The sequence below is a fragment of the Myxocyprinus asiaticus genome, chromosome 41, assembly GCF_019703515.2.
Source record: "Myxocyprinus asiaticus isolate MX2 ecotype Aquarium Trade chromosome 41, UBuf_Myxa_2, whole genome shotgun sequence".
NCBI lineage: Eukaryota > Metazoa > Chordata > Actinopteri > Cypriniformes > Catostomidae > Myxocyprinus > Myxocyprinus asiaticus.
The window spans coordinates 9,221,970-9,510,327 of NC_059384.1; the positions used below are offsets into that span (position 1 = coordinate 9,221,970).

Sequence of the window (288,358 nt, forward strand, 5' to 3'; positions counted from 1 at the left end):
ATCAAAACAAGACACATCTGTAAACAAATGATGCAAGACTTTTTCTCAGACCTAACTCTTTTATTTGCTATTTTTGCAATTACTTTCAACCAGCTGGTAATTTTTAAATCTATAAAGCCTGACATACGAAATAATATTCAGAACACTTTTTGAACCTATAGATATAATTTCTTTATATATATTTTTTAAAATATGTGATTTTGTACAAATATATATATAGAGAGAGAATAATGACCTTTAAAGCCAAGCTGGATGTATCAATATATATATATATATATATATATATATATATTTGATACATCTGGCTTGGCTTTAAAGGTCATTATTCTCCTTAGACCCTGCAATTCATTTATATATATGTGTGTTTGAAATAACAAATGTTTGGGAGTTTGGCCATGACAACTTCCTTTTCTTTGTCTATAGAAATGTATATTTATTGTTTTTATGTATCAAAAATTATATTGACATTTAAAAAACGAAATTGTAAAACTTTTTTTTTTTTTTTTTTTTGCTGGGTCTCAGGAGGTTATATAGTAAAATGATATCATAATAGCTTGATGTGTAAAACAAAGAAAACGTATAATGACAGAGCAGGCTGCATATATAAACATACAAATAAATATCAGTTCCTACTTTAAATATATCTTGTAAAAATTATGTTTCAGTTTTTTCAAAGCTCTTTTTTATTGTGGTGTTCTGTTCAACTTGATTTTTCTATAAAATAATGTACGAAGTTTTAAGCAAGCGCAATTCAGTAAATACTCATTTTAAAATATCAGTAACAATGTAAACGTTATTGTTACTTCATCAAAATCAGCAAAGATTTTACAGCAAAAAGACAAAGGAGGCCATTTTGGAAATTAAATTACAACAACATGATCACACAGGAAGTCGGCATGTTGTTTCCGAGAGTTCCAATACCCTAGGATCAGCCACATTATGCCGACTCACTGACAAACACCATCTCCCATCTGACATTTTTGTATCGGCCCAGGCATGTTTACCTTCCCTTGTAAGCTAGTTGCATCAGCAGCGACCCAGGTTCGCATCCCGCGTTGAAACCAGGAAGTAATCACTTTCGCATAATCAGAGATTGCATTTCCCCCCCTAACATTACATTTTTACTCCTCTGATGGTTAGGTTAAGGTTTGGGGTTTGGGTTGTGGGGTTCAGTTTAAAAAAACTTGCATTCCTCTTTACTGTATTACATCCTGTACAGCTGAAAACAACTCGCTTCACAACTAGCTTTTGGCGCCCCTCTGTAAACATCAGGTAAACACCTGAAAAATGTAGCTCACACATGCACATCTACCCAACAACATTTACCGATTTGGCCACTGGGAGCAGTGTTTTGAATTTCAGTGAGAACAGACCGATTTTAGCTAAAGAAAGGTCAACCTACCAGGGGTGTAGATTCCAGGGGGGAGTGGAGGGGAGGTAACCCCCCCCCCCAAAAAATCAAAACAAGCAAGTACACCGTGAGATCAGTCAACTTTTACCAGGAGGTAGTAGACATCTAATACATTGCATACAACAGGGTTTTTTTTTTTTTTTTTTAACAAAGTATTGATCATGTTGATTATGTAGAGGCTTTAAAAAATAATTTATGATTTGCACAGCTTTATAGAGTTCATGAATGTATGAAGTCAGTCCCCCTCAAGTTCACACAGGTGTCCTACTAGAGAAACCACAGGTGTAGTTAATCATATTATGTCTACAAGTATATCTACTTTTTTATCATTTAAAACCTAACAAACTTCTTTTTATGAAATGTTTTGCTTGTGCTATCTTTCATCAAAATAAATGCCACTTGGTTTAATATTTTATAATCTAATACAATGACATTTATACTTTTATAAATGTGGCTTAGGTGTTTTAGTGAAATTGTGAAATTGGCAACAGTTTTTTGAAATATCTTAGTCTTATTTTGTGGCACAGAGTTTTATAAAGTGGAAATCTGAGCTAGTATGACTGAATAATCACTCAATTGACTCGCCTGTTCCTGCATCACAAAACTGCAATTACGCAGAAAATCTTCATCCTGCTTCGAGCAAGAGAAAACCCAGAACACAAATTCTGTCAAGTATGCTTCTCTTTTGGGATTGATATTTCCAACCAAAGCCCCTTTATGATCCTCTTCTCCAGACTGATCTCAACAAGGCATCTCGGGCCACTTGCAAATATTTGCAGACTGCTATGTCGCTGATTGCTGTTGCACTGCAAACATCCGTTTCATTTGCGCGGCCCTGTGCCAGCGCCAGCCCTTCAGATTAATGAGGACGGCCCTGCGGGGAGCGATGACCAAGCATTTCATTACAGGCTAACAACGAAAGCTAATTCAGCACGGTCCCTCATAACCCTGATCCCTTCGGACAGCAGTAAACACCACCGCATCGTTGAGGGATTTTGCTGCACTCCACGAATGAAATTAAGTTCTTAAGACGCCACTGACAAGTACGATGTACGAAAAGCTTCTTTGACAATCTCTGCCACCCAAAAAGTAATTAAGATCTAGGATTTATTGATCAAGGTCTATTGTGATGAATACAGATTTGGCTGCAATAATAAGCTGTAAGAATTATCCCTTTAAACAAACTTAAATCAAGAAGTTAAAAGCACACTTTATATGCTTCCAAATGCCTCCAAACAATACTAAGGATAGAGCAGAGAGTCGTCTGACAAAACCTCACAACTTGAGAGAAATCAGAAAATGAATAAGAAATTGCCATAGAGTAATACAGACGAAAAACAAAGAATGGAATTCCTAGATTTGAATATCCCAAAGTAAATACCAGTGCTTGCAATGCAGCAAAAGAATCATTTTAGGTAAGTTTAGGTTTTAGGCTTTGGTTCTGTGTAAATGAAATGCTGCATCAAAGCCACTGTGCCGTTGTCATGACTCATGACACTCAGCCATTAATCACTTGCTCAAGAGACATGTGTCAGATGGACATCTTGGCAATTGCGCTGCATCTCGCCATTTTTGAATGTTGAACATTCAATCAATGAAAGTCAATGGAAGAACTTTTATCTTAAATTCCTTTAAAGAGTATGAAGCTTACAAAAACCAACAAAACATAGCACCAAGGCCTGAAATTATCTGCAAAACAAAGTTTAAAACAAGTTAGTTAACTGGTTTGGACTGAATTAATGGCAGAAGTTTAATACTTAGGATTAAGGGTTTAGCAAACCCTAACCTAACCTAACCCTACAGTGCTGCCTTGCAAGCGCTGTGAAAATGGATACAACGATTTAAAAGAAAATGAGACTTTTAGACACAAGAAAAGGGGAAACCTGTCTTTCATGAGAAATCTGCCTCTGTTTTGGAGTGTTTTCCCCCTGCATTATGGATAAAGTGAGGGTTGATTGACTGCTGTAACTTATGATACAGTGCAAATGACAGATGGACTGAAGATGTTTCTTTCTTACCTTTTTATTTATTCATTCATTTTTGCAGCAGTGGAGTTCATAAATGGATGGATCCTCGCTCAGTATACAGTATGATGAGAAACGCTTCAGCTGCCTACCATAAACCATACAATACCTCAATATTGTGTATGTGGAAAATCCACAAAGAAAAGTTTTCAAAAGTTTTATCAAATTCAGCTGGAGACGTGTGACATTCTAAAACAAGCTCTCAGGTACAGTGTGCTCTAAAACTATAATAAAAAATTAAATGCCTATATAATGCATTCAATAACTATACAATGCATCTGTGAACAACAATTTTCAGGAGAATATTTCACTCTCATAAAGGTATAAAACATTAAGAGGCCCATAAATGCACTGAATAACCCAATTTAGATCTAATAGTCTTGGTGATGGATTTTTTGCAATCCATCAGCAAATTAATGTGCTAAATATGAAGGCTTTCTGTGCCTTTAGGTCTGAAATCAGAGGGATGAGTAGTGCTGTAACTCTTGGCTTTAAAAGCATGGATTCAGACCCCTGTGGAAGCACTAGGATCTCACTCACTGAACATTAGTACAACCCACACACATCAGACTGCAGTAGAACACCTCCCTCTGCAGTAGAGAACTAACAAGTGGGCGCCTCTCTTCCTCTGCCCACTCCAGGGACATACTGATGTACGTAGAAGAGTATAAATCAGTAATTCTGCTTGTATCATGCTGTATTGCACCTGAGTAACATGCATTATTAGTGGTGCTTGTTAAAACTATTGCTCAAACGTAGGGTTAGGGATTAGATCAAACACCTCACACCAAGCATTAATTTGGGCTCATAAATCATCTAGCACCATTTGCGATATAGACATAAATGATACCACAAATCGTGCAGCTTGTTGAGGAGAGGTGTGCTATTACTTTTCTAAATGATCTGACTAACTATTTTCTTCTGGGGTATGATAAAACAAGCAAAAATAACCCATGGACTTACACTGAAGGAGGGACCCGAGACAAACAGAGACAGGAATATTATCGAGACTTGGGGGCGGGCTCTTTCGCCCCCAAGACACTATCTAGAACACCCTCAAAAGACGCTATCACTCAAAACATCGATTAGTAACTACCTGGCAACCACCCGCAACCGCCAAGAAGTGTGGTGGAAATTTACCAAAATAATTGTTAAAGGGATAGTTCACCCAAAAATTTAATTTCTCTCATCATTTACTCACCCTCATGCCATCACAGATGTGTATGACTTTCTTTTCTCTGCAGAACACAAACAAAGATTTTTAGAAGAATATTTCAGCTCTGTAGGTCCATACAATGCACGTGAATGGTGACCAGACCTTTCAAGCTCCAAAAATCACATAAAGGCAGCATAAAACTAATCCATATAACTCCAGTGGTTAAATCCATGTGTTCAGAAGCGATATAATAGTTGTTCGTAAGAAACAGATCAATATTTATGTCCTTTTTTACTATAAATTTACACTTTCGCTTTCACATTCTGAAAGTAAAAGTGAAGATTTATAGTAAAAAAGGATTTAAATATTGACTTTTTCCTCACCCAAAGTGATTGCATCGCGTTTGAAGACATACCGTATATTAAACAACTGGAGTCGTATAGATTACTTTTATGCTGCCTTTATGTGATCATATGCATTGAAAGAACCTACAGATCTGAGATATTTTTCTAAAACTCTTTGTTTGTGTTCAGCAGAAATAAGTTAGTCATACACATCTGGGATGGCATGGAAGTGAGTAAATGATGAGATAATTTTCATTTTTGGGTGAACTATCCCTTTAAAATGTTTATTTGCAGGTTATTTTAGACATTTTATTAGGTAAGACTGTCCACCACCAATCAAGTAAAGTTTTTTTCTGTTGCGATGACTGAATCAGACATGCGGTGATGATGGCACAAGATTGTACACTGTAAACCCGTAATGTACTGGAAAAATCAGGGGCCTGGTTAGCTCAGCGAGTAAAGACGCTGACTACCATCCCTAGAGTCGCAAGTTCGAATCCGGGACATGCTGAGAGTCTCCAGTTAGGCTTCCTAAGCAACCAATTTGCCCGGTTGCTAGGGTGGGTAGAATCACATGGGGTAACCTCCTCGTGGTTGCTATAATGTGGTTCTGGCTCTCGGTGGGACGCGTAGTGAGTTGTGTGTGGAGAATAGCGTGAAGCCTCCACATGCGTTATGTCTCCGCGGTAACGCGCTCAATAAGCCACGTGATAAGATGCATGGACTGACTGTCTCAGATGTGGTGGCAACTGAGATTCATCCTCCGCCACCCAGATTGAGGTGAGTCACTACGCCACCACGAGGACTTAGACACATTGGGAATTGGGCATTCAAATGGGCATTCCAAATTGAGGAGAAAAGGGGAGAAAATTCCTTTGTCTTAATTGCTGTCTTAATAAAACATTACTTGAAATGTCAAGTTATGGGCTCTATATTCCTTGAACTTATTTTTCTTAAAAATCCATAGACTTAAGATTAAGTGTTAATAACAAATTATTGAGTACAAAATTGAGGCTATGGGAATTGACCCATTAAAGTCTTGTGATTGAATTATTTTTAATTATGTTTCCTTGGTCAAATGGAACATATGGGGGCATTTAAATAGCTGTTATTAAGACTTCATAGATGTTTAAGCTCTTTTGAAGAATTTTGTATGTTGTTTCATTGCAAATAGTTGTTTTGTGTGATGTCACCATTAAGGTTATCTGTGTCTCCTTTGGTCAAGCCTTGTTAAGACTATCTCAGTTCTCTTTGTGCATGTGCAACTAAGGCACAGGTGTCTATACTGTACATTTCTGTGGAGAAATAAGATTATTTAATGATTGGCCTAGAATCAGTTTTAATGTTATTCTATGACCTAAATTTGAGTCCATTCAATTAAAATTATTAAGTAGAAACAGCTATATTTGAATAGCATCTAGTTACGTTAACTTAAATAGTTAAGTTCATTCTAAATTCTCACAAAGAAATTTTGGAGATGCCCATTACTCAATTCAATTGAGGGAACGAATTTACACGATCAATTGAGTAAAGTCAACCTAATAGGGTTTTCTGTGTATTTGACTGTGGTTTATAGTTCTGAGGCACACAAAAGCAGCAATCAAAACACACAAACAGCACTTTTCATTGCAGAATATAAAGTGCTCATCATGTAGGTTACTTGAGGTTACAGGGGAAAGGCCATAAACAAGGAACCTGCTCAAAAGTACCATATCTCTTGAAGAGAGTCATTTCTCTCTAACATCACCAATACAATCACTGCACACTCAGTGCAACGCAATGCAACAAATACAAACTGACTAATATTTGTGGTGTGGGAGGTTTGTTTGCAAAGCCATAAATGGCTTTAACTGCTGTCTAGTTGTATTCCTCACACAGTGTGAAAGTATTGAATGATCAGATAGGAGATGGAGGTTCATTTTAAACTTTTAATCTGGTTGATGGTGCTCCTATTTTAGATGAGGCTAATTACGATATTATTACAGCTTTCATTGCTTTCTGCTTCCATTATCAAAAATCGTATCTTCAGTATTTACAGAATAGACTTGTTTAATCACCTGTGACATTTCCCCCCTTTTATATTAAAGTCAAAGCATATTTCACCTTGATAGGAGTGGAGTTCAAGGGCAAAATGTGTTTAATAAATTAAAATGTCTCTAAAGAATTTACATATAAGAGATAGTTCTTTCTGTCAGATGAGTTCAAGGCAGGGTAGCTTTCGTTCTTCACTAGTTAAGGCTGTGTATATGCTTCAAGGTCATAACGACATTAACTTGTCATTATTAGGCAGATCACTGTAACTGACTTTATTTGGCATCTTACCTCCACAGTGAGATTTTTGTAGAATTCCTTGCGACTTTTTTGCGGCATTTTTTCATTTATTTTGATGCCTGAAAGAAAGATATGTGAATTAGTTGAATGCATGTTCAACTTCATAACAAGAACCACTATGTGGCGCAAGTGATCATCTTTTTGATGATCCTGCTCTCTTCAGGCTTGGTACTGTATTTTAGAAGTGTTTTCTTAAAGTGGACTTCACAGTTTTTTTTTTTTTTTTTTTTTTTTTTACGATTTTCTATAACAAGCTTGATAAAAAATCTTGAGTTCACAAACTTAAATCAGAAATTTTATATTTTCTTTCAAAAGTTGATAAGAGCACTTTTCCTTCCAAGTATCCAACAAGGTGTTTTCAAGAGAGAGCTTTAAGTTTCCTTGAATTGGGAAAATTGCTGTATAAATAAAACTTCAAATTCAGTTCAAGTACCATAAACATAACGGAGACAGTCAAACAGTAGTAAACAGTGAAAAGGAAAGTAAATCATGGCATTAAAGAAGTGACATATTAAAACTGATGGCATTACTTCTTTACCTGATAAATGCCATTTGACCTCTCTAAAGTGCTCTCTAATGGAGTGTTTTCAGACCTGTCTGGACTGTTAACATTATTCCAAAAAAGTATTTAAAAAAAAATAAAATAAAATACTTTCCTTTTCATATTATATCCTACATGTAATCTGTTTTTCTGCTGAGGGCCTGAGTTCATGACCAGTTGGCTAAATCGTTACATTTGTATGAAGAACTATAAATCTGCTCCATAAACTGCAATTAAAAAAATAATAATCTCATCTCTACAAATGCATCAAACTTTGACTAATTAGTCATTTAACTGATACTTCAATTACACTTAATACAGGGGCAGTACCTTTGCTTACCGTGAGTGATGGTTGAGCTTGTTTCTGAGAGGACATCATTACAACCCGTGGTTCAATACCCGACACAGCTAGTCTTAAATTATGCTCCACTGTCAATAAACGTGAGTGGTACTTATTTTTGAGGTAAGTATGGAAAACGGCTTCTCACTGGTCATTCTTAGTTTTTGGTTTGTCAACCTGTTCCTGACGGTGGAAAGTTAACAGGATATCTTTGAATGTCTGTGTTTAGTTTGTGAGCGTCTTTGTAGTTTCACAAGTTTCAAACTGTTATTTCCAAGCACCACGGAACATACAGGTTCCATGGATGGTAGTGGTTCGTAATGTAAGGGATGATGTACAGTCAGCTGGTAAACCTTGATAGGGTTGTATCACCCTGAAGGGGTCTATTTTGTGATCACAACCAGCTCACTGTACATTATACCACTTATTACACAGCTACTAACCAAATAAATAAATGAATGGACATGAAATATTGATTTGCGTTGAAATTCTGCTATTATTTGTGAAGAGAGAAGTTCTGTTTGGAGTTCTGTTGGTGTTTATTTAGCAAAAATGACCATCTGACTGCTCATTATCTAGCTTATTACAAGACTACTTGCCAAATGAATAAGTAAATGGACATGAAGTATTGATTTGCGTTGAAATTATGTTATTATGTGAGAAGAAAGAAATCACTGAACAGATGACTTGCACTTTCGGTTTGCATCAGAGTTTTTGTGATGTTTATTTTGCACAAATGACTGTCTGACTACTCATTATCCATCTTATTACATGACTACTTGCCAAATAAATAAATAAACTTTAGACTTTGTGTTTTTTAACGAATCAGTGAATCAATGATTCACTTTAACACATTGCTAAAAGATGCTCATTTGTCGCTGTCTATGTCTACTAGCCAAAAGGTGTAACTGCAGAAATGTTGACTGAACAAAATCAAAAATCTCCAGTCACTGGGAAGAATCGAAATTCCCTCCATAAAAAAACACAATAATCTTGTGCCCTATTGCCCCAGGCCCCCACAGGTTGAAACCCCCTGGGCTACACCACCACTAAGACTGAAAGCTGAGAGTTTAATTTGACTGTATTCGTTTGCATCATTTCTTAAATGCAGAAATGTTAAGCAAAGTACCAGAAACCAAAGTATGGGTGAATAGTGCAGTATAAGTCTTTAAGTGTAAAATATATGCACAATGTAAAATGATTTGAGCCTATCATTTACCTTCTGTGCTTTAGTGATTTTCTGAAGAAATCAACACTTTAAAGTTTCAAAACTTGAAACAAATTGGACAGAATATCTTTAATGTCACAAAATCTATTCAATGGTAATATACCCAAGTGTTTTTGATAAACAGTCCTCCTGTTCTGTTCTATGAGCCGCATTTACTCCAAAGATTCTTCTGCTTCTGTATCCAGTAAACGGTGGTGAGGGAGTACTGCGCAGTGCCGTATTATAAAGCCATATATGAAATGAACACATTACAGGATTTTCAGTGCATGTGTATGGTGCGACACAGTGAAATATAGAGTCCTACCTTTGCCAGTTTGATTTTATAACGGCATCAGTAAGGACCCTGCTGGAGGAGGAAGATGACATTTATTATGCTCTGCTGCTCGCCGCTCGTATGAAATCGTAGTTGTCTTCGCGTTTGTTGTAGGCTTCAATGAACTTTTAAAACAGCTTTCGTATTGGCTGTTTAACCCAGCGGTTAATGAGAATTATCTCACTGACTCCGTGCTGCTGTTGCTGTTCTGCGCAGGCGCGTCTTCAGGCTACTTGCGCACAGCCTCTGTTCCCTTTATTCCTTTTACCTCTATGTTGGCAGGTATCTTCATTTAGGACATGCACTCACCTGTAGGGTTCGGTTTTCTTACGATTCCAGGTATAGCGACATAAGAGACGCGGTTACAGTAGAAAGGACTAAGATGGCATCGTCACTATGGAATGAATTGCAAAGTTAAACTAGTGATATAACACTTGTTATCATTAGATAATTACATATAGCTATTAGTTAGATTGGATTTTCTTATGTTTGATGCAAAGGGGTAGCCTAACTAATTCACCCGTGCTGAGTGACTTTTTCATTTTTTATGCCCAAAACGAAACATGTTACAAGTTAAGCTCAAATCGACAGCATTTGTGGCATAATGTTGATTACCACAAAAAATCATTCCGAGTCCTCCCTTATCGAGGTTACAGTGAGGGACTTAAAGTGGAAGTGAATGGGGCCAATTTTTGGAGGGTTTAAAGGCAGAAATGTGAAGCTTATATTGTTTTTAAAAGCACTTACATTAATTCTTCTGTTAAAACCCATGTAATATTTGAGCTGTAAAGTTGTTTATATTGTCATTTTTACAGTCGTTTTAGGGTTTTAGTTGTACAATTGGCTACAACTTTACACAGAAAAGGTTAGTAAGCAATTTTATCCAACTAAAATCATGTTAACAAGCATATTGTTTATGTCTTGTGGCTACACTTTTGAAACAGTGAGTATTTTAATGTTCACAGACTGGCCCCATTCACTTCCATTGTAAGTGCCTCACTGGAACCCAGATTTTTGCTTTTTCTAAAGAAAAGGAGGGGAAATTCACAATGTATTTTTGTGGTAATCAATAGTATATCCCAAATGCTGTTGATTGAGCTTAACTTGTATTGAACCCAGAATATTCATTTAAACATCAATAAAGTTTTTTTTTTTTTTTTTTTTTTTTAAGGAATATTCTGGGATCAAGACCAGTTAAGATAAATCAACCGCATTTGTGGCATAATGCTGATTACCAGAAAGAAAAGAAAAAACATTTTGACTCATCCCTCCTTTTCTTAAAAAAGAAATAATAATCATTAAAAAAAAAAAAAAAAAAAAAAAAAAAAAGAGCAAAAATCGAGGTTACATGAGGCACTTACAATAGAAGTCAATGGGGCCAGTTTTTGGAGGGTTTAAAGCAGAAATGTGAAGCTTATTATTTCATGAAAGCACTATACACACATAAAGCACACATTAATTACTCTGTTAAATCTTGTGTATTATCTGAGCTGCAACATTTTTAAGGATTTTTGGGTGTACAAAATTGCAAGACTGGATATAACTTTACACAGAAAAGGTTAGTAAGTGGTTTTATCACACTAAAATCATGGTAACACATATTGTTTACGTCCTGTGGCTATTTTCTTTTGAAACAGTGAGTATTTTAGCGTTTACGGTTTGGCCCCCATTCAAATGAGTGGTCTTGTGTTGCATATTCCGTCTAAACTAACACATCTCTTATATTTTCATCTGATAGCTATTTGGTTAATAAGCAAAATAATATCAGATATAAGACTGCATACCTTTAACAGTTATATATATATATATAAATACTGCTATTGTCCATACTCCGATATGTTCGTGACCAACATTAAACGAGAGTGACTGGAGGAATGCGCAGAGCCTGCGCATGCGCTTCAGTACGCAAGACCCTCTCATAAAAAATAAAAAAAAAATCTGACGTCATATTGCCGGCAATATTTCTGTCTCCTGTATATTTCGTTTCAATCAAATTCAAATGCAATACAAATAGGTGCACGCTTGTAAATCGTTAATATGTTAATATAGAATGCTGTACGCTTCTGTATGCATGCATCTCCATCATTCTTGTGTTATTTGGAGCATGCAGCGGCTGATTTAAGCGTCTTGTTTTGCTGGATGAAGGTGGACGTTTAGGACACAACAGGTTCTTAGCGCTTCTTTTAAGAATAGGAGAAAAAGAAGAGACTGTCATGTCTTCGAGGGAAAGACTTAAAGAGAAGATGATCAAAGAAAGCGTGTCTCTGCTGCCATGCTTTTATTTCGTTGAGGTGAGTGACTGTCTGTCTGTTTACCTTTATTTGATTTACTTCGCCAGGTAACAACTTATGCGATCAGAATGCAATTCTTTTCCAATGCTCAGGACAAATAGATTAGTGGTACAATGAAAAATTGACAACATTGGAAAACAGTGGAATCAGTTAAATTGAATCAATGAATGTAACATTGAAAGCTATAAAATAGTCTTGGAAGAATTTGATGAAAAAGCTCTTATTGCCATCTTAAGCAAAGTCTTAATTTGCTCATCATGCTATCTAATTTTTTGCCTGGGAGAAACATTTGCGATATTAAAGAGATTTATTGGGATTTATTTTTCCTATGGACAGGCATGCCACTTTGATCATATTGTTAAAAGCAATTTATATATATATATATATATATATATATATATATATATATATATATATATATATATATATATAGCTAGTTATTGAAATGTTAAAAGCAGTAACTTAGTATCAGAAAGTAGAAACGAAAAAAAGATAGTCACCTAAAAATATTCAGCTTTCATTGCATTTAAGTATTGCAAACAAAAGTTACTCTCATCAATATCATTATTATTTGCATTAAATATTATCATCAATATCAACATCATGGCTTGGCATAGATCATTAGAAGAAGATCTGTGCTTTTACTGTGCACCCAGGCTTTTTAGTCAACATTGTTCACGTCTATGGATGGCATCCCAGATTTTCCTTGTAAAAGATAAGCAGTCTGATCGCTCTCTTCCTTGCATGCTCTCCCCAGGAGGTACTGCTCCACTCTCCATGCATCATAATGTGGTAGTGGAATATACTGTATGTAGGTCAGTGTGACATAAAGAATTGAGGCACCGCAGCTTTCATGCTGCACACATGTACACGACACACGTGATCTTGTACTTAAGAGGAAGATCTAAGCGTGCACTTGCATACATTATACATGGTTGTGCTGAATCAGACATTTTCATTCATTTATTTATTCATTCATTCATTTACTTTTCATCAGTCAGGTTTGCAATATTGTTCATTTAATATGAAAAATATCACACTTACAGTCAGGATTACAAATATCATATTTGAAGGTTTTAAATAGATACTAGAATGCTTTATGTTTGAAGGTGAAGTGTGTAATGTTTTACACTACTAGTGACACCAAACGGAACTGCAAAATAATCAAACAGTTTTCAGAAAGTTTTCATCTGCCATTGGTTAAACAAACAGATGGTTCCACCCCAACCTCATGGCATTAACTGAGCAAAATTACACACATCACCTTTAACTTGAACTCAGAAATAACGCAGAAATACTTATGATTCTCAGAACATCGTTTTATCTTCCTTGGGTCAGAGAAACCTTCTCACATAACCTCATGAGGTCTCTGACCCAAGCACATCTCTTCAGCAATGAGATAAAGTGCATGGTGCTCAAAGCGTAATGGTTCCTTTACCAACAGGACACCATCTGCACCTGCTCTGATGGTGCCTGTCCCACGTAGATCTGGAAATAGACAAGAAATGCTATCCTTCCCATTTATAGCCATAAATTATTCAGACTTCTCTGTCACCTCTTCTTTTAATTTGGGATTGTCTTAAAGTCAACATAAAAACAGCATTCGGAACCCATTTCACTGCCATAATGTGGCACATTCCTAAGTGAAACTGGATATTCAATGAGGGAAAAGAATTTGATTTTGACCATCTGGAAATGACTGAATTGTGAAAAGTGGGGTTTCCATACCAGGGCTTCATTTGCCAAAAGCATGGTAAGCCTAAGTAGATCGTAGAAACCATTGGCACCAATGGTCTCTACGATCAACTTAAGCTTGCGATGCTTTTGGGAAACGCAGCCAGAATTGTAATAGTGACGGACCTAAATGTGATTTTGCAGTCAGTTGTGAAGCACTACTCCCTATCTATAAGCTATTTAGCCGAATAGCTATTTGGCTATTCATCTTATTTTGTTGAGATAACTATAAGTAAGCCATTAGATTAGGGGTGAAACCCCGGTGTTCACTCCAGATATGCCCATAGGCCTCTATCCATAATGGCTACCTAAGAATCCCCTAGATATATGAATTGACTACATCAGTACTCTCCTCTCCACCAATAGCTGGTGTGTGGTGGGTGTTCTGGCACATTATGGCTGCCGTCGCATCATCTAGGTGGATGATGCACACTGGTGGTAGTTGAGGAGATTACCCCTGTAAAGCATCTTGAGTGCCTATAAAAGTTCTAAGGAATGATTCATTATTAGAAATTACAAGAAGATTTCCCAGAAGATTGTATACATTAGTGTATACAAAATTGCTTTGTTTGTTTAAGCGGCCCGGCCAGTTTGACAAAGCAACATCAGCTTGCTTAACCAATGGCATGAGTTTAAGGGGAGACCCATCTGTTTTTTTTCTACCAAATGAGAGACGTAGGGTGTCGGAAATCTTTTTGCAGTTCCGTTTGGTGACGCTTTAAGGAATACATTGTATTAGTATGTAGTGTCCTTGGGGATCAAACCCATGACCATGGCGTTTCAAGCAACATGCTCTACCAGTTGAACTAAAGAAACAATATATAACACCCACTCTTTGTGTGTATTTACCTATTTTTATTTTCTTATTAGCGTATTGAGACAAGCAGCGAGATTGCCCAATTGTGTTTGGAACAGAGCCAACATCTTGTCCATGTTTGTTTGATTTCTTGTATTTAATTAAACTGAAAGTATTCACATAGGCAATCACAAGTCTCTCCATATTCTACATACAGTATAAGCATATTTACATTATTACAAACCCTGTGTCCAGAGTTCTTATTTGGCCATATTTAACCTCACAGGTCAGTAATTAATGAGCACTCAGTGAAAGTTTTTTACAGTAGAGTGACTGGGTCAGTTCACAGGTGTTTGATATGCAGATGGCTAAGCAGCTGCTGTTGTGTGCTGATTCTGCAGAGTTGCATTGTGGCTGCACTGATACCACTGACCCATATCCAAAGCGCCAGCACTTGGGAGATACTGTAAGAGATGTATTGACCAGCCCACATCATTAAAACATTCAGCACATGATGAAACCCCTTGAAACTTTTTTAGAATTTAAAAGAATATTCTGGGTTCAATACAAGTTAAGCTCAATCGACAGCATTTGTAGCATTATATTGATTATAACAAAAAGTTATTTAGACTTGCCCCTCCTTTTCTTTAAAAAAAGCAAAAATCTGGGTTCCAGTGAGGCACTTACAATGGAAGTGAATGGGGCCAATCTGTAAACATTAAAATACTCACTGTTTCAAAAGTATAGCCACAAGACATAAACAATATGCGTGTTAACATAATTTTACTGTGATAAAATTTCAAGTTTTAAATACATGTAATAATCCTGTTCGAAAAGAGATACCTAGATTCTTGACCTGCATGCCCTTAGTAAAAGTAGTGGTACCATGATACAGTGATGGAATCACATGGGAATACCATGGTACTTTGATATACAGTATACCATGGTACTGAATGGTTACCATACTCATATACCAAGGTATATGTATGGTATTTCAAGGTACTTGAAAGAATATGATGGTAATACCAAAAAGTGAGGAATATAAAGAATACCATGTCCAAAAACATGGCATTTCTTTGGTACATATACCTAGAAAATCATAATGATACCATGGTATTTTAAGTCCTTTTTTGTTAATGTGGATTTAATTTGACTCTGAACAGACATAGCATAAACTAGAACAGCAAAATAGGCACAGAATTGTTCTAATGCAACATACTGCTTTCCTGCTCATAGTGGTAGCTTCATCACCCTCTTTTTAAGAGAGGCTGTACATTTCGCTGAATGTACATGTACATACATGTCCATAGGGTCATGTAATGTGGACAATAAAATCTTAGATTTTTTTTACAGTTTTTGTTGAATAGTGATGTGATATTTTCTCCTCTTCTCTACCAGCTTCCTCTTCTGGTCTCATCTGTGGCCAGTGTGTATTTCCTGGAATGGACAGACATTTTCAAACCGGTCTGCTGGGGTTTCAGCTGCCAGGACCGCAGTTTGAGTCTGCCTTATATCGAACCCACACATGAGGTCATTCCATTCCTAATGCTCCTCAGCCTTGCCTTTGCAGCTCCTGCCATTACGGTTAGTCCAACCTGTTACTGCTATACACAAACATACACATACTGCAAGATATACTCGTGCTTACTATTATTGTACTATATTTTACACTGAATAATGACAGCAATAAAACTCCTTTTCTCGCCCTAAACCTAAGCCTAAAATGTGATTGGTTAATAGGAATTTGTTTCAGGGCCAACAAGGAAGTTAATGCAGGACCATTTTCTACTTGGGTAAATCACATTAAGAGTACCGGTAAATAGAGTTAGCCTGTGGTCTGTTATCACAGCTGACACATACCAACTGGCCTCCCCATCGGGTACCTTCAGGTAAAACACTGTGGGGAAAAAATGAGAAGTTTTTCCATGAATAGCTCACGTACCCAGTGAGCTTCTCTCTACTCCATGAGCAATGAGCTGTCAGACACCATCTTTCTCCCCTCAACTGTATGACACCTCGGGTACATCGCAATACTGCCAGGGCATCACCCAGCCCTTTGAGGATGCCCTTATGACACAATGAATTTGCTTCTCACTTCTGGTACCTAGTGAGGTGTACTCAAGTTAACCGCTAGTCATGAAGCATACGAGTGTAGTTTTGCAGGCTTTGCTGTTGATTTACAGTAGATTGGGGGTTGCAGGGCAGACTGGTCACTCATGCGGAAACTCGTGATGATTTCACACTTGAATTCATGTTGAGTTTCTAGGGCATATGACTCTGTTGTCTTGGAAATGACAGGATTGCTAAATGGTTTTACAAACGCTAATGGACACTTTGTGGGAATGAGCTGCATGAAGTTCCTATCTCGCTGATCCTCTGCATTTTTTGGTGATCGTTACTTTGTAGTTAGTATCAAATTGAAAAAATTAACATAGACTTAGCTCTTCTTCACACTGGATAATTCCATAAACGCACTGCAGAAGTTCTTTTTTTTTAGGTCATAAACAGCTATCAAGTATGTCCGCACATACGGGACACCCCTAAAGCCCCTCTAATTCTTTGCAGGGCCCTCCCATGGGGTTATGAGCCAATTAAATTCTGATTAGATTAGGTCTTTTTCAAAATGCCTAAAGGACTGTTCACACCAAGACTGAATTTTCAGTGCGAATGTTCGTTCCGAACAAGCTTTTGAATTGGAACGGTGGATTCCCATGCCGCTATTCACACCGGGTCCTACAAATTGTCCCCTGACAATCCGAAGGTTTTTTACGGAGAGCAGTCAAATTTTTTTCTTCGGACTCCAATGAAAACTGACTGTCCAATGAGATAATAGCCTTTTGTAATTTTTCCAGAGTCGCTGCTGCTGCACAACCCAGCATGTTGGTGGTGCTAATCAACAGACAAACACAGGTGCTGTGCTCTTTTACTCATCTCATGCACAAAAACTCTGAATTCAATGTAAATATGCAGTAATTAAATAATATAGAAGCTGTAAACACATTTTTTCTTTTTTAGAATATTTATCTAATGTGCTGATACCTCATAATATATATAATATACCTGGTGTTTTGTCTTAATGTACATTTATATAATATTTATATGACTGTGGAAAAATTGGTTTGGCAATTCGTTTGTCTACACTCTTTGTTTGGACTAAGCTTGTAGTAAAATATTTCACAAAAATTGTAGACAAATGAATTGCCAAACGTCACTGCTATTTTTACTGCAAGGATAAAATAACACAAAGTATTCCTGTTTAACAGGGTTTCCGTGGGTCCTTAAAAAGTCTTAAATTTACTTTTTAAAATTTAAGGCCATAAAAAGTCTTAAATATCTTAAATAAATTACAAGAAGTCTTAAATTTCATTTGCTGAGGTCTTGAATTTTGGGGCGTGAATTGAGGAGATGCTTAAAACAGCAGAATCTGCGTGAGTCAAAATTCTCTCTCTCTCTCGTGCATTTAGCAGCTGACGCTTGAGTTTAGTGTGAGCGCACGCAGGGAAGCGCATTTTTACTGAACTTACGATGTTACACATGTACAAACCTTCAGAAACCCGTTAATCAGAAATGCAAATGGTGTTATTTTGCATCTCTGTAAGTGAGCGATGCGCTAACACTGTCGCTCCTGCTTATAATCGACAAAGCTGTCAACATGACAATTTGCAAGCACGCGATGTTTGAGTTGTCTTTTGACGCCTTTCAAATCGTGGCACTTCCTTATTTTACATCGCCTTTGACAAGAATGGTAAAGCTAACAGAACTACTCAGCTGCAGAGTTACACTTGTTATATCTCTCATCTCCACCTCTCTTGAGCGCCATCTGACATATACAGGTATTTTCTCTGCCATCTGAATCAGTCAATTTTTAAATTTTTGTAATAATATACAAAACAATAATAATATAATTATATAAATTATCATATTAATAATATACATAATATGAAAATATATTATCTATATTTAATATTTTGTATATAATCTGTTTTCAATATACATCATAACTAATTATGCAGCACAGTTCTCTTTCATAACTTAATCTGTTAACATTTTCAATACATATTGTCAACTTTAAACAGCCATTTTTAAGGTAACTGACGAGTTTTGACTTACTTGAGATATTTCACACAAAAATTAAAATTGTCATCACTTACTTACCTTCATGCTGTTGCAAACCTGTATGACTTTCTTATTTCAGTGGATATCAAAAGGAGATATTAGGGAGTTTCAGTCACCATTCACTTATATTGAATGAAAAACAAGATGCAGTGACAGTGAATGGTGACTGAGACTAAACGTTTTGCTTAACATCTCCTTTTTTGTTCCTTGGCAGAGAACTCAAGGGTGACCAGTGATGACAGAAATTTCATTTTTAAATGAACTGCCCTTTAACTACCTGTTAAAGTATTTTGTAAAGAAAAAATATGTAAATGTTATTCAGCACATGCTAGCCATATTACATTTTTGATAAGAATGACAACGAGGCTGTGAGGGATAGACGTACAGTCTCTTCAATGGGCTGCACTGCAGTTTAAAGTGTTTTTGGATCGTTCCACAGACAAACATTGGAAAAATATATTTTCAAGGGCATTCAGTAGACAAAAAACTCCAGACAACATGAGTTGTGGAAAAACAGATGGGATATTGGAGCTTTTTACAGATTTATACCATGCATGCCATTGAAGAGATGGTAAGTCTTTCCCTCACAGCTTCATTTCCATTCCCATTAAAAATCAAACATGGCGCTATTGTGAATAAGGTCTATATACCAATCCTCTTGTTTACAAAAATGTAAGCACATGTGCAGTAAGTGGTGGCAGAAAGCCCACTGACTCTTGTGTTAGATTTGACAGATTAGATGATTAAACGAAATTATGACACAAAACCATCATAAATACAAACATTTTCTTAGCGATACAATTACTATAATAAAATGAGTTAATAACAAACATGTAACCATGTTCGCTATAAATTTCTGCTGTAAAGTTGTGAGTTGAAATTATCTCAGTCCAGTCAGCTCTGTTGATGGCTTGACTGCCAACTAGAGCCCTCGGAATCAATTTTCAACAACATAATCTGATAAAAGTTGTTTTTTGCCACCACTTCCATGTTTGACATAAGCGGTGACATTGCCAAAGCATTGGTCTATTGCGTCACGTCTTGCTGGAAAGCAAGTGACTAAAGAGAATTGTCACAATATAGGCTACATGCATTCTTAATGAATTCATTTAGAGTTTTAATGTTGTATTAACTTATTTAAAAAAAGGAAACACATAAATGCACAATAAAATATAAAAAACATGTCCAGAGATATCCAAGTAGTCTCAGTGGTTTTGTATTTACCAGCTAATGAATTATTGAATGTGTTTTTTTTTTTTATTATTATTATTATTGCGAAAGTGGTCTTACATTTTTCTTTTATTTGGCCTTAAAAAGTCTTACATTTCATTCCTTCGAACCTGCAGAAACCCTGTGTAACAGTGCTCTTTTTCTCTCCATGCACAAGAAACCCTGAATTCAATACAAATATGCAATAATTAAATAAAGAAAAGACCATGAGGTTGTATCTTCTTTTTTGTTATTTTTAATGTTATGTGTCATGTTTTATGCTATACCTGTTTTACATAATGTACATTATTTTACTTGTATTCAGTTAAATATATTAATCTCATGCATTGACAGCTGAATGCTTAAAGATCCATGCTCCAGAATAAATGTTTGTAGAACAGTGCAACCTACTGTACAGGGATGAAATTGTTTTTAATTTTATTCATTTTGGTCTCGGTGTGAATAGACCTGTCGTCAGCAGTTTGTCTCACAAATTCGTCACGAATATGGTGTGAATAGCCCTTTACCCTACATATTATTTGGCCCAAAACTCATGCCGTATCCCTTGTGCTACAGACATGAATGATACCACAAATTGTGTGGTTTATACTGTAGATGAAAGGTGTGCTATTGCTTTTCTAAGTGAGAGGACTTATTATGTTGGCGTTGCCAATTTGTGTTAATCTGTTATTCGGGTTAGATTTTTCTTATTTTTTTATCCTTAACCATGTCCAAAATTTCACAAGATCTTGACAGACTTTACTTATGTAGTTTTTGCTCTATAATTTATATGATATGTAATTTATATATCATATTAGTGTGAATCAAAAGCAATCTATGTAATAAATAAGCTCTAATGAATACCAACAGGAAAAATTTTATTTCTCAGAGGTTGCTCTTTCATTGCTTAGGAGATGTCGTTGAGTTCTCAGGTTGTTCTCAAAAAGCACTCATTTAACTTTTTAGCCTACTAAAAATTATAAGGGTACAAAGATGGCTAGTCTGCTCCTTTTCTCTGTGGCATGTGGCCAGCTTGTCAGCTATTTCTGGTAATTAAATAATTTAGTTTGAACTGCAGGCGTAGAGAGCTCTGACCACATTTGCATCTTATCTTAACAGGTTTCAACAGCATGAAAAATGCACAGCAAAGTATGCGTGTCTAAAAAGCCATTTTGGCTGTCAGTAAAATCACTGACTCTGTCTTTTCTTTAGCCCATTTTTGGTCTACAGTCTGTTTACCTACATACAGTTGGCCAAATTTAGGATCAGGCAGGAAAGGACCACAGGCATTGAGGTCCCCTGTGGTTTCTCCAGGTGTCATTACACAATATGTGTGTCTGAGGGGATTGAGTTGGTCAGATGGGGCAGGATGGTGCGATCTGCACGCTTTCTGGGATTTGATTCAGGTCATGGTGTGGCACATAATCTTTCCAATGTTTAGATCGTCTCCATAGCACCTCCTCCACCAAGTCGGAGTGTGGAGCACAACTGACATCAAACCCATCATCCCACTGGGATTTAAACTCTTCACCTGGTGATCTATGTAATATAGAATAGAAGATTGCCGGCTGTTGAGTCTGTATGGTCTGCTGTATATGGGACTAGTGTATAACAGAGGAAGGAGAGCATTCCTCTTGTAGCCTGTCAGGCCCTGAGGTCTGAGAGACCACTTGTTTATCGCTAGGGCTCTCCATCAAAGCAGCATTGCACTGATGTTTGTGTAGAAATCAGTGGGTGTGTGATTCTACAGAAGCTAGGGAGGTAAAATGACAGGGACAGATCTGGAGCAGATTAGGGATAGATGAGTCATTGTTAATACATAAGTGTGCAGTGATCAAAACGGCCACCTTCCCAACCCAAGTGAGCGCAGATTGCATTATGGCTCATCAAAACTGTGCATTTACAAGTAGACTAGTACATTATGGCTGTTCTGTTTAAAGTCATCTTTACCTCTGTTGGTAGAAGCCCCTGCAGTTTAGATCTTGTGTCTTCCTACTGTGGATTTGGTAACACGGTAAGAGAACCTTGTGAAAAGTTAGTAGGAGACTGTTGAGTGCAATCTGAGAGGAGAGATATCCACCATTTGGAACATTTGATCTCTTCATCTACTCCCACCTCTGACCTGGTGCGTTGCATGTCCGCAGATCATGATCGGAGAGGGGATTCTGTTCTGCTGTCTGTCCCGAGCACAATGTGGGGGAGGGGCTGAAGCCGATATCAACGCGGCCGGCTGCAACTTTAACTCTTTCGTCCGGCGAGGTGTCAGGTTTGTGGGTAGGTCACATTTCTACTATAGATATCTTTCTGTCATTCTTAATTAGCCTTTATTCCATTACCTATGTTTAGGCCCACATTTAGGAATTTGCATTTTCTGTGCTGAATGTGTGGGAAAAATCAGAGAAAGTGTTTAAATGTGGTAAAATATGTTAAACAGAGGATTTAAGGGTATAGTTCACTGGGGCTCTCCAATCTTCTCTGTTCTGCATATTTAAACTGTCATGCCACATTTGGTTAGGACACACTGGCAACAACCAATACTGTTTGGTGTCAATGACATCAAAGCTGGTGTGACACGTCTAATTAAAAGTGGAACTTTTGAATGACACAAGCGCAAATGAGATTTGTGAGCTCTGGTGAAAGGAAAGATTATTAGTGAATAATGACTTCATTTTCTGTCTGTTCCACTCACAAAGCTAATACTACAGTATACAGCTTTAGAAGACTTGGAATATGGTGTGTCATATGGACTTTTATTAGGGTTTTTGTGCCCCTTTTGGAGCTTGACAGCTGTAGTCACTATGATTTGATATTGTATCAGACAAAATTATTGAAAATTTCTCCTGTGGTGTTCTACAGAAAAAAATATAACAGCACTCTTCACGGTCACTGAGGCACATGGCTTTTCCTACCACTGCTACACAGATGATACTTTCCAGCCTGATGACCCTACTGTCTCAGCTCGTATCTCTGCCTGCCTCTCTGACATTTCGGTCTGGATGAAGAAACAGCACCTTCAGCTCAACCTTGCCAAGACAGAACTCCTCGTGATCCCAGCCAATCCATCTCTTAACCACAATCTCTCTATTCATCTTGGTTCAATTACACTAACACCAATCAGAACAGCCCTGAACCTGGGAGTGGTGGTAGATGACCAGCTTAATTTCACTGGACACATCTCATCAACTGCCCGGTCTTGCAGGTTCATGCTTTACAACATCAGGAAAATCAGACCTTTCCTGTCTGAATATGCTGCACAGCTCCTGGTCCAAGCTCTGGTCATTTCAAGACTGGACTACTGCAATGATCTGTTGGTTGGCCTTCCAGCTAACAAAGTTAAGCCACTGCATATGGTCCAGAATGCAGCAGTGCATCTGGTCTTCAATCAGCCAAAAAGGGCTCATGTCTCCCCACTCTTGATTTCACTCCACTGGCTACCTGTAGCTGCCTGCATCAAATTCAAGGCTTTGAAACCGCACCCTCTTACTTCAATTCACTTCTTCAGGTCTACACTGGGGGCCAAAGTTTGGAATAAGTTTGGATTTTGCTGTTTCGGAAGGAAATTGGTAATTTAATTCACCAAAGTGGCATCCAATTTATCACAAAGTATAGTCAGGACATTACTGATGTAAAAAACATCACCATCACAAGTCTGTTTTATTTAATTTTTTTTCCCTTTTTCACCCAATTTGGATTCCCAGTGTGCTTTTAAGTCCTTGTGGTTGTGTAGTGATTTGTGGAGGATGAATCCCAGTTGCCTCTGTGTCTGAGACCATCAACCCACGCATCTTGTTGAGCATGTTGCCACGGAGACATAGCACATGTGGAGGCTTCACGCCATCCACTGCAGCATCTGTGCTCAACTCTCCACGCGCCCCACTGAGAAAGAACCATATTATAGCGACCACGAGGAGGTTACCCCATGTGACTCTACCCTCCCTAGCAACCGGGCCAATTTGGTTGCTTAGGAGACCTGGCTGGAGTCACTCAGCATGCCCTGGGATTTGAACTAGTGAGCTAGTGAACTCCAGGGGTGGTAGCAAGTGTCTTTACCACTGAGCTACCCAGGCCCCCCATCACAAGTCATTTTTTATCAAATCTAGACAGGCAAATTCCAGCAGCCATCACTCCAACACCTTATCCTTGAGTAATCATGCTAAATTGCTAATTTGGTACTAGAAAATCACTTGCCATTATATCAAACACAGTTGAAAGCTATTTGGTTCGTTAACATTGTCTTTGTGTTTGTTTTTAACACAATATGCAATAGACTGGCATGTCTTAAAGTCAGTATTACGTTAAAAATGGCAAAAACGAAATAGCTTTCTCTAGAAACTCGTCAGTCAATCATTGTTTTGAGGAATGAATGCTAAACAATGCTTGAAATTGCTAAAAAAAACTGAAGATTTAGTACATCAGTACATCAGACTCTCTAGTTTGAGAAGTAGATGCCTCACATGTCCTCAGCTGACAGCTTCATTGAATTCTACCCGCTCAACACCAGTTTCATGTACAATAGTAAAGAGGAGACTCAGGGGTGCAGGCCTTATTAAGAATTGCAAAGAAAAAGCCACTTTTGAAACAGAAAAAGAAAGAGAAAAGGTTAGAGTGGGCAAAGAAACACAGACATTGGACAACAGATAATTGGAAAATAGTGTTATGGATCTTAACCCCATTGTGCTTTTGTGGGATCAGCTAGACTGTAAGGTGCGTGAGAAGTGCCCGACAAGACAGCCACATCTATGGCAAGTGCAACAGGAAGCGTGGGTTGAAATGTCACCTGAGTATCTGGACAAACTGACAGCTGGAATGCCAAGGATCTGCAAAGCTGTCATTGCTGCACGTGGAGGATTTTGTGATGAGAACTCTTTGAAGTAGTTTTTTTATTAATGTCCTGACTATATATTGTGATAAGTGCCACTTTGGTGAATAAAAGTACCAATTTCTTTCCATAAGAGCAAAATCTGTACATTATTCCAAACTTTTAGCCACCAGTGTATGCTCCAACTCGCTCTCTGGGGTCTATGAACTAGCGACGCCTGGTGGTCCCATCACAAAGAGGTTCAAAGTCTATTTTTACGATTGTTCACTTTCTCTGCTCCTCTGTGGTTGAATGAACTTCCAACCTCCACACGATCTACTGTTACCTTCTCAACATTCAAGAACCAGCTGAAAACACATCTGTTCTGTGAGCACTTAACCAACCCACACTAACTGCATTTATCACTGCATTTAACATGCACTTAATGTGCAAAAAAAACCCCACCGTTCTTCTGTGCTAGCATCTTTACTACTCCAGACACTGTGAGAACTTGGCAGTCCTATACTGCAGATGTTGTTAAACTTTGTATGACAAATTGCTTGCTATGTGTCTCATTTGTAAGTTGCTTTGAATAAAAGCATCTGCTAAATGACTAAATATAAATGATAACACATTAAAGAAATATTTCAGCCAAAAATGAAAATTTTCTCATTATTTACTTACCCTCATGCCAATCCCAGATATGTATGACTTACTTTCTTCTGCAGAACACAGACGAAGATTTTTAGAAGAATATCTCTGCTCTGTAGGTCCATACACTGTAAGTGAATGGTGACCAAAACTTTGAAGCTATGGAAAGCACACAAAGGTAGCTTTGAAGTAATCCATAAGACTCCAGTGGTTTAATCCATGTCTTCTGAAGCGATCCAAAATGTAACACATTTTTCACTATAAACCTTGACATCTGCAATCTCCTTGGTGATTATGATTTCAAGCTCGATTACACTTCCTAGCACCATCTAGCACTCTGAAGGTGTTTCCTTTCCTTGCTTCCTTTCCTGGCTTCCTAGCTCCACCCTCTTAGGAAATTATGAAAGGATCCAAGTAAAGGAAACGAGGACGGAGGAATCAAAACAAGACGGATTTGTCAAATGAAATGTCCTGCACACTCAAGCGTCACTTCAGGGCGCGTTTTTGTGCAGCTGCAATACCTCGGCATGCTTGCCATTATGTTATTGAAACATTATATTCATAATAAATCCAATTAATTCAAGATGCACTGTTGAAGTATGTGTCAATTATGGTTTATTTAAACTGCAAAGGTGATACATGAATTAAAACTATTGTGTCAGATTTGAAGGGGCAGGAGAATTAATATTGTGTCAGGTGCTTCAACCAAAAAGTCTTCTGCATAGGATGCTCCTGTGTTTCCTCGCTCAAGCATCTTTGGGGAAGCTTCCTCAATCCTCACCTCCTCGCGGTGCATTTAGAATTGATACGTCCTTCATCATGGCGGACTTTGATTGGTTTCGGGGTCATGGGCTTAAGGACGGAGGAGTGAGGAAATGAGAGTGCACAATTTAGGAAATGAGAAGCACCCTGGGCATGCGTCAGGCTCTAGGAAGTGTAATCGACTTTGAAATCAAGATCATGCCTTGAGACTGCAATGGCAAGGTGTACAGTAAAAAAATTAGTTACATTTTGGTCTGTTCTCACCCAAAACCGATTGTATCGCTTCAGAAGACCTTAATTAAACCACTGGAGTCTTATTGATTACTTTTTAGCTGCCTTTATGTGCTTTTTGGAGCTTCAAAATTTTGGTCACCATTCACTTGCATTATATGAACCTATAGAGCTGAGATATTCTTCAATTTTTTTTACATTTGAGTAAATGATGATAGAATTTTCATTTTTGGGTGAACTATTCCTTTAAATACACAAAATAACTGCACCAAAACATGCCTCTTTTCAAAATGTCTTTTAATATTCCTGGCAATTAAATTGATTCAAACTCTGATTCACATGGTTTTATGACAATTTTTTTTTAGTTCTATGAGTTTGTTATATTTCTTTTTAGGGGTTCACGTGTTTGGCCTGTGTGCCACAGCTCTAATAACTGACATTATTCAGCTGTCGACGGGTTACCCTGCCCCCTACTTCCTGACTGTGTGCAAGCCCAATTACACCTACCTCAACACCTCCTGTGATGAAAGTTCCTTCATCTTGGAGGACATCTGCTCAGGATCTGACGCTGCTGTCATCAATGCTGGCAGGTACAACTCACATTGTACCTAATTCTACAAGAGCAGACACTTAGATCCCTGTTGAATTACAGTGATATTAGTCATGTAAAAAATAGATTACTTTAACACCTGCTGACACAAGCAAGTTGATATAAAAAAATCTTTAAAGGTGATGTAATTTTTTATGTTAAAATACTTCTTCTATCCCAGTTAAATGTGCTATAAGTACTATAAGTAACCATTTGTACTGTAGATTGCTTTGCCCCAAAAAGTGTAAACGCCTCGGCTCTGTGGCGCTATCAGAACATTGCTCTGTTTGTTTGAGCATCCCAACCAGCCCGACACAGCAATATTGACTCAACCAATGGCATGAATTTAGGGCGGGACTATCTTTTTGTTGACCAATGGCAGACAAGGGGAGTGTTTGAGACTTTGTTTGACAGTTTTGCAGTTCCATTTGTTGGTGGCCCTAGTGGTGAAAAAATGACACACTTCAGCTTTAAATAGTGCTCAAGCGTGAACTCCTCTTATTTAGGATTTCATACCAACGAAATGGGCACAAGAGCTTGTACAGATCAGAGCCAAGCATCAGTGCAGCAGCCTAAGAATAGGTACTGTTCTTGAGAATGACTATAACTCTGTCGGCTCTTCAGCTCTAGGTAGTCCCGCCTGCTGTGAACTCTCACTGGTCCAAAATTCTGCTTCTCAGTACAGTACATTACTCATCAAGTATGTCCTGATTGATTGTCATTATGTCGAATCATGCAGGAGTTTTGTGTTCAGTGTGGACAGACAAATTGCTTGTCGCTGGAATCTTATCGGAATTCAAAATCTAACTGCCTCATTTAATTTAACCGATTGGTCTTTATTAGACATACAGATTACATGGTTTATTCATTGAAAGTGAACCGTAATTCACTTTAGTTTCAGTCAGTCTCTCTGTTTCTCCTTCTCTCCTTCTATATTTGGGTTTATAACTTTTCAGACTATCATTTTACAAAAAACGTCTCTATTTTGATGCCTTTCAAGCACTGGTATTTCCTTCAGGAAATGCAAATTTAGTTATTCTGGAATCATTGCAAGCACCTGCTTTTGTAAAATATTTATATCTGAGCTGAAACTTTAGCTATGTGTATGAATTTCACACTGTATCTAAACCTTAAGAATTGAAATGTTACATTTGATGAAATTTAAAATTTGATGTGAAGAAGTGTCTCACATGTGTCTGCTTTTTGCCAAATCTGATCTGAACGGCTTTCATTTATTGCAGAAAATCCTTCCCGTCTCAGCATGCCACACTGGCGTCCTTTGCTGCCGTGTATGTCTCGGTGAGTAACTGCCACATGCAATTCACTGTGCTGTTAAAGGTAAACAAAAAATTGAACTGTGCTCATGTCACATTCAGTGAAAACCTGACCCCGTGAGGATAAAGTGACTACAGCTCTCTCACTGCAGTTTGTGCTGCAACATCAGGATGCTTTTATGTAGTTTATAGTCACTGGTCAAAGTAGCAAAATTGAGCATTGGCTACTTTGATTTGCATGTAAATTGTGATGGGCCGATGGCTGATATAATGCCAATATGTATGTCTCCTTGCAGAGGCATACATACTGAACTACCCCTTTATTTTTTCTTAAAGGGGTAGTTCACACAAAAATGAAAATTCTCTCATCATTTACTCATCCTATTGCCATTTCAGATGTGCATGACTTTCTTTCTTATGCTGAACACACACAAATGAAAAAAAAAAAAAAAAAGATTTTAAAATAATATTTTCACTCTGTAGGTCCTCACAATGCAAGTGAATGGATACCAAAATGTTGAAGCTCCAAAAGCACATAAAGGCAGCATTAAAGTAATCCATATGACTCCAGCAATTAGATCCATATTTTCAGAAGCGATATGATAGGTGTGGGTGAGAAACAGATCAATATTGAGGTCATTTTTTACTATAAATTCTCCTCCCTGCCCAGTAGGGGGCGTATGCATGATGAATGCAAATCGCCAAAAACAAAAGAATAGGAATGTGAAAGTTGAAGTGGAGATTGATAGTTAAAAAGGACTTTAATATTGATCTGTGTCTCACATCATATCACTTCTGAATATACAGATTTAACAACTGGAGTCATATGGATTACTTTTATGCTGCCTTTATGTGCATTTTGGAGCTTCCAGGTTTTGGTGCCCATTCACTTCCATTGTATGGACCTACAGAGCTGAAATACTCTCCTAAAAATCTTTGTTTGTGTTAAGCAGAAGAAAGAAAGTCATTAACATCTGGGATGGCATGAGGGTGAGTAAAGGATATGAGCATTTTCATTTTTGGGTGATCTATTCCTTTAAACAGGTAATTCACCCAAAAATGAAAATTCTGTCATCATTTGTTCACCCTCAAAAACATATTTGAACCTATTTTTAAGATGTACAAATTTCAATTTGATGACAAAATTCCAACAAATTGAATTGTGTAATTTTTAATACAATTAACTTAATTAAACTTCAAATATTTAGTTTTTTTTAAATGTTATTTTGTTAGAGATTATTCAATTCAATTTGTTTGGATTTTGTTATGAAATTGAAATGTGTAAATCTTACAACTATTTTTTTAAGTGCACCCATATAGTTGTATGACTTACTTTCTTCCATGGAACACAAAAGGAGATGTTAAGCAGGATCTTTTGTCTCACTCACCATTTACTTTCATTGCGTGGAAAAAAAGATGCAATGAAAGTAAATGGTGACTTGAGGCTATCAGCTCCTAACATTCTGCCTAACATCTCCTTTTGTGTTCCACGGAAGAAAGTCATACAAGTTAGGAACGACATGAGGGTGAGTAAATTATGACAGACTTTGTATTTTTATTTTTGGGTGCACTATACGTTTCGTGTTTGAATTTTATAATAATTTTGGTCTTTTATCAAATTATCAAAGTGATATTATGCCTGCTATGATTAAAAGGATGGTTCTGGCTCTCTGCCTGTGAATCTACTTCAGCCTGTAAACAGCACAGCATGCCTCTGCTCATAGTTATCTTTTCTTGTGCAGATGTACTTCAACAGCACGCTAACAGACTCCTCCAAACTGCTGAAGCCTCTGCTGGTGTTCTCCTTCATCATCTGTGCCATCATCTGCGGCCTGACCCGCATCATTCAGCACAAGAATCATGCCATTGACGTTTACTTGGGCTTCTTGCTTGGAGGCAGCATTGCTGTTTACCTAGTGAGGCTATTTGAATTTGCTCTGTGAATATATATACAGTGCACCATATGTGTAGTAAATTTTAATAGTAATAGTAATAATAGTTATTAGTAAATTTAGTTGAATGATTTTTTTCGTCAAGTAGTCCAATTTTAATTGCCCCATCTTTCAATAACAGTTCCTTTGCAAAGCTTGAATCATGTTGTGACTGTTTCACAAGCAATTCACACTGAAATCTTCTAAATACACAAACGTAATACAATACACGGTGATGTTGGGTGCTTCAACCGGCTTCAACAGGCCAAAGCAGAGATGCTGGTCTTCACATCTCACATTTTCCCAGTTTGTTTACACACATGTCGCTGGAAACGCATCAAAATGTTTAAAGATGTTTACAATGAAAAATAGCAAAGATGGAGGCAAAAACGTTCCAGGATGCTTTCCAAACAGCAAGACAACGCAGCTGAATGAAACACAATGGGGATCCTTTTTAGAGTTATAACTTGACATTGCGTTAAAAGCGGCATGAGATGTATGATAACGGTCAAAGCTGTTCATCTAGTGCACGTTTATGTAGAAAAACATTTAAATCCAGACAGGCACATGAAGGTGTCCTGTGTAAGACCACTTTGGATGAATCTCCCATGACAGACCCATCTCTCCCCTTCACAAGTGTGTGACTGACTGAGCACCAGTGGGCGGGGCCAAGGGTGCAATGACGGAAAAATAGGCGTTGCATATGCAGATGTATTTGGTCCTTGTGATGTCACAAGTTCCTCGAATTCCAAAGCAGCCGCTTTTGCAGCTTGGTTTAAATAAATGCTCTTTTTATGTTGAGGAGGAAGTTTTAAGTTCTGAAACCTACAGTATGTTTTTTATAGTACAGTGACCTCTTATATGTCAAAAGATCAAGGAAAATTTGATTCCTCATGTCATGACCCCTTTAATAGTAAATTTCATCAGAGGGTCTTGATAATGTAATTTACTTGAATTTACTTGAAATTTATTTGAAAAATAATTAGGGTTATACATTTACATTTATGCATTCGGCTTTACAGTGAATTCAGGGTACACACTTCCCCCATCTTGAGATAAAATGACCAGCTTAATACTACTAATTCTATATATTTAAATATGAATTAATCACTCAACAAATATCAATCAAACAGGGTATTTCTACAATGTTAACTGAAAACTTTAGTGTTATACTGCATTCTTTCAAATATACATTCACTGAGCACTTTATTAGGAACACTAACGTCCTAATAAAGTGCCTTACGTGGTCTTCTGCTGTTGTAGACCATCCACCTCAAGGTTCGATGTGTTGTGCATTCTCAGATGCTATTCTGCTTTCTACAAGTGTACAGAGTGGTTATCTGAGTTATCGTAGCCTTTCTGTCAGCTCGAACCAGTCTGGGCATTCTCCATTGACCTCTCTTATCAACAAGGCATTTCCGTCCTCAGAACTGCCGCTCACTGGATGTTTTTTGTTTTTGGCACCATTCTGAGTAAACTCTAGAGCAGGGGTCAGCAAGATTTTTGACATGGAGTGCCATTTTATTTTTTCCTGGTCAATGGCTGTGCCGAACTGTTTAACATTTTCACAAGGGGAAAATCGCATAAATTTGCATGTATTTTGCATTTATTCTAATTTAATCATTTATTTTTCATTACAAATGATATTAAACAGTTTGAGTGAATATTTTTTGCAAAACCTGATGATTATGATCTAATCATGATCCTGCATGTGAATTTTCAGAGCATCTAAAGTGCTTTAATGAAAGAAAAACTGTCCTTTTGTGTTATAAGTTAACAAAGTTAATGTCACAAATTTGCTTATTTGATGACTGATCATGAAATTGTGTGGAATCTTAAATATTTCTTATATTATGTCACTGAAATCATTTAATCACTAGCACGCAAGCAGGAGAGGAGCAGGCTATTTTATTTATATGACGTTTTTCGCACCTGCATTTCAATCTTGATGTAATCCTTCCTCATGATCACGCAGCGTGTTTTCATCAGCTGAATGGGAGGCTAAACACTATTAAAGTGTGACGAGACTCACGCTGTGCATGCAAGTCATTTGCGCATCGCAAGCCGATCAACTGTTTAGCCCTTTTCAGATAATCGCACTAAAACTTTATTTCCAGGTTTAATTTTTATTTTGAATAGAATCAGATTTTTGAACCCCACCTTGTGGGTTTATGTTTTCTCTTTAATCATTTAATGTAATTTTTAGTGTGACCGTGGTTTAAGGAGGGTGTACCTGTATGCTGGTTTGGAAATCTCAAGGATTAACAGTGGTGTTTTCCTTATTACATCACGTGTTGTTCTGAAAGCAAAAAGAAACAAATGAAACACGGAATGTAGGCTGTCATCCGTGCAGTCTGACCGAAGCAAAGCTGGTGCGTTTACTCGTGCGATTAACAGATAGTGAAGCGCTATCTGCTCATGATGCGCAAATGGCTTGCACGCGCTGCACGAGTCTGTTGGGTATACTGCAGTCTCGTCACATTTTAAATGTTTGGCCTCCCATTCAGCTCATAAAAACACGCTGCGTGATCATGAGGAAGGATTACATCAAGATGTAGATTGGAATGCAGGTGCGGAATTTATATAAATAAAATAGTCTATTCCTCTCTCGCCGTTGCTGGTGTGCCAGTGATTACCCCTCTGCATGCCAGTGCGTGCCATAAGTTGCCGACCCCTGCTCTAGAGACTGTTGCGTGTGAAAATCCCAGGAGATCAGCAGTTACAGAAATAATCAAACCAGCCCGTCTGGCACCAACAATCATTCCACGGTTGAAATCACTGAGATCACATTTTTCCCCCATTCCGATGGCTGATGTGAACATTAACTGAAGCTCCTGACTCGTATCTGCATGATTTCATGCATTGCACTGCTGCCACACGATTGGCTGATTAGATAATCACATGAATAATAGCTGTACAGGTGTTCCTAATAAAATGTTCAGTGAGTGTACATGTATGTCAGTATAAATTCCAAGACTGCTGCTGTATTGGTCAGCGAAAACAAACAAAAATGTACTTTGTGCACTTCTAAGTACGTTTTGAAATGGCTGAAATTCTAATAACAGGAGAAATACTGTGTTTAATCCATTCAGGGTTTGTTTGCTGTTGGAAATTTCCAACCCAGTGAGGAGAACCGAAAAAATCAGCTTCATGTTCGGGATTCTCACCAAACTGTGACTGACCTCTGCCAGCAGGGTCACCACCTCCCTGCCAAGAGCTGTAGTGGCAGTGACGGGCTCTCGTCATCGTGCTCAGAGGGCATCTTACACCGCAACACCCAGCACCGCCAGGCAAGATCTCTTAGCAGCCTGAAGAGACTCGGTGGAAATGTAGAGGCCATCACTCCCCGCAGTACTCCACACAAGGAGAACATGGTGACCTTCAACACCCTGCCCAGAGTCCATACGCCCACCATGGACGAGTCTGCCTTCCGCAATGCCACCATCCACTCCTCCTCTGTGGATTCAAGTAGATCCAAGCTGCTGTTGTCGCAATGGAAGAGCAAAAATGAGAACCGTAAACATTCCCTGCATACCACCGAAGGTGGAGCCGGACAGTCTCCGCCCAACAGCATGGAGGTCCGCTGCAGCTCTGAACCACTGACTGTGGGAACCAACAGTGAACACCAGGCACCTGGAACGCCGTACCTCAAACTGGCTACTGGAAGTACGACTCTACCCAGCAACCCTAGCGGAATCACTGGTGGCACTCGGATGCCCGTCCAATCTCGTCCAGGTTCCTCGCAGTTGGTGCACATCCCAGAGGAGACGCAGGAGAACATGGGTGGTTTGCCAAACAGCAGCAATGTTCGAGACAAATGGCTGATGAGCATGGAAAGGAGTGTGGACAAGGGTGAAGTACCAGTGGTTAGGACTAACTCTAATGGTCAGCCACGAATCATGCAGGTCATTGCGATGTCCATGCAGCAAGGTCTACTGCAAGGAAGCTCACCCAGTTCTGAAAGTAGTAGTCACACTAGCTCCACAGCACCATTGCAGCGCTACAAGAGCTTGACCGAGGAATCTGGAGGCCAGAGCAGCACAGGTGGGGCCATCATAAGAGTGGAAGCCCATCCAGAAAACGACCAGCCCTTAATGCATGCACACTCCACAAATGGAAGTGGCTCTTGGACCTGGAAGTCCCAGAGTAGCTTTAGACAATCATTTGAGCTTAACGACTTAAATCGAGATTCAGAGAGCTCGGAATCCGCTCGGGACGGGAATAGCTCTACGGACAGAAAGAAGAATGGTCCTAAAGTCGTTGCTGTGCCAACTGTTCCCACCATTTCCACATCAGGCAGGGACCACCACCACCCCAACCAAACCATTTCCACCATCCGGGTTACTCCTATGGAAATGACCGAGTCTGGGCCAGGGAGCTGCGAATCTAGCTTGCAGAGAAAAAACAGGATCCTGATCCCTGAAAGAGGAAACAGCCCGGACACCACCAGGAATATTTTTTACAAGGGAACGTCAACCACACCGGCTTTCAAAGAGCAGACAGACATATTTACCTCTAAAACAAAGACAAATTAAAAAAATCTTTAGAGGTTGGGAGTGTTTTCGTTTAAAGATTTGCTATATATTTTCTGTAACACTTTATGGACAATAAGGTTCTATCATTTAATATTAATTGACAAATAGTGAACATAAACTAACAAGGAATAGAATATCTTTATTGTCATTATATAAGTTCAGTTATTATTGCACAGGTACAACGAAATTAGGTTTGCGACTCTACTTACGATACTATAGAACAATACTTTTACAGCGTTTATTAATCTTGGTTAATGTTAATTTATTTAGTAAAACATTTTTAACATTCAAAGTTGAATACTCTACGTTAACACAAATAGTGATGCATTATGAGCTAACAATGAACAATAGTATATTTATAAAATAAAATAAAACAAAAAATAAAGGTGTCAAAAAAAGATTGTTCATTGTAAGAAAAAGTAATGCATTAAATAATGTTAACATATAGAACTTTTTTGTAAAGTGTTACCATTTTTCTTTCACATTTTCGTTCCTTTTTTCTTTGTTTTTCTGATGACTCATACCATTACGTGTTACGCATGAGATGATTCACTGAATATATAAAATATATAACAGCAGAAAAAGCACAAAACCCAAGCTGTTGTAATTCTGATCAGTTTTGTGATAATGTTGTGACATATACTGTCATATTACTGTATAAATGTATAGCGGCAGTAAATCACATGGAAATGATTTTACCCTCACTGTGAACCTAGAACTGTGACCGTGCCAAGTTTGAACTGAAACACTTTAAAGGAAAATTCCGGGTTCAATACAAGTTAAGCTCAATCGACAGCATTTGTGGCATAAAATTGATTACCATAAAAAATTATTTTGACTTGCGCCAATGGGGCCACTCTGTAAATGTTAAAATATTCACAATTTCAAAAGGATAGCCACAAGGCATAAACAATATGCATGTTAACATGATCTTAATGTGATAAAATCGATTACTAACCTTTTTGTGGAAAGTTATAACCAATTTTACAACTTCGTTGCCATGGCGATGTAAAGTCAACAAACCCTAAAACCTTAAAATGACTGTAAAAATTATGACAACGTTACAGCTCAAATAATAGAAACGTTTTTACAGAAGAATTCATGTAAGTGCTTTTATAAAATTATAAGCTTCAAATTTCTGCCTTTAAGCCCACCAAAAATTGGCCCCCTTCAGTTCCATTGTAAGTGCCTCACTGTAACCCAGATTTTTGCTTTTTTTTTTTTAAAGGACGGACGAGTAGAAATAATTTTTTTGTGGTTATCAACATTATGACACAAATGCTGTCAATTGAGCTAAACTTGTATTGAACCTGGAATATTCCTTTAAGCATTTATCATCTCAGATATCGCTAAAGTTTGTGATTTTTCATATGGTGTTAATAAATCATACATTCATGCATACACTGATAACTATGCTAGCTAAAACTCTAATTTTTGTATTCTGTAAATAGCTTTTAAAAATGGTGCTGCCCCTATACAAAAAGACAGGTAAGAAAAAACAGACTCTTGGAAAAATGGAAAATGTTATTGCTTTCCTATCTGTTCACTCTCAAAACTGTGTCATGTGAACTTTCTAATGACCGTAAGTGCTTAGAATATTCTTTGTAGCAAACGATAGTCTCTAAATGACATGCACTTCACGTTTACTACTTGCAATACAAATATTTATTTCTCCTATTGTCACTGGATCCCAATCAGGTGCAATGTGATAACCTTTCAGCATCAAGTCTGCTGTCTACACTAAATGCGAAAATGCTATGGCACACTACACAATGACAGACAAACAGAGCATATTTAATGTTTAATATAAATTTATGTAGAGCAGAATTTTGGACCAATGAGATTTCACTGTGGGCTGGACTACCCAGTGCAACTAAGCAACCTAAAAAATGTCCTGTTGCTTTATCACATTGTGCCTGATTAGGACACTATGTGAGAGTATTATTGTAAAAAGCTCATCTAATGTTTATCTTCCACTCTACTCAATTGTATATTTGCATACAATAATCATTTTTTACTTTTTTTTCCTATTGACAATTCTGACAATTCTTTTAGCTCCATTTCCAGATTTTAAAGCCAAACAGATATATTATATTTTATATTCTTTTGTGTAGCCCACATAAAAAAATAATTAAAATAATTAAAAATGGCTTTACTGTTCAGAGGTTTTAAAATGAAGGCAAAATGAAAACAAGAGTGGCTTGTTGAATCGAGTGCCATTTTAGCTACTACTAACTATAGCAAACATAGAGTCCATGTTAATAAACTGTGTAAATTTTTACAAACTGTACATTTATGTGCCAAAGTGTATTTTAAAGCAAAGATTCTCTGTTTTAAAAAAATTATATAGAAGTCTGTATTCTTATAAACTGATCCACAAACTGTGTCAGCACAGCTGCAGCCAATGCATGGTAGTTTGATATTTCACGTTTTTTTTTTTTCTTTCCTTTTAGTAAATGATGCATTTATGTAGCAGCTGCAAGTGTAATTATTTCTACCGAATATAGAACACTTGCTGACAATCTTTATTGATTAGGTTATTTTAAATCACATCAGAATACACTGTAATATGTTACTGTATCTCTTAACATGGCAGAGATTGTTTAGGTTAATGTGTAATGATGATGTTAGAAATGCATTAAGCATGCTGGTAGCAGTGCGTGTGTGTGTGTTAAAGAAAATTTTATTCTGTTGCACTCTGTGTAGCTCATCAACACAGTGATGTGAGGTTCAGTTTGGATCGGAATGAATCCAATCAGACCTGTTACAGTGATGTTATGTGTTAATGTTACAGCAAACTGACACAGAACAAAAAACATAAAGCTCTGTTTAATGTACGTCGCCTCTAGAAGACAGTCCGTTTCTAACTTTACATGTTTCTGTTTTACTCAAGTAACAGGTTGGACGAAGAAAAACTGTGCTGTATTAGTGTTTGAATAAACATTTGCTACTTAACCTGATCTGTCTTTTCAACTACAAAATGACTTTCTGCCAAAAGTTCAGACATCCAAAATTAGATTAAAATTGCGAAACTATTTTAATTTGCAAAATGATAACTGGAACCATCAATCATTGTAAAATCCACTCTGTTTCACATCACATTTTATACTTTGCAGTATTAACAAAGCAGTACGCTTGAATTCCATTCCAAACATTTGACTGCTGGTCAACTGCTCAAGAAAACATTGAAGGCATGATACTTAAATTTTTTGCCTTCGTCCTTTTGTCCATTCTCACAAATTCACTCTGTCAGAAAATTAGCCCGGTCAGATAACTTGCATCCCTTCCCCTAAACCATCCGACGTCTCTTGAATTAGCCAAACCAAAGCTGGCATTCAGCACTGTACCCATGGCTATTCATTTGATGAGGGTGTTTTAAAAGAAACATTAATTTCAAATCAGATCAAGAATGCAAAACACCACACAAACACACACTGAGCTCCATTCAGGATTGTGAAACGTTGGTCTCGTTAAAGACTGCCATGTGTAATTATCATCGTAGAGTATAAAGTAGGTCAGTGAATTGACCTAAATTTAATGTGAGTGCTGCCAGATAAAACTCTTCTCTAAGGAGCATATGAAGCAAACTAAAGCAAAATAAAACAATGGCAGGATCACACATAAACTGAAGATTCCCTCACTCCCTTAATAGATAGCCTTGTAGATATTTAGTATGAAAGTTACTACAATTACCTTCTTGGTTTGCTGGTATTAGCTAGTCTCCCAGCCTGGTCACGCTTGTTTTCTGGAGATCAGTTAGCAGACTAAACCAGCTAAATACCTGCTTGGCCAAGATAGGACACCAGCTTGGTCTGTCTTAAGATTTTCCAGCAGGGTTCAGGCTTTTACTTTTTAGTTTATGGATGACCAAAAACTTATTAGGCCACACAACAGTCTTGGAGTCTGAGAATCTAACATGGTAATTCTAATGCTTTGGGTTCCCAAGGAAATCACAGACCTTGAATGTAATTTAGAATGACAGGAAAACAAGTATTGCCTTTTGAATTATTTGGCATTTCCTCATGTCTGATAAATCAGGAATTTTGTATTTTGATAGGTTATGTATCTTTGAATAATGTATTGTACATAAACTATACAAACTATACAAAAACTTTACCCAAACGTTCCCCATGGGGAATAAAACATATATAATTAGTAGATGGAAATTAGTATGATTGTTCAGGTAATGGCTGAAATTTTCGAACCTATCAGAAACAGTTTAGAGGGCAAATCCAAAATTCCTTTACATGAGTCAAATGGAATGAAATTCATAAATAGGGAATGTAGATGACCTTTGGTGTTGTCATGAAAATTACAATGAATTTGCTTACATTCACAAAATTAAAACTCAAATAATTACAGTAAAGGTATTTAAAAGTGGCTGTAAACATTTAGAACAATTTTAAACAAACTAAAATGAAACCTAGTTTTCTGGTCTTAGCTAGTCTCCCATTTTGGTCTGACTGGTTTGTTTGCTGGTTTTAGATGAGTCTTGTCTGCTGGTCAGGCTGGAAGACTAGCAGGCTGACTTGCTAAACAAGCTAGACCAGCTTAAACCAGCTAAGACCAGCAAACCAGGGTCAACATAGCACTTTAATTTATACGCTCAAAATTTCAGGTACTGTTTATAAAGTACTTTTATTTAACACCTGGTGTTTCTTATTTATTGTGTTAAAACAGATGATGCTACGTAGCATGCTACATAGTGACCAAATTTGAGGTAAATTGAAGTCTCAGTAGGTACTTTAGCTTCAACCTTCCAATGCTAATTAATGCCCTTTTAGTGCCGCAGTGACCTTAGTGAAATAACCATGTGTCCGCACCACCAAGTTTATTTATTTATCACTGACCTCAAATTTACCTCATAGTATATGAGCACTGAAAGGTCAAAGCCTCAAGTCATGCTGTATAGCAAAATATGGGCAGCAATGACACAGGGACAGTCAGAAAATTTTTATATAAGCTTTGAACATAAGAGCCAGCAGTCAGTCCATTTTGTAATGCACGGGGGCCTCAGATCAGGCTCTTTCGCTTGGTTTCTTCACACTTTAGGTGACAAATGGTATGTGTGTACAGTTTGTAAGCAATGATCCGTACACAAGGGGCAGATGTTTCCACAACAGTGAAGATGCTCCCAATAGTTGTTGCAGTGCATGTCCAAAAGCTTTTAGTGACATAGATCATTGCAACTGTCTGCCAATATCCAAGTGTGAAACCTTAAAGGCATTTTCACACGTTTCATGTCAACATTCCCCAATGCTTACGATCAGGGCTTCAACACATCTTTTCCTGCTTGCACCAGCCTAAGCTGGTTTGCTGGCCTTAGTTCTTTTAAGATGATCAAGCTGTTCTCCCAGCCTGGTCTAGTTGGTCTCCTCTAGCTATGCTCTTCTGAGTTCAATGCATTGGGGAACACTGACACGAATCATTGACAGTCAACATTGAAAGTCACCACTGTTTGGCAAACTCAACGTTTTTTGAGCATAGTTGTTTAAAAGTGTAATGAAATCATTGTTTGCGGTGCAAATCGCCTCAAATCTCCTTTTTTATATGTAACAGTAACAGTGCAGTTTTGCCATAATAACGAGAAAAGGGATATTAAATATAACTACAGAACTTAAAGGGTCCATAAATGTCCCAATAACACAAACATAACATATGATGCATGGTTCAGAAATGAAAGTCAGTCTCAAATTATGGGACCAGTACACACTACAAAGAAATTTGGCAATGACGAGCTGTGATCCCTGGTGCAAACATAAAAGCTTGAATGGAAGAACAAAGGCTTCATGGAGCTTTCATTTGCAGTTTCCTCCTCCCTAAAGATCATGTGCAATTCTCACTCTAGTTGATAGACTACAGTTAGTTTGCAGGATAATGAGAATATCTTTTCATTATAGCCCTCAGGGAAGTACAGCATTTCAACGCATCCAGCTTTTATGAGCTGTACTCTCAACAAACAAATGCAGCTTTAGAAAGGCAGGGGAACTTTTTCATTCATTTAATGGAAAGACTGCTCTTCAGACAGCCTTTACCTCTCCTAACTCCATTCAAATTGTCTAGATTGCAACTCTATAAAGTATAGTTGTGCACCTAAACAGACAACAATCTCAAAAGCCCCTTAACGTGCAGACATCTCTTATGTAGACGTCTTATGTAGATCACTTATATGTTCCTTACAGAACAGGTATGATACAGCTCATTGGTATTGTTGTGCAATACTTGCACTGTTGCTGTTTTTATTACAACCTTAATTAAATGTGCAATTAATTATAATTATGCACATTTCTTTGCAATTTTTTGGCTTTGTTTCAATGAAAACTGCAAATACAATCACTGCGAACTTTATTAGGAACACCATGGTCCTAATAAAGTGCCCAAAGTGGTCTTCTGCTGTTGTTGCCCATCCACCTCAAGCATCAACATGTTGTGTGCATTCTGAGATGCTATTCTACTCACTACAATTGTACGGAGTGGTTATCTGAGTAATCGTAGCCTTTCTGTCAGCTCGAACCAGTCTGGCCATTCTCCTTTGACCTCTCTAATCAACAAGTCGTTTCTGTCTGCAGAACTGCCGGTGGCTGGATGTTTTTTGTTTTTGGACCATTCTGTGTGAACTCTAGAGACTGTTGTGCGTGAAAATCCCAGGAGATCAGCAGTTACCTAAATACTCAAACCAACCCGTCTTGCACCAACTATCATGCCATGGTCGAAATCACTGAGATTACATATTCCCCATTCTGATGGATGATTTGAACATTAACTGAAGCTCCTGACCTGTATCTGCATGATTTTATACACTGCACTGCTGCCACACGATTGGCTGATTAAATAATCGCATGAATAAGTAAGTGTACAGGTGTTTCTAATAAAGTGCTCAGTGAGTGTAGATCCACCCTAACGACTCATCCATGCAGCTAAATTCCTTTGCAAAAAGTGTGTAATCTTGTTAGAATAGGAAATCTGTGTTTCTGATGCTTATCTCTGGATAAAACTGCTTTCGAACAGATATTTACACACACTGAATGCTTTGAGGGTGATTCTCAGGAGAGGTAACACTGTTTGTTAGTGGCCTACAACTGAACCTTTAGAAACATCTGTTCAGTCTCCTCACCATGGGTGTTCTCTGAATAACATTGTTTCTGTGTTGACTGCAACACACAGCACTGAAATCTGAAGAGCTGACAGAGATTTGGTCCTAAACAATGCATAGTTAGGAGGGGTCTGTTTGATAATTGTTTCTTATATCACCAACATTATCAAGCCAAAGTCTGTGCTGTACAAATCATTTTGGAGGGAATTTCTGAAATGATGAGAAACATGTCTGTGTTCAGTATGGATACTCTATACTACACTGAAAAAATTGCTCTGTGGCTGAACATGACTCAGTCATGGACAGTGGTTCCATGTGTTTGAAATTAGTTTTCTTAACTTAAAATTACTATGTAATCTCAACACAAACACTTTGTGTAGAAAGAACCTAGCTAAATTGGGTAGACCAAACAAAATTAAGACATGTAACTCAAATAAATCTCCTTTATTTCTTTATGTACTAACTAGTGAAACTGAATGTTAACATGCTAAATACATGCTGGTTAGAAGCTCTACAGACTTTAGTTTAGTAACTATACTACGGTTAGAAAAGCATTTGCTCAACAAAGTAAGCAATAAATTTCATATGCAACATCTACCTGTCCCCCAAAGTAGGGGAAGGAATTGTTTTTCCAAGATTGTCTGGTTCAGTTATATTCGTTTTATCGTATGTGGAGTTTGAGTTAGGAAACCTGTAAGCCCAAGATCACACCTTTACACCTACATACCCACATATACCCACACACACATCATAAATGCTTGACCTAATTTTCGACACATGATAATTTTTCACACGTGGTGTTACACAATTAGCAGTGCACTGAGCCGTAAAGCTAATTGCTGCAATATCCTCAACCACCATGCTGACATTTAGGATGTGTTCACATTTGGCAGGTTTGGTTCGATTAAAACAAACTCTGGTGCGATTGCTCTGTTAGTGCGTTTCATTTGAACAAGTGTGAACGCTGTCACCCGAACCTTGGTGAGCACCAAACAAGCGGACCGAGACCGCCTGAATAGTGGGTCTCAGTCTGCTTCCAAACGAACTCTGGTGTAGTTTGATTGATATATGAACGCAACCTGGACCAAGACATCTAAACGGACCAAAAACAGAAAGTAATTTGCCTAATACTGACCTTAAGCATACCTGGTTCTTCTCATCATAGGTGCTATGTTGCCCATTACAGTTCGGTACAGGCGTCGGAACCGCCGTCAGCCGTCCTTGCAGTATATCTTTGTTTGTGTGTGCAACGGAGGAATTCCTGGCACTGTTTTGACTCCTTTACACATTTTATTTGCTCTTCGTTTGTTCTCAGCTGGTAAAAATACCACCATATATACATATATAAATATAATGAGCGCATTTCACCCAGCAGCCAGCATTGTTTTGGATGATCGTTAAGTTACGTCATAAAAGCTGTCCAATCAGTTTGTGAATTTTTCCTGATGCCTTTTGTTTCGTATCTTTAGGTTCGATGTTAAAAATGCCAGTGTGAACGCTAAGCGAACCAGAACTAAATGTATCAATTTATTTTTTGGTCTGGACCAAGAGGACCAAGAGAACTGAACTACAAGTGTGAACACACCCTTAGAGAGAGACAGGCAGACATACATTTCCATGCAGTTTATGTGGATGAAAGAAGATTTTATTTATCAAAGTAGCTCAACAGCTTGAACAAGCATTATGCCACATGGGTTATTTACTATTAAAGGTGCTGTAAAATTTTGTTTTTGGAATGGTATGCAAAACATTTTCCTACTCCCTGAAAGATATCACTAAAATAAGTGTCCTGAGATATCTCACTGGTCTCTGTGATAGCACTAGACTGTGTTAACAGCTAATGAAAATGTGACTGTGGGCTGCGGACAAATTCTTTGATCAGACTTTGATATGATTTCTCCCTCTCAGTTATTTTGCATGTTCTCATAGTGTAGTAGTTGAAGCGGTACATTCAGGTGTAATGTCATATTCAGATTCAAAACAGTTGTCAGCTGATGGCGCTATTTTGCTACATGGTTAGACATCCGTAAGAAGACGCACTCAGGCTCAATGCTATCTTTGGAGGGTGGTGATTTGGAAAGAGGGGATCGTGTCTAATTCAACGGCTCTGTCTCGTGGAAGTTCCAGAATGGCTAAAATCGCTTACAGCACCTTTAAATTTATTATAAGTCTGCAAGTGTTTCGGTTCATAGATAGATAAAGAACCATAAAAAGAAACAGATAAGATGGAGAAAAAGATAGAGAAAGTGAAATTGTATTGACTTCACAGAGCTAACTACGTATAGGTATGTGCGGAACATAATGGGTGTCTGCCAATCTTTGGGCATTTTCAAACTGGGATGGGAGTTTCTAAACTATCCAATGAAAGTAGGGAATGTCAATGGTTTGAAAATGCCAACTGACTGGGAAAAGCCCATTTTTGTTCTGCAGAGACATAAGTCTCGTGCTAATAGACCTTTTTCACACTCCGGATTTTGGAACGCGGAAGTAAATGTTTGCAGGGTAAACTTCAACAGCGGTGAATGGGAATGAATGAGAGATCACAGTAAATATTATTTTCACTTACCCATTAACTCCAAGACCAAAAGAAAAAATCCACTCTTAGGTTGAATAACTTTCCAGAAGAAGAAAAAAAAATAAAGAGCTGTGGATTAAGACAGTAACATGGGAGAAGATGCCAAATTTACTGTCACTCTCTCAGCAGCTGTAATAGAAACCCCCTCGCAGCTGTGGTAATTCATTTTTTAAAACTAATTCCAAGGCATTATAACACAAAGAATGTTTGTACATTTACATTTAATGTTATACATTTACACTCAATATTTAAAAATGTATAATATAAAAAAATTGCGAGATTACACTGCTAAATAAATCGGTAACCCATCATCACAGTCTGTGAAAAAGGTCTATAGATGGAAAGGCCACGTTTCCACCTCCATCAAAGGACACTGCCCCCTGCTGTCTCACAATACCAACTGCTGAAAGCTGCTAAACCTAGCTGCTAAAAGCAGCTGTCTTCATATTTTATTAGTGTTTCATTTAATTTCCCCAATAATTAGTACATTTGACATTTGAATATATACAGCCAACTAAATTGTAACATTTTCAATAATTAAAACTGACAACGCGTAGCAAACACGAGTCTGGTGCTGGTAAATTCTGTTCAATAATTTGCAGAGTTACTGGACAACGTTACTTTTAAAAGTGTTACATTATAGCCATGTAAAGGTGGTTAAAATGAAAACTGATGTGCTAGATTTAAAAGGTTTTCTTTTGTATTTTTATGATAGGACTTTAGGCCCGGATTTTATTTATTTATTTATTTATTTATTTATTTATTTATTTATTATTATTATTATTATTATTATTTTGTGCAGTTCTGTAAATATTCACGTTTGCATTGTTTTAGCTGGGTTAGGTGCCATTTGTACTGTTGCCAAGAGTAACCACCTGTTTGAGGCCGTGCTTGCTTTGGAGCCCTTCTATACTATGAAACCTACAAGCTTATCATAAAATAGCATAACACGGCAGTCCCATAGACATTATATTGGTGGTACACTGGCAAGGGGACAAGAGGCCTGTTATTTTGAATGGATGTCTATGCAGGAGTTGTGTGGGAGTGTGCTGAATAAACTATGGCAAGCTGTTTTGACATTTATTCCTTAAAACTTATATCTATTTTTACGTTACTATTACTTATTTTTTATTGACTAGTAACTATTCCATTAGATAGAGTTGAAGTCAGAAGTTTACATACACTTAGGTTGAAGTCATTAAAACTAATTTTTTAACCACTCCACAGATTTCATATTAGCAAACTACAGTTTTGGCAAGTCGTTTAAGACATCTACTTTGTGCATGAGATTGTTTCACTTTTAATTGACTCTATCACAATTCCAGTGGGTCAGACATTTACATTCACTAAGTTAACTGTGCCTTTCAGCAGCTTGGAAAATTCCAGAAAATGATGTCAAGCCTTTAGCCAATTAGCTTCTGATAGGCTAATTGGCTAATTGGAGTCAACTGGAGGTGTACCTGTGGATGTATTTTAAGGCCTACCTTCAAACTCAGTGCCTCTTCGCTTGACATCATGGGAAAATCAAAAGAAATTAGCCAAGACCTCAGAAAAGAAAATTGTGGACCTCCACAAGTCTGGTCCATCCTTGGGAGCAATTTCCAAATGCTTTAAGGTACCACATTCAGCTGTAAAAACAATAGTATGCAAGTATACACACAATGGGACCACACAGCCATCATACTGCTCAGGAACGAGACGCATTCTGTCTCCTAGAGATGAACATAGTTTGGTGCAAAAAGTGCAAATCGATCCCAGAACAACAGCAAAGGACCTTATGAAGATGCTGGAGGAAACAGGGAGACAAATATCTATATCCACAGTAAAACAAGTCCTATATTGACATAACCTGAAAGGCTGCTCAGCAAGGAAGAAGCCAATGCTCCAAAACTGCCATGAAAAAGCCAGACTACAGTTTGCAAGTGCATATGGGGACAAAGATCTAACTTTTTGGAGATAACTTAATGTCCTATAGTCTCATGAAACAAAATGTGAACTTTTTTCCATAATGACCATTAGTATGTTTGGAGGAAAAAGGGAGAGGCTTGCAAGCCGAAGAACACCATCCCAACCGTGAAGCATGGGGTGGCAGCATCATGTTGTGGGGGTGTTTTGCTGCAGGAGGGACTGGTGCACTTCACAAAATAGATGGCATCATGAGGAAGGAAAATTATGTGGATATATTGAAGCAACATCTCAAGACATCAGCCATGAAGTTAAAGCTCGGTCGCAAATGGGTCTTCCAAATGGACAATGACCCCAAGCATACCTCCAAAGATGTGGCAAAATGGCTTAAGGACAACAAAGTCAAGATATTGGAGTGGCCATCACAAAGCCCTGACCTCAGTCCGATAGAAAATTTTGTGGGCAGAACTGAAAAAGTGTGTGCAAGTAAGGAGGCCTACAAACCTGACTCAGTTACACCAGTTCTGTCTGGAGGAATGGGCCAAAATTCTAGCAACTTATTGTGAGAAGCTTGTGGAAGGCTACCCAAAATGTTTGACCCAAGTTAAACAATTTAAAGGCAATGCTACCAAATAATAACAAAGTGTATGTAAACTTTTTACCCACTAGGAATGTGATGAAAGAAATAAAAGCTGAAATATTTAATTATTTTTACTATTATCCTGATATTTCACATTCTTAAAATAAAGTAGTGATCCTAACTGGACTAAGACAGACAATGTTTTCTAAGATTAAATGTCAGGACTTGTGAAAAACTGAGTTTAAATGTATTTGGCAACGGTGTATGTAAACTTCTGACTTCAACTGTACTAGTACTTTTTCATTAGGCACTAGTTCTTATTCAAAAGATACTAGTATTTATTCATTAGGTACTAGTACTTATTCAATAGATACTAGTACTTATTCAATAGATACTAGTACTTATTCATTAGATACTAGTACTTATTTATTAGATACTAGTACTTATTCAATAGATACTAATACTTATTTATTAGATACTAGTACTTATTCATTAGATGCTAGTAGCAAGACTTCATGACAACGGTTGCGCCCTCTCATTGTCTCTAGTGAAAAGCGCTACAGAACTACAGTGCTGTGTACACCAGCTCTGATTTTTCTGCGCTGTAGTCTTGAATATTTTACTCCAGCACCAAACGTGCATCGTTTATGCCCTGTCCCGCTCCGCACGCTTTGCCTCTGTTCCCCGAATGTGTGTAGACATGAAGTGCCGCTCAAGTTAACGTGGTTCCAAAGTGCCTTTTAGACCATAACGTTTTTCCCTACATTTAGCCTTATTAATAGCATGTTACAGCCTTTAATAATAAACAAATCGATTTCTGTTCTAATTTTGTGAAAATTAATCAGATGTCATCATCTCTGGAATGGATGACAAGGAAAGACAATAAAATTACTAGTTGGTAGCCTAGTCTTTCTCACTTTAATGAAAATATAAAAATGTTCCATTTAGACTTTTTCAAAATTTTCTCTCAGGGGATACCCCTGAACCCCTATACAGCATCATTCCACAGTCACAAGGGCTTATACTCCCATACTTGGGTATCTGAATCTAAAGAAATATAAAAATATTTCATATTAATGTAAAAATATTCAAACAAATACTGGACTGCTGTCATTATGCTTCAAAATGAACAGATGATCTTTTAACATTAATGTTCAAATGCACTCAATTGTTAAACTACAAATTATATATATATATATATATATATATATATATATATATTTAAAAGATCCCTCAGACCCCACTGCTTTGGCTGTCTCTGGACCCCCAGTGCAGTTTTGTAGTGACTATTTTGACTGTTTAGAATGTTTTTTTTTTTTTCGCCAACTTTGAAAAAAAAAAAGTTAAATGTGTAAATGTGAATGTATATCGTGATAAATATCGATATCGAACAATCTGAAAAAGAATATCGTGATAACAATTTTGGCCATATCGCCCAGCCCTACTTACTAGTATGTATTCGAATGGATACTTGTACTTATTCAATAAGTACTAGTACTTATTCAATAGGTACTAATACTTATTTATTAGATACTAGTACTTATTTATTAGATACTAGTATTTATTCATTAGATATTAGTAATTATCCCATTAGATACTAGTACTTATTTAATAGATACTATTATTAGATACTAGTACTTATTTATTAGATACTAGTGCTTATTCTTTAGATACTAGTGCTTACTCATTAGATACTAATACTTATTCAACAGATACTAGTACTTATTTATTACATACTAGTACTTATTCATTAGATACTAGTGCTTATTCAGTAGATACTAGTAACTATTCCATTAGACACTAGTAGCTATTCATTTAATACTAGTACTCATTCACCTGTTCACTTCTTACAAGTATGTATTCCAATGGATACTAGTACTTATACAATATATACTAATACTTATTTATTAGATACTAGTACATATTTATTAGATACTAGTACTTATTCATTCGATACTAGTAACTATCCCATTAGATACAAGTACTTATTCAATAGATGCTAGTACTTATTCATTAGATACTAGTACTCATTCATTAGATACTAGTACTTATTCAATAGATACTAGTACTTATTCACTAGGTACTAGTACTTATTCAATAGATACTAGTACTTATTCATTAGATACTAATACTTATTTATTAAATATTAGTACTTATTCTATAGATACTAGTACTTATTCATTAGATACTAATACTTATTTATTAAATATTAGTACTTATTCTATAGATACTAGTACTTAATCATTAGATACTAATACTTATTTATTAAATATTAGTACTTATTCATTAGATACTAGTACTTATTCAATAGATACTAGTACTTATTCACTAGGTACTAGTACTTATTCAATAGATACTAGTACTTATTCATTAGATACTAATACTTATTTATTAAATATTAGTACTTATTCTATAGATACTAGTACTTATTCATTAGATACTAATACTTATTTATTAAATATTAGTACTTATTCTATAGATACTAGTACTTAATCATTAGATACTAATACTTATTTATTAAATATTAGTACTTATTCAATAGATACTAGTACTTATTCATTAGATACTAATACTTATTTATTAAATATTAGTACTTAATCTATAGATACTAGTACTTATTCATTAGATACTAGTAACTATCCCATTAGATACAAGTACTTATTCAATAGATGCTAGTACTTATTCATTAGATACTAGTACTCATTCATTAGATACTAGTACTTATTCAATAGATACTAGTACTTATTCACTAGGTACTAGTACTTATTCAATAGATACTAGTACTTATTCACTAGGTACTAGTACTTATTCAATAGATACTAGTACTTATTCATTAGATACTAATACTTATTTATTAAATATTAGTACTTATTCAATAGATACTAGTACTTATTCATTAGGTACTAGTACTTATTCAATAGATACTAGTACTTATTCATTAGGTACTAGTACTTATTCAATAGATACTAGTACTTATTCATTAGATACTAATACTTATTAAATATTAGTACTTATTCTATAGATACTAGTACTTATTCATTAGATACTAATACTTATTAAATATTAGTACTTATTCTATAGATACTAGTACTTATTCATTAGATACTAATACTTTTTTATTAAATATTAGTACTTATTCTATAGATACTAGTACTTAATCATTAGATACTAATACTTATTTATTAAATATTAGTACTTATTCAATAGATACTAGTACTTATTCATTAGATACTAATACTTATTTATTAAATATTAGTACTTAATCTATAGATACTAGTACTTATTCATTAGATACTAGTAACTATCCCATTAGATACAAGTACTTATTCAATAGATGCTAGTACTTATTCATTAGATACTAGTACTCATTCATTAGATACTAGTACTTATTCAATAGATACTAGTACTTATTCATTAGGTACTAGTACTTATTCAATAGATACTAGTACTTATTCATTAGATACTAATACTTATTAAATATTAGTACTTATTCTATAGATACTAGTACTTATTCATTAGATACTAATACTTATTTATTAAATATTAGTACTTATTCAATAGATACTAGTACTTATTCATTAGGTACTAGTACTTATTCATTAGATACTAATACTTATTAATTAAATATTAGTACTTATTCTATAGATACTAGTACTTATTAAATAGATACTAGTACTTATTTATTAGACACTAGTACTTATTCATTAGATACTAGTGCTTATTCATTAGATACTAGTAACTATTCCATTAGATACTAGTAGTTATTAATTTGATACTAGTACTTATACACCTATTCACTTCTTATTAGTATGTATTCCAATGGATACTAGTACTTATTCAATAAGTACTAGTACTGATTCAACAGATACTAATACTTATTTATTAGATACTAGTACTTTATTTATTAGATACTAGTACTTATTCATTAGATACTAGTACTTATTCAATAGATACTAATACTTATTCATTAGATACTAGTACTTATTCAATAGATACTAGTTCTTGTACTTATTCAAGAGATACTAGTACTTATTCATTAGATAATATTTCTTATTCATTAAATACTAGTACTTATTCTGAATGTTACTAGTAAAAAAAATTATTTTACTAGTACGATTTTTTATTCTACAGTCACCATTCTGACTAGTCATTGCATTTGACGGGTAAAAAACCAGTTGTTACTAGTAAGATATGAAATGTTACTAGTAAGAATAGGAAAATACACTAGTGTCTAATGAATAAGCACTAGTATCTAATAAATAAGTACTAGTATCTTAATAATAAGTACTAGTACCTAATGAATCAGTGGCGAATTCTCAGAGCCAGCAAAGCCTTCTCTGCTGGACTAACATGCCAAATAAATAAATATTTTTCATCCTTTCATTCTCAGTCACCTTTATGCCTATGTGTTTTTAATCACTTTACACTCTTAATTAATCAAACAAATAGAGAAAAACGAAAAGTTTATCCAGAATTTATTCCTTGATGCTTACAAGCAAAGTGTGACAACTATTTCACAAATCGCATGCCCGAAGCAGCACGTGAGTCTGAGCTCCACCCCCTCAGGCCTTCAGAATTTCCACAGAATCCCTCAACAGTGCAAATGAATGGGCAACTAAAGTCAGATTGTCAGATTCATCAGCCAATCAGATTGATTTATTTGTTCTTGGTGGGTGTGATCTTTAGGATATGTCCCGGTCGAGGCCTTCTAGCTGGCCTTGAGTGGCGCAATCACGCTTTAAGTGATGTACGTAATTCAAGAGCGAAAAGTGTAAGATCAAGCTGTCTGACAAGTTGGCTGTCATCACTGCCGGTATTGCCGTTGAGAAAGAGATCCTTATGGATTTAAAAACACTGAGCTTGACTTGTGCATGACCGTGTAATTGCTTAATTTATTAAACAGGAAAGGAGGACTGATTTTCACTTCAAGTAAATTGGTAAGTGCTTTTTGTATTGTTATAGCACCATCAGGAGTTTTCTAAGTGTAAATTAGGCTGCTTGAGCATTCAGTGTTGGATCAAGTTTTGAAAAGTAGTGCTGCATTCCATTCAACTCAGAAAGTCGGATTTTCCAACTTCCTACTAGGAAAAGTGCAATGGAATGCATCTTGAAGTCAGAATTACAACTTGTAGGCTCGTGCAGAAATTCTCAACTCCGATTTCGCCGAGATGCAGGGGCATGATGTCACACAAACATGTCGACACTCAGGGAGATATACAAAGTAAGTGATAAACATTCACTTTATTAAGTAATATCAATAAATGAGTTTGTTTCCACATTACATGATATTAAAGCTTGTTTAACAAACGCCTGCAGAAACAGGTGTATAAAACATTATAATCACTTTTGATAATCGTACACCTGTAGCACAAATGCTAGTACTGCAGCATTGCTAGGAGACATCTCTAATGAGAGTCAAACCCCTGCTAAGCTAAAGGGAGCATTGCAGTTTCGTTTCCTTAAACGTCATCTTCCAAATATCGGGGAATGGAATTTATGGTCGGAGATATCAAGTAGTAATATCCCTCATCCAACTTGAATGGAACGCAGCATAACCGTGTACCCTGACGAAACGAAATTTATTGCAAGCAACATTTAAATAGCAAATATTATTAGATAGATTTTTCCAGGTATTATAGACCTCCTTGGTAGATTCATATGAAAAATTATTATTTTTGAATGTCTGTTCGGGAGACGGTCATTTCACAAAACAGTCAAGCTGCAGTTAAAATTAGGCTTGCTTGAGCATAAAGTGTTGTTTCAAGTTCTGGCTTTCATGCGTGGACGTGTTTTTAAAATGTCAATTGTTATTACTAGTTAGCTGTGACATAATGTATGATGCCCAAAGGCATAGGGTGTCTTATTCATTGTGAAACTGTGTTTTCTTAATGGCATGAATCACACTGAAGGCCTAGACTTTAAATGCACGGCCCGCCACTGAAGTACTAGTATCTAATAAATAAGCACTAGTAACTATCAGATACATACTAGTCAGAAGTGAACAATTTATCAAATGCAGAATAAGTACTAGTATCTAAAATTTGGAGATATCTCCAACAACAAAAGGAACTAGTAAGAATGTGGTTTGGGATATACTAGTACTTATTCAATAAGTACTAGTATCTATTGGAATACATACTAGTAAGATGTGAATAAGTGATATCTGAACCACAGATCTCCATAGGAATCAATGGCAAAATTTTGAAATATGTTACTAGTAACAATGGAATAGTTACTAGTCACTACTGGAATACATACTAGTAACTAATGAAGAATTACTAGTATCATAAATAAGTACTAGCACCTAATGAATAACTACTAGTATCTATTGAATAAGTATTAGTATCAAATGACTAACTAATAGTATCTAATGAATAAGTACTAGTAGGCTATCTAATAAATAAGTACTAGTGCCTAGTGAATAAGTACTAGTATCTATTGAATAAGTACTAGTACTGGTTGAATAAGTACTAGTACCTAATGAATAAGTACTAGTATATAATGGAATAGTTACTAGTCACTAAAAAATAAGTACTAGTAACATAAAAATAGATACTAGTATTTTTTAAGGATGAAATGACAAAAGTGCTTGCCATAAATAAAATGCTTTTGTGAGGAATAAGCTAATCGCTTAAGGAATTCATCGCCTGTCCGCTAATCTTCATCGTGTTTCACATTAAAAAAATAAAAAATATTTTGAAATTAACTTTGTGTGACGTTTACAACGATGAAATTGCTGTTTTATAAGGAAGACGCGGACAATTTTGCGACAGGTAGATGTCAGTTTACGGCTCCCCCCGTTCATTTGTATCGTATCCGCAAACGGTGACTTACTGTCGTAGCACACTGGTTGATCGTTACGTTCTCTCCTGTGATAGTGCCGCGGAGGTTGTTATTTAGTTAAATAAAATAATCTCTGAGTGCTTCCTACAGAGAAGAGTACCTGCAAATGTGAAACCACATCGAATGACGACTGTAGAGAGCAATGACAATCAAATCCCAGATATTTAATGCATTTTAGAAATACCGGTCAAAAGAGGATGTCCAGAAAAAGAGAACACATAGTCACCCTATGGGTAAATTATTCCTTTAATAAAATCCATGTCATAAAGTCTATATATATACACATTGCTTTACAAAATACACAATGGTATAGTTTCCACTCGCAAACACATACACCTGTACACCGTCATTTATCAGTTTGTTCCTGTTACTCCTCAGAACTCAGTTGCTGTTCAAGATCAGTTGAGCTTTTCTGCCATCTGCTGGTGGGTAAGTCTCACTACAGCTAGTTTACAGCATATCAGCTGAAGCTCCTGACCCATATCTGCTTATTTTATGCACTATGGGCTGGTTTGAAAACATCCAGTGAGGGACAGTTTTGTGGACGGAAATGCCTTGTTGATGAGAGAGGTCAACAGAGAATGGCCAGAATGGTTTGAACTGACAAAGTCTACAGTAACTCAGATAACCGCTCTGTACAATTGTGGTGAGAAGAATATCATCTCAGAATGCTGTTCTGAGATGCGGGTTGGCACTGTTTTGGCGGCACGACGGAGACCTACACATATTAAGGCAGGTGGTTTTAATGTTGTGGCTGATCGGTGTATTTCATCATTATTTTCTGTTTTGAAATGCAAGAGAATGCAATAGCCCTTTGATTTTGCATGAAAGATATAATGCATTTTCTTTGACAAGTTAAACTGCAACAAAAACATGAAAAACACTAATGCTGAATTGAACTCACGGATCGAAAACTGATTAGATATTAACATCTAATAATCAAACATGTTGCATGTTTATCATTTTATCAGTTAAAGAGTAATGGACTGTGTCTCTCTTCTTATATCCAGGAGCTCATTGTGATCAGCAATGGAGAAGATCTGATAGCTGACCAGATGATTTCACACAGGAGGAATGCTCAGCTCATATAAGGCTTTGGGAATGTTCTAGTAGCCTTGCCAGAGATTCACTTCCGTCTACAAACCTTTGATCCAGCCATTACATGGGCAGAAATGCAGGCCTTCAGCTTCCAAATCCTACCACAGACATAGTATATCATCAGTTAAGCCAAGTCACTAAACCCAGTACAGGTGGGAGACCATTTGTATATTTCCTAAAAAGAAACATCAGGTGTACAAAATATTTAACCATACAAAATAGTTTAGTTATTAGGTATATATTATAATACCAGTTGTGTGTGCTAAGGAAAGCATCACTGTTTCTATTGCATATAATTAGATTTATGAGTTTGTGATACAGACATAAATAATACCTCAAATCATGTGGCTTGGTGAGAAGAGGTGTGCTATTACTTTTCTAAGCGATCAGACTAACAATTTTCGCCATGGCATATGATAAAACAGGCGCACACAAATAATTCCATAGACTTACACTGAAGGAGGGGGCAGCCCTATTCTGACTCACTGCAGGGTTTTCTGGCTGCCATGGCAACAGAAGCAGTACCTAAAGCAAAATCTGGGCTGCAGCTGACAGTTGAATCTTTGTAGGATTTTCATCAACATAAAACCTCTGGAACACTATAAGGAATAGATGTCAAACTCTATCTGTACATGTGGCAGTGATTTATTTTTGACACAGGTTTGAGAGTGATTCATATGATCCTGTGTCTTTTTCAGAATGCTCAAAGATCTTTGTCAGCACAATCACATGTCTCTTTATCACCCTTTGTCTTTACACAACAGATGTACATGATAAATGAGAACATATCTGCTCTGAGATATACATAAAAAATACAGAAACTCTTTCTTACATACCTAGTAAATGATTGTTTTATAGGGATAGTTCACCCCAAAATGAAAATTATGTCATCATTTACTCACCTTCATGTTGTTCCAAACCTGTATGACTTACCTGTTCTTTCTGCCATGGAGCACAAGCAGATGTTAGGCAGAATAACAGCCTCAGTTGCTATTCCCTTGCATTGTATGAAAAAATGCAATAAAAGTGTATGGTGACTTAAGACATACTGCCTAACATCTCCTTCTGTGTTTCACTAAATAAAGAAAGTCATACAGGTTTGGAACAACATGAGGGTGAGTAAATGATTTGTTTGGGTGAACTATCCCTTCAATATTGCAAGTGATGATGAAAAGCGTTTTAAATGAGGTACAGATACGTGGATTTACAGGTTGGATTTACATTGCATGTCTCTATATTGATCTGATTTTCACTGTAAGCTTGTTGAGCTTGATTTATCATCATCATCAGCTATTTTTTTAATTTTCATGCAGAGCTCCCAGTAAAGGTTAAATCTGTCTCCCCGTTCAAATCATTTAGTCTCTTTCACACCCACACGCATACATTCATGCAAGCCTGCGCTGCAATTTCACACACCAACACACTTTTAGACAAGATGCAACTGTAAGCAGATTTATCTCCCTGCAGACCAGTTGTCATTGTGTGGTTGGTTGTTTATGTATGTGATTTTACACAATCAAATCTACAGTATACTGATAAATCTCAGGAGGAAATATTTGAGCACTTTGGGGAACAAATATCTAAAATGATCCTTAAACAAATGAGTTGTTAGGTCCTGGTAGGAAGGCAACAAATTCAAGACATCTTTGTATTCTGTTGAAGTATGTTTCATATTGATCTGGATAATTGTTCCATGCATTCAATGGAGAATATCCTTTGTAAAAATCTAGCAAAGTTTAATGAAGCTTAATTGGCTTGTACACTCTTGCCATGGCAATGTAGACTGGGCAATATTTCAGTTCAAATACATATTGTTAGAAATAAAATAAAATGCATTATTATATAAAATATTTATATATATATATATATATATATATATATATATATATATATATATATATATATATATATATATATACACAGTATATGTAACAGTATAAGGATGGGCAAGGAGGCGGGAACAGGCTGAACAGTCACGTAAAGTTTAAGAAACTCAACATAAAATACACACACAGATAAACACACACACAGACAGCTATATATATAACATCCATCTATCTATCCATCCATCCATCTATCCATCCGTCAGTCCATCAATCGATCCATTTATCAAAAGAGTAGACTGATCTCCCTCTCTCTTCCTCTCTCTATTGCTCTACTGCAGGGTTGTGAAAGTGTGTCTGTCTGAAACAACAATCAAATATTGACCAGTGCTTCAAAGACATCAACCTGACATTTAGATCCAACTGAATTAAATCATCAGCATCACATCTCAACTGCATCTGAAATACAGAACTGACAAACAGATTTATAACAGGATTGTTTGTATCTCATGAGCTGAAATGGAGGTACAGTTATATTTGAACATTCTCTTCTCTTCTCTTCTCTTCTCTTCTCTTCTCTTCTCTTCTCTTCTCTTCTCTCCTCTCCCCTTCCCTTCCCTTCCCTTCCCTTCCCTTCTCTTCTTTTCTCTTCTCTTCTCTTCTATGACAGACTGTGTGTAGGCAGCTTGGCTGAGTGTCAGTCAGTCCCAGGCTGCTGAGAGGCAGGACAGCGTTCTTGTGACAGATCTGCCCTGGGTTTCTGTTCATTAGAGGGCCAGCGGGAATGTGGCAGGCTGCAATGATGTTGTACAAGGCATAGCCGTCAGTAATGTCCCACATTGGTGTGTTCATCCTGCAAGCTGTCCCTGTATGTAAGTGTATGTGCCTGTTAAGAATTGATTAAATCTCCAAAGATGATTTATGTGAATTATCCATGACTTATAGAAAAATGTATGGTATTACCTTGTTTTTGGATGCTACCATGATAGTAATACTATGCTAATCTTTGAAGAACCAAAGAGTACCGTGTAAATACCATGATATTATATCAAAGTACCATGTTATTATCATTTGACAACATCACTGCACCATGATACTGCCACAGCATTTTATGTAAGGGTGATATGAGGATAGAAACTAACTCACTCATAATACTTTCTATACACTTACTGCTTCTGCCACATGAATCTATGGTATTCTATGTTACTATGGTGAAACCGTGGGATTGATGGAGCCTAGAACCACCTAGCAACCACCAGAAGACCTTAGAAACCACATTTCAATGTGCTAAAAAACACTCAAAACACCTTGGCAACAGATTTAAAATACTGTGTCTGAAATGTAAGTTACTCTATAAAACTTCTTGACTATAGAATAAGCAATATCACACTCACAGTCATGCTGTTTTTGAATATGAATTTGTGAATCTTTCAGTACCACCATGCTATACTGTAAATCAATGTCCAAATATGATAAAGTATTGATACCATACATTGGTACCACGACAGTACTTTTTTGGAAGTGAAATCGAAACTGAAACAGCAGATCTACTCTGTCGATACACAATCAGCCAATTTCCTTTTGGGTTTACTTTATTCTGTGCTTTTACAGTATGAGGAACAGGCACATAATATGGTTTGGAATCTCATGCAGAGTTTCCCCTGTGCTGTGCGGGGCTATCTTTAGCCCACTAGGACCAAATATCTTGGCATGGGTTCAGCCCGTTGCTATGGACACTTTTGTAGAAGCTCCAGGCTTCTGATTAGTTAAAGTAGAGTGGAACCACGTGTAGCAACACACAGCAAAGAACAGATCTCACAAAATCCTGCACACTCATTTGTCTATTTAGACATCAGGAATTAAATCTATGACTACTTCCTGAAATCCATGGGACGGGACAGGCAGTGCATGCATCAGTATGTTTTTAATCATGCAATATTATTTAGCTTTATTTCCCAATTGTGGCATAATTGCACACATATGAACAACATTGTGGAATTTGATTAATCAAGACAATAATGAGAAATTAGATCCCTGCCGGAGAACCAAATAATATAGAAATAATGAGCTCTGAGCTCATCAAGTTAATTACACGGTGAATGGTCATGGGAATGGAGTGAGCCACCCGGAGCATATAGTCAACACTCCCAGAACAACTATATTACTGTCAAATAGATTTTTACTTTTTCTAAAAAACATTTACCCATGTAAAACTCGCTTTGTTATGCCATTTCTAGGGTGTTCAGATCACTATTCAGTCTCTATGATATTCTGGTCTCTAGATGGCTTGGGTCTTTCTTCAATGTATAGTAAATCCATGGGATTTTTTTTGCATGTTTTATTGTCTGCCTGGTGAAAATCAAATATATACTGTGTATAGTATATATCTAATATATCAATAATGTTTAAAGAACAAATGGTGTTGGACGAGTTACTCACCAAACTTTAATACTCAGGGTTAGGGGTTTGTTGAAATCCCTAACCTTAAGAAAGAGCTATAAAAATAGTGATGCTTATTTTATCATGTACCACTAAAAAACCTACTATCTTTATTGGCCTCTTATTTCCCTATCTGTCACACACTCGACGTTGTGTCGATGTAGTGACACTAGGGGTCACTCTTGGGAGCCCGAGACACCTCTGGTCTTTGATAAAAGGCCAATGAAAATTGGCGAGTGGTTTGCATGCCACTCCCCAGGTCATACGGGTATAAAAGGAGCTAGTATGCAACCACTCATTCAGATTTTCTCTTCGAAGCCAAACGGTCATGCTCATTGAGCTGAATTTCTACTGTTCATTCAACTCTGCTGGATCTGACGGCGCATTTCAGCGGCTTCTCCCTCCTCTGCACTGGTACACTGCAGAGAACGCCCCTGGACGCTTCGGCAGAAAAAAGAGAGTATATTTTCTGAAAGATTTTAATTCTCTAAAAGAGTATATTTCTCTAAAAGAGCGGCACACAGGGAACGTCTTTTTAAAGACGTGTCTTTTTAAAGATGCCTTTCCGATTGTGTGTTATTCCTGGTTGCGGTCGTTATCTCTCAATTTCGGATGGTCATGATCGCTGTCTTTCGTGTCTGGTCGCAACCCACATGGAGGCAGCGTTTGTGGATGGTTCATGTTCTCACTGCGAGAACATGACCATGGCAACGTTGCGGTCGTGGAGCAGCTCCCTGCCTAGGTCCTTATACCTACGTGTATGAGGCCAGTGCGTCTAGTACTGGGGGTGATTTGGGGACCCCAATGGGATCGCCTCAGTCGGGTATCCCCCCGCGGACCTCCCATTCCCCAGCACGCTCGTCTGCCCCAGCCGCAGGCTCATCTCACGGTTAGTCTGGCCTCTTGTTCGGAGCCCGCGAAGATAATGAGCTCTCGAGCGCAGCATCGGAGAGCGGGCTTGTCCAGTCGGATGCAGAAACCTCAGCTGGGCTCCCCCCTTCGGGGACGATTGCCCAGTCACAGGCTGATGCAGAGATGACGGACATGCTTTCCCAGGCGGCCGCGAGCGTCGGGCTAGAGTGGAACCCTCTGCTCTCCCCTGAACCCTTGCAGCTTGATGATTGGTTCCTGGGCTCGCGGCGCCGCACAAAGCAGCCACGCCCCGCTCCAGTGCCTTTCTTCCCGGAAGTGCACGAGGAGCTGATGAAATCGTGGGGGGCACCTTTTACTGCCCGGTCCCAATTCCTCAGTTCCCTCACCCTCACTACCCTCAATGGCGGGGCGGCCAGGGGCTATACGGCGATTCCCCCAGTAGATAAGGTGCTCGTGGTGCACATATGCCTGCAGAGAGCCGCCATCTCGCGCGGACGCCCAAAGCTCCCGTCCAAGCCCTGTAGGTTCACGTTGTCCCTGACGGCTAAAGCCTACAGTGCTGCTGGACAAGCCGCCTCTGCCCTGCACGCCATGGCTCTTCTGCAGGTCCACCAAGCCAAGGCCCTAAATGAACTGCACGAGGGTAGTTCCGCCCCAGATCTAATGCAGGAACTGCGCTTGGTGACCGACCTTGCTCTCAGAGTGACGAAGGTCACGGCGCGGTCTCTCGGTCGGACGATGTCCACATTAGTGGTCCAGGAACGGCACCTTTGGATCAACCTGGTCGAGATGGGTAAGGCCGACAAGACACGGTTCCTTGCTGCCCCCATTTCCCAGGCTGGCCTATTCGGCGACACCGTCGAGGACTTTGCCCAGCAGTTCTCAACGGTGAAGCAGCAGACGGAGGCTATCCAGCATATCCTGTCCCGGCGTGGCTCAAGATCCCACACCCTGTCTGCTCATCGCCAAGGGCGTCCCCCTGTGGTTACTGCACCGGCTCCGCTGCAGCCCGCCCCTTCAGCCCGGCCCAGGAGTGGAGCCCACTGCAGGAAGCATACGCCACCCGTCTCACAGTTGGCCGCTAAGAACCCATGGAGGTCGTCAAAGCGGCCCTGAGACGGGCAACCCAGTGTCAAAGAAACCCACTCATCTGGAGCTGGTAAGAAGACCACTCCATACCCCGGTGGAGGGCGGGGTGGAGAATCTTTTGTTGCCTTTTTGTTTGATTTCGCACATGCCCAAGTGGCTGCGGTACCCAACAGTTCAGCAAAAGAGCGGTTTCCTTCTTCCCTGTGTCACATACCCAGTGTGCACGGCTGTCATCACGACTACCGTCCATGGGTTTTCCTTGCAGGATTGGCGCTCCAGCGGTGGTCTTCCCACCCCTGAGCGCCCAGCTGTGGCACACATCCACCCCCGATGTGACAGTCTCCACGGGTCACGAGGACAGGCCTCTTCCTCCCCTATCCCAAGCTGTTCTGGGGATGGTCACAAGGAGCCAGGTAAGTGCTTCAATGTCCCTAGACTCAACACGGCCACGACTTGGTGTGGCACCTCGAGCTCCATCCCGCTGCCAGTACGTCCGACGACGTTGTCCCCTTGGTCCCCCTTGCACTGAACTTGGATGCGTGGCTTGCATTTTCCAATCCTGGATGGCTGGTCCGGACCGTCTGACTCGGCTACGCGATTCAGTTCACCAGGCGCCTGCCCAGGTTCAGCAGTATCCACTTCACCTTGGTGAAGGACGAAAACACTGCTACCTTGCGTGCGGAGATTGCTACCCTCCAATGGAAGGGCACGATAGAACCTGTCCCTCCGGCCGAGATGAAGAAGGGGTTTTACAGCCCCTACTTCATCGTACCGAAAAAAGGTGGTGGGTTGTGGCCAATCTTGGACCTGCAAGTACTGAACCAGGCTTTACACAGACTCCCGTTTAAGATGCTGACGCAAAAATGCATTTGCATTCTCAACTATCTCGACGACTGGCTAATCCTAGCTCACTCTCGGGACATGTTGTGCGCACACAGGGACTTGGTGCTCTCATACCTCAGCCGACTAGGGCTTCGGGTCAACTGGGAAAAGAGCAAGTTCCTCCCGGTTCAGAGCATCTCTTTCCTCGGTTTGGAGTTGGACTCAGTCTCTTTGACAGCGCGCCTCACGAACGAGAGCGCCCAGTCGGTGCTGGCCTGTTTGAAGGCATTCAAACAGAAAACAGCGGTTCCACTGAAAATTTTTCAGAGGCTCCTGGGGCATATGGCATCCTCAGCGGTAGCCACCCCACTCGGGTTGATGCATCTGCGACCGCTTCAGCACTGGCTTCAGACTCGAGTCCTGAGATGGGCATGGCGCCGTGGGACACATCGCTTGGTCTTTTCAGCCCTTGGACCGACCTCTCGTTTCTACGGGCAAGTGTTCCCCTAGAACTGGTCTCCAGGCACGTTGTGGTCACAACAGATGCCTCCAAAACGGGCTGGGGTGCTGTTTGCAACAGGCACGCAGCCGCCGGCTTGTGGACGGACCCGCGACTGCATTGGCACATCAACAGCCTCGAGTTGTTGGCAATTCTGCTCGCCCTGCGGAGGTTTCGGCCATTGATCCAGGGCAAGCACGTGATAGTTAGGACAGACAACACGGCAATGGTAGCATATGTCAACCACCAAGGCGCTCTGCACTCTCGTTGTATGTCACAACTTGCCTGCCGTCTCCTCCTCTGGAGCCAGCAGCACTTCAAGTCGCTGCGAGCCACTCACATCCCGGGCAACCTCAACACTACAGCGGACGCGCTGTCATGGCAGGTTACCCTCAGGGGAGAGTGGAGACTCCACCATCAGGTGGTCCAGCTGATTTGGAGTCAATTCAGACTGGCACAGGTGGACCTGTTCGCCTCCCAAGAATCCTCCCACTGCCCGCTCTGGTACGCCCTGACCGAGGCCCCCCTCAGCATAGATGCGCTGGAACACAGCTGGCCCCCTGGCCAGCGCAAATATGCGTTTCCCCCAGTGAGCCTACTTGCACAGACTCTGTGCAAGTTCAGGGAGGACGAGGAGCAGGTCGTCCTGGTAGCACCCTACTGGCCCACCCAGATGTGGTTCTCGGACCTCACGCTCCTTGCAACAGCCCCCCCCCCCCGGCGAATTCCCCTGAGGAAGGACCTTCTTTCTCAGGGACGGGGCACCATCTAGCACCCACGACCAGACCTCTGGAATCTCCATGTCTGGCCCCTGGATGGGACGTGGAAGACCTAAGCGGTCTACCACCCGTGGTGGTAGACATGATCACTCAGGCTAGGGCCCCCTCTACGAGGCACCTGTATGCCTTTAAGTGGCGTCTGTTCGCTAAGTGGTGTTCTTCCTGACTGGAAGACCCCCAGATATGCGCAGTCAGATCAGTGCTTTCCTTCCTGCAGGAGAGGTTGGAAGGGCGGCTGTCCCCTTCCACCTTGAAGGTGTACGTTGCCGCCATAGCAGCACACCATGACACAGTCGACGGTAAGTCCTTAGGGAAGCACGACCTGATCATCAGGTTCCTGATAGGCGCCAGGAGGCTGAATCCCTCCAGACCACGCCTCGTTCCCTCATGGGACCTCTCTGTAGTTCTTCAGGATCTACAGAGAGCCCCCTTTGAGCCTTTGCAGTCAGCTAAGCTTAAGGCACGCTCCTTGAAGACTGCCCTCCCTCCTATTTGGATCGCACGCAGAGCTTTAGGATCTCTGAGCAGCTCTTTGTCTGCTTTGGTGCACAGCGGAAAGGAAGCGCTGTCTCCAAGCAGAGGATCACCCACTGGCTCATTGTTGCCATAGCTATGGCATATCACGCCCAGGACATGCTGCCCCCGGTAGGGCTACAAGCCCATTCTACCAGGGGTGTAGCGGCCTCCTGGGCCCTAGCCAGGGGTGCCTCTCTAACAGACATTTGCAGAGCAGCAGGCTGGGCAACACCCAACACCTTTGCAAGGTTTTCCAACCTCCGGGTGGAACCGGTTTCGTCCCAGGTAGTGGCACGCAATACAAGCGGATAAGCTCGGGATAGCCGGCCTGGTGTATCGCTTGCACATAGTGCCTTCCACCTCTTCTGAGCTGAAGACGTGCGCCATTAATTCCCAGTAGAGTTCACAAACTATGTTGCCTGGTTGACTTCCTCCGAGCCCTGTGGCAGTCGAGTTTTCGGAGAGACTCGCTGCCAGCCAAGTACACGTGCTAACTAATAGCCCTGTTCTGGGGTAGGTGCTCCACATGTGGCAGTTCCCTGTAAGGTAACCCCATGCGATATATATATCTTCTGTTAATTCGTTTCCCTGTTGGCAAACTGCATCTTCCTTGGGCAGAGCCCCAGTCTCCATGTTTGTAGTAACTCCTCCCTGTTGGGTAGGATCTACCTTGAGACTCTCCACATGGTCATGAAGAGCATGTGACGTATTTTTTCCACTTAAATACCCCCCCTTTGGGTGAGGTGTGGTCTCCGCGGTGTCCTCCCCTTGGAGGTTACGCAAGTAACCAGGACGATTTCTAATGTTTTTTAAATAATTTTTAAATTAATTTTAAATCTGTCTTCGCAAATTCTACCAACTTTAAACAGATGCCTTGAGGGGAAATGTTTATTTGCAATTCCCTACTGTAACATGAACGTGAGGGAAATACGGAGAGAGAGAAAAAAGGATAAAATATCAGCATCTTAGCAGGGGATAGTACTGTACAACACACACACACACACAACCTCCATCAAGCCTCAGATGAAACCTCAGTATATTGCCAAAAATTATTTTTGCCTTGTTTAACAGTAAAAACACCTAAACATACATTTGCATCCTAAGCCAAATTGCATAAGATATTAAGGATTTTAGGGAATATATCTTGAAACATTTTTGTCGCTTTGGAAAAAGCGTCTGCCAAATGAATAAATGTAAATGTAATGTAAAATTATTGTTTATTTTTCTTACCCTATTTGCAGAAGATTTTTGTTTTTTTAAAGTAATAGTCCACCCAAAAAAGAAAAGTCTCTCATCATTTACTCACCCTAATGTTATCTCAAATTTGTATGACTTACTGTCTTCAAACGAAGACATTTTGAAGGATGAATGACGTGTTTTTTGTTCATTCAATGAAGTTAGTGAGGTCCAAAACTTTAAATCTCCAAAAAGGACATAACAGGACATTAATCCATGTCTGCTGAAGTGATATGATAGCTTTGGGTGAGAAACAATGCAAAAATTCAGTCCTTATTCACCAAAACTCTTTACTTCCGCCCAACTCTTCTATTCATGTCCATGTTCATGTGTCCTCATGCTCTACACATGCGCGTTTGCGTGTTCTTCCAAGAACCGAAGTGTGTGTGATACAACCGGAAGTTCTCATGAGAACATGCAAACTTGCAAGCATCATGCATTACTTTTTTCCTGCCTTTACAGTAATTCCTTTTTGGAGCTTGAAAGTTTTGGACCCCACTGACTTACATTGTATGGACAAAAACTCACCATTCACCCTTCAAAAATTCTCTGTTCCACAGAAGAAAGTCATACAAGTTTGAGACGACATGAGGGTGAGTAAATTATAAGAGAATTATAACTTTAGCATGAACTATCCCTTATAAATCTCACCATTTTTTGTTTTTTAGATTTATGCTTAAAAAAAGACAACAAAAATTTCCCAATGAAGAAGGAAACACTTAACAGCTCATGGAATTTGCTTCTCAGGAAAATGTATCTTGTTTTAAGTATGATTAAATATTTTTACTGGAAAACAAAGCAAAAATACTGATTTCGAAAGTGAGTTGTGGACACTAGCTGTACTTCTTTCCTTTTCAAACTAATTTTGGCACAGAGTAATTTAGTAAATTATGTCAGCAATGATGGCTGCAAATGTGGGAAACATCTAAGGGGAACAACAGCTGATCTCTGTGTGTGTGTGTGTGTGGGGGGGGGGGGTATTATGCTATAATTATGGTTTATGAGGACATTTCTAGTGTCCCCATAATTCAAATCGCTTAAAAAACTTACTAAATGATGTTTTTTTGAATATGTAAAAATGCAGAAAGTTTTTTGTGAGGGTTACGTTTAGGGGTAGGGTTAGGGGATAGAATCTATAATTCGTACTGTATAAAAATCATTATGTTTATGGAGAGCCCTCATAAGGATAGCCGCACCAACATGTGTGTGTATGTGTGTGTGTGTGTGTGTGTGTGTGTGTGTGTATATGTTTAAACTACATTGTGGGGACCAAATGTCCCCACAAGGATAGTAAAACCTGAGATCACCTACCTTGTGGGGCCCAGACACGAGGGAAATGGCTTATTAAACATACTAAACTATGTTTTTTTGAAAATGTAAAAATGCAAAAAGGTTTCTGTTAGGGTTAGGTTTAGGGGTAGGGTTAGGGGATAGAAATTATTGTTAGCTCTGTATAAAATCCATAAAATCCATGGAAATCTATGGAAAGTCCCCACAATTATATAAAAACAAGTTTGTGTGTGTGTGTGTGTGTGCAGGCGCATTGTGTGGCAGTTGTATGTGGGCTAACACATGGTAGGGCAACCCAGCTCTGACAGACTGCGAGCGGAGAGAGAGAGAGAGAGGAGAGAGAGAGAGAGATGATAAAGGGGAGGGAGAGGGGGTGAGAGAGAGTGATAGTATTAGAGAAAGAGAAGAGGAGAGTGAGTTAGAGAGAGAGAGAGAGAGAGGGAGATACAGCAAGAGGGGCAGCCTGCCAGTGAATGGTAACACAGGATCAACCCTCAGCCTACAGTACCTGCACTTGGACACACACACGCACACACACACACACGGTCGTTACACACATACAGCCATGCTGGAATGAACAGACTGAATTCCGGTTTGCGCTTCCCAAACTAAAAACCTCTAATCAGCACAAGATAACGGGTGAGTATCTTTCTCTCTTTGTAGTCTGTTTCTATCCAATATTGCTGATATTATTTATTGTAGATTGTTTACTTGTTTCTGTTATTCAGTTTAATGTAACATTAGTCCATTTCAAATGTAAATGTATTTTGTTGCCTGTTACTTTACACTTGGACTTTGTAGACTGGCTGTTTGGTTAACTGGTCATTAGTTTATGGTGTAATTGCTTTGCTCTTGCTGAGAGGGAAAGTATGTTTTTGTTTTGTTCGGTCTAAAAAGAGTGAGGGGCCATTGATTCTGTAAGCTTTTAATTCCTCTAAGCCTTCCTTGTACTTTTTGCAAGCTGTCCAGTCTTGACAGTGGGAGGTCCGTAAAGCCTTTGTCAACAGATTTAATGGGGTCTGACTTTTAGAAACCCACAGTTTGCTGTTGTCAGTCAGAGCATCGGGGGTTTATGGCATCACTGTGATGGCATCATCACCCTTGCTGGGGCACCCCCTTGTTTCTCAGCTGACCACGTGTAGAGAGCAATAGGATGTATTGTAATAGCTCATACCTGCAAATGGTACATGAAGAAACTGCAAGAGAGACAGAAAGAGAGTGTGAGAGACATGGAGAGAGAGAGAGAGAGAGAGAGAGAGAGGCTGTACTCGCTGAAAGCATCCTGTCTTCCTCCCACATATCTGAATCAGATTATTGAATGTGAATATTTTAGCATGCGGCATACAGACATGCCAAATGATTGTTATACCAAACATTACTTATATAACATATATTCTGTCATGCTGTAGGTTACTTCTAAAACCTGTGAAGAGTATATTACATACTATTGTGTGGCATTGTTGAATTCTTGATTCTGACTGGTTGACACACATTCCGAGGGTGTTGATTAATTAAGCAATAAGGCACTCGAGGCTGTACCATATTGTGAATATAGTCACAGATGACTTGGCACAGATGACTATAGTCACAGGGCGATGTTAGGCATGACACAAAGTGCCTGCAACCCCTTCAGCCGTAACTACATTCACAAAATGGCACAGCCTCAAGTGCCTTATTACTTTTATGAAATGGGTACCACATAATACAAATATTAAGGACACAAATGTTCATTAAAATGTTATATTTTGCAAATAAAATCATTAAATGCCATCCTTCCGGCAGAAAATATTCACCTTATTCAGCCCTGCCCCTTTTTAGTGCTCAGCGCTTCCATGTTTTGTCTCTTAACTTCCAGTTTGTATTGCTACTGAGAAGAGTCAATCAAAATGGATTATGTTTGGGAGCACAGAAAGTATTTTTCACCAAGTGTTGATGGTGTGAGTTCACACCACCCCTTTACTATGTGAAAATGCTAGTGAGGTGTTTTGCTTTTACTGTAAATGTTCATTTTTCCGACACCCACGGAGGTAAATTGAACCTGGCAAATCACATTCAGCTATGACACACTGCACTTTTTCTTGATACAAGCATTTAAAAGTGCTGTAAGAGATTTTAGCCATTTTTCTTCAACGAGACTGAGCCGTTGAATTAGCCACGCCCCCTCTATCCAAAACCCTGCACTCTAAGGATACCAAATGAACTTTATTGAGGCCGACATCATGCAGAAACGGTTGTTGATAACAACAGCAGCAAAATAGCACCCTCAACTGACAACTGTTATGAACAACATGGCATAAAAATGGCATTAAGCCTCAATAATTTGCTGAAACTACAATACAATGAGAGCACGCAAAATGATTGACACGTCGAAAGCGTCAGAGACCGCGGCCGCAGACACATTTTTGTTTGCTGTTTACAGAGTCTAGAGCTGTCACAGAGACAGATGCAATATCTCACGACACTTATTTGAGTAATATCTCTCAGAGAGTAAGAAAATTTTTTGCATAACTTTCCATGAAAAAAATCGCTTACAGCACCTTTAATTGTTATGCGTGTAATTCTGCTTAATTTTTAGGTTTCAACTTGTTAATACAGTAATTTGTGTTAAAATCTGTAGCTGACATGAAATTTCAAAGAGTGACAGCTCGCATTATTGCACATGCAAGTTTATAACGATAAAGGAAATGACATTAGTTTATTTGTTACCCACATTTTTAAAAGGCTTAAATGTGATTAAAATGGTTGTAAACTGAACATAAAACATACACTTTCACATGTACACTATATTGCCAAAAGTATTCGCTCATCTGCCTTTAGACGCATATGAACTTAAGTGACATCCCATTCTTAATCCATAGGGTTTAATATGACGTTGGCCCACCCTTTGCAGCTATAACAGCTTCAACTCTTCTGGGAAGGCTTTCCACAAGGTTTAGGAGTGTGTTTATGGAAATTTTTGACCATTCTTCCAGAAGTGCATTTGTGAGGTCAGACACTGATGTTGGACGAGAAGGCCTGGCTCGCAGTCTTCGCTCTAATTCATCCCAAAGGTGCTCTATCGGGTTGAGGTCAGGACTCTGTGCAGGCCAGTCAAGTTCTTCCACACCAAACTCGCTCATCCATGTCTTTATGGACCTTGCTTTGTGCACTGGTGCGCAGTCATGTTGGAACAGGAAGGGGCCATCCCCAAACTGTTCCCACAAAGTTGGGAGCATGGAATTGTCCAAAATCTCTTGGTATGCTGAAGCATTCAGAGTTCCTTTCACTGGAACTAAGGGGCCAAGCCCAGCTCCTGAAAAACAACCCCACACCATAATCCCCCCTCCACCAAACTTCACAGTTGGCACAATGCAGTCAGACAAGTACCGTTCTCCTGGCAACCGCCAAACCCAGACTCGTCCATCAGATTGCCAGATGGAGAAGCGTGATTCGTCACTTCAGAGAACGCGTCTCCACTGCTCTAGAGTCCAGTGGCGGCGTGCTTTACACCACTGCATCCAACGCTTTGCATTGCACTTGGTGATGTATGGCTTGGATGCAGCTGCTTGCCCATGGAAATCCATTCCATGAAGCTCTCTACGCACTGTTCTTGAGCTAATCTGAAGGCCACATGAACTTTGGAGGTCTGTAGCGATTGACTCTGCAGAAAGTTGGCAACCTCTGCGCACTATGCGCCTCAGCATCCGCTGACCCCGCTCTGTCATTTTACGTGGCCTACCACTTCGTGGCTGAGTTGCTGTCATTCCCAATCGCTTCCACTTTGTTATAATACCACTGACAGTTGTCTGTGGAATATTTAGTAGCGAGGAAATTTCACGACTGGACTTGTTGCACAGGTGGCATCCTATCACAGTACCATGCTGGAATTCACTGAGCTCCTGAGAGCGGCCCATTCTTTCACAAATGTTTGTAGAAGCAGTCTGCATGCCTAGGTGCTTCATTTTATACACCTGTGGCCATGGAAGTGATTGGAACACCTGAATTCAATTATTTGGATGGGTGAGCGAATACTTTTGGCAATATAGTGTATATGTGTGTGTATGTGTGTGTATATGAATATAGTGGCACCCCTTCCCCTGTCCCGTATTAACACTCAAAAAATCGAATTATAGAATTTAAATTTAATTACAACACGATGGGTGAATGACATGAGAAATGGCCAAAGGTGTCATACAGAAATATTTTTTATGACTTTGTGTTGTCTTTTGGAGTTTCATGAACACTGAGGCATATCAGTACATCTACAGCGTGATGGTCAAATCTTGTGGATTTATGAATGAAGTACTCTTGTTTTAAAATCTCCCCCCTCTGCTTCCTGTTGTTATGACATCCCCTTAACACTTTAAAATACTCATGATAACTTTTGGCAACTCTATAACATGTACTGTAAATCCACTTCACTAGCTAATTACACTTTGACATCAACACCATAGATATAGTATATATATAGAAAACACTAGACCGGAAGATCAAGACAAAATTTTCAAGATGTCTGCATGTTAGTTTCTCTGGGGTGTTAGGTGAATAGTCCTTGGCAGTACACAGCAAACAGAACATTGCTAGGCAACAAGAATATCTGTCAGCTATGGGTGCTGCTGAGTGATACAAATAGAAGTTCCGTGAAGAGGTCAGAGCTGTGCTTTATCATGAATAAAACATGGCAGTTGACCAATCAGCATCACAGTTTTCCTGAGCAACCACTGGGTGGTGCCATGATGATTCTAATTGCATGTTTTGTGTTTCTGGTCTCCAGACACAATGTAAAAACTACCGAAACGAGTGATTCAGATGGAGAACAACAACCATTTAAGTGTTATTTGGAGTAAAAATTAATTTCATGCTGAATTTGTGCAGTTGTTGGCTGTCATAACAACTCATAGTAGTTAATTATATCAACATAACCAACCTAGGACCATAGCTTCATGACATCTACATACTCAGGCGAGGCACTGTCAAAAAATCGACTCTGTTAAATATCGGCACTTTAAAGCCACTTTTTGGAAAATGTTTACAAATGTAATACTTTAAACGTCACATTACCCGCTAAGAATACACGCCAATGCAGGTGAAAACACCGGAGACCAGAAATTGAAAACAGACAAATCGTGGAACACTTCCGCATTCAGGAAAATGGTGGATAATTTTATTTTGTGCATGGCTGTGAAGTAGTTTGATTTTTTTTTTTTTTTTTTTGACGGCATTACAGTTAAATAAATCACATTCTTTCCAAATGCTACAAAGTCTTACAAAGGACTTGTAATGGCAGCTTGAGCTGTTTTCTAAGCAGAATGGATTCACACCTGAATGTGAGTTTGCTAAAACAACGCCTAATTAGCTATTTGGCTAGTAATTAGCATTATCCACTAAGTGAGGTTGTTTCAGAGGTGAAGCAAATTGTTACATTTTGAAGATTACATATTCATGTAATGTACATACATTGGAATAATGTGGCAAGGAATGTTTTTTAAGAAAAAAAAAAATGGGGTCAGTTTTGTTTTCATGTTGAATTTAATCGGTGATAACACACTGGGTTGTCATTACGTTCAGTTCAGTTTGGTGACGTTTACATGGAAATACTTTTAAAGGATTACTGTAGTTCACCAAAAATTTAAATTCTGTCATTTCTGTCAATTCTGTGCTGTCAAGCTCCATGAAGGACAGAAAACACTATAAAACCAGAGTAAAGGTAGTTTATGTTCTATTTTACAAGTCTTCTGAAGCCAAACAGTCACTTCGTGTGATGAACAGAATGAAACGTTGTCATTATTTACTCTCCATTCAAATAAAATCATTGATCAACTCCTGTATACAAAGCACAAATCAAATATTGTGGCACATCAATAACATTAAACCTTACTGGATCGTATGGCTTTAGAAGACTTGGAAATTAGTGAACAATTCACATCTTTCTACTTTTACTGTGGTTTTATGTTGTAGTTGTAGATTTGGCTTAAACATGGGGGTGGGTGGGGGGTGCATTTACCCATGTTTCCATTGATCATGGTATAAATAATGGGGGGGGGTTGTACTTCCTTGTCTTGATTCTGGAATATCAGTATCTACGCCCCTGATCTCATCAGAGTTAGGCACGAGGTCACGTTGTGCAAGGTGTTGACGAAACTTGTTTGGCACGGAGGAGCTTTTGACTCCATGCAAAATCTCAGCTATGAGAGCTTGTTTGATCTGTATTATCATTCACCTGCCGTGCACTGTGAAAACCTTTGATCTCTGATCTGTCTGTCTGTGGCTGAGAGACTATTTGCTGTGATTACAGCAGGATTAGAGCATTTTTATTTATTTTTTTACAGAATTTAAAGTTAGCACTTACAAAAGATACTAAAGGGCTATCATGGTTCAGGGTTGCTATCAGATGGTAATACCATGGTATTTTGATATATACAATGGCACTGCATGAATACCATACTTATTACCATGGTATATGTCAAAGTACCATGGTATTACCATGGTATTTTTACAAGTAATTTGAAACAAATACCAATTTAAAATACTATGGTACATGAATATGTTAATCATTCAGTACCATGGAATAAATCAAAGCACCATGGTACTACCATCTGGTAAATTTTTTGTAAGGTACATGCTTTTGTGTCATGTGAAAGAAAGAAAGAAAGAAAGAAAGAAAGAAAATGACATGTTCTGGAGGAGGGGTGGGTGGGTGGGTGGATGTCTTAATTGCTGATGGGTCTTAGACATCAGGAGAGTCAGGGGTCAGTGTTCAGTGATCACTCAACCATCGTTCAACCTGTGCTGACAGTCCAGCTGAGTGAGAGAGGTTATTTTGTGCTGCGATACCCACCTCAGGCCTGACACTGAGAACCAGTGTGGGCAGGACTAACTAATATGACCTTCTCCATTCTGTCCTCACACTGGTCATCTTAATTCCCCTCTGCCAGGCTGCTGTAATCTGAGCCTACTGTAGCAGAGAGGAATGATAATGCGTCAGAATTGTGAATGCAGGAATCAGAATTCCAGTTCTCTGGATCTTTTTGGATCATTAACGAGACTTTAATGGGCAGCAGCTCACATGTGAGTGTATGTGAGCATGTGGGTGTATCTATGTGTGTAATTTCCTCCCACGCTTAGGGTTCATTTTCAGCTGTGGATTCATTTATTCCGATTTGCTCTATAAATCAGATTTATAGACATTTGCTCTGTTCCAAAAACCTAATGAGCTGCCTATGGAGGCAGCATTTTAAGACATCATAGAAAAATGTAAGCAACCTGTGAACAACTTAAGAGAAAATCATGCCTTAAAGACATCAGTGAAAAAATAAATCCAAGATGGCAACGAGGAGAGAGGAATCTTGATTATAAATAGGCTAAAGGTACAACTTATTTCCTTCAATAATGAAAAGTATCAGTGAAAAAATGTCAGTTCTGTAATTGAAAAAAACATATTTTGATCCATCCATTTTCTATAGTTGCTTATCCTACAGTATATAGGGTTTCAGGCAGTGCTTGAGCCTATCCCAGCTGTTTTGGGCTGAAGGCAGAGAAACACCCTAGACAGGTGGCCAGTCAATCACAGGGCTAACACACACAGACAAACACATTCACACTCTCACGCACACCTACCAGCAATTTTAGAGTCTCCAAAACACCCGGAGGAAACCCACGTGAACACAGTGAGAACATGCAAACTCCACACAGAAAGGCTCAGATTGAGCCGTGACTCGAACCGTTGACCTTTTTGCTTTGAACCACCGTACATATAGGGTTGCCAACTTTCTACCAGCTAAATATGGGACATTCCAGCTATAAATATGGGAAAAAAAAATTTCAGCGGGGCTTCTGCGTGAGTCACTGCGCAATAGTTAAAGAGGTCCACCTAGAGCTTGTTTACATAGGAAAACAATAATAAAAAAAGCACGGATGGATGCAAAAACATGTAATATGCTTAAAATGAAGACCACTTGAATAAAAAAAATAATAATAATTACAAATAAAAATTACTTGACTTGATTTTATATTTGTTACAATGCTTTTTTCTACTTTTGCAACAAAATCTCAATGTTCTCTCGTTGCACTTTCAGATCAAACAAGTGATAGCCAGTAATGAAGCATTTTACCAATCAGAAATTAGCATAATTCATTCTGATACAACTAATGGCCAGTACTGTCCAATCACTGGCAACCATGTTAAAATAAAATGATACATTTTAAATTCTGAATCTAAGTACTGTTTACCATTGTCCCATGTCTGCCAACCATGTTCAAACACCATCTGCAGCCTGAAACTGGACTTTTGATAGGAAATTTGGATTGAATACTCTTGACTTCATAGGAAAGCTATTGGATGCCCCCTTGCTCCCTATTTAGTGAATGACTTAAACTCCAGTGTGCTGTCTGTCTGTACTGGTCTCAGAACAGTTCGAAATGCACTTTATTTTCATCCTAACTCCATTAAATCCTCTGAAAGCAAAAAAGTTAAAAATATTCTCAATGTGAAAATGCACAGTAAATATAGGATTTCTAATTTAACCTTGTGCTATTGTACACTATAGTGTACATTGTGTTTAGCAGCGTGGCATTTCTCCAAAAGATTTGCTGTCATTTCTCCCAAAGACAAACTCCGCTGTGATCGACGCCATGTTGTTTTGTCAATGACTCAGTGCGTCAAAAGTTTAACCCTTTATTGACAGCCCAGAGTCTCCTGAACTGAGATCAGTCGGTTTAAAATAAATTAAATTAATAAAACATTACGTTGCCTATTGCGCAGCCAAAATACAATGTCCACACATGTGTACGCGGGGTTGCACGAGGGTATTTCTCCTTTGATTACAGTGTTGTTGTTTTGGCAGCAAATAGTGTTTATCACAAGGGAAATGTAAGTCAAGTGAAGTTATTTTTATTTGTATAGCACTTTTCACAACACATTGTTTCAAAGCAGCTTCACAGAAAATCATGCATTAACAGAAAATGAAACTGTAATATCTATAAAGTCTTAAAGTCATCATTGTGTAGTTTGATTAAATATGATTGTAAATTGTCTATAAAAATAAATAATTAATTAATAATTGTATTTAGCCCCAGTGAGCAAGCTGAAGGCGACTGTGGCAAGGAGCACAAAACTCCATAAGATGTTGGTTAATGGAGAAAAATAACCTTGGGAGAAACCAGGCTCACTGTGGGGGCCAGTTCCCCTCTGGCTAACCAGCATGAATATAATGCCAATATTACTTATGTATAGTGCAGTGCAGGTCATGGTTTAAAATTTGTAAACTAAGTAAGTGTTAAGGGCCAGTGTTTATACAAAGATTTTGTATGAACTATAAGATTAATGTCTAATGTCTTTGAAGTTCAGCCTGGATTAACTGCAGAAGTTTACATTGATGCATTGTCCTTTGTTAGTTGGCGAATGAAGGCTTTTGTTGGCAAATAATTGAATAATTGTCTATGTATTCCATTTTAAGAGTGTAGTCCATCATTAGACCAAGGTGATGTCATCATCACTCAGAGACACATAGCAGTGGAGTCCGACACCAAGCAGGAACGGAGGTGCATCTGGCCGGCTCTGGTAACCTCGGGATATGAATCCCGTGGTTGATACAGGGAAACAAATAGAATAATATTAGCATAGAACAAATCACGTATTAGCATAAGAAAATCACATTAAGTGTTTTAAGGAAACCTGTACTGAACTTTACGATTGTACTAAAAGAGTCTCTCTGACATCTGCAATGTCATGTCATGAATACTGTAGGTGAGTTTACTGGTGTTTTTGGAATCTCAATGGTAAGAAACAATTATCATGCACTCGAATGCTTTAGGTTTGACACAATTCTCCTGCTTCTGACAGAAAACAAGACAGAAACATGCACTGATTGTCACTGATCTTTTCCCTGGCCACTTCTGTCAAGTGTGGTGTCCGAGCAACAAAGCAACAGCCGATATCTCACACCACTCATGCCAAAGGTTTGTCTTTCAGGTCCATTTCTCTCGGTTTGTGAAATATTGGGTTTGAGACGCTAAAAGGGCATCTATTTTGTACTATACAAAATAACTGGAGTGTGCTGTAAGCTTAGCAACATGCTAATATAAAAATTGCAGAGACCTATTTGTGTGGCGGACAAAATTGTAGCCTATGTAAGGGGTCCAATTTGGTTACTTATGATGTTCCATGACCATTAGGATGCTGCTTTAGAATGCAGCTGCTAATGTAGGCAACAAGGCAGCTTAGTAGTTTTTGGAACAGAGCTATTGTGTGAAAATCTTTCAAACACTGCACTTACAAAAAAGTACTATGGGGTTACTCTGGTACAGTGTTGGTTTCTGAAGGTAATACCATGGTACATTGATATATAGCTTATCATGGGTACTGTATGATTACCATATTCATATACCATGGTACTTTCATGATACTTATGTACTGCAAAGTATATCAGTAGTATCCAAAAACAAAAAAACAAAACAAAAAACTCGATTTTATCATGTTTTTTTTCTTAAAGGTGGTCTGCAAACTAAATTAAAAGGCAGAAGTCATGACTTCTATTTAAACAAAAACTATTTGTGTTTTCAGCCTTATATATTTAAAAACCACAGAGTATTTTGTGCTTATAATGTGTGTGGCCGGTGTGGTATTTTTAGGCAGTAAGGAGAAAGAGGTCAGATTAAACACAGGTAAATGCAACTGTGCTGATGGCTCTTTGAGGTGAGGAGCTATTCTCTGACCTGCCCTAAATAACCACACTATGACTGTGGCTATGAGCTCATTATCTTTCCGTGAATGAAAACCAGGCTTCCACTGTGTCTACAACTTAATTGATTAGCAAGTCTTTGTTATGTCACTTCACTTGCTCTCAGTGTAGATCGGGTTTTTGCTGCCTACCCTTAGAAAATATGATGTGGCGGTACCATGTTACAGTGATGGTATCAGATAGCAATAGTACTTTAATATGTACAATACCAAACTGACACTTCAGAATGTTTACCATATACTATATGGTATTTAGGCTACCTGTTACCCCAGTAGGTATGCTACCAGTCAAAAGTTTGGACACTTTCTCATAATCTTAGAAACCTTATGATAAAGATTTACGCTTAAATGCTTGAAATTATAGATACATATAAGTTGTGTCTGCAAATGATTTTTTTTACATAGCTAAAATTTGTATACTTTATTTATTTCTTTATTTAAATTGTATAAGCTGGCCTGGATGGTGAAGGATAAACAGCCAACAAGTTCTCAGCATACATGAAAACTCCTTCAATACTGTTTCAAAAGCATCACAGGATGCACCACATGAAATTGCTTGAGAAAAGAAGCTACATTGAAGAAGCTAAAATATAATCGTTTATGCTTCCATTTGTGTTATTACATTGTTTTGATGACTACTACTATTCTAAAATAAGAAAAGCAGTAGCCTAATTTTAAAGAATGAATGGTGGGGTAATTAAAAAAAATATCATGATATTACCATGGTACATGTCCAAAATACTATGCCACTTTTTTGTTTGTGAAAGTACTATGTAGTTGAAAGGTTAGTGGTCTTTTTTGTACTTGTGAAAGGTTTGCTCTCTGTTTTGTGCATTAGGCGACTTTTTTTAATGGTTTTAATAATACTAATTATTCTAAGTGCTTATTTTCCTCTGGCTAAGTGGAGAAGAGTGTGAGAGGACATAATGTATGACTGCATACCTGTATATTATTCTAGAACACTATGCAATAACCAACTCAAATACATCTCTCATATGCCACGGTCACACTGGGATTGGAGCATGCAAAATTATTTATGACAGCGCAACGGACAGGATATTTTTTTATCACACTTGAGGGCTTGTGGTTTTAATAAATAATCAATCACAAATAACAAATAATATTATATTCAGAATGTTAAAATATACCATCTTCTGTGAATTTGCAGGTCAGGGTTCGCCAAATGTCTTCGCATGAGCTTGCGTTTCCGATCTGCCATTTTTAGATGCGTTTGAACTGGAGTGAATGGAGCGCAAAGTATAGTGTGACTGTGACAAATAGTATTAAAGCTAAAGTTTGTAATTTTTTTGGTCAAAGTACTTTCTCCTGTCTCAGCTTATTATGCAAAGAACCATAAGATAGACATTTGTAGATGTGTTTGATAGTGCCAACCAGCCTGACATGGCAACATTGGCTCAACCAATGGCGTTAGTTTGGGGTTGGACTATCTGTTTGGTTGACCAGTGTCAGATGGGTGGAGTGTTTGGGAAACCTGTTGAAAAACAATTATTTTATCATTATTTAGTGGCACAGAAATTACACACTTTGGCTTCAAGATTCAGCTCAAATTAGTAGGACATCTTGCTAATTGGTGAGACATTTGAAAGCATGTTGGGTTGTTATAAGTGTGAACTTTAGTGTCATTAAGGGAAATGTCATCTTTGCTTGTGAGTTCCTGATTCCTGCACACACATTATCTGAAGTTGCAGGTAAATTAAGATTGACTGCTGGTAAATGTTAAAGGAACATTCCGGGTTCAATACAAGTTCAGCTTAATCGACAGCATTTGTGGCATAATATTGATTACCACAAAAAATGTTGTTGACTTTTTTTTTTTTAAAGGCAAAAATCGAGGTTACAGTGAGGCACTTACAACATTTAAAATACTCATTATTTTAAAAGTATAGTCACAAGACATAAACAATATACATGTTAACATGATTTTAGTGTGATTAAATCTGTTACTAACCTTTTCTGTGTAAAGTTATATCCAATTTTACAACTTGCCATGATGATGTAATGTCAACAAACCCTAAAACGACGATTTGAACAACTCTACAGCTCAAAGTTTTAACAGAAGAATTAATTGTGCTTTTATAAATTGTTTGCCTTTAAACCCTTCAAAAATTGGCCCCATTCACTTCTATTATAAGTGCCTCACTGTAGCCTTGATTTTTGCTTTTTTTAAGAAAGGACGTACAAGTCAAAAATGTTTTTTTTTTTTTTTTTTTTTTTTTTGTGGTAATCAACATTTTGCTACAAATGCTGTCGATTGAGCTTAACATGTATTGAACCAGGAATATTCCTTTAAGGTCATGGTTTGAACAGCATTTGATTACAAAAGAAAGTGCCTGTTTGCTTTGTTGTTGATCTATAATACATTACAAACTATCAAGGGCATATGGTCACCAAACAGATGGGTGCAATCTGAGCAGGCATAACAGTGACCAATCACGGGTATGGCGCTGTTCACAGCTAGTCACATTGCTGTCAGATGGACCAACATCTGAGATCACATGTCCTCAAGACCATTTGTCTTTAAGAAAGGGACAGAATTATGGGGGCCTGGGTAGCCCAGTGAGTACTGACGCTGACTACCACCCCTGGAGTCACGAGTTCGAATCCAGGGCATGCTGAGTGACTCAGCCAGGTCTCCTAAGCAACCAAATTGGCCCAGTTGCTAGGGAGGGTAGAGTCACATGGGGTAACCTCCTCGTGGTTGGGATTAGGGGTTCTCACTCTCAATGGGGTGCATGGTAAGTTTTGCGTGGATTGCGGAGAATAGCATGAGCCTCCACATGCTGCGAGTCTCCGCGGTGTCATGCACAACGAGCCACATGATAAGAGACATGTATTGATGGTCTCAGAAGTGGAGGCAGCTGAGACTTGTCCTCTGCCATCCGGATTGAGGTGAGTAATCGTGTCACCATGAGGACCTACTAAGTAGTGGGAACTGGGCATTCCAAATTGGGAGAAAAGGGGATACATTTTTATATTTTTTAAAAGGGACAGAATTCAGACTTGACCCACACGTCAATGCTTATTACAGCCGCTGCCTGTAGCAATAGTCTCACTGTCACTTTATTCACCAACTAAACTGTTTAGTTTCTTGTCTCTGAGAATATTACACACAATGGATTATATCACATTTCAACTTGTAGGAAGCAGAAAGTGTAATAATTGTGAGTTTAAACTAGAATATGAATGACCCCCCTCCTAAACATAAAGGCAGCTATGCATTTTGATGTGTAAAGACTAACTTTTACTGTTTGAGAAAAATAGAAAGTGTGATATATAGACAACATGTTTTTTATTGCAAAAGTAAATTATTGGCTTTCATATTGTCATTCAATAGAGAAAAGAAAAACTCCTGCATGCTACCAAAACAATCAATATTTATCACTTACCAACATTTCCGTCATGCAACCTTCATCAGGCATTCAAAAGCAAATAGTTTTAAATATAATAGTTCAAATTTAAAAAACGTTATGACCAATCAGAAAGCGACGCACGACAATGACGTGGTCAACAACAATAGGATAGAAAGTGACATTCAAGACACATATAAAGCCTCCTGGTGGAATTATGAACATTGTACTAAAGCCAGAATATTAAATGGAAAATATTTACTTTGTGTTTAACTTTTCTCCCCACTATTAGAGTAATGCTGTATAAACCTCAAGAGAAACATTTTTTATTTTTTCTTATTTTTTTACACTTTTTTTCTCTGAAATTTTGTTCGGACCCCCTAACATCCCCTTGCGGCCCCCTGGGAAAACCCCTGGTCTAACATGCTCTACAGATGGAGATCCTTACAAAAGAAACAAGCTATAGACTTATAATCTTAGCTCATTCTAACTTTGCAATTTGGTTGAATAGAAATGACCAAGTATGCATTGTCAAACTACATTAAAAATATTGATTCTTGGCATGAGAATGTTAATACAGTTGTGTGAGGTACTGTTAAATTTTGCAATACTTTGAAATAAGATTTTCCCCCACTTCTTTTAGAAATTCTAATAACACACACACTGCTTGTAATAATCTCTAATGGCTTCTAATGAGGCTGAAATTGTATATCACAGCTGTGTTACTGAAGCAGATCATAGACGCTATTAATTTGTCATATTCTGTTCTTGGCCTTTTTCTAGATACATCACCAGTGAAACACTTCTGACGACACGAAAGGTTTAGGATCGATGTGTGGATGTTTATTAGTGCATTCAGAAGAGTAAATAGGCAAAGTGCAGTTTATCAGGGATGGTCGTGGAACAGGCAAGATCAATAACACAGTAATCAGTCCAATGAGGCAAACAAATCCAAAGGGATTGATATAAAGACGTGGGTCACAGAAACAGCTAAAAATCCAAACCATGACAAGAAACACAAGCAATACAAAATGCTCACAATTGCAGACATGCTAACAAGACTTCACAAAGAGTGCATGGGCTAGTCATGCTAAATACTAGCAAACAGGAACTAAGAACCAGTGGTCGGATTCACGAAAATTAGGAAAGTTTTTAGGATAAATTATAAGAAGTTTGTACAAACGTTCCTAAGTGCAATTCTTGGAAAATTCTTAAGTTCTCAAATATTTCTCAAGAACACCTTTTTTTTTTTTCTTAAGAATAAAAAGACAGGCTTTGACATTGTCTGATCAGCCTGCTAATGGAGTTGCCTTGTCTAATAGCCTACAACAAATTCAATACTTCAACAATGGTAAATTGTAACGATAAAGACATCTATTTAACGTTCTTTTTTTTTAAGTAGCAAGCACCTCACGATACATTTTTTAAATGTAAAGTGCGTGAGATGTGACATTAACCGTCAAAGGAGAATTTACTTGCTGCTAACCATTTGATAACTTTTAATTTGACATGGAGGAAAAGAAAAGAAATAAAATCTACAAGAGCTGGATGTTCTTGTTGAGGAAATTACTGCAAGGAAAAGTTCTCCTTGGGAAGATTGATAATAATATCATGTTGGAAAGAGGCGGGTAAATGGGAAAGGGTGACGGAGGCTGTCTCCGCTGTGCCCGACTCCAATAGCAATGTGGATGGGGGTGAAAAAGAAAGTCTTAGCTTTCTAATGTTATAATTATTATGTTTCTATGAACTTTAAAGATCGCGGAAAGAGAGCACTATATGCAGCGCATCCATTTGAATTAGCATGATTGGTCATCACATTAAGAAGCTTTAAAACAACATTTATTGTCAGAATTTGGTGATAACATTTACATGGTTTGAAAGCTGAAAATAAAAATATAATTAAACACAAAACTGTCAAAAACGTTTCTTGGTCTAAAATAAGATTTCTATGTAAACAGCCCACTGCGACTTCAGACTCAACTTGAAAAACCCAGTAAATTCATGAAACATTTTACCTTTTAGAATTTAAGACAACTGTGAGGTTATCCTAACTTTAAGATGTTATATGTGATGATATTTTAAGATTTTATTTTATTTATTTTTTTGAGAATTTGAATGCTTCTTAAGTTTTTTCTTAAGAACAGTCTTAAGAAAAAAGATGAGAACTTTCTTAAGAAGTTTATTCAGAAATACAAAATATTCGTAACTTTTTTCTTAAGTTACAGATTAAGAAGAAAATGGTAGTTAAGAAGAAATTTCTTCTTAAGAATGTTTCGTGAATCCGGCCCCAGGTGAATGCAATGAAGAAATCAATGACGTAATAGTTCTAGAATTCGGGAGATGGCTCCCTCTGTCGGGCTGGAGGGGGAGCAACAGGCTCAGATGCTACAACCAGTTAGGTCTCGTTTACATGTGTATCATAACTTCATGTCGATATGTGAATGCCTTGTAACCTTGCAGTCCACCTGTGACAGCAGAGAGATATATCACACTGGTCATATATTTATTTCTGTACAAAATAGGGGATGAGGTCTGCCTGCAGCGGGCTATTCTTAACTCAACAACATTTGCTCTTCAAGTCCAAACATCCAAGAAATGGCCTTGAATTAATTTCGGGATATATGTAATCAATACTGCAAGGGACAGATTTACAAAGCACATATTTGCAGAACACTCAGTGGAAACGTTTTGTCTCACTTCTTGTTTGTCATGAGCCGTAGACTCTTTAAGGTGAAGGGAGTAATACTCAGTTTAATGTGCTGAGACAGCTATAAGTAAGACTTTTGTTGGTTGATTTCCCCAAAGAGACTACATACGGTTGCTCTGTGATCTCATTAATATTTGTGAGAATTTTTATGTAAATTGTATGAATACTTTTTGTACATAAAGTGTATAAAGGCTGAACCATACTCTATGCAAATACAATATGTGAATGCAGATGCTTCTAGCTATATAAGCTTAATTTTGTGCATTGTTTGTTGTGTTCCAAACTATGTCAGACGAGATACTGACACACTGCGCTCACAACCTCTTCTCTTAAGTGTAAGCTAAATGACCCCTGCTTGTTCTGTTTGTTTAACAGTGCAGCAGTGTCAGGCTCTTTACCTATTATTTATTGATGAGAGACGTTCTGTCACTTTGTACCAGAGAGAGCACTTCACAACACGTGGATATATTTGACACATGATGTGTCAAAGAGAGACATGCCAGCTATTGTAGTTATGGTAATTAACACATGGACACCACTTAAATGGCCAAACCCTTTTGTCCACCCTCCTTTTCAGTTTGCTCATTCATCCTTTAGGCAGAAAGAGAGAGGGTAAGAGCCCCAACCAATACTTCCTCTATTACAGCATGGACGCCCACGGCCCACCCCCTTGTCACCCCCTTCCAAAACTTCTGTCATGCCAACCCACACGTGCCAATCACAGCCTGTTACCAACCTGTTCTTACTCTTCTAGACAGACATTGACGGAAGGTTGTTAGCAAGAATAGGTTGTTTATCCCCCTCTCGCTCTCTTTCTTGTTGTGTTAGAATCAGCATGGAGGAAGAAACCCTGTTGCGAGAGAGACTGCAGGCGATTACTGTGAGTATCAGGTTTGATTTTCTCTCTTTTTGGTTTTATGCAACAGAGAACTGAGGTTTTATATAGGCAGATCAAGTATTTTTTTATTTTATGTACAGTATTATTATTTGGCTTTGAAGTTAAAGGGATAGTTCAAACAAAAATGAAAATTCTGGCATCTTTTACTCAGTAACACTCATTTTATTCCAAACCCACATGACTGTCTTTATCTTCCATGGAACACAAAATAAGATGTAAGGCAGAATGTTAGGAACATCATTCACCATTCACTTTTATTGCATCTATTATCCATACAATAAAAGTGAATGGTGACTGAGGCTGTCAGTCCTTAACATTCTGCCTAACATCTCCCACAGGAGATAGAAGGTCATATTGGTTTGGAATGACATGAGAGTGAGTAAATAACAACAGAATTTCTAGTTTTATGGGTGAACTAACCCTTTTTGAGTTACTCACAAAGCCTGTTTGAGGGTTTGAAATAAGGATAAATATGTATTTAGCTCTGTTGTATTTATTTACTTTGATAGGGTGAGGGATTTTTTGTATATTTTTTTAATTAGAGATTAATCAGGTGTTTCGGTCTCTCCAGTCCCAATTAACTGTCTAGTCTTGATACTTTTTTGTCCTTGATGACATGAACCATTACTGGCCAGACAACACATCAGGAATTACTCCATGAATGCATGCTTAAAAAGGTTCTGGTTTCAGATTGATGGTATATGAACTCCAATAAATAGCATACAGAGTTTATGGGAGTTATGGAGCCTGGGTAGCTCAGCAAGTATTGACGCTGACTACCACCCCTGGAGTCTCGAGTTCGAATCTAGGGTGTGCTGAGTGACTCCAGCCAGGTTTCCTAAGCAACCAAATTGGCCCGGTTGCTAGGGAGGGTAGAGTCACATGGGGTAACCTCCTTGTGGTTGCAAATAAGTGGTTCTCGCTCTCAATGGGGCGTGTGGTAGCATGAGCCTCCACGTGCTGTGAGTGTCCGCAGTATCATGCACAGCGAGCCACGTGATAAAATGCACAGATTGATGGTCTCAGAAGCAGAAGCAACTGAGACTTGTCCTCTGCCACCTGGATTGAGATGATTAACCGTGCCACCACGAGGACCTACTAAAGTAGTGGGAACTGGGCACTCCAACACTGGGAGAAAAGGGGATTAAAATTTTTTTTTAAAAAAATAAAAAACGTATATGGGCGAAATCTGTGCAGGTGTTATTTCTGTCCACAAACTGCCTTTAAGCTGTTCATTTCTTACATGAAGTCATAGTTTATTAGCGAGTTAAAAATAATGTTGCAAAGCCTCCCTCTCAAAAAGATTATATTAGTTCCCCCTTGTACACATGCTTATGTTAATAGAAAGACATTAAATGTCACAAACAGAATAAGAAACAACCGAATAGAAGGTCAAGGTGAAACAGAGTTTTTTACTTTTTTTTTTTGTTTGTTTGTTTGTTTGTTTTTTTAGGTTTTTAGGTTTGTTAAGGATTTTTTAACAAATCATAACCCTATGTTTTCCCATCAGGACAAAAGAAGAATTCGAGAGGTGATAGAAAAGAAAAGGAGAATGGTTGAAGGAGAGAAATTAAAGCTTCAATATCTAAAGGTAAGATTTTATATTTTTAATTATGAATAATAATAATAATAATACTATTAACAACCTGAGGTAGAGTCCTGATAGAAAGCAACCAGCCAAAAACTTCAATAAAGGAATAATAATAATAATAATAACAATAATAGTAATTATCATCATTATATAATAAACAAATATTAATAAGTATATTACAATATTTTAAATGAAATATAATAATACATAATGTTATCATAAATTATAAAACAAATACATTAATAAATAAATGTATTCTACATTTTAAAATAAATGATAATATATTTGAAGGACAGATCACTGTAATTTTGTTATTATTAGTTATTATTATGATTAAAAGAATAATAAAATAGTAGTGATTATCAAATTGTTGAAATATGTAAATGTCAAATGAAAATGAGTATGTCAAATGATTTTGTGCAGCAGACTACTTATTGTTACATATTAATTTACAAGGAAACCCTGATGTAAAGTGTTTTATTATACATACAGTACTGTGCAAAAATTTTAGGCACTTGTGAAAAATGTTGCATAGTGAGGATGTCTTCAAAAATATTGCCATAAATAGTTTTAATTCATCAATTAAGGTCATACAAAGTCCAGCAAACATAAAAAAAAGTTCAATCAATATTTGGTGTGACCACCTTTGCCTTCAAAATAGCACCAATTCTCCTAGGTACTCCTGGACACAGTTTTTCTTGGTTGTTGGCAGATAGGATGTTCCAAGCTTCTTGGAGAATTTGCCACAGTTCTTCTATCTATTTAGGCTGTCTCAATTGCTTCTGTCTCTTCATGTAATCCCAGACTGAATCAATGTTCAGTGGGGGGATCTTTGGGGGCCATGCCATCTGTTGCAGGGCTCCCTGTTCTTCTATTCTATTCTATTTGAAAAAGGAATGTTTAGGAGTCTAAAATGTATATTTCCTAATGACACACTAAAGCTGATGATATAAATAACCTTCTTAAGACACATTGTGAAAAATCTTATATGCCTAAATTTTGCACAGTACTGTAAGTTGGCTTAATGTAAGATGCTGTGGCCTTCTTTGTACACATAGAAAAAAACCTTACGGGAGCAATGGCTGATGGATGGATTGTGTACTCTGAGCGAAGAGGAACAAGAGACTGTGAAGGCCCAGACTGAACTTCTGCAGAGCGATATTGACAGGTACTTTCAGTTTTAACTAAATCAAAACTACTCTGTTTTCCTTACATTTACCATTTAATTTATTGTTTGTAGGGTTCACAGCGTGTAACACATAGCATGTCACTTCATCTTTGTGTCGTGTGGGGCAAGTGATTGGATTATTCTAGTTTAACATCAGTGATGAGCTTTCAGTGTCATGCTAGGGTTAGACAGAAACCTCACAGTGTTACATAATCTGTCTACTCACAACATGCTCAGTCTGGAAAAGCCAACCAATTACACAGGAGGTCATACCTGAAGAAGAAAGCACGAGTCACACAAACAAAGGACAAAATAATGGAAAAATCAGCTAGAACTGCTCTTTTAGAATGAGAGTTTAAAGGTGAAGTGTGTGATTTCTGCGCCACTTTTTGCAAAAAAATGATGAAGTAATAATTTTTAAACAGTGTTTGTGAGCACAAACAAACAGTCCTGCCCCAAACTCACAGCATTGCCTGAGCTGATGTTGCTGTGCCGGGCTGGTTTGGATGCTCAAACAAACAGAGCAATGTTCTGAAAGTGTTTTAACATTGAAAAAAATTACACTGCACTTCAAGCGACAATATCTGAAGACCTTCTCTGTCTGGTTTTTTGCTTTGGAGCTTTATTTAGACTGAATGTAAGTCTTGCTTTGCAACATAATTAAGATTAATGGGAAGGCTGTAGAGGACTTAAATCTCCAAAGAGCTCTCTCTTGGTAAACAGACTCTGCGATATGATGGCAGCAGCTTAAACTGGATGGATTAGGAGTAAAGAAGCAATCACAAGAAAATCCACCCCAATCTCAGAACGGAGGTGGCTCATCATATCCTATAAATGACGTAGGATCAAATTTATGGCCCCATAGCAAAACAAAGATGAGAAAAATCATCTGTTTCTCTCAATAGTTCTCAGTATGTGCCAAAGGGAATGCTAAAGATCAAACAATACATATATTGCACAAGTAGGTGCGTATTGTGACTGAATCTATGAATTGTTTTGGAATCTTATAGGAATTTAAATTTCATTTAATTATTGAAATGTACTTACATTTGACCCCAGCAAAAACACATTTAAAAAAAAACGTTTTATTTTTAAAAATATTCTTATTTATATGTTGTTCAGCAATCTTAGCTTGTCAAAATTCATTGCATTTATTCATGTTTTATATCTTGGATGTCTGTGATCCCAAACTTTAACACTATTCATGGAGGGTCTTTGACACATGTCTTGTTTAGGAACAATTCTCATAAGATAAGGAAATGTCTTTAGGTGTAAACATGTTTTTTTGTGCTAATAGAAGGGCCTTGGAGTCAGACTCCAAACAGAACATTAGGGTTAATCCCTCTCTTATAAAATTATTAGTTGTTATAATCTAGATGGTGTGTGAACATCTTTATGAATGTTATTCTGTGTCCTTGCAGAATAGAGATGGAGATTGCGGCTCTAGAGACACAGGAGCTGGAGATTTCTGCAAAAGAGGAGATTCTTCTGAAGCAACTCAAGGAGATGGAAAAAACTCCAGAGGACATCATAAAGGTATTGCTCGTGTAATCACTTTTACAGGCCTGGAGACTCCTTACTGTTTATTACACTGACAGGTGATTGTGATGGAAGCCCTTTAATTGGATCCACTTTCGAGTTGCAAACATGGAATATCTTAGCATGTAACATGCTGTGAAGATGTCCCTTGCTTTCAAATGGACATTAAGATCAAATTGTTTGTTTGTGTGTAGTGGATCTTTATATGTGATATGTGACATGTAGCTTTGTTTTATATCTTCGTGTTCCTTTATCATTTCCGGTTTTGAATTGATTCCCACACAGGAATTAAACACAACAATCCAGCCAGGTAAAGACATTTCTTGTTTTACGTGTTTTTTTTCCCTGCATATATTTCAGTTCGTACAAGATTCTTCATATGACTCTTTCTCAATATAATAAGACCCCAGAATTATTTCTTACAGAGCCAATCCAGTACATCTATACTGCCATACCTGATGTTCCGAAATATTATACTCCTACGACTACGAAGAGAATCTTTTCTCCAAAGCACAAAACCAATGATGAACAGGAGAAAAAAGGTCAGGCCACTGTTCACACCACCAAATATTTGCTGGCATATAATTAGCAGTTGAAATATTAAATTGCATAAATATGTTGAAATGCCATCAGAAATTAATTTTTTTGTTTAGTCAGTGCAAACCGCTGTCATCAGACTGCCCAGTTCTCTAATTATAGCAATTTGAGATGAATAAATGTTTTTTTTTTCAGTTTTGTAAAATAAAGAAAACATACAAAGGTTGGTATCCATTACCGCAATTATGGGCATGAAAAAGAGGACCAATTATCAAAATACCACAAGCTGTCAATAAACAGAATACTGTATGTAGCTTTGGTTTGCAAAGATTGAACGACCCTCATACTGTATGTCTTATTTAAGTAATAAATAAGGGTTTCCAAAAGGAAGAGCAATATTTTGAATATTTTTGTACATTTTCATATTTACATTTCATGTCCTTGAGTGCCTAATTGTGGCCTCTATGGGTGCCATGCTGTGATATATTTCACAGTAGCCTTGTGATTAGATGTTTTCCATATTTTAAGCTGGAACACTGATTGACCAATGAGAATCCAGAACTATCCATTTTATGAATGTGTTGAAATTATGGTGCCATCAGTTTTGGGTCATCAATTTGAGTCTTTTAATTTGATGGCTTGTGTTTAATGCAGTTCTTTTCATTTTAGCTACGTATACCATGAAGATCAGTGTTGAAAAAGATCTCCGAACTGGAGAGAGACACATCATCTCCATGGCCACTATCGCACCTGAGGATCTCCAACAGCAAGGCATCAAAGTCTATGATGATGGACGAAAATCTGTCTACGCCCTGCGGCCTGATGGACCTGAGTCCCAGAATGACATGAATGAGATGAGTCCTCTTGAGGTGGAGGAACTCCTGTTGAAAGCCTCAGAGAAGAAAGTCCCAACAGATGTGGAGTACCATGAACCTGTGTTCTCAAGCCCTTTCAGTCGATCTACAACACCTCAAAGGGCTGAGAGGGGTTATATTAGCCTTCATGGCCTTCAAACATCCAACAAGAAACAGAGTCCTTTTCAGACTGAGAACTTTTCCAGACAAGGAGCTCAAAGCCCAGATGGAACCCAGTCACCAACTCACATTCCAACTACCACAGCCAACCAGTATTTTGGCACCAACCAATCAGCTCAAAACATCACAAATGGACCAGTTACAAACATTGTTGGTGGTGAATACCATGGCACAACCAGGATCAGCCCAACATCTTCTCCAATCCAGGAAGGTGAGGAACATCTTCGGATAACTCCAACCGCAGACTCTGGAGTGGGATTTGGAAGATATTCCCCTTTGAATCCAAAGGAAGACTCTTGTCTCAACCTTGTGAATTCCCTCCCACCTGAGGTGGAATGTGGTGAGCCTGTTACCATGATCTTCATGGGTTATCAGAATGTTGAGTCAGATGAGGAAGATGAAGGAATCCAGGCTGAACTGGTAGTTATTGGTGGTGATGATGATGATGATGATGATGATGAGGATGCAGATGATGATGAAGACATGGATGCAGAGGATGCCCCTTTGTCCTACCACCCTTTGGGCTACTACAGCAAGGTCTTCAAGCCCAATAATACTGTCTACTGCTCTGAGATCAGGCCTTGTGGTGTCAGAACCTGCAGCTATGGAGAACAGACTTTTGAAAATGAAATAGAGGACCCAGTAGCCACAGGTATAATTGGTTTCTAATTCCATACTAAACTTTTTTCTATTATTAAAATGTTTATGGGTTCGTAAAAGGCAGCTCAATGAAATTTTTTATTTTTTATGATATTATGCGGTTCCTTACACGTATCGCATCAGTTCCAAGGTGAAATGTCCACCGTGTGGCGCTTAAAGCGAGTAAAAACATTTTCCAAACAGATTGAGCTTTTATGCTTAACGCTCTTTTAAGTTTTAAATCAACAAAACCTCGTTACTAGGCTTGAGATTGATGCCTTTTTCACGCATTGATAATCAGAAAATTTTCCCGATAATTATCTATATCCTGTATACTGTATATATCAGCATTTTTTTCAGATATAAATAGGGCTGCTCATTGCGCAAAAGCCTTTGTCTCATCAGACATATTTCTTAACACAACTTTGGTAAAGTGTGAGAGGCAGGGAAAATGAAAGGAGTTTGCACACCGGACGCATTTGGCGGACGACATGGCATGTTCTAAAATGAAAATTTGTTTTCTATGAAGGTACGCACATGCTGCCACTGTTCGTTGTCTGTTGACGGCGCCTAGCTATAACTCCGGAGGCTGCTTAAAATTCTGTAGCAACACAGAATGCAACTTGCATTGTTTTCCATTAAAATAAACCCAAATCATTATCAAAGGACAAAGATTGTTTACTTTAGCCACCACTGGATGATATATTGTGTATATGTATCTTTCACATAGATTACACAATGTATTTTCAGTTACAAGTGTGTCTTTTTGGGGTTTGACAGCTTGAATGAAACCCCTTCAAAGCTACATTGCATAATAGAAATTGCATAATCATTTCTAATCGTTCAGTTTGAAATTCAGTTTAATACACTAACCTGCAAACTCATCAACGTCACTTTGTTAATTCTTGAAGAAGTACAAAATCCTTCATAACTTTTTTGTATGGTAACTAGATTCACAACTGCCACCTACACCGCATCGATGCGTCCTGTGTGATGGGATACCTGTGTCTAGTCCTAACCGCGACCGGCTTCATTAAATGTTATATCACCCTCTTGTGGCCTCCCAGTGCTATTACACCAGAAAATATTAAAAACAAAGGCCAACTGAGTGAATTGGAAAGCACGTAATTAGGCTTCTAATTAAAATATCGGCTTATGGTAATATATCGATGCCGATCAATAATCAATATATTGATATTTTATGACATGCCTACTTCCTACCCCTTAAACCTTAACCTAACCGGTAGTGTAATAAAAAGCAAATGTGACATGAAAAATGCAATTGCTGAAGCAACCACGTCATTTTGCGATGCTTCTATGACATTTTCAGCTCACATGTCGACTTGCATGCTCTTCAGGACTCATTCCCTGGTCCTTTGCATCACAAGTGCAACACTCTTATCAGTTGAGCTACCACACAACTTGATCATGCTTAAACAAGCTTGTTAATATATTTTGTTATGTGATGCAAATGTTGAAAGTCATGAGCTATAGTAAAAGTGCTTCGATGTCAAAAGATAGCATTGTGTGACGAACAGAGCAAAAAGTGTTTATGAACTGATAATCTGCCATTTTACTCATGATTTGTGTGAAAGTGAATAAAAATTGTTTTAGCACTTCTAGTGTTCGTTTCACCTCAAAACTGCCGCAGTACGTTGAACAAACCACATTAAAATCATTCTGCAAAATTGTTAGTATAGTAACGTGATTCTACTGTATGAGACCAGTTTGACAAAAACATTTACAAGGCTTTTATACTTTAATGATTATCAGTGGAAATATTGTAATCCACACTGAAAACTGAAAATGGACACCAAGATAGTAGTCATGAAATCTTCAATCATATTTGTGCTGTAGCCCTGTCAGTTTTAGAGCATTGTACCATAAGAATTCCTTAAAGATTTAGTTCACCTAAACATTAAAATTATTTTATTATTTACTCGCCTACATGACATTCTGAACATGTCTGTTGTTAATTCATTCATTCATTTTTTGTGGAACACAAAAGGAGGATTTTTGAAAAATCTTCATTCAGCTCTTTTCCTATGAAAGACTGAACTGTCGTATGTAAAAGAGCTGCGTCCTGTAGTGTTCCACAGAAAAAAAAACAACAGCATACAGGTTTGGAATGACATGAGGGTGAGGAAATAATGACACCATTTTCATTTTTGTGTGAACAGTGTTCCTTTAATAAATATTTTGCTCAAAGTAAAGTCATGTTAATTTATTTCCTAGTGGTCCAGATCATCACAATCCATGAGAATCTTCCACATGCTTCCACACTTGGAAAATAAAATACCAAATAAACAAGATTATACATCTGCATGCCATGCATGAAATTGATTAACTTTGTGTCTTAAAACAACTGTTGTCTTGTTCTTTATGATTAATAAAACTAATAAATCTCTGCTTTAAAATATTAACTTGGTATTTCTCTAATTCTTTTTTGTTAATGCTTGGACATAGTTGTTGGAGCAATATAAAAAGATTTGCCAGGTATTAGACTTCACAGTTGGATATTAAAAATAGAAAACGTAATGGCATAATGTCCACCATCATTTTACTTAGACATCTTAGGGACCATTATTCACAATGTTTTACTTGGAGTTCTTTTTTTCATAATAAATTCATGTGATTTACACAGCTAATGTGTGATTCACCGTAGTTTTATAGTTTCGTCTTCTCCAGAGTAATGCGTAGTTCCAGTCCATCAGCCATAATTGAGCACTTTGTCCTTGGTTGCTTTTAAGACACAGTGTCTGCTCAAGAGGTCTTTCATAACATCTGCTAAAGAGAGAGTTTTGTAATAATCCTTGGCCTGCATTATGTAAGGTGCAAAATAAGTGCCTAATCTATGAAATTTTGCATATTTATTGTTTTCATTTTTACTGATGCCCTTATTTTGTGCATTAGTGTAGGGAAAATGTGTTAACTGAAACCCCATCACGCCCTCTAAAGAGAGGCTGCAGGCAAATCCATTGATTAATTGATTGGGTTTTGCATTGGCTTTCTGAGTTTTGATTCTAATTAAGCACCTGTATGCTGCATTTTTAAGTGTGTTTAAACTGAAGTATTCTTACTGTCCTTTCCACAGTGCTGCCAATGAAACTGTCTCAGCTAGGAAAGTACATGTAATCTCCACAGAGCAAGATTCAATGTTGGGAGTACATACAATATTTGATGAAGAGGAGAAGGAAAGGAAAGGACTGAGTGACTGATCTTGTAAAAAAAAAACAAAAAAAAAAAAACATATAAACTGCTGATGACAATATCTATTTGAGTTCCAAAGCAGGATTCATTCACTGTCCATGTTGTACATAATGTTTTTCTGACAGTTGACATTTCTATAATCTTGTTGTTTCTTGGTAGATTTTTTTCTGTTTAATATCAAAGCGATAAATCTACGCTGCTTTTGTTCAGTAAAAATCAGTACAACATTCTTAACCGTCTGAGACTCCGCGTCCACATGCATGGACAATACGTTTTGGCTTCGTGCATAATTTAATTGAATTTAAACCGAATTATGTCAGTTCAGGAGACTTTAGGCAGTCATTAAAGGGTTAAACTTTCGAGTCATGCGATAAAACAACATGGAGTTTGTCTTTGGGAGAAACTGCAAAAAACTGGTAAGAAACTTCATTACGTTTTTACATAAAGACCTGTTAAAGTCAAAAGTGTGGAGTCTTTAGTTTCATCTGATATTCCATTTTAAAAATGTCATCAATTTATCGCGAAACGGCACACTTTTAAACACAGTGATCACATATGTGGACTATAGGCTCATTTTCCTTAAAATATCCTATATTCAATTTGCAATATTTCAATCTTAATTAGTAGATAGCATGTGCCCCCTTTGTTTTTCCTTGATATTTTTAAAGCATTATAAAGTGAATCTGGACTTTATATGCGTCAAACGATCATGTCTTGTGCATGCGCTCTTTATATGTACAGCAAGGTTTAACCATGGATTTAACAAATAAAAAAATATTTGTCCTGCAGAGATTTGTCCAATATATATATTAGATGAAATCATGTTTAATGATCCTAAAACAAATAAAAATTATTTAATACACTGCCTTCATTTAAGAAAAGTTTTTTTTTTCTAATGTACCATCATTTATGGCTTTTTATTTTTCTTGTTATCGGCAACCACTAATCTAGAGTCAGTTTTTTTTACGTTTCACTTATCGTTAAGGTGTGGATTTGGCTTTGGGAAACTGACCAGCAGTTATGTGCCACTTTATCCCTGCAAATTAGGACACACTGATCTGCAAGATCATGCATGTTTATTGGTTTTGATGCAGGTATCTTTAGTTTGTGTTCACCGGGATTCAAGGAAAAATGCTTTGCCATTATACAGTATTATTAAGCTTACATATTCAACTGAGCGTGCTCTAACGTTCACAACCCCGCAGAACCGGGCCTGCATCTAGCTGGCAGCTGCACTGGCATGATGGCAAAACAACAAGATACATTACCTATTAATTTATTATCGAATAGTAGTGTAGCCTACTAGCTCATCTTTTGCTGCACTACCATGTTCGCGTAGCACATCCTCGTGCTCTCTGGCAATGTGACACGTATGATTCCAAAAGGAATATTTGCTCATTCTCACGGTCTCTCCACGCTCCCTTTCGATTTCCTCATTCTTAACTTTGATTTATACTTTGCATTTATTTAGGCTATAAGGTTTGCAACTTCACTAAAACAATGTTAGAGCTCCATAACCTCAGGCCAAACCAGCATATCACGAAGCGCATTCTGGGTTGAGCGAGCAGCACTGAGTGACCTGAGCGAGCGGAGAGGAATCTTCAAAAAAGTGCTCTCCACTTAGGTGAAATTATCACCGCTCCGCTCCGCTCACATGCTCTGTTTGGTTATTTTACTTCTCAAGTAAATATGTTTAGATATTACAACGCCAATTCCAAAAAAGTTGGGACAGTATGAAAAATGCTAATAAAAACAAAAAGTATTGATTTGTAAATTATTATTACCCTTTGCTAAATTGAAAACACTACACATTATATGATGTTTTACCCTGTGAATTTCATTGTTTTTTTTTTTATGTACAGTAATTTCATATCAGATGATAGCAACATGCTCCAAAAAAAATGTATCCCCTTTTCTCCCAATTTGGAATGTCCAATTCCCACTACTTAGTAGGTCCTCATGGTGGCGCGGTTACTTACCTCAATCCAGGTGGCGGAGGGCAAGTGTCAGTTGCCTCCGCTTCTGAGACAATCAATCCACGCATCTTATCACACGGCTCGTTGTGCATGACACCGCGGAGACTCACAGCATGGGAGGCTCGTGCTACTCTCCGCGATCCACACACAATTTGCCACGCACCCCATTGAGAGCGAGAACCCCTAATCGGGACCACGAGATTACCCCATGTGACTCTGCCCTCCCTAGCAACCGGGCCAATTTGGCTGCTTAGGAGACCTGGCTAGAGTCACTCAGCACACCCTGGATTCGAACTCACAACTCCAGGGGTGGTAGTCAGCGTCAATACTCGCTGAACTACCTAGGCCAGCGGAAATTTAAGACTAATAACAATTTGACAAGTTAAAATAAAAAGGCAAGGTGAGGCAGTCGTGTCATAGTAACAGCCTAGTCCTTCAAGAGCAAGGATCATTGAAGACTTGTCAATTTGCCAACAGAAGCTTCTGCAAATAATCCAGCACTTTGAGAAAAATTTTCCCCAAAGACAAATTGGAAGTATTTTGGGCATTTCACCCTCTACAGTGCACAAGTTAAAAGATTCATGGAATCTGGTCAAATCTCGGTGCGTAAAGAGCAAGACGAAAACCATTTCTGAATGCACGTTATCTCTGATCCTTCAGACGTCACTGTCTTAAAAAACATCATTCATCTGTAATGGATATCATGAACATGGGCTTGGGATTACTTTAGTAAACCTTTGTTAGTCAACACCATTAAGACTTTACTATGCAAAGCAGAAGCCCTACATCAACACTGTTCAGAAGCGCTGCTGACTTCTCTAGGCTCGGTCTCATCTTAGATGGAAAGTCGAACAGTGGAACTGTGTTTTTTGGTCTGATGAGCCACATTTCCAATAGTTTTTGAAAAACACAGCCGTTGTGTTATCTGTGCCAAAGAGGAAAAGGACCATCCAAGCTGTTATCAGCATCAGGTCCAAAAGCCAGTGTCTGTATGGGCCAGGGGTGTATCAGTGCCCATGGCATGGGTAACTCGCACATCTGTGAGGGCACCATTAATGCAGACAGATATTTACAAATTTTGGAGCAGCATATACTGCCATCCAGCACCATCTTTTCCGGGGAGGACAACTTCAAACCACATACTGGCCGAATAAGCAGAGAGCGTGGGTGCTAGATTGGCCTTCCTGCAGTCCTGACCTGTCTCCAATTAAGAATGTATGGATCAATATGAAGCGCACAATATGGCAACAAAGACCCCATACAATTGTGCAGCTGAAGACCTGCAGAATGGATGAATGAGGGGAAATTACACTTTTAAACTTAACAAACTTGTGTCTTCAGTGCCTAAATGCTTAGTAAGTGTTATTAGAAAAAATGGTGATATTTCACAGTGGTAAACACTCGACTGTCCCAACTTTTTTAGAATGTGTTGCAATCATCTGATTTGAAATTACTGTACATTCTCAAAAAAAAAAAAAAAGAAAAAAAAATGAAATTCACAAGGTAAAACATCATATACAGGTGCATCTCAATAAATTAGAATGTCGTGGAAAAGTTCATTTATTTCAGTAATTCAACTCAAATTGTGAAACTCGTGAATTAAATAAATTCAGTGCACACAGACTGAAGTAGTTTAAGTCTTTGGTTCTTTTAATTGTGATGATTTTGGCTCACATTTAACAAAAACCCACCAATTCACTATCTCAACAAATTAGAATACATCATAAGACCAATAAAAAAATAATTTTTAGTGAATTGTTGGCCTTCTGGAAAGTATGTTCATTTACTGTATATGTACTCAATACTTGGTAGGGGCTCCTTTTGCTTTAATTACTGCCTCAATTCGGCGTGGCATGGAGGTGATCAGTTTGTGGCACTGCTGAGGTGGTATGGAAGCCCAGGTTTCTTTGACAGTGGCCTTCAGCTCATCTGCATTTTTTGGTCTCTTATTTCTCATTTTCCTCTTGACAGTACCCCATAGATTCTCTATGGGGTTCAGGTCTGGTGAGTTTGCTGGCCAGTCAAGCACACCAACACCATGGTCATTTAACCAACTTTTGGTGCTTTTGGCAGTGTGGGCAGGTGCCAAATCCTGCTGGAAAATGAAATCAGCATCTTTAAAAAGCTGGTCAGCAGAAGAAAGCATGAAGTGCTCCAAAATTACTTGGTAAACGGGTGCAGTGACTTTGGTTTTCAAAAAACACAATGGACCAACACCAGCAGATGACATTGCACCCCAAATCATCACAGACTGTGGAAACTTAACACTGGACTTCAAGAAACTTGGGCTATGAGCTTCTCCACCCTTCCTCCAGACTCTAGGACCTTGGTTTCCAAATGAAATACAAAACTTGCTCTCATCTGAAAAGAGGACTTTGGACCACTGGGCAACAGTCCAGTTCTTCTTCTCCTTAGCCCAGGTAAGATGCCTCTGACGTTGTCTGTGGTTCAGGAGTGGCTTAACAAGAGGAATACGACAGCTGTAGCCAAATTCCTTGACACGTCTGTGTGTGGTGGCTCTTGATGCCTTGATCCCAGCCTCAGTCCATTCCTTGTGAAGTTCACCCAAATTCTTGAATCGATTTTGCTTGACAATCCTCATAAGGCTGCGGTTCTCTAGGTTGGTTGTGCATCTTTTTCTTCCACTCAACTTTCTGTTAACATGCTTGGATACAGCACTCTGTGAACAGCCAGCTTCTTTGGCAATGAATGTTTGTGACTTACCCTCCTTGTGAAGGGTGTCAATGATTGTCTTCTGGACAACTATCAGATCAGTAGTCTTCCCCATGATTGTGTAGCCTAGTGAACCAAACTGAGAGACCATTTTGAAGGCTCATGAAACCTTTGGAGGTGTTTTGAGTTGATTAGCTGATTGGCATGTCACCATATTCTAATTTGTTGAGATAGTGAATTGGTGGGTTTTTGTTAAATGTGAGCCAAAATCATCACAATTAAAAGAACCAAAGACTTAAACTACTTCAGTCTGTGTGCACTGAATTTATTTAATTCACGAGTTTCACAATTTGAGTTGAATTACTGAAATAAATGAACTTTTCCACGACATTCTAATTTATTGAGATGCACCTGTATTTAGTTGTAGTGCTTTCAATATAGCAAAGGGTGAATATAATTTACAAATAGCTCCTTTTTGCTTTTATTAGCAATTTTCATACTGTCTCAACTTTTTCGAAATTGGGGTTGTATACTGGAAAGCAAAATATTATTTTTGCAGTGTAGTGCATGTTGGCAAGATTTCAATTGTCCAACTGCAGAGTGAAAAGCCACAACTTTACAAGATACATTAAAGGATTGTTCTGGATTCAATACAAGTTAAGCTCAATTGACAGCATTTGTGGCATAATGCTGATTACCACAAATGACAACAAGTTGTAAAATTGTATATAATGTATAATGCTACACAGATAAGGTAAGCAATTTTAGCATACTAAAATCATGTTAACGTATAATGTTTACATCCTGTGACTGCTTCTGAAACAGTATTTTAACAGTATTTTAACATTTATGGGCTGGCCCATTTAACTTCCATTGTGAGTGCCTTACTGTAACCGTGATTTTTGCATTTGTTTTAAATAAAGGAGGGATGAGTTGAAATGTTTTTTTATGGAAATCAACATTATGCCACAAATGCTATGTTTACTTATGAGCTTAACTTGTTTTGAACCTGGAATATTCCATTAAAATTAGTCACTTTATTTTAAACTTTGCCCCTGTAAAATTCCTGAGGAAGGTCTCTAAAGGTAAAATTATTTGTGAAAAAGTGTGCGTGTTGGAATAGCAGAGGCTGCTCAGCTATTGGTTGTTTCTGGTACATTCAGAGTAAGTCGCAGTCTCTGTGGTTACAGAGAAGCAGAGCTTCAGCCAAGACTGAATCGCTGAGCACGTACCCTCTCCTCTCTGCTTTTGTCACACCACAAGGTAGGACAATTGCATCAATGACTACATAAAAGTTTGCAGTAATTTTCTTAATGAAACTATGAATTTTACTTTATGTAAATGCATTCCTGATGGAAAAACTTGTGTAGGTGCCGTAATATTGGATTGATACATAGTAAAGGTGTGATACAATATATTCCTCTGTGATGCAGTAAAGAATTTTGTTGAGATACTATGTCGAACAGAGCCTAAACACATTGGTAACAATGTGCTAATGTGGTCTAAAGAGACCTGATTTTGTGCATACAAGTGTGTAAGAGTTTGTACGCCTGCACAGGTAGAATAGAGTTCTACATGTATCTGCAGTGTGTTTTTAAAAACACAGAATCAAACAGGAATTCACATCTGCTTCGGGTGTTTGTGATTATGTGTCATAAATGTTACATGAGCTGAGAGAGAGGGAGAGATTTGGGTTTTTTATAATTTCTGTTCTTTCTACTGAAAAATACACCTACTTTATTTTGAGATAAAATTTCACGCTGTTGCATCATAAATGTTAGAAATAAGATGGAAATGCCTTGTTACTTGATCTGTGTATTATACTGTATTTTGTGAGTTGGCTTTAGTAATGTACACTACATTGAACTTCAAAGCATAAATTCAGTATTTCAATCAATGTCATCTCTAATATGAACCAATCATAAATTATTTCATCATAAATGTAAGAAATACTTGCCTTGTTACGTAATCTGTATATTGTTATATTTTGTGCATTGGCTTTAGTAATATGCATGCCATGGATCTTGAAATCATGAACAAACTTAATATATTTTAATCTGTAAAACATATTATTTTTGGTTTTGTTCATCAACGTCATCTCTTATGTTAATTTGAGGTGCAAAGATTTTGCATTGCTGTAACAACCTGAGGAACTGTCAGCCTAGAATCTGTGAAAGTTTAATTAATCCCAGACTGCTTGTAACAACCTAAAACACATACAAAAATAAATAATAATAATAAAAAAACAAAATGCAGAATAGAAGATCTGAGATGTTGACAGAGAAGATCCCAAAAGCTCTGGGGTTCTCAGCTGTGTGTATGTGTGTGTGTTTTAGAGTGAATTAAAAGCGTCTGCGTGGGTGAGTGAAGGTGTGTGTGCCTGGGGTAAATGTGAGAGAGTGTATGGGTCCTCTCTGGAACTGATTAGAGAGGAGAACATCTCCAGCCTCACTTTACACTGCCATTAATGCAAAGAGGAGAGAGCTTCCATATGAACTGTCTAAGCTATTAACATGTCAGGAAACATTTCCGTAGCTCTTTCTATGAAGCCTTTATATATTTGCATTATAAAGGTATTCGTAGTGCATTCTAATGCATTCATAATGCCATATGATACAGCTTAGAATACATTTTATGTTCTCGATAAGAATTCTAACCACAGTTATAATACATTACAACACCTGTTACACCTTTAAAGAGTAAAATGAAGTAAAACACACTATCATCACAAAATTTCATGCGTTATATATATATATATATATATATATATAGTCATGTGTTAACATTACTGTCTAAAAGGTTTAACCGTGAATAATTGGAAAGGTATTACAGATTACAATGTGTATTGTAATACATTAGGAATACTGTTATAAAGTAATTTTCATGAGATCAGGCTGTATAAATTGATATTGCATTAAATATCTTTATGATATACTGATATATATATATATATATATATATATATATATATATATATATATATATATATATATATATACAGGTTTATTAGAAAGTGGTACCAAAATATCTAATATTGTTACATATACTATATGTGAAATTCTAATGTAATACCTGTAATTTTGAACTTTCTTTTTCTTCTCATTCTATTTAGTTGCAAAATTATAACAAAAATTTTAACACTTTATTTTACAGTGCAGGTTACTAGGTGTTTAATTGTGGCAGAATGGTCCGAAAGGCATTCCGGCACCTATGATGCAAAAAAGAAATATTGGCAGTTTGTTTGTCACTTCATTCTATTTCCTGCAGGCAGCCTCCAGTTGAGTGTTTTTTATGCATTCCATCTCCATTTAGTGAGTGTGCTCATTCGAAAACGCCTTTGAAGTTCTTTAAAGTTGATAGCATAAGCATAACACTTCTGTCTTCAGCTAGAGCTGCACTGTTTTAGGGGTTGTGGCGCACCATGCCTGTCACACATATTACTAATTAAATGGATAGTTCATCCAAAAATGTCATCATTTAATAACCGTCATATTGTTCTAGACTCAAATTACTTACTTTCTTCTGTGGAACACAAAAGAAGTTAGGGAGATGGTTAGGCTCAGTCACCATTCCCTTTTATTGTATGGATAAAAGATAAAAGTGAAGGGTGACTAACATTCTACCTAAAATCTCCTTCTGTGTTCTGCAAAAGAAAGAAACGGTAAACGGTTTTGTAACAACATGAGGATGAGTAAATGATGACAACATTTTTTATTTTTGGGTGAACTATCCCTTTAATTACTGTAACAATAACAATTTAGATATACAAGCAGCATTACAAAATAATTAAACAGTAAATACATGAAGCTCATTTGTATAACTCATTTCTTGCTTATTTACACAAAGTAACTGTGATGGTTTTAATATATTACTTTTAAGAGATTTACGTCTTTTTCTACAATGTTCTTGTGCTGTATAGTGATGTTTTTCTCACCTGGGAACATAGTCATTCTGTTTCTGAGAAGTCTAAAGGCTTAGTGCCTGTCAGATATGTCTATAGGTTTGAATGGCCACCCACGCACTGCCCCCCCTCTCCTTCTGAAGAGAGCATCCTTGAAGTTACAATGCTCTTTTCTTTCAGTGGCCGTTGCTCACGCAATGATGCGCACTGACAGCTTTTGGTTACTGAAATGGTTCAAAATTCATCTCTTGATTACATTTATTACTGATGTGAAACATATATTATTTGATATTCATGTAATAGAGCGCAACAGTGACAGTCCACTTTTTCTGTGATTTTGGTTCTGATGTCATGCAATATGAAGTACCCCCATGGAATCCTGTCCTGCTGAGTTAGTTGTTTGGAACGTCTAATTCAAAGTGTCTGTTACTAATTCCTGTTGTAGCTGATCATGTCAATACAGTCAGTAAATGCAGTATTACCATATCCATGTACCATTTAGCATGGAATTCAGTGTTTTGATATAATTATGTGAAATACTTGTGCTGAATACCTTAGCTTAATAGAATAATATATTAGCTTGCTAACCATATGGAATGCATGATTGAATATTAGCTTAGCAGGCTAATCAGTTTACATGATAACTGAAACCACAAACAGATGTTAAAACTGACCATTTCTTGCTTTGTTTATATCATGCGACATGTCATATAGCTTAGACGACATTTATTGCTGTATTTTCAGGATTAAGACTCCATAAATCTTTAACCGATCCCTTACGAAATATCGAGAGGTCTGGCAAACTAGCCGCAAATTTGCCAATCATCATTTTCACATGCAAATTAGCTTGTGATTTGCCGTAAATGTTTGCCAGATGTTTGCAGCTCTTCCCCAAACCTTTGGCAAAAATGGACAATTTGTAGCTACTGGCAAATACTTTTGTGGCAAACCTACGGCAACAATGAAGTGCTTGCCACAAAGCTAATTTGCATGTGAAAATAGTCAGTGGCGAACTTACGGCAAGTTTGCAGCAAATTTGTAAGCAATATTGTTGGATTTCCAATCAAGCAGTGGAAATCTTTCAGAGAATGAAATAGCTTCCAATGAACCAAACCAACCAGCTCTGTGTTGAATCACAACATTACAAACTTTGATTTGAAGTAAAAACCTATTTGAACATTGGAGGTAAAAAAAGGTTCAAGACTGTGTCTTTAAATTATTTTATGATCAAATTAACTACTTGTTTCATGAAACATTTCTAATTACGTATTAAGAAACCATAATTAAAAACATTTAAAAACAACAATACAATATAAAACTATTGACTTAAAGGCATTTATTTTAACTATTAAACAATATATTTTAAGTTTATTGCTAAATATTTAATATAAACAGGTATAAAATAGTTTGAGAGTGTACATGATACATTGTAACATATGGATGGCTCCGCCCCGAGTCACAATGTAACATCACTTCCTGTGATGCACGGAGGCAAGTGAGGACATCAGAAGTTCTCACATGTGATCTCATTGACAAGCCACTTATTGACCAGTCGGCCAAAAGTGCAGCTGTTAACATGAGGGCTAATGTTGAAAACACTGGACGAGCCAATAAAGGTTGAGCGTTTGTAACAGGAAGATGCCCCGTGGTGGCCACTAATACCAACATCAGTGACATAAGACCAGCTCACAATGGCATTTCTGCCAATAACTTTCACATCAGAGCAAGTTCACTTCCGAAACATGCATACAAAGATTTTTACTATTTCCCAAAGCACACAGTTACCCAAGCCCACAGTGCATGCAGATTTCAGGGAGAAGAAAGTGAGATTCTTGGCAAGGTGGAGATGATCTCCTTCTGGCTGATTTTCCTCAAGCTCACGGTATGTACTAGGACATGCTGGTACCTTGGTCTTCCTTCCTCCGTCTTCAATGCAAATTGTTATTGTCGCTGAATAATTTATGTAATACAGATTGTCATGACACAAGAGCCGAGATGGAGAGGGTGTGAGCGTGTGGAAGTTTTCTCACCAGCTGAGCTGTTCTGCCAGCTAAAGGAGGAGTTAGTGGGGAGGGGGTGTTGCCATGGCAGTCAACACTTTACTGCCTGTCATTTTCATGAGGCTTTGTGCCTTTTGTCTAGCTTGATTGGGGTGAAATGGGCAGGCACTGAAGTGGATGGTAATTTCACATAATTCTGACTGTTTTTAGTGGTTGCATTAGCATGCCGGTCAAGTTTTGAATGATTGCAGAGACTTTCCTCCAGTGGTCGAATACCAAACAGACATCAGGGAATAACAAACTGGTGGATGAAAGAAGTATTTCAAGCCAAAGCAATGTAAACAACTTGTCATTTTGTGAATTTTTAGCACTGCTGTATGTACAATTTTCACATTATATTGATATCATGTGATGTTCAGTATAAAAGTGTGTAATTGTGGTTTTGATGTATTGAGCAAATAGATCTGACTTTCTAATCTATGTGGCAGCTGAATTCTTCTGTCAGAAAGAGTTTGAGCATTTGATCACTTTTGCACTTGGCAGACGGTACCAATGAGATCAGAAAAATACATGTAAACAAACAGTGCTGCCATGAAGGAAAATAAGTGTCATTTTTTCATACATACAAAATATGCCTTACAGTATAAATATGCATGCAGGAGTATGATAAAATGCAGGTAATGATTATTGTAAGCCCCAAAATGAAAAGTATGTCCTGGTCTAATCTAGAAGCAATGCTGTTTATCTGCTGGGACAAAAGTTTGGTATGCATGAGGAAGCGAGCCAGTTCTGCAGTCTTACATAATAGATCTGTTTAATTCTGCCCACTGTCTGCCGACTATAACCCACTTTTGTTAAACGATTCACTGCAATAGCAAACAATCACTTACCTCTAAAACACTGGAATGATCCCATAATCATCTTGCACTAGCAACACCAAGATCATGGGATAGATTCTCTGGGAACACTCAAACTGATCAAATGTATACCTTAAATGCACTGTTAGGGTAAAAGTGTGCCAAATACATATTGGCATGGGAAGTGCTTAATATTTGAATTGTATATGCCTGCTTATTCAAGAGAAAAATACTTTTCACACTGGAAAATGTGTGTTAAACAGAGATGTTAAAAAGCGTGATCGGGCAGAGTCAGTTCAAAAGGTAAGGACTTTTTTGCAGAATTAAACTAATGCTTGTAACTAACATGGTTTTTGAAGTGTTGTGCTATTACAAGACATGGTTGTCTGTCAACACTAGAGCACAGAATCTAACGCACAAAAACTTTCTCAGAAATGTAGCATTACATACGATCTATACCAAAGCTGAGTGGGTATAAATTTGCTTTGATATGCTGTGAATGTTTTGGTGATTAGGGAAATTAGATTTTGCTTACTGCTGTTTGAAATTCGTCTTTGTCTTTTTCCCTTTCAGGGAGCTACGATTGAGGTTGAGGAGGTGGATAGGCTGGAAGAGATTGCAGGTTGCTCTCAGAATCCAGAACATACAGAACTGGAGTCCCTATTTGAGCCTGTAACCATGGAGACCAGTGAACACTCTGGCACAGCAAACATAACTGACTGTGAGGTCCTGGAGACTGCGTTACCTGAGAACAAGGACACAAGCAGCAAAGAAGAACAAGTCTGTTACGATGCTGACGTATTAGACTCCATAAGTACAAAAGTAGTGGTTGAAATTCTAGCAGGCCTACCTCCCACCGAGACCAAGGATGATGTACTCGAAGACGTTCACGGTCCAAAAGAGGCGCTTGTCTTGGAAGACACTCGAGAAGAACTTTATCGCAACGAGTCAATTACCTCTTCGATCTCTGACACTCCGTCAAGTGCTGAGAGCGTATATGAGAATGATGTCGTACATAAGAGGCAAGATTCGCAGAGGCAGGAACCATTAGAGAACACTGTACCTCAACCAGAAGTCACTGACGATGGAGATACATTAGACCCTTTGGGTACAGACTCAGAACCCATCTTGGAAGGTTTTGGATGTGATGGTTCAGAAGAAACCATCCTGGAGCATTACATCCAAGAGGATGTCCTGTCAGACGTCTCCACAGAGTCCTGTCATGACCCAGAAGATCTGGATGAATGTCTTCATGTTGAAATTGCTGCGGTGTCATCTGACAGTGAAACTGATGAGAAGTGGAGGAACATCTTCTCTTCCTCGATTAATAGGGAAGATGATGATTCCTACATTGACAGCCTTGAGCTGAGCGCACAGGAACTCTTTATTCAAAAACCTGAAGTTCAAAATACTGTTGAAGATTCAAAGGAAACCGAAGAGCCTGAGATCCCTTTGGGAGAAGAAGTGCTAGAACAACCAGAGACTGGGCCAACTCTGCAACCGCAAGAGATATCTTACAATTCTTCCACACTGTTCCACGGCTTGTCCAAGATTTCCGAAGATGATGAAGAGCTTGGACGAGTCTCAGCAACCCACAAATGCAATTCATTTGATTCTGTCAAATCTGATTCTAGCAAAAAGGTGCCGAAAGATTATTGTGTGATCCAGGAAATGAAGAGTGAGAATGTCAGTACAGAACATGTGGATTTCAAAGTTGCTCGCCAACAGTGGCTGGAGATAGAAGAGCAAACGAAAAACTTGATCCACCACCCGAACACACCAACAACAAGATCTGGGACCTGCCAAGGCAGTCACAGTTTCATGTACACACCTGTCCGTAACATTGACAGGCCGAAGAGGGACCTTGAAAGCTTAACACTTGTAGAGGACTATGCGCACACCCAGTTTAGCCCTTGTTCTGAGGATTCAGGTCTTGACGACTCCAGTTACAGATCACAATGTGACGACCCAGAGACCCCAATTGAGAAGGAGATTCGCCAAACAGTGGAACGTGAGGAAAACCTGAGACGTGAGAGGGGGATGACAAAATTGTACTCTAGTGACTGTGTACAGATGAAGACCAGGTCCATCAATTTAAACCCAGGAAAACTATGCCAGGATGTCGATGAGAAACAGAAGATGTTTGAACATCAGGATGACAATGGAAGGATACCCAAATCTCCCAGCAACACAACACCTTCTTTCATCATTACCTCCTCACCAACCAAGGGCTCTCAGCAACAAGACTTTTCAGCTAACAGCATTATCATCCTCGAACCAGAACCCTTCCCTCCAAGTCCACGGCATGGCAAGATGGTATCCTCCAAATCTGCTGACTGGAGATCAGAAGATGCCCCTAACCTCATAATTCTGGAGACATCGAACCTCATCATTCGCAGTGCATCAGAGTTCAACCTGAATTCTGTCTCAGAGGAAACCCAAGATAAAATGTTCCTCAACAACCCATTTTTTAAGCTGAGGTCCAGGAGTACAATATCTCTTGTCGATGAGGAGATCAAATTGGTAAAGCAGCGAGAAGAGGAACTAAAACGGCAAAGAGCCAGTATTTACTCAAAGGATCATTTCCTGATGTTTCCAAATCGCCTGGACGGCTCACCATTTAACAATTCAGGTACGGCCAACAAGAGACAGAATTTTTCATTATTTTACAATGACCTAAAGTAAAAGCTACATCACTGTGTCTGCAAAACACAACAAATGTGATAGAATGCAGTCAAAAAAGGACAAAATGTTATGTTTCTATGTTCCTTTACTTCAACTGGTAGATCATGGTGCTAAGGTCATGGGTTCGATACCCAGGAAACACACATACTGATAAAACTGCTTCGGATAAACATGTTTGCCACATGTATGAATGTTAAATAAGCTCTATTAAATCATTGTTATCTAATTTCAGATGACCTACCAATTAAATGTAAATCATCCCCTTCATCTCCAATGAAAACATGCAGAATGGATCGGTCTGCTCTGTCATGTGATCATCGAGTAAGTCCACTTTAAATATTTAAGCAATGTCACAAATGTTGTCTAGAAAAATCTAAATTTAGTTGAACATATAGTTATGTATGCATATAACACACTACAATAGCGAGTGCGTTTACATGCACACCAATGCGCTGATGCACTACCAAAAAAATCAGCTTATTAAAAAAAATCTGAAAATCAGGAAACCGTTTGTCAGTTCATTATGCATAATTGGTGTGAGATGTCCATGTAAATGCGCTCATTGAAATATTGACTGCATGAAAGTAAAATTATGTGTAGGTGCTTAAATTATGTTTTAATTGTCCAGTGGTCATATAATTTTTTTCAAAGATAAAATTGAAAGAAAAACTACTAAAAATCACTTTTGTTTTCTCACTAGTTTCCTGAGCCCTATACTGGAGGCCGACGTAAAAGTGCCATGGCTTTGCGTTGGGAGGCAGGGGAGTTTGCGAACAGTGAGTGAAAAACAGAAATTACATTAATCGTTAATCTGCAGCTGTTCTTCGTTAAAGAATTTTCAATGCTCAAACTCATGTTTGTCTATTGTGACAGTGTAAACACTTGCTACTGCTGCTTGTGTAACTTTGTTATTTATCCAGACAAAAAAGAAATGTGTAAGCCAAGATGCCTAAATGTTATTTGAATGTACCGTTTAATCCATTTTTGTGATTCTTCTTTAATGAGGTACTTATAAACCATATTTTTAGTGTTTTGTCTACAAAGACAAGGAGAATATGTACTGTATATTCATAATGTATTTTCTTGTATGGCAATGTTTGTACATCTCTGAAATATATGAAACAGCATTACAGTGTTTTAGGATAATAATGAAGTGAAAATGTATACAAAATGGATGTATTTGGTTAAATATCACAGAAAACAATCAATTTAGTCAAGGAACATAATTGAGAGATTTCTTTTTTTAAAGAATTATTCTTGATGTGGCCATGATTGCAAATGTCTAAATGGAGGGCACTTTTTGAAGGTCCAGTTCTTAATTGAAGAATTATGATAAAAAAGGATCATCTAATATTTCATAACTTGTTACTTATAACCTGTTGCTTTGCAATTTGTTGTCCTCAAAAAAGAATTCGTATATTTATGTCAAACCGCCATGCTTATAAAAACAAGTATTGCTTGCTAACCTTTGAATCCATGTGCATCAGTCTCAAGACAATATTTGTTTTCCTACCATTTGGAAAAAAAAAAAAATGTTAAAAAGACAAATGCAGAAATAAATGTCAATTTAAGGCAAAAAGAGAAACAGTCTGTTTATCCTACATTGTGTTGACAGGCAACTTCACCAGATTGATTCTTCTCGTGATCACTTTTTCCACACACAAATAAATGGTAATATATATTTAAATTATAAGAACTACATATCATTTCCAAAAGATTGTTTTAAACAGAGGCAGCAGCACAGTTACCCATGAGACTAAACGCACAGCACAAAGATAATTTAATAAGAAAATTAATGCAGGTATTCTAGAGTGATCTCCCAACATTTTTTGTCTTTATTACCACTACAGCCCCACCAGTATGGCCCCATAAGTACTTATGCAAATTATGCAAATGTTTAATTTGAAAATGTTTATTTTAAAAGATCATAGATCTGAAGATTGGCATAGTGCAAATGCTTGTATCACTGGTCCACTTCATCTGAACCACATTCTGAACCATTTGTCTTTTCTGTCAATGTTTACATCTCAGTCAACAGTAACAGTCTTTAAATCCATAAATCAACATGACAAACACTCAGATACTCAGGAGGTATCTAGAAGATACCTCATCTAGAATAGGGTATTCAAAAACATCTTGGGGCCACTTTTCCATAGCATTTATAAAAAGGCATATTGCGCAGCAAACGTGATTTAATTACTTAAAACAAAGCTCACCGATATGTAAACATTGTCAATGTGATGTTGTAACCAAATAACACAAAATAAAATATACATTGAAAAAGAGATACAAAAGCAAACAACAGGACAAATTTAAATTAGCTGATTATCTGTTATTAAAAGCTGTACATTGCAAGTTAATGTTACATGATGCCATGATCACATACAACACTCATAAAGTACATATAAACAATAAAATCATTCCGGAATGCAAATTAAAATCAGTGCAAAACAATTTTACATCTAAAAGCACTTCTACCTCCAGAGTAATGAAAACTGAATTTCAAATTAGACTAATTTCAAGATTAAATGGGTCAACCTTACTTCACATATCTTTGGCTTATTTGAACAAAAGGCACAATTAGTGAGGCTAAATGTGAAAACTGCTTAGAACGTGTCATACTTCACTGATAGTCCAAAGTAGAAAAGTCAGAAGTCCCAGATTTCCAAAGAGATAAACAGCCAGAACTATGTTTTTAAAACAAGATTCCTGGAGAGAGAAAACCACAATGGTTATATCAGCATTTAACATTAATGAAATGGACTCTCTAGGGAAATAAACACAAACCAAACTCACCGTGCTATAAGTCTCATTCTCTGCAGGAACAAAAAGAATCTCTTCTTTGTCCTCAGAATTAATGCGTTCCATGTAGATTTTGAAGTTTCTGAAATATTTCCCTGGAAAACATACAATTATGACCTTTTACGTTGAGATTTTGTCAGAAATCTTCACCAGATCTCTTTCATTTTTGATTCTTAAAGTATAAGCCATACACAAATAACCAACTGTCTTCATTTTTTTTTTTTTCTTGTATAAAACAGGTTGTTTTGCTCTGAAAGTAATGACATTTCAAACTGATTAGCATTCAATCCATCATGTCAGCTACTAATACAGTAAAATAAAACCTTTTTACTATTTAATGGATTCATACTGCACAATTGAAAGAACATGTACATGCCGAGGACCAGTGTTAGGCAAGTTACTCAAAATAAGTAATCCACTACAAATTACTATTTACTTTTCTAAAAAATGTAATCATATTACTTTGACTACACATTATTTATTATTTTAGTTTTAAGTTACTTTCTAAATCACTTTTCCTAGAAAAGTTTTTTTGTTTTCCGCTCAAATTCAACATGTCTATATTTCCTCATTCATTGTCGCACACCCTTCGGCTGTCACAGAAATGCTAACAGATGTTCATATTTTAAATGTATTATACAGTACATATTACTTGGGCTGGGACCTCCCGATTCGATATTACAATTATATTTCCTAGCCGATTCGATATGTATTGCGATATTGCGATTCTGTAAGTATTGCGATTTGATGTTTTGATATAAAAACGTTCTTTCTCAGAAAGAAATATCTATTGAAGAACAGTTGTGTCTAAAATGACAATTGTTTCACTCTGTAATGCATAATTTACAAGTAACAGGTTGGAATGTGCAAAACTACCAATTTAAATCTATCTGAATTATAATGCACTGGTCAGTGCCAGACCAGTCAGTGTGTTGTCTGAGCTAGATGACTAGTTACTGCAAAGGAACCCATGGATAAGGATGCATTATGTCCATTTGTATTCAACAAATAAATATATACAATATATCCTTTTAACTTATCAAACTAATTTTGTTATTTTTGAATATACAGTAAAATATAACTTATTACCATAGGCTATTACTATAATCATAATGATAATTTTGCAACATACAAATGGAGACTAGAGTAAACTTGTTCAAGAACCATTTCTGGGGCTATACTGAATTATGACATACATGACAATTCACATGTTGTTGCATGTTATTTGCTTATGCATCCTGAGATAGTCTGAGAGCCTATGCAGCATTCTCATACGACAAATCTATTCTTACAAACTGCTCCCAGATGACTGACAGAGAAAGAAAAGTGAAAACTCACCATTTGCGTGTGTTCCACGAGACACGGTAGCCCTGCGCGCGAGCGCCAAAGCACAAATATACTTCTGAACAAAAAAGCAAATCAGACACGCACATTGCAGGCATTTATTTAGTCTATTCTTCAAAATATCAATGTCTTTGTGTCTAGCGGGATTTCTTGTTGATAATGTTAAATGTGCAAAATTACCCGCCACTGCGCATGAATACCCTGGCCGTTAAGATTATAAATAGTGCGGGGGCATGAAATGTAGTTTACGGCATTCAAGAGTTTGATAAGCCTTTTTACAGCTAAACTATTTATTAAAGCATAGTGAGACAGAATCTGCAGAATGACTCCTGACAAATACACTCCACAATAAACTTCTGAATTATGCATAATAACAGGAACATTGATCAAAGCAGACGATTTTTGAAGTCTGAGAGTGAACAAACGGCGCTTTATGAATGTAGCAGCGGTGCATTAAAGGACTAAACGTAAAGAATTAAAGAGAAAACTTCTTTTAAATATAACTTCCTATATTTATCTATTAATCATCGTAGCATTAAGAAACTTTTTTTTTTTACTAAAAATAAATACATTTTTCATCAGGAAGACAATTTTAAAATCGTTTGGCTCAAGAATCGCGATTTGTAACGGAATCACATTTTTTCCCCCAGCCCTACATATTACTTTAGCGCAAGTAGTTCACTTAAAATTACTTAAATTGAAAGTCAGTAACTGTAATCTGATTACAAAAAAAGTAACACGTTACTTTTTTTTTTTTTATAAAAACTAATTAGATTACAGTAACCAATTACTATGTAATCGGATACATCCAACACTGCCGAGGACACAACTGAGGAATTTGGGAATAGAGAACACCGCATGGTTGAGGGTGGATGACTGACCTATAGATAAAAACCCCCTTCTGTGAACTTCCAGAATCAAATCTGCCACCACAAACCAGACCACAATGGAAGCCAGGACACCTGTGGACCAGGGAGCAGGTAGGAGCAGAGCTTGCTGATGGATGCCGAGGAAGACGGTGACAACTAAATCAGGAATAAACACACACGTCACTTATGGTAGCCCCTGTTGTCTACCAAATGTGTTCTGGTGCTTTGAATATCTACAATTATAAATCATATATCATGATAATTATATATATTATAACTACAGCCATAAAAACAAGACGACCCACCATAAAACATATACTCTGTAACTAGTGTACATACATAATTTAAACCATATTACTAAAAAGCAATCAGCTATAGTTAGCAGATACAATTTATTATTATTGATGTTATTATCATTACAATAATAATGAAAAACGACCAGCATTTAACTCACAGACACAATCTTCTGTTATCACAGTCATTCACATGGATATGTGCCAAATAATTACACATTTATATACACAGCATTGTTTCTTACCTGCTACGATCTGCGCTAAAGTGCCAGTTCCAAAATGCATCCAGTTGAAGATGTATCTCCTGAGAGCAGGTTATAATAAAAACCATAAGAAAAAAAATTGTCAGGATATTTTTAAACACCACCCTCTGAATCCATTAATATTGTAATAAAAACTGTAATTGGTTGATGAACTTTGAACTTTGCAAAACTACAAAAAAAATATTTTTATTTGTTAACATATAAACATGCATTAGGCATCATAAACTTACAAATGAACAATATTTTTCCCCACCACTTATTAATCTTGGTTAATGTTAATTTATGAAATACAACTGTTCATTGTTAAATCATGTTAGTTCATAATGCACTAATGTATGTTGAAAATAACTAATTAACTAACAAAATTAACTAATGTTAACAAATACAACCATATTGTAGTGTTACCATAAAATGTTATAGACCGACCGATATAAAGAAACGAGTATGTTTGGAATTGCATACAACTCATACTAGTTTTGCAGTATGTATACTGTACACAGTAAGCAAGTTTGTATGTATGGAATACCCAGGTTACCTAATATATTAGCCAAAATGTGTAGTATACAATCAAAACACACTGCCTGAGATACTCTCAAAACGCAATGCGCATATATTTCTGAGATGAAAATAACATACAATGTACATACAGTGTAGTGAGGTCAACTGTATGCTAAACATTTCTCGTAATATTTCATATTGTTTCATATACCATTTAAAGTAGGCAGTATACAGTGTATACAGTGCTGAATGCAGTACACTAGTATTCCATTCCAAACATGGCCTTTGTTTGGCCATACTCTGCAGTGCACGAGTTTGAGGATTTTACCTGGAGGCGTCTGGCGCAGGTCGGAAAAGTGCCATGACAGGTTGGATGACAGTGAGTGCCATGACAACACAGCCAAGATAGGGGTGTATGCCTGCCCGCTGTGGACAATACAACATTACAGATTAGAGGCAACAGTGTATATCAAAGGTTGCCAACAAATTAATAAAAAAAAAAATACAAAAAAGTCAAACAGATTTCTGCTCTCCATCAAAAGGAAATCAGTAATGACAAAGAACACCGGAAACAGACACCAAGTTTTTAAAAACCCGCCTAAGTACAAGGTTGATGGGTATTATTTTGCGTGGGGCGGGGTTTGACGACAAATTGTTGCCATGGGACAGGACGCCCTCTGTTGGTTACACAAGATAAACGGCAGAAACTTGGCAAGAGAGACACCACAGATGCCCATGGTGAGTCAAAAATGCATCCCTCATGCTCAGCCTGACGGATGGATACATGTGTCAGCTTGGAGCACAAATAAGCCAGATTTAATAAGACACTCTATAAAAAAAATTTGCTTGATTAATCCCTGAAGAAGGGAAGTTTTTCAAAAACGGGCCAAAAAATGCCACATGGTGGGTCACTTCTAATTAGGAATTAGAAACGGTTCAAGAAATGAAAACGAAAAGCAAAAACAAACAATTTTTGTTTGCAGAATGTAATAAGAAAATGTGAGCAAACTCCCTTTTCTATTGCTCCAGAGTGAAAGCATTATTTTTTAAATACTGGTAACTGGTTAATTATTTCGTTTAGTTAATTTTTCATGAAACCAAATAATTTTTCACTGTAAAATTTTAGAATTACAGTACTTCCAGTTGCCCGAATCCTTTCATTGCCCACACACTCTTATGAGGGAAAGTTCACTTGCCCGGTGCTAATTGTGGCCACTGTGCCAGATCCTGTACCAAGAAGGCTATTTTGTGGTCACCTAACAAACAGTCAGTCATTTTATTTGTTTTCTTTCTTTTTTCATTATTTTCCCTCAATTATTTAAATGCACTGTAGACTAATTATAATAAAAAATAAACAAAACACACAAATAAAATATGTTTATCTCTGCTCTGCAAAGGCAAAACGCAGTGCACTCTCGTATAAAAAAATAAAAGTTATTAAAAAGAAATATTCCGGGTTCAACATAAGTTAAGCTAAATGTACGGCATTTGTGGCTTAACCACAAACACTAATTTCGACTCGTCCTTCCTTTTCTTTAAATAAAAAAAGAAAAAACAAAAGGTAAAATCCGTTAACATAAAAATACTCATTTATAATTTTAGCCACAGGACATAAACAGTTTGCATGTTAACATGATTTTAATGTGAAAAATTGCTTAATTACCATTTCTGTGTAAAGTTATATCCAATTGTACAACTTTGTTGCCATGGCAAGGTCCGTAAAGTAGGCAATTTAACAGAAGAATTAATGTTCATTCTTATCACGTGGCTCATTGTGCATGGCAACGCGGAGACTCCGCATGTGGAGGCTCATGCTACTCTCCGCGATCCACGCACAACTTACCACGCGCTCCACTGAGAGCGAGAACCAACTAATCGCGACCATGAGGAGGTTACCCCATGTGACTCTACCCTCCCTAGCAACCGGGCCAATTTGGTTGCTTAGGAGACCTGGCTGGAGTCACTCAGCACACCATGGATTCGAACTCGCGACTCCAGGGGTGGTAGTCAGCGTCAATACTCGCTGAGCTACCCAGGCCCCCAGTTTTTTGATTTTTGCCTTTTTAAAGAAAAGGAGGGACGAGTCTAAATGATTTTTTATGGTAATCAACATAATGCAGTCAACTGAGATAACGGAATATTCCTTTAACCATTCTTTCATTCTGACCAGTTACCCAATCCCTGCTTCTAATGAATACCAAAACAAGAATATTCATGCTCTTGCTCACTTTTTATTTATTTATTTATTTATTTATTTTTTTAACCTTTCTGAATAGACAGCATGTGGGTCTGACACATTTGGCAGTGCTGAGGAACAGTCAGAGGTGTGTGATGCAGTGCGTGAAAATATGACACACTGTCAAACGATGAGTATTACTCACAGACATACATGAATGTGTGTTTATGTGCATGTTACCTTGCTCCAGCCTCCTCTGTACATGAAAGGTAAAACAAAGCCAACCAAGGTAAGTAGGACTGTGAGGGTCATCAGCATTCGGTGTAACTGCGAAGACAAAAAGCTTTGAAAATAATGCATATTTGAAAATATGCTAAAGTCCTAACTTTAGCAAAGATGCTCCTACCTGAAACCAGACCTTCTGCCCCAAAATGTTGCTTTCAGGCCAATCCAATTTGAAGTATCGTGCCATGATGACTCCAGCGCTAACTGTTGACATCCAGGCAATCAGCATGATGGCTCCTAAGGATACATACAGATACTGTGTCTCAGATACTGTGTCTCTGCTCTTTATTTTAAATATACTACAGTATATATATATATATATATATATATATATATATATACACACACACACATTTTAAATAATACAGTGTGTGTATATTATATATAAAATATATTATTTTAAATAATACGTTTTAAAAATAAAACAGATTTAAGCTTTTAAACATTTTGAATACGAGTAAAAATAAACAATAGATTGGCTGGTGTTCTGGTCGGCTGCTTACTGAAAAAAGCCCACCCCCAAGGGGAGAATCTTTAAGATATTTTGGTTCCTAGATGGTTTGGGTCCCTCCTTTTTTGGGATTGTCCACCAGATGGAAATCATATGACTGATCGCTTAAATTTATAGCACACCTCTCCTCAACAAGCCACAACATTTTAAGGTATTATTAATGTCCATAGCACAGTTTTTGTGGGATGAGTGTGGGACCCGCCAAAGTTCAAAGTTTAGGTTTTGAAAAAACTAAAACCGAAGTGTGAGCGATAGTTATAGTAATGTTTGCCTTTGCAAGCACCACAAATGGACAGTATAACACAGTTATGTCAGCTTTTGTAAATTAGATCAGCATTTAGAATGCTTATATTCAGCTGTACCATGATATTTGATCAACAGGGGTGAGCGAGAGCCACTGAGATCCTCTGGAGGTCCTGTGACAAGTTTCTGATTGGCGGAAATCAGAGGCTGACGGTCATGTCGATGAGTTCGCCCTAGAGGCAGAGAAAGAGACCGAAAAAACATTGTTGACACTAGTGACTACTAAAAAATTAATAAATAAAAAAAACAGTCTTACCATCTTCAGCTCGACCATGTGCCATGAAGATGTAGTATGGCTGGTCCAGGCTGAACCTCTTTGGATCGTCAGTTGGAAGGTGTATGTCTCTGCTAAAGCTACACTGAATCACTCCATCTGACAGCCTCCATGCTGTGTCTTTCAGAACACTCTAGAAACAAATCCAAAAACAAAGATCTCAGAGCTATACTGATAGTCTTTAAAGGGATAGTTCACCCAAAATTTTCTGTCATCATTTTCTCACCCTCATGTGGTTCCATTTATCTTCCTTTTGTGAAATGTTAGCCTCATGCACCATTCACTTTCATTGCACATTTTTCAATACAATGAAAGTAAATGGTGACTGGTAAATGCCAAAAAAAAAAGAAAAAAAAAAAGAGAGAGAACCATCCCTTTAGGTATTTCATTATTTTTTTTTTCCTTTTTACTTTTAAGCCACTGTGTTTGCAAGACATTTTTACTTTTTAATGTCAGTGTGTACCTCTGAAGAGATTACTGGATGTGTCCGTCCAAGAACATATGCAGCCTTGGCATCAACCTTGTCTATATCTCTTATGCACATATAGATGTCATCGTTCCCCTAAAATGCAGAACACATTGCTATTATTTATCATAATGCATGCTATTAGTCATTCAATGGGAAAATAACATTTCACGCTGAATCAGAGATCAAAGCGTCAATCTCGCTATAAGCAGTGAAATTAATGTCCTCTATATGATAAAATACTACTCTAGTACTCCAAATGAAGGTCTTTATTACCATCCATTTGTCCAGTGATAAGGCAAATGACACATAACCCTCTGCAGGTCCACTGAGCTCAAACATCACACTTCTGTTCTCTGTCCAGAAGGACAGGAAGTGACATGACACGTCATTTTGTGGGTCACAGCCCGCTGGATCTCTCAAACAAGACTTCCTGATTCCACAGCCCTCAGAAGTGAACTGGAGACGAGAAGGGATTTGATATATTACAGAACAGTATTATGGTCACTAAATTCAGTTAGGATCACTACTTTATTTTAAGAATGTGAAATGTCAGAATAATAGTAGAGAGAATTATTTATTTAAGCTTTTATTTCTTTCATCACATTCCCAGTGGGTCAGACGTTTACATACACTTTGTTATTATTTGGTAGCATTGCCTTTAAACTGTTTAACTTGGGTCAAACGTTTTGGGTAGCCTTCCACAAGCTTCTCACAATAAGTTGCTGGAATTTTGGCCAATTCCTCCAGACAGAACTGGTGTAACTGAGTCAGGTTTGTAGGCCTCCTTGCTCGCACGCTTTTTCATGATGCCATCTATTTTGTAAAGTGTACTAGTCCCTCCTGCAGCAAAGCACCCCCACAACATGATGCTGTCACTCCCATGCTTCACGGTTGGGATGGTGTTCTTCAGCTTGCAAGCCTCACCCTTTTCCCTTCAAACATAATAATGGTCATTATGGTCAAACAGTTCAATTTTTGTTTCATCAGACCAGAGGACATTTCTCCAAAAAGTAAGATCTTTGTTCCTATGTGCACTTGCAAACTGTAGTCTGGCTTTTTTATGCTGGTTTTGGAGCAGTGGCTTCTTCCTTGCTGAGCAGCCTTTCAGGTTATGTCGATATAGGACTCGTTTTACTGTGTAGATAAAGATACTTGTCAACCGGTTTCCACCAGCATCTTCGCAAGGTCCTTTGCTGTTGTTCTGGGATTGATTTGCACTTTTCGATCTCTAGGAGACAGAATGCCACTCCTTTCTGAGCGGTATGATGGCTGCGTGGTCCCATGGTGTTTATACTTGCGTACTATTGTTTGTACAGATGAACGTGGTACATTCAGGCATTTGGAAATTGCTCCCAAGGATGAACCAGACTTGTGGAGGTCCACAATTTTTTTTCTGAGGTCTTGGCTAATTTCTTTTGATTTTCCCATGATGTCAAGCAAAGAGGCACTGAGTTTGAAGGTAGGCCTTAAAATACATCCACAGGTAGACCTCCAATTGACTCCAATTAGCCAGTTAGCCTATCAGAAGCTAACTGGCTAATTGCCTAAATGCTTGACATCATTTTCTGGAATTTTCCAAGCTGCTTAAAGGCACAGTTAACTTAGTGTATGTAAACTTCTGACCCACTGGAATTGTGATATAGTCAATTAAAAGTGAAACAATCTGTCTGTAAACAGTTGTTGGGAAAATTACTTGCGTCATGCACAAAGTAGATTTCCTAAACGACCTGCCAAAACTATAGTTTGCTAATATGAAATCTGTGAAGTGGTTAAAAAATGAGCTTTAATGACTTCAACCTAAGTGTATGTAAACTTCTGACTTCAACTTTATGTCTAATGACCACTAAACTGTATAATTGATCGTTGTCCTTTTTTGGTCAGAGAATGGTCAGAGGTCAGTTCCATCACCCAGATCAAACAGGAAACAGTGTTTGTTTGAAAACACAATAGCAATAATCATAGGAAGTGACCTAAAGGGTGTCTGAGCTTAAAGTGCTGTCAGGACAGATCCACAAGCCCCATGTAATTCATGTGAACTGTCACTTTTGCAATATCAGCTTTATTTGAGCTCACCGACTGAGACAGCAATGAGGAAGGGACTGTGGTTTTGGTACCAATGGAACCACCAATGGTAGTTCGTGCTGGGGTAGGAGCTACACCATTTTGCGACACCACTGGACCTGGAATTTTCACCCAATAGTCCTTATACTTTCGGACAACAGTTACCCTGAAAAAAAAGAAAACCCAACCCAAAACAAGTATTGTAATCAGGAAGTTGTCTAAAAACAAACTCTAAAAACAAAAGTATTTGAATACTTACAGAAACTGCACACTGGGAGGAGAGTCTTGTGGCGCAACCCAGATCACCTGGACCTCAGTCTTATGGGAATCGCTGGTATGACTTACAGCTGAGCCCTTTTAAGAGTAACGCAAATAATCAGCTCCATATCATCTTTTAATCTCTTGGAGCCAATAAATAATGATTTTTACAAAGAAAATGTAGCTCAAAATGTTCTTTTAAAGCTGAGGGGTGTAATTTCTGCACCACTAGCATCACCAAACTGAATTGCAAAAATAATCACTGTTTTTAAACAGATTCCAGAAATGTTTTGCAATAACTCTTCTATTCAGTTGTACAAACAGAAATCCTGGCCCAAACTCACACTATAACCTACTTATAGTTGACTTTGCATATTAAGCTGGGATACAAGAAGAATTTTAGCATCATAAAAAAAACAAAAAAACAAAAATCTCACCCATCAGCTTTAATAAATATTTTGTTCTCAATATAAAGTAAAAACTACTGTGTCACTAACGTCCTTATCACTGCAATGAAGAAGCTGAGATATGGCAGAATTTATTAACTTAAACGATCCAACGGTTTCGTCAAGATTCTCGGCATTCCTTGCTTCTATGAGGAATCCTCTGAAGTTTGCTGTGCTCCCTGTAGCAGCCACTGATAATGTCACTGTAAATGTGAACAACGTGATAAGATTTTCTATTAAATGTAAACCATCACAATAAACAAACTATCACACATTATATATATATATATATATATATATATATATATATATACTGAAATACTAATAGTCTCACCTTTGAGTTCATCACCAGGGCTGAATGTGATATTGTCCACTATGATGTTGTATGGAGGAGCTTTGGTGCTGGGATCATGGCGATGTTGAGGCATCATGTCACCACAAGCTTCTGTCACCTTTCCATCAGGGTAACAAATGACTGTCTCTAAACACACTAAGAGCAGCACCAAAACAACCCCTGTCTTCACAAAAACCTGAAATGAAAGGATAGTTATTGCAAAACTCAACTTTACGATGATAAATTACACAAGCTTATTTTGACCAACTTTTTTCTTTGCATCAAGTGTTTCTAAATGCAATGATCTGGTTACATTTTGGGTGATTAGGTGAAAATATACAAGTAGAATAACACACAGGTTACTCAATAACAATAATGTTTAAAAACGATCCTTACAAAAAAATTAAAGTAGCAGTACCACGGTGCATTGACAGTATCAGATGGTACTGTTACTTTGATATATCATAATACTGATAAATAATTACCATATTTGTATACCATGCTATTCATATGGTAAAATCATCATAGTATTACCATTGTACACGTGCAGAAAACAAGTTATGCCATGGTACTATTTGTTAGTGAAATTTAGAGTGCTTAACTGCATGTTCATGGCTCAAATACAAACAATTAAAATAGTCAACTGCGTTTTACAAGAAATTTCTGTTGCCTAATCAGTCTCTCATGAGAAGCCTGCAAATACAGATAAGGAAGCGAGACAGCAATTGTTGATTACTCCAAAACAGCACTTTGTCTTTGTCTGAGACTTTGTCTACAGTTTCAGCACTCATGAACACGTGTATATATGTATTATTGCACCAATTAAAGGCAGAAATTCATGTTTTGATGACATAAGAGTTCATGTGAGAGATATGGGTCAAAGTCGTGTTTTTATTTCTCGCGCCCAGTTAGTCAGTCCCGCACGATGGGCTGATGGCTTTCACTGATAAATACCTATAAAAACAAAAGCCTTTCTTAAATGGAGGCAAAACGGGGATTACGATCCTTCCCTAAACCCAAGGGTCAACGTTTCACAAAAAGCGACCACATTCACCTTTACGTTGAAATCATAAGCTACTTCCCAGTTGATTGGAATTATAAACACATATTTATCACGGAATGATAAACAAATATATATATGCTTACCTCCATTCATCTAAAATAAATTGCCATCAACCGACACTAACAAAAAACAAAATGTGTGTTAATTACATGGCAAGGGTAGAGATGTGGGCGGTCTTTATGTGTAGAAGCGTGTGATTGGTTGAAGGCAGTGCACGAAAACACGCCCACACAAGAGTGGGTGGGGTTTCAAATACTGACTGAAAAGTGATAGATGACAGCTGAAAGGTGACCCAGTTCCACATGAAATTCAGCTTTTATAGACCATTCTCACACTCTGGGTTTTTGGAACGCGGAAGTAAACGTTTGCAGGGTGAATGGGAGTGAATGGGAGATCACAGAAAAAATTATTTTCACTTACCCATCTGCTCCAAGACCAAAAAAAAAAAAAAAAAAAAAAAAAAAACACTATTACGTTTGAATGACTTTCCAGAAGAGTTAAAAAAATAGAGAGAGGTGAATTAAGACAGTAAATGAGAAGATGCCAAATTTACTGTCACTCTGTAATCGAAACCCCCTCGCAGCTGTGATAATAATAATTATTATTATTTTTTAACTAATTCCAGGGTAATATTAACACAATGCATAATGTTTTAAATTTACACTCAATATTTTAAAATTGTATAATATAAAAAAGTTGCGATATTTACGCTGCTAAATAAGGCGGAAACGCGTCATCACAATCTGTGAAAAAGTCTTTTGTCACAAAAATACCAGGTTTAGTATTGATCTATCGTGGCTTCTATTGGACTCTAATGTTCATTTGTATATAAGAAAAATTAACATAATACATTTAATGTTTATATATATATATATATATATATATATATATATATATATATATATATATATATATATACACAGGTGCATCTCAATAAATTAGAATGTCGTGGAAAAGTTCATTTATTTCAGTAATTCAACTCAAATTGTGAAACTCGTGTATTAAATTAATTCAATGCACACAGACTGAAGTAGTTTAAGTCTTTGGTTCTTTTAATTGTGATGATTTTGGCTCACATTTAACAAAAACCCACCAATTCACTATCTCAAAATTAGAATACATCATAAGACCAATAAAAAAAAAAACATTTTTAGTGAATTGTTGGCCTTCTGGAAAGTATGTTCATTTACTGTATATGTACTCAATACTTGGTAGGGGCTCCTTTTGCTTTAATTACTGCCTCAATTCGGCGTGGCATGGAGGTGATCAGTTTGTGGCACTGCTGAGGTGGTATGGAAGCCCAGGTTTCTTTGACAGTGGCCTTCATCTCATCTGCATTTTTTGGTCTCTTGTTTCTCATTTTCCTCTTGACAATACCCCATAGATTCTCTATGGGGTTCAGGTCTGGTGAGTTTGCTGGCCAGTCAAGCACACCAACACCATGGTCATTTAACCAACTTTTAGTGCTTTTGGCAGTGTGGGCAGGTGCCAAATCCTGCTGGAAAATGAAATCAGCATCTTTAAAAAGCTGGTCAGCAGAAGGAAGCATGAAGTGCTCCTAAATTTCTTGGTAAACGGGTGCAGTGACTTTGGTTTTCAAAAAACACAATGGACCAACACCAGCAGATGACATTGCACCCCAAATCATCACAGAATGTGGAAACTTAACACTGGACTTCAAGCAACTTGGGCTATGAGCTTCTCCACCCTTCCTCCAGACTCTAGGACCTTGGTTTCCAAATGAAATACAAAACTTGCTCTCATCTGAAAAGAGGACTTTGGAACACTGGGCAACAGTCCAGTTCTTCTTCTCCTTAGCCCAGGTAAGACGCCTCTGACATTGTCTGTGGTTCAGGAGTGGCTTAACAAGAGGAATACAACAACTGTAGCCAAATTCCTTGACATGTCTGTGTGTGGTGGCTCTTGATGCCTTGACCCCAGCCTCAGTCCATTCCTTGTGAAGTTCACCCAAATTCTTGAATCGATTTTGCTTGACAATCATAAGGCTGCGGTTCTCTCGGTTGGTTGTGCATCTTTTTCTTCCACACTTTTTCCTTCCACTCAATTTTCTGTTAACAGGCTTGGATACAGCACTCTGTGAACAGCCAGCTTCTTTGGCAATGAATGTTTGTGGCTTACCCTCCTTGTGAAGGGTGTCAATGATTGTCTTCTGGACAACTGTCAGATCAGCAGTCTTCCCCATGATTATGTAGCCTAGTGAACCAAACTGAGAGACCATTTTGAAAGCTCAGGAAACCTTTGCAGGTGTTTTGAGTTGATTAGCTGATTGGCATGTCAACATATTCTAATTTTTTGAGATAGTGAATTGGTGGGTTTTTGTTAAATGTGAGCCAAAATCATCACAATTAAAAGAACCAAAGACTTAAACTACTTCAGTCTGTGTGCACTGAATTAATTTAATACACGAGTTTCACAATTTGAGTTGAATTACTGAAATAAATGAACTTTTCCACAACATTCTAATTTATTGAGATGCACCTGTATATAATGAATACTTTCCCAGCAAAGACAGAACGTTCCCATAACGCTAGTGTGTTCACATTTGGTCATTTTTTTGGAAACCATCTGCTGTACGCTCTAGAAACGTTTATTTTATTTTTTTTTTTTGGTTTTATTTATTTTTTTAAACCATAAGATAACCTTCCCAGAACGTTGCAGGAAGGTCTTTGTGTAACCTAACCTAATACAAACCTATAACGAACATTTTCAAATTGTTATTTTGTGGTTTTAATTTGCAGAATCAACTTTTTCCACTACTTTCCATTATGATTATTCTATGTAATTTTTTTCATTATTCTTTATGATAATATTTTCTTTCTTTCTTTTCTTTCTTTTTTCTTTTTTTTAATAAATGTTGCAGAAAGGTATTTGATAGACAACAATGACTGACATTAGTGTTGTACAGCATTTTAGTAAATGTTGAAATATATAATAATAATAATAATAATAATAATAATAATAATAGTGTTAAGTAAACATGATGTTCAGAATTGACCTGTTTCTTCATTAAAAGCCACTTGGATTGTGAAAACATTTAAAATAAGAAGAAATAAGTTGAAGCAAAGAAATACCTCATGACACTAATAGGTTGTTATTACTGTACTAATATTATTGTTGTTGCAAGGTTTATCAGTTCTCTGACAGATTTCTGTATGTATAGTATTTATATATTCACCTATGTACTGAATGGACAACGCATGTTCTTTACGTGATGTAACCCGGGAAATATGACTGGAAAGGTACTTGCTATATTTAGGGTCACTGAAAGGTCATGTCACCCCAGATGCATGTCCTTATTAGACGCATAAGGTCTGCTGTACTGTCAACGTTGGGTGACATTCCGTTGAGGAGTCCATCTGATGTCTGGTAATGAAACTTGTTATAGTTTATTTCAGTTCTGGCTCCTCATTGTAACATTTGCTTTATTGAATAATGCATGGAATTGCTTGAAATTTACCATCAACTGGGGAAATTAAAATTAGAGGCCCCAGTCAGGATCAGTTTAAATGTTTATTTAAAGGTTTAATGTTTATGTCTGAGCAAATCTTATTTGAAAAAGATTTAAAATGTATTGATAAACTGAAATTAACATATTACTCAATTCATGTTTTATAAACAGTCCCTTCAGTAATTTTTTTTTTTTTTTTTTTTTTAAAGTGTAAGCTACAATAGTGTGCCATTTTTAAATGTGCAACATAATGAGGTAAGCGGGTCAACAAATAATTCAGTGATCGCACAATATTTATCTCTGTGCATACTATGTATGTGTATATGTGGGCCTATAGGCTATGTATACTCTGTCTGTATCTATCTATCTATCTATCTATCTATCTATCGGTCTGTCTGTCTGTCTGTCTGTCTGTCTGTCTAAATGCACTCTGTTTCTCGTTTTGTTGCTGCAGGTTAGGTCAGTAGGTCAGATTTTTTATGCAAACACTGTTGAGAAACGGTCAAACATGCACGAATCCCCTGTAGTCTAATATAACTGCATGTCTTGCCAGCGGATTGTTCACATGTTGTTCGGTGTTTTCGTATGGCAGACAGTCCGCGCTCTTTGAGATCCAGAGGTAACCTCCGTGTTTAAAGGGCACCCCAAAAAAGGACCACCAACATGTTCCGTGGCAAACAGACACGAGTGCTTCTCCTGAATGACATGGAACGATTGGAGCGCACACTGTTTCGCCTGGATCAAGGTAGGTCTTTGTCATAAAACTCCAGTCCACTATGTACTGCAAGCGTGAAGATTTAATGTTGGTTATCAACATAATTTCTATCATGATGTTAGGTTAGAATTTTTCTATTTTATATATATATGTATATATATATATATATATATATATATATATATATATATATATATATATATATATATGTTTTAATGATGCCTTTGCTGCAGAAACCATTCTACCCATCTAATATCTTTTACTCTGTGTGTGAATGTTACTGCAACTCAAGACTGCGTACTTCTGGAGAGACTTTGGATAGATTTACGCGTAACGTATGATGCATTTGCACTGGAATATCACATTCGAAAAAGCTATCCGCTATATATAGCTCAGGAATGTGCTGTGGTTTTCTGCTCATAGGTTTTGCAGTGTAGAAAATTTTTAAATACTGTATGCAAGTGAGTTTACTGAAGGAATGGAATACTTGCGCATATTGCATAGTATAGCCTACACTATTACTGTTATAACTATTACTTATAAATAAATATGACGTTTTTTTTTTTTTTTTTTTTTTTTTTTTAAATAGTATGTGAAACAGTATGCTTCATGCAGCTTTAAACATTTCAAACAGTATGCTACATTGTTTCACATGACCTTATGACCTTGCCACATGACCTTATTATTATGTGCATGGTATCTCATAATTTTTTATTTTAATTTTAATGGTTATACAGTCCAATGTCAAATGAAGAACATAAATGGTAGAGGCTGATCTTTTCGTTGTTAGAAAGTCATCCGGGTATTCCATGCATACAGTAAATTCACAAATGCACAATATACATACTATATACTGCAGAGTAGTATGGTAGTATGCTGTTTTGATTACCAACATAGCTCAAGTCTCTCAACTAGTTGACATTTAATTGAGGAACATTTAATGCTTTGAATACAATAATTGCTGATTCACCAAAGACCTTGATTCAGAACAGTAAAGTAAATGCACTTTATAAACAAAAGTTGTAAACTTAATTAACAGATTATTGAAATTTGCAACGTCCTCTGCTGTTTGCTAATGTGGCTCACACTTCTATTCACTTAGGTTTTGAGCTTCAGTTTCGGTTAGGGCCAACCCTACAGGGCCAGAATGTGCACGTCCACACCAATTACCCAGCTACAGGAAGGAAGTTCAACAGCTCCTACTTCCGTCACCTGGAGTGGGTCAACCCCAGTGGCAGAGAAGATGACTCCGACAAATACTGCAAACTGGAGCTGGAGATAGCAGGCTCTTATCAGTATTACTTTGGGTGTGGGTTAGTGAGTTTTATTAATGTTAAAAGTGATTAAAACTTTTTAGAATCTGAATAATGTTTATTAATTTTAGGTTGTTTTTAAAGATTTCCTGTTTCAGTGGCATGCACAAGATTAAAGGGTATATAACTCTACAAAAAGACCTAAGTGGGTCAGTTGTTTGGTATAATTTTAAAGAAAACTTTTCCAAATTTTTTATTATATAGATTATGAAAAAAAATAAAAAAATAAACATGAGCCAAAAATTTACCTTTTTTCATATTTTTCTGATTTGACATGGCAATCAAAAGTTATAGAATTACAAAAATAATTTATCCTAGTGTGCGAAAATGTCTTCAAGTGTCCAAAAGCCTCTCCAAACAAATAAAACATTATAATTCTACATAAGAACTAATTACATATACACACACACAATGACTATAGGTATGCTCTCTCTCCAAAGCATGCAGGCAAGAGTAACGCGATCTCATACAGTTCCATTCTGTGTCATTTGAGCCATCATTGAATCTGTGTCATGTATTTGGTGCCATCTCCTGGTGGCCATATGTAATTAGAGTGAACAATTCTCTCTGCCCATATTTGGATGACTTGCACCTCTGGTTGCAGTGATCTAAATCCTAATACGATTGGTTTAGCATTCCATGACGCTGGACAACGTACTACACCATTTTCGATGAAGTCATCTGATCCAGGAAAGCTAACGTGTTTTTAGCCAGATAGCACATTATGTGCTGTGTTATCTAATGATCTATGCATCCGATTATGTTGTGTGTGGGCTCATTTTAACAGGAATCCCCTCCTCTAAGTAATGCTATGTGATTTTTTATGTTGTTTTTTTTGTTCGTGAAGGTATAAGTGAAAAAACGGCTTATAAGCAACACCTGTTAACGTAACATGTATGTCAAAGACATACAGTATACTTAGCTATTACTTGCTACATTTGTATCTGTGAGTAAAACACATAGGCTGGTAGTCTTCTAATCTTTGATAGCTTTTCAGCAACATATGACACATTTCTGTTTGATCAGTTTAATATTTTTAGTGATTACAATAATATATACATTGCAAAAGTATTAACAAATCACAAAACAGAACACTTCTGATTTGTCTGCACATTTCAAAGCACTTTTTCAGTTTTGGTCATAATGCCTACATGCATTGTAAAGTGCAGCTTCTAAGCTTTAAAACAATACCTATTTTGTGTTGGTCAAGACTGTAGTTATTAATATTTTGATAATCATATTATTATCGGCGGGCCTAATCCAAGCTTAAAAGGTTAAAGTAGTAGTTTACTCAAAAATGTAATTCTGTCATCATTTAATAACTTCATGTTGTTTCAAAACCATATGACTTTCTTCCATGGAACACACAGGAAATGTTAGGCAGAATGTAAAGTAAATGATGACCTATGGATTAACTATCCGTTATATATCAGTATTATTAAGTCATTTTTTGTGTTTGTGCAGGAATGAGAAGAAGACCGGAGGTGGATACATTGTGGTGGATCCAGTGCTGCGAGTTGGCCATGAGAGGAAGATGCTGCCACTGGACTGCATCACAATTCAAACTTACTTGGCCAAGTGTCTGGGTCCACTGGACGAATGGCTGGACAGACTCAAAGTGGCCAAGGAAACTGGTCAGAATCTCTCTTCTGCTGGGCCGTAGCAAGGAATTCTGGGCCCCCTGACTGTATATTGTTCTGGACCCATTCATATTAAAAAAATAAAGATTAAAATTTGTTGTTGAACAATAGTTGGATCTGTGGGGCCCTAGACTCATTACCACATTTCACCCCATTAGCTATGGCCCTGCAGTACAGTTTTCATTTAGACAATGATCTTGTATGGCCATTTTTTAATTCCATTTTAAATAGGCACATACTTTGTGGCCAGTTAAATTTGCTTTAAATGATTTCAGCCATTTTTCTATCTTCCGTCATACTTAGCCGTCAGAATTCGACTGCCCCATCCTTTTTACAACACTTCAAATCAGCAAACCCAAATACTCACAATTACTTACAAACAGAGTGCATTTCAGATTGGCTAAAAAAGGGCCCATTTTCTGACTCATTTGGCTATTAGAGCCTGAGATGTCACAGAGACAGATGTGATTTTTCAGTGATATCTGTCAGGTAAAAGGCGCATTTTATGTGTGGTAATTTGAAAAAATCTTGATAAAAGCACTTTTAATCTTGATAAAAGCATAATGTCTCTCATAATGAATTAGCTGGAAATTATTATTTCCCATATATATATATATATATATATATATATATGTATAAACCTATCTTCATTTAGGTTTATATTGACAAATATGTATTACCAACTAAGAAATTGGTCTTTTATCCCCATTAATTGGGTCTACTGAGTCAATATAGTGTAATATTCAGAAAAAATTCTTCTGATCTGACAAGGTCTCACACAAAACCAGGTTGAACTTTATCACTCTCAGCAGTCTGTGGGTCATTGCACCTTTTCAGAGTCACCAACAAAGCTTTGCATGTGTGGGAAATGCTCTTTCTGTGGGCAGTTTGGGCAAGTCTTTTCCAGTTTACCAAGATTAAAAGTAAAATTTACATTAATGTTCCTTTTCAAGTAATCATGTTGCTGTAAAAAAACATTATATAAAATATAGGATGTATATTTCAATAAATAAGTAACATTCCCTGTCCAAATAGCAATGTTTGGCATCTTTCTTTAAATTCATCCATGTTTACTGTCACATTTAAACATTGCACACATCTATTGATCTGATTTAGATGTCCCACTCAATCAAATTATTTTTCTATGTCCAGGTTACAACATGATCCACTTCACACCTCTGCAAAAACTAGGTGTATCACGGTCATGCTACTCCATAGCCGATCAACTAGAACTGAACCCAGATTTCTCCCCACCTGGCAAGAACTACACATGGATGGATGTGGGCAACCTGACTGAGAAACTTAAGAAAGAGTGGAACATGGTTTGCATCACAAACGTGGTGTACAACCACACAGGTATGCTTCTGCTATGCCTTTAAGCACATACTAAATAAAACAAGGAGAGTGACGACGTATGTTGACACTCTCTTCTAATGAACGGGTTTGATTAGGCTTTGATTAGGCCCCTTATTTCCAGTAAAGACAAATACTAATACTACTGCATACTCTGGCATTCTAGAGAATTGTGTGCTTCCAACTTTGTAGCTATGGTTTTGGGAGGCCCCTTCTTTTCTATTCCAGCATGACAATGTCCCTGTGCATAAAACAAAGTCCATAAAAAATTATGTACTGAGTCAGGTGTGAAAAAAACTTGACTGGCTTGCACAAGCCCAGAACTGGACCCCATTGAACATCTTTGGGATGAATTGGAATGCCAACTGCAAGCCCGACCCCATCACTCAACCTCAGTGCCTGACCTCACTGATGCTTTTTGTGTCTACTGTAAATGGGAGCAAATCCCCCGCAGTCATGTTCTGACATTTAGTGTAAAGCCTTCTCAGAAGAGTGGAAGCTGTTAGGAAGGATCAACTCACTATTAATGCCAATTGTTTTGAAATGAAATGCTCAAAAAGGACTAATGGGTGTAGTGTTTGGGTGTTCACAAACTTTTTGCCATATAGTGTATGTAGGAACTGTCTGGACGTGTTTCTCAGAAATTTCTAAGTTAAAGCTCTGGTTTGAAGAATGGCACTGTGTGCTTTAAAGAGAAGTGGTTAGGCTATTTATAGGCAACCTCAATCGCAGCGATAAGAGAGTTGATGAAAGTTGGTCATGTCTCTGGGACAATGGTTGAGATTTTTGACCTTTGAGTGGCATTGCAGGGGCTTGCAGGGAGTTGGAATTGTTGGAATTGCTTGTGACATTCTAATATTTCATGTAGCACTCATGTTTCATATACCATGGGAACAAGTAATCAACAAAAGTAATTTTAACCATTTTGACTTTATGAACATCATATTTAAGAGGGTGTCAAAAAAAAAAAAAAAAAAAAAAAAAACTTTCTCGCCAACCAGTTCTGGTTTAGAGTTGTACAAAAAATCCAGCAAGGTGTAAAAATAAAAAGTAACACAACAGGGGTTAATTTTCCTAACAGTTTTGGGAAAGTTTCAAATTTTTGCAGTTCTTCTTAAACTATTGGCATATTAGCTGCAGGTGCAGGAAGAGTTCACCATGTAAAATTAACATATAACAGCTGCTCACAGTCTGAAATGTATGATACCAACAATTTTGGGAGTAAAATATTTAAGTCTGAATTTCCCACCTCCCAGCATGCCATTGCTAACTGTTCTGGATCATATGTAGCAATATTCCAAATTAGTATTTTACTTTATTTCAATTCCTGATATAATTTTTTTTTTTTTTTTTTACTTTACTTAAAGGGATAGTTCACCCAAAAATAAAGATTATCTCATAATTTACTCACTTTCATGCCATCCCAGTTGTGTATGACTTTCTTTCTTCTGCAGAACACAAAAGAAGACTTTTAGAAGAACATCTCAGCTCTGTAAGTCCTTCCGGTGCAAATGAATGGTGGCCAGAACTTTGAAGGTCAAAAAAATCACATAAAGGTAGCATAAAAGCAACCCATACGACTCCAGTGGTTTAATATATGTATTCTGAAGTGACGCAATGACTTTGGGTGAGAAACAGATCAATATTTCAATCAGTTTTTGCTATAAATCTCTACTTTCACTTTCAGAATGTGAAATAATGTGAAAGTGAATGTGGAGATTTAAAGTAAAAAAGGGCTTTAATATTGATATGTTTCTCACCCACACTTATCATATTGATTCTGAAGACAGATTTAACCACTTGAGTTTTTGGATTACTTTTATGTGGCCTTTATGTGATTTTTGGAGCTTGAAAGGTCTGGTCACCATTCCCTTGCATTGAATGGACCTACAGAGCTGAAATATTCCTTTAAAAATCTTTGTTGTTGTTCTGCAGAAGAAAGAAAGTCATACAAATCTGGGATGGAATAAGGGTGAGTAAACGATAAGAGAATTTTCAATTTTAAGTTAACTATTCCTTTAATATATATTTCAGCCAACTAGCTTGATGGGAATACTTCACAAGAAAGTACATTTGTGAGAAAGCATTTGTGCTTCGATACAGTGGTGAAATTTTGATACATTGAAAACCCTGAAATTTGCACCCCAAATTCACCCCAAAAACAAAACATGATTTTTTAAAAACAGTGGTTTCCTAAAAACACTTCCAAAGAGGAAAAAAGTAAGAACATATATCATCATTCTTTGGTAAGATGCCACAGAAAGTGTGTATTTGCTGATCTTTGATCCTTTAAACACTGCACTGATCATTTTCTAAGAAGTATAACGAACGACTGACACTGTTAATGCGGAATGTCATAAATGACACGAAAAGGAGGTCACTCTCTTTAAACACAGACTGAAGTAAATTGCATTTGATGATCTCTATACAGAATCTATGGTATACTGTAGCTCAAAGAAGATCCTCTCTATATATTTAAAAACAGTAACATGTGCCATATGTAACATATGCCCTCTATGCATGCATGCAAATGCAATTTTGAAAGATCTCAGAATTTAGACTTATATGACTAATTTATTTTCCCATAATTAGCTGTTAACAGTAAATGGATCAGACTCCATCCAGAGTGTGGCTATAACCTGGTAAACTCTCCTCATCTGAAACCTGCCTGGCTTCTGGATAGAGCCCTGTGGCACTTTAGCTGCGCCATAGCAGATGGAAAATACGATGACAGTGGCCTTCCAGCTCTTATTGAGAATGAGAAGCACATAACAGTAAGTCTTGAAGGTCTCAGCTAATTATACTCGAATATACTACAGAAATATCAATGGTTGGTGCTAATGAACCAATGAAACACTTGATGGTATTTTGGCTTGATGTTTCAGATGCTTAAAGGGCTTCTATGGAAGGAAGTTTTCACCCAGTTGAAAATATGGGAGTTTCTGCAAGTGAACGTTGAGAAAGCTGTGGAGCAGTTTAGGAAGGTTCTTCAAGCTGGTGAGTGATTGAAGTCTGCTGGCATCTTCAGGAACACTCTGACGCTTGCACCATCCATGGAAGGGAACCTTCAGAAGGTAAATTCTTGTAGGAGCAGTACTAATTTGAGAGTTTTTGACATTTGTAGGAAACAAACCTTTGGGGCCTGAGTTGGAAGGAAAGCCTAAATTGAAAATTATACAGGATTCACAGTATAGACGATTCAGCAACACCGTAGACATGCAACTGGCCCTGGAGATGTTTGGCAGACACAAGTGAGTTTACTTCCTGTTCCGAGTACAAGTTCTGATTAATAATGGATATTTGTGGAATTGTATGGATTGTTGGTGTGTTCTGTTCTGTTCTGTTTACATTAATATTATTAATGTAAACACTGTCATTTATATCTAAAATGAATGTAAACAGTGGGACAAAAAGCTAAATATTACTCAAACAACAATAACAAGAAAACCACAAAACCACTCACTGCTCTTGGCTGAATAACTTTAGTAGCTTTAAAAAAGTATTAATTTCTTAATTTCTGTCTTTTTTTTTAATTGTTTTTATTTGTTTTATAGCACTACATTTGTTTCTTAGTTTTTTACTTTATTACTGACTGTTTTCTTCTCTTTTAATAACTACTTGAGAATTTAAGTACAATTCATTTTACAATTTCAAAGAATTTACAATTCATTTTTTCAGACCATACCAATGCAAATGCAGTATGGAAATACAGATGCAGTAATAAGCAGTCCGTTCCCTAACCTACACCCCCACGCTAATGGTACAGCCCACAGCGTGAATTTGTGATGAGTCAGTTGTTCCAAAAATAATTTATAAAGTCACAATTTAGAAAAAGTAAAAAAAATAAAAGTAAAAATAAAAAAAGAGAAAAGATCAATTATCCATTCCATTAAAGTTTCAAACCATTTTTCTTTTTTTGCATTTGGATTTGTATGGTCTGAAAAATTAATTGTAAAGTGTTCACGGCCCTGCTTGTTTTGTATTATATAAATTTTTTTTCCTGCGCCTTAAATTGTTATTTATTATCATACAGTAGGTAACTTTTTAACTATGCTGCATGTTTACCTTTTATTGCACTGCATTGTTTTAATATGTCTTTTTATTCATGTATTTTCATTCCTTTAAATTCATTTTATTCCATTTAAAATGAAAGTACATAAAACTGTGGATTTATCATTTTAATCCCAAAAACATAAATAAAAAAATAAAATTATATATATATATATATGCTTTTTATTATGCCTGTCTAAAGCACTTTGAATTAGCACTATGTATGAAATGTTTTTAAACAAATTTTCTTTGCCTTTTCTTATTAAACCCTACAGTAATGGCCCCTCATCCATCCAAGAATGCTGTGATTGGTTTAAAAAGAGTCTAGAGGAACTGAATGTGGAATGCTATAAGGAAATGCATGGCCATCATGAGCAGGTTGGTAAGTGGTTATGCTTCCCAAACAGTCCTCTGTTTGACTGCAGTATCAGTCTAATCAGTTAATATAATTTCCTCCCACAGGCTATAAACTGCATAGTGGGAACGGTTCACTATGAAAGACTTGCCTCCCATGGCCCTCAACTTGGACCTGTCACCTGGACAAACCCTTTGGTGACAAAGTGAGACTTTTGACCTTTCACTTTGACTACTGATGCTTTCATCCGTATTGTAATACACTGATAAGAATGCCACATTTAAAGTTTGACCTTGTTTTGTTGTTTTAATTATTCAGATATTTTACCTTCCCATTTGAAGACTTGTCCATGGAGCAAGAAAAACAGCTGATGCAGAATCCAAATGATGCTTGTCATCTGCTCGCCCATAATGGATGGGTCATGGGAGATGACCCGCTCAGGAACTTTGCAGAGGCAGGTAAGTCATCACTTTGCTTTTAATATTTTTATTTTTTTATTTTTTTTTATTTTCTAATTAAACTGTAACATTACCCTCAGGACTTTTGGCACATGTCTGTTTTTTTACTGTCAGTGGTTTATTTGTCCTTGGTGGTTTTTCTGTTTGTTAGGGTCTAATGTTTACCTCAGAAGAGAACTTGTTTGCTGGTGTGACAGTGTTAAACTTCGTTATGGTGAAAAACCAGAAGACTGTCCATACTTATGGGCTCACATGAAAAAGTACACAGAGATCACAGCCAAACATTTCTCCGGTGTGCGTCTGGATAACTGCCACTCCACACCCCTTCATGTTGCTGAGGTACGCTGAAATATTTACACTGAAACACTTTATGCTCAGTCTGCCTATTTTACATGATATACTTATGTCAACGTACATTTTATGCACAACACAATAGATAATTGTCTAGAATATAATTGTAGAATTTTAAAAGTATAGATTTTATGGGAGAATGAGGCAAGTTGTCACACTTTTTTACTAAATTTTAACTCATTTTTTAAGTTAATTTCTGTTTTGGCACTAAGCACTCCTACCTTCTCTTTTTGGATACAAAAACTATTGCCCAGGAATAAAATTTAGTTCATTTAACATACGTTGACCTTTTGTGACAACATGCCTATAGGATTTTCAGCTAAATTTAAACATTAAACATGTGATTCGATGTGATTTGATTAACTCAAAACCTTACTGAGATATAGCCCTTGTGACAACTTCCCCCTCTGACAACTAGCCCCAATCTCCCCTGTACTAAATTGAGAAAATTGACTTGATAGAAGAGGTAAATAATCCGAACTTGTATTATATAGTCTTCTAAAGTCCTGTTTCTTTCCCCTCAGCTCATTTATTCAGTTATGTGGGTGTGTTCTGTTGGATGTGGTGTGTTGTATGTTGTGTCTGTAGGCTATGTTAGCATCAGCCCGAGCGGTCAGACCCAATCTGTATGTGATAGCTGAACTCTTTACAGGAAACGAACAGCTTGACAATTTGTTTGTTAATCGGCTGGGGATAACCAGTCTCATCAGAGGTACAGCAAAACTGCAGACTGCTAGAGACACACGTTTGCCCTTGACAATAAATCTGCTCTCTGTTTGTTTTCTATCTCTTGTTTTGCTAAAACATTAATCCTTTTCATGATACCAATAATTCTTTCTCTCCTTCCCTCCTACTTTGACGCAATTTTTTCCCTTCTATCTATCTATCTATCTATCTATCTATCTATCTATCTATCTATCTATCTATCTATCTATCTATCTATCTATCTACGCAGCTTATTATAAACCTTGGCATTGCACTTGTTTCAATTACATCTCTCCATCTTTTTTCTTTCTTTCCTTCCTTCCTTCCATCTTCCATCCATTCTTTCTTTCTTTCTAACTTTCCATCCTTCCATCCACACATCCATCTTTTTTCCTTCTATCTATCTATCTATCTATCTATCTATCTATCTATCTATCTATCTATTTTTTCTTTCTTTCTTTCTTTCTTTCTTTCTTTCTTTCTTTCTTTCTTTCTTTCTATCCATCCTTCCATCCATACATCCATCTTTTTTCCTTCTATCTATCTATCTATCTATCTATCTATCTATCTATCTATCTATTTTTTCTTTCTTTCTTTCTTTCTTTCTTTCTTTCTTTCTATCCATCCTTCCATCCATACATCCATCTTTTTTCCTTCTATCTATCTATCTATCTATCTACATGGCTTATTATAAACCTTGGGATTGCGCTTGTTTCAGTTCCTTCTCTCCATCTTTCTTTCTTTCTTTCCATCCATACATCCATCTTTTTTCCTTCTATCTATCTATCTATCTATCTATCTATCTATCTATCTATCTATTTTTCTTTCTTTCTTTCTATCCTTCCATCCATCCATCCATCTCTCTTTCTTTCTTTCTTTCTTTCTTTCTTTCTTTCTTTCTTTCTTTCTATCCATCTTTCCATCCATACATCCATCTTTTTTCCTTCTATCTATCTATCTATCTATCTATCTATCTATCTATCTATCTATCTATCTATCTACGCAGCTTATTATAAACCTTGGCATTGCGCTTGTTTCAATTACATCTCTCCATCTTTTTTCTTTCTTTCCTTCCTTCCTTCCATCTTCCATCCATTCTTTCTTTCTTTCTTTCTTTCTTTCCATCCTTCCATCCATACATCCATCTTTTTTCCTTCTATCTATCTATCTATCTATCTATCTATCTATCTATCTATCTATCTATCTATCTATCTATTTTTTCTTTTTTCTTTCTTTCTTTCTTTCTTTCTTTCTTTCTTTCTTTCTATCCTTCCATCCATCCATCTATCTCTCTTTCTTTCTTTTTTCTTTCTTTCCTTCCATCATCCATCCTTTCTTTCTTTCTTTCTATCCATCCTTCCATCCATACATCCATCTTTTTTCCTTCTATCTATCTATCTATCTATCTATCTACACGGCTTATTATAAACCTTGGGATTGCGCTTGTTTCAGTTCCTTCTCTCCATCTTTTTTCTTTCTTTCTTTCTTTCTTTCTTTCTTTCTTTCCATCCATACATCCATCTTTTTTCCTTCTATCTATCTATCTATCTATCTATCTATCTATCTATCTATCTATCTATCTATCTATCTATCTATTTTTTCTTTCTTTCTATCCTTCCATCCATCCATCCATCCATCCATCCATCCATCCATCTCTCTTTCTTTCTTTCTTTCTTTCTTTCTTTCTTTCTTTCTTTCTTTCTTTCTTTCTTTCTATCCATCCTTCCATCCATACATCCATCTTTTTTCCTTCTATCTACCTATCTATCTATCTATCTATCTATCTATCTATCTATCTATCTATCTATCTAAACGGCTTATTATAAACCTTGGGATTGCGCTTGTTTCAATTCCTTCTCTCCATCTTTTTCTTTCTTTCTTTCTTTCTTTCTTTCTTTCTTTCTTTCTTTCTTTCCATCCATACATCCATCTTTTTTCCTTCTATCTATCTATCTATCTATCTATCTATCTATCTATCTATTTTTTCTTTCTTTCTATCCTTCCATCCATCCATCCATCCATCCATCCATCCATCCATCCATCCATCCATCCATCTCTCTTTCTTTTTTCTTTCTTTCTTTCTTTCTTTCTTTCTTTCTTTCTTTCTTTCTATCCATCCTTCCATCCATACATCCATCTTTTTTCCTTCTATCTATCTATCTATCTATCTATCTACACGGCTTATTATAAACCTTGGGATTGCGCTTGTTTCAGTTCCTTCTCTCCATCTTTTTCTTTCTTTCTTTCTTTCTTTCTTTCTTTCTTTCTTTCTTTCCATCCATACATCCATCTTTTTTCCTTCTATCTATCTATCTATCTATCTATCTATCTATCTATCTATCTATCTATCTATCTATTTTTTCTTTCTTTCTATCCTTCCATCCATCCATCCATCCATCCATCCATCCATCTCTCTTTCTTTTTTCTTTCTTTCTTTCTTTCTTTCTTTCTTTCTTTCTTTCTTTCTTTCTATCCATCCTTCCATCCATACATCCATCTTTTTTCCTTCTATCTACCTATCTATCTATCTATCTATCTATCTATCTATCTATCTATCTATCTAAACGGCTTATTATAAACCTTGGGATTGCGCTTGTTTCAATTCCTTCTCTCCATCTTTTTTTCTTTCTTTCTTTCTTTCTGTCCATCCTTCCATCCATCCATCCATCCATCTCTCTTTCTTTTTTCTTTCTTTCCTTCCATCATCCATCCTTTCTTTCTTTCTTTCTTTCTATATATCCATCCTTCCATCCATACATCCATCTTTTTTCCTTCTATCTATCTATCTATCTATCTATCTATCTACGCAGCTTATTATAAACCTTGGCATTGCGCTTGTTTCAATTCCTTCTCTCCATCTTTTTTCTTTCTTTCATCCTTCCATCCATACATCCATCTTTTTCTTCTATCTATCTATCTATCTATCTATCTATTTTATCGATCGATTGATCTATCATTTAACCGTGCTGCTGTGGCTGTGTGCTTTGCTTGCTGCACTGCAGTATATGTTGGCTGTAGCTCGTGAACACAGGGCTGATCTGTATGTGGTGGCTGAACTGTTCACAGGCAGTGAGGAGCTGGACAATGTCTTTAACAAAACATATGAGGTTCACATTTTTGCTTATAGAGCCTACAGAATGCCTTACCTCATAGACTACCATTGTAAATGCATTACAGTAAAATGTTTTTTTTTTTTCTTACTTGCCTATCGTCAGTATGCTGCAGATGCTGTTGATAGAGATGCAAAAGTCTTTATTCCATGGGACACAAAAGGAAGTTAGCATCAGTCAATACATCTTTTCTCCATACAATGAAAGTGAATGGGGACTGAGGATATGAATCTGCCTAACATTTCCTTCTGTGTACCATGGAATTAAGAAAGTCATATGGATTTGGAACCCAAGAGTGTTAGTAAATGATGATAGAATTTTCATTCTTGGGTGAACGATCCCTTGTTCTGAGCCCAGAACATTCCTTTCATTGGTCTCAAATAATTTATAAAAGATATTTTCCATTTAGAGAGAGGTACAGTATTGCCTCAGGATCTGTTGTCTCATTCTTAGAGGCCATGAGTGCAAGAGACAGTCATGAGGAAGGGCGGCTCGTGTACCGGTTTGGAGGGGAGCCTGTGGGGTCTTTTGTACAGCCAAACCTCAGACCCTTAGTGCCTTCCATAGCTCACGCCATGTTTCTAGATGTTACCCATGACAACGAATGTCCCATTCAGGTCAGTAAAAAAGTATTTGTTTGCCAAAAGCATCCTGTTATAGCCTTTGTATGAAGCTCACATCCTGTGAAGGATTTAGTTTTTTTTTAATGTTATTAAGGTTATTTAGGCTTTTTCCTCCTTTTATCCTATTTTGTTTATTTATACTTTGATAATAAAGGAACAGACATGTCAAGTCAAGTCATTTTTATTTGAATAGCGCTTTTCACAACACGCATCATTTCATAGTAGCTTTACAGATAATTTTGCTTTAACAGAAATAGAAGCTGTAATATCTGTAATATCTGTAATGTCTGTAATGCAGTTTAATAAAAAAAAAACATGATTGTAAATTGTGCCTTAAGATAAATAATTTAATGAGTAAATAATACATAATAATAATTAGTACATAAGAATATAAGGTTTATACAGAAAATTATATATTATATTTAAATATAAAGAATAAAATTAAAATATTTACTACAAAAAATCTGTACTAAAAATTAGTTAAAATATTAGTGATAGATTATTCAATAGATACAAATAAAATACACATAAATAAAATATTTTAATAGGCAAATGTATGATCAGATATTTTATTGTATTGTATTCTTGTCTGTTTTACAGAATTGTATTTTATTTTGTGGAACTCTTGTGTCTTGTACTGTAGGCCCGTTCAGTGTATGATGCCCTACCCAGCTCTGCTATCGTCTCTATGGCTTGTTGTGCCACAGGCAGCACTAGAGGATATGACGAGCTCGTCCCTCATCAGGTTTTGAGTCATGAGATTTTGTTTTGTTTTGTTACATAAACACTTGCATCATTAAAAGCCTGCTCTTTCCCTTCCATTCTTGCCTTGTTTTTTATATATATTTTATTAAGACCCAGAATTTTTTTTTTTTTTTTTTTACATAAATCCCAATTACATAAGCATCATCTTTGTTCTGTCGGCACCTCTATTATAACACTCCCTCTACAAATGTTTTACCTGTTCTCACCCATCCAAGGCCCTGTGTATCTAGGTCAGAATTCATACATAAACAAAAGCCTTTCTGTTATCTTTTTTCTTTTCACTTCAAAGTTTTTCCCAAAGAGTTCTAATACACTTGGAGAGAGCTATCAGTTAGCTTTTCCATTCATCTCAATGGCAGTTGCTCAGCTGGCACATGCAGCTCCGGATGTACGCCATCTGCCATCTTTGTTTCACTGGCACTCAGGCCTGTTAATGCCATCTGACTGATTACTCTATATTAGGACCGAGGAGTCTATAACACCCAGAGAAAGTATCGGTTAGCGTTCTCATTTCAATGGCAGTTTCTCAGCTGGCACAGGACCCCCCAGAAGTGTGCAATTTGCCCTTCACTAGCGACTATACTAATTGGTTAATTTCATGCTTTTAAGTGCCCTCCGATAAAATCAGGCACTGTAAAAACATCTATTTTAATGTAATGAAATATTTTCAATTAATATGTTGATTGCAAAACATTTTATTTTGTCAGAATAAACTTTTTTGCCTGCATAATGGTGTAGTTACAGCATCTACCAGCAGGGGCTAACTGCCAATGCCTATTTGCTAAACTTTGGCTTGACCTCTTGGTTTTTCCTCAGATTTCAGTAGTAAAGGAAGAGCGTCTTTATTCTAAGTGGAACTCTGATGCACTGCCCTCTTCTGTTGGGGAGGTGAACCTTCAAACTGGTATAATGGCAGGAAAACTGGCCCTCAACAGACTCCACCAAGAGCTGGCAGAGAAGGGATTCTCCCAGGTCAGGATAATCATTACTTATAACAGATCAAATAAATTTAAATGTGAGTCACAATATCCAACAGCAGGAAGAGAGTTTGAGACTCATAGAGGTTCTTTGACTACTGATTAAATACAAATTAGTCATTTAGCTTACACTTTTATCCAAAGTGGACTTACAATGGAAATCTATGGGCAGTGCATTCCGAATTATTTAAAAGCAACAATGTGATGCATATTTGTATTTAAAGCACTTATATTAATTGTTCCATACTGCATAATTTGAGCTGTAATGTTGTTTAAATCATCCTTTAAGTGGTGGTACTGGTGTTCTAGGTGGATAAACTGCATTACCAGAACCACTTTCTGGTATTCTTGCACATTTCTAGCCAAAGTTACAGGGTTAACCAGCTTTCCATGATCACGACAGCAGTATATTTTATATATCTTTGCACAGACAAGGTTCGTTACATGAGTACTAATCTCACGTTAACATGTACTGTATAATGTGTAAGTCTTGTGACTACTGTGTAACACTGTGTATTTTAACATTTATCCCAGTGCAATGCTTTCCCCATATGCTTCCATTGTAAGTGTATTTCTCAAAAGGATAGTTCACTCAAACATTAAAATTCTGTTATAATTTACTCACCCTCATGCCATCCCAGAAGTGCATGACTTTCTTTCTTCAGAAGAACACAAAGATTTTTAGAAGAACATCTCAGCTTTATAGGTCCATACAATGCAAGTGAATGGTGGCCAGACCTCTGTAGCTCCAAAAATCACATAAAGGATGACTTCAGTGGTTAAATTTACAGTATATCTTCAGAAGCGATATGATAGATGTGGGTGAGAAACAGATCAAAATTGAAGTCCTCTTTTTACTCTAAATCTCCACTTTCACTTTTACGTCGGAAAGTCACATGTGGTGCCTGTTTATTTTCACTTTCACATCTGAAAGTGAAAGTAAAAGTGGAGATTTATTGAAAAAAATAAATCTTGAATATTGTTCTGTTTCTCACCCGAACCTATCATATCGCTTCAGAATTTATGGATTTAACCACTGGAGTAATATGGATCACTTATGTTTCCTTTATGTGATTTTTGGAGCTACAAAGGTCTGGTCATCATTCACTTGCATTGAAAGGACCTACAGAGCTGAGATATTCTTCTAAAAATCTTAGTTTGTGCTCTGCAGAAGAAAGAAATTTGTTTGTTTATACAAACTGAGGTACGTGTCAAAAAACATTTCTGTGGAAATAGACAGCATTCCTCAGATTCTTTATATTGAACTTACTGAACTTGTATTAAACCCAGAAAATTGTCTTAATAAAAATTTTAAATGCGTATATCTTCAAAAAGTTATTAATTATATATATATATATATATATATATATATATATATATATATATATATATATATTTTTTTTTTTTTTTTTTTCAGTATTTAGGAGAACACTTGCATATAAACTGATAAGCCAAAACATTATGACCACTCACAGGTGAAGTGAATAACGTTGATCATCTCCTAACAAAGCCACATGTCAAGGTCTGGGTAGATTAGATGGTAAGCAAACAATCAGTTCTCATAGTCAAAGTGTTGAATGCTGGAGAAATGGACAGGAGTAAAGTCCTGAGCGACTTTGACAAGGGCCAAATTGTTATGGCCAGATGACTGGGTCAGATGTGCATCTGTGGGATGTGCTGGACCAACAAGTCCGATCCACAGCAGCTCCATCTCGCAACTTACAGGACTTTAAGGATCTGCTGCTAATATCTTGGTGCCAGATACCATAAGACACCTTCAGAGGTCTTGTAGAGTCCATGCCTTGGCGGGTCGGTGCTGTTTTGGCAGCACGTGGAGGACCAACAGCATATCAGGGAGGTGGTCATAATGTTTTGCCTCATCAGTGTATACGGTCTTAAAGCAAACACACATTGGCTAAAAACTCATTTTCACTTTAACCTTTTAGCTACATCTCCACCCCTCTAAATTCAGTAAAAATGCGTATGACTGTCTGTGTTTATGTGTACTTTTATGGGTGTAATGTATGTCACAGGTTTATGTAGATCAACTGGATGAAGACACTGTGGCTGTAACTAGGCACTGCCCTAGTTCACATCAGTCTGTTGTGACTGTGTCTCGCACAGCCTTTAAAAACCCTGAAACACACCAGTACAGAGAACATCTGACCCCCATGTACATCCCAGGTACAAACCAACAGTTGCTGCCTTTACATTTTTATGTATAGCACTTCATGTAAGTTGATATCAGTTGATACTTCTTAAAAACCAGCTTACCCTGTTAGAAATCTTGTCTGTAAAGTACCAACTTGTTGCGCAGGTAAAATCGAGGAAGTGATTTTAGAGGCGCGGACAGTAGAGAGAAACGCTGAGTTATATGCGAAAGATGAGAAGTTCATTAACGGCATGCCAAACTACACAGTTGAGCTGCGTGAAAACATCCAGGTAACACGATGCCAGTTCCAGCAGCAGCTGGTTGGGAAGTTGACATGAATTAGTTTTGGGATGTTGACGTGTTATACTGTAGTGGTTCTCAACTGGTTTTTCAGGACCCAGATTTTACATTGCAGATGAAGTAGCGAGCCCGCACAGTACCAAAATGGTTAAATGCACAAAAGTAACAACAACAACAACAACAACAAAAAATAAAAATGTAATGTAATAAATTGACCATAAACTGCAACAGCCTAACACATGGAACAAACACCTGGCCAAATATTTTATTAGTATTTGCTACTGTACATTACCAAGTGACATAGAAATTAGCAACACAATTCTACTGAACCTTTTAAAAGTTTATAAGCCTATTTATTTTGCTGTACTATAACTAAGCATGATCATATGGTTAGATGCATTTGCATTTTATTATTTGCATTTAGCATTGCTATCATTATCAGAACAGACCAGAAATGGGTCACGTCCCACCAGTTGAGAACCATTGCTAAACTCCACCTAAAACAATTTAAACAACATTTTGATTAAAATGGTCAGTTTTTATGACCATTTTAATTAATAGACTATTGATAGCTGGAATATTTGTACCTTTAAACATTCATGTAAATGAATTGGCAAAAAGGTGATTAAAAACTGTTAAATCAACTCCTAAAAAAAACTATTGAAATGGTGACCAGTTACTGCACCAAAAATATGTGCTTTACCTTAAAAAAATGTAAACTACAAACTACAATCTTGAAAAGTTTTAATCTACACTCTTGATGTTCATAAAAAAAAAAGTGCATTGACATGTTATTATGTGTCAGCTATCCAGCTTCAGGTTTGCTGTTTTTTTTAAATTTATTTTTTATATGTTATAAGATGTGTTTTTGTTTTCAGTTAAAGGACAGTGAAATTGTAAAACAGGGAGATGCCACCACAAAGGGACGCTGTGAGTTTGTTGAGGAGATTTTGTTTGAAAATCTCACTGCTGGTAGTGTTATGTCATTCAGGTAAACACACACACACACACACACACACACACACACACACACACTGCCAGTGAAATCAATCCTAAATTAATTCATGCTCTCAGTCTCACATAATGTCATTAATCCTCCTTTATTCAACTATTCATTATAAATTCAACCCATCTCAACCACACCTTTTGTGAATCACTTTTCTTGATTTGTCACCCTCATTGTATAATAGTTGATAACTGATTGAAAAACTGCCACTCAAAAGTTATGACACAACTATTCATTCTTTATTACAATGTTTCACATTGTAGAATAGCAGCAAAGTTATCAAAACTATGAAATAGCACAAAAGGTTGTTTCAAAGTATGGGAATAATGTGTCCAAACCTTTGACCGGTACTGTACATATATTTTATCTCACAGGGTGAGTCTTGACTCAAACTCTCAAAACATGGTCGGCTACCTACGAACTCAACTCGTACAGTTTAACCGGCTTTATAAATCTGGCAGTCTGACTGACAGCAATGTTCCTGGAATCCTGAAAATAGCACTTGAATTGTGAGTCACGTTTAAACTTTATACAATTTAACAATGATACTTTTTTGGGAAAGCTAAATATCAACTGTGCTGTTTAACAGTTAACAGTTTACACAATGTCCCAATGTGTGTCAGTTCAGTTACTGAGGCCTGTTTTTTTGTTTTTATTATGTGGCAGTTTAATCTCCAAGTTAACCCTTGCCGAACTGAACATCTTACTGTTCCGCTGTGATGCTGAGGAACAGGAAGATGGTGGTGGCTGCTACAATATTCCATCCTGGATGCCCCTAAAGTATGGAGGCCTGCAAGGTATAGGATACCAAATTAGCCACGTCACATAATACAGTAGGTGTTGTTGGGTCTGGTGACTGTGGACATGTGACTAGTGTTGTTCAGAATGGAATAGTAGCTTACTACTTACTGAATACTGCGCAGCATACACTGTACATCGCCTACTAAAAAAAGTTATTGAAACTGTTGCCATTATTCCTAGATAAACGTTATAAACAGCAGTATGCTACATTGTTGTCAAGTGGCCTCATCGCGTTTCTTATAAGTGGTGTCAAGTTATCATCTTAAAAATAAAAACAGTTATTTTGCATTTTTAGTTCAATTTTCTGTGAACATTTCTGAAACTTTTGGCAGTTTGATCAAATAATGAGAAAAAGAGATGTTAAAACAGTGACTGCAATTACTAACAATTCATTCATCAAACTGGAAATTGGAAGGTCAAGTGGAGTGTATTACATTGTTGGATGCAGTATTACAATAGAGTTGCACACAGTGCATTTACGCAGGTCAACAGGGTATTTCATGCAGGAAATTCACATACTGTGCACAGTACACATACTATACACAGCAGAAATATTGTAGAAAGAGTAGCATGTTAGAATGCTATTCCGAACATAGCCAATGTAACCTCATGGCCTGTAGTTGGAATAGCATACTACTATACTACTCTTACTATTTCTGCAGTATATACAATATACTGTGCCATATGTATGCTGATTTACTGTATGCTAGGAGTACCTGTATGACATTCGTGCAGTACACAACAGTGCCAAAAAAGCACAGAATACTGTATCCTAGATTTGCCAAGATATCAAAATGTTCACACCGGTGTGGTGTTCACATTCAAACCGACTAACGCCGGTATTACCGCTGGTTGGATGCTAAGTGGTACCATCGGGTAATTTTCATTATGCAATAGCCTACACAATAACGCAAGGCAGCTTGATTTCAAACTTTTAACTCTATTTTTTTATTTATTTTAACTAAAAATTCTAATGAAACTGAAAAAAATGAAGTGCAATTAAAATGTGTATTGTTCAACTTTTTGAAAGATGTCTTTTCAGCAGTTGTGAAGGGCAACATCTCTTTGGCAACGAACTTACTTCATCCGTGCATTCTCTCCATCATGGGCTACCGGTCGGGTATTTCATTGTCCGGGCAAACACATCACTTACTGTGGGTTGTTGCGGGTTTAATGTTGGTGTTTTATTACCTTTCATCCCGGGACCCAGCTTTGGAAGGGTAATGAATTTGAATGTGTGTGAATATATTCATTTTGTTCCCTCCTAGGACTGGGCGATATGCAAGAAATATGTTCACGATATTTTTATTTAAAAAAAAAAAAAAATACAACTACATCGTCAACACCCCAGCTTAGGGATCAGTGAATATTCTTGCTTTAGTGATTTTGCATTGAAAATTGAATTAATTTATTTAAAAAACTAAAAACTTAAACCAAAGACATTTCTAAATTCAAACTGCACTTCAAATGAAATGAAAAAGCAATTAAAATGACAAAGTGGTCAAAAAAAAAAAAAAAAAAATCATATACAGTATAACCACCTTTCCATTTACCGTCACGCAAGTATCCGTCTATGACGACATGCAAACAATTACTAATACATATTAAGATCTAAAAACTATTATAAATGTTAACTTAATAATTATAATGATGATAATAATCACTGAAATATAAATCATGGTTCAAGGTGAATGTGTTTTGTATTATTTTAAGATTTAATCACAGATGTATATATATAAAGTGACCCTGCAGAGCTGCGCTCACAACGAACTGCTCTGCAGAAATAAAGCGAACTGAGCACAAAACACCTCCTGAGCTGAGATGGTCTGAGGTCATTTGCAGCATTCTCATTGATGATACTATTCTTGCAAAAAAAGTTCAGAAGACTGAAACAAAGAAAGCGTGAGAACCCTTTACATACGCGTGTTCCACGAGACTGCACACCTCCAAACAAACAAACAAAAAATAGATGGTTTTTCTGTCATCTGTTCTTAAAAATATCATAAAGTGTGTTTAAGCGTGGGTCTGTGTGTATAACAGCATTTCTTGTGTCATTCCGAATCCGAGACGACTTACAATTACCCACCATGCACATTATATTCGCTAACTGCAATTAAACGTCTTCTGTCAGTGCGCATACTTTGCTGCCTGTGTAATTTGATATGTTGGTAAAGAACATCTGGCTTTCAATGCATTATTTAGGTTCATTTATCATGGGTCGCAAACCTTTCATTAGGCAACTATTCTTTATTTAAGGCTATTCTATTCGTTAAGGTATTGTATTGATATTGGAAGTTCCATTCATAATGTTTCCCCCTTTTACCCATGTTGTCCCATGTTCCGAGTAAAACCGGTAACACTGTACACCATGGCAACCCTACTGTAGCCTGTTATATAATGCATAGTTTCATATACTACTTTTAAATAAATAGTTGCCAGTATCCAGTATATACAATGCAATATATAGTATGCAGTATGCTAGAATTACAGTCCGAACATAGCTATGTTTTTGCGTCTTACAGGTTTTGTGTCGGTGTTGTCTGAAATTCGCCCCAAAAATGACCTTGGGCATCCATTCTGTGACAATCTCAGACAAGGCGATTGGATGATCGATTATGTGAGCACTCGCCTGATTAATAAAGGCGGAGCTTTGCGGGAGGTAGGAAAGGAAATAAAAATTCCCTTTATTTATAGACTTTTTGTAATTCTCTATATCATGATTCCCAATACATTTTTAATTGTGCTTTACAAGCATCAGTGAATGATCCTTTTCTACTCTTTGCAGGTGGGAAAGTGGTTCGCTGCCATATTTACATATCTTAAGCATATTCCACGTTACTTAGTGCCATGTTACTTTGATGCCATCATTGTTGGGGCATACGCCACAGCTGTAGATGCCGTTTTCAACCAAATGTCCAGGTTTGGTTTGTTCTCTTTATAAGTTAAATGTCTGTGAGTCAGTATGTTTATATGCACAATTCTAATCAACCTTCAGTGGGTTTTTGCATAATCAAGCTACAGTCTTCATCTGTCTGCCAAAGTATACACGACACATTGCGTAACTGAATATTAGAAGGAAGGACGAGAGCTGAGGAAGTGCCGGTAATTCACATCACACGTCACCTCTGTTTTGTTGAGAATGAAATGTGGCCTGATTAACGTGTATACATGCCGGATGAAGCAGAGCTACATTCGCATTATCTAGGTCTGTTAGTCAGACTTCGCAAAAAAAAGACAGGTATGATTTCAGTCAGACTAAAGCATTTAAATGACAATTTAAAAAAAGATGTACTATTGTTTTAGTTCCCTGAAACACATGTAAACGCACTGAGTGTGAGAATGTTTAGTAATTGTACAATGTGAAGGGAGTTGTTTGTAAATGTGTGCAAGTGTGTTTCTTTGAAATTACAGCTTTGTTCAGAATGGTTCAACTCTGGTCAAGCAGCTGGCATTGGGTTCGGTTCAGATGTGTGGGGTGGGTCGTTCCCCTGCCCTGCCCCCCCTTTCCCCTGAACTGGAAGACGTACCTATCCGTCTCAACGATGCAACCAAACAAGAGGAGCAGTGTTGCGTGTCTCTTGCTGCAGGTTGGACTCACACACCTATTTTTTTTATTTCTAGGAATTTAAATGGGTGGAACTGTTTAAGTTTATTTTATGATTTAAAGAGATAGTTCACCCATGAAAGAAAAAAAAATTGTCATCATTTACTCACCCTCATGTACTCAACCCGTATTGTTTTCTTTCTTCCATGGAACACAAAATAGATGTTTAAGATAAGATCAACTGAGGTGGTGTCATCTGACTGAAACTTAAAAAGCAAGATGGGGTTCCAACAGTCATGGGTGCAACCACTGATATATTTATAGAACTGGATCGCTGTCGCAACAGTAAACTGCCAGCAGGAGGTGAAGCCACCGGAAGTGTTTGAGCGGCCATCTTGGTATGCCTAAACTATCATAGAGCATTAAATGCTATGTTTCCATCAACGCTTTTTATGCGCATTTTACGATATCACATAAAATCTGCTGGATGGAAAAACCAAGACTATTTGATTAATAAAAGAGTCACACAGTCGCTACAATGTCCCTGGAAGTGAAGAGTCTGTTCTTTTGAACGCAAAGGATGGAAACGCGGCTTTATCCGCACATTGTTTTTGCGATATTCTGAAATGCGCAACTTGGATGGAAACATAGCTAATGACTGACAAGCGAAAACACCCCCGTTTCACTGTCTCCAACCTGCGGATACGGCAGTCACATTTCGTCCTCTAGTGACAATCATGTTTAATGTTTAATTTGCTCTTTATAGATAATATTCGTTACGAGGGAGAAGACATACACGGATCGCAATGTCAGAGCATTCACTTGCCCCGGTGTTCAGCCTATCAGTGCAGCACAACGATCACCAAAGGAAACTGCAAAAATGTCCACAATATCTGCTTGTTTAGAGTGACAATACGTCCTTACCCCTGAAAGGGACTTTAAAAAAATGAGACCGGTATTTCTAAATTGCCTTAAATGCCCGGGATTTTCACACTGAAGTGCTCTCTGTAGTCATACATGGATAAATGTCATAAATACGTGTTTGTTTGCCATTTAAACCTAGCGTATCAGTTTAATTTTAACCAACTTTGCTTTGCGTGCCTCCTCTGCGTGTGTGATAGAGGGAGAGAGAGCGCACGCTCTTTTTCAAGTGACCGCGCGAAAAAGGCACTTTTAGATGAAAACATAAAACAAGTAACTCTGAACAAACACTTCAATGTTCACAATAAATAAGTCTGAAAATGTCTGTTTGTATCTTACTTCAGTTTCAGTGAACTTGTTTATATTCAGCTGATCTATTCGTCGATGAAGTTTGTTAGAGGTAGACTGTTAGATATGCGTGATTTTATTTGTATATAGATATACATAATTCGCTCGGGCTTTCAAGAAACAGGAAAAATTCCCGACTTTAAATAAACAAATAATTGCATGTATATGACGTCTGCATTGTAGGGAGGTACATGAAGATTTCAGATATTAAATTGGTGATTGAATGATTAATGTTTGCTCGCTGAAATGAGATGATTTCCTGTTAAATCAGTTTTGCGATGTTTGGGCATAGCAATATGGTGGCGCAGTGGCTTCACTGATAAGATGCATGAGCAATCCTATATTATATATCAGTGGGTGCAACTCTGGGTTGGGGGGGGGTGGCATTTTAGTTACAGCATGCTGCCATATGTAAGGCATTGTATATCAACATTAAAACATATAAACACAGAACATAACTTCCCAAGAAATTATGTGAAAAAAATCATGTACTCATGGGGATAGCTTAGAAAAATGAGGAATAAATATGAATCCCAAAATGTAAAAAATGTATCATCTGACAAAATATTATAATTAAAATACAAATTACAAATTACAAATGCAGGTTCCCCATCAAATAAAATATTCTTACTTAGTACGGGGGTTCAGGGGCATGCTCCCCCGTAGTAATTTTTTGCAAAAACAGCATCAAAGCATTTAATTCTGGTGATTTTGAGAGCAATATATTTCTTTAGTATATTGTGTAGCAAATATGTGTAGTTTCGCAAAATTACCTTTCAAAAAAGTAGCCTGCTGAGGCAGTACATGGTACTTTAAAGTATAAGGTGATGTCAGCTAAAGTCAGGTAAAATGGGCCAGGTAATGGGTTAGAGTGTCATAGTTCTTTAAAATTCACTATTCAATAACTGCAAACTATTTTATAGAGTTGCCACAATAGTACTTGACATGTTTCAGCTGATTTCATTGTTTCAGAGTTTGATAAGGTGGACAGGGCAATTAATTTGACAGATGCAGGATGGGAAAAACATAGATTAGTGACCTGTATGCTAACTGCACCTTTAAACTCATAAGGTTTATATATTCGTAAGCAGCTATTGATCATGCACTCTGAAACAGTGGTGGTGGATTTGTTTAACTGGATTGTTTTTGCGCTGCATGTGATGTCATCATGAGACTGCCGCTTACAGTAAAGACAATGCATCTTTTATTTTATACTTTATTCTTCAATTATTCTTTTTATTGTATACAAGTTGGCACTGGATACTTTCAGCTAGCTTCAGTATACACAGTTGACTATGTACAAAATAAAACTTATGTTGTGTAAAAAATGTGAGTAAAAGTGAAGGGAACAAAAGAGTAATTTTCAAAAAAGTGGAGGGGTGTGTCCCCCCTGTCCCCCTGGAAATTGCGCCAGTGCAGTGATTGAAAACCTGGAAATATCATGGAAATTTCAATGTTGAATATAAATTTTTCTAGTTATGCTTTGCTCCAAAATATTTCATAGGTAAAACATAGGTCTTTGGTAAAGAACGATTTGCTCGCAAGTGATTTGTGAGCTAATTGTTCTTTTGAGTCTGTTCTTGTCAATAAATCGGTCAAAATGGTTCATTGATAGGTCTGAAAGTTTAAATGGTCATTTTATTCCAGATGTGTTTGAAATGGCATTGTGTTGAACATGTTCATGAGTATTAGGAAAAAAATTTCAGAATTCTCCTGTGATGTACAGTATGTGTGTCCTGTCCTCTGTTGGACATTGTCAGTAGACAAATTAAATAAACTAGTGAGAGTGTGAAAATGTTTTAAGAGGTTTTATTTGTATTTTTTCCCATTTGCAGGTTTACCACATTTCTCCACCGGAATCTTCCGCTGCTGGGGGCGAGACACTTTCATAGCCCTACGCGGTCTCATGCTTTTGACAGGGAGATACCTGGAGGCCCGGTAAGCATCTTATTTTAGGATGAATGCATTCTATCTTTTAATCACTCCTAAATTATCCTCTTTTCTGGTCTTTTTTGTTTGTTTGTTTTTTGTACAGAAATATCATCTTGGCCTTTGCTGGTGCAATGCGCCATGGTCTGATCCCTAACCTTTTAGGTCAGGGCATTGCAGCACGGTATAACTGCCGTGATGCAGTATGGTGGTGGCTTCAGTGTATCCAGGACTACTGTAACATTGTGCCCAACGGCACAGACATTCTAACATGTCCTGTGTCACGTATGTATCCCACTGATGAATCTGAGCCGCAGCCCCCGGGGACAGTGGTAAGAAGAAAGGAAACACAATCACTTACTTTTGCTTATGACACTTAATATATGGTTCAACCTTAAAGGGATAGTTCCCGTAAAAAAATGAAAAGTCTGTTTTTTACTTAACCACATGTTGTCCCAAAACCGTATGACTTTCTTTTGCGGAATACAAAAGTAGATGTTAGGCAGACTGTTAGCCTCAGCCACCATTCACTTTCATTGCATTTTTTTTTCTTTTCTTTTTTTCAAAGAATGAAAGTGAATGGTGACTGAGGCTGTTATTCTGCCTAACATATTTTATGTTCCACAGAAGAAAGTCATACAGGTTTGGAACAACATGAATGTTTAACAGTTTTGGGGGGGAACTATCCCTTTTAAATCAACTTAAATGAACTGTAAATTTCAACAATCTTACTGTTGTAAACAAGTATCATTAACAGCAGCATGATTAAGGACTTCAGGGTGACCCCTGGCCCAAAATACTAAACAAAAGTAATCTAAAAAGGAGAAGACATAAATAACCTAAATGCATTGAAAATAAAAATACAACGAGGCTTACCTAACTATTCTAACAAATACAGGAACAAACCATATTCAAACCAAAACGTGCAGGCCACCCCTACACCTGTCTGCTTTAAAGACAAATATCTAGTGTAATCTTCAAATGTTAAGTCACACACTACACATTAAGTATTGCATCTAAACAACACATGAACAAAGTTTAATTTGGCGGCTGGCAAGGAGTCGGAGACAGCACAAACATCCCGGGGTCATGACAGCTCATCTCTGAAGCATTGCAACACAGTGAATTGAGCACACAATGAAAAACAAACCACATCCACACACAGACAGAACGTGAGAGAGAGAGAGAGAGAGAGAGAGAGAGAGAGAGAGAGAGAGAGAGAGAGAGAGAGAGAGAGCAAAACACAGCAGCAGACCGTTAAAACTAGTACGGGACATAGGGGTGGGCGATACCACTTATTTTATTTTCGATCCGATACCAAGTACTTTTAGGCCAGTATCGCCGATATCGATACCAATACCGATACCTCTAATGAACTGAATTTTAACGAATTCTTTGGATAAAATTAGTAACAAATTATTAGCCTACTTAATTTTTTTTATATATTTATGGGCCTAAGCAGAAAATTATTACGCTGCTTTGTTTACCCTTTAAAAATCAGTAAGTATAAGCCACATATAAAACCACAAAATTAACCATAGATATTGTTATATGGTTACTATTACTAAAACCAAGTTACAATATGAATACTACAGTAATGCTGTAGTAAAACCATGGTTAATTGTATCAAATCCTTGGTTCATGCCAAAAAGAAAAGAAAAAAACATGGTTACTACAGTCGTAGTTACTAGTCATGGTTAATACAATATTACTACTGTAAGTCCATGGGTAGTTTTCATAAGGGTATCATTTATTAACGAGGATTACAGTTTATCAATGTTTTAACAACTCTTTTATTTAATTTAATGAATTTAAATAAGCCTGTAAAAATAGTCACACAAGCCCATTATAATACATGTCACATTTAGATTTGTCATTACTTATGTGAATAACTCCAGATGCTGTTTTTCTGTCATTACCTCAGGAAAGCACTGCTCTCTCTTTGAATGAGCACTGTGACTGAAAGGGTATTTCAGCATTTCTGCGCGTCAAGATGAGCGGAAGAAAAAATAGTTCCGGTGCCGTGCAACTATATGCTCATATAATTCTTTTTTCCACTTCGAAGCTTATGAGATGCATTAATATTCATGTTATCTAAATAATAGTATCACTAGTTAAAAAAAAACCTTCAGAATCAATATTTTTATGTGAGGATCGATATTCTTGATACCACATCAGTATCGGAAGTATTGATACTTTAGTATTGGACACCACTTAATTCAGCAATTGGACACCACTTATACCGTGGTTACCACATTTATGGTGTTATGTTTTCCGTGATGTGGACAGAATCACTGAATCCAGTCATACAATTTTAATCAGCTATAAAATGCGTAATGTTATAGAATTTGACATATTTGGTACAAAAATTAATGTACAGTTAATAAAATTAAAATTGTGATATGTCCTAGTGTGATTATTAAACTGCAAAAGACTGTGATTTAATTAAATGTATATACCTGCATGTGCTGCTCACTTCAAAATGAATTTGTGAAGTCGGCCGCTCATTCACTGACAACTCAGAGTCATGAGCATCGCGTGCTGTGTGTGTAGTAGATGACAGAAAGCAGATCACTCTGAAGTGCGCAGCACATACAGACTATTCATTTATTTAAATAATTCACAGCTTTTTGGGGTTTAATAATCAAACTGGGCCACATAGCAAACTGCTAATCTGGAGGTGAGAAACTACCATCAAAAACACACAAATGGCTAAATAAAAGCTTGATTTAAATGGATGTGTAAAATGGGTAAAAAAAAGATAACAATATATTACTACTGAATTGTAATATAGTCATTTTTAGACAAAATTTTTATGTCTAAAAATTGTCCAATACAGAATTCAGAAAAAATAAGCATCCAATAGCCACAATGTACATCATGACCTCTCATGTGTTTTTGCTTTAATATTACACCCGTTGGGCACAGAAAATGTCCTGGAAATGTCCTTAGAAATTTTGCCTCGAAAAGAGTGGGAACCGTGATTTTCTAGAGTATATATAACTTTTATATAATGTTCTATTATGTTTGCATTTAATAATAGAATCCCTAATTTGCATATTTAAACATTTGTAATGGGTACAATAGACAAAATCTTGCTTTGATGTTTATTTTAATATGGCAAAGATTTTGTTAATTAAATGTTTCAGGACCATGACCAGCCATTGTATGTGGTGATTCAAGAAGCCATGCAGCATCATATGCAGGGAATAGAATTCAGAGAGAGAAATGCTGGGCCGCAGATCGACCACAACATGCGTGATGAAGGTGAGTTATTTTGTATTCATGCATACTGGAAACTGTTTGGTCTGGTTTCCATGTTGCAAAATGTCTGGAAACGGTCTTAAACCATACCTCCCTTTGCTCACTATCCTATCCTACAGGCTTTAACGTGGAGGCAAAAGTAAATCCTGAGACAGGCTTTGTTTATGGTGGAAATCGCTTTAACTGTGGGACATGGATGGACAAAATGGGAGAGAGTGACAAAGCCCATAATAGAGGTGTCCCCGCTACACCCAGGTACTTGCTAACATACTTGTCAGGCTTAACCTCTATAATAACGCTGGCTGCCCACCAAAGAATGATTTCATCGCAAAACCACCAATCTTCCATATGTCATGTGGGTGGTTTTGTTTTGTTAATGTGCAGAGATGGCTCTGCGGTGGAGATTGTGGGCCTTTGTAAGTCAGCTGTGCGCTGGCTGATGACGATGAATGACAAAGGACTTTTCCCATACTCCTCTGTTACCATATACAGAGATGGTACGTCCTTTATAACACACTCTCACAAGCAAATATCACTCTTCTAAAATGTATCTGTCAAAATGTCACTTTTATAGCATTTTTACCACGTTTTGTGGAATTTTGGAATGTTTTTGTTGTATTTTGCATGAGAAATTCTCAGTATTGTTGGAGATGTTGTCTGAAGCGTAGTGCACAAGTTCTGACATGTTGCGCGATGGCACTTGTGTGTGGGTTATAATTTCCAGATTCCACCACCTCCCTTCTCCTTTACCAATTTTCTAATACTTTTCCTCCCTCCTTTATAAAGCTAAAAGCCCATACAAAATAATAAAAAATAATTTTTCAGTATTAAAGGGTAAGTTTGCTAAAACATTTTTAATTCTGTCATCATTTAGTCACCCTCGGGGTGTTTCAAACTCTATTTCTTCTTTTAAAAGATTTGAGGCAGAATGTTAGGAACTGAAAGCCCCATTCAATTTTATTTTATATATATAAAAAAAGAAAATAAAAATCCTAAACATTTCCAAGGGTTGAAAAAAAAAAAAAAAAAAAAAAAAAAAAAAAAAAACATGAGTGTGAGTAAATGATTACATTGTGTTCACTTCAACCATCAGAATGGGGGAAAAATGATCTCAGTGATTTAGACCGTGGCATGATTGTTGGTGCCAGACAGGCTGGTTTATGTATATCTGTAACTGCTGATCTCCTGGAATTTTCACGCAAAACAATCTCTAGAGTTTACTCAGAATGGTGCCAAAACAAAAAAACATCCAGTGTGGACAGAAACGCCTTGTTGATGAGAAAAGTCAACGGAGAATGTCCAGACTAGTTCAAGCTGAAAGAAAGGCTACAGTAACTCAGATAACCACTCTATACAATTGTAGTGAGCAGAATATGTCAAACCTTGAGGCAGATGGGCTACAACAGCAGAAGACCACATCAGGCACTTTATTAGGAACATATTGTTCCTAATAACATGTTCAGTGAGTGTATGTATGATTGTTATTGCATGGTATCATTTAATGTCAGGTTTCATTCTGCGCAGTTGCGTGTTCCATTATGTCTGTGTTGTTTGCGCTGCACAGTGGAATATAGCACAATCACACAAACTTGAAAAATATCTCAACATAATGTTTTTGTCCTTAAATGTCACTCAGACATATGACATTCAAACGTGATAACTTCTGTAGATAACCAAAGCTTTACGGAATTCTCTGAAATGAGGTTAAAACGTTGTTTTGTTGGTGTGTTGATAAATGTAGCTAAAAAGACATTTCAGCTTTGAGACTGGACTGGACTGTCCTGTATGGCTGCACTGTCAAAATTCATCAAATAAAGTTGAAACACCTGCATCAGTATCACAAAATTATGATATATTCAATTGAAAGCATGCTAGTCACTTTTTGTATATTTTAAAGATTAAGGATGACCAATACCATGTGGTTTTTAAGGTAAAGAACAGTCGGTGTCCTATAAGAAGTGGAATCAAAGGATCCAGGAGAATTTTGAAAAGATGTTCTATGTGTCAGATGACCCTTCTGACCCAAATGAGCAGCATCCTGACCTGGTCCACAAGAGATGCATTTACAAAGACAGTTACGGGGCCTCCAGTCCCTGGTGTGATTACCAGCTCAGGCCTAACTTTACCATCGCTATGGTGGTGGTGAGTCCACGTTCAGCCTGACACCTGATGATATCAGAGACAGCAGAAGTCATTAGCTGGTCTAAGCTGGCCATCAACTGATTAACAATCCACCATGTAAAAAAGAAAAAACCCCATTCATTTTAATACCATCTTTTGTCCATATAAAATGAACGATGACTTAGGCTGCCTAACATCTCCTTTTGTGTTCTATGGAATAAAGAAAGTCATTCAAGTTTGGAATGACATAATGCTGATTAAACAGTGACATAATAAAAATGTTTGGGCCATTCTCTCATGCAGTACTTTCTTTTATTAGGCACCAGAGTTGTTTACAGTGGAAAGGGCCTGGAAGGCTTTAGAGGTTGCAGAAAAGAAGTTATTAGGTCCTTTGGGAATGAAAACGCTGGACCCAGAGTGAGTGGAAACAACACTTGCCGCTGATGACTTACAGTACTTGCATTTTGCTACTTGTGTTCAGAGTGCACTCTTCTGATTTGTTGCCCAGACACAGTTTGATAAAACAAGTGCTCTTAATCTAGACTACACTACATCTGCTTCAGTGAAGTCATTGCATGTTGAAATCTGTGATGTTGGTATTTTTATGTTTGTCTTGACAGTGATATCGTGTACTGTGGTGTCTATGACAACGCCCTGGATAATGACAACTACAACAGTGCAAAAGGATTCAATTATCACCAAGGACCTGTATGTTTTCATACATTAAGTATATATGTAAGGTTCACCAAATTGACACTGGCTACCACCCCTGGAGTTCGCTAGTTCGAATCCCAGGGCGTGCTGAGTGACTCCAGCCAGGTCTCCTAAGCAACCAAATTGGCCCGGTTGCTAGGGAGGGTAGAGTCACATGGGGTAACCTCCTCGTGGTCGCTATAATGTGGTTCGTTCTCGGTGGGGCGCGTGGTGAGTTGGGCGTGGATGCCGCGGTGGGTGGCATGAAGCCTTCACATGCGCTACGTCTCCGTGGCAATGCACTCAACAAGCCATGTGATAAGATGCGCGGGTTGGCGGTCTCAGACATGGAGGCAGCTGGGATTCATCCTCCGCCACCCGGATTGAGGCGAATCACTACGCGACCACGAGGACTTAAAAGCGCATTGGGAATTGGGCATTCCAAATTGGGTGAAAAAGGGGAAAAATCCAAAAAAAAAAAAAAAAAAGGTTCACCAAATTGTCTTTGACAATAAGATATTTATGTTGGTGCTTTTTACTGCACACATTTTATCATTCTTTTCAGGAATGGCTTTGGCCAGTTGGATACTTTCTACGAGCCAAACTTTATTTTGCTAAGAAAACGGGCCAAGAGAAATACAACGAAACCATGTACCTGGTGAAAAACGTCCTATCCAGACTTTATTCCCATTTAGAAAGGTATTACTAAATATAGGTAGACAAAAATAAATAAATAAATACACATTTGCATCGATTTTTATCGACAGGCATTTGAATTGAATCGTTCAGAATTTTAGTGGCTTGTACAGTATATGCAGCTATTCATGTCTATATATTCTTTCTGATATAGATCACCTACGAAAGGCTTACCTGAGCTGACCAATGAAAATGGACAGTACTGCCCTTTCAGTTGTGAAACACAGGCATGGTCCATTGCTACTGTTCTGGAGGCCCTATATGATCTTTAATGCCATGCAAGGAACATGAAGATCTAACCAACCTCTTCCCACCAGCCTGAGAAGCTCAGAGGACATTTTTTTACATTCAGAACATTGTGCAGACACAAATGTGTGTTGGAACTTTCTGAGATGTTTTGGTGTTCGGTAGAAATGAAAACCCTTTATCTTTAACTAGTGTATGTAAATTCACTTTTAGAGAGGTTTTACAGTTTTACTTTGTCATGTGTACACTTTTTGGCTTGTATTTTGGCCAGATTGATTATTCAGATTGTTTCTTTGCTTGTTTGTTTGGAAACAGTTTTATGCCCGTTAGTGACAGCTTTCCTCAACTTAAAAAATACAGCTGATGCCATAATATTACTAATATACTCATATTCAACATTCATTCTGTATTCTCTAAATTCGTAAACCAAAAACATATTAAAAACAGCTCTTGATACAAATCTACAAGATAAGCAGTCTTTCATGTTTTGCGAAGTCATGGTTGATTCATTACTTGCCCAAGGACAACAAAAGGTCATTGTTCAGCCAACATGAAAATACTTTACAAAACAAACTCTCATGGAAAATTTATTCCATGGTTGGAACCATACAGGGTTAGTACTTAGACTGAGGAACAACATGCAATAATAAATACTGCAATTGATTATTAGTGGAATTTGTATTACACCTTGTATTCTAGTGTTAACTATATTGACAACCATAAACCCATCACTAAACCCAATGATTACAGATGATTCCATATCATGTAGGTACATGTAAAAAACACATACATAAGAATAACTGCGCTAGATCGCATAATGGACCGGTGTCACATTACCTGTTCAGGTAAAGCCCCGCCCCTAATGACACTATCGGCACAGCTAAAAGTGTCTGGATTGCCGAGCATAGGTCAAGGTCAGCTAATACAAAGAGACAACGATGGCCTCATCCACAAACTTTTCCTTAGAAAAGGTTGATTTTAACAAGATTTTCCATTCTCTCTTTTTTCAGTCGTCGTTTATTGGTACATTTACCCGTTCTGTTGTTTTTGTTACCTTGTAAATCTTGTCCCAGATGCTGGTGTTAATTCTCCTCTCCGCCTGTGTGGGGATCGTGCAGTCATATGGTAATGGACTTGTCAGCCGTGTATGTGACTCTATGACACCCGGACACCTGCTCTACAGCGCACAGAACATTTCTTCTCCATTCAACGTTACTTCTGACAGGACTAGCTTTAAAGAGGGCGATGAAATCACAGGTGCGGCAGTTTGTTCTGTTGTATGAGTTTTTGGAGGACATGCATTGCTTTCTCAATCTTGTGCTGTTTAGTGAGTCTATGGTTTCAATGTTACCAGTGAGTGTTATAGTATTAGTTATAGTATAGACCTTCTATATTGCCTGCTATGTGGTCAGTGCTAAACTCTACAAACACTTAAGAAATAGATTTGTTTTATATAGTATATACTATACCATACTAAATATACTATGTCCTATTAAAGCATTTACCACCTATTATATACAGTATAAAGGTATACTGTATATATTATATGTAGCCAAACTTTAAGAAATTATTTTTTTATTATTTTTTTATAAAGTTTATTAATATAAATGGTAAATAGATACCATACTAAATAAACTATCCCATACTTTAATGTACTATAATCAGTGTTGGGTAAGTTACTTAAAAATAGCCATCCACTACAAATCATTATTTCCTCTAAAACTGTAATCAGATTACTTTACTAATTCATTGAAAAAGTAATCACATTACTAATTACTTTACTTTTAAGTTAACGTTCTAAAACACTTTTCCGCCCAACAAATTCAAAATAATGTCAATATTTCTTTCTTGTTCATTGTTACACACAAGTCAGACACTCAGCACCTCACATTTCTCTTTCACAATGACTCATTATGGGTCTATAGTTCATTTATTGTACATAAATAATATATTAAAAATAAGCAAATCCCTATAACATACTTAAAAGTAATTAAATTAATTGAAAATAACTAATTTTATTACTAGAATTGAAAAAGTAATTCATACTAACTACTTTTTTAACTAAAAAGTAATTAGACTACAGTAAGTAATTACTTTGTATTAGATTACACCCAACACTGACTATAATATCCTCATAAGACCCAGCAAAAAAAAAAAAAAAAAAGTTTTGCAATTTTGCTTTTTTGAACATCAATATAGTTTTTGGTTCATAAGAAACATATGGCAATAATTGTTTCAATTATTCAATTAAAAAAAATACAATTTTAGGTTTTGATCTAATTTTCTTTAACTCTGCAAAACTGCTTTAATGAAAATCTTGAAAAGGAAAATAATGTTTTTAATTTTTTTCTTGTAAATGAAAATCAAATACTGCTTTGAAAACTCACTGTATATTTAGATGTTTGTTTACAATTATAATCTATAAAAAAGAATTGGTGTCTCTGAAAAGCCCAGGGTGTCCTCTTTAATTAAGATACATTAGGATTTACAACTGTGGGCCATGTATGGGCTAAGCACAATTTAAAATAACAAGATGCCCTCTACATATACAAAAATGAAAGACTGCCTCTTTTAGGTGGATACGCTTTACTGTATTATTTTATACATCGGTTATTGGCTTCCTATCAGTAGTAATTCATTACTTTGAGTCTTTATTGTCAGTTTTTAGCTAAATGCTCAGAGCTTGTGGTCATAGCCATACAAGACGCTTATCAGTTCATGTATGTTAGTTGAGGGCCTCACTTTAGTTAAGGACGTTCATGGAACTGTTTCTGCTTTCTTAGTAACACTTAGTGCACAATCAGGAGTGGAATTTAAAGGGTTTATGTTACAAGCACGTCGAGTTGGATCGAGCACTCCGATTGGCACTTTTACTGTGACAGCCAGTGGTTCGCAGGGCCTCACCTGCAATGGAGTGGCTGTGAGTATATATCTACATTATTATAGTGTTTGGTGCAGAAGAAACAAAGACATACATTTTTTTTCTCTCATATAATATTTTATTACATTTAGAATAGTGCAGTTTCTCACACATCAGACAGTGGAAAAACTTCAGTGCAAACTAAATGGAAGGCCCCTACGTCTGGACAACTTAATAATATAGAGTTCAGGTATTAATTTTACTATGTCACTAGATTGATTGTTTATCATTTACAATTTATATGATACTATTATTTATATATATCACTGTGTGATTTGCAAGTGAATATTTAGTTTTTTTTTTTTTTTTGTTCCAGTGCAACATTTGCCAAACAATTTTCAACCTTTTGGGTTGGTGTCAAGAGCTCAGTGATAACATATAATGGTGTAGGGACTGCTACTGTGGCCCGAACTGTAAGTTTGGATTCGTTGTGTTAACTTTTACAAATATGACATCCCACAGTAATCATCTTTGGTTCTTTTTATTCTTTTATGTTGTTGTATATTCATCAGCATAAACCATTCCATACATTTTAGGTGTCAACAGTAAACTCTGAGTGTGGGAAAAGCAAAGTCTGTTACAGTCAGCCAAACAACTGTGACCCATCTACCAACACAGGCTGTTACTTCATGTCAGTTCAGACATCAACTGATCAATCACAGATGAAAATTGAAATATTTGGCAAGGCTGATGGATATGTCTCAGTCGGGTTTTCGGATGACCAGGAAATGGTACATCTTATTTATTTAAATTCAGTTTTTCCACAATGATCTATTAGTATGGTATAATCTATTTCAGATAACCCCACCCCTAATCGCAGGGCTGACCCATCCTATAGGCGATATAGGTGACCAACTAGAGCCCCAAAGTGCTTGGGGGGCCCTGTGAAAAAGTGCATAGTCCAAGATCATATCATAACTATATGAAGAAGCATCAGTGACTTTTAATTACATTTTCACTGTTGTTCTAAGTATTTCACTGATCACACAATCAGTGTGTGGACCTCATCGTTTAACTAACAAATCACCATGTCAGTGAGAACCAGAAGCATCATATTATTAATAATAAGATGAGCTCTGAATAATTCTCAAATTGAATGTGACAACAACTACGATAACAGCAGTGTATATAAATAGTAGGCAAATAGTAAAGCTATAAGCAGTACACAGTAATTTGCATAATTTATTCTTGAGCGCCACTTCTTAGTACTATTAGACACAGATCACATACATTGCTGAATAATGCTCATGACTGACAAAAATGCAGAAAATAAGTCATGAAAAATATTGCTTTGTGGGTATTTGAGTGTTTGAGGCTTACATTGTTGAACAGATGGCAGAAACAGTGCTTGTCAAAGCATAGGGCTTGTCACGAATAATCTTGGGAAGGAATTCAGAAACTGCCGACATAAAGACGTAAAAAAATGTACACAGGTGAAAATATGACCTATTAATCTGCAAAATAACCAAACTATCCTATCTGCAAAATCTGCTCTCAGAGGTATGTGTTTATACTTTGCATATATTTATATTTGTTTATTTTGTATATATTTTTCGAGGTGCTGTGTTTATAGGGCCTTTTTAAAATCTGTAATTTTATTTATACTTTATTTTTTCCCACGTTGTTACAGTATAGCTACCTGATTTTCACTGATGTTTTATTTTTTTTTTTATTTACTTTCGCACATATTCTGATCAACTTTTTGTGTTAATTGATTTTGTGTCACTAAAAATAAAATGCACGCATAGTTATGTGGGTAGATGACATAATATTTCAAGCATTGTCAGCAGTTTACTGCGGTGTGAAATACTTTCTTCATCTAAAACTATTTTAAACAGCATTTTCTTTGAGTACTGTAATGGGTAGCACTTTACGGTTGTATTTGTTAACATTAACTTCATTAGTTAACATGAACTTACAATGAACAATACTTAATTAATAATTTTGGTTAATGTTAATATCTATACATATAGCCTGCATTTTTAACATTAAAAGTAAAAAAGATTATAACAATATTAATTGAGACATCCTAGATCATTTGAAGTTGATAGGTTTAAAATTGGGAAGATTTTAAATATTGAACATATTCTGACTTGCATGTAAAATACACACTTTCCCTTATACATTTATGTACATTTTAACCTTTAACTTTTTTGTCATCTACCAACCTATAAAGTTATTCTTTTTTTTTAGTGCTTTTTCTTTCACCATGTTTGCAGTGGCTATATGGATGTTTTAAAGTTATGACAGTATTCACACTGGTGGGGCCAATTTTTCATGATTTCGTCTAGGGCCCCACAAGTCCATGGGCCGGCCCTGCCTAAACAGAACGTAAAAACAAATACAGTGGTTGGCCACTTTACCTGTCAGTCAGGTGACGTCTTCCTGTCTAACTGGGTAATCTTGACCAGAATAAGCTACAATAAGGACCTGCCTTGATGCTGACCTCAACAGGTGTGTTTACATAGTAAACATTATAATATTTCCAAGTGAGTTTTGGACATATTACATTTCTCATTTAACATGAGATGTGTATCTACATTTGCTGAACTGAGCTACTTTAAATCTTAATCTGAGAACTACCTCTGTCAGCACGGACTCATTTTACACTGACCAAATGTTCCTCAACATCAAACAAACATAAAAAAAAAAAACCTGTGCATTGTGGTTGTGGTTTGATCTTCTTCCAGGAATGATGAGACAATGGTTTTAAAAATTGTGCACAAGTGTTTCTTATGAGTGCAGAAAAGGTTCTTTCATAAAATTTCTAAATTAACAACAGGTGTATACGCACATAGATTTGTTCTTACCCTAGTTTTAATGTTGATGAATGTGGATTATTTTAAATCTGGGAACGAATGCCCACAATTAGTAATTATCAATAATCCTAATTTCTGTGTGGAAATATACACATTATGTACAAACAGGGTTGGGAAGTAATGGAATACATGTAATGGGATTACGTATTTAAAATACAAAATATAAGTAACTGTATTCCACTACAGTTACAATTTAAATCATTGGTAATTAGAATACAGTTACATTCAAAAAGTATTTTGATTACTGAAGAGATTACTTTGCATTTTATTGTCATTTGTTTCATTTAATATTTAGTCCTTTCAGATGGAAAACCTTTATATATAAATTATGTGATCCAAAGTGCATTTGAACAGCGGTGAAACACTTTCTTATGATGTGTTACATTCATACGAGCAGACAGAGAAGTACGTTTGAAGTGTGGAGCAGAAGAAATAGAAATAAACCTTGTGTAAATTGTCAGCTTTACGCTAAGCTAAAATGCTATTTCTAGCCATTTTACATGCACATGTTACCAGGCACGATCATATTTTTTTATCAAGAAAATTCACATTGGATCATCATTTCTTTTTTTCTAATAAGACCTTTGATATTAGGGAAAAAATCATATTCTTGATAATAATTTTTGAATGGTTTTCCTGTAAAAATATCTAAAAATCCTTAAAACAAGATCAATTTGATTGATCTTGTTTTAGAAACAACACTGCATAAGATATTTAGGTTTTTCAGAGAATGTATTTTTAACATGTGTATTTTGTCTTACTGTACTGGCAGAGTTTTTATAGTCAAAACAAGTGAAAAAATCTACCAGTGCTGAAGAAGAAATCCAAAGTATTCAGAACACGTTACTGACCTTAAGTAATCTAACGGAATATGTTACAAATTACATTTTACAGCATGTATTCTGAAATCTGTAGTGGAATACATTTCAAAAGTAATCTTCCCAACCCTCTGTACAAATACAGTATGTGTGGGTAGTGAATGAGTGAGATGGTTTTACAAAGGGTTTTGTTTCTATTTCAAGGGCAATGATGACATCTATATCTGTGGTATAGACATTAGCGGCAACCTCCAATTGCAACATGCCTTTTCCACTGGAAAACAGTCTCCAAATATTCTCTTGCTGGTACAGACCGTTTACACTCCTCTACTCTAACACCATTTATAACTTTTGTTTGATGAGATATCCTCACTCACTTATGTTCTATGTGATATATAGGGGAATGTGTCTGACATAAAGACAGCGCTGACAAATGGAGTTATCAATTGTTCCTTTACGACTCGTAATCCCATTAGCACAGGAAGTAGAGCAACATCCACTAGCGAGTACTTCCTCATGATTGCGTCAGGACCCTCCATTCAAGGTATGTGCTTTGCATGCGCCAAAAGCCTGATTTAAAATTGCAACATTGTATAAAATCCCCAAAACTGCAAGAAATTGTGTTTTGTAGTCACGTAACACTGAAGCTGTGGTTTAATGTACTTAAGTATTTAATCAGTTCATAGCTTTGTACAAAATGTTCCAGATGTTTTTTTTTTCTGTTATAATTTACTCAACCTCATGTTGTACCAAACCAATGGAAAACAATAGCAGAATGTTTACAAAGTTTGAATATTCAAAAGCGCAAATAATATTTGAGAGCTATGGCAGAATGCAAGATTTTTAGTGAATAATGAAAATTCCTCACACAAGGCTTTTGTATGACTTCAGGTGACTTGAAATAGATCACAGGAGACATATGGACTACTTTTATGGTACCTTTGTAGTGCTTTTTTGTCCTTGGCTGCCCCTTGCCGCAACATGCTTTTGTTGTAACTGTATGGAAAAAGTAGCATGAACATGCTTCAGAAATTCTCCTTTTATGTTCCAAGGAGAAGTCATACAGGTTTGGAACGACATAAGAGTAAGTTAATGACTACAGAATGTTCCTTTAACTGAGAAAAGTTTAACTTGTAGGTAACATCCAGCCCCACACCAATAAATATGTTGGTGCTAGCAAGGCTAATTTGCTGAATCCAAACATGATCACCAGTGAACCATTCCCAGCGATCCTTAAAGCCCATGGTGAGTGTTTGGCAGTACCTCCACATTGGTGCGTCACATCAGCGTGATTGTGGTCCTAATGATGCTGCTCTGGTCCAGGTGCCCTGATGTTAATATCCTGGATGACTACTGGCAGTTTAGGGATGATCATTGCCCGCTATTTAAAGGGAGTTGCCAAAGGGAGAGGCTGCTGCGGTAAAGATTTCTGGTTTTCGGTGAGTTGATTGCTTGATCTGTTATCCTTACAATAGAGCAGTGTTTCATAGTCCTGCTCATGTGGACCCCCCTTATCTAACATACCTGATTCAGTGAATTGGGTGCATCAGATTTGAAACTGTGTCTCTACAGCCAATCCCATGTTGACCTATGTGGTACACCAGCATAACAGTGGGAACGTTGTTGTGCAGTAATATGCATGTGTGCAGTTAAGATAAGCAATATATGATATTGGTAAGAATGAAGTTGTAGAGTATCGATAACACTTTAACTTACATGACTTGTATATAACAGTCAATAGCAAGTAACCATTATTACATTATTGAATGCTCAACAGAACTTCATTAATTCATATTGATATTCAAGTTTTGATACATATATTTACAAACATATTTGTATTTGAATGTGCATGAACTACATTGCTAAGCATTATATAATGTTGTTCATGACTTGTTAATGAAAGTGATAAAGTGTTAGACATGTAGTAAGTTTAACCCAGTTAAATGTGTTTTGTTAGGACATGCAGTGAATGTGAATAATGAATATGATGTACGTGTTGTCCCACAGGCGCATGTGACGCTGATGGCCCTCTCAGTTATTGCCACAGCTATTGCATTCATACTGGTATTTTCTCATGCCCAGGATTGGAACGGGGTAAATAGAAATACATACACTGATATATGGCACATGACAGTTGCATACAGTACAGTACACACTTTAATGATTCACATACAGTATATTGCCATCATGTTCTGATTGGGATGTACGAGACCCCAAAGCCCCTTTTAATAGATTAATAAACATATTTAACATTAAAGCATCAGTTTTAGAACTTAAACCCAAAAATGAAAATTCTCTCATCATTTACTCACCCTCATGCCATCCCAGATGTGTATGACTTTCTTTCTTCTGCTGAACACAAACGAAGGTTTTTAGAAGAATATCTCAACTCTGTTGGCCCATTCAATGGATGTGAATGGTGACCAGACCTTTGAAGCTCCAGAAATCACATAAAGGCAGCATAAAAGTAGTCTAAATGACTCAAGTGGTTAAATCTATGTATTCAGAAGCAATATAATAGGTGTAGGTGAGAAACAGCTAAATATTTAAGTACTTTTTTACTATAAATCTTTCACGTTCTTAAAGGTGCAGTATGTAAGATTCAGAAACCCTTGTTATTAATGACACCTGTGGCCAGTAAGTGAACTGCAGCCAGCTACCTGTTGCTCGTGCTCGTGCACACACTCCATAGGGATGCGAGCGCGCATCGACCAAAACAATGACGTAACGTACAAAGAGGCTGAACGTGATTCACTGACATCATGCTGACAGATGAGGTAGCATAATTAAAATTACACAGTTATGATTGTTTTACTACAAACTTTGAGACTGCGTATTATATTTGACTCTCCAGTGCTGGAACAGGGCTAAAACAAAGTGTGGATATAGGTCTGACTATGCAAGACTGTAGTTTGACTGCATTTATAGGATAGCCTATTTTGGTGTTAGCTAGCTAGCCAGCTTTATCAGTAGCTGTTAGCTAAATTTGGTGGATGATGACAGGAGTTGTTTATAAAATAGACTGTACATTATAAATATGTTGACACAATTCAGTATTGATGTGATTCCATCACAACTGTCATTTTGATATATCGATGCGCTATTGTTTTATAATAATAGAATGTATATATTTTCTGTATAACCAAGTTACGTTACACTAATGAATGGAGCTTTTTGCATTATCTTGAACATTGTCTAGCATTCATTTCATGTATTATTGTAGTTTACGTTGCTGAATAATTACAGATTAACATTGACATTAACCTGACTTTTAGTATAAAGAGAAGATCGTTGAAATTATTTGAAAGTTATGAAGCAAGGTAGCTTGCAATTCGTCAGCGTTAGCAGGCAAGATCAAGTTAGCTAAAATTACACAGATCAGTCCTTATGGCACTATATTTCACATGCTTTGCAGTTATGTAAGCTTACCTGTCCAATAAGAAGAACACCAATTCAGGGTCGGTTTTGATCCCCAAAACCAAACGAAGGTCCCTCCAGGAATCAAATGCCTTGCCGATGTTCTCTCTAGTTTTCGCTCGACCATGACCACGTTCCCGCTTAGCCAGATGGGATTCAGTAGATAAATGTTTTTTTTTTTTTTTTGGCTTACTCTGAGTTTGTGTAGGAGTCAGTGTTGTGCTGGGAGCCGGTCGTTTGCTGGATTCCATCTCTAAGATAACGTTACCGAGTGTTGCAGTTTGTTGTCGCTGTTGAATAGCGGAAAAGGAGCTACTGTCTGAGGCAATGCTCTTGGGAGCACGCATAAACATCACATCCTTTGGATTTTCCTGGTAAAAGTGACCCGCTCCCTTCGCATGAAAATCAGTCTACAGGCTTTAATAGGCAACCTAGGAAGTCCGAGGAGGGCTCATTTTTTAAGTTGCATTACAAGCCGTTCACACATTGGCAAAAAAAAAAAAGGCAAATATTACATACAAAATTGTATATATTGCACCTTTAACTTTGCAAGTGAAAATGAAAATTTATAGTAAAAAAGGATTGAAATATTGATCTGTTTCTTGCCTCAATGTGCTTGCATCGCTTCAGAAGATGTATAATAAACCACTGGAGTCCTATGGATTACTTTTATGCTGCCTTTATGTGATTTTTGGAGCTTCAAAGGTCTGGTCACCATTCACTTGCATTGAATGGACCTACAGAGCAGTGATATTCTTCTAAAAATCTTTGTTTGTGTTCAGCAGAAGAGAGAAAGTCAAACACATCTGGGATGAGTAAATGATGAGAGAATTTTCATTTTTGGGTGAACTATCCCTTTAATAATGACTTTTCCTAATCATACGAGAACTGATTGCATGCAGATTTCAGCTTGATAACATACTTAAAAATGTTTTTTTTTTACAATACTTATGTTTGTGGTCTCAGAGACCCCCTTGATATCGACTAAATATCAAATACATTTTCACATGCTAAGATTTTCTGATTGGTGTGCACAATATAGAAATCTATACTCCTGGCAGTTGTTTATTTTGATATTTAATGTATTGGGTAAACTGACCTCAAACAGAAATAATGTTACTTTATTATTTTAAAATGTACAGCATTGGGACCTCTGGGACCCCAAACATAAAAAGTACAGTCAATCTCAACAGAACATGAGTTAAAAGTAAAAGAATATATTAATATACTGTATTCTTTCCTCTTAACATTCAATTTTCTTTCAAGCACAACTCCAAAAAAATTACATACCCAAATTTTGAATAATGTTATTGGTATAACAAAATAGTATTTAGAAATTAAATATCGAAGATTTAACATAGTATAAAGGTTGTCAAGATTAATTTGTCATTTAACAGTAAAAACACTCTCTTTGAGAGAACGGCAAATGTTAACAGGACAGAGGTTAAAAATTTCATTTTAGTTATATTATTCAGATGTTTCAATAGAAGTGTCTTAAGCTTATTTGTGCGTGTGTGTGTTTAGGGGGCTCATCCTGTACTGGGCTGTTTGGTGATGATTCTTAGTCTTATTCAACCGATTGTAGCTGTTTTCCGATGTGAGCCACACCATGAGCGGTTAGACAACATTTACCTCTCCTGTCTAACCAAATAAGAGAAAAGAGTAAAGTAAAGATAAGATCATATACAGTATCTCACTTTGATGGTTTTCTTTGCAGGAGATTTATCTTCAACTGGGCTCATTGCTTCATTGCTTTAGCTATCAAAGGCCTTGCAGGTATGAAAATGTTATTGTTGATAGTCATAAAGTTGCTATGCTTTATACCTCAATAACAGGTTCTCTTGGTACCTTTAATAACTTTTTCTTCATCATCTTGATCAATTCTTCTATTGGTAACACTTTAAAGTCACTTCATTAATAAATAAATAGGGTCTATTAATGAACAAAAATGTTAACATTAATAATAAATAATTACATAATTTAATGCCAAACATATTAGTTAAAATGTCATGAAAAAATGAAATTAATATTTTCATATATTTGTATATGTATATTTATTTATTTATATATATTTGCATGTACATGAACTACTGCTCTGTTGAGGGTTTTATAAGGTTTTTTAATGATATGGCATTACACTATATTTGAAAATCTCTAATCTCTCTTTTCATTTTGTGTCTTAGTGGCAGCAATTTTCAGTGGTCTGTCACTAATTGAAGGATCTGAGGAGGATGAGTGGATGTTGAAAGTTATGGGTGGTTTTGTTGCCTGGGAGGCCCTGATGTTTGCTCTACAAGATCTGAACATGCGCTCCAAGAAAAAAGGTAACACTGCAGTCGCTGTTCATGTTTACTGTAAAGTAGCATGTATTGTATATTGATTGCAGAATAATAGCAACTTTAATTGTGTTGAATAAAACACATAAAGTTGTTTTTTGTCCTTTTCAAATTAGATTTATAAAACAAGTTGTTACGTCTCTAAATTCTGATTGTATGAGCCTCATTCAAAGCCATGAAAACTGATTATCCATAGTTTTCCTGACTAACCACTGGCGGTGCCATAATGATTCTGATTACCACTGGACTGTAAATGTAAAAAACATTGAATCGATCAATCCAGGCGGAGAACAACGACCATTTTAAGTGTTAGTTGGAGTAAAAGTTTGTTCAGCCTCAACTTGTGCAGTTGTTGGCGGTCATAACAACTCGAAGTAGTTATTGATATCAGCATAACTGACTTTGTGCCATTGCTTCATGTCATCTCGGGTAAGGCACTGTCACAAGACAGTCATCGTAACTTTGTAAAGTACTGGCACTATGGAGCCACATGTTTTTTTATTTGGCAATTTTTACACATTTAATACATTAAAACAACACATTAGCCGCTAAAAACATGCTAATGAAAACACTACAGACCAGAAAAAAAAAAAAAAAAAAAAGGCTTCTGTTATGAATCGGGGAACACTTCCGTGTTCATGAAAAGCCACATTCTATATAAATGCGGCAAGTTGCTATGTTGCTTAGAAGCTGCAAACAGACGAAGAATTTTTGTTCCGATAATTAGCCTATTAGCAATATGTTTTGGTAACTGTTTATTGAACATTGTTGTCTTAAAATATTGCTATTGCAAATGTTTTTAAAAGCAATATTCTACTTGAGTCATTAAGTTACAGTGATTGTAACATGGTTAAGAGGTTAAAGAAGCTGCGTCCCAAATGACACACTATACACTATGCACTTGCAAAATATACTATGCACTCAGCCATGTAGTGTATGAATTTTCAAAGTATTGTCCCAAATGGAACACTTAATGGTTTTTACTACACAGAAGCTTTCGCTGTTTATCAGCTGACGGAAGTGACGTTTCAAACGCATGTGATGTGTTGCTGCTAGCATTAGCGCATTAGCCAACCTCAGTTTAACACTTGTATCTTAAACAACATACACATTTACACCGCTTGGGGTGATGGTAAAGCATTCAACTCACATTTGTAAGGTGCTGTATCCACTGAAGCTTCGCCAGCTGCTACATTCTTCATTATTTACAATTGTTTTGTCAGACCAGCAGCGCAGCCAGGTAACTCCGCCCTTTCCGCTATCTATGGCAAGCTGCGTGCGCTGAGTGCATGAAGTGTCCAACATTCCACACTCTGTTTTGACGGTTGAAAAAGTGCATCATCCGGGTACTTGAAGTACACTTCTACACTGCATTTTCTGTTTAACATACTTCTCGCACTACTTACACTACAAAATGGCTTAGAATAGTCCAGAATTTGGGATGCACCTAGAGTTTTAGGCACTCCGCTTTGTATCGTGCTAAAAAACACCCCTTAAACCATGTTGAAATTACTTTAGCGCACACACTCTCGTGACTTATTGCTTTTTTTTTTGCTGATAAACTTTTGTATTCTGTTTTAGATGCTGAGATTTGCTCTTTTGGTGGGGTAAGTCCAACATAAAATGTCTCAAATTTCATTATATAGATAATTAAGCAAATTAAACATATGAATAAAGTAATCATTAAGAGTGAAATATTTAGTATTCTTAACTGATATGTTTTTTTATTTCTTGTTATGAACAGATGAGCACTGAAATGGTCCTGCTTATCCTGTTTCTATTGGGAAACCTGGCCTTCTTGATAGCACTCCTTGTTGGAATAGGCAGAGCAGGTTAAGAAAGTCCAACATGCCACAGACAGATTTTGCATAAGTAAATAAATAAAGCTATTTGTTTAATTTTTATAATCAACTCAGTACATCTTAATTTGTATTTCCATAAAAGCCCAGTATATCCTTAAATCTCCTTCATGATGTTTGTTTCAGTTTTTTTGGTTGATACTAAGTAGAGTTTCGCTATCACCATTGTGCCTTTGAGAAAAGAACTTAACTGTGTTTTGCTAGGAGAAAGTCCCTGCAATGACTGTACTGTAAGTTACCCAATGAGATGGAAGAACAATAGTGCAAATTGTTGAAAACTGTCTGTTGAAAGGGTGGTCAGACTTTTTTCTCTCTCTATCTCAAAATGTTTGAATTAAATATTGGTGTATATTTTAACTTTCATAAATGAAACTTCAAGGGATAGTTCACCCAAAAAGAAAAATTCTGCCATCATTTACTCACCTTTATGTTGATCCAAACTCATATAACTTTCTGTCTTCTGTGGAACACAACAGGAGATTTAAGGTAGACTGTTATGGACTGTCAGTATTAGTCACCATTTACCTTCATTGCATCTTTTTTTTCCATACAGTGTAAGTAAATGGTTACTGAGACTGAACATTTTGCCTACAGAAGAAATTATAAGGTTTAGAACAACATGAGGGTGAGTAAATGATGACAGAATGTTCATTTTGGAGTGAACTGTATGCAGTGAACAGGTTTTGTATTTTGATCAGAACAAAAGCAACCAACCACTAGATGGCAGTGTCATATGTATTTTTTTTTTATTTTTTTTTTTTTTTTTTTTGTTCTAAGCAACTATGTAAAATATTTGTATTGTATATTTCCAAACAATTCAGCAGGTGAATTATTTAGCATAAATATATTTTATCACTTTATATACTAATAAATGGAACCATGTTATTTATTTCCTGGATCCCTAATTACTGAAATTGTGGAAATGCTGAGACAAGGGTATGGATGATCATCATTAAACTGGATGATTTAGCTAGACAAACCAGATTAATCCAGGATTTATATCAGAAAAGTGTTTTATACATTTTCACTGGCCTTAAGTTGTTTTTCATACACACTAAACAACACTGTAAAAAGGTGCTATATGTCAACATGAAATGGCATTCACAACCCATTTTATTTCTGTGACGTAGTGAAATGAGATATTCAACAAGGAAAAAAAAAATTAGGGCAGGAATTCCTTTTATCTACTGGGTATTGACTGGATTATGAAAAGTGGTCTCTAGTAGAAAGGTTGTTGGAGGGAAGGGGTTGAAAAATAAAAGGGTTTGGTGACATCAGATGAAAAGGAAAGTTGTTTCAGAGGCAGATCAAGTTACATTTTGATGAAAGATTACAAAGATAACAATTTTATTTTCTTTGGAAAAAATGTGCACTGATGAGTCATTAACAAGAAGACCAAAAACATAAGAAAGTAAATAGGGTCAATTTTGATTTCATGTTAACTTGAAATAAATATCAAAATAACGGTATCTTCTGCTTATTTTATACCTTGTCTTTACCTCCCTGCTTTAATAAAACATTAAAATGTTATATTGGTTAATGTTCAACATTCTGCATAGGAACACTCCTCACACAAACTTGTAAAAAGAAACAGGCCGCTGTGTTGCTCTGGTGTTGATTTAGCAGCTTGTATGAAGTCAGCTGGTAGGCTTTCATCTTTTACAGTGTTGTACCGCTTAGTTCTTGCTGTTTCAGCACTGGCCTCCTGGTGTCCGGCTGGTAAACATGGAGAAGGGAAGTTGTGGCACAGCAGAGAGGAAACAGAAAGAAAAGCGCATGGCCCTTGCAGTTTAATACTAGCACTTTGCTAACCAATACACTGTTTCAGGGTCAGGGGCCATCCTTTCATCTCGCTTTAAATCAGAAAATAGTCTTAACATCACATTCGATTTCAACACAACCATAAAATACCAGAAGACAAGCCACAATCATGTTGACCCTTTCAAGTCACAAGATTCTACAGGTGAATTATTTTTCTTGCAGTGGTTTGCAGGATTTTAAGAGAAGTTTAAATTGAATTAGTCCTTAGTTGAACCCTTTGCAGTATAGTTTTGAACTTGACTTGATGATGCTCAAACTTGCCGTGTGAATCATTGGAGATGGTCTGACTAATGCTGATTAGCATGAAGGGCCAGTGATCCAGAGATGCACCCTTGCTGAACTGCTTTAGGGCCCCTGGACCTGAACAGAGGCAGGACTGGCTATGCCTGCAGCATGTTTCTGAAATATTCACTGTACCAAGTCCAGTTTAATAATTTAGAGAGACTTAATGGATTTCTACTTGTATTTCCCTAAGCAAAGGATATTTTTAAGTTGTTTTTGCGAAATACGTCATACTTTCTGGTTTTCATTCCTCACAAATGCTGCTTGAGAACATCTGAACACCATATCCGATTTATTGTATATTTAATCTGTGTTCCCGATAGAAGAAATTAATCTGACATTAAATACACTTATGATCCATCTAGCAATGACTGTTATTAGGAAATCAAATGTATTCAGTTTATCAATTAAAGGAATAGTTCATCCAAAAATGAAAATTCTCTCATCATTTACTCACCCTAATGCCATCCCAGATGTGTATGATTTTCTTTCTTCTGCCGAACTCAAGATTTTTAGCTCTGTAGGTCCTCACAATGCAAGTCAGTGGGTACCAAAACTTTGAAGCTCCAAAAGGATACAAGTAATCCATATGACTCCAGTGTAAATCCATATCTTCAGAAGCGATAGGATAGTTGTGGGTGAGAAACAGATAAATATAATAAAGTCATTTTGTACTATAAATCTCCATTTTCACTTTCACATTCCTTTTCTTTTTGGTGATTTGCATTCTTCATTCATATTGCCACCTACTGGGCAGGGAGGAGAATTTAAGGTAAAAATTGACTTAAATATTGATCTGTTTCTCACCCACACCTATCATATCGATTCTGAAAATATACATTTAACCACTGGAGTCATATGGATTATTTTATGCTGTGTTTATGTGCATTTTGGAGCTTCAAAATGTTGGTACACATTCACTTGTAATGTGAGGACCTACAGAGCTGAGATATTCTTGCTATTCTTTGTTTGTGTTCAGCAGAAGAAAGAAAGTCGTACACATCTGGGATGGCATGAGTAAATGATAAGAGAATTCATTTTTGGGTGAACTATCCTTTTAACATATCCTCAGTGAGGCAAAGGTGGTTGCAACATTTGCTCTCTACATGGTATCAGCTTTTAAACAAAACTGTAGCTAACTATAGCTACTTTATTTTCATTTTATTTTATTTTTTGCTTTAATATCTAAAAAAAGAGCCAGTTTATTAGATAGAAACATCTTGATATGACTTGGAAAAAGCAGTCAATATTTTTTTCCTACTTCTATTTTCAGAACATCTAAATGATTCAGAATTCAAACACTGCAAATGGATTTAAAACTAAATAGACCATTTTAGGGCCTGTGTTTTTGTGTCTCTTTTAGATTTTTTTTCTTTTCTTTTTTCTTTTCTTTTTTTCATATTTCAATATGTTCAATTCTTTTGGTTTAGGTCCACAAAGAATAAATACAGTATAAACTTACAGTCTTTTTGTGAGGCTGTGGTTTCTGTGAGAGCTGTTATATGTGATGTAATGTCTGTAGGATTAGGTGTGTCTGCCCATTACTGCTGATATATGTAGACACACACAGCATGGCTTTCTTCTGTTGTGAGAAATGACTCCTCTCTCAATAATGCAGTTTCAATTCAACTACAGAAATCTTTAGTGACATGTTATATCCAAATTTATAGTTGGCTTCATTAGAGTTGTAACAACACTACGATGTGAGCTTAAGTAGAAATATTTGTATATCTGCATCTTTTCAGCATGTGTATTTCCTGAGAATTTTGACTTTCATGTTGCTGGTGCTATGTAATTAATATAAGCATTAATTTATGATAATAGGGCTTGATACTTCTGGTACTTTAATACATTGAAACCTCAAGGCCCAAATGAGGAGATAAACCATTGACTAGTTAAAAAATAGTAAAGTACAATTTTCTGTTTTTATTTGTTTATGATTTGTTATTTTTAAAATACACTCATTAATTACTGTCTGTTTGGTAGAACAAAACATATCAAGCTCCATCCCTTCAAAAACTTTAAGATGGATCTTTCATCAACTGTTCTATCAAAGCTGCCTTGTGTCTTTCTGAAAGTGAAAGTGAAAGTGAAGATTTATAGTAAAAAAACCAAATATTTAAATGTTGATCTGTTTCTTACCAAAAGCGATTGCATCGCTTCAAAAGATTTTGTGATGATGTGGGCATGGCTGAGCGACGTCTGTGGAGAGCGAGGCCGGGAGAGGAAGAACGGTAAGGATTGACACCTGTGGGAAATTATCTCTAACAGCTGTTCTGTGTTACAGTGAGAGCTGGAGAGGGATAAGAGGGCATTCCAGACTGCCGGAGGAGGGCGAGACAGACACATGCAGCAGAGTGTTCTGTGTGTTTGTGTTGTGCTTAAAAGCAAACCTTGTTGTGTTAGACAAGAAAGTGTGTCAAATAAAAGACTTGCGTTGAACATTTACCCCTGCCTTTGCTTCCTCCAGTAAAGAGCTAGTGATCTGTCACAGACATATGGATTACTTTTATGCTGCCTTTATGTGATTTTTTGTGCTTTAATGGTCTGAGAATCATTCACTTGCATTGAAAGGACTTATAGAGCTGATTTTTTGTGTTTAGCAGAAGAAAGAAAGTCATGCACATCAAGGATGGCATGAGGGTGAGTAAATGATCAGAATGTTCATTCTGTCCCTTCAGCTATCCCTTTAACATTTTTACATAAGACTGGTAGTACACCAATGCAATATTCATCAATGAATGGTTTATGAATGAATGTAATTGGAAAGTATATTTGGCCAGGCCTGTCTCTAGAGCACACTAAAACTTGAAGGGGAAATTTAAGCCTTCTGCGGATTCACAATCTTCTGTGCCAACTCAAGGAATAAGGGATACCTAAAGGTTCTGCTCTTCCAAGACTCTGGGATTCCCCGCAGTCCAATCTGAGAGAGAGAGAGAGAGAGAGAGAGAGAGAGAGAGAGAGAGAGAGAGAGAGAGAGAGAGAGAGAGAGAGAGAGAGAGAGAGGAAGCCATTCAAGTTTAATGAAGTTGAACTTTGTAGAAAATTTCTTTACAAGGACAAACTCATTTAGGGCTACTGAATACTGAATACCATGGGCCAAATATGAAGACAGTGGAGAATCTGTCAGTATTGTTGTTTCAGAAGGTTCAAGTGAATTACTGTAAACATGCTTTGTAGTTTGTTTTTATAAAGTGACAAGTCAAAATTATTTTTGAGGTAATCACATGCCACAGATGTTGTCACTTAACTTGTGTTGAACTCAGAATATTCCTTTAAAAGTTAGAGTTAGGGTTACCTGAGCTCCCAAACAGGACCAGATATATGATCCTCTGCTGCAGATGCATCCTCCACACCGCATGGTGGTCTGTACAGCCTCGTCCAGACTGCTGTATGTCAAAACCCCACGCAGTGCTCCTTGGAAAGCACTGGGCAAACCTGGAAGAGAAGCCCTATTAAGGCCAACATAGCAGTTCACTGTTGAAACAGAAAGTTGGGTAGGAAACTTATGAAAGAATTTGTTCTTTATTAAATATCTAACAGCCTTTAGTTTACATCACAGCTTGGCAAAAATGTTATTTGCAAGTGGCATAAGGGCAAGGACATTCTCAATCTAGAGAGTGTTCAATTAGACAAAAATGCTTGTTGTGCAAAATGAGTTAGCAATCTTTTCGATCAATTTTCCCAGAAGAGTTAGACTTTTAAAAGTTTATATCTGGTAAAGGTTTCTTTTCTCAACTTTTAAGAGTCCACTAGCATATTGATAGCCTCAAAGGTTTAAAAGCTACAAAACTCTCATTTTGGTTTCATAGAATCTTTAAGTAAACTTCTCTAATGATCCAAACTGACTTGCTAGTGATCTGCAAGGCATATGATGTATATCATGGTCTCCACAGGCCCGATGCAATCTGGATTGTATGTGACAAGATTTCATTTGCCCGATTTTTGAAACATTTACAATTTAGACTTCATTCCATAAATACTGTGATGTGTGAATTGGTACCTCAGTGCATTTAGTCCCTTGGTTCAAAACCTTTCATCTTCAGGATTAATGCATAAACAGCCCTTTTTGTGTTTGTTTCTCTCTGCTTCAGAGTGGTAAATAACTGCATTGCATTAACATCCTGGTTACTTTCGTAACCTCCATTCCCTGATGGAGGAAACGAGATGTTGTGTCGATGTAGTGACACTAGGGGTCACTCTTGGGAGCCCTAAACACCTCTGATCTTTGAAAAAAGGCCAATGGGAATTGGCGAGTGGAATTTGCATGCCACTCCCCTGGATATACGGGTATAAAAGGAGCTGGTATGCAACCACTCATTCAGGTTTTGTGCTGAGGAGCCGAGACAAGGTCCCGGCCATTTCAGCGGGTAGTTCAGTGTTGTGGCAAGAGGGACACAACGTCTCGTCCCCTCCATCAGGGAACAGAGGTTACGAAAGTAACCAGGACGATCCCTATCTGTCACTCACTCGACGTTGTGTCGATGTAGTGACACTAGGGTCCCTATACAAAACGCCACGACTACTGAACTGTGTTACGTGAACTAGCGGTGCAAGATGGGCAGACCTCTGTGTGCCTTGTAGCCAGCGCACCAGGCCGTCACGTAACCTCCCCCAATGCTCTTATGAGCGTCGAATGGTCCTTCGGGAACAAGTCGACTGCCCAACAAATAGGGACAGGTTAGCCCAGCCGTGGCCTCTTTTCCTCTTTTTTCTCCCCAAAAAGAGTGGAATTTGTTAACCGACTGGGGGCTATAAATGTCTACGATGGGGAGGGTGTCACTCCCAAGGGGAAGACACCACGGAGACCACACCCCACCCAGAGAAGGGGGGGTATTTAGAGTGGAAATATGTCACATGGTCTTACCGAGTCTTGTCGGAAGTTTGTCATGTGGAGAAGTCACCTGGTAGGTCCTACCTGAGGGGGGAGGAGTTTCTACAAGCATGGTGACTGGGGGCAGTGGGGCCTCTGCCCAAGGAAGATGCAGTTTACCGACAGGGAAACGATTTAGCGGAAGATATATCACACGGGGTCACCTATGGGGAACCAGCGCATGTGGAGCACCTACCACAGTACAGGGCTTAGTTAGCACATGAACTGGGCTGGCAGCGAGTTTCTCCACAAACTCGTCTGCCACAAGGCTAAGGAGGAAAATCACAACTTGTGAACACGATTGGGAGTCAAAGGCGCACGTCTTCACCTCATGGGAGGGGAAAGGCACTATACGCAAGCGGTACACCCAGCCAGCTGTCCCGGAACTTACCTGTTCAGACCTGACAACACACGGGACGAAACCGGCTCAACCCGGAGATTATAGAACCTCGCAAATGTGTTGGGTGTCGCCCAGCCTGCTGTTCTGCAGATGTCTGCCAAATAGGCACCACTGGTCAGGGCCCAGGAGGCCGCAACACTCCTAGTAGAGTGGGCTCGTAGCGCCACGGGGGGCGGCACATCCTGAGCATGATATGCCATCACGATGGCGTCAATGACCCAGTGGGCGATCCTCTGTTTGGAGACAGTGCTTCCTTTCCATTGTCCACCAAAGCAGAAAAAGAGCTGATTGGAGCTTCTAAAGCTCTGCGTGTGATCCAAATAGATGCATAAAGCATGCACCGGACACAGCAACGCCAAAGCTGGGTCTGTCTCCTCCTGGGGCAGCGCTTGCAGGTTCACCACCTGATCCCTAAACGGGGTTGTGGGAACCTTGGGCACATAGCCCGGTCGGGGTCTCAGGATCACGTGAGAGTAGCCCGGACCCCTTATCCACCTGGGGGATCACCGAATACCACTTGGCCGCCCCACCATCGAGCGTAGTGAGAGCAGGGGAGCTGAAAGATCAGGATCGGGCAGTAAAAGGTGCCCCCCACGATCTTGTCAGCTCCTCATGCACTTCCAGGAAGAAAGGGACCGGGGCGGGGCGTTGAATTCGCAGATGAATTCAGCTTCAGTGAATAGAACTGCTTGGCTCCGAAGGGAAAATCTCAATGAGTGGTTGCATACCAACTCCTTTTATACCTGTATATCCGGGGGTGTGGCATGCAAATTCCACTCGCCAATTCCCATTGGCCTTTTTTCAAAGATAAGAGGTGTTTAGGGCTCCCAAGAGTGACCCCTAGTGTCACTACATCGACACAACGTTGAGTGAGTGACAGAAAGGGAACTGAGTATTACAGGTGAATAATCCTCACTAAAGCAGAGCTAGCTGCACTAACAGGGAGGCAGGAGGAACAGAGCAGAGCCTGCAGCTCTTTTTGGTAATATAAAGCTAGCATTGGTGCCCACCTCATGTGTTAGAGAACACAGCAGGTATCAGCTCCTGGGGACTCTTGGCTAAGTTCTCCTTCACCTGGTTCAGATGCCCAAGAAAATTATTTGGAAGGAAGAATGGTTTCATTTTTTAGCCTCCATATGGGCACTGTAAACACAGTGTATGGGCAATAAGTAGAAGGACATTTACCAATTAGAGCTCTGTCCAGATCCTGTGGGTTCGTCCTGTTTGAGTCATTAAGTTGGTTCAGCACACAATCCAGAACATTGGCATCAGGGCCACTCAAGATGAAGTGCTCTAAGATCCTTTGGCATATAAGAGACAGTCTCATGACAACTCGTAATAATTTGTATGAGCATTTACAAAAAGATATGACTTTAAGATCAACTAATTTACAAACTCTAAAATGTCAAATCTACACACACACACACACACACACACACACACACACACACACAAAGAAAGAAAAAGAAGATTTTTGCTGCTTGCTTAATTTACTTCATTAAAATGAACTAAAGCAACACAGTTCTAGAACATTTTGTCACATATTGCTTTCATTGTGTTCTAAGTTTACTTAATCCATTTGAGTTGGGACTACATGAATACTTTTTGTGGTGTTAATGTAGCATTGATGAAACTAGACAGGGAATTTCCATGCTTTGCATGGGACTTGATTGGGAGAGTATTTGTTAAAATTGTGTTATTTTATGTGTTTTTGTGCAAGATGAATGTAAAGGTTATACTTCCTTTAGCAAATGCTGTGCTAACCATAGCATAGTTACTAAACAGCATTGTAGTGCTTCCAACCAGCATGTATTTAGCATGCTAACATGCACTTTCACTAGTTATTACATAAAGAAATAAAAGAGATTAATTTTACATTGTTACATTGAGTGACATTGATACGTCTAGTTTTGTTGGGATTACCCTATTCAACTAATTTCTACACAAAGTGTTTGTGTTGAGATTACACAGTAATTTTAAGTGAAGAAAACTAATTTCAAACACATGGAACCACTATCCACGACTGAATCAATTTCAGCCAAATAACTATTTTCTTTAATTATTTGTAATTATTTTTGTGCAGGCAGGGGCGGACTAGGCATAGGGAGAAATTGGACTTTCCTGGTGGGCCAGCCACGAAACGGGGAAGACATAAGATGAAACATGCCGCTGCATTATGCCTGCGTACAGCGTGACCACCGGGGCCAGTTTAATGACTCCATCCATCTGACAACCGACATCACATCCTGTTGAGCCAACTCGTAAAATTTTTTATGACTTTGCCATCTCATACTATAACTACAATTTATCACTAAACAGGGTTGGACAAGGCAGTTTGTGGGGTGTGAATTATAGGAATATTTAGGGGGGTATTTGAGTCCACACAATTAAGGCTTGTTTAGGCTTGACCCCCACGGAGAAAGACAAAACAAAAGACTGGGGTTGGGGAAGTTAGTCATAATGTGATTTTTTAACCTCGCTAACAAAAATATGATTTGATTATTTTTACATTTACATATGCTAAGAAGGCTACTGTATAACACTACTGTATAACATGGGCTAATATAAAACTGCAAACTTTGCATTTTTGTTAATCATTTCCTGTTGGTACCAGAAAGCACAGGTGTCTGAATGTTTCTGAGGTACCCGGCTGCAGCTAGAGTCATGGCCACACACATGTCGTTGTTCTAGATGACACAGATGACTTCCTCCACTCTGTCCAGCATCTCTGGCTTTCCTGTGTATAGCGCGACCACCGGGGCCAGTTTAATGACTCCATCCATTTGACAACTGACATCACATCCTGTTGAGATGCAGAGAGTGAGTGTCTTTAGTCTTTTTGATTGAAAATGGAAAGTATCTGTGATTATTTATATGGTTTATAGTATGACGTGAAGGGAAAAATGGTCACAGTCACCAGTTTCCTCTTTTCCAGATTCCACATTCCTCATGAAAGCTTTCAGATTTGCATTTCTCCGTGGTCCTTCAATGGGGAGTGTGACCTTGTGGCCCTCTGATGCAAAAATTTTGAGGCGTTTCAGTTAAAAATAAACTAAAAAATGGCAGGACTATCAAAGTTTTTTTAATGGTTAATTTAAGTAAACGGGTTGAGGAAGAACAAAATTTGAATATGGTAGTGGGGAGAAAGAGAAAGTGAGACAAGGATTCAATATGCCAGAATTGTTGGCTAGATCATCTGTCCTGATTCTCCTGGACCTTTCTGCAGCCTTTGACACAGTCAACCATCAGATCCTACTCTCCACCCTCTCTACTCTGGGCATCACAGGAACTGTGATTGACTGGTTTAAGTCATATCTCTTAGGTAGGTCCTTCAAGGTAGCCTGGAGAGGTGAGGTGTCCAAGTCACATCAGCTACTTACTGGGGTACCTCTGGGCTCAGTGCTTGGGTCACTTCTCTTCTCTTTATACACAACATCATTGGGACCCATCATTCAGGCATATGGTTTCTCTTACCACTGTTACGCCAATGACACACAACTCTACTTGTCTTTCCAGCCCAACGACACCACAGTGACTGCTTGAATCTCGGCCTGTTTGGCAGACATCTCAGCCTGGATGAAGGAACACCACCAGCAACTTAACCCAGAGAAGATGGAGCTCCTCGTCTTTCTAGCCAACCCTGCTGTTGAACACAACATCACCGTTCAGCTGGGTTTAGCTGCAGTAACGCCTTCCAAAATGGTCAGAAATCTAGGGGTAACCATTGATAACCAACTCAATTTCACAGACCACATCTCAAAGACAGCACGATCATGTAGATTTACACTCTACAGTATCAGGAAAATAAGACCCTTCCTCTCTGAACATGCCACACAACTGCTTGTTCAGTCACTTGTCATTACTAGACTGGACTACTGTAATGCTCTCATTGCAGGTCTCTCTGCATACGCAATTAGGTCTCTGCAAATGATCCAGAATGCAGCAGCACGTCTGGTCTTTAATTAACCAAAGAGAGCGCATATTACACCACTCCTTGTCTCTCTTCACTGGCTGCCGGTTGATGCACGAATCAAATTCAATGCTCTGATGCTGGCATACAGAACAGTCACTGGGTCTGCTCCAGCATACCTAAAATCATTTCTGCAGCGCTTCGTTCCCACCAGAAGCCTGCGGTCGGCTAATGAGCGGCACCTTGTTGTACTAACACAAAGAGGCACCAAAACACTTTCCCGGACTTTCGGTTTCACTGTACCACGGTGGTGGAATGACCTTCCCAACTCCATCCATGAAGCAGACTCACTCTCTGTTTTAAAAAAAAACGGCTAAAAACACATCTTTTCTAAGAGCACTTAACCATGCACTCATTACATTTTTTATTTTATTTTTATTAAATACAATTATATATATATTTGTTGCACTCTAATCTGTCTTGGATACTACTATTCTGATGCTAGTGAAACTTTGTAATGCTGCACTTTTTGAACAGCTCTCTCCTTAAGATGAATCGTTTATGATGTATTATTCCTCTTCTGTCAGTCGCTTTGGATAAAAGCATCTGCCAAATGAAATGAATGAATGAATGAATAAATTAATAATCAGTCTTGTTTTTCAGCATTATTTTTTTATCCCATTTCAAAACTCTTCGTAATTGTTAAATTTGTGGATTTTATTTTATTTTATTTTATTTTACACCATTTGTAGTATTTTTATTTCATTTTACTTATTTTGCACTGCTTTGGCAGTACTACTGTATAGCTTTCATCATGCCAATTAAGTACACACAACTGATAATTGATTATTGAAATTGAGACAGAGGGAGGAAAAGAGAAAAAGATAGAAATATAGAGGCAGAGACAGATACAGAGAGAGAGAAACTTTACTGTACCATGATTAGTGAATTTATTTTTTGCATAGATTGCAATTGCCAGTGAAAACTCACCCACTCTTTTCCTGTAAGGGTCAGTGTTTGGGACATCATATACTGTCACTGGACCAAAAAACTTAAACATTCTCCTGGTTAAATGTTCCACATTCAGGCTTATTCAATGCGTATATTTAAAGCTGGCTATGAAAATAATGTGTTCTATTGGTTAGGTTGATAAAAGTATTTTACAGATATTACTATATCATTGTCATTCATGGGGTAAAAAACTGAAGAAAATATGAAGCAGTGTTTGAATCAGCTACCTCTGCATTCACACAGGGACTCCAGTAGAACATATGCATGCTCCCCATAGCAGGACTGTTCCCCTGTCTCTCGAGTTCCCCGAAACTCCGGGCAGGGCTCAAGTTCAGCCAGCAGGGCCTGTAATATCTCAGGGTTTTAATTCCAGTGCAATGGCTGAGATGTGAAGAGAGAGAAAGAGTATGAACTGATTATTGGTTGAATATCACACAGCTTGTCAAGAACATGTTCAGGTCATACAGTATTTCACAATAAATTAATAAAAAAAAAATTTTTTTTTTTAAAATTGCACATAGGTAGACTTTTTAGGTCCATTAGATTTTGTTTTCATATTTTATACACTGGTGGCCAAAAGTTTGGAATTTCAACTGATCACAATGTATAGTCAGTACATTAATAACATGAAAAATTACTATTACAATTTGAAAAAACTTCTTAAACTACTTCAAAGATTTCTCATCAAAAAATTCTCCATGTGCAGCAATGACAGCTTTGCAGATCCTTGGCATTCTAGTTGTCAGTTTGTCCAGATACTCAGGTGACATTTCACCCCACACTTCCTGTAGCACTTGCCACAGATGTGGCTGTCTTGTCGGGCACTTCTCACACACCTTACAGTCTAGCTGATCCCACAAAAGCTCAATGGGGTTAAGATCCATAACACTATTTTCCAATTATCTGTTGTCCAATGTATGTGTTTCTTTGCCCACTCTAACCTTTTTTTTTTTTTTTTTTGCAGTTCTACTCATAAGGCCTGCACCCCTGAGTCTTCTCTTTACTATTGTACATGAAATTGGTGTTGAGCGGGTAGAATTCAATGAAGCTGCCAGCTGAGGACATGTGAGGCCTCTATTTCTCAAACTAGAGACTCTGATGTACTTATCCTCTTGTTTAGTTGTACATCTGGCCTTCCACATCTTTTTTTGTCCTTGTTAGAGCCAGTTGTCCTTTGTCTTTGAAGACTGTAGTGTAGTTTTTTGGCAATTTTAAGCATTGTATAGACTTCATTCCTCAAAACAATGATTGACTGACGAGTTTCTAGAGAAAGCTGTTTCTTTTTTGCCATTTTTGACCTAATATTGACCTTAAGACATGCCAGTCTATTGCATACTGTGGCAACTCAAAAACAAACACAAAGACAATGTTAAGCTTCATTTAATGAACCAAATATCTTTCAACTGTGTTTGATATAATGGCAAGTGATTTTCTAGTACCAAATTAGCAATTTAGCATGATTACTCAAGGATAAGGTGTTGGAGTGATGGCTGCTGGAAATGGGGCCTGTCTAGATTTGATCAAAACAATTTTCAAATAGTGATGGTGCTGTTTTTTACATCAGTGATGTCCTGACTATACTTTGTGATCAGTTGAATGCCACTTTGGTGAATTAAAGTACCAATTTCCTTCCAAAACAGCAAAATCTGTACATTATTCCGAACTTTTGGCCGCCAGTGTAAATTTTCATACATTTATAATTTCTGTAAAATATTTTTGCATTATTATCAACAAAGAACAAAAACAGAACAAAAACAGTCTCTCAAAAAGTTATTCATGAGATGCATCAGCTTTCAGATCACACATATGATTCATAGGCAAGAATAAAATATTGTTAGTCACACATTGTATTAGTGTATTTGAAAGCATGGATTGAAATTGTACCTCACTGCGGTCTCTCACACTGAGTAACTCTGTTTCACTTGCTATCCCAAAAAAGTTGTTGGTAAACATGATGTAGTGTCATGTTAACCACACCCCCTTACACAAGTTTACACCCACACAGTGACTCGGTGGTCTTAATTAGCATGACTTGAATTTTCTAAAATGTATAAATGGCAATTCCCTCTCATAATAATAATAATAATAATAATAATAATAATATGAAATGCACAGTTCTGATCCTGGATGCTGATTGGTAAATACAGCCTTCTAGCTGTGCTAAAATACATAATATAGTTACAGCTACTACCATGCCAAACACCTTAGAGTGTTGGCACCCATAGAGGCTAACTATTAATCTTAGTTTACATGTCAGGGACTATATCTAATATAGTCCCCCCCAAAAAAAATATTTTGCCATTTTAAACATTAAAATAATTAACCCTAACTCTGACCCTAATCATAATTTTCTGTTATCACAAAACTTGGCCGAAGTACAATCAAAATTACTTTATTAGATTATTTATGCATGTAAGTATATATATACATTTGCTTTTATTCAGGCAGGCCTACTGGCTTTGGTCACAATCAAACTTATTATAAGTACACTTGCATACAAAAATCTTCAAAGCTACCATTTTGATGACATTGAGTGTTTATATATATGAATTTATTGTAGCTTGTGGTTCCAGTCCATGTGACATGATATCACTCAAGCAATAGAGGGAGCACTATTGAGTGTCATGTAAATAGCAATAACACTGCAAAATTCACTAGTGTTTCAGTAGTGTTTATGTTACTTCTTCTCACAGAAACAACAGACTCACAAACCCCTTTTAATAACTTGACATCAAATTCCTGAGGTAACGCAGCAAATGTTGACTGTATCTTTAAATTCTTTTACAATAGTTTTTCCTATTGAGCTCTTTCTGTTGAAATGTAAAACTATATATCTGTGTGTAAAGTGCAGCTCTACACACTTTTTTAATTGCAGCTTTTATTTGCCCTGTGGGTCATAATTACAGACCTTGTGACCCTTGTGACTTTTGCTTTCCTTATGGTGTGTTTCCCTTTGTTTATCACCCGGTGCTTTGCTCCTGTCCTTGCAAAGCTGACAGCTCTATGCTCTTTACAGCTTATCAGATGTCTGGCTCCATTTCTCCTGGGTTTTCAGGTTATTGATTTCTGCAGCGGACTCTGTGCACACAGATCAATGCTTCTTCAAAAGGATTAACTAAAATTATTTTGTCTAGATATTAGCAAGGGTCATTCATTATTATTTCAGTGTACAACTCGTTTTATTTCCAGTTCAATTGTCTATTTAATTGAAATATAAACTGTTCTGTAATGATTTGACCTTATTTAGGAAAAGGTTCTTAACCCTTAAATTCACTCCTCGGGTCTTTAGGAACCCTGACCCTGTACCTCATCCATTTTTTGGAGTTGTGCCCACACGTCATTAGTATTCCTCGTTCTCTCTCTTATAAATAGTGTAAAACATAAAAAATGCCAAAATTGCAAACAAATAAAATAAAATAAAATAAATAATTAAATCATGTTTTTATAATGGTTTAAGTACAAAGTGTACAGGACCATTAGAGACCCTAGGTCCCATGCGTCTCATGAAATTTCTGTGTGAAAGCAATAAATCCTGTTCTAAATTTGTCCTGATTTTTTGATTGAGTGTTTGGTGAAATTCCCATACAGTGGTTCATAAAAAGGTCAAGTGTGCAATTTCATTGTGTTGACAGTTCTGCATTTAAAGTTGTTGCCCCATTGACTTCTATTATAAGATAATTTCTGAACACACGTTTTTGTTTTTTTTTGTTGTGGTTCTGCTGTCGATAGAGTTTAACTTGTATTTAATCTGGAATATACATTTTGAGATCAGTGGTTGTTGTAGAAACAATGACTGTGTAATTATACCTTGATCCTTTGCTTGTGAAATATAATCTTGATGCTTGCGCAGAGAGCACAGCAAAGCCAGATGAAGTGTCATTATCACGGCAGGTCTGACTATAAATTACCAAGACAATGCAGGTCACGACAAGGATGGCAATTATTGGAATGGCAGCAATGTGGCAAGGCCTGAGTCTCTCTAAGCATTTGGCTTGTGTGTGGCGCTTTGATCATCTGTCAACTCGGAGGGGGCCATCTGTCTTGTGCCAAGTCTCTAAAATTGTGGAGGAAGGGAAAGCGAGATATACACTGGCTCCAAACATCCTGAGCTCTCCACTTCCTTCCTGCACTGTCCCACTTTGTCAGACTTCCTCTTACACTTCTCCAGCCAATCACCAAACAGGAGGAGCTCAAAATGGGGTGCTACCTTACAGTTATGCCCCTCCCACCACATGGGAACAGTCACAGAACAGCTGTTTCAGGTTATTGCTTTGACTGATGGTGTCTCAAAGGATTGATATGTGATTGATGGTAATGTCCAGCCATTCCATACTGGTATTAAAGGGGATAGAAACACCCAAGAGGATGAGTTGAGGTTGAGGACTGTAACACCAGCCAAGATACCCTCTAGGTAAATTCTACTATGCAGTGTATTTTCATATACCCATCATATATGTCTAATAGTTCCCCCCAAAATGAAAATTCTGTCATTATTTGCTCACTCTCTTATTCAAAATCATCAAAAGCCATTCCAAACTTTGTTTTCTTTTAAAGTCTTTTGCGATTGCTGATTTCCAGACAATAAAAGTCAAAAGTGACTCATTTTAGGCTTAAAAAAGCACCCAAAATTGTCATAAAAGTAATCCATGTGACTTGTGCATCATATACCAAGATGTCTGAAAGCATAAGATCACTTTTTATGATTAAAAGACAGCATTAACAAATGTATGCAGAGCCCAAATCAAATATAGTGACACATCATTAAGAACAAATCTTGTTGGCTCTTGTGCGTCTCATTACCAAACATCAAGACATCATGTTGTATACCATCAGGAGACTTGAAATATGATTCATGAATGGCATGGACTACTTTTATGACACTTTTGAATGCTTTATTAACACTCTTATTTTCTTAGGGTCATTTTTGAATTGGGACAGGTAACAAATATGTTATAAATACCGCATCAACCGACCTTTGTGTACAAAAAAGAAAAATGTCTTATTGGGTCAATTTTGGCCCATATGGGAAGAACCAGTTGTGACCTTTCACCTTCAGACTTTCTGGATGTTATAAAACTTGTTAAAAAATATATTTTACACCTATGAATCAAATTTTACCTAAAAATATTTCACATTTTCTCAGATTTAGCCCCTAACCAAATAATGTTCTCTAGCTTCCCCACCTGCTTCACTGGTTACTGCATCTTTTCCACAAATGGCATCCTTTCCTCTCAAACGGGGTTTGTGCACACATGCACATGTCCACACATACAAACACATAAAGAGAGAGCATTTTGTACAGTTTTGAACATGTAATATGTTGGTAAATATGTTTAATAACATTATTTTTTATGACAGGGTACATGGTAAAATTCTTATTGAATATAATTTTCTTCTTAAACATTATATGGCAGAAACATCTATTACGCCACCTTCCTAAAACCCTGTAACACTGCAACAAATTGCTTAACATTAGTTTGAAGGGATATATTATACTAAAATTGTAACTCTAAAATGTACACTGTTGATTTTCTAACAGCAGAATAAATCAGAAATGATTGTAATATAGTTAAAATGCCAAAGTGTTTGGAAAAAAAGTAAATTGTGAAATCCTTGGGCTGTTGATATATATATATATATAAAATTCTTTACAAATTATGCTACTCCATTAATATTCAGTATCTGTCATATTGTTCCCCTATTTCACCGATTTAAATATTTATTTATTTATTTAATAAAAATGGTTTCCTTCATTGGAGCGGTACAAGGCTTGGTGATTTTTCGTACATTTGCCATCTGAATTGATTCTATGAATCTATGTGGTTTTATCAAACAGTGTTACACCTTTCCATGTTCGCATAAATAAACAACAACAAAGAATTAGACTTTTACACACTATAACACACTATAACACACACACACACACACACACACACACACACACACACACACAAAATGCTAACTAGATTATATGGGTCTGTATGATTTTCAAGACTTTATTATTTATTATAAGAGTTTATTGCAACAAAGTCTTTTCTTCTTTTTTACTGTTTATTACTGTTTTTATGAATAATTAGTTTATTGCTCTTCATTATCTTTCTGTTTGTTATCTTGCAATTTTTATACTTCATTAACTTTACTAACTGAATTTGAATTGAATTTTCATGTTTGCAAAATAAATGGTTTGTTACAAAATTCTTACTCTAAGTCTTCTCTTTGTAACACCATGGTCAAGTTTGACTGCAAACATACAAAAAGAGTGCAAGACACTAAGACACTAAGAATGTCGGCCTGTAACAAAGACTGTAGAAAGGTTAAGACAATAGGAGGGTTAAGTGTTAAAGTGAGTCCCTATAAAAAATACTGCCAGTGTGTTGAATTCAGCCAACAGGACTGAATTATATTATCACTAAATGATCTCCTTTAGTGTTCAGCAGAAAAAAATAAAGTCATACTGGTTTGGAAATACATGATGCAGGTGAGTATATGACAGAATTGTTATTTTTAGGTGAACTATTCCTTTAATATATTGGATAAAATGTTAAACTCACAATTTTTACAATGGAAATCATATTATTTTGTTTTCCTGGTTTGTCACACTCGAAAACATTACATCTTGTTTCAAAAAATTATAGTTATGATAATCTATTGGTATGAAAATATATTTACAGTATGATAATATCAACATTTTAAAAGATGATTAGAAAAATATCAAAATCAATTTCAAGTTGACACCCTCATAAACCAACTCCCCATCCCCACTCTGATAAATGGCTAACTTAAGGTTTTCCGTTTCATTCTGTTAGGTCATTTCTATTAGGTGTCCTCTTAATTTTCTTGCCATTGTGTAAATAATCAAGTTATAATTAATTACATTTAAGTTCCTGATCTTGACCCAAGCATGTTTCTGAAAGTCTGGTGTGCCCTTTTATAAAAATACTTCCTAAGATTACACCACAACAATACTCATGTTTTAAAAGTTAATGAGTTCTAACGGTACTACACAACAGGAATGACCCTTTAACTTTTAGCAGAGGGAAAATAAATAAAAAATTCAGCGCACAGCTTATTACGCTCATTACACTCCCTGGTTATGACAGACAGATGGTTTAATTTACCCTCACGGCACGCTCCATACCCCCTGGTCCATAATTTCAGTCACTCTGTCCTTGTGAAACATATAAATGTCTGAGCTGGAGCCTGCTAGACATGGAAGGAACGTTCCAACACATTCCACTTCCAGAGAAGTGTGAACAGTACTATATCAGGTTTATTTATCAAATGCATAACAATGCATCATGCAGCGTAATTGCTGGCAATTAAAAGTTATTTCTGTTAGCTTCAAAATAAAAGTCATGCTGCATATTTAGGAGTTGAATTTAAGTAGATGTGACTGTAGATCTCATAAACAGTTTAATTTAGTGCGGAAGCTTGACCATGCATATTTTTCTGATGCTGGACATGTCAGTAAGTGAAAATACAGGCACTCTCAGCTGACAGTGATATACAGTAGACCTCCTTGAGTTCGTAATGACAGGAGTAAAGAGACAGAAACAGGATATCTATGACAAGGCATCATCCGATTGCATTGTTGCTTATTTGGAGAATGCTCTCTTTAGCCAAGACTCATTCTCTCATTCTCTCTCTCTCTCTCTCTCTCTCTCTCTCACTCTCTCTCTCTCTCTCTCACACACACACACACACACTCACTCACTCACTCACTCACACACACACACACACACACACTAAGGTTATAATAGTTTACATTTTTAATTTTGTTTTTATTTCTATTTCGTTTTAAATTTTTCGCTCTGATTTAGTTTAGATTTAGTTTTGTTTGTTAGTTCTTTGTTAGTTTTAGGTAAGTTTTAGTTTTTAAATATTTTATAGTTTAGTTTTAGTTTTTCATTACATTTAGTTTTTATTTTAGTTTTAGTTTTTATATCAAGTGATACATATAGAATGGAGAAAACAGGCATTTGTGCAATGAGGGCCGTATAGCTGGACAGCCAAATGTACAGTTTGTAAGTAATACTTATAATATTAAAAATCTTCATTTTAATAAGACCAAATGAATTTCATTACTGATATTACGGTTGAAGAAAACACATAATTATGATTTAAGAATGTTTTTTTTTGTTGAACTTTAACTACAAATCCTCTTTAGTGCATTTGACATGAGAATGAAAGTCTTAACTCTGAAAACTGAACATCAAACAAAACTCTATACCAATTCCAAATGAAATGTAAAACAAATCACTGACTGACTGTGTAAGACAGAATCAATGAAAAGACTGTGTGTGTGTGTGTGTGTGTGTGTGTGTGTGTGTGTGTGAGAGAGAGAGAGAGAGAGAGAGAGAGAGAGAGAGAGAGAGAGAGAGAGAGAAAGAGAGTCAGAATAAATTACTGGATATTATATTGTTTCTGTTCTCTTTGTTTTAACATCATGCACTGGCAACACAAGGAACAGACATTCCAATAAAGGTTCAAATGTGTCATAATTGAAGTCCCAGACATAGCTAGCACATTTTCTATAGGGTGACCAGATTTTGAAAATCTCATATTTTGAAACTGGGACTCCTGGGGGGTTCGCGATACATGCATATATATATATATATATATATATATATATATATATATATATATATATATATATATATATATAATAAAATAAATAATAATATATAAAAAATACATTACAAATAATAATAATAATACAATCTTAAAAACAGTGTACAAATCCATTCTTGTTGTCTATCAGATGTCTTTGAGATGTTTATTATTTAAAATGTTTGTAAATCTGTTCTTTATAAGTTTATCAGATGTTAATTAGAATTTCATGCTTTCCAGATGAAAGTCTCCTAAACAGACATCTCGGAGATGTACAGTCATGTGCAGTCTGGGTATAGTTTCCCATTTCTTTAAGAACAGCAATGAAAGAGGCTTCTGATTGGTAAATTTACACATATATGATAAATTGAACTACTATTATAATTAGATTAATGATATATGCCTCTTTTTCATAGTTTAAAGGCCTCTTTTATCATGATAAAAAGAAATCAATGCCTCTTTTATCATAATAATAATAATAATAATAATAATAATAATAATAATAAAAACATTTTCTTAGAACAATTTTAAAGCACTAAACAGTTTGTCAATGATAAATCTATATATCTCCTACCACAGTCTATTACTGTGATGAGGCGTTTTACAATTTGTAGTCTATTGTCATGTATAAATTATGTTTGCTTAGGTCAGAGGGCAAAGGTCAAATATTTCAAACAAAATTAAAAATAATTATTTGGGGATGTAAAAAACAATCTAATTTCATTTTGAGTTACATAGAGAGTCACATAATATAATATTTTCTTATCTAATGAAATAGGTTCATTGTATATATTCAGTCCTCCGGGTGTTCTGGGTGTCACAGTATGGAGTTATATGTGTGCCACAATTCTGCGCACAAAACTATATTTTGAGCGCGCAATATGATATTTTGAGCACACAAAAATTTTGCACGCGCAAGATGATATTTTGAGTGCACAAAAAGGTATTTTCCATGAGCGTTTTGTAAAGCAATGTATCTTCTTGCAAAGATGAATTCACTTTTAGCAAACAAAAATCAATTTTGCACTTGAATAAAGTTTATTTGAATGTGAATTTGCATATAATTCTGAAATTTACCTAACTCCACAGTTTTTTGCGTGTGCAGGATCTCACTCGCTCTCTCCTCCTACCCACTCTTCTTGTGCTCAGCTTTGACTGCTTGTTTGCTCAACAAGTTCACAGAATTATAATGTGCCAGAATTACAGCCAATCAGTGATGAGGTGGTCAATTTTGATTGGCCGGCTAGACCACAGATCATACTGCTAATAAAAACAAGAGGAAGAGGAGAAGGAAATGTGTAAAACACTATGACCACATGAAAGCAGCTCTTTTGTTGACTTAACTGTTTTTGTTTAAACTTTATTAAATATATCTTTAGTCTATACAATGCCAATAGGCTTACTAGCTAGCTAACAATCTGGCTAGTATTTGGTTATCTAGGTTATCAAGTTACACCTACGTAGCTACTAGCTTGGCCATGTTAGCAATCACTTTCATCTGAAATTATATTAATTTAATCTCTCCCATGTATAAAACTCTTTTATACAAATATAATAGCGTAGTTTTGGTGGAATTTAATTTGACTTCTATCTATCCCACAGAATATTCTGAGAGATCAGTTTATTAAAATAAATGTGACCAAATTACAGTCTACCATGGATCAGCAACCACTGAACCTTCTTCTTTTTGTTATTATTGTATGAAATATTATTTTCTTTGATAACACGTTATTTTGTCCATCTTCTTTAGTGTGTCCTCTCCTATTTTTTCAAAAGCCTTGTTTATTATAAATATTATGAATATTATAAATATTGCCTAAATTAACATTCTATTTTTGATAATAAATTAGAAAAGCTGTTTATGTTTGCATTTCAAAGCTGTGGAGTTATCTTTGAAATGTTCAGTATGCTGTTTTTATGACGTTTATGCATTCTACCACAACTCTTCTGGCAAAATTGATTAATGAGAAGAAATGGAAGAAAAGGAAAAGAGGCTAATTCTGTCTCCTATCATAGTTTGGCTTAAATTAAATGTACAGTAACAGTATATTGAACCTTAATTGTTTGAGACTGCAAAGAGTTTTTAAAAATAGGAAGATATCCTTAGCATTGCATGATCCCAGGTTACTATATTTTGAAAAACTTACATTACAGTAAGTTAAGCCTTACAGAATTCCTGGTATGTCTATAAAATAAATATTTTGTAACGGTAACTGCATACATTATATAAAGTGTGTACTACATTTGGAGCATTGTGCCTGTTCGCTCATCTGCTACATTTACACTGAGATGTTCATGGTTGCTGTAGCTACCACAACTATCTAATCGCAGAGCGCTTGTAAGCAGCTTCTAATAGCCAATCCTGGTGTAGGAGGCGTGACTTGTTGGAATATGGTTGGAAACGCAAACAAGCAGTGCATGCAGAGGGCATAGGAGGAGAGAGAACGAGTTAAATTGATTCATCTTTGCAAGAAGATACATTTCTTTACAAAACTGTGCTCAAGCACGTACAAAATAACTTTTTGTGCACTCAAAATATCATCTGCTCACAAAACATTTTTGTGCGCTCAAAATATCATATTCTGCTCGCAAAGAAATTTTGTGCGCTCAAAATATCATCTTGTGCACGCAATCATTTTTGTGCGCTCTAAATATCAACTTGCACGCTCAAAATATCATCTCGTGTATATAGAACTTTTTTGTGTTCTGAAACTACAATTGTGGCACATATATCACTCCATATCACATGAAGAGCGCCAGTCGAGCAATACGCTGAACATCTAAACTGAAGCAGGAAGACAGCAGAGAGAAAGAAAGAAAGAGAGAGAGGAGAGGGGAGGGCACGGGGAGGAGAGAGCGAAAAGAAGAGGTGAAAGAGCGAACGAGCCGAGGAGCAGCACAAGGATCAGCCACTCTCAGCTGGTGCTTCAGCCCTCTAAACAGCATTCAGTGAATACATCTCCCTTTATAGTGTTCTGCGACGCAGAGACTCCGCTTGTGCTTTGGCTTAACGGAGGTCTCCGCATCTGTCTGAAGCGGAGTTTCACATTCATGCCCAAACGATTGGCGTTAAATCTTTAATTGTGCATCACTGGACAGGATGGAGCATTGGAGACAGTGTGCGTTATGGCTGATCAATTGTAAGGTGCTCCCGCCGAACCATCGAGTGACATGGGAGTCCGCGCAGGTGTTCGACCTGGCACAGACCCTGCGGGATGGGGTCCTCCTGTGCCAGCTCCTAAACAACCTAAGACCCCAGTCCATCAACCTGAGGGAGATCAACCTAAGACCACAGATGTCACAGGTTTGTGATGCATTGAAATCTGAGGCTGTTGCATTAGATTGGAGGGGCAATAAGTTGTGTATACCGTGAGCATCAGAGTGAAACTCAACAATTGTGGTGTTTTAAAGATTTTTCCTGAAAATAGATAATGCTAAATATATAAGGGGTGAAATCAGCGCTGTTTTCTCGCTTATTCATCACATAGAAAGTATATATTTTTGCAAGAAATAGTGTACCGTTATTTTTATGCTAACTTCTGCCGCTTATTTGTGAATGTGAGCAATGCAGCTACCCTGTGAAAGATGCAACCTTTTAAATAAGGAGATTTTTTTGACATCCGGTGTGTCAATATAGCCTTCTATGAAAGACATTTATGTGAAACGAATCCAAAGAATTGAAATCTGATGATGATAATTCAACCTACTACCATAAAGAACGTTTGCACACACAGACAGTATCATGAAACTAGCCCTCTGTTTCACAGAGGGATATGAGGGTCAGATGAAAGCTGTTTTAGCTGGGTCTCTTTCCCTGTCAGGTGAGAGCAAGATTAGTTTCAGTGTCTGCGGGAAGCTGCTTTATTGAAAACAGTGGCCTCTGATATATGTCCCTCCCTCAGTGTTGTCAAACACCATCTGCTCAAAGCCTGGACCTCATTACTGTCCCTCTCACATGAGGCCAATTCTGCAGTCAGTGTTCAAAAATGTCACAGAACTGGCCGATATACACAGTGACCTCAGACAAATGTTTACTTTTGTTTATGGACTTTTTCTATCAACTTCAATATTTTAAGTTACATTCTTATATGAATGTATAAGGGAAAGTGTATATCTTTAGGTCCTGTAGCTGGTCAGCGTAACTGGCTCCATTTTTATACACCATTCACCATAGTTCATTTTAAATGGTCCTTTGGTGTGACCAATGAATTTTTAAAAGTCTCTCAATTTAATTTATATGTGGTGATAAAAGCCGCATGGACATATAGATAGTGTATTGCACGTCACACAGCAACTTTCCAAAAGTGTTTCATGTCAGCTACCCTTCTTTTAGGCAAACGGATACTAGTTAGTGTCTAGACACATACGCATGCACTTTGTGATGAAATTAGACCTTTATGCGTTAAGATTAATGTGGCTGAATGCTGTGTCACTGTGAGCAAACGGATTCCAAAAAGCATTTACAAGAAGTCAATAGAACTTGCTTTTAGTTTTCAAAACTAAGGCCTTGGTTGGTTTAATGGTTTACTGAGAATCAGATAAATGACAATGCTATATACAGTATATTCTACAATTATTAAAGGGTAGTTGACATTGACGCCCGTCGTTTAAACTGAGATGATCTAAAAGATTGTCATTTTCGCTTTGAGGCATCATCTTGCCTCTGATTGCATCAGCAATGCTGCTTTGTTTTCATTTTGTTAAGTTAAATCGTAGTTTATTTTGCAGTGCAGATAGTTCAATAATTTTTGTCTGCAGTAATGTTGAAGTGTCTCCATTCACCAAAACCCAGTATGAATGAAAGTGTGCTAAAAAGGAGACAAAAAATTGAGCAAATTGTATGTGTAAACCAGTGTTTTGATGGAGGTGAAATTTCCATCACTAAGGGCAACATCTGAAATGCAGCATGAATTATTCATGAGGTTTTTGTCAGCTATTTTATCATAGGCTCATTACCGCACATGGGACACAAACGCAACTGTCCCGGGGGACCAGCTCAGACAAAAGCTGTGAAGAGACCAAACACAAAGCTGGAGTCCCCACCTCATCACAGCCCCTCCAAGGGCCCTTTGGGCCCTGAGTTTCCCTTCACTTCACCAATAGCCGTGTAATTAAAATATAATGCACAATTCCCCCCCCTGAAATTTCTACATTAATGTCAGGAGCCATATAACATAGACCAGGACAGGGTGTTTATGGAGGAGGTTTACACTGTTTCACAGTTACCTTTAGGCCTGTGTGAACCAAAGAACAGAGAAGCTCATGGGCAGGTTTGAAACATGTGAAACATGGAAGTGCAAGTTTGAGCAGCCACAAATGCAAGTGCTTTCTCACGCAGACGGTGGCTAAGTTGTGATCTTCTTCCGTTTAACATATGCATTTGCAAGAAGAGTGGAAGGAAATGGCAACAGGTGTTTGGCAGGGAGTCAAAACTTTATTTAGAAATGAACAGATGTAAGATTTCGTTGTCAAACAGTGAAGTTTTTTATGGCTAATTTATTTGGTATTTAAAAGAAGCATTTCTGCCTGTGATAGAGCTTGCTTTTTGGTATGTGGTTACATGTGAAAAAGTCTGGTTTAGATGCAGACTCCAGACGTTTAATGTATATTTAATAGGAAATGGATGGAAAATGGCTTAAAATTACTGATAAAAGATATGTTATTTCGCTGAAGCTTTTTTATTTCAAAAATAAAATTGCCAAATAATATCTTTATCAAAACATTGTCTGCTTTGTTGACTTAGTTGCTGGCACCTAAGATGGATTTGGAGATATCATTGATTAGGTTGTTAATCAATGATATCTTCTTCTGTTGAAGCCATCACTATTATTTCAACTTCATTTTAAAAAACAAAAAAACATGTTTAGTAGCAGAATTCCTGGTAAAGAACTACACTACCCATGATCCTGAAGGGAAACGATCAACCAATCAGAGAATCGCGGCAAACAACCTGCGGCAAAAGAGCTATGCAGCGACCGCCCACTCCCATGATGCACTGTGAATAACGCAGTCAAGTTGGTCGGCCTACACTCTCACACTGCTTGTATATTTGCATATATCTGAGTATTTTGCACTAAACTTAAATATATTGATTCTTCATGTATAATCAACATCCTTAAATTCATAGTTTGTAGAGCTGTCAAAGTTAATGCATGTGATTGCTTTTAATTTAAGATAATTTTTCTTAATCATGATTAATGCATTAACCTTTAATAAAGCATAAATCAGCATAAACTGGTTGGAGTAGGATGGACCCTTTGCGATGTTTCTGCTTTTACCCATTACACTTATGCACACATCCAAAAACACACACAACAGCTGTGTCAGTGATCAAATGATGGGGAAAGGACCTCTTAACATTATTTGTTGTACAAAACAAGCCCAGAAGGGACTTGTTATAGAAATCAAGTACTTTGCAGCCTCTGTAATGCACAATTTAATTACCACAGAAGCACATCAAGTCTAAACTATCACGAAAATGCAGAACAAAACATTGTTTGCAAGCGCTTTTCATGTGGAGTTTAAAGCAGTGCTTGACGCTGGCTTTAACACGCAAACGCAAACCATGAATGCGGCTGCACGATTGCTATAGCAAAGCGGATAGCCACTGTCTGCCGGCTGATTAATATTGTGGAGGATGAGAGTTTAAGAGATTTAATGCACATTGCAAAGAATATGCAACATATGGGGGGACTAGTTCTTTCAATTAGTCAACCTCCCACTTAGACTTAGCGACATATTTAATGTTACTTGAATTGGTGATATATTAGTGGATTTCTATTTTTATAATGTGAAAGGCTTTATTTGGAAAATGTTAATGAAGCAGTATTGTTACATATTGTTTTGTTTTCTTTCCTAACAAGTAAATAAGTGCACTTTATAATTTATGCACTTTCAAAATCTGTGATTTATTGCAATTAACTATGAAAAATGATGCAATTAATTGCGATTACAAATTCTAATTGACTGACAGAAGTAAGAGTTTTATATTTTTCCATCATTTTTAACCTTTTTGCATGTGAGTTTCTCCTGTACTGACAGACCCCCCAGCGCGCTGTAATTAAACAAAATCTTACCTTACACTTCACAGCAGATATACTCAAGGACAGGTTATATAATGATTAATTATGATAGATGTGCTGAATGACTCCAGCCAGGTCACCTAAGCAACCAAATTGGCCCGGTTGCTAGAGAGGGTAGAGTCACATGGGGTAAGCGCCTCGTGGTCACTATAATGTGGTTCTCGCTCTTGCTGGGGCGTGTGGGCAGTTGTGCGTGGCGGCTTGCTGCGGGGACCAGGCCTCGGCGTCGCATGATGCCGGTGGCCGGGGGAGGGGACGTCGTAAGCGGTGTGCGAGGAAGCGGAAGCGCGGCAAGAGGGCGGGGGTCCATGCTAGGCTAAAAACAAACCCTAGCCGGCCAGCTCTCCCATCTATCTTGCTCTCAAATATCTGCGCCTTGGACAATAAATTGGACAACATCCAACTCCAGCAGACTATGCAGCGTGAGTTTAAAGACTGCTGCATCTTTGTTTTCATGGAGACGTGGCTCAGCGACAGAGTTCCGGATGCCGCCATTCAGCTAGACGGGCTCGCCTTGTTTCGTGCCGACAGAAATGCAGCTCTGTGTGGTAAGGCTCACAGTTGTGGCTTGTGTGTTTACATCAACACGGAAGGGTGCAAGAACTCGGTGCTCGGTGCTAGTTTCTAGTTACTGCTCATCACTGGTGGAGTTTGTGACTGTTAGATGCAGACCATTTTATTTACCATGGGAATTCACAACTGTCCTCATAATCGGAGTGTACATTCCCCCCAGTGCTAATGCTAAGGAGGCGCTCTGTGAGCTGTATGGGGCTATTAGCGAACTGCAGATTTACTCGCCGGAGATTTCAACCTTGCGAATCTCAAGTCAGTGCTCCCTAAATTCCATCAGCATGTGGACTTTGCAACGAGAGGGGCAAATGCACTGGATCTTGTTTACACAACCATCCCCGGCACGTACTGGGCGGAGCCCCGCCCCCACCTCGGCTACTGAGACCACATCTCTGTTATGCTAATCCCAGCATACAGACCGCTTGTCAGATGCTCCAAACCGGTTCTGAAGCAGGTGAAAACCTGGCTAGCAGGAGCCATCTCTGCTCTTCAGGACTGTTTTGAACACACTGACTGGCACATGTTCAGGGAGGCTGCCACCGATGGCGACTCCACCAACTTGGAGGAATACACGGCATCAGTGACCAGCTACATCAGCAATTGCATCGATGATGTCACTCTCCAAGAACATCACCACACACTCCAACCAGAAGCCGTGGATGACAGCGGAGGTGCGTGCACTGCTGAGGACCCGAGACTAGGGCAGGCGACAAGGCGGCCCTAAGAACAGCGAGGGCCAAACTGCCCCAGTTCATCAGAGAGTCAAAGCACGTACACGGCCAGAGAATCCACAGCCACTTCCAGGACAGCAGCGACATGCGGTGCATGTGACAGGGCATCCAGGCCAACACCAATTACACGACTACATCACCTGCCTGTGACAGTGATGCCTTCCTTTCAGATGCGCTGAATGACTTCTACGCTCGGTTTGAGGCACAGAATGACGTGGAAGCGAGGAAGACCGCCCCTCCTCCCATTGACCAGGTTCTATGTTTTACCATGGCTGATGTGAGGAAAAATTTACGCAGAGTCAACCCACAGAAGGCTGCCAGACCAGACAACATTCCTGGCAGAGTGCTCAGAGGATGTGCAGACCAGCTGGTGGATGTACTTACTGACATCTTCAACATCTCCCTGAGCAGCGCCATCGTTCCAACATGCTTCAAGGCCACCACCATTGTCCCCGTGCCGAAGAAGTCTTCAGTGTCCTGCCTCAACGACTACTGCCCCTTGCACTCACACCCATCATTATGAAGTGCTTCGAGAGGCTCCGCCCCCCTCACTGGACCCCCTGCAGTTCACGTATCGTCCCAACCGCTCAACACCACCCTCCATCTGGCCCTCACCAAACTGGACAAAAAGGAAATGTACATTCGAATGCTGTTGATAGACTTCAGCATTCAACACAATCATTCCTCAGCACCTGATTGGAAAGCTGAACCTGTTGGGCCTGAACACCTCCATCTGCAACTGGATCCTGGACTTCCTGACTGGGAGACCTCAGTCAGTCCAGATCGGGAGCAGCATCTCCACCACCACCACCACTGTGTGCTCAGTCCACTGCTGTTCACTCTGCTGACTCACGATTGTGCAGCAATGCACAGCTCGAATCACATCATCAAGTTCGCCGATGACACGACCGTGGTGGGTCTCATCAGCAAGAACGACGAGTCAGCATACAGGGAGGAGGTGCAGTGACTAATGGACTGGTGCATAGCCAACAACCTGTCTCTGAATGTGGACAAAAGAGATGGTTGTTGACTTCAGGAGAGCATGGATAGATCACTCTCTGCTTAACATCAACGGCTCCTCTGTGGAGATCGTCAAGAGCACCGAATTCCTTGGTGTTCACCTGGCGGAGAACCTCACCTGGTCCCTCAACACCAACTCCATAACCAAGAAAGACCAGCAATGTCTCTTCTTTCTGCGAAGGCTGAGAAAAGCTCATCTCCCACCCCCCATCCTCACCACATTCTACAGAGGGACTATCGAGAGCATCCTGAGCAGCTGCATCACTGCCTGGTTTGGAAATTGCACCGTTTCGGATCGCAAGACCCTGCAGAGGATAGTGAGGACAGCTGAGAAGATCATTGGGGTCTCTCTTCCCTCCATCATAGACATTTACACCTCACGCTGCATCCGCAAAGCCACCAGCATTGTGGATGACCCCACGCACCCCTCACACAAACTCTTCACCCTCTGCCGTCTGGCAAAAGGTACCGAAGCATTCGGGCCCTCATGGCCAGACTGTGTAACAGTTTCTTCCCCCAAGCCATCAGACTCCTCAATACTCAGAGACTGGTCTGACAACACACACACACTCAACTGAACACCATCCGACTCCCTTTACAATTTTTGCACATTTCTGTAATATCTACCCGGAATTTTTTTGCTGCTACTGTACATAAATATTGTACTTAATTTCTTGTCACTTTCTACCTGGCTGCTGCCCCAATAACTGCTATGTCCATATATATGTTATAAGCTTATCTGCTGATCACTATGTCATAGTATGTTATGTTTACATTCACAGCATTTTCTATTATATTGTAATGTATTTTTTTGCACTACCTGTTTTATCGGACACTTTCACACCAGAACTGTGTACTGGTCGATGCTATACTATCTCTTACTGTGCCTACTGTCCTGTTTTAGCAATAATTGTACCATCTTGTACTGTTTGCACACGTTTGCACGTGCACTTCATGTACAATTGTGTAGGTATTATTTAGTTCTGTGTAATCTCTGTGTTTGTTTTATGTTGTTTTATTTATTTTATGTAGCACCATGGTCCTGGAGGAATGTTGTTTTTTTCACTGTGTACTGTACTAGCTGTTGACTAGCTGTTGTTGACTTGCATGTCAACAATTGTCTCATTTGTGTTTGTTTATTTCACTTAAGGAACTAAGAAAAAGTTGGTGCATAAATTAAACTCAATTAAATATCCTCAGCTATGAAAGTACAATGTCTTTGCAATAAAAAAAGGACAGCAACCTGCAGAATTACCACCATATTGTTTATTTAGCACTGTCAGTGTAATGCCGTATAGTCACTGTCTCATCTTTAGGTTGGAGGGGGAAACACATATGCTGACGCCCACTCGTTGGGCAGATAGTTTCCGAGCAGTGACGCCCGGCGGGGAAATGAGGAAATGGGATGTAGGAAGGAAATGAAACTAAACGTCCTCTAGAGACTCTTGACTACACTGTGCTGAAACATCAGAACCTCTAGCGCTTCAAATTTGGTCTGTCTTTGCAGTGAAGTAATAGGCAACACCTACAAAATCTGACTAGAGGGAACTCTTATCTAAACCAAACTATGAAAGTGATCTCATTTTACAGCAACCTGGACACTTTTCAGAGTATATTCTTTCATTTTTTACATCCAGTGGCCACATAGATGCTGCCCTCAGTAAATTATACACATATACTGCACTTTACATAGACATGAGTTAGATTCTGTCTGTTAAAAGCATCTTTTTGGATTCTGAGAAGGTGAAAGACTGGTCACAGCAGCAATATGGTTTAAAACAATAATTAGTTTTAGTCATGCTACAGTTGTTTTTAGTCTGGTTGAATTAGGCTGGTCACTGAGGAATAGACACTTAGGATCTGTAAATGAAGGCAGACATTTCCGCATTCAAGCAAAAGCTCCTTTGTTTCAGAAAATCCATGATTATTATGTTTGGGAAATCTATACCCAGCCCATCTATGAGATTTGGATTGTATTCTGAACATTGTAAAAGCATTTACCGCCTACACTGATGATATTAGGTGAACAGAAAGGATCATTAAAGATGAGATTTAATTATAGCTCAGATTTAGAATCCAACTGTATATCCTCTTAAATTTCATTAAAAAATGGCGCTATCCTGCTCTGTGCTTACATGGCAAAATTTGCTTGTGCTTTTTGATGATGGCTACATTTGTAGCTGCTGAGATTAACAATACTGTATATATGAAATGCCGTTTTTGCACCCTTAAAGGGCACTATGGAAAGGAGAGACTACTCAGAGGGTCATTCCAAATGAATTAAAGCAACTAAATTAAAAGCAAAAAAACTGTAGGCAATATTTGACACACAATTCACTTCAACAATCTTAACAGCAATAAGCATTTATTTTTATGCTACTTTATCAAGGTAACATTCCGATTCAAAGTAAATCCTAATTTATACAATGGAAGAAACCAAACTTTAAGATTAGATGGTTGAGGAAAATAATTAAGTAAAGAATGTCACGTCTAAACCAAACCCATGATAAGTTTTAACCAGTCATCAACACTCGAGAAGCCGGGTTCTCCTAGCACAAGAATTGGGATGCACGCGAACAGGAGAAATATCCCAAAACATATACCTCAGCAGAACAAAAATGTCAAAGCATTTCATAACTTTTAGGCGAGCTAAAAGAAGATCCTTTTTAGCAGATCAGACCACTCAGCGGCCATCTTTAGAATGCTCTCGGGCAGGCTGGACAGCTATTTTCTATGTAAACAAGTTGCATACAAGTACAGCTCCTATTTACTTGAATGGGGAAAGACTGAAATCTCCATAATGGTTGATGGTTCAAAGAACATATTTCAAATTCAGCAGTAAAATCTGACAACACTGGTATCATAACCTGTGCTTCTTTAGCTCAAATCATGCTAAAAATCTCTGTTTTCTCGGCTTGTATAGCTAATGCGCATGTGTGTTCTCGAGTTGATTGACAGGTGATGTCTGTATCTAAAAGGTGATTGGCACTTTTACCTGTAAGGCAGGGCTTCCTTTTCTACATCTGTTGACTGTTGGGTCGTTCCAATTTCTCCCATTCATTTGAAAAGGAATGGCCCGTCTTTGCTAAATAGTCTCTGTTAGGGTATAGTGATGCTCACTTTCAAATGGAATTTGACCTTGGATCCATCACGAATGTTCACTTTAACACACACAACCTGCAGCCCTGCAGTAACCTTTACTTTAGACCTTCAGTGGGGAAATGACATCACGATACACAATGCAATGTCCATTGACTTTTCTCAGTCAGGTTAAAAATAGACCATGAACAGGAGATGTAAAAACACATTGGCATGGGTAGATTTCCACCAGAATGCTAGAGAATTACTAATATCACATTTCAGCCCATAGTGCTGATGCATTTGAGAAGAGAGGTTTCTGAGGTAAAATAAGAGAATTTACATTTTGAGTTAACACACAGTTAAGTGGATTCGCAGACATTCTGCCAAAATGAATCTGATAGATTGTTAAAGATGACAATTTTAAGATCTTGGTGAACCGAACAGTCAGACTGACTCTCTTAGAAGTACAAATTACAAAGTACACAAACACTACCTGACATGTGCCCTACAGCGATGATCAGAGTTGTAGGCGGTCTGACATCTAGAGGAAAGTCATTCGGAATGGAATACTAGCAGTAATATACTGCGCTGTATATACTGCCAGTTAATTAAAAAAAAAGTATGTAAAACAATGCGTAAAATGCTGTGATAAACGTGGAAAATAGTACTATGCTACATATGCTCTTATCACATGACCTCATTAAGTTACATGTTTAATTCAGCGAACGGCATCTCAGAAATAACAGTTGTTATCTCAGAAAGAACAGTTATTTTGCAATTTAATCTAATTTTGTGTAAAAATTTCCCATTTAGTGGCAACTATCAGAGATTCTCACATATTGCACCATTAGTTCACTTTCATGTGTGGTGTACAGTGTTTTGTAAACCGTGCGCAGTGGCCTGTGAAGGGCAAATCACCACGGATCTGCCAGTGATGGCATTTTAGCCACCAGTCAGCATTTATCCTCTGCTCCTCCTGGCCTTTTTACACACCACGAAACAATGTGATGCCATGCCATGTGCGGTCCAGAGCAAACATCCATACTTAACAAGAACAATCAGCTGGAGCATCGGAAATATGCTCCGAAAATCAATAGGATGCATGCATCCAAGGTCAGCATTGATTTTTCCTGGGATTAAAATATTGCTTTACTTTGTTCAACACAGAAATGCTTTGAGACAATGTTAAGCATAGCTAATTAAATATTTTATATAGAAAATCCCTTAAGCTTTAAATAAAATCTCAGTTGAAACCTTTTAGTTGGGTGGAGAAGGTCTTTGAAGGTCTTTTCATGCAGATTTAAAGGCCCAATGAAATCAAAATGCATGTTTTTTGGCTTTAAGTCCATGTCTGTTAGCTTTAAGGCATATCTACTGAAGCCTATATGCTAGAGTAGCTACTCCTAAACCTAAAATCATGAAAACATTTGAATTTAGCCAAACAATATTGCACTCTCAAGTGTGACCAAATTTTTGTCCAATAAAATGTTCTGTAGAATGAAAACGTCCCATACACCCAGTACCACCTGCCTCTGACTAGCAATAGTAAGAGGCAAATCATGGTTCATGACTTTGACGTAAACTAAAGGCTACTGGCTATTTTCCTGTTTCAACATGAATTACATCAACACAACACATAAAAATTAACTGCATTGTCACAGCCATTTCATGGGGTCTTTACATCACTGCACCACCTCATTGTTGTTAGCATTGTTAGTGCTAAATGAAGATTTTATCAGACCACTTTTAATCGACTTTGGAGATCATTTATGGACTCTATTACAATTCATAAATCCATTTTACAGATGTCAGATAAATGGAGCTTATAAATGTATTGAACAAAGCAGATTTTATGGAGAATGCCACCTTGGACTTTCTTTCTTCCACTCAGTTCTAATAAAGCATCTTTGCAGACTGATGCTTTCTTCATCTCATTGTTTTGACAAGATGGCTTGTTTAGTGTCTGCTCGGTTAAACCAGGGTGAAAACTGTACAGCTCACAGCTGGTGCTCTCCACCCAGGAATTAACTCTGTAAATGTGACTCATGTCATAGATATAAAACAACTTTGACTTCCTTACACCTCTAAATGGGATTTTCTTTGTGCTTTTAAAATTATTTTTGTTAAGAGGATCTCAGAAGTTACTAAGATGTAGAGAAAACTGGGAATCAATTCCAGCGAATTCTTTTAATGCTTCAGCCTTCATCTAAAAAGTCTTACTGATCTGAGTGCTTGCCATGAAAGCTCTGAGCAGCACAGGGTTAAAAAACAAAACGTAGAGCAAATGTATGACTATAACGGAGCTATATACTACATTTTTGCAACATTTAATTTTTTCCCCTGAAGTCCACAATATTAGTCAATTTTTCTTGAACTTTTTCCAGCCTCTCTGTAACTCTTACAATCCAGTGTGTTCAAGTCATGTCAGAAAGATCGTATTTACGAGTTAAGCACACCAAACATTGCTATCCAAACATTCCCATATGTACATACATGATCTTGTTTGTTGTAGCACTTGTAAGATGGCAGATAACAGTCAGTTTAGTGGCGACTATCAGAGATTCTCACACATTGCACCATTAGTTCACTCCTTTTCCTCTGTGGTGTACAGTGTTGCGTAAACCGTGAGCAGTGGCCTGTGAAGAGCAAATCACCACGGATCTGCCAGTGATGGCATTTTAGCCACCAGTCAGCATTTATCCTCTGCTCCTCCTGGCCTTTTTACACACCATGGAACAATGTGATGCCAGTCAACTTGAACGCACAACACATCGTATTTATGACCTGAAAGGTCCATTACTAGTAAAAAGGCTTATTTGTTACTGTACCTTTAAAACGTTTATGAGCCACTTAAACACGGATGTGTTCCATGATTCATAACGGAAGTTAGACTCCCAGTGGTTAGTCTGGAAAACTGTTGATACAAAAATACTCCGAAAAAATATTCAGAAAAACAAATGGTAGATTTATACATAAATACATAACTAATATTTGATCGTAAATGACCAACTTTTTGCAGCTTAGTTTCCATATGGTCTGGGCTAGAGGTAGACCGATATATCGGTTTTACAGATTAATCAGTGCTGATAATTGCTTTTTGGAACTATCGGTTATCTGCAAAAATCTGTGTTGATAGTTGCCGATAGTTTTTTCATCATTTTGTCATTTCAAAATAACAGTCCCCGGTATGTTTTGGGCATGTTAATGCTTGTTACTACTAAAAGTCCAGCGTTATGCACCAAATCTTTTTTCTGGTTATTTTGGGGATTTTGGTTGAACAAAAAACTGCATCTGGGATTTTATTCATTTTGGACTCTTTGTCTTTACCCACCATAGTAAAGAAAGAATATGAATTCTTTTTTGACATTCTATAAATCGATTTTAAAAACTATTGGCAGATTAGTCGGTTATCGACCTTTCCCACCACCTTCGTTATCGTATCAGCATAATGCACTATCAGTCGTTCTCTAGTCTGGGCTAACATTTAAATCATCGACTTAGGCTTCAGTAGACAAAGGAAAAGACTCTCTGCAATGCTCTTAAGCACAACAGTCCTCTAGAGATCCAAAAATGGTGGTGGTTAGAATAGCTGTTGTCCACCAGCATTGCTTTGAAAGCCGTGTTCGGCCAAGCACGGCTTCTCTCCAATAAAGCCCAAAGGGTGTGAGGCGGCTTTAATGCAAAAAAACAGCACTAAAACCATCATACGTTCAACCATGCTTCTGTTCGCCTTCATTTCCCTCGCTTTTCCACTTCTTCTCTATTTCTATCTAGTTTCCTTCAGTTGCTCAGCCCCTAAGGGACTCCTAAAGACTCCTAAAGATGTGCCTTTCTGATAACATGTTGAATCCAAACAAGTGTAAACAGTCAAATAAATCTGCTCACTGAGCATTTGCTTGTCTTATCTGTGCATAAGTGCTGCCCTAGGCCTCTGTTGAAATCATCTGTAAAGTGGAGTGGGAACTGAGAGCAGCGTATGTGTCGTTTTTGATCTGCAAGCTTTTTGTGGGAGAGGGGAAAGGTGCAGAACTGTAGACCATAACAGGACATCCATTAAGAAAACAATCATTGTTTTCTGTGTTACTGTAAGAGCACATTGCTATATTGCTACATTGCTGTTGATGACAGTTTCCTGATTCTGTTGTCACTTAACAACTCTGCGCATGCTGGGAAAGGAAATTATAGATTAAATCTGTAATCTGTATACTATGATTAAGTATACTAATTCGATTTAACAACACTGTATATTTCACTTATAATATGTATACTGTATGTATAATATTCCTTTAATTCTGACAAACAAATAAAAATACATGAAACAATAATTGTTTTAGATTAAGTGTTTTTTTTTATATTATTATTTGGAAAAGTTAGCAGGTGTGGATTGTATTTAAGGGTATATATGTTTTTTTCTATTTTTGTATCTTTGAACAGTATGCTGTGGTGTTATTTTGGGGTGTTTTAGTTATTTTTTTAGCCTAAAATATTGTTTTTCCATTCTGAACAATGATTATAACATACAAAATGATACTGCAGATTTGACTAGGGCTGCAAAATATTGAGAAAAAATGCGATATACGATAAACATGTTGGATAATACGGTGGTGATACGCAATGTGATAAGCCTATAATTAATGTCAAAATCAATTATATTCAAGTAAATTTAAAGCCAGAAATAAATTAGATATCCAAGTGACATTCTGTAAAAAGTTATCCAGCATTAATGGCAATCAAATCTAGTCTAAAGTTTGGGCTAAATTAATTAATTAATTTATGTTGTAAAATGCATTTTAGGATAAACATATCTACATAAACTTCACAGATTAGTGCGTTAAAATTATATCATAATGCATATCTCAACCCTGGCAATATGCTTATAGTGATAAGTTCATTTGCAGTATATTGCGAAATTCGATATATCGTGCAGACCTAACTTTTACTATGATCATTTAACAAATAAACTGACTTACGACAATATTACTGAGCTATCTTTCACTCAAAAGACCACAAGGACTCAAATCCGTATGTTTCAGTTTTTATTACTGTTTTTGATTCTTTCAGAGTTTTATAGTACTAACATTCAGCAGTTTATCTGCGTGGAGTTTTGTGGTCAGACAGCGTGTTCTTCTATTGAAATTCTAGATGAGGGTATCTCCAATGCTGATAAAGTGTATCTGTTTTATATCAAAGCTGTGATCATGAGTCAACACAGGTATCTGCTTAATACAAGACCATGTGTTGTCATTTCGCCCTTTAAATGAATGTATTTGGACATTTGCCACTTTTTGCTGCTTGTTAAAATCATTAGCCATAATTTAGAGCAAGTACTGCATGAAATGAATACAGAAAGCTGGGAAAACATGAAACTCCTTGCTGGCCTGACTATAGTTAGTTCTGATTTTTGTTTTTGTTTGATGCTTTTTTCCAAAGTTTATATGTGTTCACATGTGTGATAGTGTTATAAAATCACTTACTAACCTTATCTGTGTAGTTATATCCAAATTTTCTACTTTGTTGCAATGACCAGGCTTGGGGAGTAACAAAATACTTAATCAGGATACAAAGAATGTGTAACTGTAATCCGTTACAGTTACATAAAAACTCAAAGTATTCAGATTACAGTTACATTTGTTAAAAATTGGGATTACTAGCAGGATTACAATTTTCAATATATAAAAAAAAAAATAAACAAAAGATCCTCCGGACATAAAATGATAAAGACCGCTGCTTGCTTTATAGTGGTACAGATATGATCAGATGTGCGCTCGAAATCTCTTCTGGTTCTCTCTCGTGACTCACGTGAATCTGGCGCCACTTACTGTCACATGTGTAATTAACACCTGTCTCACATCAACACTGCGCTCTCGAGGCAAATGTGGCCAAACCATTAAAAGTGCTGTTTCAGGGGCCTGGGTAGCTCAGCAAGTATTGATGCTGACTACCACCCCTGGAGTCGCGAGTTCGAATCCAGGGTGTGCTGAGTGACTCCAGCCAGAATTGGCCTGGTTGTTAGGGAGGGTAGAGTCACATGGGGTAACCTCCTCGTGGTCGCGATTAGTGGTTCTTGCTCTCAATGGGGCGCTTGGTAAGTTGTGTGTGGATCGCGGAGAATAGCATTAGCCTCCACGTGCTGTGAGTCTCCACGGTGTCATGCACAGCGAGCCAATGATAAGATGCGCGGATTGACTGTCTCAGAAGCGGAGGCAACTGAGACTTGTCCTCTGCTACCCGGATTGAGGTGAGTAACCACACCACCACAAGGACCTAGTAAGTAGTGGGAATTGGGCATGCCAAATTATTTTTAATAAAAAAAAAGTGCTGTTTCATCACAATGGCCACTGGGGGACTATTATAATTCTTGTGAAAATTCCAACATTCTTGTCTCTTCAATGGAGAAAAGGGAAACAGCATTACAGTTCAGTGCAATTTACCTTCCAACTATGAAGATGCAGTGATTTTCCAAGGACCCGATACATAATTTAAATAAGCATTTAAAGGTAAGACCCATACGAAAAATCACGTTAGCTAGGATAGCTAAAATTAGTCATAAGTGTTCCCTAATTTCGCCGTCCAACCGTCTGTCGATCGTTTTTGCGTGAGCAGGAATAGAAGCGGAGAAACGACCACTTCCACTTCCCCCGGCGAACGGCCTGTATTCCGGTACACGGGACGCCTGTTGTCGAAACTGTAGTGTGACTTCTCATTTCCATCTTAACTTTAGTTGAAACTCTAAAATTGTTCTCTGAAATGCATTCATGTTGTAATGACAACAGTAATTAGGACAGCATTTCTTTTTTTCTTTGTTATAAAAATCCAGATTGTACACATTGATACCAAATGAACTGAAAATATTATTAAGTTCTTAGCGGAAAAGTGCAATGGATAATTGATCTGATTTTGATACTTTTTATAAATGTATTGTTAAGAACAGTTCAAAAGTATGGGTGAGGGAGAAATACTGGCAAATGCACATGTTAAAACTCATAGAAAGTAGGAATAAGTAAATCAAGACAAACTAAAAAGGTTTAAATTTATTTGTATCTATTCTTTAAAACAAGATAACCGGCACTGGAGGCATTAATAATAATAATGATGATGATGAAGATAGCATGTGATCTACATATTGCAGTCGGAAGTTAATGAATGGTAAATGCAATACAAGGCTGTTTTTAAATCTGAGGTATATCCTGTCAGACGTTTAATGTTAACCAAGACATGCATCTGTAAATAAACTATTTTCTGTAACAGACAAAGGACTTACCTGATTTGGTTAAAAATGTGGCGTTCTACATTTGAACATATTCTGTTTTAAGGAGGCAGTGTCCCTGTTTTTCATGTTTTTTTCTTATATATAATAATAGCTACATCACTCATAACATTATTCAAACATGGTTTGTTTGCATTCAGAAGATTAAAAGTCATCGAGAACATATTGCTTTCTCTTGACTTTATTCACAAATGCGATCTTGAGTAATCAAAAAAGGGATCTGATTATATTACTTTCTTATAAGGAAACTGGATTACGTTACTGATTACATTTTTACAAAGTAATCAGTATTTGTAACAAATTACATTTTAAAAGTAACCCTCCCAACCCTGGTCATGATGATGTAACACGGTAAACCTTGTAAGCTGCTAAACGCTGAAACATCGGTAAAACCCTGATTTTATCACTAAAATTGGGTTAACACATATAATATTTACATCTTGTGGTTATACTTTTGAAACAGTGTGTACTTTAACTTTTATGGACCAGCCCCATTTACTTCCATTGTAAGGGCCTTACTGTAACCACATTTTTGTGTTAAAAAAAAAATATATATATATATATATGTTTTTTATTTTTTATTTAAATAAACAAGGAATGCGTCTTACTTATTTTTATGGTAATAAACATAATGCTACAAATGCTTAACTTGTATTGAACCCGGAACATTTCCTTTAATAGTAGTTATCATCATACTTGATCATATTTGAAAAAGATTCACATTCTATTTCTCTTATTTCTCTCTAGTTTCTCTGCTTGAAGAACATCAGGACATTTTTGCACGTCTGCTCAGAAATATTCGGCATGAAGAAAAGCGAACTGTTTGAGGCTTTTGATTTATTTGATGTACGGGACTTTGGAAAGGTAAGATACACGTATAATTTTTCTCTCTTGTTTGAAATATATTGTAATACAATCAGCTTGCAAATATCCCATAATCAGTTTACATATTTACCTGTTCTAATTCCAAGCATTCTTCAAAATGAGATACATTTCGTTCTCCCAGTTTGTTTTATGGTGTGAACATCAACCTCAGCCTCACTCTTAGATGTGGTAAAAGAAAGCAGGCCTGTGTTTATGTATCCTCGCATTAAGAGAGCCAAACCCTGTAAGCTGGATATATTCTTCTGACATTCACGCTGTGTCTCGGTCGGTTAAGTTCTGAGAGGATGGACTCTTTGTGGGCTGTCTGCTGTAATAAAGTCTCTGTCTGCATCCTATCCTGTGGGTAATTGAATCCACTCTTCAGGATGTTTAATTAAAGATCAGTGAAGAGCAGCATGGGTGTGGCCTCTCTGTGAGGGTGTGGCATGATTTCTACATATGCTATAGGGATGCACCAATCCGATACCTGGATCGGTATCGGCTCCGATATTGACGTTTTTAGACAGATCGGGTATCTTGCATTTTATTCAAAGCCACTTGAAGACATGCGATAGCTTTGTGAATCACAAAAGGCTGTGTTTAATAAGTAAATATACACAGGTAGTATGCTGCACAGCACATTAGTGAATGGCGCTGCTCTGTTGACACACACAAACATAACGTGCAGATGGCTGGTAAGGCAGTCGCATCTATTTTCAGTCCTCTGAGCTCGCGGTTATTTTCATATGTGAGCACTACTCACGAACATCATCTCAAATATAGATGGTTCGGTTCACTTATAATATGCATTTAGAACAGGCACTGAAGGAGCATTTTACCAGAATTAAACTACTGTGAAGTAGCCCACTAACAAACACTTACAGGACTTCCTGGAGTGTTAGGATCGTCAAAATAAAAGTATGAGGGTTTTCAAGTTAAATGTGCATGAACTGTTGTATTTTAAAATTCTAAAAGTCAATAATAATAATAATAATAATGTATTATTATTATCATTATTATTTGTTTACAAATTATAACAATATTTAAGTTGAATGGGTTTTAAAAAATAACTGTGAATGAAAAGTGAACTGATATCTTACAACTAAATTGAACAAAAAAGAAATCTGAATCCTTGAAAGTACAGATACAAGTTGAAAAGATTTTGCAAAGCGAACTGGCTTCTTTTCTACTGAAGACTTAGACTGGAACTACTGTTTCGCTGATACATTATCAAGTAGACTAGTTAACAATAAAGCTTTCTTAATTGACTATACATTTATATTGAAATAATGTGTAGTTAGAGGTTAGTTTTTTTTGTTACATGTTAAAGAGTACCACCAATTATTTTCACACAATGAGGTAAAGATATTCTAATCTAATTATGCAAAAAAAAAACAACAACACTGGCATTGGATCGAGATTGGTATCGGCCGATACTAAGATTTCAGATATCGGAATCAGATCGGAAGAGAAAAAGTGATATCGGTGCATCCCTAATATGCTATGTCTTTTCTTTTATGTGCATGTTTGTTTATGGCTTCCCAGAGAAAATTTTATTGCTCAGATGTTGCTCTTTTAAAGCTTTCAAAGACTTAATAAAGATCTTTTATGTTTCTTTTGTTTATCAGCTTTATCTCAGATGTTTAATTTAATTTCTGTCTTGGAGAAACAGCTAAGATATTAAAAAGAATTTGGACTGATTGTATATGTGCATATGTGTGTTTCGAAAGAGAAATTGCATCTGCTTTTAATTTACAAGTATGTATTAGTGAGCATACTGACCTGTTAACCTAAAGCAAATGTTTTGCCCCAGGACTGCATGATGGATCAGCCATATGGATCAGTATTGTCAAGAGCCCTTAAACCCCAATGGGTTTCCTAATGCAAACTCAGAGACCTGTCAGTGCTGTCTCACCTGCTGTGAAATGTGAAAGACAGACATTAAATCAGTTTTATGTGTTGCGTGTTACAGCTAAAGATCCTGTAATATTCCTCCCCAGGGAGGTAAACATGTCAACACCCAGTCATTTGTAGGAGGATGTGATATGATGGAAAAGGAAGGAATGAACACTTTTAATTTCATCCAGTATTTGTTATGAGATACCAATACGTATACATGTAAAAGTTTATTACATTTGGAACTTCATTGGTTGCCAGATGTTGTTTTGAAAATTAAATCAAAGTGGTGTTTTTCAAGCCAGTTCAACCCCCCAGAATGGCTGTGTATATATATATATATATATATCACATAATTTTTCATAGAAAGAAAGCACAACATGTAACAACATAATGCTTTATTAACATTTTCCGAACAAAGCCTTCCACAGTATAAAAATAGAAATGCACTAAAATAGCACCAATTCAAGTAACATTACAAATTTCTCAAAGTATATATATATAATATAACATAATAATACAGTATATATATATATATATATATATATATATATATATATATATATATATATATATATATATATATATATATTATAGAATTTCTTCAAATATTTCTACAGTATATGTACAAAAAAGTTTGAAAAAAAGAAAGAAATTCAGATCAAACTCTGTGGCTTTTGGCAGTAGGTGAAGATAAGCTACGTTGCATTCATTTGTAAAGTGCACCATAAAGTACGACCCCTGCTGTGTACAGACTCAATGTAGAGTGCTAAAGGTGTGCCAAAATTGACCAATCAAGTGAACTGTCAATCATTTGATATGAGGTATATCATGAAATGCTTTAAAAATAGATGTGGCTTTACTGTTAAACTAAACAATCATCTTGGAAGCTTTTTGCAAAAAGTTAGTGCTAATGTGTCATTGGACAAAAAATAAATACATTTTTGCATGACAGGGCTTCATACACACTTGACCCTTGCCTTACATTAAGTACTATTTGCAGTTTGAACATTTTTATCACTGTCAGATACATACTGCACTCATTTCATATGATAATGTCCACAGCTGTGTCCCGTACACACACATCTGCTGATTCTCTAGTCTCTGTGTATATATTAAAAAAGCACAGAGGGGGAAAAGCATTCACACACATGGACACACACACATTAACACACGAGAATACACGCGGTTCTCTGTTGAACGCACAGAGAAGACATCATCAGTTTTTTCCACATGGCTGAAAAAACATCTGTCTCATTCATCTGACACTCGCTGAGGGCAACTCTGCTAACACTTGTTTTATCACAAGAACAGCAAAAAAATAAAAACAGTTTTAATGGGGAGTTTGGGACAATGTAGCAAGAATACAATTTGTCTTGTGACTTGAAAATGGAAACCTTAAAGGGGACATGACATACTCTTTTAATTTTTTATTTATTTTTTATTTAATTTTATTATCTTCCCTGAGGTCCACTGATAATGTTAGTAAAAAAAAAAAAAAAAATATCATTTGTCATAATTTAGCATTATATAATAATTTTCCACCCTGTCAGGTTTTGGCCTCAGTGTATCTTTTAAACTTCAATGTAAACACCCACTGTTATGATTGGCTAACATCGTACAGCCCCTTGAATACAGACATATATATTTGAAACTCAGTCGGAAGAGAATGAACAAGCTCCACAACATTATGAAATTAAATTTCAGGGATTACACATAATGCACATCCAACACATTGATTACGAATATATTAAACTGCTCACTCAAGCACAGCAGCACCATAAACTATCAAACAGTCATCACATATGAAACATTTGTGAATGGAATTGGTTACTCACGGTTTTGCGTTCATCCACATGACACACATACTTTACATAGTCCAAAGCACGATGAAACAAGATGCACAAACATATAGTATCATTCTGCAATGATGTGCACATTGCCTGAAATGCATTAAAACGGTCAAAGATGTCCATCTAGTGCATGTTTACAAAGATAAAAAAGTTTGTCTTGTAATCTTTCATGAAAATGTAATAATTTGCTTTGCCTTTGAAATGACTATCATTTACAGTTGAAGTAGCCATGCCCTCTTATTTTTCAACCCCTTCCCAACAACCACATATAGAATTAGAGGCCATATAGAGACCACATTTCACAATGTGATATTTTTTTCCCTTGTTTAATATCCTGTTCTACTCGGAAATGCATTTCAGAAGGGAGGTCATGTGGGTTCTGAATGCTGTTTCACAAATTTTGTTTGAAAAAAAATAAGATAATAATAATTCCAACCCGTGTTGAAAGCAAGAATGTTTTTTTTTTTTTTTTTTTTAAACGTTTATGTGTAGAAGATGGAGGAATGGAACCTTTTCTCAGACTGTGATGACTAATTTCCGCCTTAATTTAGCAGGGTAAATCTTGCAAACATTTTTTTTAACATTTATACCACTATACTTTCTCTTAAATTACCCTGCATTAATTAAAAAGCTGTTACCACTGTTTTGATGGGGTTTCAAATACAGCTGCTGAGGGAGTGACAGTAAATTTGTCATTTTTTGCTCTTCTGACTGCCGTAGTGCACTTCTCCATTTTTTCCCTCTATTAGAAAGTCTTGGAAATGTAATAATGGGTTTTGTCCTTAGCTGTTGGAGCAAATGGGAACGCAAACATAATGTGTGCTAAGTGTACCCCACTATAGATTACTTCCAAACCCGAAAATGTGAAAAGGGTCAATGGGCTGGGGAAATGTCGCAAATCACACTTCAATACACATCGCAGTATGAGCACCAGTGCTGATTACTCAGACCAATAGGCAAAAGCTGACTTCATTGTTTTCGCTTATGCCCTCAATTTGCTAAGATGAAACCAAGAGGTCTTAACTGAGAATATGCTTACTACGCCTGATGTGTCACATCCCATGATTTTATTGATTTCAGTTAGGTCAGTCATGTGATCATCATCAGCACTTCTGTTCTATTCTGAGATGACAAACCAATGGAAATTTGTTCACATTTGAAATTTTTGTGGAAATATGAAAGTATTAAATATCTGCTTCTGCCTTTTCATGTTCAGGGAACCTTGAGTTGTGTTCAAGTCACTTGTTTCTTAAGAAATGCTGTTGAAATGTCATCACATGGTTTCTGGAGAATAAGGACTTGTTGTCTTTCTGTCCTGTAAACATCAGTTGTCAGTGTTATTAAGGTGGATATCAGTATTATCAGTGATGTAAGTTTGTACATGTTTCAAATGCCTATGGGCACTGGAGGAGAGAAATGAGAGAGATGAAGACCAGACGGCCAGGCAAACACAGGCTTAGATACTCACGCATAGGAGGCCAGAGAGGAGGGAGAGTGAGAAAGAGGGAGAGAATAGTAGAGAGCATCTGTCCTGCTATTGGATTACCATAGTTAAATATATCACTGCTACCGAGGAGAAAGACAATCATCAATTGCTGCTCTCTCTTTCTCTGTTGCTCTTTGTTTGTCTTTCCCTCTCTCGATATCTCACCTTGAGTTTCCAACTTTTTGTCATTACATGGACATTGAATGCATAGTTGAGCCAATATATATACAGATGAACAACACACACACATGCACACGCACACACACAAATTATCCTAAGGTTGAAGTGCCCTTCAAGACTCTTGTTCTTGGGTGGATGTGGGGTTTATCGAGTATCAAGTGACAAGATTTTTCAGTAAAGGATGTGTGTTGGTTGTGAGTGGTTGTTGGAAGGGTGAGGTGGAGTGTGTTTGGGGGTGCTATTCAGGCCCTGACTACACATTGGAGCTCTCTTCCAAAGCCTAGTGAGCTGCCTGGACTAAATCAATGCATTTTCAACCAAAAACGTATTAGTATGGATGTGGCCTAAGGCACACACACACACACACACACACACACACACACACACACACACACACACACACATATATATATATATATATATAGTCACAATATATTTTTGACAATTAAGTGGCAATACATGTTGGTTACAATACCTGAATTTGGTGGACAAAAGTTATTCATATATTAATAATAATTTACAACAAAATTGTTTTAAATTTTTGTCAAAATGTTAACATTTTTATTGAAGAAATAATTATTAAGAATTTCAGCTTGTAATTTTTTTTTTTTTTTACCGTTTCCAGATGGTTTTTTTTAATGTAAGCCCCTGAAAAATATTACAATTACTTTGAACTCAGTTATTGAAAACATGTTCATAATAGAAGAGGTTTATTCAAGTAGTTGTTTTGTGTGAATTGCATTTTGAATGTATTTTTAAATAACTTAATAAACCCAGACAAAAAAAAAAAAAGAAAAAAAAAAAATGCCACGTCATTCACCCAAACGCTAAACCCAGAATGTGTCTCAGTTGACCACTTGTGATTGGATGCCTTAAGACGTATGTTAATATCAGATGTAAACAGTGCTTAGGTTTTTGAACAGAGCTTGGGTGATCTGCATTCTTTACGGTTTTCTGTGGCCATATATGCATACTGCAAACAGAAAGTCATATAACAGACAATAACAGCAGACCATAAATCACATAATCCTGAGTGATAGTTCCCAGCAATCATTGTTAAGTTGAGCGTTAGAAGCAGAATAGGCCTGAAGGGTACAGTGCTAAGATGTGTCAGAGCTCTTTGAGAGGAACTGTAGCATCAAGCATCTGCTATTAGTAAGAGTGTGTGGTGATGTGAAGTGCTAGGGCTCTCAGAATGAGAGAACACACCACACAAACCATATACAAAGAAGTAAGTGTGTGTGTCTAGTGCTCTGTTTGTCCTCAAGGGCCTTTAGAAATGAAATAGTTTCATGATCTCCATGCTTTCACTGATCTGTGCCTGAGAGTGGCGAATGCTATCAATTGAACGTTTTCCAAATTTACAGTTCGCTATTGTAACTAGAGCCCGGCCGATATGGGATTTTTGAGACCGATACGATACCGATTTTAGAGAGGGAAAATTCACTGATTACCGATATGGTGACCGATATAGCTAATTTTTGAGCTGGAATGAAGACAGACGTTTTCTATGTGGATTGTGCACTGATTTTGCACCAATATGACTATGCAAAGGTACTCAGAAGGCTGCTTTTTAAACAAATATTTTTATCAAAGAACATTTGACATTATTATTATACATTGTCAACAAATACTAGAAATGAACCCTGAGAAAATAAAGAATAAATATACAATAAATAGCTTAATAAACATCAGTACTGTTTAGGATCAGTCAATTGCTGACCATTTAAATAAAGAATAAATAAAATTAAATAAAATTCAGTACTGTATGTCAATTGCTGACCATTTAAATAAAGAATAAATAAAAATACAATAAATAGCTAAATAAAAATCAGTACTGTATGTTTAGTATAAGTCAATTGCACACCATTAACATAAAGAATAAATAAAAATAAAATAAATAGCTTAATTAACATCAGTACTGTATGTTTAGTATAAGTCAATTGCTGACCATTTAAATAAAGAATAAATTCAAATAAAATAAATAGCTAAATAAACATCAGTACTGTTTAGTAACAGTCAAATGCTGACCATTTAAATAAAGAATAAATTCAAATAAAATAAATAAACATCAGTACTGTTTAGTAACAGTCAAATGCTGACCATTTAAATAAAGAATAAATTCAAATAAAATAAATAGCTAAATAAACATCAGGGGCCGGTTGCACCAGCTATACGTACGTTACAACTTAGCCTAGTTGTGGCGTAAATGGGCACTAAGTCACAGTTTACGCTCTACTAAATATTTGAGCGTTGCTCCATTAAATTTATGTAGGACGTAACCCTACGTATAAACTAAATATATACGGCAGCCTCTGACCAGGATTAACTGATGGAATAAAAAAGCAGACTCACTTAATGACATCAATGAGCTCATGTTTTTTGGTTGACAGGCATCAGTCCTTTCGACATATATGATGGTGTTGGCATTTACACTCATTTACATTTTCGAGAGTGAGAAAAAAAACATACTTTTAAGCGGTTCTAATATCTGGAAAACCAGACTTCTAAATATTACATTTTGTAAATGCAACGACTGGAATTGTTCGGTTGAAGGGGGTACCAAACTGTGAATCCTGAACAAAACAGTTTGTTGAATACATGTTTACACATTAGCTTCCACTCAGCTGTGATCAATGAAAGTAGCTACGTGATTAGCTAGTTAGCTATAAGCTCGTTTTCACGGAGAGTAAAAGATGAATTTTATTTACTTTCCAGCATTGTGTCTCACCAACTAGGTAACAGCGAAGCGTGAAATCAACACTCAACACACACAATCCACCACTGCACTGTTGTCTGTTGAGCTGCAAAATGATGCTCTGATGTTTACCTTTCAATCTGCTACTTTACTGACTGCACTGACAAACTATAGCTGGCTAACAGCAAACAGATGTGATAAATATGAGTGACATGGTTGTCAGGGACAGGGTTAACGTTATATTAGTTATATAAAATGATGGGGTAATTTTTTTATTAACTTTCCAGTATGTATTTCACAAGCTAGTTAGCAATTTAATGAGAAGAGATCACTTAAATCTACACCGTTTAACTCCGCCCTGTCTGCAGAGCCACCGTCAGTTCAGCTCTGTAAACAATGGAGACCGAGCGCGATCTGCTGGACAAACTACGCTATGACACCAATTCTAAAGTATTGTTTTCTGCATTATATGTTCTGAAAAAAAGTTTTCATATCGGCGCATATTGGTAAAATATACGCCGATACGATATATCGGTGTAAGGCTAATATCGGCCGGGCACTAATTGTAACCCTTTGAAAAATTATGTACCCAGACAGAATAGGATACCAAGAAACAGCTCTGAAGGCAGGCAACTAATGCTAGGCGAAATGGCTACAAAAATTATTACTCAAAATGTTTCACTCTTTTGCCGCTATTCTATACACTGAAAAAAACAATTGTTGGTTTTACGTAATTCAATTATGGACATCGGTTCCACATAATGAAAATGAGTTTCCTTAATATGAAATGAAAATGTAGGCTGCACTTAAATGTTTTGTGTTGCATAAACCCAAAGGAATTAAGTTAATCTCACTTAAATTAGATCTGTCCAAATTACTCCACTCAAGTTAACAGCTTGCTCGTGGCTAGCAACAATACACATTAGCATATTATAGATATTTTTTGTTCAGTATGACAGGATTGGTGCTGTTGAGGGTCTACTGATCCTCAATCAATCTGTATGTTGATGATCCTTCAGTCTTTGCTTCGTGAAATTCACCCATCCTTGACCTAACCATTAGCTTCACTCTACTCCAAAATGGTAACCTCCGAAAAAAATCCACCATGACAGAAACGTCTCTAAATCCCAACATAACAGAACATTAAACACTAACAAGTCTCCTGCTTCTTTCATTTTGTGTAGAAATACATTAAAATAACACTTAATTTCAGAATTTACTCAGTCTCATGCAAAGCATGCAGGGAAATGTAAATCCCCTGTCCCGTTTCAGAAATACTTTGATGCAACAAATCTTTTTCATATAGCCCCAACACAATTGGATTAATTAAACATAGTTGGATTGTACACAATGAAATTAAGTTGAGACCAAATGCTAAAGAAGTGTGTTGGATTAACTCAATTTAAGTAAATTGAGAAAGCAGTAAAAAACATGTTGATTGAACACTATCTGTTAGAAGTCTGAATCCATCTGATCATTTCATATCAATGTAATCAAGCAGATTCATAATGTTTATTGCATGAAGTAAAAATCTTGTTCAGGATAATGACGGCATGTTTTTTTTTTTTTTTTTTTTTTTTTTAACCAGTCTGGTCTCATGAAAATTGCATGACTGTGGCAACATTTTTGCAAAATGAAATTGCATGCCTTATTATACGTTTGGCAACAGTTTCTAGTGAAATGTGCAGCGGGGGGTTCCAAAAGCAAGTGAAATTGTGTTAGACAACATTTTTAAGGTGAATATTAGATAGAGGTTTTAATGTGAAAAATGTATCTCCCTAACCTAAAACTTAACCAAAAGTGATCTACAATGAAATGAAAGGTGGACACAAAACATGCATCCTTACCTTTTACCAATGCCTAAACCTAACCGGTAGTGTCCAAAAACAAAATGATAAATGAAAAGTACATATTCTGAAGCAACCACATCAACTTGTGTCACTTCTATGACACTCTAGTCTCACATGTCAGCTTGCGTGCTTGACTGGTCTCGAATCGTGGTCCAAAGTCCGAGTATCGGCGCAAGCTAATCACATTGGATTAAGTGTGTAAATGTCTGTAATACAAGCGGTTAAATGTGTTTTGATATGATAACATAGCTGTGTGTTAGTCATAGTGTGAAAAATAAGTGTTTATAAAATCACAATCAGCCGGTGTAGTTGTGATTTGTGTGCAAGTGAATAAAATACACAGTTGTAGCTCCTCTAGTGTAAATTTCACCAGGAAACTGCAGTAAAACGTCAAATGCGGCACATAAAAGTCAGTTTGCAAAAATGTATTTAAAGTAACATTCATTCTATGTGACTTTTTTTTTTTTTTTTTTTTTTTTTTACAGTTGTTCTTTAAATTAACTAAAGGAAACAAATATTTAACTATTTTAATTTTTATGCAGCAATATATAGAATTAAGGTCCTGTAAGCGATTTTAGCCCTTCTGGAACTTCCATGAGACTAAGCCATTAAATTAGGCATGCCCCCTCTTTTTAAAGCACTGCCCTCCAAAGATAGCATTGAGAACGTCACTGAACAGTAGAGCAGTATGTCTTCTCAGGGTGGTCAAATTGTGTAGTGAAATGGTGCCCTCAGCCAAAGGTGCAAAAACCATATGTATGCGACACACAGGGGTGCGATATTAAGGGGGGGCGTGGCTTATTTTTTGAAACCAAAAATTATTGTTGTGGGACCTAATCAAGTTATTATAAAATAATATAGACCATGTATTAACTTTATAAAAATTGTATTTGCAGTTTAATAATAACATCATTAAACCATGTTACGATTTTTATGTCAACATAGTGGCCAAATAAAAGCACATTAAAATCATTGCGATATTCACAACATTGCTTAATTTTATATCGTCAACAACATAATTGCACAAAATATTATAATGTTTTTTGTTTTTTTTTACCATTTTTAAATACAAAAATAAATGTCAAAAGTACAAAAATAAAATTAAAATTAAAAAATTAAAAAATAAATACAAATATGTAATATTTAGCACTTTGCTTAAATAGTCCTGCAGTATGTCAAATTAATTTATAAAAGTACAAATATTCCATGTACGTAATCTATAAATTTGAGGCTAGAAAATCTGGATGTATACATTTTAAAATAGAAAATTATGTCAGCATATAACGTGTGCAGGCTATTTATATCATGTTATGCAAGCTTCCTATATGGCCTAGTGTGTGGGTGTGTGTGTTTGCACATTATTAGTCATGCTTATTAATTGTGCACATTTCCATAAATGTGCAAATACATACTTCTGTGAGCATGTATGTGTGTAGAAGAGTTAAATGTTGAAGTCTACAAATGAGTGTGGTTGAAAAGCTGTGACCCTCTGGCTGTGCTGTCTTCTCTGTCTGTTTGTCGTTCTGTCCATCAGTGTTGCTGTCTGTCAGTACTCTTTTTTTTTTTTTCTCTCCCTAATTTGGAATGCCCAATTCCCAATGTACTTTTAAGTCCTCATGGTTGCGTAGTGATTTGCCTCAATCCGGGTGGTGGAGGACCGCCAACCCGCGCATCTTTTCACGTGACTTGTTGAGCGTGTTGCCACGGAGACATAGCGCATGTGGAGGCTTCACGCCATCCACCGCGGCATCCACGTTCCCCACTGAGAACAAACCACATTATAGCGACTACGAGGAGGTTACCTCATGTGACTCTACCCTCCCTAGCAACCGGGCCAATTTGGTTGCTTAGGAGACCTGGCTGGAGTCACTCAGCACGCCCTGGATTCGAACTAGCGAACTCCAGGGGTGGTAGCCAGCGTCTTTTACCACTGAGCTACCCAGGCCCCCTGTCTGTCAGTACTCTAACCCAAGTCACACAGTCACATGCCCTCGAGCACAAAGTTGTAAACTGCTGGAAAGTATTCACACTTCCTCTTTCCTGACTGTGCGACCTCTTTACTACGTGGCGTTCCCTGAAGGTTGAGTTGTGATATTACTCATGCTTCCTGTGGTGGACTCCTGAGGCCCCATGATAGAGGGGGATGGGGTGTGTGTTTGTATAGACAAAGTGTATATGTGTAGAGGTACATCAACCTTAAAGAGCCGACATCCTCTTGAGACTAAGAGACTTTTAAGACGTCTAAAGTCAGTGCGAAGTTGAGGCCAAAGGTTTCTGTGAACTGGGGTTTCAAGATTTGACTGGTGCTGCAACCACCGCAGGCATAGGAGTATTCATATTAGTAATGGACTGATGTGATTTTATTTATTTTTTTTGGTTAATTGAAAATTATTAAATTTTGTCCCTCGTAATACTGAATCTGTGGTTACATCCTAGGGTTAGACTAGGTTACTGTCATTGGCTTAAACATAGTTTATATAATTTTCTCAAGGACAGTGGTTCTCTACTGGTTTTGCTCCAGGAACCAGATTTGACATTGGAAAGCAAGTGCTGACCCAACACAGTACACATAATGGAATTTCGCAATTTAATCTCATAGAATCATGCTACTATATTATTTTTATGTGGCTCGCTGTATGTATCACAGCACTTTCCTGGTGAAATATTCACTAGGAACAATAAAACGACAATTACTTTTATTCCTTTTCACATGAATCAAGAGTAAACAGCATATTTTACTTTTCGCACTGTTCCTAAAATAATGTGTGTTTCTCAAATCTAATTACATCTTATTACCAACTAAATTCACAATCTTGATCGAACATGATCAAACTGCACAGTAGCTAATAAGTAACTTATAGATTGGTGCGCTTGCGATGCAAAATACTGTAGTACGAGTCCCCGTAGGGTCAAGTCGACACGTGAGCTGAAAGTGTCATAGCCCTGCTGAAAAGACCAGCTTTGCTGGTCCCCAGCTTATGTTGTGTTTTGTTTTAGTAGGTTTAGTTTTAAGGTTTAGGATAGAGAAGTAGGTTTTGTTGATTTGATAGAGCATTAACCTTAAAAAGATGCTAACTTTGTTTTAGCAGCACTCAGTGGGCACTTCACCTCGGAACTGGAACGACGTCATATCATTTTGCAAAAATCTTACCACAGTGTCCTGAAATATCCTGGAAATTCAGAATTTTTGCATTAGAAACGGCCTACGATCCTCTCAAAAGTTTTTTCACCAAGATGAAAGGCAGGTGTGTGTTGGTGTGTTGAGTTCCTTTCTGTGGTCAGCCCAGTCACAGAAGGGGCTTTTTTCAGGGCCGTTCAGAGCGCGTTTAATGCTTATATAACCGCTGAGGGTCTCCTGCTGAGGAGATCTGCAAACATCAAACATTTCATGCAAACTGACATGCCACCTTAGTGTCCTATTTACACATTATATTCACACTGCAGGTTCGCTTCAAAGTGGGTTGCAAAGAACTGATATTTTCAGTAGGTAGTGGGCGCTTAGCAGAGAAACACAAAAGCTGAATCGTGCTTGAAGCCACTCCGAGCCGTTTGATCAATGGAAATGTGCCATTGCGAGGCTTTACACCGGAGGTATAATTTCTAAAGCCAATTACAGATATTTTTGCTTTACAATTTGATATTTTTTCTGTTTCAGCTCACCCCCGAAAACATCCATTTGGATCCCGTCAGTTACAGCGAAGCTCAAAGCTGTGTGGTTTATAAAAGATGTTTTATCTTGTGTTTTTACCTCTCAAGGGCTTTTAACGAGTCCTGCAATAAAACGTTCATAAGGGTTTTAAGCACTCGACTAAAATGCAGTCGGAAACAATTTTTTTATTGACTCTTTTGAGTCAAACTCTTCAGTAGAGGACTGATAAGACATATGCAAACACAGGGAATTACAGCAGAGGTCAAAGCAACATTTTAGCATTATTTCATAATAAAAACATAACACAAGGAATTTTCTTTCACTCAGTTTTGTTGGTAATGTGTTATAAGTGAATGTCTGGCTTTAGTGTGTGTGTGTGTGTGTGTGTGTGTGTGTGTGTGTGTGTGTGTGTGTGTGTGTGTGTGTGTGTGTGTGTGTTTGTGTGTATTCAACTGTATATTAACTATGAATGGTAGTCATGAAGACATTCAAGTGTATACGTATTAGGGTTGGAAAAGTATGAGATTTTCACGGTACGATAACTGTCTCAGAAAATATCACGGTTTCATGGTAGCACGGTATAACACAATTATTATTATCAGTTACAATGACCCTTAAAGGAGTTTTTTTTTTTTTTTTTTGGTTGAACAAACGCTTTTTTATAATTGAAACCATTTTTTTTAATTGAAGTATGTGTAAAAAAAGTCTCCCTTTTGAAAATAAATAGAATAAATAAGAAAGCTAACAGAATTATAAAAATAAACCGAATTATAAACATGATAAAAAAAATAGCATGTAACTATAACATGTTATATAACTAAAGCATGTTAGTTTACATGTTAGCATAGCATGTTAAATTATCTACTAAATAAATAATAACATCAGCTGTGTGAGCTTTTAAAGTAATGTCCTATGATTATTAACAATTAACATATACTGTATAAATATAACAGTTACTTTTACTCATGTAAAATCGTGAATTTTTTTTGTAAAGGTGATGATGTATAATGAACAATTACCGCATAGCACAGTGTTGCTCTTTTCCTCCTCAGTGCTGTTTGGCATGTCAGGGCTGTCTACTGTTTGAGAGGTTTGACTTGAGTTTCTCCGTAACGCTTTAAACTAGAAAAGTCTCACTAGAATTGAAATTGGTCACATCAGTTTTGAGGTCTGCGCTCCGCAATATCGAGGGAATGCAGATCATTAGTGCGAGCTGGTTCCGTTACACTTGTGCAAAAGTGCAGATGAGAAGCCTTTAGGTGACTGTGAGATTATCATTAAATCTGCCTCGGCAGTCCTAAATAGGCTATCACTTGAGCGGCCGCCAAAATATCTTCAATGGGAGAACCATGGCATTGTTCTTTCCCTGCTGTCCGTGACCCAGTCCGAAAAGACCTGCGACCCACCAGTTGAGAAACATGCTTTAACTCACACACACACACACACACACACACAATTATGTCAGACCCACTCGCCTCGCTTCTCTCTGACATTTTCTCCGCTGCAAGCGTGTGTGTGGTGCAAGTTCTGACAGCCAGTCGAGGAGGAAAGGAGATGCGCATGCGCAGGTGAGATTCTTCGTCCGGTTGCGTTTTTTTTCTCAATACCGTAGATAAGCAAATGTACATGGTATGATAACTGTCAATTTTCATACCGTGGTATACCGTGAAACCGGTATTCCGCTGCAACCCTAACACGTATAGTGTATATACTGTTTGTATTAAAGCAACAGGCTTTTTTTTCCACTTATTGCTCACAGAATAGCAATGATATTTAGCCATGCAAATATTATTAGAGGCATAGTTATCAATCAAGGACTACGGACCAGAAATAATGTCTCATTTCAAACTTTTGACCTGCACTGACAGTACAGATTGATAAACCAGCCTTGTATTAATACAATGTAAGCCATTGTATTGATTCCATCTTGTCATCATTTAACATTCACTTAAAATTCCACTTGCTCTGCATATTTTAAATAATGTTCCTATTTTTGTTGAAGGATGCTGCCTGGCAGGGCACAGGAGGACTAATCCTCTGGGTTGTGTGGGCAGTATGCACGTGGGAGAGGCTTTCTGCTTCCTCGGTTGAGAAATTGGAGAGCTGTTTCAGTTAGGGTTGAGGAAATGATGTGCTTCCAAGTTTCCATCATGTTCATATTGCTGTGATAAGAATGTCGACATACTTTAAGAGACAAGTTGGAGTTCTTGTTACAGTGACACACTTTCTAAGAGGGTTTAGGCAAGTGTCACAATCAAGGGCGTAGATATGGCTTGGGGGGTTATAGCATGAAGCATTTACATGTTTCCATTGATCATGGTATAAATAATGGGGGGGTTACACTTGCTTGTTTTGATTATTGGGGTGTTACCCCCCATCCCCTTTGGAATCTACGCCCCTGGTCACAATACATTGTTCATTACATTGTTTGTACCTGTATAATGAACGCTGGTCACGATTCTTCAAAATTATATAACTCCCATTATTATTAATGAACATGTCTACACTGGATTCCTCAATTAAAGTGCAGTGCGATGCACCTTCATTTGACGAAAACCTCCAGCCACATTATTTTCCCCATTTGTACTGTGCAATATATATATATATATATATATATATATATATATATATATATATATATATATATATATATATATATATATATATAGTGCCACACTGCACACATTGTTCGGGAATCGTTTGAGGAACATAATGAAGAGTTCAAGGTGTTGCCCTGGCCTCCATACTCCACAGATCTCAATCCGATTGAATAAGTCAACTTTTAAAGCAAATTGATTTCCACTGAAAATAAAGTTGGATACATAGTTGCATTTAATTGTTGCTGAAGTGTAGACTCAAGCTTACAGCTCATACTGAAATGACATTCAGCTTCGACACTTTCAGTGTAGACAACCTCAATCCTGCATCGCAACACATAATCTGTAGCTTCCAATGTCGACACTGTGTTTTTATAGCTGTATAGCGTTCTATCTATTACAATTTACTGTTTAAATATGATTTTCATTACCATAAGTAAAAATTAATACAGCTCTCCACTAAAGCTGTGGTGTTGTCATTATGTAGGTCATGATAACAGCTGTTTCCTCTTGAGTCCGTTCCACCTGGCTCTGATCAGTGTTAGGGTGAGAAATAGGGTTTCCAGCAAAATCTTGCTCAGGCCTTGTTGTAGATGTATTTCTACATGTGCATGCACACACACTCTCTCTGTTTGTGTGGTGCTGTTTTTTCACCTTATATAAAATTGGCATAGAGCAGGAGTTTTCAAAGTCTTAAACAATAAAGCCCCCCTCTGACAAAATTTACTAGACTCCTTTATGCATCCTAGATAAACTTGTACAGCAATTTTTTCCACTGAGGTGAAAGTCATAAGAAGACATGAGTCACAACATATGTTCTTAGTTGACGGTTTATACTGTATGCCATTTAATTTGCTCACATCTCTTACATTGTCAGCGAGCATCAGAGTATCATTCTTACAATACGATTTTAACCATGTATTATGGTGCAGTTCCTAAAAAAGTTTAATCTATTCCTTAAACTCTGATATTATTTCTCGCTCGATGTACCACGTCCAGAGTCAGAGCTACAGCTATTGTTTACAGACAGATTGTTTCACTTTTAATTGACTATATCACAATTCCAGTGGGTCAGAAGTTTACATACACTAAGTTAACTGTGCCTTTAATCAGCTTGGAAAATTCCAGAAAATGATGTCAAGCCCTTAGACAATTAGCCAGTTAGCTTCTGATATGAGGTGTACTGAATTGGACCTGAAGGACACGTACTTCCACGTCTCGATCCTTCCTCGACACAGACCCTTCCTGCGGTTTGCATTCGAGGGTCAGGCATATCAGTACAAGGTCCTCAGCCGACTAGGGCTTCGGGTCAACTGGGAAAAGAGCATGCTCCTCCTGGTTCAGAGCATCTCTTTTCTCGGTTTGGAGTTGGACTCAGTCTCTTTGACAGCACGCCTCATGAACGAGCGCGCCCAGTCGGTGTTGGTCTGTTTGAAGGCATTCAAACAGAAAACAGCGGTTCCACTGAAACTTTTTCAGAGGCTCCTGGGGCATATGGCATCCTCAGCGGTGGCCACCCCACTCGGGTTGAGGCATATGAGACCGCTTCAGCACCGGCTTCAGACTCGAGTCCCGAGATGGGCATGGCGCGTGACTGTCTTTTCAGCCCTTGGACCGACCTCTCGTTTCTATGGGCAGGTGTTCCCCTAGAACTGGTCTCCAGGAGCATTGTGGTGACTGCATTGGCACATCAACTGCCTCGAGTGTTGGGAATTCTGCTCATCCTGCGGAGGTTTCGGCCGTTGATCCAGGGCAAGCACGTGTTAGTTCAGACAGACAACACGGCAACGGTAGCATATGTCAACCGCCAAGGCGGTCTGCGCTCTCGTTGTATGCCACAACTCGCCCGCCGTCTTCTCCTCTGGAGTCAGCAGCACTTCAAGTTGCTGCGAGCCACTCACATCCCGGGCAACCTCAACACTACAGTGGACACGCTGTCACGACAGGTTACCTTCAGGGGAGAGTGGAGACTGTACCCTCAGGTGGTCCAGCTGATTTGGAGTCAATTCGGACAGGCACAGGTGCACCTGTTCGCCTCCCAAGAATCCTCCCCACTGCCCGCTCTGGTATGCCCTGACTGAGGCCCCCCTTGGCATAAACGTGCTGGCACACAGCTGGCCCCCTGTGCAAGGTCAGGGAGGACGAGGAGCAGATCGTCCTGGTAGCACCCTACTGGCTCACCCAGACGTGGTTCTCGGACCTCACGCTCCTCGCGACAGCCCCCCCCCCGCCCGGCGAATTCCCCTGAGGAAGGACCTTCTTTCTCAGGGACGGGGCACCATCTGGCACCCTCAACTAGACCTCTGGAATCTCCATGTCTGGCCCCTGGATGGGACCTGCGGTGGTAGACACGATCACTCAGGCTAGGGCCCCCTCTATGAGGCGCCTGTATACCTTTAAGTGGCGTCTGTTCGCTAAGTGGTGTTCTTCCCGACGGGAAGACCCCCAGAGGTGCGCAGTCAGTTCAGTGCTTTCCTTCCTGCAGGAGAGGTTGGAAGGGAAGCTGTCCCCTTCCACCTTGAAGGTGTATGTTGCCGCCATAGCAGCACACCACGACGCAGTCAACGGTAAGTCCTTAGGGAAGCACGACCTGATCATCAGGTTCCTAAGAGGTGCCAGGAGGCTGAATCCCCCCCAGACCGCGCCTCGTTCCCTCATCAGACCTCTCTATAGTTCTTCAGGGTCTACAGAGAGCCCCCTTTGAGCCTTTGCAGTCAGCCGAGCTTAAGGCACTCTCTTTGAAGACTGCCCTCCTGACTGCACTCACTTCCATCAAGAGAGTAGGAGAACTGTAAGCGTTCTCTGTCAGCGAAACGTTCCTGGAGTTCGGTCCGGGCTACTCTCACGTGATCCTGAGACCCCGACCGGGCTATGTGCCTAAGGTTCCCACGACCCCTTTTAGGGACCAGGTGGTGAACCTGCAAGCGCTACCCCAGGAGGAGGCAGACCCAGCCCTGTCGTTGCTGTGTCCGGTGCGCGCTTACGCATCTATTTGGATCGCATGCTGAGCTTTAGGATCTCTGAGCAGCTCTTTGGTGCACAGCAGAAAGGAAGCGCTGTCTCCATGCAGAGGATTTCCCACTGGCTCATTGATGCCATAACTATGGCATATCACGCCCAGGACTTGCCGCCCCCGGTAGGGCTATGAGCCCATTCTACCAGGGGTGTAGTGGCCTCCTGGGCCCTGGCCAGGGGTGCCTCTCTAACAGACATTTGCAGAGCAGCAGGCTGGGCAACACCCAACACCTTTGCAAGGTTCTACAACCTCTGGGTGGAACCGGTTTCGTCCCAGGTAGTGGCACGCAATACAAGCGGATAAGCCTGGGATAGCAGGCCGTGTGTATCGCTTGCACATAGCGCCTTCCACTTCCTTTTGAGCTGAAGACATGCACCATTAATTCCCAGTAGTGTTCACAAACTTTGTTCCCTGGTCGACTTCCTCCGAGCCCTGTGGCAGTCAAGATTTCGGAGAGACTCGCTGCCAGCCCAGTACAAGTGCTAACTAAGAGTCCTGTTCTGGGGTAGGTGCTCCACATGTGGCGGTTCCCTGTAAGGCTAACCCCATGCGATTATATATCTTCCGCTAATTCGTTTTCCTGTTGGCAAACTGCGTCTTCCTTGGGCAGAGCCCCTCTGCCCCAGTCTCCATGATTGTAGTAACTCCTCCCCCATTGGGTAGGATCTATCTTGAAGACTCTCCATATGGTTGGAAAGACCATGTGACATATTTTTCCACTTAAATATCCCCCCCCCTCTTTGGGCGAGGTGTGGTCTCCGCGGTGTCTTCCCCTTGGGAGGGACACCCCCCGACTAGACCTGGTGGCCCAGTCGGATAATCCCCCTTCTTTTTTAGAGAGTGGAAAAAAAGAAGGGGAAAAGAGGCCACGACTGGGTTAGCTTGTCTCTATCATTTGGGTAGTCAACTTATCCCCAAAGGGCCGTTCGACACTCATAACTATGTTGGAGGAGGTTACGTGTCGACCTGGTGTGCTGGCTATGAGGCACACAGTAGTCTGCCCACCACACACCGCCAGTTCACGTAACACAGTTCAGCCAATTGTGGCGTTTCGTATAGGGACCCCTAGTGTCACTACATCGACACAACGTTGAGTGAGTGACAGATAGGGAACGTCATGGTTACTTGTGTAACCTCTGTTCCCTGATGGAGGGAACGAGACGTTGTGTCCCTCCTGCCACAATGCTGAACTACCCGCTGAAATGGCCAGACCGTATATCGGCTCCTCAGCATAAAACCTGAATGATCAGTTGCATACCAGCTCCTTTTATACCCGTATGTCTGGGGGAGTGGCATGCAAATACCACTCGCCAATTTTCATTGGCCTTTTATCAAAGACCAGAGGTGTCTCCGGCTCCCAAGAGTGACCCCTATTGTCACTACATCGACACAACGTCTCATTCACTCCATCAAGGAATGGAGGTTACACAAGTAACCATGACGTTCATCCTTGTGTCACGTGTAGTATTGACGAGGCGAGAGAGCGGGATCAAAGTGCAGCAATCCTTTAATTGACAATGACAAGAAGGTGAGGATACACAGAAGACATTGACTTAAGGATACAAAACTAGACAGTCATTTGGGTTAACATAAAAAATGTAACAACTAACAATGAACAAGAAATGACAATGATGGAACTAAACTGGTGGGTATTTATACACAAGAGGGCTGATGACATAATCAGGAACATATGACAATGATGGGGAACAGATGGCAGTGATGAGGGCAGTGCATTCTAGGAAACATAGTCCAGGGGATACAGAAGACAAAGGACAAAAACTACTTCAAAATAAGAGTCCTTGGAAACACGGTGACTGTGACACCTTGGGATCAATTTCCAAACGCCTATTTGTACCATGCTAATCTGTACAAACAATAGAATGCAAGTATAAACCCCATGGGACCATGCAGCCATCATACCGCTCAGGATGGAGATGCATTCTGTCTCCTAGAGATGAACGTAGTTTGGTGCGAAAGTTCAAATTATTCCCAGAACAGCAGCAAAGGACCTTGTGAAGATTCTGGAGGAAACAGGTAGACAAGTATCTATATCCACAGTAAATTGAGTCACATATCGACATAACCTAAAAGGCTGCTCATCAAGGAAGAAGCCACTGCTTCAAAACCGCCATAAAAAAGCCAGACTACAGTTTGCAAGTGCACATGGGGACAAAGATCTTACTTTTTTGAGAAATGTCCTCTGGTATAATGAAACAAATATTGAACTGTTTGGCCATAATGACCATCCTTATGTTTGGAGGAAAAAGGGTGAGGCTTGCAAGCCGAAGAACACCATCCCAACCGTGAAGCATGGGGGTGGAAGCATCATGTTGTGGGGGTGCTTTGCTGCAGGAGGGACTGGTGCACTTCACAAAACAGATGGCATCATGAGGAAGGAAAATTGAATATATATATTGATATATTGAAGCAACATCTCAAGACATCAGCCAGGAAGTTAAAGCTCAGTCACAAATGGGTCTTCCAAATGGACAATGACCCCAAGCATACCGCCAAAGTTGTGGCAAAATGGCTTAAGGACAACAAAGTCAAGGTATTGGAGTGGCCATCACAAAGCCCTGACCTCAGTCCAATAGAAAATTTGTGGCCAGAACTGAAAAAGTGTGTGTGAGCAAGGAGGCCTACAAACCTGACTCAGTTACACCAGTTCTGTCTGGAGGAATGGGCCAAAATTCTAGAAACTTATTGTGAGAAGCTTTTGGAAGGCTACCCAAAACATTTGACCCAAGTTAATAACTTTAAAGGCAATTCGACCGAATACTAACAAAGTGTATGTAAACTTCTGACCCACTGGGAATGTGATGAAAGAAATAAAAGCTGAAATTGATCATTCTCTCTACCATTATTCTGACATTTCACATTCTTAAAATAAAGTAGTGATCCTAACTGACCTAAGACAGGGAATGTTTTCTACAATTAAATGTCAGTAATTGTGAAAAACTGAGTTTCATGTATTTGGCTAAGGTGTATGTTAACTTCTGACTTCAAATGTATATGTAAGGGGTAAAATAAACCGTTATCAATGTTTCATGTCCATTATGTACCCCTTCAGGGTGATACAGGGGCCTGATCACCCTGTTGCGGTTTATTTTGCAATAATAAACAGCTGACTGGACGTTATCCCGCTAATTACATGGCTATTAACCAAATATATAAATACATAGACATAAAATATTGATTTGCATTGAAATTATGTAATTTGAAAAGAAAGAAATCACTCAACAGCTAAAACCCACCTCAGGTTCGCGTCAGAGTTCTGTTGGTGTTTAATTTGTGATTAAAGACCGACTGCTCATAGTGCATCTAATTACAAGACTACTTGCCAAATAAATTAATAAATGCACATGAAACATTGATTTGAGTTTAAATTATTTTATTAGCTTACTTGTAGAAATCGCACAGTATCCGAGAAGCAGGAAAGATGGCTCGCAATACCTGGATGACCGGTCTGATACATGGATGTGCAGTTGTTACAGAGAAATATCACACCGTTAGATGGCGCCATTGACCAATCGGAATCGATTATTCCAGAGAGCCGTGTAATAAGATGTTAAAATAGATTCACAAGTGCACAGGACACGTTTTATACGTGAACACGCACTCTGCGAGAGCAGGGAGATTTAATTACAAAGTAGTATATATTTGAGAGTGTACGTCCAGATTTGTGCGAGAGACATGCTCTGGCGCCCCCTGCGGAGGCTTGCCCCCCAGTTTGAAAACCGAGAGCATAGAGTTTACGATGTACAGGCCAAAAACTGTGAGATTGCAAAGTTGTAAAGGCCAGAAAATAAATGTCATCCGCCTGTGTTTTTAACTTTATGTTGTTGTCTTGCTTTGGAATTAACCTGCAGATGTTCTGATGATTCATCAGTGCATGTTACTATAAAGATAAAAATGTGTTTTCATTATCTTTCATTAAAAGTCATAACTGTCTCCACGTTTGAAATGACGTTTCTTTCTGCTGATGCAACCGAGCCCATGTGGGCAAGGCAAAATGATATTAGCCCAAAATATCATAAGATTTCATTGTCCAAACTAATTCTAGTGGACTATATCTAGTCTAATATAGTCTAATATAGTCATATTCTATATCATTTGAAAATACATTACGAAGTTAAATACATTCTAAATGCCTCATGAAGAATAACAGTGACTTTTTAATTATTAATTAGGCTAGTTGTAGCAGCAGCATTGGCAATCTAAATCTTAGTGTTTGTATTCCATTAATGTTATTGCTACTTTATCATTCCATTAAATCACAATGTTTTAATTGAAAATTAAAGTGTTTTTTAGGAATTGAAAGGCAACGTTTAGATAGTCTTGGGGACTGTGATTACAGTTCTCCAGCGAGAGTGTACTTAAGTGAACATAAAGTGCATTAAAGATGCAAAAGACTCAACTGTCAAAGAATCATCTACAGGCTAAAACATGTGTAAGATTTATCAGCTTTCACTTTGCATTAGCAGATGGAATGGGAAACACGGAAATGGAAATAAGCAGTACTTTCATTGCTGTGGTTTTATTTATGAAGGCAATACTGTATATGTGCTCTGATTAATTATGGTACATCCATGGAAGCACAGATGAGCAAGTTGAATTATTAATCAGCATAAAAATGAAAAAAACAATTTAACCGTATGAATATTCATTTCATTGTCATGTTCGGTATCACCTTGAGAGTCATGGGACCCATTAAACAGCTTCCATACCAATGTCAATCAGGTGTCCTCTTATATTATATTATGCTCCAGTGATTTATGATCACTGATTGAGGTCAGGAAAAAGGTCAGGAAAACCTCAGGATTATGCTTTCAAGAAACCCGCAAAAATGAAGAGAGTAAATATAAAAGCAAGCCAGTTTGCTAGCCATAATATGCTCTCAGTCGAGTCTATAAGACAATGCTATTTTGCTTTTACACCAAGACATAGAAATAGACCACAAAGGCTGCTGTGGGTTCTGATTGAGGCTCATAATTAAACATTCCATTCACTCTTAGTGAGTGTAAAATTACAATACAGTGTAATTTTCAGTGTTATATTAACAGGGAAAAGATGTCTCACCGCTGCAGACAATACAAAAGCTTTTTATATAAAGGGAAACACCACCACTGTTCACAGTCAAGTTGATATGATGTATTATGAAGCTAGTTTTAAATATTTATGAACACTTAGTTTCTCAGTGGCCCTTGGTTTACATGATATGCAAACAGTTATGAAATGGCTGTTAAACTGAGTTATGGCATTAAATAAATACACATGCGTGTTTCAATAGGGATGAAGTATGCTATAAAAACTATGAAAACATATGCCTATTTAATCTGTTTTTAGGTAACATGAATCTGGGGACATCAAATGTAATATTAGTTCAATGTCTGCTTTGAATGTGACTATTCAGAGTAGACAAACTAATATTATGCCTAATGTATTGATGCTGGGGTGGTTTAGGCTACAGATCCTGTGTTGTCATAGGTAGAGTATATAAAAAAATTAATAAATAAAAAAACCAGTGCCTTTGTATATTTGAATTATAATTTATTAGAATAGCAGTTTACATGTGCTGTCTGCAAGATTACAATCAAAGCAAAATGTAGAGATCATTTCTGGGGGATTAAGAACAACATGGCACCGATCTCAGCTGAGTTTGTCTTTGGGAGAAACAAAAAACAGAACTACATCTGGTAAGAAACATGATTAAAGAGTCAAAAGAGTAGTCTCTAGTTTCATCCACTATGCTATTTAAAAAAATGTAACGATGTATCGCGAAACGGCACGCTGTTAAACACAGTGACCACATACAGGTGCATCTCAATAAATTAGAATGTCGTGGAAAAGTTCATTTATTTCAGTAATTCAACTCAAATTGTGAAACTGGTGTATTAAATAAATTCAGTGCACACAAACTGAAGTAGTTTAAGTCTTTGGTTCTTTTAATTGTGATGATTTTGGCTCACATTTAACAAAAACCCACCAATTCACTATCTCAAAAAATTAGAATATGGTGACATGCCAATCAGCTAATCAACACAAAACACCTGCAAAGGTTTCCTGAGCCTTCAAAATGGTCTCTCAGTTTGGTTCACTAGGCTACACAATCATGGGGAAGACTACTGATCTGATAGTTGTCCAGAAGACAATCATTGACACCCTTCACAAGGAGGGTAAGCCACAAACATTCATTGAAAGAAGCTGGCTGTTCACAGAGTGCTGTATCCAAGCATGTTAACAGAAAGTTGAGTGGAAGGAAAAAGTGTGGAAGAAAAAGATGCACAACCAACCGAGAGAACCGCAGCCTTATGAGGATTGTCAAGCAAAATCGATTCAAGAATTTGGGTGAACTTCACAAGGAATGGACTGAGGCTGGGGTCAAGGCATCAAGAGCCACCGCACACAGACATGTCAAGGAATTTGGCTACAGTTGTCGTATTCCTCTTGTTAAGCCACTCCTGAACCACAGACAACGTCAGTGGCGTCTTACCTGGGCTAAGGAGAAGAAGAACTGGACTGTTGCCCAGTGGTCCAAAGTCCTCTTTTCAGATGAGAGCAAGTTTTGTATTTCATTTGGAAACCAAGGTCCTAGAGTCTGGAGGAAGGGTGGAGAAGCTCATAGCCCAAGTTGCTTGAAGTTCAGTGTTAAGTTTCCACAGTCTGTGATGATTTGGGGTGCAATGTCATCTGCTGGTGTTTGTCCATTGTGTTTTTTGAAAACCAAAGTCACTGCACCCGTTTACCAAGAAATTTTGGAGCACTTCATGCTACCTTCTGCTGACCAGCTTTTAAAAGATGCCGATTTCATTTTCCAGCAGGATTTGGCACCTGCCCACACTGCCAAAAGCACCAAAAGTTGGTTAAATGACCATGGTGTTGGTGTGCTTGACTGGCCAGCAAACTCACCAGACCTGAACCCCATAGAGAATCTATGGGGTATTGTCAAGAGGAAAATGAGAAACAAGAGACCAAAAAATGCAGATGAGCTGAAGGCCACTGTCATGGCTTCCATACCACCTCAGCAGTGCCACAAACTGATCACCTCCATGCCACGCCGAATTGAGGCAGTAATTAAAGCAAAAGGAGCCCCTACCAAGTATTGAGTACATAGACAGTAAATGAACATACTTTCCAGAAGGCCAACAATTCACTAAAAATGTTTTTTTTATTGGTCTTATGATGTATTCTAATTTTTTGAGATAGTGAATTGGTGGGTTTTTGTTAAATGTGAGCCAAAATCATCACAATTAAAAGAACCAAAGACTTAAACTACTTCAGTCTGTGTGCATTGAATTTATTTAATACACGAGTTTCACAATTTGAGTTGAATTACTGAAATAAATGAACTTTTCCACGACATTCAAATTTATTGAGATGCACCTGTACATTGATTCAGAATTATTTATGCTAATTTCTGATGAAATGAAAAGTAGAAACTATATATACGATAGTTACTAAGAACTATAAATACTAAGATAGTTCTTAGTACAGTACATGTTTGCCTGCATAGAACATGCACAGACATTCATTCTGATAAAAGATCTACATGTTTGCATGAAAGAAATCTTTCAGTTTTGTGATTCGTTCTAGTATTTTATTTATGGCAAAGAAAATGTTGTTAGTAAACATTTACAGGCCTACTAAAGAATTTTTGTATCAGTGTCACACTTTGGTTCTTCATGTGTTAGAGTTTCTATCCCACATGGTGTGTTTTTTCTGACGACCGTCCAAGTTAGACTGTGAAACTGAGAATCGGAAAGGACTGGAATTAGTGAAGCATCTTCAGTTTTTGAATGCCCATGTATGGATGCTTCATATTTGTTTGGATATGCTTTGAATAGAAATAAGTCCAAGTTTTACTCCTGATTTGCATATTAAATGACTGTCGAGTGTATGAGCTGGTTTGTATTTGTGTGTGCGTGTGTATTTGATCTTGCCGATGACCTTTTATGTGGACTGCTGATGTCACAAAATGACTGATTAGCTTATCATTCAGCCCAGTACTGGAGACAGGGGACATATTGAGTACAGATACAGGTACAGAAAGCATCTTCTCACGGCTTGATGATAGATGGGAGATTAAATGGGGATTGTTAGCTATCAGAATTAGCTGTGGCTAATATGGACTAGTTTTTATCAGGTGGAGTTTAAATGCACCTGTAAATTTGATCCATCAGCCTGTTGTTTTCATTCTACTGCTGAAACTGCGGTCCAGTGATCTGGGTTAATCCGTTTGTTCTCCAAGCCCACTTAGTTTAGCTGATGTCAGCAAATCTGGCACATTTGTCATTGTGAGAAATATGATTATGTCTTTCTATAGCTTGTGATCACACTGCCTGATGTTGAGTAAATTAATAATTATTCAATTGCCTTACTTTTTGAAAATAATGATAATAATATTTATAATAATAAAATAATGTATTATTATTTTTTATTATTAGTATTATTAATATTACTAATACTAAAACTACTACTAACAAATTAATAACTTCAGAATTAATGACAAATTCTTGTAATAATAATTTATTGATTATTATTATTATAATAATCATTATTTTATTATTATTATTATAAATAATAATAATAATAATAATAATAGAGTTAACTATAAATAACATTTTATATTTTTTATTATGAAATAATTATACAATGAAAAAACAGTTGTTCTGCAACAAATCATGTCTTAATTTAATTTGAATTGTAGAATTTATCTGAAAACTTTTTGTCTGAAAATTTGTCTGAATTGTCTGTTTTTTGTAAATTTAGCTATGAACAGAAGAAAGGATGCAGTATCCTTTTAGAATACGGAGTAGACTGATACAGACTTACTGAGCACACTTTATAGTAAACCCGAAATCTTAATGCTGTCATTTCAGTAAGTCTGCATCTTTCGGTTCTGTACACTTTTACAAGAAATGGAGAGCACAACCCTTTGTAGAGAGAAAGAAAATTCCCACTGTAATAGTAATTCTCAGGAAACAGACTGTGGTTATGGATCCACTTTTAAGGGATAGTGGGATCGTAGAACAGACTGACTCTCTCTGGGTTTATTGGGGGTCTGTTTCCTCCTTTTCCTCTTCTTCACCCTCTTATGCAAGCATGGACGGATGAAATTAGATTTTGTAGAAAAAGTGGGTTTTGGAAATCTTTATCCAGTTGCTCAGTTGTGATGGTCTGTCTTCACTCTCAGCACACCTTCCCTTTTCTAAATGTAGCAGCATCAGGCGCTCATGAAATTTTCCCTAGCACAGTGGTTATCAACTGGTTTTGCTTCAGGGTCAAGGTATTGTATCGGCGACCCAACACACAGTTCCAAACAGTTAACAAAAATTAGTATAAAACAAAACATTAAAATGTATTCATATTATCATGAACTGCATAGATCCAGCAATATGCAACATTTTGATCATGACAGCCTGAATGGGAAAATGTTTGTCACAAAATATATTAAAAAATTTTATGCTTTTGTGATCTCGGCAGCCAATAATTCACAAAACAAATAGTTTTTCAAGGATGAGGGCAACTGCCTTATTTAGCTATCTTCTACCAAGTGACTGATGAATTTACACCAAAATACCATAAAGTTTGTTGGACACACAACCTTTGACATCGACAAAAAAAGAAAAGAAATGGGAAGCGTTTTCTTCTCACCTTTAAAAATTGATCAGCCTATTCATTTTGCTATCCCAACTATGCATGATGATATTATTAGTTGCATTTTATTATTTACGTTTAGCATTGTTTTTTCCCTGCTGTACGCGACCCTATCAGAACCCGTGACCCACCAGTTGAGAACTACTGCTCTAGCATACCTCAAAGGTTTGAATTTTGTGTCATGCTGAAAGATGCTTTAATACGTGCTATTTGTTTTGCAATGACAAGACATAACCTGAGGCTTTGTTACCTCGTGAAAGTGAAAGTAACAATAGCCTAGTTTGCACCAACTCCATTTCTGGTCTTCCTGTTATGTTTCGCAAGTTTTTTTCCCATGACAATACAGTGAATGGTTATTATCCATGAACGGAATGGACACTGATATCTTTAAGATGTCACTTTTTCTGAGCTGTAATGTACAGCCCCTCGCCTGAGCAGGAAACCAGACATACCGTTCATCTCTATTAACTGTAACATAATTCCCTGTTTGTGCACATGTGTGTGTTCTATATGCACTGATATGTCTACATCCATTAAATGCAACCACTGTAACACTCAGCTATCTTTATAAATCTACAGCGTGCTTGCTTCCAAACAATGTTGAATCGTTACAATGACAAGCCCGTTCTTTCAATACAGATACAAATCATGTACTTTCCATTTTAAAAGTGTTACAGTAGCATGGTGTTTTTTTCAAATGCAACATATGACATTACAAAACAGATACATGTATATTTTTCAGTTAACGAAGCTCTTTTACAACAGAACAGCAAAGTTGCTTTTAAAAGAAAACCAGTGGATGAAAATCGCTTACATTTGTGCACAAACATCTAATAAACATTGTAAAAAGAGTGTATTTGCATATGTTTAAAACATCAATTAAATGCTGATCCAAATGTGTCAGCAATGTATTGCAGATAAGAAAACACTCTAAAAATGGCATTTTCCACATGAAAACGCATACATTGAATCAGGCCATTTCTGAGCATATGGGGGCCCTAAGCTAAATTTTACTTCCAGGATTCAAGCCCACCCATGAATTTGCAGTGACATTCTCACTTCCCTCAAGGGCCACAAGGGGGCCCCCTATAACTTTCTAATTGAGCCATAACAGCAGCTTTTAGTATATTAAAAAAAAAAAAATACAGCCTTGCTTTGTGGGGCCCCTTGGAGTCATATTGCTTATAGCTAAAAACAGCGCTGTCTAAGAGATGTATGTTTTTGGCAGTTGAAATAAGACATTTTTAATGCCTTTTTGAGGTTCATTCATCTTGTTAAGTCCCCACAATGTAGGTTTTCAGTGTTTTGGTCCCCAGAAAGTTGTTAAAACCAGACACACACAGATTCACAAAAGATCATATTGACTGATCCTCTCCAACTCCAACCATGGAGATAAATTATGATTAAATTATGTCGCTCCATCGTGTCAGGCTGGTTGCATATAAACGTCAATTGCATTGGATCAGATTCTACTACAATCTCTGAAAGACAGGATTTGGAAAGACAAGATGAGCAACTCTCTCTTTCAGCAAAATGATGAGAAATGTGTGCAGCGATTGATGGTTGCACACTTGACTCAGTCTGTGCTCTGTATTCAAAATGCAATTTATTTGGCATGCAGGCAGCAGAGTTCTGTCAAGCTGGTGTGATCACAATTGATTTCTGAATACATTTTCCCCAGGCACAATGTGTTAAAGTGCTCAAAACACTCATGTGCTCATCATATGTATATATGGAAATGTCCACAAATACAACTGAAAATGATGCAAAATAAAAAATGATGCAAATGTTGCTTTTTAATGTTTTAATATTATGTGGTGACTTTAACAATGCTATTATTTGTCAAAGTCAAAATGTGGTTTATTATCATTTTTGCAGAGCAATGGACAAAAACTAAATTAGTTTTCCTTAGGAAACAATGCAACATTTTAAACACATCTAAGTAGACAATTGACATGCAGTGAGCTCTATCTGCATAGCAGCAAATTACAACAGCTTCAACATTAAATTGCAAAGAATAAACTGGACTCAATAAGACAGTATTTACAAAACAGTGGATATATGATAGATATTTGCCTATGCTTTAGGGTTGCGCGGTATACCGTACTAACGAAATATTGCGATACTAAAAATGTTTAAATGGTAGGATATCACCTTGTTGTTAATTTTGGTACCATATTAAAGTATGCTGCCATTAGCTAAATGTAATTTAATGTGAGAGTTATAAGATGAAATCAAAGACCATTTGAATATAATAATAAAAAAGTCTCGATATGGCCAAGTGTGATCATTAAACAGCAGAAGGATGTCATTTAATCAAATAATATACAGTCACATGCGTGCCACAGAACGAATGAAAGGCTTCGTCCTGCTCTGTCATTTCCTTCACACACACACACAAGCAGGTGCGCACACAAACGCAACACACACTACTAATGCTTGATTTTCATGCAGTGTGTCCAATAGTATCCATCTGCATAGCCGCAGAGCAGTGTGTTTAGTGTATAATCGGCTGTGAACTATCAAATGACCATTTTCACCTTTGCAGCTTGGAGATTTCATCTCGCGAGTTGCAGGAAGCTTGATACAACGAATCCTTCACAAACAGGAAGAACGTCAAAGGTTTTTCAAAATAAAAGTCCCTCTGAAATAAGAGCTCTATTCAACTGGATGCGTGAAATTGAAGACATTACGACAACAATTATTACTACTGTATGAAAGTGTAATATTCCAAGTAGTCACACTAATACTCATAATAACAATAATATAATATTAAATAGTTATATTATTAATATTATTATCTGTAAGCAATATCACAAAAGCAAGTGCACTGAATATCAGCATGTTGTGATTCAGCCATTGAGGCCTTTTACCTCATGTAGTCAGATTGTTTTCATTTAATGTTGGCATTAATACTGTAAAGCTCTGTTCTGCATCTTTTTTTATTTTTATACCAAAAATAATATATATTATTATTGTTGAAATATTATTATTGGCTCTATATTGTTGAAAGTTATTATATTTTCATTTGATTAAAGCTGTACAGTATGTATTTGATTAAATACAATTTGATCATAACATTTAATTAAAACATTTAACATGAAATCCAGAAAAATTAAAAAAGAAAAGGCATAATTTGTATCAATCAGACATTATGCAGTTCTTTTAGTCAAATAATGCTCTGTGTCATTTCATCAAAAATCAGATTTTTTTTTCTTTCTTTTTTTAATTTGTTGCCCAAGTATCAAATAGTATCGATACAGAGGTACCAGGGCTGGTATCGTACCGAAGCCAAAATGTTGGTATTGGAGCAAACCTGCCATGCTTTAACTTAATGAAGTATTAACTTTATAAATTAGGCAGTATAAACATTATAAACATATACACCTTACTGGGAGAGAGCAGTTATGCACAGCATTATTTGGTACTGATAAAATACTGTTTGCATCTATCCATGACTATATTTTTCTGACCATATGTTTGTTTGTTTGCATGTGAACAGCACCTGTGTTATACATGTGCATTATGGTATCTTAACTTTGCTGTGAAATCTGCTCTTAATGCGTTGAACCGAATGAAATGAAGAGCTAGTCATTAACTATGAATATCCAGCACTCATGGGCAGCTCTTGGTCATAGTGTAGCATACAAATGATGTATACTATTACATTGTTTAAGTGTCAGAGGCTGATATTCAATGTAATCCTCAAAAAGCAATGTAACGTGCTGCTTTTGTTGATGCACACTGAACCCTGCTGGTTTATACTTTTACTGCAATGCTGTTTGTTATTTCTACCTTGTATACAATTGTAAGATTTTAAGTCTGTAAAGGTAAAACTTTATAAAGACTTTCTTTAATAACATTAACAAACATTATTCTGTTATGTAATCCTTAATGGTTAAATAGTTAGACAAATGCACATTCAAAAGGTTAAACATTTTATTAAACTTTTAAACTAGTTTAATTCATATTTGAATGTGCATGAATTACTGATCTGTGAAAATTATGTAATGTTTATATTATGTTTGTTAAAGTGTTTTAATGAAAGTTATTATAAAGTGTTACCTCTTAGTTTTCTGTCATATTGCTAAGGAACTAGAAAGTCAACATGAAATGGCCTTTGCAGCTAATTTACTTCCATAATGTGATATATGTCCAAGTGAAACAATATAATCAATGATAAAAAAAAAAAAAAAATTAAAAAAAATGTTGGTATTTGATTTTATAAATCAGGAATAAATTGGATTGTGCTTATTGGTGTTTAGAAAGTAAATACGGTCAATTGTGAGTTCACAAGTATGTTTCATTAATTAGATAAATATTCTTTTTTCTTCTGTTTTTCCCTCTCAGGTAATGGACACATTGTCCAAGCTCTCACATACTTATATTGCACAGCAAACTGGAATAAGGTATGTTTAAAAAATAAGAAAAACGAAATAATAAAAATAACAATTTTAAGAGCATGGAAAACGTGTTGTTATCTCTCTCTCTCTCTCTCTCTCTCTCTCTCTCTCTCTCTCTCTCTTTCTTTTTCTCTCTTTTAGGCCATTTCCAACAGAAGAAAGTGTTGAAGATGAAGACATTTATAACCATCTTGAGGATCTGATAGAGTACGTCTTTTGTTTTATTTTACTTCCAGTATATTCCTGTCCACTGTAGAATCAAGACAATATTTTATAGTGATAGTTCACCCAAAAATGAAAATGCTCTCATCATTTACTCACCCTAATGCCATCCCAGATGTGTATGACTTTCTTTCTTCGGCTGAACACAAACAAAGATTTTAAAAAGAATATCACAGCTCTGTAGGTCCATACAATGCAAGTGAATGGGTACCAAAATTTGAAGCTCCAAAAGGACATAAAGGGCAGCATAAAAGTAATCCATATGACTCGTTAAGTAGTTAAATCCATATCTTCAGAAGAGATATGATTGGTGTGGGTGAAAAACAGATCAATATTTAAGTGCTTTTTTGCATAAATCTCCACTTTCACTTTCACATTCTTCTTCTTTTGTTTTAATGATTTGCATTCTTCATTCATATCGCTACCTACTGGGCAGGGAGGAGAAGTTATAGTAAAAAAAGTCTTAAATATTGACCTGTTTCCCACCCATACCTATAATATCGCTTCTGGAGATATAGATTTAACCACTGGAGTCATATGGATAACTTTTATGCTGTGTTTATGTTCATTTTGGTTCCCCAAAATTGTAGTACTCATTCACTTGCATTGTGAGGACCTACAGAGCTGAGATATTCTTTTAAAAATCTTTGTGCTCAGCAGAAGAAAGAAAGTCATGGGGATGAGTAAATGATGAGAGAATTTTCATTTTTGGGTGAACTATCCCTTTAACCTTCGGTTCAACTCACTGCATTTTGTTTTAAGAGATATAGGAGCCAACACTCAGGTTGGCATAATGTTTGCCACACATGTACTATCCTCGTGTAGGTGGAGAGCACAAATTCTCATACCTGGGGTTATTTTCTCAGGATACTGCTTGGCCAGCTGTACAACTGCTATGGTAACCTGTTAAGACATAGGCTGTCAGATTTTGCCTTCGGCCTCAGTCCTCTCGTTCCCAGTTCTGCCATGTAGTATAGGGTTTCTCACTTTTGTGGACATGGGACAAAAACAAACACATCTGTAAAGGTGTGTATTACAGGACCATTGACAGCCCAGCAGTACTGTTTGATTTTGTCACACCTCACAGGGATGGTCCAAAACTGTTTCACTCATTTGATCTACGACGTGTGCACTACATTCCAACAAACGTACTGTAAACCACTCACTTCTGCTGTTTGTGAGTGTGTCAGTTTATGTGTGCATGCATACTGTAAATGTGAGTTTATGTGAGTGCGGTGGTGTTTTAGCTGAATTACATTGTCAAATTATATCATGACTGCTACATCACTACCAATAAAGGAAAACTGACCTGAATGTAGAAAAACACTCATAACACTCATTTCACAAATGAGATCTCTTTTTTTAACAGTTGTTTCTCCTAGACATCAATGAGATTAAAGTGAAAGTTCACCCAATAATGAAAATTCTCTCATCATTTACTCACCCTCATGCCATCCCAGATGTGTATGACTTTCTTTCTTCTGCAGAACATACACGAAGATTTTTAGAAGAATATCTCAGCTCTGTTTGTCCTTACAATGCAAGTGAATGGTGATCAGACCTATAAAGCTCCAATAATCGCATAAAAGTAATCTATATGACTCCAGTGGTTTAATCCATATCTTCAAAAGCGAAATGATAGATGTGGGTTAGAAACAGATCAATATTTAAGTCTTTTTCACTATAAATGTCCACTTTCATTTTTATTTAATTTTTACTTTTATGTGGCCTTTATGTACTTTTGGAGCTTCAAAGGTCTGGTCACCATTCACTTGCAGTGTAAGGACCAACAGAGCTGAAAAAAATGTTTGTTTTCTGCAGAAAAAAGAAAGTCTTACCCATCTGGGATGGTATGAGTATGAGTAAATGGTGAGAGAATTTTCATTTTTGGATGAACCGTCTGTCCTTTTAGGTTGAGAAACTTTTGCTTAAGTCTCCTGCTTTTCACCAAACTATCAAATGTCATAGATTTTAATATGAAGTCTAATATTTCTCATAAAATTACTTCAAGACTAAATTACCTGATCTATGCTATCCACATTCATTTTATAACTGTTTGCTCTTACTGTAGGTCAACAGTTGACTCATTTGTGCAAAAGGTCCAAAATTAACTTTTTGCCACACCTGCCAGTGGCAAGGGAATTGATATGTATGGCAATAAATATTTCCTATCAGTCATTAAACTGGATTTAGGATTATCTTTAATAAAATATATGGGCTATGTTTTTGTCCTTATATGACAACTGGATTTTATTAAGTGGCTTCCCATTCAAATGTATGTCAAACAGCGCAGGTTATTGTGAAAATTGTGATAAGCCAGTTCCTGTCTCTCTGTGAAACTGAACCTGTTACAAACATGTGAGGACACATCACTGTGTTCCTCATTTTTTTTTTACATAATAATAGGAATATTCAGCAAATGTGCCACCAAATGGAGAAAAATTAAATTCAGTAATGTATCCCAGAACTTATAGTGATTTATTTTTCACTGAGGTAAAAGTTAGAAGATACACTCATTACAGGTATTTTCTTTAGTGCAGGGGTTTTCAAACCTAGAGGCTGAGAGACTACAGGGATTTTGATTCATTCCATTGAGTCTTTTGAATCCGTTCACCAAAGAGATTTGTTTATATTCATTCACTGATGTGTTTAGTAACCATTTCTGCAGATTACATGAAGGCTGGTAGGTGGTGACATATATGAATAAAGCATAATGAGTGAATCACTGAATCATTGATTCAACTAATTCGCTCAAAAATTCATTTAAAAATGAAACAATGGAAGTGAATGAGAACGATTAGTTCACTTAATAGATTAGTTCATGAATGAAAGACATACTGAAGTGAAGCAGAAAAGATTGGTCAAAAATACCTAGAATAAACAGATTTACAGTATGTGCACAATGCAAAATTGGGCTGCAACTAATGGTAATAATAATAATAATAATCTAAGGATTATTAGAATGATTATTCGACTATTCGGGCGATTATTGCATTGATTAATCATTTCAGTAGTTCGTATGTTAATGTATTTTGTGTTGAAGTGGTAAGCATCTTTGGCTTACTGTCCGTATGCTGGAGGGCTCGGAGCTTGAGACTCGACTCGAGTCCTGATTACCCCCGGACTTTACTTATTTAGACAAATAATGGATCTAGAGAATAGGTGGAGATGGGGTGGAGGTGGGATGTCAGGAGAGTTGTCACAGGAACCAGGTAAGCAGCGGCTTATATACTGCTACTCGTGGGCTGTGATTTGTCAGATTAAAATTAATGCTCCTCCCGAACCTCTGTTAATTAACTCCCTTAGCTCTTAACCAACTATTAAGCTTGTGCCTTGACTTAAAAGGTTGTATTAAACATGCTTACTAACAATAAAGATGATAAATTCATCTTTTAAAAATATCTCTAAATGGCATTCACTGAATTACAATGAAAAAATACTTGGATTTTTATTGTTTAATTCATTAAAAAATTCACTGCAAAAAAATCCCTTTATTAAGCGTTTTTGTCTTGTTTTCCATTTAAAATGATCTAAAAATCCTTAAAACAAGATACATTTACTTGAGATGCTTTTAAAGAAAATACATTCTCTAATGTTTTTAGAGAATGTATTTTGAATAAAAGTGTATTTTGCATATAAGCGTATTTCTTCGCTTGTTTATACTTCTGCCGGTGCAGTAAAGACAAAATATACTCATATTCAAGATACATTCTCTGAAAGCAAGTCTAAATATCTTATATGCAGCTTCTCAGGTAAATATATCTTGTTTTAAGGATTTTTAGATATTTTAAAATATTTAAATATTAAATATTATATTCAAAATTTCAAAAATTTTTTCTTCTGCAGTATAGACCCTAAAGTATATGTACGTAAGGAGTTTTAGATATTTATATTGGAAAAAAAAAAAAAAAAAAAAAATATCTAAAACTTTCTTTTTTTCTTTTTTCTTTTTTCTTTTTTTTTTTTTGCTTTGTGTAATGAGCAAAGACTACACTTTCACCTTTTTGGTCACTTCGATTCATCTTTAACTCACCAAAAACAAACTCTCTCTTCTTAATAGAGCTTGAATCACCGATTTTGTTCACGATAAGATACACACCGTGACACATATATAATGATTCATTACGTCGCGAGCCATCACGTTACAATTTAGCTGCAGCAAACGCATGCCAGTGATGAGCGTCTCCATGCAAAGCAGTGTATCAGCCGGGAGAAGTTTGAAACTCTCTCGCGCTGTTTTTTACATGACTCATATAACCGCACAGAGAAATGCCAGTTTCGGAGTGTGTGCTTATTTGTACAGCCCGCATCCTTATTATTTGATCTTTAATAAAGGATGCATTAAAGATATAATGCCAGGGTGTTTCCTTTTTAGACGCTCTGACAGGCAAGTTTTGCTCAAGCGGAAGGCAAGGTATGGCTCCGCTTTATTTCACATCAAGATGACACTGCTTCTATATTTACATATTTTGTATTAGAATTCCCTCATACTTTGCAGTCTACATCACCTTAATCTGTTTGGAAAGGTTGGAGTGCGTCTGAACTGTGAGCTGTTCTTTCTTCCTCTCCTCGATCAAGCGCGAGCTGAAGTGCTGCTCTCCTGTGTCATCAAATGACCTCATTTTGTGTTAAATGAGATCAAATGACTATTCGACAGCAGACATTTTTTTATCGACAATTTTTACTTTCGATGTTGTCGATAACGTCGACTAATCGTTTCAGCCCTAATGCAAAATAACGAACCATGTCCACAGTGTGTTGAATGTTTTAACCTGTGGAACTAATAAGGTCTGTGTACCCTCAAAGACAATTACCTAAGCCAAACAAACTCAACACATGTGTTTAAAACAGACAACTTTATTTGTCAGTGACTCTTGTAATAGATTCAATACCGACATGGTTAGGAAAAGAGATCAGCTCAGTCTCTCTCTCTCTCTATACGGTCCCCCTTTTCTCTTTTATGTCCATCTGGAGAAGATATCTGAGGGATTTAAGTCCTGACTCAGCTATAAGTTTGGCTCTTGGTTTTGCTGCCATGATAATTCTACCATATGTATTACTCAGACAAGGGAAAACATTATCGTTTTAAAAGCCCCAGCGAGCAGTTTTGAGAAGAGGTGTTTTTCTACAGTATATCAGATATGTCAAGTATTTTAACACATCATGTTGTCATCTCAGCTGTCTTTCTGTTCCCTCTTTCTATTCCATCTGTTGTTTAGTTTGGTCCAAAAACATCTGGCTGTACTTTCTGAATCACATCAAACAAGTCTGTGTACCAAAGCAAGAACCTCTGGAAAACCACTCTTGTCTGGTCTGGCCACTGAATAAACGTTGTTAATATTGACGTTTGATGTTTGTGTCACAGTGAGAATGGCGTTGAAGATGAGGAAGATCTTTACGACTGCGTGTATGATGATGATGAAGGTGGAGAGGTGTATGAAGACTTGATGAAGGTTGAGCTGGTAGCACCACAGGTGAACTACCCCGTTCCTGCAATTCAAATGCCTCGCTTTACACACACACACACATGTTTGTGCAGCTATCTTTATGAGGACTCTCCATAGACATAATGATTTTTATACTGTACAAACTATAGATTATATCCCCTAACCCTATCCCTAAACCTAACCCTCACAAAAAACTGTCTGCATTTTTACATTTTCAATAAAACATCGTTTAGTATGTTTTTTAAGTGATTTAAATGAAGGGGACACTAGAAATGTCCTCATAAACCACATTTATAGCATAATACCCTTGTAATTACCAGTTTGTAACCTTAAAAAAAGTCCTCATAAACCACTTAAACCTGCCCCCCCCCCCCCCCCCGCCCCCCCCACACACACACACAAAAAGTGTACTGTAGATACATTTATAACTCATACAGTGCCTCCTACACTTTACTGATGGAGTCTCTCCCAATCTTTTGCTATTGTAATTGCAGAAACAGGCTGAGACAGATATCAGGAGCTGCTGTCTGATGGAAATTAAACAGACAGAGGAGAAATATACTGAAACTCTGGACTCCATAGAGAAAGTGAGGCCTCTTTATAACTGCTGCCACATAGTCCATACAGTTAGACCTAATGTAACAAATGGTCTAAATATATTGTCTCAGATGCATAATTTTACCATGGTAACATCATGGTCTCCACCAATATACCATTGTTACTACAATTATTGTTAGTATGGTAACCTTGTGGTAACTTGTTATTGTTATTAGCCACCACTGTCATAATATATATATATATATATATATATATATATATATATATATATATATATATATATATATATAGTACTTTCAGAAAGTATTCAGACCCCTTAATTTTTTTCACATTTATTTTTTTTATGTTGCAGCCTTATGTTAAAATGCTTTAAATTATAATTTTTTCACATTAATCTACACTCCATATCCCATAATAACAAAGAAAAAAACTGATTTTTGATAACTTTGCAAATGTATTATAAACAAAAAACTGAAATATCACATTGACATAAGTATTCAGACCCTTTGCTATGCCACTTGAAATTTAGCTCAGGTGAATCCCATTTATCTGGGTCATATTTGAGATGTTTCTTAACTTTGATTGGAATCCACCTGTGGCAAATTAAATTGATTGGACAGAATTTGGAAAGGGACACACCTGTCTATATAAGATCTCACAGCTGAAAATGCATATCAGAGCAAAAACCAGACCATGAGGTCAAAGGAACTGCCTGCAGAGCTCAGAGACAGGATTATAATGAGGCACAGATCTGGGCAAAGCTACAAAAATTATTCAGCAGCACTGAACGTTCCCTAGACCACAGTGGCCTCCATAATTCTTAAATGGAAGAAGTTTGGAACAATCAGGACTCTTCCTAGAGCTGGCTGTCTGGCCAAACTGAGCAATCGGGGGAGAAGGGCTTCAGTGAGAGAGGTGACCAAGAACCCGATGTTCACTCTGGTTGAGCTCCAGAGAGCACACACGGCCAAGACAACGCAAGAGTGGCTTAGGGACAACTCTGTGAATGTCCTTGAGTGGCCCAGCCAGAGCCTTGACTTGAATCCAATCGAACATCTCTGGAGAGACCTGAAAATGGCTGTCCACCGACGGTCCACATCCAACCTGACAGAGCTTGAGAGGATCTGCAGAGAAGAATGGCAGAATATCCCCAAATCCAGGTGTGCAAAGCTTGTCGCATCATACCCAAAAAGACTTGAGGCTGTAATCGCTGCCAAAGGTGCTTCAACTAAGTACTGAGTTAAGGGTCTGAATACTTATGTCAATGTGATATTTCAGTTTTTTCTCTTTAATACATTGGCAAAGTTATCAAAAATATGGTTTTTCTTTGTCATTATGGGGTATGGAGTGTAGATTGATGTTTAGAATTTTTTTTTTAAAGCATTTTAGCATGAGGCTGCAACAACAAAATGTGAAAAAAATGAAGGTGTCTGAATACTTTCTGAATGCACTGTATACATAGATAGATTGATATAAAAACAATCTATGGTTTTTGTTAGAAAAATGTTAGCACATATACAAAATATAAACACAACTGCCATAGATTTAATAAAAATAAAGTAGACTTCCTCACTGCCCTAATAGACTACTAACATGAATCTACAACATTTTCACTAAAATACTATAGTTCCTAGTGAAATCCTGGTACATTTTCATAAGAAATTCCATAGTGGTTCAGTGAGTGTTTATATTACTATTAAGCTTGAATGCCATCTGGCCAGTCTTGTATTTAATTATTATTAGTTTTTTTGTTTAACCCACAGTTCTTTATGAAGCCTCTGGGACAGTCACTGTCTAGTGTGGAGATTGAAAAAGTGTTTATCAATATTCCAGTGAGTGAAAAACCTTTGTGTAATAACAGATTTTAGCATGAACATATGACTTTTAATGTTTGTTCTGATGTTTAAATGATTTCGTGTTCTCTTTTTGTAACAGGACCTTGTAAAAGTGCACACAAGTCTTCTGAAGGAGGTCCAGGATTCTGTGCTTCAACATAAAGCTAGTAACCTGTACCAGATCTTCATAATGTACAAAGAGAGGTGATCACTTTATTCCTCTGAACTCTTTAAAAGAATCAAACTTTGTCTATCACCTATTTCCTATATGGATCTGTTTATCTCTGTTATAGATTTGTCCTGTATGGAAAATACTGCAGTCAAGTGGAGTTAGCCATTGCGTGTTTAGATGACATTTGTAAGAACAGAGAGGATGTCCGGCAGATGTTAGAGGTAAGACACACTACCACTGTAGTCATGAAACACCTCAGGGTACAGGGTGCTAATTTAAGATTAGATAAACATCTTTCTAGAAACGTTGTTAAACTTATTCACTGGTAGAGACCTTGTCTTACACTATCAGGACTGATGTAGATTTGATAATGGTTTTCTTGCTGTCAGACACTGCACTCTGGTGGTTATGAACGGTACAGGACAAATGTATTGTTTTGCTAATTTTCTCAATTTAATAATGGATATTAACTTCTAATGATTCATCTACAGCTGTATGGAAAGGAACATATGTTGTGTTTGTTATTAATTTCAGTTGTGTTCCAAGCGAGCCAATAATGGGAAGTTTACTCTGAGAGATCTGTTGGTTGTTCCAATGCAGAGAGTTCTTAAGTATCACCTGCTTCTACAGGTTTGCAATCTTTTTACTGTTTAATCTTAGTATAATTTTTTTTATATATTGTATAAATACAATGTAAAGCTGCATTTTTAAGACGTTTAAAGGGATAGTTAACCCAAAAATGAAAATACTTTAATCTACTAACACACGTGTAGTTCTAAACCCGTGTAGTGAGTGTCATCCATACACTTTAATTGCTTCATTTCTTCATACAATGAAAGTAAATGGTACGGAGCCCCTTAGAGGACAGGGCAGGATTTTTTTTTATTGTGAAATAGTTTTGCTTGCCCTTGCAATAAGTTTTGCGTTTCCTCGCAGTAGTTAGCGTTTCCTTGCAATGCCATTTCCATGGTTTTACTAAAGTAATATTATAGTAACCATATTGTTACCATGTTTTTTGGTGGTAACCATGGTTTTACTATAGTAATATTGTAGGCTGTAATAACAATAGTTTTTTGGCTGAAACCATGGTTTTACTATAGTAATAATGTTGTAACCCTGATTGCGGTAACCATGTTCTATTGGCAGAAACAAAGGTTTTCTATAGTAATATTGTAGATTGTAATAACCATAGCTTTTGGTGGAAATCATGGTTTTACTATAGTAATATTGTAGTAACCATGACTGCAGTAGGATAGCCATGTTTGTTTTGGCTGGAACCTTGGATTTACTATAGTAATTTTGTTATAACTATGAAAATTAACCATGTTTTTTGGCATTTTAATACAGTATACTGTATCCATATAGTAAATCTATGGTTTTACTATAGATTAACCATGAATAATTTTGTAGTTACTATGGTTTTACTACAAATACTGTGGTTAAACTGTGGTTACTGTAGTAAAACCATGGTAAAGTTACAGTGTGCGAATGCAAACTATTGCGAAGGCATGCAACATGACAACATGAGGGTGAAATTTTTTTGGGTGAACTATCCCTTTAACTTCTGTAATGTGACATATTTTTGAGTGAAAATGAATAATGTAGTGGGAATTGATATTTTTAATTGACATCTGATTACATCATTAAGCAAAGAAACATGTTACTCTATGATATTATAGTTTATATTATATTATATTATATTATATATTACATTTTACATTTACATTTATATATGACATTCATAGATACATTTTTTAATCTAGTTAATTACATGACATGCCGATTAATTAACCGCAAGTAATGAGAAATGCCTTCTTATTTGAAAATATTATATTAAAATATTATGTAAATAATACATAATAATTAAAATAATAATACATATATTCAGATTTAAATATTATTATATATTATTGTGGCAGACAAGAAAAGCGTTGATTAGACAATATAAAAAATAGCTTTAGAAGTCAATATATTTTTGGTTTTATTCCCATATCATGTCGAAAGCAGCCCATTTCACGTAAATCTGTCCTCTTCTCACAAGATGTGTTCTTATTCGATTTATGTACATATGCGTCAGAAGGACACTGAAGCGTCTCAATGTTTTTCAGCGTCATAAACATCGTGTTTTAAGGATGCTGTGTCAGGTTAAAAGTTAATTGCTCCGAAGGTAGGAAAATATGTACTTTTATTACAGTATTTATGTATGGGTCAGAAAGTGTTATTAATTTCATAAATGTTTAAATCACACTAAATTAACACATTTAATCGACAGCCCTTTTAATATATTATATTATATTATATTATATTATATTATATTATATTATATTATATTATATTATATTATATTAGATTAGATAAATTAGATTAGATTAGATTATTGCCTCACCTTGTTTGTTTCAGCAGAAAATAAAAGTTGTTTCAGAGTTAAACAAAGTTCTTACATTTTGATAGATTACAAAACCTAATTTCCTTCTATACAATTGCATGCACTGATGAACTGTGCATAATACCAAACCATAAAACCAAGAACATTTAATAAGATAAATTCTGATTTTGTTGTCTTTCAATGACTGCTTAACTTGTAATGTCAACTAGGGGCAGTGCTATCCACGTCTTATTTTCTTAAGATAGCAGTATGTTCCATTTATGAAATCCACCAGTAGAGGGCAGTATAACATGTCCCAGAGTTCTCGAGGAGGGGCAGTATAATCCATGCAATGGACAAGCAGCAGGGTTCATTCAGTTGTGTATGTTGATTGGACAGGCCCTGATCCACAAACATCTCACGCAGCCTGCCATGAATATTTCATAGTGTGTCTCTGTCCATCACACGTTAGGTCTACTGCATGACCCAGCTATGAGGGGATTTAGAAATAAATGTGGAGAAGGGTGAGAGAGAGAGAAACACACACACACCCACACAGAGAGAGAGAGAGAGAGAGAGAGAGAGGGATATGTGAATAGCGTGTGTAGACTGAAGCCACCTCAGTAGTCCTGCTGTTCCAGGAACCTTTTGGCTCTCTACGGACAGTGAAGGTGTTACCGTGTGTGTGTGTGCATGTATATATGTGTGTTTGCTTAGCATTCTTGCATGGCTGTCCACAGCTCACCTCCCTGCCCATCTGGCCAGCTGTGGGTTTAGGGAGCGTGTGTTTGTGTGTGTGTGTGTGTGTGTGTGTGTGTGTGTGTGTGTGTGTGTGAGTGAGTGAGTGTGAGTGAGAGAGAGAAGCAGGCAGTGCATAGAACATGTCTGTCTCTTGCCGCTCTGGAGAGCAGGCTAGCATGTGACAGACTGTCTCTCTTTGCTCCTTGCTCTGCTGGATGGAGATAGATAGATAGAGATAGAGAGAGAGATAGAGAGAGAGAGAGAGAGAGTGAGAGAGAATTTATATACACCTTTATTAAAACAATAAGGTGTTCACAATAATATTATAAGCTCACAAAACAACAAACAAAAAAAAAACTAACAAAAAAATACTATTAATAAATAAAAACAAGAAAACATTTTAAAAAGCAAGCATTAATTCATCATCATCATCTACTGTACAAAGGACCTCATTTTCCCCCAAATGTACATGAAAAATTCTATACATTTAACCATTTTATAATAGGCATGCTCTATTCTAAGCCGAGCCGCCACCAAGCCTTTGAAGATCTTCAACACATCCAGAGAACTCTGTCCTGACAACTTATTTTTTCTAGATTTCCAAATAGCAAGTTTTGCTGTACAAGACAAAACATTCAATAAAATCAACTGACTTTTTATTTTTTTCTGTATACTTTGGACCATATATAAACATTTCAAAAGAGAAAGCTTCACCAATTTCAATAAACCATTGAGATAAAAATGAAAACAAATCATTTAACCGAGCATACTGTACAAATAAATGAAAAACCGTTTCAACGTCTGTACAGAAGGGACAACCCACCCCTACAGAAGGATCAATATGCACCACGTATCTGTTTGTGGCTATCGCCCCATGTACAATCCTCCACTGAAGGTCGCCCGTTCTTTTATCAATTGGCCGTTTGTGTAAGGACCGCCAGCAGCCTCTAGGGGAAGAAATAGTTCCAAAAATATCAGTCCATTTTGTTGAAGGAAGTCCACTCAAAAGATTAGCATTAGATGCCTTCACATAGGAAATATAGAGGGCTTTTTTTCGCTACTTCCTCAAAAACTCCAAGCTGAGGGGTTTTAAAAGACAAAAGACACTTCCCGTCATCTTGCCATTCTCCCACAGCAATAGTTACATTAAGAGAGAGGAAAACATAAGGAACCCCCTTTCTCCATTGATCAATTGCTACTGAATCATTTGTCAAAGTCTTATGATCCATATGCAAAGACTTAAACATTTCAGAAGTAGCTTGTTTCAGCAGCTGCAAAGATCTCATCCCAGTCCTTTTACTCAATTCCTCTGAGCTTATAGTCAAAAAACTTTGTGCATCCAGCAGCAGTTAAACATGCATGCAGACTGGGACCAGACATAAGTCTTGAAGGTAGAAAGTTATTAAGAAAAAGTGGCTCTTCAGAAAGCCATAATCCAGCATGTGTATCTGATGAACGTGAAATGGTAAACACCTTCCATGCCTCCAGAACTGACTTATAGAAGGATGTAAGATTTACACGATCATCATTCTGGAGCTCCATTAAGAACAAATGTTTGTCCAATCCCATACTTCTGACCCGCCTGAGAAGAGCAGAAGCTGCCTTTAGCCATGATACTTCCGTGTGATACAACAGTCTCTGAGCTGCTTTTAACCGGAAAGCCATAATTCTGGATCTGATGTCTATCAATCCTTGACCTCCCTCTTGAACAGGAAGGTATAAAGCAGCAGCACGAATCCAGTGTTGTCCAGACCAAAAAAAGTTCACAAGTTTCCTTTGAATTTCCTCAATAAGTCCAGCAGGTGTCTGTAACAGTTATTTTATGCCACAGAGTAGAAGCAACCAAATTATTGGTCACTAAAATCCTTCCCCTATAGGACAACTGAAGTAGCAACCATTTCCATTTAGACAACTTGCTGCACACTTTCTCCACTATACCCTCCCAATTTAGCTTTTGAAAATCATTTGACCCCCAAAAAAACTCCCAACAATTTAAGTCACTCTCTACCCCACTTAAGGTCCCCAGGTAACTTTGGGAGACTCTCAAACTCCCATTTACCGGCCCAAAAAGCTTCACTTTTAGCCCAGTTCACTTTAGCTGATGAAGCTTTCTCATAAAGACTGAGTACCTCAGATAAACACTTAATATCCTCAGTGTGATTGACAAAAACTGTGATATCATCAGCATAAGCAGAAAGAGAAATTCTTGAGTTTAAAGAAAAACCAGGCACATTAAAACCTGACAATCTTTCTCGAAGTTTAAAAAGCAGCGGCTCAATTGCTAAACTATATAGTTGACCAGACAATGGACAGCCTTGCCTAATACCCCTTAGAATAGGAATTGGCCGACTCAAAGTGCCCCCTACCTTAACCATACATGATGCACCATTATATAATAACTGTATCAAATTTAAAAATGTTTCACCATAACCAAAAACCTTCAATACATTAAAAAGATAATTGTAATCAACACGATCAAAAGCCTTCTCTTGATCCAGGGCAATTAATCCAACATTCACATTGAAACCATTACAACTATCTACAATGTCTCGCACTAATAACAAATTATCCATAATAGACCTCTTTGGAATACAGTATGATTGATCCTTGTGTACAACCAAACCCAAGTAATTTTTTAATCTATTTGCTAGACATTTTGAAAAAAAAATTATATTCTGTTGTAAGAAGGGCAACAGGACGCCAGTTCTTTAAAAAGGCTAAATCCCCCTTTTTTGGCAATAATGATAAAACAGCATATTGACAGGTAGTAGGTAAAACACCATCTCTTATAGACTCACATAAAACATCAAAATAATCGTGTCCAATGCAGTTCCAAAACTTTTTATAATAGTCTGCTGGCAGTCCATCTATTCCAGGGGATCGTCCTGAACTGAGTTGTCCCACAGCAGCAGTAATTTCCTTAAATGTTATACTAGCATCCAAGACAGTTTTAGAATCAGAGTCCAGCTGAGGAAGACCCTGAAGAAGCTGTGTCATACAGTCATCATTTTCACAGTTTTCTGCACATAAAGACTTGAATAAAAATCCACAGCATGGTTTCTCATTTCTATAGTCTTAGATATTATCCTCCCATCAGGGAGTTTAAGACAAGGCATTTGTTTTTGTTGAGCCACCTTATATTCCAGCTAAAAAAAAAAGAAGTTGGGGCATCCATTTCTGCTAAAGACATGAAAAGGGACCTTATCAAAGCTCACTTTACTTTCTCATTTAGGACCAGACTTAGCTCTCTCTTTTTCTTTTGTAAATCATTGTACAATACAGAATTATGTGCATCAACCAACTGCAATTCCTTTGAATTAATTTGCTTTTCAAGTGATTCAATCACATTCTATATTCTACTACTACAGTTGGCTGTATACTGCTGACAAAATCCATGTATACTGTCTATCATTAGGGTGTTTAATACTCCACATATCCAAAAACTGGAATTCTTTTATGTGTTTTGACAATGCACTTGAGGACTGTATATGAGGTTCCTCAGTATAACGGTATATAGTAAAATTTATAGTGCAGTTCCAGTCTCCACCAATGACAACACATCCTTCACTAGAACACATTTTAAGACTCTCATTAAGTACATTTTAGAAAATTAGACGTTCCTGTCCCACTGTTGGTGCATAAATATTTATAAGGAAAACAAGCATTCCTTGAATTTGAGCTTTAACTATCAACAAACGACCCTTTACTGGTTCCTCTGTACTTATAAACCCACCCTTATGGTTGAAGAGAAAAAGATGCCTACCCCTCTACTTAAATTTGTACCATGACTAAATATTTTATGTCCTTTCCACCACAAATTCCACTCAGCTTCATTCATTAAATCACTAGGAGTTTCTTGGAGAAAGACAATATCAAGCTTTTTTTGTTCAGTTGTTTCATAGACTATAGCACGCTTTACAATATCCCTCCCACCATTAATATTTAAAGAGCCTATCCTCAAAACCTCCATACACAAAATTAAGATGGGAAATAAAGAATAAAGCATGATAGGAAAGCGAAGAAAAGACACCGTGTAATACATGATTATTTGCGATGACCTCATCCTCTGATCCTACCGCGTTTTCTGCACCTGTTTTCTTATGTGGACACGTAAGACGCTTGTGTCCGATGTCTCCACACTCGAAACATCTTATGCTGCCAGTAGTTGCATACACCATATATAATCTTCACTCATGTTTCACATGAAAATTAATATCCAGTGTATTCTCAGGCGATTCTAGCACCATGTAAACATGCCATCTAAAAGACTCAACATGCTTCAGAGCCGGATGTTTACATCCAAGCGCAACAGTTTTAAAGGGACTAACAACTTTTCCAAAACACGCTAACTCACGTTGCAAAACGTCATTGAATACGAAAGGCGGGATATTTGAAATTGTTACCTTCGTTGACGATGTATACAGCGGAGAAAGTTGCACAAAAGCATCTTTAACAGTAAGGCCAGTTACTATTAAACGATTAACTAAATTTTGTTCCTTCAAAAAAACAACGACAGCCTGATTCATGCGTGATGCAGATACAATGTTCTCATGATCAATCTGATCACCAACTGCAATTAACACATCCTCCACTGTGGCGTTATCCTCAGGAACACACCTGAAACAATTACGGGGTGATAATGGTGGCGTCTCATCAAGAGACGCCATTCTGCCACACAATCACCAATATATAACTGTTTTACAATTTGCTTTCTAAACCATGTATTTTCTGGAAAGAAAAGAGAAAGTAAATAGGAAAAAGCAAGATTTAGAAACTCTCTCCACTCACACAGCAGCTCTCACCACCACCACTCTCACCAACTCCCAGCATGCAACAGAGAGAGAGAGAGAGAGAAAGAGAGCGAGAGAGAGAGAGAGAGCGAGCGAGCGAGCGTGAGCACGCTTTAAATAAATAGCTGTATAGAAGTTGGTATTGAGAAATGAAAGGCCATTCAAAGGCAGAGGTTATATACTCAAGACTGCGGTAATATGTAGGAACCATAAAAGGAAGCAGGAAGTCAAAGTTATGGACATAAAAAAGTTATCGTAAAGTCGTTCCAACTAAGCCAATAAATACCAGAGTAAATTGATAATGTTTTATGGGACATTCACATTGACAGCGTTTTGCAGGGACAAAGCAGTCGGAAGTCATTAATTTTTAATTAGAGTTGGTGATTTGATGCAACATGAGGGACTGTTAGTGATTCAACAAGTTTAGTAAGGTTTAACCTTTTTGATTTGGGTGGGGGGGGGTTCCCAAAACTGAGTGCCCATAAAGTAAAGATGGCAACAACTAGGTCACCTACTTCCAGGTTTCTTCAACTTCAGGCAATTTAATGTCCCAGGGGTTGATTTTTATTAAAACAAACAGACAGATTTAAACTTTTTTCTTTTTGTTATATGAAGGTCACATTAAAACTTTCATCATTTATTTTCGGTACTTTTCATATGCCATTTATGTATAGATTTGTACTGTTTTAGCCTTGTCCCAGACCCAGACTTTAAATATTAAACTATGAAAAGTCTTTAAAAACCTAAACATTATTACATGTTAAAAACTATGATCATTTAAACAGAGAGTAAAATTAATGTAAACCATTTCAATATTTATTGTAGGAAAATTATTATTATTATCAGTTTTTCAAAAATTAAGACTGTCCCACAGTTGTGGCGTCATTGCCACCACACCAAACAATTTTGCCCCTAATAAAGTTTTGTCAACAATTAGTGTACTTGTTAACCAAGTTGACATATGAGACAAGTGATGTTTGAAGAAATCAAAGACATTCCAGATTGGAATTATATTAAAGTTTGTGAAATGGTGGAAATGACACTGTGGTGGGAATTTCAGAAAAAAATGACATATTATTTCTGTGATGCATGAACATACACTGTTGGACATTTTTAGCAGACAAATTGAAAAAAAACTAGTGAGGATCGAAAATATTTTAAACAGACTTTCCTTTCTAGAAGTTTATTGCTAAAATGCCCGAAGCTGAAGAATCAATCACAAATGCTATGAATGAGTGTAAATAAGTGGTGGACAAACAAAAGTTTGTAAGGTTTGTAGAATTAAATCTTTGAAAGATATCCAGATTTTTTATTTTTATTTATTTTTTTTTATTTTTTTGAGACACATAGTAGCAAGTAAACTAGAAATTTGCTCAACTGTGTTTTCTGTCTGTAAAATAATCATTATTATTTATAATAATTCTGATTATAAAGTCTTCATACATTTTGTGTTCATTTCTGTGGTGTTTTCTGTACAACCACTCTAGAGACTTTTTTTCTGTGCCAGTCTATTATTGTGGTATCTTCTATTATATTGTAGGTTTACATGACCCAAAAAAAATCACATAAAAACAAAATGGTTGTGGTTGGTTTATTTAAATGTCAGCCAGATGTCTCTTTGTGTCTAAGATTGTTCTTGGCCAGAATAAGCTGAAAGTGTACCAGACATTATGCCAGACTAATAAATACTGGGATGCTGCCCTATGACAACACGTTAAAATTATATGATTCTCCAGGAATTTCTATAACATTCTGATAAGAGTCTGGATGCATTTTATTTCTGTAATAACCTCTGTATTAGTGTCATGCCTCCTTTTTCTCTCTCACTCTCTCTTTCTCTGTCTCTCTGTGTGAGGGCAGAAGGAAGTGAGAATGAAAAATAAGGTGATGTCCATCTTGCTGCTGATAATAATGCGCAGGTTCAGCTTGACTGATGCAGGGGATTTGGCTAGTGTTGGATGGCAATATATCTCGTAAGCCAAAAGGAAGCCATTTATCAGACCTGAGTAAAGGACATTCATAGCACCCTCCCTTATCCTACAGACTGGCCCAGATGTCTTGTTTACTTCATCCCGAAGCAGGAAGGCAATTTCAACACCACAAAAACCTTTTGCTTCTCATTTCAATTCTTGAACCTGCAATGCAGGTTGGGATATTATTTCAGCTTGGTTGTGTGTGTGTGTGTGTGTGTGTGTGTGTGTGTGTCAGGAAAAAAGCGAAAATAAAAGAGAGAAAGACATGCCACACTGTGTGTTTTTGTATTGTCGTCATTGGGGGGAATTCACTAAGAATGAATTGCACCCCCTGATAGTGCCGTTTATTTACATGTGCAGTCTGCATTGTGTAGCAATGAGTTCACTGCTAAATCAAATAACAGCTCAAACAAAATTGCGCAGTTTGCATGATGCAGTTCTCCAGAGTGGCGATTTGGCAAACTTTACTGGGATTGTACCATATCGCACGACCACTGCGTTCCAGGAACCGGAATCGGCTTGTCTGCACGTCTGGATAAATGCCCAGTTACAATGCTCTTCTCCATTTGATCATCATTTGATGAATTACTGCTGCCATGATTAACAGTAAATGTACACAAACATATCTTTGTAATAAAATTCAGTTTACCACTTGGCACAATTTAAATTATGCCTGGCAAATAGTGCTGAATTTTGTAAATACTGCGCAATCTACAATAAGCCGAATTTACACTGAAAGAAGGCTTGTTTGAGCTGAAAAGAATGACAGTGACTTAATCTGAGTCCATCAAAGTGCTATTTCAGTGCATTTAGCACCTGGTTAAACTTTATTGTAGGTGATACAGGAGGTGAATAAGACTTTGCACTGAAATACTGCATGCAAAAGTGCCGCAACTTTAAATGAATTCGTCCCATTGTGTGTTGTCACAGTGCCCACTGCATAATCACCTTGTTTATTTGATTTCCTGTTTTATTACAGGATGCATTACATTTTCAGATGACTAAAACCTAAATATGTTCTTGATATTGATGGTAAACAATTTACACAATGATGAGCAGGAGTTATGAGAGTGTGCGAGAGTGACATATGTCCTCCGGCATGCTGTCTCTCTCCTGTACATCTGACTGTCTGCTGTGTTCATCATCATCTGGTGATAATAAGACATTGAGACACGGGCCATGAATGCTTGAACAGTAAGCAGAGCTCAGCCATCTCATACCTCACTTCCCGTTCTCACAGGAACTGGTAAAACACACCCATGATGCCACAGAAAAGAGCAATTTACGCCAAGCTCTGGACGCAATGAAGGTCAGTGGATCATTTGCTTGTCCTTCTTTCCCAAGCTTTCTGTTTCTACTTTTGTTAATCTGCCAGACATTTATCAAAAGCATACATTGCATTTAAGGTATATATTTTATCTGTAAGTGCGCTCCCGCGGATCCAACCCATGACCTTCAAATTGCAATCGTAACTTGATGTTCCCTTCATAACGTCACCATGACATAACACCATATAGATTTCATATATCTCAACAACTGTTCCTGGAGCTCAGCTAATATTTCTAAGCGCTACTGTAGCAACACCAATGTCATGGGTTCGATTCCCAGAGAATGTATACCTTGAATGCACTGTAAGTCACTTTGGACAAATGCGTCTGCTAAATGTATACATGTAAATGTAAGAGAAGTTTGAAATGTCTGCTTGCAGATTTCTATTTCTACATTTACATTTGTTTACATGGCAGACATTTTTATTCAAAGCGACTTTTAGGTAAATATTTTATCAATATGTGCGCTCCCTGGGATTCAAACCCATAACCTTATTGCTATCACAACCTAATGTTTCCCCTTGTAACATCACCAATACCTAACACAGTATAGATTTCAAATACCTAAACAAGTATTCCTGTAGCTTAACTAGTAGGACATGGTGCAACTGTAGCAACGCAAGGGTCATTGGTTTGAATCCCAAGGAATGTTTGCCTTGAAGTCGCTTTTTTATTAAAACCGTACCTGTGCATTCATGTACAGAAAATGTAATCAAGTCCACATCAAGTGCGCCATTTGGGACAGAGTCAAGAGAGTGCTGGTTACTCAGCTGGTTAGCTCCCCATCTTTCCATAATTTATACAAACAGCCTTTTAATCATCCATATAACTGAGATATTATGGGCCCTGTTCAATTAAAAAATTACAACAGTGGAAAATTCCATTCTCGTTTAGCTGTTGATTTTGCTGCTCTGAGGGCATACATCATCTTTTTCTAATCCTTTTTTCATAAGAAAAACATTCTTTGAAAATCAGTTGGCCCTCTTGACTCGAGATGATCAAGATGGCGGCGAATACATCTTGACAGGTAACCCGTCTGCTAATTGAGGCAAATCAAGCAGAGATGATTGTGCAGATTGCACCAAGGGCTGTGATGATTTCATTAGGATAAATTAGCCACTTAGCATTGATTGGGGTATCGGGCTAACACGGTTAACCTCCTCAAGTACTTCCCTGAATGATCCGCGTGGTGGGCGAGCCAGCCCCCCATTCTTTGATTATTCTAGATTCATAATGATGAATGAGTCGCTAAACTCCACTCGCGGGAGCACGAAGCGCTGTGTTTGGAATGAGATTCGTCAAATAAACCCTGCCTTTCAGATGCTAAATCTTATTTGACATTTTTTGAAGGAAATGAGTCACTCGAAAACATCACATGAGACAACATTGACAATAAGGAAGCTATGGAGGAAATACGGTTATTTTTAGCACATGGGTTGAAGGATTTCCTTGTGTATACTAGATCAAAGTCTGCAAATGCTACATGTTAAATGTTGTTGTTTCATGTTGTTTCAAACCCATATGACTGTTACCCTCAATCACCGTTCACTTTCATTGTAAGGACAGCAATGTAATGAAAATGAATAGTGACTAAAGCTGAATTTTTATTTTTGGATGAGCTATGCCTTTAAGGTGTTTTGTTTGCATTCTCATCTCTACAGGATCTGGCCCAGTATGTCAATGAGGTGAAGAGAGACATCGAGACTCTGCGGGACATCGACCAGTACCAGAAATCTATAGAAAACCTTGTGAGCTAAATTGCATTCTTAAAATAAATCAGAAACTTACATTTCTAAAATGTTGTGTTGGGGAAGCTACTCTGAAACTGTAGCTTGCCAAGCTACAAACTCAGAATTTAAAGTAGATAAACTACATTCAAGCTACTCTTTTGAAAAATATAGTTAAGATATAGCTAAAATTATAGCTAGTCACACTATAAACCACTTGTAGTAAAGGAGATAACTACACTGAAGCTGTTTACTTTATCTATCACATTATATTGCTTGGCACATCAAACTTTAACACATAATTTTGCACTAAATAAACTATAACATAAAAAACATCCTAATTTATTGAGATCGAAATTTAATTGTAGTGAGAATCAGTATACTGGAGTGAGATTTGGAAGTATTTAATGAAATATCTATTATGCTACACACAAAAAAGTCTTCTAGGAACACTTTGGTGAATTGTTCATTGAAAGGAACCATTCGAGCAAACCGATTTTCAAACATGAACCATGGAAATAAAAAAGCTTGTTACTGTAAAAACGACACTATTGTGAAAACAGCTGAGCTACTGTCAGGCTATTGGACAGTGTAGTCAAGTTAGTAGCATTGCTACTTCTTGTTTATTTCTTCCTGACACTGCAAAAAACAGTAAAAAACAGAGGCAGTATGGAGCTCTGAACAGTTTTGTGGTAAGAGAAACATTTTGAAGATATCTACACTGCAAAAACTCATTTCTTAATCAGTGTTTTTGTCTTGTTTTCCAGTAAAAACATCTAAACATCCTTTAAACAAGATACATATTCTTAAAGGGATAGTTCACACAAAAATGAAAATTCTCTCATCATTTACTCACCCTCATGCCATCCCAGATATGTATGACATTCTTTCTGCTGCAGAACACAAAACAAAGATTTTTGGAAGAATATTTCAGGTCTGTAGGTCCATACAATGCAAGTGAATGGTGGTCAGAACTTTGAAGCTCCAAAAGCACATAAAGGCAGCATAAAAGTAATCCATATGACTCCAGTGGTTAAATCCAAATCTTCAGAAGCGATATGATTGGTGTGGCTGAGAAATAGATCAATATTTAAGTCCTTTTTACTGTAAGAGAAAATGTTCATTTTTGAGTGAACTGTTCCTTTAAGAAGCAAAACGACATAAGATGTTAAGTCTGATTTTCAGATAAATCTAACAAAATTGAGTGAGGTTTACAGTATGCCTAAAACAAGAAAAAAACGTTTTTTCTTAACCCATGGGCAGATAGTTGCAAAAAAAAAAAATATATATAATATATATATATATATATATATATATATATATATATATATATATATATATATATATATATATAATTTTTTTTGTCACTGGTATCTCAACATCTTACAACATCTCAAACTATAAAACCTTTAAACATGATCTGAGTTGCATATGATTGTGCAGATTAGTGTACAAGTATGTCTGCATTGACTTTGCACCTGCTTTGTATTCTGCAGAATCAGTCTCTCCGTAACTATGGGAGACCGAAAGGTGACAGCGAAGTGCGAGTAACTTCAGTCGACAAACGAGCCAAACAAGACAGGTGAGATGATTAAAGTGTGGAATACTGCTCAGCCTGAAACGCAGTCAGGCTTTACAGAGGCCTAAGGGTTATGAAGGTGTCACTCTCAAGCGTTCTTCTTTTATTTTCTCTTTCTCACTTGATCTTCACCATTCTTCTGCTGCAGGCACATCTTCTTGTTTGACGCAGCTGTGATCGTATGCAAACGTCGGGGAGACAACTACGAGATGAAGGAAGTGATCGACCTCCACTCGTTCAAAATCACCAACAACCCGACCTCTGACAGAGAAAACAGAAAGGTCTGCAGCCAGTCTCCTAATTGCTGCCCAAAATCGCTGCTCCAAAACCGAGGGCTGCAAATGTGCTGTTATGCTTGCGTGCCATAATCAGTTACTAGAGTGGAGCAGCTTTCATTTGCACAGATGGTGTTTCCTATTAAAAACTGTCTAGCAACTGTTAACGAACGCGGTGACACCAGGTACAGCTAAATGAGAAAACATGATGTCATTTGTTATAATACATTACATGGTGCCGTGCCAGAGCAATTATTTGCTAGATAATATGCTGTAAATGTTGCATACAAAAGAGAGAAAGAGAGAGAGGGAGCACTGAGAACACCACTAGGTTTAATAAAATCGTTTCATCAGTGTTACATAAACAACAATGACCCCTTCACAGTATGTAGTCTACAAAGAGAATCACGCAGACATCTCTTTTTACTCCTATCTTTGTTAGGCTGAATGCATGCCTTCAGTCGACATTGATGTTTTTAACCAGACAGCCGTAAAGGGATAAATCAATTTAAATTCTGTCATCATTTACTGTTTTTCCAAACCTGTGCGCCTTTATTTATTCAAAAGGAGATGTTAGATGAAATGTTAGTCTCAGTCACCATTCACTTTCATTGCATGGAAAAATGGATGCTATGAATGGTGACTGAGGCTAACATAATACTTAACATCTCCTTTAGTGTTCCATGGAAGAAAGAAAGTCACACAGGTTTTGAACAACATGACTGTGAGTAAATAATGACAGAATTTTAATATTTGGGTGAACTATGCTTTTAAGATTACTTATGTGTGTGTGCATGTGTAACATGGATATTCTTTGCTTCTCTTTCTATTCCAGTGGTCTCACGGATTCTACCTCACACACAACCAGGGTCAGACCGGCTTTGAGTTCTTCTTCAAGACCAAAGAGCTAAAAAAGAAATGGTTGGACCAGTTCGGCATGGCCTTGTGAGTGAGTTTTTGTGTGTTTACAGTGCGACCTCCAAAGTCTGCACTTCACTGTCTGGTTTATCAGGTTTGTTCATGCATCATATAAAGAGTTGTTATCTCTTATGACAGAAGACACGAAGACATGATTTAGATACCACAGTAAGCAAAATCATTGACCAAATTATAAATCCCCTTTAAGTTGTATGCATTCAGTGAAATTTTTTCATCTTTAAATTTTATTCTCTTTATTCTTCACTTGGAGAATCATATTCAATCAGATCAGGGCTGGGCGATATGCAATAAATATTTTAAATGTAAAAAAATTTTTTGCAATATCCGATAACATCGTAAATATTATTTATTTATTTTTTAATTTTCATGGTGAAAAAGTGCAAGTAAATTACAAGCAAGACCAACAAGAGCAGATGTTTCAGCACATCACTTTTTTCAGTACTCGCACTAAAACAGCTATACAACCGTTTTTAGGTACGCAATTGGAGATTTTGACCAGCTGGACTTAATGAGTTAAAAAAAAAAAACTCACACAATTTTTGTGTTTTTATACAAGTTCTTCGTGCAACAATCATTTCTGCTTTTGATGGTGACATTAACAGTTTACACAATTATCCCAATACACAATAAACCATTTGACAAGTGACCTACCAACATTCAGATTCAGGCTTAACCACACACACACACACACACACACACACACACACACACACACAAAAAAATTAATGGATCATGAAGGCAGAAAAAGGTGTTATGCACCAAAGATGAGAGATGAAAGCTCTCTCATCTGTCGGTCATTCGTTAATGCCTTTTATTATGAGGCCACTCAATGGATATTGTATTGGGGAGAGGGGTGGGCTCTTTTGACTTGGGCCAGTAAGCAACCACTTAGAACAATCTGGCAACCGAAAAGCAATGCCCTGGCAAACACTTAGAACACCCTAGCATTGTGGCAGTGAGTTTTGCGTGGGAAAGCCACCATTCACATATTCTTCAGAAATTGTAAAATCTCTTATGCATCCAAGTGTAAATCACAGCTGATTGGTTGGTGGGAATAGAACGCTAGATAATTAGTTATGGTAATGCAAAGAGGTCTTCAGGATTGTTTTTACACACCACTTTTCTCTCTCTTTCCAGATCGAACATCTGTCCTGAGAGTGGGAAAAGTAATTTCCACGAGTTCCGCATGCATACCTTCGAGACGACCACATCCTGCAGCTCGTGTAAAATGTTGCTGAGGTGAGCTCAAATGACAATGTATACCCACAATGCACCTTAATGAGATCGATATTGCACCTTGTGAATGTGAGAGAAAAGCAGACAGTGATGGAGGTAAATCAAGTTTTTTTTTTTTATGTGTGTGCGATCATCACTTCAGTGATTTCAGAATCCAAATGGCAGATGATGGACATACAATGGGCCAATCAGAGCAGCTGTAACAGATGTGGGTGTGGCTGAAATTATTGCATCACAGCAGGCAGCGGTCTGGACACTGGATTATTCTAGAAATGCCACCTAAACCTCCACTGACATATTGTTCATAATTTGAATGATTCTAGATTTGTCATGTAAAGGAAAATATTTCCAGCAAGCTGCTTTTTACATTTAACAGAGCAGGAGAGGATGAGAGAGAAAATGAAGCTGTGGTGATTTGTAGGGCTGGGTATCGGCACAGATGCCCCGATTCGATTCAATTTCGATTCACAAGCTCTCGATTTGATTCGATTCTCGATTCGATTAAAATCAATTCATTAGACGTTGAAAATTCAGTACTACTAATTGGGGAGATGTTTCTAAAGCTGTACATGGAACACCAATTTAAAAATAAACAAGAGTTCAGTGTTTCCTACAGGATTCTGAGCAGCAGGGGGAGACCTGTAGACCACCCCCTCAAATTGTATATATATGTATATATACATACATATATATATATATATTCTCATTTTCTTGTTATTGTTGTTTTATTGTTATAAATGACATGCTAGACAGTGACAGAGCTGGAATTACACATTTATAATTTAAATATTTTGATTCTTTGTGTTTACATTCATACCTTGATAAGTCACCAGATGGGTATTTTATTGACTTTTTAAGCGTTTTTGAGAATTCTTGCGTGAATCCACACCACGAGCACTCTTGGAACACACACACACACACATAACTGCTGGCTACAGAGTCGAGAAATAGTTGTACTCTGTCAACATGTGCTACACGGATGGATTTAGCTGTTGCTAAACATCTCCGTGTTTACATCCACTTCTCCCGCTGTACACGTTAGATGTACTCCACTCGCAAAAGCTCCACTTGCAAACGCCTGGGAGTTGTGGACCCCCAAGCTGCAGGATTCACGTTAATCAGACCCAGTACACAGAGATCGATCCACTGCTTTTCAGAATCGATATCGATTCGGCCAAATAAAGAAAACAAATTAATCGAAAAATCGATTTTTTTGCCCAGCCCTAGTGATTTGAAAGGCCTTGAGGCTTTTATTTGATCGAAAACTTACAGCAAGTCTAATATAACTGACATAACTCCATCTCCAGCAACCCATGCATCTGTCAATATAGTAATTAAAATGTCTGTCTGAAATGTGGAACAAAATATCCCAGGATTACATTAATACAGGTTTAAAAATGTCATTTTTGAAAAGGCCATATCTATCTCTTTTTCACAGAGGTGTCTTCTATCAAGGGTACCGCTGTTCCAAATGTGGTGTGGGTGCCCATAAAGAGTGTCTTGGCAGAGTGGATGTTTGTGTCAAAAGCACTGGTGAGCTCCACATTCAACACAACACCTTCATCTCAGCACTTTCTGTTTGAACACATTATGAAACATGTTGACAGATCTTCATTGGAGTGGTGAGAGCCGGTGACTCATGTTTCAGTGTTATGTGATTTCGTACCTCGCTGCATGCTAATGACTGACCCACACTGTAAGGTATCAGACAGGGCAGTAAAAGCTGTCAACACGTATAGGTTCCTAATAACAGCATAGGCCACATAGATAAGTGTGATGTGTAATGGCAGACAAACAGACTTGGTTGGCTCCCTGAACACATGATACATGTATGTAGGTGTGTGTGTGTGTGTGTGTGTGTGTGTGTGTGTTTGTATGGAAGCAGTGCCGGCTCTTATGCTTTCAGGCATTAGTCAGGCGGTGCTGCTATAGAATTTCCTTGTTCCTACTCTTAGACACAGCTGACCTCTCTCTGAACAGAACATACTGTATCATCAGGCTAACAAGAAATTTGCAGCAGCAGAACTTCTCAGAAAACTGCACAGATGTCATTCACAAATTTCCACACATCACTCACCCCTTACTTGCTCATTTATTAAATATTTTGGCTAATTTTTGGTAATATTATGCTTTCAGCTAAAAGTATATTACTCACAATTTCTAACACAATTATCCATATTAAAATCCACTCAACAAAACACTATCTGCATATTTTCCACCAAAATCAGCATGGAAAATGCTTAAACAATCTGTACTTACAGTATTTCTTTACCTTACAGTAGTCTGCAGATTTTCAACCAACCATCAGTGCAGAAAATGCTAAAATGTGGTAAAATGTGTGTGTACAGTCTTTTTTTGCATTTTCCGCTTTGATGTTGGTGGGAAATCTGTGGAATTTTAATACTGTAAAATGTGTTAAAAAGAAGCTGTGAGTACAGACTTTTTAAGTCTATTCCGCAGAATTTCTGTACTCACAGCTTTTTTTTCTTTTTTTCTTTTTCTTTTTTTTACACATTTTACCATATTTAAATGGATTTTGCAGAATTCCGGATATTTTCCATAAAAATGAGTGCAGAAAATGCTTTAACCCTTTAAGCTCTGATGGTGTTTTTAAAGATTTCCTGTTTCAGTGGCATACCCAAAATTAAAGGCTTATAACTCGACCAATTTGATATCACTGTAAATAAAACTTTTACAATATTTAAATGATATAGATTATTATAAATTCTGAGACTCTCAGCCTAAAAAACTGCTGGAAAAATCACAAAAAAACTTGAGCCAAAAATGTACTTTTTTTCTCTTTTTTTTCTGATTTGACATTATATACTGTATCTCTGGTTGTAAATAAGGTGGCTCCAAAAAAAAAAAAAAAAAAAAAAAAACTATTTTCAAAAGTTATAGCATTACAAACATAATTTATCCTAGAGTGCAAAAATGTCTCCAAGTGTCCAAAATCCTCTCCAAACAAATACAAAATGATTGTACATAAGAACTTATTGCACATGCAAACACAACAATGACTAAAGGTTTGCATAGCATGGACACATGATTTTAGTAATGAGATTTCACAGAATGAGTACCATTTGTCTCAATGAGTCTGCATTATTGAGTCTGTGCCATGTACTTAGCGCCATCTCCTGGGGGCCATATGAAACATTGTGCTTCGTGTGGATTTTCTAATGATTTATGCATCCGATGACGTTGTGACCCTGTTTTTTATCTCAGCCCCATAAAATTATGCAGCTAGCATCACCCTTAAAAATATGTGATAATGTGCATGTAATCTATGAAAACAGAGGCTGCAGTAAGCTATCCAAGGTTCATTTTACTCTGAATCACGCGCTTACCAGTCGTTAACTTTAAAACTTGTCAAACTAAGTATTTTCCTTCCCTGTAGTCATAGGCGGACACGGCCATAGGTGACATAGCGGCAGTGTTCGTCACATAGCGCTGCCTTGCGCACAGCTGTCAGATGCTCACTCCATTTCTCTGTCCCTCATGCGAGCAATCTGCCAGTGAAATCAGAAACAAAATACAGCCAAATACAACCCAGTGTCTTTGAGGCAAAAGCACTATTTAAGATCATAGACTTTAAGAAGTCTGAGAATGTGTAAAATAAACAGAATGATATCTTGCCTCAATTGCATCAGTTTTTGCTGTTCTGTTTTCTGCATGGGAATAATATTGTGGTGTACGCACAGAGACATCAGCGCAGCCACGCACAACAAGAACGTTACATATTATCCTGCACTGCCGATGTAAAAAAAGAAAAAAGAAAAAGGGGGGCTATCTTAAAGGTATATTACAATTGTAATCATACATTAGAAATAAAACATGGAAAATCCAGTTATAGCTGATGCTTGCTATTTTCAGAATGATGAACTATGCAAAAATGTTTCAATTCCAAAGTTCAGTGATGGTATCACCTGCACAGTACATTAACAGGAAGGCGGAAAAATAATTAAATTAAACCTTTGTTTAAAATGTTTACTTTAAAACCTCAATATATACTGTCACTTTGAATGTGAATTATTTGTTTTATATTTTTTGAGGTGGGTATGCCGAACAATGTTAAGCCTGTACAAAGGTGGATGTTGATATATTTTCACTGGACATTTCCAGACACAAAAACTGAGTTAGTTTGAAAAGCTCCACCACACTGTGGGTGTATGTTTGTCAGGTCTGGCCTTTTTCTTGTTTTGTATACAAGGTTCCTCTCTACGTGTGTTTGTGTGTGCATGGCTGCGTCTACGCCTGCATGTTTTTGTGTTAATAGCCTGTAAGGTGTACGCTAGTGCAACAGGACAAAGTTCACAGTAAATACAAGCCAGGCGTCTCTCTCGAGAGCCAATGAGACTGGCTCCTGGTGCATAGCTGCGTCTAGTCCGGCCCCTCAAGTCATTTTATTCAGGCAGCTGTCAGGTACCTGCAGCGTAGCAAAACAAACAGTAAAAGCACAGCATGTTCCACACACTCTAATGACAGCTTCTGTACAGTGTTTTTTTCTAAAAGTGTCAGATTTACTCTAACCATGCCTGTTTTCAACATGCTTGCAGATTCAAGCTCTTTCGGATCACAGGTGAGGTTTCTGTTTTAATTATTATTATTATCTTTGTTGTTGTTGTTGTTTATGTTATTGTTGAAGAGTTCCAGTAAATCGATGATGCACTTTTCCCCTGCAGGCCCTAACTTACTCCCATTGATTACCATTTTAAATGCTTTAAAATGATTACTTCAGAAATTGTCTTTTAGAATGTTATTTTGCAATTTTTAATGCTGGGGCTGCATTATTCATGAATAGTTTTTGAAAAAAATAATTCTTTATTAAATTTCGATCATTTCTAATGGTCAAACATTACAAGGCACTTCCAACTTTGATTTTTTTAGAATGCATGATATACTTTACTGTATGCATTATGGATAAAGCATTTTTTTTCCATTGCACAACCATTCTATAATTGCATTGCTTGCAACACAATGTCATGGCCATCATTTTGCAATAACGTGCTCAATGTAATGCATTTTGCATGCAACAAGGATATTGATATGTATTTACCAAGAGCGCAGTTGTAAATCTCTGCTAAGGCCTGGGCTTTAAAGTGAATGGGGCATCTTTGTGAATATATGTTAGAGGATAAACATGCATTTGTGTGCAGTGGTGTGACAAATAGTGTTTACGCAAGTTGCAAATTAATGACGTTAACAACTGTGCTTTTGCAAAAAAAAAAAAAAAACAATTTAAATAGAGAGTTAGACCATTAATGATTTTAAAAAAGTTAGGGTTTGGTGTCCGAATGAATCATGTGATTTATTTACTTTCATTACAGATTGGAAAAACACCTAGTCGCGGAGGTGACGCAGGTAAATTGCTAACACACACACATGCGCACGCGCTCACACACACACACACACACACACACACACACACACATGTTGGTGCGGCTATCCTTATGAGGACTCTCCACAGACATAATGATTTTTATACTGTACGAACTATAGATTATATCCCCTAACCTTAACCTTACACCTAAACCTAACCCTCACAAAAAACGTTCTGCATTTTTACACTACCGTTCAAAAGTTTAGGATCACTTACTCATTCGTTATTTTTATTTTTTTCACATTTTATAATAATAGTAAAGTCATCACAACTATGGAATAATAGAAATGGAAATATGGGAATTGTGTTGTGACTAAACAAAATCCTAAATAAATCAAAACTGTGTTATATTTTAGCATCTTCACTTTGCCTAGATTTTGCAGACATGTACTCTTGGCATTTTCTCAACCAACTTCTTGAGATATCACCCTGGGATGCTTTTTAAACAGTATTGAAGAAGTTCCCATCTATATGCTGGGCACTTAGTGGCTGCTTTTCTTAATTATTCGGTCCAAGTCATCCATTTCAAAAACTTTTTTTTATTTTTTTATAAAATTTTTGTTTTGTAATTAAATAAATGTATATGTTGGTGCAATTATATTTTTGTCTACAAAACTTTATTTCAAACATTTAAGCATACGCCTAAAGATCAAAAGATTTTTAAGATCATGAGAAACATTTCAGTCAAGTGACCCCAAACTTTTTAACGGTAGTGTACATTTTCAGAAAACATTGTTTAGGATGTTTTTAAGCGATTTGAAATATGGGGACACTAGAAATGTCCTCATAAACCACATTTATAGCATAATACCCTTGTAAATACCAGTTTGTAACCTAAAAAAATGTCCTCGTAAACCACCTAAACCCGCCCAAACACACACACACACACACACACACACACACACACACACACACAAAATTAGTCATTTTGCATTCTTAATTCACAGTCCCCTGCGTGTGCTACACTGATCTGAAGGCTCCTCCATTTGCATTCCTATTGCACTGGACTGGCATGCATAGTCTTGTTCATTAAATAATTCTCCAATCTGAGCCAGACTGCATATTCTTGGCCAGGATTCACTGAGCCGTGTTGACGTTTGCAGTTAAGACAAGCTTCTGCACGTAACTAGGGCTTAGCGTCAGATCTAAATCAGATAAGTGCAGGACAACACAATGTACAAATACATTTAACCCCTATAGCTCCTTTGTTTATCTTTCCCTGTAGAGATGAGCCCGCCCTTAGTAGACAATCCAGCCTATATCTCAAATACCCCCACGGTGCAAAATACTTCACCCTGTTTTCCTAAAAATTATGAGTTTTTTGTGTGTACCTGAAGCATTTAATCGTATTATGTGGGGGTTTTTTTAGCTGTAGAACTGTTTTTTTTTTTTTTTTCAATTCAAAACTTGTGAACTTTCTTGACCTTCATTCTAAACCATTAGAGCAGACAGTTTTAGAAGGTTCTTATCTCATGTTTTGACCTCCACTGAAGAGTTCCCATGTTATATATTGAAGAACTTCTTTTATTCATGTGTTAACCTCATCACCCTTTCTTAAACTAAGAACCGCTCCCAAGTACATCATGTTCTGAATAAACCAACACCTGATAATGCCCTTGTATGTTAATATACATTTTCACAGAAACACCTGTCAACAGAAATGGAACCACAAACAAAAATTAGGGATGGTAATTTTAAGGAATTTAATGATACATTCCAATTCAGATTTTCCGTGATGATTCTTGTACCTTAAAAATTCCTTTAATGATTCTATTATTAGAAATAATCTAATCTATTTCTATTACTTTTGAGGAAGCGTAGGCTTTGTGAAGGGACAATATGTTTTAGTACAGTGTTCCATCCACATTGGCAGAAGAGTGCAGTCATTCCAGAACTGTGAACTGCACGCTTTAAATCTTTTGGTTCCAGCACTTTTTTTAAATGGAGCCCAAATAAGACGACATTCACACTATTAAAAAAATGCATTGATTTTGTTATGTTTACGCCTCTCATTACCGCATACTGTAAACGATGACCTTAGGAAACTGAAAGTGGAGTTTTCAAATGAAAATAGATTAGTGGCCACGTCCACACTAATTCGTTTTCCGTTGAAATTCATTGATTTTGCTAAGTTTACACCTCTCATTTACACTGAAAACAGAGAAATTTCAAACAAAAACGTATTGGGGTGGACATGGCTTAAGAGAAATACAAGACTTCCATCACCACAGCTACACAAACAATCTCTTGCAAATACAACCTCAAAACCGTCATTCTGTCATAAAGGACACATTATCTTAAATTATGTTTTCAAAACATTGCTGAAAGGTTGATCGATAACCAAGAGGTGATAAAGGTCAACCTGGGAAACAGGTTTAGTTGTCAGTGGACTGATGGCACGTCTGCGTGCTGAGGGAGCAATGCACCACATCCCTGCTTTTAATAGCTTCATAAATATTTAAAATAAATGACTGAATCTAGCTAAATTGCACACCATTCTTTCTCTCCCCCCCACCCATCTTGATATGCCCACTCCTGCTCCCCTTAGTTCATTATGTCTCCAGAACCCTCTGGGGTCTGAGGGTGTTTTGGGCCCTGGAGAAGTTTTGACATGCCTTGACATTTGTGCTTTTTTCAGTTGCTTAAAAACATATTAATGGCAAAAGTCTGATAACACTGTATTCAGCATAAACTGGGTTACAATAATATGTGAGCAACATGTATATACATGTTTGTATTTTTGAGAAAATAACGTTTATGCATGGTTTTTGAAAAAACAAACATTTTAAGTCACTGAAATAAGGCCATATAACACATACTAAACATTTGTTCACAAGACTTTTGAGAACTGGATCTTGTAGCCTAGAGTGTTTGCTACAAAATGATGTGAAAACCATCCTGATCACTCATTCATACAAAACAATATAGTCATTTCACTTTTGTAAGACAATTTTAGTGTTAGAAAGGCCATATGCGAGGAGGCGTGGATGATCATGAATACTGATGTGATTCACGCCTGAAGAGAAAAAGATCCCTCCCTTGAGAGAGAATGTATGTGAGGAGACTTAATGATTGAATGTATTGTTTGTAGCTTATTCACAAAATCAAGTTTAAGTTAAAAGAAGTTCTTTAGACCTACACTATCATTTAAAAGTTTTAGATCGGTAAGATTTTTTAATGTTTTTAAAAGAAGTCTTTTCTGCTCACCAAGGCTGCATTTATTTGATCCAAAATACAGCAAAAACAGTGATATTGTGAAATACTTTTACAATTTAAAATAACTGTTTTCTATTTGAATATATTGTCAAATGCAATTTATTCCTGTGATCACAGCTGAATTTTCAGCATCATTACTGCAGTCTTCAGTGTCACATGATCCTTCAGAAATCATTCTAATATGCTGATTTTCTAAAATGGGCATATTTACAGCACATTTTACACATTTACACCCGAACAGATATTTGCAAGCACAAGCTTCGTTGATGATAATGAGGCAGCATAAACACTAGTTAAAATATAATCTAAATATTCATATTATTTTTATATCATATTACATATCATATTTATATTAAACAGTATACAATTTAAATACCTGCTTTAGCCGAAACAACATTTAAATGTAACTTAATCTTGCCTATTAGGACATATTTCAAATTTCAATACTTTGAATACTGGCTGGCAAGTCTCTAAATAGTCCAACTAGTAAAATATGTCCATGTTTATATAAAATAGCATGTCAACTAATGTAAGGAAAACTAAATGACTTACTCATCCGAAATTGTATCCTCGGCTGGATCAAGTCGCTCTTCAAAATGCAAACGTTCATCGTCGGAGTCCCGCTCTTCTTCTGAGGAAAATGTGAACTCTTCCTCACTATCCAGGAGCTTCCTCACCTGTGTAGCGTGCCATCTTCCAAACGCACAGGAAAGTGAATAAATCAGATGATGAACTTGATGTTTTTAAGGCATTGTTGGGGGTATTCACCATTTGTATTGATCGCCTCAGCACATTACTGTATGAATAGCGCCCTCTGCGCGTGGGTGGGATCACATTAGCGATAATTAGCTGAGCCAGGAGAAACTGTACATCTCTGTTTCATACAGATTACATTGCAGGAGAATATTTGTTTTAAATTTGAATTGTTTTATTTAAAATTAGACATTTTAAGCTTTCTTTAGACATATGTTTCATGTTTGTGTGATAAGTATTCGCTGAGTTTCAGTTCATTTTTTGTGACGTGTTTCAGAAAGATGCTCACGGAGACAGAGACGGCTGAAAGCGCACCCTGTTTATTTTCTTTATTTTACAAAAGCACAAGGTTTTGTTGTTACTGTGAGTGTACACAAATAAAAGTAGACCCTTTATAGTCTCTAATGATGTCTCACACTTATCTGTATGCCCAAAAATGTCGGAGTATTTTAAGTTGTTTCCGCTGTTATGAGGAAAAAATCCAGCAGGATGCGCCAGCGCGTCCCTCAACCCCTGAGGGTTAAGTCGCCCTGTCTGCTTGGAGCCGTGAGAGAAGCCGCCTGATCCCACACAATATTGGGGTCGGTAGATTCATTAAAGTTATGGTGAGAGAAGGTCTCCGTGTAGTGTTTGCTGCCATGGGAATGTCTCTGTTTGAATTAAAGTTGTTCCTCCCTGCCTGTTCTATTTTGATTTTGATTTTAGTTATTTTTAGTTTTCCAAAACCCATTACCCAAACTATTAAGGACAAGCATAACTTGGTTCTCATGGTTTGTGCTACAGACAAGAAGGGTACCTCAAAAAATGCTGCTTGTTAAAGTGAGGTGTGTAATTACTTTTCTAAGCAATCAAACTTGCTATTTTTGCCTATCGGACGATAAAATTGGTGAATTAAATTCCATAGACTTACCAGCATATAGATAGAGACATTAGGGAGGGCTCTTTTGACTTGGCCCAGTTAGCAACCACTTAGCAATGTCCTAGTGACCACAAAGAACACCCTAGCATCGTGAAGGCAACTTCTGCACAGGCTTGTGCACCAAGCACAAGCAAGCACCATTCACATTTTCTTAAGAAAAAACAAAAACAGTTGAAACGTATGCGGAAAACACTGAAAAGCTTATATGTCCATGTTGCTTCAGTCCGTTGGCTCAAAAAATCAAAACTAAGGAAAGAAAAAACGGATGAAAAAAAACCCGATGTAATGACGATATAAATCGAAAACATTTTGTTCTTGCACTGAGCACTTTGGCTTTTTTTTTTTTTTTTTACACTTTATTGGCCTTTTAATAAATATCCTGGAAAATTGTTTCTTTAGAAAATCTTTTTTTTTTTCAAGCTATCTATTATCTATTGGCACTTTCCAGATCCTTTTTATTTTGGTCAAAACCTTGAAAGTGCTTAATGGTGCTGACTCTTGCCCTTGTGCACAAATGTTCTTGGAATAGCATGCGAGCAAGATGCTTTCCTATTGAGAGATGCATGCGAGCACTGTTCTTTAAAGCGTCTTCAAAGGCAGCCAGCTGTGTTAGTAAGCTCAGGGCTCAGGTGATCTGCTGGGCTGTAAGGCTTCGGCCACAGCTGGTTGTGTTAAGAGGGTCTAAACTCGCCTCTCATCATCTGAGCAGCAGAATTTATAGAGCTCCAGCAACCAGCTGAGACCATCACTGTGACCCTTCAGCAAAGCAGCACCCTCATACACACCAATACACTTATACAGAGCTTTCAGAGCTCACTGGAGCGTCTGCACAATTGTCCGTTCAGCATAGTTCTCCCTGCGGCGTGAGACCTTTGCGTCCAATTACTGGAATAGAAAACAATGTCTGTTATTACTAATTAGAGTAAATAGCCAGACTACAAATCTGATGTTTATGGTCAGCTGGCCTTATATATATATATATATATATATATATATATATATATATATATATATATATATATATATATATATATATACACACACTCTGTCTTTCTCTGATGTTGACCATTTGATGTGAGCTAATGAATGCAAATATGTTACTTTGTGAAATTGAGTCAGATGAGTCACATTTTATGAAGAAAAAATATTGTTATACATTTGCAAGGCTCTTCTGGTTGATAGCTTAGGCACTGAGATGCAGTTTCTAGGATGTTGGTAGGTGGTTGCTATTGTGTTATAAATGGTTGCTAGGTGGTTGCTTACTAGCTCAATTCAAAAGAGCCCATCTCTAAGCCTCTATGATATTCCTGTCTTTAGATATGGCTCGGGTTTCTCCCTCAGGTGTAAGCCTATGGTTTTTTTCCGCCAATTTTATCACCCAACAGATAAAAAAATGTAAGTTTGGTCCCTTAAAAAAGTAATAGCACAACTTTCCTCAACAAACTGCATGATTTGAGGTATCATTAATGTTGACATGCTGAAGTTTAATGCGTTTGTTTAAATCCCTAACCCTAAATATGAGCAATTTAATAGTGTTGGTTTCCTTAGCCCTCTAGATAAATCTTCAAGGCTTTAATTTTTATGATGGATTGATGTGAATCACAGCTCCACGAACATAAAGCCTGTTCTTTATGTGCTGGAGTGTCAAAACACACAGTAATGATACTATGTTAAAGTTCAGCATGCTTACTTGCTCACTCATTTGACACATTTGTTTTTCTATAATGGTGGGGATTTTTCATTGGCTTAGTATTATTTATTCTGAGTTAATGATACTTTCTTTTCTATTGATATTCAAGGGGTCATGAAGTGCTATTTTTTATAATTTTATAATGTTATGAAAGATTTTTTGCACCAAAACAGTCACAATTTAGTAGTATATGATCATTTTCCACCCGGTTTTTGGACTAAACCCCTCCTTAAAACTTCAATGTAAATGCCCACTGTTCTGATTGGCAAACATCATGCAGCCCCTCAAATTCCGCAAACTCAATCGGACAAACATTATAAAACAAAACTGCAGGGTTTACACATAACACACATCCCACACATTGTATCTGAAAATACTAAACTGTTCATCTCAAGCACAACTGTTAACAATCAGTACCATAAACTATCAAACATTCATGACATTTGAAATATTCATGAATGAAATGGTTTACTTAAGTTTTTGAAGTGTTTTTAACTGCCCCATCCTTCAATAACAGTTCCTTTGCAAAGCTTGAATCATATTTGGCTGTTCACAAGTAATCCATGCTGACATGAGCCAAAAAAACGAACATATCATAGTCCAAAGAACGGTGAAATTACGCACACACATACTGTAGGCACACTGAGTTGCACATCGCCAGAAACACACCGAAATGGTCAAAGACGTCCATCGTCAAAGACGTCCTATACATACACCAACAATTAAAAATAGCGCAGATGGGTGAAAGAACGCGTCCATTACAGAGGCAGCAGCTGAATGAGAGAATTGCTTCTCCCTTTCAGAGTTGTAACTTGACACCGCATCTTTTAAAAGTGGCACGAGATATGTCTCAAGCGGACAAGATGTCTTTCAAAATAGTCCAAATGGGTCCCCTTTGGTATTATGTTAGGAATAGTTAGCCACGGAAGGCCTGCTCTCTTGACTTGAACTGCGCACCAGTGGGCGGTGCCAAGGGTGCGATGACGCAAGTTGTAGGATGTGTAAATACTAAAATTTACAGTATGTTTTTATAGTACAGTTACCTCTTATATGTTTAAATATCAAGGAAAATTTATTCTCCCTTTCATGACCCCTTTAAGACATTATTTAGTATGTTTATTAAGCCGTTTTCCGTGTAGGGACTGTTAGCTTGTCACCACAGTGTAGGTCAATTCAGGTTAAGATATTCTTGTGGGAATATTTGGTCCTTACAGTGTAGGCTGACCCGCACTCAAGCACATATGTATGTATCATTTTTATAATCTTTGCTGTTTTTTTTTCTCCAGGTTTGCCTAAAATGCTGGTAATTCGTAATTATTATGGGATTCCAAGCCCACTGTGCGGCCCGCCACTCAACATCAGGGTTGGTGATGTCATCGAGCTGATCGAAGCGAACATCCGCAGCTGTTGGTGGAAGGTGAGACAGTTTTAAATTTTAGGGTCCGGATGCGTTATTGTGTCCATCTGTGATTTTCAATTGCGCCACATCTCGCCGTTTTTTTCAGTGTCTTGCGCAGGAGCGCCACATTTCTTTCTAGATGCTTTGTCAAGATAAGAGAACTTCAACTTTTAAAAATACATCTCGATACAATTGCATTCTGTTCTTTTCGTTGTGCTGTGTCTAGCTTTTTTAACGCAAGAACGCATTTGGTCTGAACTGTCCATTACTCTCCTTCTTCATACACACGCAACACATCAAGTCTGATAATTATATGCCTCTCATGCTTGTTGCAAAGGCTGTGTGGCTGTTTTGTTATGCTATGCTAAGCGTGACTGGCTGTGAAATGCTCACTAATCCAACCCTTTGTCAACCAAAGAAAGGGGTCGATGTGAGTTGTTCGAATAAGGTTTCATAGTCATACAAATATTCAGACCAGCACAATGCCCAGAGAGGTAACACGTGCGTGACAACAGGTTTTATTTGTCACATTGCCACTTGATAGCAGGTGTTAAGAGTACACTGACCTACATAATACAAAAGATTAAAAAAAAACACAAACAGATTTAGATGAATGACTGCCTCCATGCAATACAATACTAAACACGATTAAGTAAACTTTTGCCCTGCTGTGTAAAAAAGACAAAAAACAAAAAAAATAAAGCACATATCTCTTTGATATCTCAGTTGTTCTTTCTAGACAGCAATGAGATTTAATGGATTGGAAATGGAGACTTGTGCTTATGTATCCTGCTTTTTAGATGATTAGGCTATCCTGACGGAAAATACCCCAATAATCTCACATGTGTTTCCTATAGAGTTTCAAATAGATATCTCAACATGGTCTCAAACTGTTGCTCAGATTTGCCAATATACTAAAGTCTGCAATTTTAGTATGGACTCAAATATGAATACGAATTGATCTTAGTTAATCCACATTAATTATACTCTTACTATATGTCAGTTGTCTCATTTGTGTCTATTTTAATTTAGGAGAAACATCTGAGACAAATTGATTTGATCTCCATTATGTGGTTTGAGCAATGAAAGAGCAAACTTTGAGCAATTAAATGTTCCACT

At 37.3% G+C, this 288,358-nt stretch overlaps 6 protein-coding genes and 1 pseudogene across 14 annotated transcripts in view; 5 read left to right on the top strand and 2 right to left on the bottom strand.

The window, feature by feature from the left end:
• Nucleotides 1–11,695: 11,695 nt before the first annotated feature.
• LOC127431461 (phospholipid phosphatase-related protein type 4) lies at nt 11,696–37,555 on the top strand. Its single transcript, XM_051681867.1, has 7 exons — nt 11,696–11,979; nt 15,908–16,093; nt 21,979–22,108; nt 26,671–26,866; nt 28,107–28,164; nt 29,882–30,055; nt 33,163–37,555. Exons 1-7 carry the CDS (start codon nt 11,902–11,904, stop codon nt 34,603–34,605), a joined length of 2,265 nt encoding a protein of 754 aa, XP_051537827.1. The 5' UTR covers nt 11,696–11,901; the 3' UTR covers nt 34,606–37,555.
• Nucleotides 37,556–57,244: 19,689 nt separating this feature from the next.
• On the top strand, nt 57,245–109,139 carry LOC127431458 (palmdelphin-like). 8 transcript variants are annotated; one of them, XM_051681865.1, is made up of 9 exons: nt 66,475–66,704; nt 83,686–83,737; nt 85,266–85,346; nt 86,405–86,514; nt 87,936–88,050; nt 88,339–88,363; nt 88,479–88,595; nt 89,260–90,276; nt 105,454–105,598. In XM_051681865.1, exons 2-9 carry the CDS (start codon nt 83,693–83,695, stop codon nt 105,465–105,467), a joined length of 1,524 nt encoding a protein of 507 aa, XP_051537825.1. In that variant the 5' UTR covers nt 66,475–66,704; nt 83,686–83,692; the 3' UTR covers nt 105,468–105,598. The 8 variants fall into 8 exon arrangements, with proteins under 8 accessions (XP_051537819.1, XP_051537825.1, XP_051537823.1 ...); XM_051681863.1 differs by lacking the exon at nt 105,454–105,598 and adding an exon at nt 92,499–93,065; XM_051681864.1 differs by lacking the exon at nt 105,454–105,598 and adding an exon at nt 93,358–94,467 and having other exon boundaries at nt 66,476–66,704.
• A 322-nt stretch (nt 109,140–109,461) lies between these two features.
• LOC127431462 (putative ferric-chelate reductase 1) lies at nt 109,462–121,990 on the bottom strand. The gene is made up of 16 exons (XM_051681868.1): nt 121,898–121,990; nt 120,752–120,947; nt 120,469–120,620; nt 119,973–120,067; nt 119,726–119,879; nt 117,926–118,108; nt 117,647–117,745; nt 117,166–117,316; nt 116,969–117,082; nt 116,217–116,332; nt 116,051–116,137; nt 113,963–114,060; nt 113,119–113,177; nt 112,593–112,736; nt 110,362–110,462; nt 109,462–110,274 (listed from the first exon to the last, which is right to left on the bottom strand). Exons 1-16 carry the CDS (start codon nt 121,901–121,903, stop codon nt 110,182–110,184), a joined length of 1,848 nt encoding a protein of 615 aa, XP_051537828.1. The 5' UTR covers nt 121,904–121,990; the 3' UTR covers nt 109,462–110,181.
• Nucleotides 121,991–125,175: 3,185 nt separating this feature from the next.
• LOC127431457 (glycogen debranching enzyme-like) lies at nt 125,176–160,179 on the top strand. 2 transcript variants are annotated; one of them, XM_051681857.1, is made up of 34 exons: nt 125,176–125,201; nt 125,876–126,028; nt 127,101–127,311; nt 128,776–128,945; nt 130,104–130,307; nt 132,897–133,078; nt 133,190–133,301; nt 133,429–133,555; nt 134,630–134,732; nt 134,817–134,914; nt 135,028–135,167; nt 135,319–135,506; nt 136,107–136,230; nt 139,787–139,950; nt 140,600–140,701; nt 141,538–141,693; nt 143,732–143,882; nt 144,016–144,140; nt 145,029–145,141; nt 145,531–145,665; nt 145,823–145,953; nt 148,480–148,616; nt 148,743–148,876; nt 149,369–149,544; nt 152,606–152,708; nt 152,806–153,031; nt 155,849–155,966; nt 156,083–156,218; nt 156,348–156,460; nt 157,894–158,105; nt 158,404–158,501; nt 158,705–158,792; nt 159,343–159,476; nt 159,628–160,179. In XM_051681857.1, exons 2-34 carry the CDS (start codon nt 125,947–125,949, stop codon nt 159,743–159,745), a joined length of 4,611 nt encoding a protein of 1,536 aa, XP_051537817.1. In that variant the 5' UTR covers nt 125,176–125,201; nt 125,876–125,946; the 3' UTR covers nt 159,746–160,179. The 2 variants fall into 2 exon arrangements, with proteins under 2 accessions (XP_051537817.1, XP_051537816.1); XM_051681856.1 differs by lacking the exon at nt 125,176–125,201 and having other exon boundaries at nt 125,866–126,028.
• A 130-nt stretch (nt 160,180–160,309) lies between these two features.
• LOC127431463 (putative ferric-chelate reductase 1) lies at nt 160,310–176,138 on the top strand. The gene is made up of 16 exons (XM_051681869.1): nt 160,310–160,690; nt 160,793–160,976; nt 162,503–162,639; nt 162,732–162,829; nt 162,956–163,052; nt 163,176–163,370; nt 166,481–166,582; nt 166,676–166,820; nt 167,414–167,521; nt 167,600–167,715; nt 168,284–168,370; nt 171,218–171,309; nt 171,411–171,469; nt 171,877–172,017; nt 173,611–173,636; nt 173,774–176,138. The coding sequence occupies exons 1-16, from the start codon at nt 160,658–160,660 to the stop codon at nt 173,864–173,866; spliced, it is 1,713 nt and encodes a 570-aa protein (XP_051537829.1). The 5' UTR covers nt 160,310–160,657; the 3' UTR covers nt 173,867–176,138.
• Nucleotides 176,139–178,757: 2,619 nt separating this feature from the next.
• On the bottom strand, nt 178,758–188,138 carry LOC127431695 (crystallin J1B-like; annotated as a pseudogene).
• Nucleotides 188,139–197,663: 9,525 nt separating this feature from the next.
• LOC127431460 (guanine nucleotide exchange factor VAV3-like) overlaps nt 197,664–288,358 on the top strand; it is a 113,194-nt gene continuing 22,499 nt past the window's right edge. Inside the window, exons 1-20 of the mRNA XM_051681866.1 lie at nt 197,664–198,099; nt 215,294–215,410; nt 248,643–248,701; nt 248,837–248,902; nt 254,283–254,391; nt 254,859–254,951; nt 256,686–256,754; nt 256,858–256,961; nt 257,051–257,150; nt 257,464–257,559; nt 268,039–268,107; nt 269,788–269,874; nt 271,350–271,435; nt 271,581–271,713; nt 272,543–272,652; nt 273,784–273,885; nt 275,321–275,415; nt 278,439–278,461; nt 279,210–279,243; nt 287,127–287,257. Coding sequence (XP_051537826.1) covers nt 197,896–198,099; nt 215,294–215,410; nt 248,643–248,701; nt 248,837–248,902; nt 254,283–254,391; nt 254,859–254,951; nt 256,686–256,754; nt 256,858–256,961; nt 257,051–257,150; nt 257,464–257,559; nt 268,039–268,107; nt 269,788–269,874; nt 271,350–271,435; nt 271,581–271,713; nt 272,543–272,652; nt 273,784–273,885; nt 275,321–275,415; nt 278,439–278,461; nt 279,210–279,243; nt 287,127–287,257 — 1,887 coding nt within the window. The 5' untranslated portion in view covers nt 197,664–197,895. The remainder of the gene's footprint in view (nt 198,100–215,293; nt 215,411–248,642; nt 248,702–248,836; nt 248,903–254,282; nt 254,392–254,858; nt 254,952–256,685; nt 256,755–256,857; nt 256,962–257,050; nt 257,151–257,463; nt 257,560–268,038; nt 268,108–269,787; nt 269,875–271,349; nt 271,436–271,580; nt 271,714–272,542; nt 272,653–273,783; nt 273,886–275,320; nt 275,416–278,438; nt 278,462–279,209; nt 279,244–287,126; nt 287,258–288,358) is intronic.

Coding starts and splice junctions, on each gene's coding strand:
- LOC127431462 (XM_051681868.1), bottom strand. Junction 114,061..116,050: donor ACAGAGGAGGCTGGAGCAAG/GTAACATGCACA, acceptor TATTGTCCACAG/CGGGCAGGCATACACCCCTA. Junction 112,737..113,118: donor TTTAGCGCAGATCGTAGCAG/GTAAGAAACAAT, acceptor TTCCTGATTTAG/TTGTCACCGTCTTCCTCGGC.
- LOC127431461 (XM_051681867.1), top strand. CDS start 11,902: ATGTCTTCGAGGGAAAGACTTAAAGAGAAGATGATCAAAGAAAGCGTG. Junction 16,094..21,978: donor TTGCAGCTCCTGCCATTACG/GTTAGTCCAACC, acceptor GCATGTCCGCAG/ATCATGATCGGAGAGGGGAT. Junction 30,056..33,162: donor GCAGCATTGCTGTTTACCTA/GTGAGGCTATTT, acceptor TAATCCATTCAG/GGTTTGTTTGCTGTTGGAAA.
- LOC127431458 (XM_051681859.1), top strand. CDS start 83,693: ATGGAGGAAGAAACCCTGTTGCGAGAGAGACTGCAGGCGATTACT. Junction 83,738..85,265: donor AGAGACTGCAGGCGATTACT/GTGAGTATCAGG, acceptor TTTTCCCATCAG/GACAAAAGAAGAATTCGAGA. Junction 88,051..105,453: donor CTCCAGAGGACATCATAAAG/GTATTGCTCGTG, acceptor TTTCCCTTTCAG/GGAGCTACGATTGAGGTTGA.
- LOC127431463 (XM_051681869.1), top strand. CDS start 160,658: ATGGCCTCATCCACAAACTTTTCCTTAGAAAAG. Junction 162,830..162,955: donor CTTAATAATATAGAGTTCAG/GTATTAATTTTA, acceptor TTTTTGTTCCAG/TGCAACATTTGCCAAACAAT. Junction 163,371..166,480: donor TTTCGGATGACCAGGAAATG/GTACATCTTATT, acceptor TTCTATTTCAAG/GGCAATGATGACATCTATAT.
- LOC127431457 (XM_051681857.1), top strand. CDS start 125,947: ATGTTCCGTGGCAAACAGACACGAGTGCTTCTCCTGAATGACATGGAA. Junction 153,032..155,848: donor CGCAGCCCCCGGGGACAGTG/GTAAGAAGAAAG, acceptor TAAATGTTTCAG/GACCATGACCAGCCATTGTA. Junction 155,967..156,082: donor CCACAACATGCGTGATGAAG/GTGAGTTATTTT, acceptor CCTATCCTACAG/GCTTTAACGTGGAGGCAAAA.